At 37.8% G+C, this 288,358-nt stretch overlaps 3 protein-coding genes, 1 non-coding gene and 1 pseudogene across 6 annotated transcripts; 1 reads left to right on the top strand and 4 right to left on the bottom strand.

The window, feature by feature from the left end:
• Window positions 1–58,366: 58,366 nt before the first annotated feature.
• Window positions 58,367–207,327, top strand: Gtf2f2 (general transcription factor IIF subunit 2). Its single transcript, XM_026411965.2, has 8 exons — window positions 58,367–58,611; window positions 76,127–76,200; window positions 89,079–89,097; window positions 90,220–90,364; window positions 147,538–147,619; window positions 183,324–183,423; window positions 194,002–194,145; window positions 207,040–207,327. Exons 1-8 carry the CDS (start codon window positions 58,546–58,548, stop codon window positions 207,157–207,159), a joined length of 750 nt encoding a protein of 249 aa, XP_026267750.1. The 5' UTR covers window positions 58,367–58,545; the 3' UTR covers window positions 207,160–207,327.
• On the bottom strand, window positions 133,283–253,817 carry Kctd4 (potassium channel tetramerization domain containing 4). Of its 3 annotated transcripts, XM_077795189.1 has the most exons (4): window positions 253,649–253,817; window positions 243,384–243,582; window positions 141,903–141,942; window positions 133,283–134,921 (listed from the first exon to the last, which is right to left on the bottom strand). In XM_077795189.1, exon 4 carries the CDS (start codon window positions 134,735–134,737, stop codon window positions 133,958–133,960), a length of 780 nt encoding a protein of 259 aa, XP_077651315.1. In that variant the 5' UTR covers window positions 134,738–134,921; window positions 141,903–141,942; window positions 243,384–243,582; window positions 253,649–253,817; the 3' UTR covers window positions 133,283–133,957. The 3 variants fall into 3 exon arrangements, 2 of the variants coding, with proteins under 2 accessions (XP_077651315.1, XP_026267749.1); XM_026411964.2 differs by lacking the exons at window positions 243,384–243,582; window positions 253,649–253,817 and adding an exon at window positions 173,299–173,375; XR_013343259.1 differs by lacking the exons at window positions 133,283–134,921; window positions 141,903–141,942 and adding an exon at window positions 241,983–242,930.
• Window positions 253,818–259,245: 5,428 nt separating this feature from the next.
• Tpt1 (tumor protein, translationally-controlled 1) lies at window positions 259,246–262,887 on the bottom strand. The gene is made up of 6 exons (XM_026411961.2): window positions 262,707–262,887; window positions 262,362–262,435; window positions 261,631–261,821; window positions 261,162–261,267; window positions 260,324–260,440; window positions 259,246–259,454 (listed from the first exon to the last, which is right to left on the bottom strand). Exons 1-6 carry the CDS (start codon window positions 262,732–262,734, stop codon window positions 259,452–259,454), a joined length of 519 nt encoding a protein of 172 aa, XP_026267746.1. The 5' UTR covers window positions 262,735–262,887; the 3' UTR covers window positions 259,246–259,451.
• On the bottom strand, window positions 259,522–259,651 carry LOC113199090 (small nucleolar RNA SNORA31). Its single transcript, XR_003302929.1, has one exon. It is a non-coding gene; the product is annotated as a small nucleolar RNA SNORA31 (small nucleolar RNA).
• Window positions 262,888–275,904: 13,017 nt separating the features above from the next.
• LOC113199076 (glyceraldehyde-3-phosphate dehydrogenase pseudogene) lies at window positions 275,905–277,010 on the bottom strand (annotated as a pseudogene).
• Window positions 277,011–288,358: the final 11,348 nt, after the last annotated feature.

Raw genomic sequence — 288,358 nt, 5'->3', positions numbered from 1 at the left:
TTCAAGGGATTATAATACAAAAAAAAATCGGAATTCCCCCTCCACCTCTGGATGACATCCTACCCCTGCCCTGGGGAGCCATACATACAAACGACCGCCTATTGTTCCCCCTCCCTAGGTATCTTTCTCCTCTAATTTAGAAAAATACTCAGGCTCATCATATTGTATTACTAGTCCACCAGGCACAATTTTCCCACTGAGTCCTCTCTTTTTCATTCCAGAACAGATTATAACTGTCACAAATATTATTGCCTTTTTTCCCCTTTTCTTCCCAAGAGGTCACTAAAATTTTCATCCCAGACCTTTAAACTCTAGATTTCTGTGTAGGCAGGCAAGAAAGAAAGGAAAAAAAGCCTTTTAAATTTCATATATATCTAACTGCTGCAAGGTACCGGGAATGTAACCATGGAAACCAGAGCATGAGTGTAACCATGGAGACCCATTTAAACCAGCTGGGCCATTACCATCTAGAATCTGGTAGGCACTAGCTGCTAGAAGAACAGTTAGCCTTAGTTAATGTGGTCAAGTGATGTCAATCGCTTAGTGTTTTACAGACCTTGAAGTATTGTTTGAGTACTGCCAATACTTTAAAATGTGAGGAAGAAATCCTTTTCATAGGATTTTCTGTTAGACCAAATTCTAAAGACTCCCCTAAATCATTCTTCCTGCTCCCTAACCACACCTCGAGAGTCATCCCTTATTCATTCGTTCCTTTAGCAAACACACACTAATCACTTGCTGTGCTGGGCACTCCACTGACCCCACTCTGTCTATGTCTCAGATAATAAACATTATCTGCCCCACCAACTTTAACACTGAGGTTCATGTATCAAAAGGCTGCTTTACCAAAATATGCCAGAATTTGGGTTTGTACTTCTGTAAGTGAGATATTAATGAGCCTTTTTCCATTTTGAAGGAAATTCACTCTTCCCATGTCTTAGCAGTGCTTTGCAAAGTCAGATCCTTCTTTCCACGTGTGCATTACCACCCCATCATCTCATCCACAGCCACAGCTTCAGAGGCCTTGGGAGAGTGTGAATCATGAGCTCATGAGCTGCTGTGTGGTATGTTTTGAGTACCATTGTGCTAAAAGGTGGAGCATGGGGTCGAATCACCTGTCACCCTAGCCAAGTTACTGGACCTCTTTGTACTTACAAGTTTCCTTTTATAAAAGGGAAATAAAAATCCATTTCTTTGGGCCGTTCAGTGATAACTGTCTACAATTGTGAGCATTTAGTCCACAAGGAAATGTTATCTTCTGCCCTTGCCTGTGTCCCCCAGTATTACTCAGCAATATTTTTTCATGTTATTAGTGCCTTCCCTTATTTTACTCAATAGCTGGTCCAAATGTTTACACCTCCAACTGTGCTTCTAAAACCCTTTGACTCAGAGACAGTGATGGTAAGGATGGCGACAGCCACACTTGTTATATGATGTTTAGCATACATCAGGCACTATCCTAAGCATCTCCCATGTTTTAACTCATTTAATTCTTACAACAATCCGATGAATATCATTATCATCTCTGTTTTACAGATGAGGAATCAGAAGCCCATAGTATACAGGCACACCTCCTAATCATAAGCTATAAAATGGCAGAAAAAGCAACCCCAACAGCCTCCAGAATCTGGCCCCTCAACCACTACACACGTCAGCCTCTTCCAAGTGATGATGTTCCCTACCTCAATGAGAACAGAGTCCAATAGAAGGAACTCTTCAGCTTCTCCTGTTCAACCCCTATAACCTCCTCTACTAGCCAACAGCTTCACCCTGTCCCAGAAGTCTTTCTCCATGTTTCAGAGAAAAGTCTTTCTCCAGTCATTGCCACCTGACTTCAAGGTCTTTGCTCCCTCTGTTTTCCCATCTCTTCCTGATCCTCAGTCTTTCCTCTCACTTGGCACCTCCCTCTCAACATGTAAAAAGGTCCAAATTGGTTCTATCTCTACCCTTGTCCCCCTACCCCCATGTTGGTGATTGATCCAGGGCTTCCTACATGCTAGACAAGTGCTAGACTCTCTCTGTTTGCCATCCTATCTCCTTTCCCAAGACAAATTCCTGGAAATAATTCTCATTGGCCTGGGGGCTGTGGTGTTGGAATATCTGCCTCACATGTTTGAGGCCCTGGATTTGATTCCCAGCACTACAAAAGAGAAAAAATAAATTAGGTGCTTTTCTTTACCTGCTCCTTTCCCCTAGGCTCTGAACCCTCTTCAGTCTGACTACTGCAACTGTTCTCCTGGAGGGGGCGGGGGCGGGGTCCCCCAAATGACTAAAATTAATGACATTCTTAAAGCCCCACCTTGTTCCTCTCAGCAACAATTAACTTGCTGATCACCTGTTCCCCTTTAAAGTCTTCACTTCTTTGGCTTGACCTTCTCCTGTTCTTCCATGCTCTGCCATTTCCTCCTATCTCCTCCTCTGGCTCCTCCATCACTGCCAATTCCTTATATTTGGGTGTCCTGGCTGTCCTTAACCTGCTTTTCTTCTCTCTGGGGATGATCGGCACCATGTCAGGAGCTTGAATTAGACCTTGCTTCCAAGGAGGTCTACAGCCCTAGATGGAAACAGCAACTAGCCATCTGGATGATCCATGGGCTGCTCATCCTCAACTCCTCTCCACTGTCCATGCAGAGCCCAGCTCATAAAAGCTGAGGTCATGCTCTAGTTCTCCCCTCTCATCCCCATCACCACAGGCACCTTAAAGAACTCCTCTCCATTCCTGATTCCCTGTCCTACCTGAGCCCAGGTCCTCATCTTTACTCTCTTAAAATACATACCTCCTTGCCAGTCCCACTCCTCCTTCAAACTTCTACCTTAATGGCATCCCCAAGGTCTTTCTAAACTGCAATCAACCCATTGCATAAAATTCCCTGAAGAACCTCAATACCGATGCAAGAAAGGAATTCCTTGGCATAACAAGAGAGGCCCTTTCTGGTGTGACTCCTGCTTCTTTCTCCAGCCTCATCTACTACCCATTCACCTCCCTCATCACTGTCTTTCTAAAAGGTTCAGTGGCTACAATGCTGGGCTGGATGTAATGGTCCCAAGTATTACTCTCCTCCTTCCCCGAGCGGCACTTTCCATTTCTCATTTCTGGAACTGCTTCCCCAGGAAACTCCATGTATGTTCTCTTTTACCTTTTGTCCTCCACCTATTCCCTTCCACCCCCTTATAGGCATTGCCTGCCTGGTGCTTTCTACATACTCTCATCCAAAAATTATCATTTGGTCTCTTTCCCTTTCTAGACTTAACTTTTCTTAAGGACAAATACTATTCATTATTATGCTTGTATTTCCTGTCTATTGCCCACTAAAATGTCTTATCAACAGTACTCATCTACTAAATATTAGATATTAATATGTTTTCAAGGGGATGGAAGGTGTCACCTGACACCTTTCATCCTCACCACCACCATCAACATCAGAAAGCACATATGAAATGCCGATGATAACAGAACAAAGAGACCTAACCATGTAGTAGCTCGGAGCCAGGGGAGGGTATTAGTCAGCACACATCCCACATGGATGACACACACCCACTGACACACAGATCCTGCTAATGAACACCCCAGGTGAGAGCTGCACCAGGTGACTTCTAATGTCTCTTCAAACTCTGACATTTTGTGAATGGTGACATTAAACCAAGCCATCCCATCTGATCAATTGCCACAGGAGGGCCTGTGATGTGGAAACTATTGCACTAAATGTCGCAATGAATGGAAGGAATTAACTGCAGTATTTAGATCAAAGACAAATACAGTTAAAGGCCATTTAGATGAGAAACTGGGGAGGCAGAGAGTAGCCATTCAATGAACTCAACTACATTTTGTGATGTGACCCAGCACTTTGCAAAAGTCTTATGTCAGGAGCTGGAGCATTACAACAAAAACTGTGTGGTCTCCTGGCCCAGTGAGGCAGACAGACAGACAACCCTCACACAAAAAGGTCAGAGAACAAGTGTGGCAGGAGAGATAGAGCAGAAGAGAGTATAGTTCTTAAGAAATTTTTCAGTTATGATGCTTGGCCTGGCTCTGGAGAAGCTAATGGACTTTTTCAAGCATAGAAGGGAGAGCTTCTCACCAAGGCAACAGAGTAAACAGAAGCACAGGGTTTGAAGCCAAAGCACCTTGGAAACCATTGATTTTCTTCAGGTCACAAACAGCAACAGCTGAGCTACAGCTCAGCACTCTACATAAGAGTATGGAATCCTGCACCTGACAGGCCATGTGTGCAGAGTCTGGGAATGATTGGCAGCCTCGGGTGGCTGGGGCACAGGGTGCGGGCTGGGAAAGCTAACTCACATCAGTACTCAGATGTGAGGAAGGAAAAATAGCTGTTTTAGTCAGCTTTTTGTTCCTGTGACCAAAATACCCAACAAGAACAATTTGGAGGAGAGAAAGATTATTTGGGGCTCCTGGTTTTAGAGGTCTCAGTCCATAGCCAGCCAAGTCCATTGCTCTGGTAGGACAGTGGAAAGATGCACAGTTCATGGCAGCAAAGAAGACAGGGGGCAGAGCACAGGGAAGATGCATCTTTCCAGGGCACACCCCTAGTGACCCACCTCCTCCAGCCACCCAATTACCACCTAGTTAGTCCATTCAAACTAGAATGGATTGATTAGGTTACAGCTCTCATAGTCCAATCACTTATTTACTTATTTTACCTCTGAATATTCCTGCACTAACAGGAACTTTTGGGGGACACCTCATATCCAAACCATAATAATAACTTTTTTATGGAGGGGGGGAGAGGCTATATCTCTATGTTGCCCAAGCTATCTCTGAACCCCAAGTCTCAAGCAATCCTCCTGCCCCAGCCTCCTGAGCAGCTCGAACTATAGGTGAGTACCATTGTGCCTGACTAATAATTTTTGTATTTAGTCTTATCAATGATATAGTCTTCCTCATCTACCTCTACCCACACTTTTGTCAGGAAAGGAAGTAACTATCTCATACAATAGCTTCACTATCTGCATAGGTAACCTACATCCACTGCCTCTCTCAGGCAGCCCACTCTGCTCTCTGTTTCTCTTCCTAAGTTAATGTTGGGGATTATCATTTTTGTAACTCATGATGGCCAGGAAGAATTGGGGGCTTCATGAACCTGGGGCAATATCTCCTTTCTCTAGGTTGCTCCCTTAAATCATTTGAGAGTGAAAGTGCCTGTCTTCCCTGGTCTAACTCAGTTTGATCCAGCCTAGTAGCAGTCCCTGGACTATGAGCCCTCACTGGGTCCCCAAACCTTGTGAAGTCTGTGACTTCAGATCACCTGGGGTAGATGTATCTTCCTGGCATGTGCCCTCACTTTTGTTCAAAGGAGGCTGGAGAAACAAGGATTTGGGACTTTCTGATTCTATAGTAGAGATAGGCAGAGCTCAAATAGAGAAGGTTCAAAGATTGGACAGTCAGTGTGACCAGAATGCACTTCATGTCCCCCCACACAGCTTATTATCCTACTACAGTCATCCCTCTGGATCTGAGGAGCATTGGTTCCAGGACCCCCAGTGAATACCAAACCTGTGGATGCTCTAAAATGGCATAGTATTTGTATATGACATAAGCACACACTCCTGAATACTTCAAATCATTTCTAGATTTCTTATTGTACCTAACACAATATGAATGCTCTGTAATTGGTTGTTACATTGTACTGTTTAGGAAATAATGACAAGTAAAAGTGTACATGTTCAATACAGATGTACTTTTTTTCTGAATATTTTCTGTCCGAGTTAGGTTAAATTCATGGGTACAGAACCAGTATATCTAGAGGACTGACTGTACATAATGGTCCTTAGCTGCACTAACTCAGGGGTAGGATTACCAAGTTTGAAAAATAAAAATACAAAATGTCTTGTTACATTTGAATTTCAGATAAATAGTGATTTTTTTCTTTAATATGTCTCATGCAATAATTGGAACATACTTATATTAAAAAGTTATTTGTGGTACACCTAAAATTTAAACATAACTGGGCTTTCCTGTTTCTTATCTAGCATCCCTCTTTAAGGGCATCTTTTCTAACTATACTACACTAATATACACTGTCCCAGGGCTTGGTTTCTGGATATGCTACAGATGCTCATGTGCAAAATTCACATTCAAGACAACAGTCTGGCTGCCGAATCCTGATTTTAAGTTACCCAAATTGAAACCTACCCCAGCCTCCCCACTCCTGATTTCCTCCCATACAAGATTTTCATCTCTACCAATCAGACATATGCCTAGAGCCAACCAAGGTAAAGGTTATATTCTTGGAAAAGCAAAGGAGAGAAACACATTAAAATTTAAAAACCGATTACCCAGTTGCAATAGAAAGAAATAGAGTAAGCAGTGCAGAAAGATTTCATGAATTTTTTATACTGGGCTCTCAAATTCTGAGACCTCAAGTTTACTATGACTCACACTTAACAGGGTTTTAATAGGAGGTGAAACTATAAAGTAATGAAACTGATTTTCATGTGTGTTGTATGGTAATGAGCCTCGATGAGTCAACAATTACTGTTTCTCTCACCTCCCACATCCCAGGGTGGGTCCATTACCCAATTGCAATCTGTTCCTTTGGTGCAAAATGGTGAATTATTTTCAAAGCCACCCCATTTCAATATATTATACACAAAAATGATAGGAGCATTTCCTAAGGTTACTTAAAATCATAAATAACACAAACAAGGCATACAACTTTTCTAAATTCTTCTCAAGCAACAGACACAAAGACTTGTTTACACAGGTCTTGCATGAGGAATAATTAGACCTTCCCAAATCAATGTCAGCTTTCTCTGGGCTGCTAGACAAACCACAGTGGGATATTTCCAAGCCACAGAAAATAAATGGTGTCTTTTAGAGTTGGCTCATCTGTTGGAATATATTTTGTTAGCCAGCCTCAGGTCTTTGGAAAGAGAATCAATTTACATATTTCTTTAAATTAAACCTTTTTCAATTCCTCAGACATGACTTGTCCTTCCTGTTTTGGAGTCTTTGTCACTGTTACTTTTAGAACGTTTTTCCTTGCTTCATTTGTTAACTCCTTTAGATGTCTGATCAAAATCGTTTTTTCAGGAAAAAGTTAAATCTCCAAACCTCCCCAACCCATCCTCCATGACTGGATTAGGATTAGGGATCCTTTTTTATGCCTTGGGGTTCATTCTACCATTCTTTCTTAGTTTTATAAGAATATAGTTATATGGTTTTGGGGTTAATGTCTCTTTCCCTGTTAGTTTGTTGTTGCTGCTGTTGTTTTGCTACTGGAGATTACACCCAGGAGCACTCTACCACTGAGTTACATCTCCAGACCTTTATATATTTTGAGACAGAATCTCCCAAAATTTCTTAGACTGGACTTGAACTTGCAATTCTCCTGCTTCTGAGTCACTAGTAATGTAGCCATGCACCTGTAATCTTTGGTAATGGACATTTTGGCTGAGTGCATGCCAGCCAGAGACCACATTTCCCAGACTCCTTGCAGCTAGATGGGGGTCATGTGATTAGAGTCTGGCTAATGGTATGCAGTCCATCTCTGAGTGTTGTTTTTAGAAGAAAAGGAGTATATTCTCCTCTAGTCTCTTTCTCTCCAGCAGTTTGGAAGGTAAAGGTGAAGGTGAACTGAGGAAAGGATGGGAAAGGAAAAGGAAAAAGGAGTCTGGGTGTCCAGCCACCAGATTAACCCTCCATTCATTATGCTGATGGTTAACCTCAGAACGGATTACGCTACTATGATGTTTAAGCTCTTGTATTGAGTCTGATTAAGCAGCCTATACCAAGCAAATGTGGGTTAGAACCCAGGGCCTCTTTATCCCAGATTCCAAGCTCTGAACTGCCACAGCATGTGCCTTTTCCATACTTCTTTTTGGTCTACAATTTCCATGATATATCACAGATAACACAGACCACTTGGTGAAAGTGGAGCTCCCCTCTGGTTTTATTCCAGATCCCAGAATGAATAAAATAGAGCACCCTCCAAGAGACTTTTTCTCTCGATTTTTTCCTAGTCAATTTTCATATATGCATTTACATCTGGAAGCCTTCATAAGGTTCTCAGAAGCACCTGCTGTAACAAAATTACAACTAAGTAATTTTGTTCCTAGAATATCAGCAGCCCCACATGGCTCCCACCAACCTTCTATGCCATCACAGTCAGAAAAAAAAAAAAAAAGAAAGCTGACCATAATCAAGAGTTAATGATCTCTCTTAGAGGTCAATATTGATTAATGCTGTTTTATCCCTTGGCAGTTAACATGTACCTTTCAGAGATGATGGAATCAAATCTAAAGAGCAGCTCCTTGGTCTGAAGAAAAAAGCAGTTGATTTTGGGGGCTAGCATTTTTTACTTAAATCTTTGGGGTCTGGAGTTGTAGTTCAATGGTAGTGCATGTGCTTAGCATAAACAAAGCCCTGGGTTCTATCCCTGGCACCACAAAAAATTATTTTCTGTATCACACATAATATCACATGAATGCATAGCATTTGCTTTTGTTATTTTTGTGCAATGCTTTTTTTTTTCCTACTCCACTTGTTTTCCTGCTCTCTTTCCTCCTCTTCTTTCTCCCTCCAATACCAGACATTGCCGATCAACACACACACACACACACACACACACACACACACCAGAGGGATCACCAGTCTAGTGTTCATTCTCTTGTGATTTGTCTCTGTGCTCACAAAATAATGTGTGCAGATTTAGTGGTGTTTTGTTTTTGTTTTTTGGGGGGGTTGAGTAATTTTTTGCTTTATAAAGGCAAGAACACAGCCAGTCATGATGGCACACACCCTATAATCCCAGAGACTCGGGAGACTAAGGTAGGAGGATCAAGGCTAACGTAGGAGGATCTTAAGTTCAAGGCCACCTTCAGCAATGTAGCAAGACCCTGTCTCAAAAGAAAACATAAAAAAGACTGGGAATGTATCTCAGTGGTGAAGAACCACTGGGTTCAATCACCATCACCAAAAAAAAAAAAAAAAAGAGAGAGAGAGAGAGAGAGAACATATTATATATGGTTTCTACATATTTTTCTTCTCACTTAATGATACCTCATGAAAAGCTTTCCAAGTCAGTTGGTTTAACTTTAATTCATTCTTTTCAATGGCTGAATAATAATTCAAGATGTTTGATATGCCATACATTATTTAGCCATGGGTTTTGTTCACTGCTTCTGTCACCATGAGTACTGTTGCTCTAGCATCCAAGTATATGTGCTTACATGAGCTAGTGGTTTTATCTCTGGGGAACAGAATCCCTGAAATGAGTTTTCTGGGTCAAAAGTCATATGAATTTTTAATTGTAATAAATATTATCTTTAGTTATAATTGCTTACTTCCCTGATATTTTTAATTGTTTACCTTTATTTATTTTATTTATATGTGATGCTGAGAATTGAACCCAGGGCCTCACACATGCCGGGCAAATGCTCTACCACTGAGCCCCAGCCCCAGCCCTGCTTACTTCCCTATTATTTTTTTCCTTCTAACCTAGAATTCTCTTTCCTTACTTTTCTACTATATTCCTTCCCTGCTCTATTTCCTATAATTAAGAGTGGAAATGTTTATGTGAGGTCAAATATTAAAGCTAAACTATATGTTATTTGTATTGATCTATGAAAACACAATAAATATTATAAAATTTAAAAACCCACATTGTTTTAAAAAGCTCAACAGGAAGAAATGAAGAATGTGACTATAAGTGTGTAACATGATACCAAATTAAGAATGTGACTATGTCATAAGTCATAAGACCTATTTTTGCTGTCTTTTTGCATTTAACCAAGATATATGTTCACAAACTCCCAAGCACTGAATATATATAGCAACTGAATATTATCAATAGCAAATTACACAGTCCTCTGCCAATGTTTCCTAGGTAATTCATCATAGGAGATACTGCTTTCCTGGGGCATGCTCTGTCCCCAAATTGCATTCTGAAGACCATTTATTCACTTGATAAAGAGTCACTGACATGTGCTAGGTCCTGTATGAGATGGCAGGTATAGAGTGAATAAGATCTAGAAATTCTCTGCCTAGGGCTTTCCTTCTAGCCAAAGGGAAAGAGATGAAACAGTTAATTACACATAGGTTTGGATAATTTTTGATTGTTTACTTTTGTGCTGGGAATTAAATCCAGGGCTTCAAGGATGTTAAACACACATTCAGCCCCTAAGCTATACCCCATCCCTCATAATATATTTTTAGTTGTGGGGAAATATGCATGATGTACAACTTACCACCTTCAGCATTTTTAAGTGTATAGTTCAGTGGTATTCAGGAGTTCCCAAGGCTCAGCCACCATCATCATCCATCTGTCCATCTCCAGACCCTGTTCAACCTTTAAACTGAAACTCTACTCATTAAACAACAATCTTCCATTTTTCTCTCCATTTACCCCTGGCTACCACCATTTTACTTCCTGTCTCTGTGAATTTGACTACTCTGGATACCTTGTATAAATGGGATCATCCACTATTTGCCTTTTTGTTTCTGGCTTATTTTTCTTAACGTCCTTACTGTCCACCCATTTTGCAGCATGTATCACAATTTTCTTCCCTTTTCAGGCTAAATAGTATCCCATTTTGAGTATATGCCCCGTTTTGATTATCCGTTCATATGTCAATGTACACTTGGGTTGCTTCTACCTTTGGGATGATATTTTTAAACAATTCTTTTCATTTAAAGAGGTGTAAGTTTCCACACTAGACCCAGAGCCAAGGACTGGCAAATTATTTCTCCCACATAACTTCAACTCCACATTCCCAGACAAAGTAAATATATGTTTGAACTACTATTTAAAAACATTAACCAGTGTTTTTTCTTTTGAGCAAGTTCCTTTCCATTCTTTGTATTTTTTCCATTTAAATATTGAGGTCGTGTCCATTTCTTCAGAGTTAGCTGGGCAGCACAAAAGGCCTTTCCTATGGCCATTGTCCAAACCCCAGGTGCTCAAGGAAATAGAATCAAGCAGGACTTCAGGTATCTTAACAAACAGCTTGATGGGCAGATAAAACAAGGCAGATAACACTGAGACAAGGTGGGTCCCCCAACACCTTCTTTTCTTCTCTTCCTCCCACCAACTCTTGTTGTTTTCTTTTGTTTTGTTTTTGGTACCAGGGATTGAATTCAGGGTTGCTTAATCACTGAGCAACACCACCACCAGCCCTTTTTATTTTTTTTTATTTTGAGACAGAGTCTTGCTAAGTTGCTTAGGGCCTTGCTAAGTTGCTGAAACTGGCCTCAGATTTGTGATCTTCCTCAGATTTGTGATCTTCCTGCTCAGCCTCTAAAGCCAATGGGATTACAGGTATGCACTACGGCATCCGGACTCTCCCTCCAACTCTTTTTTTTTTTTAAGAGAGAGTGAGAGAGGAGAGAGAGAGAATCTTTAACATTTATTTTTTAGTTCTTGGCGGACACAACATCTTTGTTGGTATGTGGTGCTGAGGATCGAACCCGGGTCGCACGCATGCCAGGTGAGCGCGCTACCGCTGAGCCACATCTCCAGCCCTCCCTCCAACTCTTGAGACTTCATCCTACAGAATTATTTTATCCTTTGGGACCACAAATTGATGTTTCTTACCACCATGGTTGAATGGACTCTTGAAGTAAAAAATTGTGATTTTTTTTTTTTTTTTTTTGCTCACATGAGGTGTGACCAGAGGTTCCTCCCCCTAAACAATTACTGACTTCATAGTCTTGCATACTGTAAAAGAATGACTTGGGTCCATGAGCACCTGTTAGGAGAGAAGTGGGCTGCAGGTGTCAGGTCCCTTGAATCTGAGCTGAGACCTCAGGGATGAATGGGAAGTAACTTAAAAGACCCAGTCAAGCAGTCACATCTCCAGTTTCATTAGCACCTCATAATCCCCTGCCATCTTCCAAAAAATATTCTCACCTCAGCATTGTTATCAGTCACATACTCTTGCAGGAACTATTATTTTCCAATTATTAATATTGTTAAAATGCCCAAAGACCCTTGAAGATGTCATCATTTTCTAGGAGTTTTACATTGAGAATTCTCTAGATGTTTTAAGATGCCATCTTGATTTTTGCAGCATTGTCTGCTAAACACATGAACATCTTTCATACAACAGACCTATCAGCTCACATAATCCCCCTCACAGTATTTATATTCAGCCTGACACTCCATCTTTCAGCATATAAAGCCATCATGTTGAGAAGCAAATACAGAAAAAATATTTTCCCACATTGTTAATTACTCCATTTTCAAGCAGAACAAACAGTTTTCCTCTTTTTATTTGGAACAGCTACTATGCTGCCAGCTGTGATTCCCCGGGACTTGAAGAGCATTTATCACCAGAATAAGCTTTGTTCTTTTTTTAAGGAAAATAAGACTAAATTAAAGGCACACATATTTTCCACTAGCTAGACTAGGCACAAAATTTAGTTATTAATTTCTTAGTGTCCACTAGTGACTTTTTAAAGTTACTATAATTTTAATAAATATTGAAAATATAAGCAAATTTAACTCTTCAGCCTAAATCTATTTTTTGAGCTTCAAACTCATATTTAATATCACTATTGACATTTCTTTTTATATATCTCATGTCATGAGCATCTCAAAGTACACATATGAAACTTAATTTTCTTTTCTTTTTATTTTTCCCTCCAGGATAACCCCCCGTTCCTAATACTTCTTTATTTCAGTTCTGGGAATTGAACTCAGGGCCTCTTGTATTAGGCCAGCACTGAATTTTTTTTTAATAGCTTCTTTTTTTAAAAAAAAAATTGTGGGTGCAGATGGACATCATGCCTTTATTTTATTTGTTTATTTTTTATGTGGAACAGCTACTAAGGAGAGAACCCAGTGCCTCACACTTGCTAGGCAAGCACTCTGCCACTGAGCTCCAGCTGTGGCCCTGAATGCTTGATCTTTCTTTTCAAATCTGGTTTTCCACCTATCTTTCAATATTGATAAATATTATTGATACTCACCCAGTTGCTCGGTTCCTGGACTCTAGAAGATACTTATAAACATCATCCTCCTGTCTATAGTGCACTTCTCCCAATTCTTCATCTGAGTAGCCTCCATCTATCTCTGGCTTAAATGTCACTCAATCAAAGGTTCTTTCCTGACCCTCTCCCAATCTAAATTATATCCCTTCAACTTCCCTATACTTCTCCCTTATAGCACTTATTGCATTTACCCTTCCTAAATGGATAGTTATCCCCACGTCTGTTGCCATAATGCATAAAAAACAAACAATTCCTAATATCACTAAATAGCCTGTCAATGTTCAGACTTCCTTAATTGACCCATAAAATTTTTAAACTTTTTTTCAAAAATTATTATAGTTGTTTGAAATAGCATTTAAGTCTCTTTTAATGGATAGATTCTCCCTCCTTATATCTCCATGCAATTTATTTTTGGAAAACCCGGGACCATTTTGTCCACAGAGTTTGCCATACTGTGAATTTCAATGATTGCATCCCTGTTGTATTACTTTATGTATTTCTTAAGAGGATACTTTTATAAAAATGTAGTTTTTACCCTGTTAAAATATACAACTGAATTCTCATATTATGATTATTTACATGTTATTTTTGGGCTCTGTGGAAGCAAATAACAACTCAAGCTCACTGCCTTAGACAGTGAGCTATAAACCCTTGTATAGGATGCTGTAAACCCTCCACCATCCCTGAAATAGCCTGGAGGGCTTAAATAACAAATGTTTATTTCTTACCATTTTGGAGACTGAGAAGCCAAAAATCAAGGAGCTGGCAAATCTAGTATCTGATGAGGATACTAGATTTTCCTGGTTTCAGATGTCCTTCTTCTCATTGTGTCCTCTCATAGTAGGGAGCAGAGAGAGAAAGAAAGTTCTCTTCCTGTCCCTTCTTACAATGGCATTAATCCCATCATGAGAGTTTCACCCTAACAATCTGATAACTTCTCAAAGACTCCATCTCCTCATACCATCATAGCTGCAAGTGCCATCAATGTATGAATTTAGGGGGACCCAAACCCTCAGTCCATAGCTTTAGCCTAAGCAAAAAGATGGTACATTTGAAGATGGCAAGCCAGCAAAGGCTGCTGGCTCCCCTTTCCAGCCCAGCTCTGCCCTGAGAAAACTGGTTTACGATAATCCTGAAATAGTTCTAAAAGTTTTCTATGATTGACAGAGCTTACATTCTAATAGGGAGGTACAGGTAATAAGTTAAAAATATATGTTTGGTGGTAATAAATGTTACAGAGAAAAAGCATATGAACCTGGAGTATCCCAAAGACTCCTTCCCTCCCTCCATAGAAGAAAGTGGAATTGGTTGATCTGATGATGCTGGGGGACGGGGAGGAGGAGGGTACTTTTCTTTCTTGGAGTGACTGCAATCTAGAACTAGAGTTAGATGATAATATCAGTGTGTTGGGGAGGAGAAACCGGGTTGGCTGCAGACAGGATGTACTACCCTATTCATCTAACTGGGGAGAAGATAAAGAGCTTAATCCATTTGAGAATGTGATGGGCAAAAATAAATATCAGTAGTCTTAATTCAATCTGCCTACTTGGAAGCTGGAAAGGAGAGATAAATTTAAAAAAAAAACAAAGTATAGAAAATATCAAATAATATTTAAAAAGCAAGGAGAAATATATGTAAGTGTTGAATTGATCAATCGAAAGACACTCTGAGTTTTTTTTTAATTAGTAAGATTCAGCAACGTATAAAACGTAAGATGAGACAGATTTGAAATGAAAAGGATGTAAGTAGGTAAAACAGAGAGAGGTGAGGAAAGATAAAGGCTTAGGAACTAAAAGATAACCAAGACAACACTTTTAACATTGGAAAAAAATAGGATTCAAAGTTAAAATACCAGAAAGCTGAGGGGTAGTGCTGCATACCTGTAATCCCTGTGACTCAGAAGGCCAAGGCAGGAGCATTGCAAGTTCAAGGGCAGCCTCAGCAAATTATGGAGACTCATCTCAAAAAATAAAAATTGGGTCCTGGAGTTATGGCTCACCAGTAGAGCGCTCGCTCCTAGTACATGCAAGGCCCTGGGTTTGATCCTCAGCACCACATAAAAACAAACAAACAAATAAATAAAGTTATTGTGTATAACTACAAAAAAAATAAATATTAAAATAAAAAGGGCTAGGGATGTGCCTCAATGGTGAAGTGCCCCTGAGTTCAGTCCACAATAAAACACACACACACACACACATACACACACACACACACACACACACATACATACAAGTAAAAATAAAAACATAAAGAGGATGTTAAATATAGAAACAGGAAACATTAGATCAAGAAGATACAGGACTGAGAAGATGGCAGAGTAATGGATGTGGCTTTCCTGGCTGCTTGGTGGTGTGAGACCGAGTGGCAGATACACAGCTTCTCAGTGAAGTGAGTCAGAGAGGGATTTTACTGGGATTTAATACTGGACACTCAGAGAAGCTTGGGGACTCAAAAGTGTGGATGCATTAAAATAAAGAACAATGTCCCTGGGTGGGGGCCGCCGCCAGAGCCCATCCACCACAGACAAAAAGGGGGAGTAGAGGAAGTCCTGTTTCAGGCAGCACCGAGGCATGTCTTCTCCACAGAAAATCCTAATTAAGCTTCTCCAGAGACCCTCACCATTATTGTTCTTAGACTATCAGCAAGATTCCTGCAAAAAGTCTTCAGGTGGGAAGTGTGTTTACAGAAGCAATCTGGAACTAACTCAAGGCCTCTCTCTAGTCAGGCCTGGAGCCTAAACAGAGGCGTTTGCATTACAAAGGACAGTAGCTGGATCCTAGAGAAAGTCCTTTACAGTCCAAAGATGGGAATAAATGGTACAAATTAGGGTCCTTGGAAACCAGCTGGCTGGGGGCAGGGCGGCCTCTCCCTTTCTCAGGCACTGATTTTCACAGAGAGTGTCTCTGATTTGTTTTCCAGGCCTGGGTTGATTGCCCAGAATAGTAGGGAAAAAAACCCTACTTTTATGTGGACTTTTGCAGATAGTGAGCCTCTGAGCTCTCCCTCCCCCTACACACTAGATATAAAGTTCTAAACACTTCTGACCTCAAGGTTCACAGGAATGAATTGATTTAGGCGAAAGCCTCCCTCTGGACCTGGCTGCAGCAAATAAACCTGCTTCCTGCCAATTCCTTGGTGTTCATCCTTGGCCATCCTACAACAAAATCTGAGATCAAAAACACTGCCTAAGGGCTAGGGTTGTGGCTCAGAGGAAGAGCGCTCGCCTAGCAAGCTTGAGGCATTGGGTTCGATCCTCAGCACCACATAAAAATAAAATAAAGGTAGTGTGTCCACCTACAACTAAAAAAAATAAATAAATGTTAAAAAAAAAAAAAAACCCTGCCTAAACTTGTCTGAACTAAGAGGCAAACCCTGCAGGTCCTTGACAAGCAGCCCCAGGTGTTAAATAAGTCATGCTGTTGTAGGGACAAATGAGGCAAGGCACCGAAGATAGCAGGAAACAGTTTTATTTGGCTGCAGCCAGGTTCAGAGGGTACAGCCTTTGCTGTAATCAATAAATCCCCCTGAACTCCGAGTTCAGGGAATTTCAGAGTTTTGTACCCAGCATGTAAGGGGAGGGGCTCAGAAGTTCACAGTCTGCAGAAGTTCACATAAAGCAGCTTTTTCTTTCACTGTTCTGGGCACGTTAACTCTTCAAGGACAACACCTGAGAAGGGGGGAGCTTCTTCTCCCCTTTCTTTCCTCCCCCTGCCAGCTGTGACCATGGAGCCCAATTGTAACTTATCTTAAAAATGTAGACATCTCTGTGAAGCCCAGCTCAAGGGCAGAGGCCTTGTTTGCACATTTCTTCAAAGTACTATACTGGATACGTTTGTGAAAACTAGTAACGGGGTGTCCAGCACCTGGAGTGCTGGTATCTTCCTGGCCAGTGACCAAGTAAATAGGGTGACACGAAAATAGGAAGTTTATCTACAATGGACTCTTTTGCTGACAGTCCTAAAATCAGCCATGGTGAAGAGGGTTTTTGTGTGGAGAAAGGGGGTGCCACTTCAATGCTGTATCCCAACTGGCCATGGAAAGCGGAGGAAGGAGCCATCTTGGGATGAGTACTCGCAGTGACATCAGTGGGACTCAGGAGATCAGGAAAACAAAAAGAAAGAACCACACATAGCCACAGTATCCCGGCAGGCATTTATGGAGGGACCTAAGTGATATCTGGTCTAATGTGTGAGAAAGGGGCGTGGAGTGGACTGTGTCTAGGGGGACTCCGACTAGCAAGGGCAAAGGGGAGACTTTGTGTCTGATGGCTCATGTGACCAGCTGTTTTTGTCAGTTTTTTCTATGCTGCAACTAAAAGACCCAACAAGAACCCTGTAGAGAAGGAAAGGTTTATGGGGCTTATGGTTTCAGAGCTCTCAATCCAAAAACAGCAGGCTCCATTTTTCAGGGCTCGAGGTGATGCAGGACATCATGGCAGAAGAGTGTGGCAGAGGGAAACAACTCACATATCAGGAAGCAGAAAGAGAGAGACTCCACTCACCAGATATAAGTATATATCCCAAAGCCATGCCCCCAATTCCCACCTCCTCCAACTACACTCTACCACTTCAGTTATACTTAGTTCATCCCTGTCAGGAGATTAATTCACTGATTAGGTTAAGATTATCACAACCCAATCATTTATCCTTTGAAATTTCTTGCATTGTCTCACATGTGAGCTTTTGGGGGACAACTCACATCCAAACCATAACATCACCTGAAGCAGTCTGGGAGTCAGAGCAGGTGGAGTTGAATACACTTAGCAACTAAACCCAGGAAGGCCAAGCTCCTGGGCAAAAGTCAGTATAGGATTAGTCTCTCTGCCCCACAATTGAATTTCCAACCCCACAGAAATGATTGGCCAAAGTTTTGGCCAAAATTTAGCCCAAAGGACCAATTAACTTAGTCTCTCCAAAGAAGACACCTTTCAACCTAGCCCCCAAAGATCTGAGGCCTAAATAGGCCTCACTGCCACCTGCCAGATCTCCCCATAACAGAGTGGGAGTGCATAGATCTGGTACGAAGGGTCAAAACACAAACCTACTGTATTAACCCATCCCACTTCATACTGGTGAGGAGGGAGAGCGAGTCTTATATCAAACAGCTTCCATCTTAGGCCACTCCAACTAGTAAATCAGAGAGCAGCATAACAACAGGGAGGGGTTAACATTCCCCACCCTTGGTTCTCTCTCAGTCCTTTACTCAAATATAATTGGTAAGAAAGACTATTGGACATAGACATTGACCACCCTTTCTGGTCAAATATTTGGACTACTTTAATGGAGAAACTCCCTTCAGTTTACACCAAGATATTGAATTTTTTTCTTTTTCTGTCTTTATTTTTAAATATATATATATATATATATATATATATATATATTTTTAAAAGTATATATATATATATTTTAAAAAGTATATATATATATATATGTATATATATATATATATATATATACATATATACTTTTTTTCTTATTCCTTCTGCTTGTGTGCGGGGCGGGGAATGTAATAATGTGAATTCTGGCTATCTTGAATCCTTCAGGATCATAATGCATACACTCATTTGCATTGTTTCCTCTCGTACTCACCATTTTTAATGTAATCATCTTTTTCTAGCAATGTCTAGTGAGGGTTCAGGTTCATAGGATTATATATTTGATTTTGTGTTATTTTTATGTGTTTATTTCTCTTTCAACCTTCTTTTCCTGCTATTGGCCAAATTCTATCATTCTATCGTTCTTCTCTCAATTGAATTCTCTCAACACCATGCTTCTTCTCTTTTTCCCCTCCCTCTGTATGAACACCACCTGCGACTGCTCTTCTGCATTCTCTCTGTTCACTTTATGAAACTGTAGAGTCTTTTCTAACTTCCTAACACATTTCCTTTTACCCCAATTAACTGTATTTTACCATTATTCAGAACTAAATGGTTTATATAACCCCTGCCTGGACCATTAATGCTAATACAATCGTTTACCACTGAGGATAATAAAGTGGACACCTGCTATTTGCTTTAAACCCAGAGTAGTTCATGGTTATTGTTTTCACTGCTGACAATTGCTGAATTCACATTCCTGTTTATAGAAAGCAATTAATGTGAAAGATGTCATAGTAGGATCTGGGTATTTACTTTAAAACTGTGCTGTTGGTTGTTTGCAACAATTGTTACTATTGTTTATTTTGATCCCATACTGTGAAGTACTGGGTGCCCTACAGGGACACTAAAAATTAACAGGTTAAAGATTCTGCTACAGAACTAAACATTTCCTCACATTACTCCAACTCAAAGAAAGGAGGAAATAAAAAGCCTAAATCTTCAATAAGGACCCAAGGAGGAACAACAAGACAGGGAACTCAGGTCCCCCCCTAGGTATCTACTCACACATCAAAAACAGAAATTCCAGAACAAATAACTACACACAAAAGGACATGCACAAAAAGAGAGGTACAGGAATCTACTTCAATTGTTTGCAAAACCAAGGCCTCTGAAAACATGAGAAAATAGGCAAACAAATCTCCTCCCCAAATCCACAATCCCCCAATAAAGGAACCCACTGAGTGTGAGGTAGACAAAACCCCAAAGAAAGATTATAAAAATGTTCAATGACTTAACTAACATCTAAGGAAGGAATTAAGAGAGCAATTACACCAGAATTTGGAGGATGGCTGATTAGAATGAAGCGGTGTTTCTCATAGCTTGGCTACTTGGGACTCAAACAATGGGAATACTGCTTCTCCCTGAGGTGGGTGAAAAAGGAATTTCATTAGAATTCAATATTGGACAGAGAGGCTGGGGAAAATTAGAAGGTTTGGGTACATTAAGCAAGGGAAAAGGACAGATTAGAGATTATCTGCTTGCAGGAGTGGTAGAATTGCACACAAGGTCAGAAAAAACTAAGAAGTACTATGAACAGGTTTAGCATGGAAAATCCTGAGACTGGAGGGGCAGCCTCCCCTAGCTGATCCAGAGGTTATTGGATTCATTAAACAAGTCTACAAAAGAAGCCCCAAGCTTATCAATCAACTGCAGGGAGACAAGCTAGGAGCTATCTTGGGACTACTGAGCAGCAGTGCTGACAGGAACAGGGAACTCTGGGAATTTGGATCCAGGAGTTTGTGGCTGGGTCCATATGAATTTATCTGAGCCTAACAAAGACTTGAATGAGCCTAACAAACCCAGGAAAAATCAGACACTGAGAGTATTTTGCCTGGGGAAATACAGTTGGAGAGATTGGGAAAAACCTACCTTTGAGTGCAACACTTTTGAGTTAGGTGGCTCCGAGGGGCTCACAAGGCCAGCTGCGTCAGGTCCAGAATGTAAATAGATGGGTCTGACAGTACTAGGCACTTAGCTTGTCTGGCCCACCTGGCCCTGGCTCCAGCATGCCATTTCGCCACCCACCCCACCTCTTGGAGCTTGGCATTTGTCCCTGGGAGGCCAGAAAGGGCAATATAAGAGCAACAGAAGAAGGACAGGATAAGTTCTCCTGTCCCATGAGGGAACCCTGTGGAGACCCCTGGGGTAGAGTCTCCTAACCTAGATTGGTATTTACTGGGCTCTAGAGGCACATTGATTCAATACCACCAGAAAACTCACCATGCAATAAAGCATGTGGAACCTCACTTAACCTGAGCCCTGCACCTGGCAACTTCACCTACAGGAACTCCCCCCACAGAATGCAATGGCAAACACATCCTGGGAGTGGAGCTGACAGCTTTTCCCATCCCACCCACACCACTCTGCCAAGAAGAGGAGCTGAGAAGTCTTAAACCCCAGCTGGAAATTTGGTAAACAACATAATACAAAAGAAGGACTGAGACAGCCTGTGGTCCTTACTCCCATGCTCAGTTCATACCTCAAGAAACAAAAAGAAAATCAGCTGGGCCCAGACAGTGAACACACATTCTCATTCACTATTCTGTCTCCTCTAATGGAAGCACCTCCTTAACTTTTCACCAAGATTTTTCATTTTTCTTTCTTTCTTTTCTCTTTTGAATATATACCGATTGATTCTAGGACATTTGTAAGGAACTGCCCTGGATGCAGACCTTCAAGTTCTGATGCCCTAAGGCACTGACCAATTATTGCCTTCAGTCTGGCATGATGGTGCCAGGTCGAAATAACTTGTGAGTTACACAGCTCTGATAAAAAGGCTGGCTCCAACAGTGTGGGTGTAGGTGTAGGTGTTACCCACGAGGATTGAGTAACACTCATCTCTTCCTTTGTAATCCCACCCCTTGACTCATTTGAATGGTTTCTCCCCAATAAAGGGGTTTAGCACATGCTCCTCACTCTCTTTCTTGCCTGCCTTGCTCCCCTTGTGGGAACTGCAATGGAGGAGCTGTCACTGAACCCAAAGAAAAGGTACTTTCTATGTCTGTGTCTTTATTTGTTCCCCAAATTCACTTGGAGTGACCCTGACTGGTTTAGTAGTGAGATGCAACAGACATTTATATAAACACATATTTGTTTCTGACTTCTCATTTCTAGCCTTCTTTTTTGAAGATAGTTATTTTTTCCTTGCTCAGTTATTGAGGGATTAGGGTTTTTGATTCGTATATTTTGTTTTTGTTTTGTATGGTCTTATCCATATTTTTGCTATTTCCCTCTCTCTCTTTCATTTTGTTAACAATGAAATTCTACTGTTATCTCTTTCACTCTTCCTTTACATTTTTACTTTTATTTTTTTTTCTCCTCTCTTCACATAACCAACACATCCTATATCAACACTGCATCTGCCCCATTCACCCTTTGAAATTGCAATCACTTTTCTAACCCCCTATTGCTTCTTCTTTCCTCTTGATCAACTGTATCCTTACCACTTCTTAACACTCATTGGTTTATATAATGCCAGCCCATGACACCAATCCAATAGCAATAATTAATACCACAGGAATCATAGACAATGCCTATTGTTTGATTTTATGCCAGACATAATTTATGATTATTTGCTGTTTTTACCAGAGGAAATTGCTCATCCTATTATATTTGCATATTGTGCTAATTAACATTGTAGACTTCATAATAGGAACTAAGTACCTAGTCTATTCCTATATATTATTTGCATAGTTTATTGCTGTTATCAGCCTCTTCTTTAATCTGCAAGTTACTAGAAACATGCAGGGATGCCAGAAGTTCATAAGGTAAAATATCTGATGCTTCAAATCCATCCAGATAGATGGATAAAAAATCATAGACAATACAGAATACCTCAACAACAGACATCATTGAAACCACGGTGGAGGAAATGTCAGAGATGGAATTTAGAAAACTCATAGTTAAGCTGATATAAAAGGTAAAAGATAATGTAAAGAGTGAAATCAGATAGAAAATACAAGAAATGAAAGATCATTTCAAAAATAAGATAGAGATTCTGAAAAAAGAAAACATTGGAAATCCTCAAAATGAAGGAACCAATAAACTAAATTAAAAATTCAATGGAAAGTATCACCAATAGTCTAGCCCACTTGGAAGATAGAATTTCAGGCGACAAAGACAAAACACATAATCTTGAAAATGAAGTTGACCATGGAGGAAAAGATACTAAGAGACCATGAACAGAAGTTTGAAGAAATATGGGATAATATGAAAAGGGCAAATTTAAGATTCATTAGGATAGGTGATGGCTCTAAAATACAAACTAAAGGAATGCACAAGTTTTCTAAATAAATTAATATCAGAGAATTTTCCATGGAAAATCAAATAGAGGAAGGATACAAGACTGCAAATTTATAAAATTACAACACACACACTCCTAGGCATATTATTATGAAAATGCCTAACATACAGAAAAAGGATAGAATTTTAAAAGTGGCTAAAGAAAACAAGTGATCACCTTTAGAGCTAAACCAATCCAAATCTCAGCTGAGTTTTCAACACAGAACCTAAAAGCTAGGAGGTCTTGGAATAACATATACCTAGCTTTAAACAAAAATGGATGCTGACCAAGAATACTATATCCAAAGTTAAAATTAGAGATTCAGCACTGCAAAACATACTTAATAAAATATTTCATGAAGAAGAAATAGAGAATAAAAATGAAAACCAGCAGAAGGAGAAGCTACACTAGAAGAATGGTCAAAAAGGAGAATCTAATTCAACTTAAAAACTATAAATAAATCAAAATGACAGGAAATAAAAAGAATTTCTCAATAATAAGATTAGCTTTAACTGATCAATAAAAAGATACAGGCTTGAAGATTAAATTAAAAGAAAAAAGACCCAACAATATTCTGTCTCCAGGAGGCTCACTTCATAAGCAAAGACATCCTTAGGCTAAAGGTGAAAGGATGGGAAAAAACATATCATTCACATGGATTTCGTAAACAAGCAGGGATTTCTATTCTCATACAGATAAAATGGACTTAAACGAAAGTTAATCAGAAGAGACAGGAACTATAAAACAACGCTTAAGGGAACTATAAAACAACGAGTAAAATAAGTCATATGCCCCAAATAATTGAGCATCTATATACATCAAACAAACCCTCCTCAATATCAGGAAGCAAAGAGGCCACAACAGAGTAACACTGGACGACTTTAACATGTCTCTCTCAACAATATATAGATCATCTAAAACAAAAACTAAATAAAGAAGATACAGAACTAAAAAAATACAATTAATAACCTAAACTTAACAGACATATATATCATCTCATCCATCAGTGACTGAATACACACCTTCCTCTCAGCAGCACATGAAACATTTTCTAGAATAGAGCATAATTTAGGCCACAAAGCAACTCTTAACAAATGCAAAAAAATATAGATGATGCCCTGCACTCTGTAATATCGTAAGAGAATGAAATTAGAAATCAATTGATAAGACAAAAAGTCTAAACTACTCTAACATCTGCAGACTAAATAATTTACTACTGAATGATGAATGGATAGCAGAAGAAATCAGGGGTGAAGTAAAAAAGTACTTAGAAGTAAATGAGAATAGTGATACAACATATCAAAGTCTCTGGGACACTATGAAGGTGGTTTCAAGAGGAAAGTTCATAGCATTGAGCTCATTCATTAAAAGAATATAAAGATACCAAATAAATAACCTAACATTACATCTCAGGTCCCTGGAAAAAGAACAAATCAGCACCAAAATCAATAGAAGACAGGAAATAATTAAAATCAGAGCTGAACTCAATGAAATTGAGATTAAAAAAAACCTCAAAAGAATCAATGAAACAAAAAGTAGTTTCTTTGAAAAAAATAAAGAAATGGATAAACCCTTAGCCAAACTAATTAAAAGAGAGAAAAACCTCAAATTGTTAAAATCTGTGATGGAAATGGAAATAGCACCACAGACACTACTGAAATACAGAAGATAATCAGAAACTATTTTGAAAGTTTATACTACAGAAAGCTAGAAAACCCTGAAGGTATCAACAGATTCCTAGAAACAGATGACCCTCAAATTGAACAGGGGGACATAAAAAATTTAAACAGATCAATTTCAAGTAATGAAATTGAAGAAGCCATCAAAAGACCACCAACAAAGAAAAGTCCAGGACCGGATGGATTCTCAGCTGAGTTCTACCAAGCCTTCAAAGAACTAATACCAATCATCCTCAAATTATTCCATGAAGTAGGGAAGGCGGGAAATCTTCTAAACACATTCTATGAAGCTAGTATCAAGCCGATACCCAAACCAGACAAAGACACATCATGGAAAGAAAAATTCAGACCAATAACCTTGATGAACTGATGCAAAATTCTTCATAAAATACAAGCAAATCACATATAAAGCAAATCACATATAAAAACACATTAAAAAGAGTGATCAGTTGGGTTTCTTCCCAGGGATGCAAGATTGGTTTGCAATACAGAAATCAATACATGTAATACATTACATGAATAAACTTAAGGACAAGAACCACATGATTATCTCAAGAGATGCAGAAAAAGGATTTGACAAAACACAGCTTCCATTCATGTTGAGAACACTGGAAAAACTAGGGATAGAAGGAACATACCTCAACATTGTAAATGCTATACAACAAACCAAAGGCCAATATCATTCTAAACAGAGAAAAACTCAAAGAATGTCTTCTAAAAACAGGAACAAGACATAGATGCCCACTTTCACTTCTATTCAACATAGTTCTTAAAACTCTAGCAGAGCAATTAGGCAAAAGAAAGAAATTAAAAGGATATGAATTTTTATAAAAGAAGAGCTCAAGTGATCTCTGTTTGCCAATGACATGATTCTATACTTAGAAGACTCAAAAAAAAAAAAACCCTCCACCAGTGAACTTCTCATAAATAAATTTAGCAAAGAAGCAAGATATAAAATTAAAATTCTAAAGAAAAAACCCAAGGGAGACTTTAGAAAATGGAAAGATCTTCCATGTTCTTGAATAGGCGGAAGTAATATTATCAAAATGGCTATATTACCAAAAGCACTATACAGAGTCAATGCAATTCCCATCAAAATTCCAATGATATTCTTTATAGAAATAGAAAAAGCTGTCATGAAATTCATTTGGAAAAATAAGAAGCCCAAAATAGACAAAGCAATCCTTAGCAAGAAAAAGAAAGCAGAATGTATCACAACACCAGACCTTAAATTATATTACAGAGTCACAATAACAACAAGAGCATGGTATTGGCACCAAATCAAGCAAGACCAATGGAACAGATTATAAGACACAAAGACAAACCAACATAAATATAGTTACCTCATACTAGAGAAAGACGCCAAAAATATTCACTGGAGAAAAGAGAGATTCTTCAATAAATGGTGCTGGGAAAAACGGAAATCTATATGTAATAGAATGAAAATTAAGCACTACTTCTCACTTTGCACAAAACTCAACTCGAAGTGTATCAAGGACCTAGGCATTAGACCAGAGACCCTGTGCCTACTTGAAGAGAATGTAGGCCCAACTCTCCATTATGTCTGCTTAGGAACTGACTTCCTCAACAAGACTTCTAACGTGCAAGAAGTAAAATCAGGAATCAATAAATGGGATCATATCGAACTAAAAAGCTTCTTCACATCAAAGGAAACTATCAAGAATGTGAAGAGAGAGCCTACAGAATGAGAGAAAATCTTTGCCACCTATACCTCGGTTGAGCATATACAGGATATACAAAGAACTCAAAATGTTAACACCACAAAACTAAATAATCAATAAACCCAATCAATAAACAGGCAAAGAAACTTAACAGGTACTTCTCAAAAGAAGAAATACAAATGGTCAACAAATATATGATAAAATGTTCAACATCCTTAGCAATTAGAGAAATGCAGATTAAAATTATACTGATATTTCATCTCACTTCAGTCAGGATGGCAACAATTAAGAATACAAGTAACAGTAAAGGCTGACAAAGATGTGAGAAAAAGATGCTCATACATTATTGGAGGGACTACAAATTGCTACAACCACTCTGGAAAACAGTATGAAGATTCCTCAAAAAACTAGAAATTGATCCACCATTTGACCCAGTTATCCCACTCCTACACCCTTCTGCCATAATATTTTGCCTCACTTCAGGTCTAGAGCTATAGAATCAGTCAACCAGGGACTAAAATCAGCATATTATAATGATGCAGCCACATCAGGGTTTATAACAGCACAATTCACAATAGCTAAGCTATCAAGCCACCTATGTGCTCTTCAACAGATGAATGGACAAAGAAATTGTGGTATATATACACTACTCAGCCATAAAAAAGAATGACTTTATGACATTTGTTGGTAAAATGGGTCTGGAGACTATCATGCTTGGTGAAATAAGCCAATCCCCTCAAAAACCAAGGGTCAAGTGTTTTCACTGAAATGTGGAAGCTAAACTACAATAAAGAAGGGAGGGGAGGAAGAGAAGTTCAGTAGATTAGGCAAAGAGGAATGAAGAGATGGTGGGAAGGTCTGGAATATGAAAGACTATAGAATGAACTTAATATAATTTTCATATGTGCATTGCTGAAAATACCTAAGTGAATCCCACCATCATGTACAACCATCAGAATGGGATCCTAAATTGAATAAGAGATAGTTCATACTCCTATAATTTTGTCAAAATGAATTCTACTGTCATGTATAACTAAAAAGAACCAATAAAAATTAAAATTAAATTTTAAAAAGGGAGCAATTACAGGAAATGAAAGATTAATAAAGAAAATTTAAAGAGTAAAAAGAAATCAAGCAGAACTCCTAGAAATTAAGACAGGATCGATCAAATTACAAACTCACTGAAGGCATCACTAATAGACTAGCTGGTATAGAAAACAGAACCTTAAACCTTAAAGACAGAGCTTCAGGCATTAAAGACAGGCTGTATGATCTTGAATACATAGAAGGTAGTAAGGGGGAAAATTATAGAACAGGATCAGAATATTCAAGAACTCTTTTTTATTATTCTAATCAGTTACACATGACAGCAGAAAGCTCTTCAATCCATTGTACACAAATGGAGCACAGTTTTTCACTTCTTTGGCTGTACATGAAGTAGAGTCACACCATTTGTGCATGTACCTAAGGCAATGATGCTCGTCTTATTCCACCATCTTTCCTATCCTCATAGCCTCTTCCCTACCTCTCCTTTGCCCCATCCAAAGTTCTTCCACTCATCCCATGCACCACCCTACATTATGGATTAGCATCCACTTATCAGAGCAAACATTCTGGTTTCTAACTGGTTTCTAACCCAGTGTCAGATCAAGAATAGATCTGATCAGATCAAGAATAGGAAATTATGAGCCCTTTGCACTTATGAGCATGAATACATAAATATAGATAAAATATTAACCATTCAAATCCAAAAATATATTACAAATAAAGCTCAAGCAGTATTTATCATAGGAAGGCAGGATGAGGGCAACATTAAGACCATCAGTGGGTGACTGCCAAGCACATTATAAATGTTCAGGGTTAGTTATTATTATTGACTATTAATGATGGCTGGAGTATAAACCATTACAACAACTTTAGAAAATAATTTGACAGTGTTTCCTGAAGTTGAACAATTGCGTAACCTCCAAATCAACAATTCCACTCTTAGTAATATGCCCTAAAAATAATTTATTTATGCACAATTGTAGGTATGTAGAAGAATGTTCTTAGCAGCTTTCTTTGAAATATAAAGGGCGGGGTGGGGGGAGAAGGAAGCAACCCAAACATCCATCCACAGGAAGATGGAAAAATAATTTGAATTAAAAACATACGGTGGAATGCTATTCAGCAGTGGGTTTGAAGGTATGAAAATGAAGGTCAAAATGAAAGAGGAAAAATCATTAAAACCAAGAGAGGTGATTTTCATAAAGGAGCATGGTGTGCTACACACTGTAAGTGTGCAGGAAAGAAGGTGACAAGCAAGGATTTATTACAAGGACACATTGTTATTTCATAGACTCCAAGGGCAGGAATGCAGAAAAGGAACTAAAATGAAGGCCCAGGAAAATTCCAAGACTTTTTCTCCATCTCTCATCTATTCCTCCACATGAATTTGTTATCCTCTCCTCTCTCATGGACTTATTTTCTCCCTCTTCTGCAGGTTCACAGTGGTTAAATTTACAAGTTGTAAGTTCTAGCTGCATAATGAGTATAATCTGACTTTTCCTAGATCCAATTAAAAACTTCTAAAAAGAGAATTGTATAGGATGTCAAGCAGTGACCCCCAAACTGTGGCTCATATGACTCAAATACAGGTACTGAGGGCCATGCCTGTGGCCTAGGGATCTGAGTCACAATTCCCCAAAGAGGGGGAATCCTTGTAACTTAACAGTTACCTTTTGCAAATGCCCTATCTAAGTATCAGCCCTATCTAAGTATAACAGCAATTCATATACAGGTCAAGGACAAGGGGACTTGATCCTTCCTCCCCAAATCTAGGTTTCTTTTTTTCTTTCTTTTTCTTTTCTTTTTTTTTTTTTTTTTTTTGGTGTGTGTGTGGGTGTATGTGTTCTGGGGATTGAACCCAGGGTCTTGTGCATGCAGGGCACACACTCTACCAAATGAACTATATCCCCAGCCCCTAAATCTGTTTTTTTTTAACATTTTTTTTTTTTAGTTGTAGTTGGACACAATACCTTTTTTCCATTCATTTATTTTTTATGTGATGCTGAGGATCAAACCCAGGGCCCTGAGCATACTAGGTGAGTGCTCTACTGCTGAGCCACAATCCCAGCCTAAATCTGGGTTTTTAACTATAGTAATTCTGTCTATACCCACAACCAGCTCATCATGTAAAGAGACTCTTCAAAGAGTTGTTATCCAGGTAGAGTGGCAGGGCAGTCTAGATAGAGGAAGCAACAAGGTTAGAAAAAGGAAGAATAATAATAATGTGCATCGTAAGGAGTGTCTGGATCCTTGGTGTGGTCACCATACAATTCCATGTTGGGATCCTAAATGGAGGGAAGGAAGCAGATATGCTGGGATTGCTTGTGCATGCCTATAATTCCAGAAACCAGGAGGCTTGCAAGTGTGAGGCTAACCTGGCAACTTAACAAGATCTTCTCTCAAATTTTAAATTATTTTTTTAAAAGAAGGGGAGCTGGAGACAGCTCAATGGAAGAATGCTTGCCAAGCATGTGTGAGACCCTGGGTTCAATTCCCAGTACTACTACTACCAAAAAAAAAAAAAAAAGCAGTATATTTGTCAGGCTCAGACTAAAAAAAGTTTTATATGCCAGACATCTGAATTTTATTTTGAAATTGTAAGGTTTGAAACAGAAAGTTCTGGAGCCCAGGAGTGTCATGAAATCATGTATAGTTTAGCAAAATAAACCCAACATCACTGTAGTAGACAAAAGAGAGTGCTACGGTTTGGATATGGGGTATACCCCAAAAGCTCCTGTTAAGTAGAAATGTTCAGAGGTCAATTAGCCCACAGGATGACTTACTAATTTGAAAGGACTAAACTGGGTGGTAACTGTAGGCAGGCAGGATGTGACCAGAGGAAATAGGTCCCTGGGGTCATGCCTTTGGGGTTTATATTTTGTCCCTGGCAAATTAAGCACCTCTCTTCCCATCTCCCTCTGTCTCCCTCACCCTCCCTGCCTCCTGGATGACCTGAGCAGAGCAGCTTTTCTCTGCTCCACCCTTCTGCCATGATGTTCTGCCTCACTCCAGGTCTAGAGCTAGAGAATCAGTCAACCAGGGACTGAGATCTCTGAAACTGTGAGCCAAAATAAACTTTTCCTTCTATTTTGTTCTGTTCGGGTGATTTGGTTACGAAAGCCTAACTAATACAATGAGGTTAGTCACTAACATTAAGTACTAAAACCCGTCATCATTGGTGATAGAAATTGTTTCTTGAATTTATTCTAGTCTTCAGATTAATTTGGATTTATTGGCAAAACTTTTCTGGATAAACCAGAGAAGTTGTTAAGCAACCATTGTCCTTGGCCAGTAAATACGCAGCTTATTCACAGCATCCTCCTCCTCACCACCTGCAGAACAGAAGGAAAACGCTGCACCTTCACCCTCAGCATACTTTGAGGGCATTATAAATAGAGTCCACAAAGAAGGTTCTTAGGAAAGTTAGCACATTGCAAACCCCAGGCACTTGTTCATGGACTATGAATAGGAGATGCTCTGAAAGTAAGTGATATGACCAAGCCCTAATTTGAGCAAGATGCTCTAAATGTGCTGCACTTCTATGTGAATACCATTATTTCATACTGATTCATTAATTCAGGTTTTCTCTGTGTGCTCCTCTCTTCACACTTATATAATTTACCAACATCTGGTTTCAATAAGATCATACAACTCATCAACTTTTTTTCCCATGGACTTTTGATTAGCCAATAATACCCTCACAGGATAGTACTCCCTATGCATATGTGAACTCTTCTTACAGCCCATTTTTTATACAAACTAATATAATAAATTCATGTGCAGACCGTTGCTAGAGTAGAATTTCATTTAATTACAAAGTTCGAAGTAGCTGAAGCATATTCGAGGTTCATAAAAGGGAAAATAACCAGAGCAAGAATAACACATCGGTGATAGGTGTCAGAGTAAGGCAATTAAAATCCTTTATGCACAGCTTCCTCCTTCTGCATGCAGAAAGCCAGAAAATGTCTCTTCATTTCTTTTTTCCCCTGGTATTTCCTCTTGTCATAGGCAGAAGGGCAGTTTATGGCCCCTTCAATGGTGAGGAAAGTCAAGAAATAAAGAATATAACCTAAAAATAGAAATAATAACAACCTTTCTACTTTCCTCGCTGATTGCTATGAAGATCTGATGAGAAGCATTTGAAATTTCCCTTGTAAACTACACAGGGGAAAATGGCTTCTGTCACAGCCTTATCTAAAACCTTCCTATGTCTCCCCAAGGACCTTGGAATTAAGTCCACAGTGTGTGCATGCCTCAAAGATTCTTCCTGACCTCCACCCACCCCCACAGACATCCCCAATCTCAGCCCCTTCCCACTGGGCTTCCCCCATTGAGTGTCTTGGACATGGCTTTCACTCATGCCCACCTGACCCTCTGTTTGCATCCTTACTTCCCTGTTCCTTCCTGCCACCCTCATCTGGGTGAGTGCTCATTCACAATGCCCCCTGCCCATCTTGTTCCTTCCCCCAGGGCAGCATTTCTCAGCAGCAGCACAAGGGTTGACAGTATAGATTTTTTTTCCCCCCTTTGGTTCGATTTTTATTGTGGAAAGTTGTCCTGTGCATTGTAGCTTGTTTAGGAGCATAAATAGTGTCTAATCCACTAGAAGCCAATAACAGGCCCCTCCAACCAAAGAAAAATGTCTCTGAACATTTCCACCTTACCTCTGGGGAAGCAAAATTGAAGCAGCTGAGAACCTCAGCTCTAAGGTATTGCTTATGCTGGGGTAGGTATAAGAGCAATTGTCCAGTGCTCACAAAATATATACATAAATAAAAACACAGTTTGTTTTATTTGCTAATAGTGGGCTGAACTTGCTTTTATGCCAAGCCACCATCACACAGGTGAGAGGTAACACTCAATCTGGCTAAATAAAGTTATCCTGTTCTTTTCTGGTTTAAAACCTTTCATTGTATGAAATGGGAAGAGTTGCCCTCTGAAATTTGGTTTTACATTTACTCACAAATCCCAGTTGCTCTCAGATATCATTCACTTTTGAGTAAATGTGTAAGTTTGCCTCAGAGCACACAGATCTCTTAAAGGATATTTTGTTTTGTATCTCGGAGAAGTGGGACAGAATGAGCTGGACACGAAGTTGCAGATATAAAGGCTGATTAGTGGGAAAGGAGGGGCAGACAGGGGACACTATTGCTGACAGTTCTTTATCTAGAACAATTTGCCAGTTCCTAAGCAGAAGCATTTTTGATTCAGCACTTTTCAAATAACACTTGGAATTTTCTCAGTCTTTACCCAAGGAAAAAAGGAATAATATTCCCTACTCCAAGATCACCCCTAAACTTTTCAAGTTATTTGAAATGTCTCTCCCTCGTCCAGCTTTGGGGTGGAAGAGATTGGGGAAAGACAAACCCTCTTGACCTTCTTCCCTCTCTGCTTCTCCTTCAGAACAAAATCGGCTTTGTTTTTCTTTCCCTGCTCTCCTGGAAGGAATTTTCCCCAAGTTCATAGCCTCCTCCTTTCCCAAATGTCATTCATTATTCCCCTTTCCTGCAGTCATCATAGCAGAAAAGCTGCAGGGATTCTACTCCTCGACACATTCCTTAGACAATATCCAGTCATCTATATTTCTTTGTTTGTGTCCTAGCAGGGCAGGATTGTACTTGCCTTGTGGATTCTTGTATCCCCAGCACTTGCCATAATGCTGTATCACAAATTACCAGGAAAGTAGCAGCTTGCAATAACAAACATTTGTTATTTTGCAGCGTTCTCGAGTCAGGAATGTGAGCATGGCACAACTGGGTCCTCTGCTCAGGTCTCACACAGCTTGAATCAATGCATCAACCACCACGCCTGAGGCTCAAAAGTCCTTTTATAGTTATTGGCAGAATTCATTTCTCGTGACTATTATAGAACTATGGTGGCTTGTTTTCTCCAGCAGGAGGATCTTTAAGATACTTTCAGGGCTTTCATTTGATTTAGACCCACCCAGGATAATTTCCTTTTTGATTGACTCAAAATCAACTGATTTGCAAAGTCACTTAACCTTTGCCGTCATCACAGGAGCAGCATTCATAGTATTTACAGGTCCTGCCAAGATTTAAAGGGAGGAAATTACACATAGGCATGAGTCATTGGTGGGGGGAGGTTGTCCTGGAATTCTGACTACCATGGTACCCACCAAAATTTGTTGAATGAATAAATGAAAGAAGGAATGAAGGAATGCATTCCATTAGTCTTCACAATAACCCTGGGGTATAGGTTGTGTCACTTGAACTTATAGGGAAGGACAGTCAGTCTCAGAGACAGAAAATGATTTATTTTTGCTCACAGAGGTAGAAATTGCAGGGTAAGGCTCCAGATGGAGGTCTGTGTCTTCAACAAAACATTTACCTAGCAAAACATTCCCTCTTGAACTCAATTCTATTGTGCTGTCTATAACACAAGTAGGTTCAGCCTTCCTGCTTCCTCTCCCCAAGCTACAATCAGCCTTGAGATGGATGTGGAGGCCCATAGGTCTGTTCATTTTTCATCCACCAACAGATAAAACTGTTGTGAACTTGGCCACCCCACATAACCCAGAGGTCAGTCCTGGATACCCCAAGGATTCTGGGCACTGAAGGTGAGCAAGGATCAGCTAGCTCCTGCACAGAGGTATTGCCTTACAGTCCATCCCAGGAGCAATCGGCCCCTCCATGATGGAGAAAGGGAAACTGGAAAATAATAATAAAAAAAAAAAACCTCTTTTATTTTCCTCCCTCCTTGCCTTTGGAGTGCCTAGTAGGCTGGTCCTGTGCTCTGGTGGAAATGGGGAGGAGGGCAGACAATAGTCTCTAGACACAGAAAGGCAAGAAGCCAGGTAATCTCTGGGAGAAGGTAGGGGTCCAGTTTGGGCAGAATGAGAGTGGTTTCCACACGTTAAAAAAGTGAAATAATTTGTGGGACAAGAGGAACTGACTAGGCTTCTCCTTCCATCTTCTCTCCAGTCACCCCTTTCCTATGTTCCTTTGATTGGGCAGCAGATATTCTGTGTATTCTATGGGTCTGGCACACAGTGGCTCCTTCTTGTGCTTCCCTGCCCCTTGTTTATGATCTTCTTTTTTATGTGTTGTGTGTGGTGCTGAGGATTGAACCCAGGGCCTTCTGCTTGCAGGGCAAGCACTCTACCAACTGGACTATATCCCCAGCCCTGTTTCTGATCTTTAATAAGCAATACAATTTTCATCTGCCTTTGTGTTGATAAACTTGTAGCTTTATCACAAGGAAACTCCAAATGACATACTAAAGAGCCCCCATTATAGAATTATGCATAATGTCAATCATATCCCCCCCTACCATTTCACAGCATGTGAGGTGTAAACCCAAGGCAGATGATATTTGTTCATATATTTTCATAATCCAATTTAGGCTTTAATTGCAATGAAGCAAATAAAAGAAAGATATGAATACATTATTCTGTGGCTGGCATCTTTGTCATTCACTTCATGTTGACTATCCCCATTGAAATTCAAACATCAGCTGCTCTCCTTCGGTCTACTGACAGCATCCCAAACAAGGGATCAGCAACCTTATGAATATCCAGCTAATTCTATCTCACTTCCTTCTCCTGAGACACAAAGCAAAATAAACTGTTAGGATATTTATGTGCTGAGAGGAAAACTTATCATTTGCTTGAAACTGAACAACTTTTGAGAGCTATTCATGAGGAAATATGAAATTAAATTTCAGAAAGGAAATCTGGCATTTTCTACAAATAAATGTTCTAACTGGTACATACCTAAAGTCAGGCAAAACAGTCAAGAGTCCTCCAGAGCTTAGTTAGATTATCCAAAAGAAGCTTTAATTGATGAAATATGAACATTTTGAATGAGTGTGCCTGTTCTCATTCTCTGGGCTGACTCCTGATAACCACTCTACCCTATTGATCTCCCTGTCAGCATCCAATGTGATTGATTAAAACTGAAAAGGGGAACTCCGTGGAGGCATGGGGACATTTAGATCTGTTACCGCCCTTTCATTTGTGGAAAGGAAAGCCATCAATCACACCTGGAGGTCAGAAGGGATAGTGTATGATAGAATTTGGAAAATAACATACACCTGAGCATCCAAGGCCTTTCCTTGAGAATTTTTGGTTCTGTCCCAGGCAGCCTCTGCAGGAAGTACCTTCTGAAGTGAATTGAGTGGCAACTGCCCAAAAGATGTTTCTGCCTCTTTTGGAGTTGGAAGGTAGGATGGGGGTCTCTGAAGGGAAGGCTCCAGAAGCCTGTGACACTGAACCGGGAAGGAGAAGACAGAGAGGTAAACCCCAGACACAGGGCAAAGAGGGATTTTAGAGATCTTGAAATGAGATCATTCTGGGTTTACAGGTGAACCCAAAATCCAATGACAAGAGTCCTTCTAAGAGTCAGAAAAAGAGAAGACAGTCACAAAGGAGATGGCCAAGCTAAGACGAAGACAAAGATTAGAGGGATGCAGCCACAAGCCAAGGAAACAGCAACCACTGGAAGCTGGAAGAGGCAGGGGTCAGAACTTCCCCTAGAACCAGCAGAGGGAGACGGGTCCTGCTGACTGACACCTGGATTTCTGACTTCCAGCTTCCAGAATACATGGTCAGCAAATAAATTTCTGTTGCTACACGCTACCCACTGTGTAGCCATTTGCCCTAGGAAACAAATACATCCTCCCACACTCCAGCCTTCGTGGCCATCTACCTTTCATACTTAGCTCAGGTGTGACATCCTCCATGAAGCCTCCCTGAGCTGTGGTGGAGGGGGGCAGGCCCTCCCATTCTCAGCTTGCCCTGAGTTTTTCATGGTGGCTATTACCATTGCCATGCGCTTTCTCCCATTGTTCCTCCTTCATTTTCTGGTGATCCCAGGTATACTTGACCTTCTCTTTGGCACTATGACTAAACATCCTCAAGTTACCCTCAGACTCCTTTCCAAGGGTGTGACTGAAAGCTTGGGATTTGACCTCACATTTACACTGACTCACATGGGTTCCAGTGTGATGGTGAGAACAGATTTAGATCTGTTACCCCAAAGATGCCTGGAACAAGCCTTCAGATGTACTTTCTAGCTAACGGGGGCAACCTCAACTTACCTTCCTTGGCTCCTGCCATCAGAAATTTGGCTCTCCTGGCTTCTTCTCACTGTGTTGAAACAACTCACAGAAGCTGTACAGCTGCCTTCCTGGGAGGAAGGCCAGAACTAATCATCTCACAAAATCTCTAATAAGAGGTTAAATACATGTGTGAGACATAATTGAGACACAAAGAATGGAATTCTGTGAACTCTAAGAAATGGTGCGTTTGCTTCCCGAATCCCTGCTTGCTCTGTGTCTGGGTTTTACCTCTCTGTCCTCCCCCTCCCAGGTTCAGTGTTATTGGCTTCTGGAGCCTTCCTTTCAGTGATCCCATCTGACCTTGCAACTCTAAGTTCTTCTTGCCTGCTAGTCCATTCTGTCTTGGGGCTTATTCTGATATGCAAGACCAGCAAAGCAAGAAGCCCACCCTCCCTGGAGAGCTATTTGCGTAACGCAATAGTTTGGGTGTGAATGTTTCCCCAAGGACCATATGTTAAATTCATGTCCCCAGTCTACGGCACTGTTAGGAGGTGGCGAAACCTTTAGGAGATGGGGACTAGGGGGAAGAAGTTAGGCCATTGAGGGCATGCCCTTAAATGGGATCTGGGGCCTCCTGCCCCTTTCTCTTCTTCTCTTTGTTTCCTATCTGCTGTGAGGTAAACAGTTTCCTCCCCAACATGCTCCCCCCTCCCATGATCTCTCTCATCATAGGCCCAAAAGAAATGGAACATAGACTGGAACATCCAAAATTATGAGCCAAAATAAACCTTTTCTGTTTTAAAGTTGATTATCTCAGGTATTTTTTTTAATGCCTAGCTATTCCCAGGTAATAATTATCCCTCACACCAAGCAGCTTACCCAAGCCTTTTAATCACACACTTACAATGCTTTCCTTGATAAATCAAGGAAAAAAACTTTTCTCAATCTCCTGATACAAATAACTTTTATAATAAGAAAAAATTAAATTAGAAAACACGTGAAGCTGTGCTGTATAGCATACTCAGACAGAAATAGTGTTGTTAAGACAGCCTGACTGTTGATAGAATTATGCACTGGAAAAATCTTTTAGGAAGTTGATTTGCCAGGATCTATCAGTGTTTAAATATGTTTCCTCTGAGACCTGGAAATCATCCTAGTAAGACAATCCCTAGAAAAAAAATTCTGATTTTTCTGAAAGATTGTTTATGATACACTGGTGAGTGTTTATCTGCCTCCTGTGTCAGTTACACATTCATTCACACTGTGTGTGTGTGTGTGTGTGTGTGTGTGTTATAAATACATGTCCATTACATCCCAGTGTGGCTGTGATTATGAACTACCATCATTTGAAGTGGAGGGATAAAATTTAATTCAACACCACAATCTTTTTTTTAATATTTATTTTTTAGTTGTAGTTGGACACAATGCCTTTATTTTATTCATTCACTTTTTTAAAAAAATGTGGTGCTGAGGATCGAACCCAGGGTCTCCCACATGGGGGACAAGCACTCTACTGCGGAGCCACAACCCCAGCCCATCAACACCACAATATTAATGCAACCCAATTATCTCAATAGTTGCTCTTGTTCTTTGGATGACTCATGCAAATGTTCAGTCCTTGCTTTCTCCGAAAGGCAGGTCAGGTCTATGGGGAATGTGGTTTGGGGTATTTCTGGTGTGAAGAAGAGCAGCTGGCATCCTGCTGGGCCTCGTGAGTGGGCTGGCAAGTGTCTGCTGAGGTGTGAGGTGTCCAGTCCCAATCTCTGAGACCCTGGCTCTCATCAAACCCCACTTTCTCTTAATTTGTATTCCACATTGCAGCTGGAGTGATCTTTTTAAAAAATGTAAATCTAATCATGTTACTCCTTTATACAGCTAACCTTAATACCTTCTCATTGACCTTGGGAGAAAGACACAAACATCTAAGAAGTGTCACATGTGTCACCACCCCCCTCCAAATTTCCCTCCTGCCACATCTTGTATAACCTTGCTCCACCCCAATGCACATGGTCCTTCCAGTTCCTTGAATGTGTAAGGCTTCTGTACCTGTCACATACCTGTGTATTCTGCCTTTACTAATTCCTTTTATTCCTCCAGATCCACTCCCTAGGGTTTCCTTCCTTTATCTCTTTGACAGCTCCAATTTTCCTGATTATTGGCCACAATACATCTCTCTTCAAAGCTCTTGTCACCAGTGTAATTTTATAGTATTTGTGAAATATATGGTCCCTGAAATATATCAGATTCTCCATCAATATTAGTTTCTCTTTCTCCTTTCTCATTTATAATTAGGCCTATGTACCAGGTTGGTGCTCCCTGAGGGAGTGTCTGTTATCCTGCCAGCTAGATTAATAACTTGAAATTCAAGTTGATAAAGCAGCTGGAGAATTTGGGTTAGAATGAGTCAGCTCCCCAAAGCCAGTCACATATGACATTGCAATGTTGTGTTAGCTTCCTGGGGCTGCTGTAACAAATTGCCATAGACTTGATGGCTTAAAACAGCAAGCTTATTCTTTTATGGTTCTGGAGGCCAGAATCTGAAATAAAGATGTCAGCAGGATGTGCTGGGGCTGTAGCTCGGTGTTAAAGCACTTGCCTAGCACATGTGAGTTCCTAAGTTCAATCCTCAGCACCACATAAAGATAAAAAATAAGTAAAACAGAAGTATTGTGAATAAAAATTCTTAATAATAATATAAAAAAGATTTCAGCAGGACTGTATTCCCTCCCAAGCTGGCCATCTTTGTTTTTCCTTAGTTTGAAGACACATCATTCCAAAGTCTGCCTCCATCATCTCCCTGTGGGACTGTGTCTAAATTTCCCTTTTCTTATAAAAACACCAGTCATTGGATTGGAGATTATTTTATCCACGATGAGCTTACTTTAACTTGACTAATTACATCTGTAAAGATTTTGTTTCCAAAGGAAAGACCATGGGATGAATCTGACATATCTTTCCTACGTACATATATAAATATACCACAGTGACTCTTACCATCGTATACATCCAAAAGACTGAGGTTCTAATTGGAAGAATATATATTCCATGTTTGTATAATTATATCAAAATAGATTCTACTGTCATGTATAACCCAAAAGAACCAATAATAAAAGATCTGTTTCCAACAAGGATCACAGCCTGATGTCTCAAGTGAATAGAATATGAATTTTGGAGGGACACTAGTAGACCCAGTGCAAATGTGTATGAGTCATCATTTAATATGCCTTATTTGTAGGCTTATTAATATGCTTACAGCAAAAGGAGGCACAGAGTATTCCTTTCTGTATAGCTAGCATATGTGAGATACAGTAGGAAGTGATAAAGTCATGGAATAAACTCCAAAACAAACTAAACTCTCCTTTAGTGGTTCTAACCATAGCATTTTGATGACATTCTGTTGTCTTAGTTCAGACTACTAAAACAAAGTACCATAGACTGGGTAATTTATAAACAATGGTTCATCAGTAAAGATGCTAGGAAGTCCAAGATCAAGGTGTCAGTAGATTCAGTGTCTGGTGAGGGCTCAGAGCCCTCTGCCTCAAAAATAATGCCTTCTTTCTGCACCCTCACCTAGCAGAAGTGGTGAACAAGATCTCCTGGGCCCCTTTGATAAGGGCACAAATTCCATTCTTAAGAGCACCCCCTATGACCTTATCATTTCCCCAAGACCCTACCTCCCAACATCAACATAATGCAAATTATGTTTTAATATATGCAGGAGAACACAAACATTCAGACCAAAGCAAATGTTTATGTAACATATTTTAGTGTTTATTCCCCTATGTCTTGGATATAAATTTGTTCCCACTTAATCCACATCTGTAAACATGATGCTATTCCATTGCTTTCAATTAACATATCTCATTTAAAGAGGCTCTCCCCATTTCCCTTAAATGTGAAGCCCAATTCACAAGAGTCTCTCATCTATCTCTGAGGGATTTTTATTCCTCTTCTAGATTAGACACATCTGGATATGTAACCTGTGGAATAAATTAAATCTAACTGAAACCCATACATATAAATGGAAGGGGGAAAGGGAGGATGGAGAGAGGAGAGAAAACCATGCTATACAAAAATATATCCCTAACAGATATAGATACTGGCTGAATGTTTAGTGGCCGAGCATTAAAATCAATATTTCCACTAAGGCAAGATCAAAGCTAAATATGACCAGCAAAGAACAAATTTCTAGAGGCTGTTATCAAATTTTTCAATTATTATAAAATTTGGTGGCCTATTGAAAAGTTATTATAGTATAGAACAGCCCTGGCTCCTAGATTGCTCCTGTGACCACCATACCACACATTTATGTTACTAAATTGTCACTTTTTATTGAAGTTTGAAGAGTAGCCAGACTTTTTTTTCCTAGCTCTGCCAATAGAGACTTTGGCTGATGGGGATGTTACCACCACAATATTAAGCTTTCCTTCTTTATTCATAAGTGACTACAGTAAAAACTTACTTTTAGCACCTGTTCTTGAAGATGAGCAGATTATGATAATGCAATTTCACTAAAACCATCTCACAAATTGACAGTCTGGGCACTGCTTGAAAATGCTTTCTGCATATTTTCAGAAGCAGACTTAAGACTGTAATGATGATTTGTATTCTTCCATTTCTAATATTTTGGCAGGCACTTGTGGCTTCACAAGATCACTTGAGAAAATTTTATCCTTAAGCCTTGGAAGCATACAATGGAAAGCATAATTCACATGACTGGTAAGAACAAACTGTGTTTCAGACACTCCTATTTTCTCTACCACTTCTTTTCTTCATACTTTTATTCTTTATTACGCATGGATCATAAGTGATTGTCATAATGGAGGTTATTTTTGCTTGTGAAATTTTTAAGGAGCAAAGTTGCTATGACAGTATAAAATTAAAATTTGGTCTCATAAATTGTGAAGAAATCTTTACAAGGACTTTTAAAAATAAAAAAAAAAATAGGGCTGGGAGTGAGTGGTGGAATGAATGTTTAGTAGAGGCCCTGGGTTTGATCTCTAGCACAACACACAAAATAAAATTAAATGAATAAACAAAACTATGGTTTAAATTTAATTGAATACAAAAAAATCATATAAATTCTAAAACAGACAGACACACAGACACAGACACACACACACACACACACACACACACACACACACACTCTGGCCATTATGCCTCAGTCTATCATAGTGAGAAGATAGACAACTTGACGTTCAGACATCTACTGACTGGGGAGAAGATTTGAGGTGTGGTCCTGCTTTGAGAATGAGTACCTCCTTGAATTTTGGGCTTTGGGTTCTTTAATTACCTCACCCTAGGCTGGACTCATGCATCTCCATAGCATCCCTGTGACAATACATAGTGGTCTTCCTGGCACTTGGTATGGCAGGACAATGTGATTTTGGGAGAAAGGCTGGATAGGTTTAGCATAGACTCAGGAGTCTGTGAGGAGTGAGAGGGAAGAGAAATCAAGCCAGAACTCCTCAGGAGGAACTCTTTCCTCCTGGAGTTTTTCCTCCAGCAGCCTTCCAACCTTCTTCAAAACAAACTCACTCGTCTCTGAAGCCACATGTTCAGTTGCCATTATGAGACTTTCAACAACCTCTCTTTTGTGGTGAGTCCCCTGTTTTCTGATCTCATGTCCTCTCCTTCTTGGTGTTCTGCCAGACTGTTTTGGAGAATAACCTCCAATACCTCCCTGAGAAAGAACTCTTGGGAGGTTGTATTTTGAGAACTTCTATGGCTGAATGTTTCTTTATTTCTTCACCGAATCATTGATAATTAGGCTGGGAATAGAACTCTTGTTTGGAAGTTATGTCTTCACAGAATGTTGAAGTCAGTGACTAATTACCTTCTGCTTCCAACGCAGCTATTGAGAAACCGACCACATTTTTATTTCTTATCCTTTATTTGTGGTCTGATACCTACCACCTGCCCTGCCCAAGAATCCCTTAGAATTCACTCTTGGTATCTACCTTTACATATTGATTGTGCCGGTTACTCCAAGAACATTGATTCAAATATTTAAAGTTTTCTCTTAAATTCCTTTTTGTCCTGTTTGTTGAGGTTTCTGTCTTTGATGCTGATGACCTGAACTGAAGAGTACTTAGTGATCCCTATATGTCCATTCTCACTAAAGAGTGAGTCACTAAAAGTCTCCATAGCTTTCTGTGCTTCTGATGACAATGGAATAACTGTGATCATGTTTACTCTTCTACTAAAACAAACAAACCAAAAAAATATGGATAACAATGATTTTCAGACTTTAAGCATCAAGTAGCACTATCTCAGAGAACACTGTCTCAGAGGACAGACAAGATAAACACTACCGATAAACATACTGCTTTTAACAAGTTTGCAAAATATTAGATCAATATTTTAAAAATCAGTTGTTTTTACATGGATTAGCTATCATCAGAAATGAAGCTTTTATCCCAATACAAAATTCTTGTCAAAGCATTTGCAAGAACAGTATACTGAAAAAAAAAGTAAAGACATAAATAGTGAGATACAACATGTTCATTGATTGTAAGACTCAATATTATCAAGAAGATAATTCTTTCAAACTTGACCTATGGAGTCAATGTAATCCTAGTAAAAATCCCAGAAGTTTTTGTTTTGTTTTGTTTTTTTGCAGAAATCGGCAAGCTGTTTCTAAAATTCACATGGAAATGCAAAGGAACTAACTAGTCAAAGAAATTTCATAAAAGAAGAACAAAGTTGGAGGACTTGCTACTTGATTTAAAGACTTCAAATTTAGTTATCAAGACAGTGAGTAAAGGTAAACATACAGATCAATGAGACACAACATAAATATTGGTCATACATGACACAAATAGTCAACTATTTTTGACAATTCAAGGGGGGAGCCAGGCATGGTGGTGCACACCTGTAATCTCAGCTGATTGGAAGGCTGAAGCAGGAGGATTGCGAGTTCAAAGCCAGACTCATCAACTTAGCAAGATCCTAAAGCAACTCAATGAGACCCTGTCTCTAAATAAAATATTTTAAAAGACAGCTGGGGATGTGGTTTAGTGGTTAAGCACCACTGGGTTCAGTCCCTGGTACCAATAAAAAAAAAAGACAATTCAAAGGGGGAATAGACAATCTTTTTGATTAACAATTCTAAAATATTAGAATTGGCATATGCAAAAAGAAAACAAAAATGAAAAACAACTCTCATTTAACACCATAAGTAAAAATTACTTAAAAAATTATAAAGCTTCTAAGAGAAAACACAAGAGGAAATCTTAATGACCCTGTGTAGCAAATTATTTTATACAATAAAACATGAATTATGAGATAAAGTTTTGATAAAAGGAAGTTCATTAAAATTACTTTTGCTCTTCAAAAGACAAGACAATGAAAAAGCAAGCAACAAATAGATAATATTCACAAGGCACATTATTGATGGGGAATTTAGAATATATCAGGAAAATTTACAACTCAGTAACACAAGATAATCCAATAAAAATGAGTAAAATATTTGAACAAACATTTCACAAAAGAAGATCTATAGATGGCAATAAGTACAAGAAAAGATAATCAATATCATTAATCATTAGGAAAATTCAAATTAAAACCACAATGAAATATCATTACAATCATATTAAAGTATAAAGAATGGTTTAAAAGCTGAGCACAGTGGTGCATACCTGTAATCCGAGTGACTCAGAAGGGAAGGCCGAGGCAGAAGGATTACAAGTTCAAAGCCAGCCTCAGCAACTTAGCTAGCCCCTGTCTCAAGATTAAAAAATAAAAAATAAAAAGGACTAGATGTGAGACAGTGGCCAAGCGCCCTGAGTTCAATCCCAGGTATCACACACACACAAGGAATGGCTGAAGTATAAATTCTAACCATACCAATATTGCAAAATTATGAAGCAATTGAAACTTCCATACATTTATTGTTGGTAGAAATATTTTGTTTAAAAATGAAGCAACTATTTTGGAAAACAGTTTGATACTTTCTTTAAGTTACCTGTGTACTGGACCTATTCTGTGGCCCAGTCACTCTAATCCTAAGTGTTTATCTAAGAGAAACAAGGTTCACATCAAGACTTGTACACATATGTTAATAGCACTTTGTCTCTGATATCCCTATCATACATTACTTACACCTCAACAAAAATATAAAATAAAGCCGATTGAATCTGTGTGTGTAAGTTGATTCAAAGGCTTACTGTGTTGAACTGTCTCTGCATTTTTCTTCATGGAAAGGATTATACACAATTATACTTTGTCTAATCTAAATTTACTAATATTTAAACAATTAATATTCCTTTAAATATTCACAAGCTATTAACATAACTAATAAAGCAAATGATTTTACAAATGAGTTTTACAAATGAGTTTTCTCCAAACACTAATTGCAAATCTAGTCAATTAAATTCCTTAAAGTCTAATGACTTAGGTTCCTTTAAATGCAGAAATTACTTTAAAAGCAAGAAAAACATTTAAATATCTTAATGATTATAAAACTAATCAGAATACTCATAATAAACAGATAAAACTTATTAATACTATGTATTTAAATATATTTTTATTGTATCTATAGTTACCTATGTTTGTTTATTCTCCATATCTATAGCCTTCCTTATTTTTCTTATTGTTTTATTTCTTTCTAGGAGCAAAGATTTAATATGTAATTCCAAGAAGTGTTTATTTTTCAGGCAGGCCAAAATTGTGGATTCAGGTTGATAGCTGACATTTCAGGACTGAGGACTCTTGGCAGGGTGATTTTCAGTCCATTATCCAATGGGTTAGTTCTCTTGTTAGAGCTCATTGCATCAGAAATTTTACAATAATTGGCCCTGACCAAACAGCATGGGTTTGATTTCTTGGACCCTAGTGTTTTTCACAGAGTGTTTTTCCTGAGTCTTCTCTATAACGCAATCTAAATCACCTATTTTGCAACTTCTTTTAAAAAATACTTTAGTTGTAGGTGAACACAATACCTTTATTTGGTTTATTTTTTATATATTTATGTGGTGTGAGGATCAAACCCAGTGCCTCATGTATGCAAGGTAAGTGCTCTATGCTGAGCTAGAACCCCAGCCCCTATTTTGCAACTTCTTATTGCATCATAAGCCTGACTTTGCTTGCTCAAGTCTTAAGTCTTTGATAAAGCTGTTTTACTAAAACAACAACTTTTTCATGACAAGCAGTATCAGGACATCTGTTCTCTGGGGGTAGTCCCTCTGTCCAAGAAGGGAACCTATAGACTCCTGTCTGGATAGCTGCTAACATGCTAGGAGCTAGGCAGTCTCCTTGGGTGCTACTGTTCTAATGCAACCCTCACACCTTCCAGTTTGGGTCTTCATCCCTACCTTCTACAGAGTCCTGTGTCCCTGATTCAGAGTGTCTCCTCTTTTGATTTCTCTAGAAAATAGTTTGTCTCCATACAGTGAGAAAGGGTACAAGGTTGAGCTCTCAGGATATGTGTGGGAGATAATTTGCAGAGGTATCCAACTGGTTTGCCAATAGATTTTTAACAAATTACAGGGTTTCACCCTGTTCATCCTTCCTGCTTTCCATAAAACCTGATGACTATGCTAGTCAGCTTTATGTTACTGAAACAAAACACTTGAGATAACAAACTTATAAAAACAAAAGGGTTTCAGTTCACAGTTTCTTGGCCCTATTCTTTTGGTACCTCGTGGTAGAAGTGCATGCCAGTAGAAGCCTACTCACCTCATGGCAGCCTAGAAACAAAGAGAGACAGGAAGTGCTTGGGGTTCCAATATCCCCTTCAAGGCATGGCCCCAGTGACCTAACTTCCTTTCACTAGGCCCCACCTCCTAAAGGTTTCATTCTTTTAAAAGCACCACAGGCTGGTTACCAGGCCTTTAACACAGGGGCCTTTGGAGGACACTCAAGGTCTAGACTCTAGCAATGCCTTTCAGGTAAACCACTTGCCTTTTGTAGGTCTCTGTGGCCAATTCTGTCAGATATCCACTACATCAGGTGTTCCTCTTCCTTGCTCACAAGATATCCATTATCTCTAAGACAGCCAGATGCCTAGCTTCAGGTGAGACACACACTTTCTCAAGCTCCATTGTAGCCACAAGAGACCACTATAACTACAAGTCTGAGCTTCCCCTTTGCTCATTCTTTCTTCAATGCAGATACATGATAAATGGAGCTGTAAGAACCAACCTGTGGCCATGAGGCCAACTAAAGTCAGCAAGATGGGGAGTGCTGAGCAGAAAGACAGAGCCTGGCACAGGTGAAGAGTTGAGCTAAGGCCAGTAACCATGTTCCACTAGACCTCTTGAGGCCAAAGAAAATAAACCCTTACATACTGAAGCTTTGGCTTGTCGTGTATTCCATTACTCACGGCTGAATGCATCCCTAACTGATGCAAAAGCCTCCTTCCTTAGGCACTCAAACTGTGCCTTCCACTGCTGAGTAAGTTTTCCTCTTCTATTTTATTTTTTAAATGTATTCACTTATTTTTGAGATAGAGTCTTGCTACATTGCCCAGCTGGCCTTGAACTTCCAGGCTCACACATTCCTCCTGCTCAACCTCTCAGTGCTGCAACTACAGACATGAACCATGACACTCAGTCTATAGCCTTCTATTTTCTAGTTTCTAAAACAGTGCTGAACTCTTTCTTTGTTTTTCCCTTCACTGTTCTCTTTGTCCTTTTTCATACATGTAGAATCCTTGCAGCCAGAACTTGGGGGATGAAGATATAAATATATGGTTATTCAGCCATGTTTAACTGGAAGTTCTTCAATAACCTCTCAATTCCTAGTCCCCCACCCATCACCATTTAAGTGTAATAATTCTTGCCTTAAAACTCATCTGCTTAAATCCATGTGGTTTTGTTACATGAAGGCAACAGTGAGTTGCTCTCAAGACTTGGAGAAGTTAAATGCCACCTGAGATGGTTGGGAGAAGAATGAGCTCATTGTCCCACCACTCACCATTTTCCTGGGGAAACTCCCTAGGGCACAAGTCACCATGCTGAATAGCTGCAGGTTATTGCTCTGTAGGTCTTTTGGGTGAAAAGGTAATTAAGAAGTACTGTGTGAAGGGATTTCTGCCAAAAGAGAAGGGAATGGAACCAAAGAGTGGTGGAAAATACAAGCAAAATGTGAAGTCAATAAAGAGCTTATGATTTATGCTGACAAAAGAGCTGGGTTTTGTTGTTGCTAGGGAGAACTAAGAAATAGTGATGGTGACTGTGCTGAGCACTGTAATGTGCTACCCTCAGAGAGCCCTTCAGATGATCAGCATTTTCTGAGCTAGACCAAGGTCAAGCTCCTTCCATGGGCAGCACATATCCAATAATTGATTGATGGAGGGTATCTTAGAACGAACTGCAATAATAAAATACCATAAACTGGGTAATTTAAACAGCAGGCACTTATTCTTTTCCCACAGTTTTGGAAGCTGAAATCTCAGACCAGGGTGCCATCATGGTCAGGTTCTTGGTGAAGGCTCTCTTCCTGGCTTGCAGACAGTCGCCTTCTCATTGAGGACTCACATGGTGAAAAGAGAGAGAGAGAGCAAGGTCCCTTCTTCTTTGTATAAGGACACTAATTCCATCCTGGGTGCCCTACCCACATGACCTCATCTAAACTTAATTACTCTTCAAAGGCCCCATCTCCAAATCCCATTGCATCGGAGATTAGAACTTTAAGAAATGAATTTTAGGGGACACCATTATCCAATCTGTAAGAGAAGACAGAAAAAGATTTGGCCCATTCAAAACAATCCTGAAGGACTCTTCTAATTTCAGAGCTGGCTGAGAATTTTGCATCCACTCACAGCTCCATTTCTCCCTGTATCCATCTTGCTTCCTCCTCCTTCCTTCCAGGAGTGCTGATCCTGAGGATTCCTTAATTGACATGCTTGTGGTGATATTTATTAAAGTCTTTACAGTTGAGAAATCATACCGAGAACAGTACCTAGCACCTGCTTAGCAGTTTTTGTTTTGTTTTTTTGTACAATGAATTATGCCCAGGGGCATTTAATCCTGAGCCACATCTCCAGCCCTTTTTATTTTTTATTTTGAGACAGAGTCTCACCAAGGGCCTTGCTAAGCTTAGGGCCTTGCTAAACTGCTGAGGTTGGCTTTAAAATTCTGATCCTCATGCCTCAGCATCCAGAGCTACTGGAATTACAGGCGTGGGCCACCACACCCAGCCTGCTTTGCATTTTACAAGTAACTTTTGACAACATGTTCCCATTCTCTGCTTTAATTCTCACACAAAAATTTGTTTTTCTGCTTAGGATAAAAAATCCTGAAGGTCAGAGAGGGTACCACCCAGGGCTATGCAGCTTATTAGAAACAAGACCCGGATTATCTTGGTCTCCCAACTCTGACCTTGAGGGGGTGGGCAATTCTGAAAAAGCAAAACAAGGAAACAAATAACAAAACAGGCCACAGGCTGTTTAGAGAATCTGTTTGCCACAGGCCAGGTTAGAGAATCTGGTACCAGAGACTGACTGCTTGTGCTTCTCTTTTCTGTAACAAACCTGTCAGTCATGAAAGCACACTCATTAAGATGCCAACATGTTACCCTCCAAGGCCAGCGGCACTCAAAACATTAAAGAAACGAGTGGAATCTTAAAACGTTGGCTGCCCTAATGAGTTTTCAGTTTTTCTCTCCGGGAAAGTAACTAGCAAAGCTGCTGTAATTCTTTCCAAGCAATAGGGCACCTAGGACACAGAGATGCCAATAGTCTCCTTAGCAACCATCCAAAATCTAGTTGCTGGAAGATGAAATCCTGATCTCTATTCATGCAGCAGATCACATGGGGTCAGGTACTGTTTATCTCTTTAGTAGAAACCACCAGGCACTGGGATTTTAATTGCATCCTTAAGATCAGCAAAAATAAAAAAAGAAAATGAAGTAAACAGGAGAAATGGGTGCAGTTCCTAATGAGCATAAAACATTCAGCTAGCTTCTTTGAGGCATGTACTTTTGTACAGTGTGCCTCAGAAGCCATTGCAGATGGGCGTACACACACACACACACACACACACACACACACACACACACACACACCTTTAAGGCTTCAGACGCTGCCTGCTCTTCATTATAATTTGAAACTCACCAACCAAGCTCATTATGTAAATGTTTGGTTCAGGAGGATTTTTTTAGCCACATAACCATTTGACTATTATGTGTTTGCTTCACCCAGAATTGCTTTTTAACAATCTTCTAAAAGACCACAATACTGAGCAATCCTGGAAGCATAAGGGCTATAAATCAATGTTATCCTTTTTCATTAAAACACCCTTGCTGAGGGAGCAGGTGGTGACTGGTCATATCACCAACTGCTGAGTCCTTGACAGATGGGGGTTTAAATGCTATTTTTCTGTTGCTTTTCTGAACGCTATTTCATTTATTAATTTAACAAATATTTATTGATATGCTTTTGCTATTCAAGTGTCAAGCACTCATTAAGACTTAAAAAGTACTGATACTTAGTGGTATAAATTAGTTGACAAAATTTCTCTACCAACAAATAATTCGGACCATGTTGTTTAATCACATTTACATACATTGAAAGAACCAGAGATGTGACTGGGCAGAAGAAGACCTGTTTCTCATATAAATAAAAGTTAATACTATTTTCAAGGGTCAAAAAAGGAGCCATTTTGTAAAAAGGGCAAAGTTTCTTGTCTTACAAATCAATTTTTCCTTTAGCCTTTGAAAAGAGTTGCTTTAGAAATCTACCCTCTGAAGGAAAGGAAATGACATTTTAAAATAATAGCTTTAACTTTTCTTTTTCTTTTTCTTTTTTTTTTTTTCCTGGCTGCTAACTGAAGGAGCTAGACCAAAGACAGTCTGCTTGGGAGACCTGGCGCTTCTGAATAGGAAAGGAGGTTAGCCCTACCGGTGTCTGTTCCTCCATTTCTTACTTATCTTCCTTCTTTCTTTTGTTTTCCTCCCCATTTTCTTTTTTTCCTGTCCAAGGCCCTATTAATGGAACTTAAAAGATAAAAACGTTTCTAGTTCCATGGCTGGTGGCAAATAGCAGCAAGTTTTAGCTTCACAATTATGGATGGACTTGTGCCATTTTTTCTAGCTTTCCCTGAGGGCTATTGTTAGAGGTATAATTTGGAAGATACCCAGCCAATGCTTGACATGCTGTCAGAATCTCACTGTTTCTAAAATACTGTGAAATTTCCCAGTGATTTGTGAAGCAATTTTGAAAGTCAAGTCAGAGAATCTCTGAATCCTTACGGAGGGGGATCTGTAGCAAGCTGATGGGGGTGGCAGTGGGTGTTTAATGTATGTGTATATTTTTTTACTCCAATTTTAAGTAGGTTTCTGATCTTGAGGAAATGTTTCCCCTACTCTCTCTGATATCTGTCTTCATCTGCAAAGTCACAAGATTCTATAACTACTATTGTAAAAAAAAAAAAAAAAGCCAGAGAAAAATAATTCAATCTGTCGTGAAGTCAGATTAAAAAAAATAACACTTTAAAGCTGGAAGAGAATAGAAAATTTGTTTTATTTTGTTCATTGACCCATTGCCAGTGCAATGAATATTCAATAAATATTTATGAAATAAGAATATATGAATTAACCATGTTACTCTTTCCAACTTTACAGATGGGAAATCTGAAGTCAGAAGGATGAATGATCTACCTACAGTTTCACAGGAAATTGGGGGAGCTAGAATTCTAAACCAGGCTTCTTGAATTTCCACATACACAGGAATCACCTGGGGATGTTAAAATGCAGATTCCAATATAGTGAGCCTGGGATAGGGCTCTAAATTCTGCGTTTTTAACAAAGCACAAAGTTGACTCTGTATTATTAGTCCAGAGACCACACTTTGAACAGCAAGTTTTCCAAAACAGTCATTTTATTATTATTTTTTTGTTTGTTTGTTTATGTGCTTCTGGGGATTGAATCCAGGGCCTTGCGGGTGCTAGGAAAGCGCTCTGCCACTGAGCCGCAACCCCAGCCTTCAAATTTCTTATAAGTATTTCCATGTTAAAACGTACATAATTGGATTTTCATATGTGGCAGCTGTTTTGTTTTATTCATTAAAGTCATGATTTAAAAATTGGATTGTTACGATTGGCCCTGTTGCGTTGCAAATGCGGATTTGGGGACTGTATACCAAATGAACAGACTTTAGTTGCCAAGAGGCATTTAAAAAAGAGAGTTCTTAATCTGCTTCCATTTATGAAATTGTCATTTCTTTCACTCCCAACAGAACTTTGGCTGATTTAGGCCTCTCTGGGCAGATACTCCTAGAGGGAGTACATTTACTTTTATAGATATGTTTGCCTCTTGAGTTCTAAGAAGAGATTTCTAAAGAGTACAGAGAGGTGTTTCTGCAAGACCAATACTCCCACGCATTGACAGAGAGAGCCTTTATTAGTTATGTGAACTTTATGAAAAGCTGCATCTCTAGAAGGGTCCAAAGTGGTTAACTGGACCTAAGATTCAGAATGGAACCCCAGAGCCACTGGACTATGAGGTCACAAGAGTACTCTGTTTAAAACCACCCTTCTGAGATACTCTGATCTTCAGGTCTGGAGTGATCTATCCATAGCAACAGACTGAGTTAAAAATTACCTCTTTATGAGAGGGAGGGAATTGGATGGAAAGTTATTCTTGTTGCCATCTAGCCATGGGATTCATGTGACATCACCTGCACCACATTCTGTGTTTGAAGTGAGTCACAAGGTCTGACACCCATCAAGAGGAGAGAAACTAGGCTTCATATTTTGAAGAAAGAAGTGATCAGGGAATTGGGACAAGTCACCTGATAGGCACACCAATGGCAGTGGCAGTTGTCCAGGAAGATGGGCATTAACTCAAGTCTAATAGTGGCTTGTTGTATCATTCTGCCAGCAAGTACAGAATTATAGTCTCCATTTTTCTTGCTTGGTAGAATTAAAATAACACATAGATAGCTCATCTGTATTCAAGTAGTTCTACGGCAGGTGCAACATATTCACCCTAGTCCGCTTCTTCACATAAGAGGATATTGGTTAAATCTGTTTGATACAGAGAGGAGGTTTTATTCTAGCATTTGTCTCTTTACCACCTGCCAAACCCAGTACCACAACCAACGCAGAAAATCCGGATTTTAGGTGCACTTTGGAAAAACCACTGGTGATCTACATTTTAGGTTGAGAAAAGATAATGAGAGGAAGCCTCATACAATTTAAAAAAGATAATGAATAAGCTGAGTCTAAAGAGTCACAGTAATTATTTCATTTAGAAGATGTTAAGAGAGGAGAAAAATCTATTGAAAACAAATCTGCAATTGAGTTAAATAAAAAAAACCCTCTCAATTATAACTTTTGTAAGACTAATGGTCAATTCCAATTCTTCATCTGGTTTCTTAGTAGCTAGTGGATTTATGATTTACAAAGAAGATGCTTGACCCCAGGGAAAGCAATTAGCATTCTTTTCACAACATAGCTTTCATTGCTGAAGGTCTTGGAAAGCTGCAAGGAATTGTAAAAGAATCAATATAACAAAAATCAATTTAAAATGTGATTTATGTAACACTCTCTGGATTTGGGAAATAGGCAAATTCTTATTATCTTATTAATGAGGGGCACATAGGAACAAAGGAATGTAAAATGATAAGTAACTACTAATGGCTTTCTTTCCTACTATAGTTGTGTCTGAGCCTTGAAGCCATAAAAATAAATAGCAATGGAGCAGAAACATTACTAATTACTATCTCCTCTCAGGAGTCATTCTATCTGATCAGTTCTGTTCTCACAAGTATAATGTGAATTTACTGGTCCTGAGACATTATAAGGAATGTGTCAACATGGGACAGCTAGTTATACAGCAGAATTGTGACCATTCCAGATTATTTCCACTTAGTGGCCAGCCCGTGAGGTATCTATGTCCATGGAGTTGAATGTGTATCCAAGCAAACCATCTAGCTGGTACATGAATTCTTCTAGTTTAGCATTCAAGTAGTTGAATAAAAAAGGTGGTGCCTTTTTGTCTGGATGCTTCTGTAGGCAAGGCAACAGAAATCCATTTTGTAAGAATAAAAACAATTAGACTATCAACCACATGGGAATTTGGGAGCTTCAGTTGTAATGGGCCATGGAAGTTTTTCCTGATGAATGATCAAGCGATTTTTGGGAAAATCAAAACAAAGAAGACTATAGGTTTGGAATGAAGGGATAAAGAAGATGTGAACATGGGCATCAGAGCATTACAAATGAATTGAGAGCTGATCTCCCTGGGGTATTCTTTCAGGGATCAGGATGCATTTTTTTTTAATATTTATTTTTTAGTTGTAATTGGACACAATATCTTTATTTATTTATTTTTATGTGGTGCTGAGAATTGAACCCAGGGTCTCGCACATACTAGGGGAGCACTCTACCACTGAGCCACAATCCCAGCCTTCTCAGGATGCATTTTTGAATCCAAGTACATATTGACCAACTACCCAGCCTTCACATGATGAAAGTCTCTCATGCATGCCTTCACTTAAGTTTTTATGCTATGTCTCATGGGAACAATGACGAGAAAATTTCTCCAGAGAAGTAATAACAACTTTACAACCTCTGATGAATTACTAGGTCTGGTCAATGCTTACTAATGACTGCCTGTGTCACGGAAAGAATGAAGGAGGTTATGTGCCTCATGCTGGAAGTGCACAAGGCCACACATGAGTAAATTGTTTTTCCCCCCACTGAAATCAGACCTGAGTTTGATCATGCCTGGAAATCTAACTCATATGTTTAGAAAATACAAGGAAGGAAGAAAGTAACATCAAACATGAGACCCTAGGGAGTCAATCAGAAAAACCCAGAATGTAAAAAGCTGTACAGGACGAATAATCTAGTTTCTTCAACAATGGGGAAGAGCAAAGGATAGAGAGGAGGAGGTAAGGTACAGGAGGGGGAAGGAGAGAAGGTAGTGGAGAAGGGAATAGAACCAAGAGACATAAAAATCAACCAAATTGTATGGCCACTGTTTGGATCTCAATCTAAACAGACTATAATTGTGTTTGTATATATACAAATGCATATATATTTATAATATATATTGATATATATATATATACTATATGTACATATATGTATGTGTGTGCATATATATGTGTGTGGGTATGTGTGTGTGTGTGTGTGTGTGTATATATATATATATATATATATATATATTTTTTTTTTTTTTTTAAGCTTTGACCAAGGTGATGAACAGTCTTTTTTGCGTTTCCCCTTCTTTTCTACTGGCTGGAAAATGCAGACATTGTGGCCTACTGTGTAGACAGGACAACACACCAGAGATGATAAAATACAAGATGGAAAGTCCCCACACCCTCAACAACTTTGTGCAGCAGAGCTGCCATGTCAGCTGAGTTGTTTACACAGAGCAAAGTGAAAATTTTGCCGACAGAACTAAGGCAAGAGCTCTGCTTTTATAAATTGAACTTTCCTGGCTACCACCCACTGATATTTATCTAATATTTTCGCCTAACTCTGGATGGGGAAACTTTCCTGCCCCTGATGTTTGTGTATTTAGGTAAAAAGTCTTATCCATCAAAACGGGAGCTTTTTGCCCTTAGGAGAATGGTGGACATAATTCCTCATTGATATTCCGCCCGCGTGGCTTTTCTGGCTTTGAAATCTGAACAGTAGTGAGGATCCATCTGTTTAATATGGTATTTTAGGACTTACTGTTATTTGGGAATTTTATCTGGGCATTTTGATTAGTGCTATTTTCTAACTATAATTTTATTTAATATATAAAGTATAATTTAAATGTTTTTGATAAACTATACACAAAAACAAATTGGATTTCATTACAGCAATGATAAATTAAATTTTCTCATGCTTTATTTAACACTTATGCCTACAGTAATCCCTAATGGGCAATTAAACTGACTTACTGAGAGTGAAGGTTTCTTGCAGGACACAGCAGCCATATGTTTGATCAGACACAAGGCATTTACAGAAGAAATTCAACAGAATCATGTCATCCATCAGGCAAATATATGCAGAGTCCTGTCTGGTCTCCCAGAAGGAGCCATGTTGTTGTATGTGTATGTTTTGTTTTATTGCACTGAGTTATCACTTGGTAGTTGGTACTATTTTGCTACAGCTAAGAATCACAAAGTTTTATCAATTCTACCTCCTAAATCTATCTCTAATATGTTCTGGATTCATCTGCTTCTCTTGATCCCATTTCCCTAATCCAAACCATTGTCCTCTCCCACTTGGATTAGTGCAATAAATACCTCACTTGGCTTCTTGGCTTCCATTCCAGTTCCCTCCAATACATTTTCTCCAAACCAACTAGAAGGATCTTTTAAAAATGTAAATCTGAGATGGGCACAGTGGTGCATGCCTGTAGGCCCAGAAACCCCAGAGGATCACAAGTTCAATACAAGCCTGGGCAATTATTCTCAAAATAAAAAATGAAAAGGGCTGAGAATGTAGCTCAGTGTAGAGTGTCATTGGATTCAATCTCCAGTACCACACAAAAAAGTTAATGTGATTATTTAATACACAAATTTAAAACTCTCCTTCCAGTCTACAAGTGCTGTGAACATGCCATTCAAATTCCCACAACTCACTTGTAACATATCTTCTAGTAGTGTTGCTGCTTCTACTCCAATGGCTACCTCATAGAATTGTAGAGTTCTGAATTTACAAGACATGGGGAAATTCTAGCTGTAAGTCAAATTTCTAGTAAGCTTTCTTCTCATGCTTCAGAACTTTGATGCTGGCCCCATCAGAATAAACTCTATTGATGCAGGATTAGAATAATGATTGTCAGATTTTGATGTGCTTAAGAAATAATTGGGAACCTTGCTAAGATAACAATTTTCAGACCCATCTCTGGAAATTTTGATTTTGTTTACCTGGATAATGGCTCAGGTCTACATTTTTAGGGCATCCTTCAGAGAATGCTAATGCAGGCAGGAGGTACTAGACACAGAGAATACTCATTTAAAAATGGAGCATGTGGTTGGGATCTGTTTCTGTTGCAGTTAGTCTAGAAGACCCACAAAACAGGGTCTAGTATGCAGAGAGGGCTGCCTTAAGGTCTGAAGTCTTAAAGATGGAGTTGCAGCTTGGTCTAAGCACTATTAGACTTATTGGAAAAGTTGTAGCCAGCAGTGAATTTTGGGCCCTGCCTCCAAGAATTGCATTTGTGCTTAAAAGACTTGATAAGAACTTGAGTAGTCAACCATGTGGGAGAGTAAGGAATTTGAAAGTACCTTTCTTAGGTACTGGCTTTTGGATACCATACTCCACTGTGAAGAAAACTAGGACATGGTCTCAGTTCTTGGAAGTTGATACTTTAATAATTATGGGGCTGTATTGAGGAATAATAATACCTGCCCTAGTGAATTGTTACAAGGAATAAATGAGATGATATGCATAGAACACCTAGTCAAGTGTCTGGCATAAAGGTCTTAGCTAGGTGAAAGATCTAGCTGTAATGTCTATCATTTTCTAGATCTCCAGAATAAATTTGCCAATCTGGCTCACAGAGGTCATGTCTTCCTCTTCTCTCACAGCTTTGTAAACATCCCTTCTCAAACCAGAAGGAGAAGAAGAAAGGACAGATAGATAGGGAAGATTGTTCTTTGACCAACAGTATACAAGGATGAGGTGCTGAATAAATTGTTATTTATTTCCTTTTTTTCTGTATAATCATTTTCAAATCTTTACTTTTATTTTTCTTCAATAGCTTCTTTTTTAGTGGGTTTTTCTATCCCAATCTCTCATCCCCACATTCTCATATTTTAAGGCCTTGATGTTTGTGTATTTAGGTAAAAAGTCCATAGATAAAGGTCAAGTTCACAATCTTTTACTTTAAAGTTCAACCCTAGGGTATTCTAGGCTACTTTACTTCCCTTCTCTCATGGCCTTACATTTTAATTTATATTTTTTACTTGATAAAAATTTAAAGCCGTTCCCTTCATCTGCTTGCTCTTTATAATTTTTAGGGCCTTTCCAAGCTGTTACACAAGAATTCAATCTTCCTTTTCAGGTCCCTCTTATTTTTCTTATTATTTTTGCCATTCGATCTCAAAGATCTGACAGCTTTTCTTGGCCCTATGCAGCACAGAAATAGAATTTTTAAAATTTTGTGCATGGCTCTCATGTGTGATTGAATAAATTACTTGCCATTTTTACAATACTTTACTGTTTGTTTCTTTCCAGTGAATGTTAATTCAACCAAAGTCTACTGAAATCTGACAATAGTCAAACACTGTGCTAGCCCTTCCACATATGAAATGAATAAACCACTATTTTTAAAATTTTAATTTGTTATATATGACAGCAGAATTCATTACAACTCATATTACACATATGGAGCCCAATTTTTCATATCTCTAGTTGTACACAAAGCACTATTTCTTATTCATCACTTATGACTCAATAAAGCTGGGTGGTGGTGGTGGAAAGCAGTATTTCTGCCTAGGAGGAGTTCATAGTCTAGAAGACAAAGGTAGACATGCATATGTTTACAGTGTAGTATGCTATTGAACTTCTTTTGGGAGAGTTGATAAAAGGTCTCATAGGAAGTAACATTTGCATTAGTAACATTTTCATTAGTCAAAAGTAGAAGTTTACCAACCAAAGGAGAAGGATGAGAGTGAGGGAAAGGATGAGACAATTCATTGGAGGGAAAGGGAGACCTCTGCAGAGTCACTCTGCCCAGATCTGAAGTGACTGAGAAAGATCCTGATGAGTTCAGAGAGGTGGATGGATTTGGTGCGGTTGTATGTGCACCACAGTGAATATAAAGGGACCAAACAGAGAGGGCTCAGTTGAAACAGAAGTTTGACTTTATTTTAGAAGGAAGAGGAGAAAGAAGAAAAGGCTTAAGCACGGAAGTTAAAGAATCAGTTTCGTCTCTTTCATGTTGTATTGTTACAGATCCAATTATATAGTATCCAGATTTTGGAGTTTGAAAGAGATGTGCTCTTCTTGCTTAATCAGAAGAGCTTGGGCGCAGCCTCTAAGTTGAGACACCACTTTCTTTTCAAGTTTATAAGTGGCATGTTTTCAATATACCCAGGGTTACTCCGTCCTACCCAGTGTGGATTTGTGCTTCAAGAGCTTTGACAGAGTGCCAATCTATTACCACCTCCTTGTCATTCAAGATGTTCGCTCTCTTTGGCTCGGATTTTTGTCTCTTTGAACCCCATTTTTCCGTTTTGACATTATTTTTCTTAATTTATGCAGAATTTGTCTTTAAATGCATTGCAGCCGTTTTGGCTTTTTCTACGCTACTTTTAAATCACCCAAAAGCACACCGCCAGCAGCCACGCCCACCTAAGAAATTGCGGGAGCATGAAGTTTGTTCGCAGCAGCGCGCCGTACTGACGTAGCAGTGCGCAGGCGCGGGTTCCGGTTCCCAGCGGCGCGTTCCTTTCTCTGGGTTCCTGGTATCCTAGTAAGCGAGGTACCCCGGCTTCTCTCCTTCTACTTTCTACCGCTTTTCGCCCTTTGCTTCCACACTCGCCCCGCAGCTCCAGCTCCCCAGGCCGCTGCTTCAGCCCGCTCGCTTCCACGCGCGACAGACCTATGGCCGAGCGCGGGGAACTCGACTTAACCGGCGCCAAGCAGAACACCGGCGTGTGGCTGGTCAAGGTAATAATGTTGGCTAGTCTCCTACCTGCGCTCCTCCTGGGAGAAGTAGTTTAAGAAACTTGAGACCGTCCGGGTCCGTGCGCCTCTTAAAGTTCTTGTACAGCCATCTCCTCAGAGCGTCTTTGAACCTTTGCCTCCGTCTGTTTGACTTATCTCACAGCTCTATAAGTGTGACTTAAAATGATGGAGTAAACGGGCATTTCTGTCTCCATCTGCCTATTAAGTGGAGGAGAGTCATTAGGGATGTCTCCCTTGCCCACTGAAATAAAGAGCTTGAGAAAATGTTGGGACTTGCAACGATACATTTGTGTTGGGAGCACAGTAAATGCCCAATAAGTGTTGGCCTTACAGAATTCGTATAAATGGATAGACTGTATCATATGGAGAGGGGCAGAAAAGCCAGACTGAAAATAAATGTTAATGGTATGTCCTGGAAAACAAAGGAGACCCTAGAACAAAAGGATAGTATAAATAAAGGTTTGAGGTCATACATAAGCCTGTTTTGGAGAGTTTTGAGTAGGGTAGGGTGCAAAAATTTATTTGAGAAAAGAAATAAGTTTTGCATTGTGCAGTACAATTTAAAGGCAAGGGTAACTAGAGTCAGAATTAGAAAAAATTCACAGCATCATGGGTATATGCTAATGAAGCCTGAAGAGTTTTGAAAAGCCTGAAACTTTTCCAGTAAAGTTGTTAGAATTTGGTGACAACTTTTACTGGAAAGACTTTAATTCATAGACTTTAATACATAGCCAGTGATTTGTTCTCATTTTAAAAAGGTATTTGTGATATTTTTTGTTTCCAACCTCATTGCTTTTGCAAGCTATGTTTCTTTTTCTAAACCTGTGTATCAAAGAAAAAAACAGACTTGCAAATATGTATTTCCAGAGTGTGAAGTCAATGTGTTGGCTATTTTCTCTTTCTGGCCTGTTCTTGTTCTCCAACAATCTTATTTCTGAGAGAAAATAAGAATTGCTGATAAATACTTTCTATTTTAGGACTGGAAATGTAGCTCAGTGGTAGAATACTTACTTAGCACAGTGTGAGACTATGGGTTCAGTTCCCAGCACCAGGAAAACAAAAACCCCAAAACAAAAACAAAGTAAAACAAAACAAAAAAATGAAAAAAAAAACCAATTTTTTTTTTTGGTTCCCAAGTCCATCCATGTTCTCTCTTTATTTAACAAGTTTTAATTCTGTACTAGTTAAAGGAGTCCCTAAAACAGTGGGGTTTGACTTAGATACCTGTCAGGTTGAGATTATTTCATTTTCCCTAAGATTAGTATTCAGTGTGATTTCTGTGCCTATATCTTAATCATACATAGATTTTTTAAAATTAGAGGAGTAAAGTATATGTAACCGTACATCAAATAATAATTTCATTTTCAGCTTTCTTTGAGTGATATTAAACTGTAACATATTGCTTACAAAGTATATCTGCATTCTCATCTGATCAGATTTGTGAATGTAAGTACATGGTGATTTCAAGCATTTTTTTTCTGTTTTTTAAAAAATTTTATTATCTTTTAATGCGGAGTAATATTCCATTCTTTTTTTAAAATAATGATTTGTTATATATGACAGTGGAATGTATTATAATTCATATTATACATATACAGCATGATTTTTCATATCTTTGGTTGTATACAAGGTATATTCATAACCATTCATGTCTTCATACATGTACTTTGGATAATGATGTCCATCTCATTCCACCATAATTTCTAACCCCATGCCCTTCCCTTCCCCTCCCACCCCTTTGCCTTATCTAGAGTTTGTCTCTTCTCCCAGTTCCCCCTTCTTACCCCATTATGAATCAGTCTGATGCTGGTTGTTTTAATGAATCATCATAATAGCCATTATTTATCAGGTGGTTAGTATATGTCCAGTACTGTTAAAACACTTTATGAACTAGATTTCTAAAATCATGTTTGTTGAGATATAATTTATATATGGTACAATTTGCCATATTTAGTTTTATAGTTATATGAATTTTGACAACATAAATATAAAAAATGGCTACATATATATGGATATATACTACTACAGTCAACATACAGAACATGTTACCTTGTTCTCCTTTACTACTACTTTTTTTAAACAAATAGATAAATTAATTTTAATATATTTTCATGTAACCCAATGGATTACCAACATAATTTGCAAAGAAAATAATTGTAAGATATTTCATGTTCATTTTGTTTGTCCTAGTAATTCTTTGGATTCTAATGTCTAATTATAATTAAGTAATTGTTAGTAAGATATTTTATGTACATTTTGTTTGCCCTAGTAATTCTTTAGATTCTAATGTCTATTTAATGCATAGCATAATCTCAATTCAGACTAGACACATTTCAAATACTCAGTAGCCCCAAGTAAGGCAATGGCTGCCTTATTGGCTTCTTCATCTTTCACCTTTTAGTGAGGCATGCTGTAGGCTGCATGATAAGTTCCCTTGTTATGTGATTTCTTGTTGAGTTCCATCAGAAAGGGACACCAAAGAGATGAACTTAGAATATACAAGAGTAGAGTGAGGTTCCTTTATTCCTCCCTGTAAGACTTTTATTAGACTGTGAGTTGGTTTCTTCATGCTTTTGGTGGGAATTACTTAAGTTAGTTCACCTTCTCCAACAAGGTTTTCATAATGGCTCTCTTCTTTTACCTACCTCTCTAAGTCTACAGAATGAAAGGTGCTTCACAAAATTTGTTGGTTTCCTTCAACTTGCCCTTACCTTTATAAATACCTTATTAAACAATTTTTACCTTGATTTATCTTTTTCATCTTGAATCTTGAATAATAGTTTTTTAATTATAAGAAAGTAAAATATACCTCATCTTATATCACAGACAATGTATATACACATACCAGATTAATAATATAATAAAATATAACATAAAATACTAAACTTTTTAAAGAAAATATTTGAGTGACTTTGTGAAGAGAAATGGAAAACTAAAATTACAAAATAAACAAAAACCTGAAAAATTAGATGATATTGTAGTTAAAATTTTTATGTGTAAAAATTTAATCAAAAAGGGTTGAAAGAGACATGAATTATATTACTGGTCATTTTGCTTATTTTTGGTATTTAGCTTGACTTGGTTTCTCCTTTGGTTGGCTTTTCCTTTATTGTAGTTCTTCTCTTTGCAGATTATCATTCATGTTTTTCATTTCTTCCTCATGGAATATTTTGCCAATAATGTTCTGTAGTGTAGGCTTTCTTGCTGTAAATTCTTTGAGCTTTTGTTTATCATGGAAGTTTTTTATTTCATCGTCAAATTTGAAGCTTAATTTTGCTGGATATAAGGTTCTTGGTTGACATCCATTATCTTTTAGAGTTTTGGTATATGTTGTTCCAGGATCTCCTGGCTTTTAGAGTCTGGGTTGAAAAATCTGCTGAGATCTGAATTGGTCTTCCCTTAAGGTAATCTGATTGTTCTCTCTTTAAAATTCTATCCTTATTCTGTATGCTAGGCAGTTTCATTAGAATGTGTCTTGTTGTAGATCTGTTGTAATTTTGTACATTTGGTGTCCTATACGCCTCTTGTATTTTGAGATTGATTTTCCAATGCATTCTTTGTGCTTGGGAAATTTTCTGATATTATTTCATTGAAGAGATTGTGCATTCCTTTGGTTTGAGTCTCTGAACCTTCCTCTAACCCCCAAAATCTTAAATTTGGTCTTTTGATGGTTCCCATAATTCATGGATGTTCTGTTCGTAGTTTCTTACCATCTTCACTGTGAGGTCAACTTTATTTTCAAGATTGTATATTTTGCCTTCATTGTCTGGGGTTCTGACTTCCAAGTGGTCTAGTCTTCTGGTGATGCTATCTGTTGAGTTTTTTAATTGGCTTATTGTTTCTTTCATTTCAAGGATTTCTTTTTTTTTTTTTTTTTTTTTTTTTAGTATTTCTATCACTTGAAGTAATCTCTTGCAATCTGTATTTGCTCTCTTATCTCTTTGTTGGTGTGATCAATTTTTGCCTGTATCTGCTCACTTAGGTCGTTCTTTAATTCCAAAATCATTTTAGTTGTGTATATTCTGAAGTCCTTCTTTGACATTTCATCTACTGTGCTATCTATGGATTTTATTGTTGTAGTAGCTTGGTTTGTTTGGGGCACTTTCCTCCCTTGTTTTTTCATGTCTCTGTCTTTCTCTCTTGTAGTATAGATCCGAGGTATTACAGCTTCTGCCATATTGTCTTATATCATCCCTGTAGGTTACCAATACCTCACTTTTAAGGGAGAGATCAATATTACAGCACTCATTGTATCCATCATACAGCCATATATCAGTTAGCTTCTATTTTTACATTTACAATTTTGTCATTTGTCTTTAAAATCAGAAATGAGTTATCTGGAGATATCTCACAGGTAAATCTGGGCAATTGTGTGGATCCTGCAAGGTTGGGAGCTGTGGTTGGATTGTTCTCTGGAGGGCTTGTCGCTTTTTTTAACCTAGAAATATGAATCCAGGGAATTAGTTTTTTTCCTTCCTGTTGGAGTTTTGCAGCCTTGGGTGTACACAGGACTACCTGTAATGGCCCTTCCCATTTTGGGGTTAGGGGGGATCTTTCCCCTGGGGAAGAAAAGTAGACCCATTCTCCTGGTTTGAGTGGAAAGGAGGCAGTTGAGTTCTCTGGATCCAGAAGCAACAAGATTTGTTGCTCAGAGCGTATAAGGAAGAGGAGGGGAAGAGCATATTGGTCGGGAAGGGGCCAAGGCTCTGGTGAGATTCTTGGGGGGAGAAGGGGATGACCATACATTATCTCAAAGAGGGAAGCAAGGGATGGCTTTTTTTGGTAAAGCCCTCATGCGTAGTAGGGCAAGAGGGAGGAGTTTAACCCAATCTAAATGAGTCTCTAAAGATAGTTTTGTTATGATGTCTTTCATTGTGCGGTTGGCTTGCTCAACCTTACCTGAGGCTTGGGAGCGATAGGGACAATGAAGGTGCCATGGGATGGACAATGTCTTTGCCACATTCTGGGTTACTTGAGAGACAAACTCAGGCCCGTTGTCAGATTGGATTGAAGCGGGCATCCCAAACTGAGGGATTACTTCAGTTAGGAGGATGTTAGCAATTGTGGTAGCCCGCTTATTTGAGGTGGGGAAGGCCTCTACCCAACCCGAGAATGTGTCTATTAAAACTAGTATGTATTTGAAGTTTTTTACTCTGGGCATGTTGGTAAAGCCAATCTGCCCCGGGAATATGGCCCCTAGCCTGATGAGAAGGGAAGGTTCCAGGTTTTAAAGATGTATTGGAATTCACTCTTTTGCATATCTGGCATGAGGCTGTGATTTGCTGTATCACTTCTTTATCCTGGGGAGTCAGAGTAAAGAAAGAGTAGAGAAAGGCTTTGAAAGTTTGAGGACTGGTGTGGAAAATGGAGTGGAGGTAAGTAAAGAGGGCATGTTTAGGTGGGTCTCTGATATTGGGTAATGATGGAGAGCACGTGGCAATGAGAGATGCAATGGGGTCTGAAAGGGCGGCTGACCTGGCTGCCTGATCTGCTTTTGAATTCCCCTGTGTGACCGGGGACAAGTCATTTTGGTGTGATCTGCAATGGACAACTCCAAGTTTTTTAGGAAGCTGGGAGGCTTGTAATAGCTGGGTGATGTATGTGGAATTGGTTATAGAGGTGCCCTTTGAGTTCAGGAGACCTGTCTCCTTCCAAAATGCTGCATGAGATAAAAGAATGTGGAAAATATATTTGGAATCAGTATAAAGTATAAGAGTTTTTCTTGCTGCCAATTCGCAGGCTGGCGTTGCAGCTACCAGTCAGCCTGTTGCTTGGTGGTATTTGCAGGCAGGGGATTGGCTTCTATTACTCGTGATAGGGACACTGTGGCATATCCAGCTTTTCTGATCCCCTCATGCATAAAGGAGCTGCCATCAGTGAACCAGGTATAATCAGGTTGGTCTAGAGGTCCCTCAGTGATATTAATTGGGCATGGGAGGAAGTTTTCTAGAATTTCCCTGCATTTATGTATTGGGGACTGTGTTTAACCTTGAGCCTGAATGGGTAACAGAGTTGCCGGGTTGAGAGGGGAGCAGGTTTGGAAGGACACGGAGGAGTCGTAGAGGAAAGAGACCAAGAGAGAGAATTCGACAGGGAGGGAGGGTTTGCAGTCCTTTGTATGTTAGCAAGTCCTTGAGGTGATGAGGGGAGGTGACAGTGATTTGGGCTCCATAGGTAAGCTTTTGTGATTCCTTTAATAAAACATAGGAGGCTGCTAGGGCGCGGAGACAAGGAGCCCATCCCCGGGCAGTTGGATCTGTTTCGAAAGATATGCCACCAGAGCAAAGGTGGGCCCATACATTTGTCCCAGAACCCCCAAGCCTTGCCCTTTGTTTTCATGAACATAGAGAGTAAAAGGCCTATTAACATCTGGCAGGTGTAGAGCCGGTGCTTGTAAGAGGGCCTTCTGAAGGGTTCTGAAATGTGGTACTGCTGAAAGTAACAAGGGCTCATGCTTGTTCCCCTTTGCTAGATCATATAATGGTTTGGCAAGTAATGAGTAATTTGATACCCATGCCCTAAAATAGCCTGCCAGACCCAGGAACGAGAGAATCTCCTCTTTAGTTTTTGGTACTGGAAGGCTTTCAATAAGGCCTTTTCTATCGGTTGTGATAGCTTTCTTTCCTGGGGAAATGTGGAACCCTAAGTAAACAACCTCAGAGAGAGTGAGAGAACTGCACCTTTTGCGGAGAAACCCTATATCCTCAGTGAGCAAGAAAATTCAGAATGGTAGCTGTGTCCGACTTTGAGGTTTCTAATGAGGGAATTCAGAGGAGGTCATCAACATATTGTAGGAGGGTTGAGTCAGGGCATAGAGGGAAAAAAATCCTCAAGATCTCCAGCGAGGACTTGTCCAAAAATATGTGGGCTGTCTCGAAACCCCTGAGGCACAGCAGTCCAGGTAAACTGTCGGGAATGTCTAGTTTCTGGATTAGTCCAGGTGAAGGCACATATGTCTTGGGAAGAGACAGATAGTGGAATCGAAAAGAAGGCATCTTTAAGATCAATAACTGAAAAACAGGTGGAGTTTTTAGGAATGGAGGAAAGGATAATATATGGGTTTGGAACCAGGGGATGTATGGGACTGGTTGAAGAATTTATTAACCTTAAGTCCTGCACCAAACGGTATGTTCCATTAGGCTTTTTTACTGCTAAAATTGGGGTATTGAATGGAGAGTGTGTGGGACGGAGGAACCCCTTTCTTAGTAAGCTCTGAACAATTGGCTTTAGGCCCTTAAGACTGGCAGTTGGCAGCGGATATTGAGCCTGGTTTGGGAAGTGGTTAGGGTCTTTAAGATGCACTTCCACGGGAGAGCAATTTGCAGAGGATGGGGTTTCAGTATCCCATACAATTGGATCTACCATTTTACAGGGGAGGGGAAAATGTGTATTCTGGTGGTTGCTGGGGTCTCCACACCAGACACAAGGGGGTAAAGTCTCTTCTTCATCGGGGAGTAAAGCCATGACGAAGATATAAGTAGGGGAGGACAATAAGGGTAAGGTTATGGGGGCCTTCAAGATAATACATCTCTTTCCCCTCAAGGGGACCGGACACTGAGGCATAACCAAAAAATGGTGTGAAAAGGAGAACTCAGATAAGGAGCACGTGAGGGGAGGAGTTCTGCGCGGGATGATGGTTTGACCTCCTACCCTGAAAATAGGAGATTCAGAGGGATAGGTAGTTCCCTAAAACTCTCTCAGAACCGAGAATGTGGCCCCGGTGTCCACCAAAAAGTTTATGGGACGCCCATCCACTTGGATAACCGCCCTGGTTCCTGCTTGGTGATTGAATAGTTCGGGACAGAAGACCCAGGGCCCCGTCAATCCTTGGCTGCTAGGCCCAGCAAGTCACTGGTGGGGTGATTGACCTCAGCTCCCCTCCGGGAATTGGGGCAGTCCGATCCCCAGTGGCCAGGATGTCTGCATCTGGGGCACGGTCTGGGAGGTGTCCTGGGGTTAGGGCAAGCTTTAGCCCAATGTCCTTCATCACCACACTTAAAGCAGGGCCCAGGGGGTTCTTGCTGGGGGGATTGTTGTCTCCCCCTTTCCATAGGTTGGAAGCAGGGCCCAGAGGGTCTTCATTGTGGGGGTTGTTGTCTCCCCCTTTCCATAGGTTGGAAGGAGCCCTGTAACACCTGGGCCAACACCTGGCATTTTTGGCGTTTTGCTCTTTCATCTCTGTTGTGATAGATCTTGAAGGCCATGGCCAACACCTCAGTCTGAGGAGTCAAGGGTCTCCTCTCTAATTTTTTTAGCTTTGCCCGGTTGGGGTAGCTTTGTGAGAAAAAAATAGGTCATAAGAAGTTGCCTTCCATCTGGGGATTCAGGGTCCAAATTAGTGTACTGAAGGAGAGCCTTTGTTAGTCAGTCTAGGAAGGCTGAGGCATTTTCATTTTTCTCCTGGACGACTTCCTGGAGTTTATCAAAACTTTATTTTTGTGCTGCCGCCTTTAGGCCAGCTATCAGACAGGTAATAAGGTGATCCCTATGTCCCAGGTCTTGGAGGTCATTATAATCCCAACGGGGGTCTTGGTCTGGAACCGCCTGGGCCCCCAAGGGATGGTGGGCATTAGTCTGATGAACCTGGTCTGCATAGGCCCTAGCCTGGTCCCAGACCTTCTCCTTTCTTCAGGGAGGAGAGTATTGCAGATACTCTGCAAATAGAATCATATAGAGATCATGAGTTAAGTATTGAAACTCTTTAATATAAGAGACAGAGTTTGCAGTGTAAGATCCCAATTTTTTTTCTACTTGGGAAAGGTCAAGCATAGAAAAAGGAACATAAACCCTTAAAATCCCGTCCAGCCCGGCGACCTCCCGAAGGGAGTTTGAGTTAGGTGATGAGATGTGGTGATTTGTGGGTTAGGTGCTGTATTATTAGTGTGTGAACCGGTGGCTGAATGGGTGGCGGGTGGACCAAACTGAGGTGGAGGAACTGGGATGGAAGGAACCAAAGTGGGAGGAGTTTGTGCGGAAGTATCGGGAGGAAGAGGAGGAGGAGTATCCGAAGAAGAAGCTACAGATGTAGAAGAAGGGGAAGTGGGAGGAGGTGAAAGTGGGGAAAGCGAGGCTGATGGCAGGGGAGAGCAGTATGGAGGTGGTTCATCAGCTGGGTCGAAAGTGGAGGTGGAGAGCAGAGAAGAGGAAGGAGGAGGAGAATGTGTGGAGGCAGAGAGTGGAGAAGAGGAGGAAGGAGGTTTGAGAGCAAGGAGTAGCTATTGAGGCTTGCATTGGGTGCAGAGATTTGGATGAGATCGAAGCAAGGAAAAAGCCTCCACATAAGGAATCCCGTTCCACTTCTTTGATCGCTCACAGTAATTAAAAGATCCTGGAGTGCAATCTGTATATGGGGTAAAAATGGGAGTTCATAACCCACTTGAATTAAATGTATGAAATATGATATGTCAAGAACTATGTAATGTTCTGAACAACTAATAAAAAAAAAAAAGATCCCGGAATAAATTGGGATCCAGAGACCCACACGTGAACGGAGGATCAAGTGGGCGTCCCCAAAATGACCAATTGCTGTGAGGAAATACAGAGAGCACTAATCCTGCGTCCCAGGTGTTCAATTCCCAGGGGGTGTCCTAGCAGAGCGCCCAGGGACCACTGTGACCCTGATGGGTCTGGGTGGGGTGCATTCCCCCCCTAAAACACCCAGAGGGATTGCTGGACACTCAACGTCCAATTCCCTCGTTCTGGTGAGTTAAGGTTCAGGCGCTCATGGGGTGGGGGAACTCACCAATCTGCAGGCCGGTGGTGGGTGTCAGGCAGGCGATCAGAGGAGTGGACTGTGACAGGAAAGGTTGGGCTCAGAGTTTGGGAATGGGGTTTCGCCTTGAGCGATGGGGATCCCCGGTCCCAGGTTTCGGCACCAATGTAAAGGACAATGGAAAAGCTCCATAAACTCAACAAGCCAAAACAACCATTTACCTGTCCGAGATTTTATTAGCAGGACCGTAGTGGTCAGTTGCAGAAGAGGAGGGAGGGTAGAGAGAGAGAGTGGGGGAGGGAGGAGAGGGGGGAAGAGAGAGAGAGGAGAGGGGGAATGGGGGGAGAGAGAGGAGATGGGGGAGAGGGAGGAGAGGGAGTAAGAAAATAAGAATAAGAGAACGAACTCGAACAGGGTATTGATATTTATAGGCTTAACACAGGATGAGGAGGAGCAAGGCGAGTGAGCTGTTACTTCTTCATTGGCTGAGAGTTTACGCCACTTCAGGGATTGGAGGTGCGCCATTCAAAGTTCTCGTCATTCACAGGGATTGGAGGTGATGGTTCGCCTACCTTCAGTGCGACATGGACCTGAGCTCCCGGAAGAGAAGCACTCCGGGCGCCATCTTTACCAACAGATTCTGAGATAGAGATTAGCATGCCGGGTTTTATTAGGGAGTGCTCTTGGAGTTCACACTTCTGAAAAGAAAGGATTTAAGCAGCATTGGGCAGAGGTTGTAGTACAACCTCAGTGAGGGCCAAGGCTGATTCCACAGGGTGCCTCTAGAGCTGCCCTGAGTCATCATGAACTGTACCCCATGCTCACCGATTTTTGGATGTGGTGGTTTGCTCTGAGAGGACAGCATGACCTTGGGCAAGGGGCTTTTTTCAGTGAATGACTGTGTGTGTGTGTGTGTGTGTGTGTGTGTGTGTGAGAGAGAGAGAGAGAGAGAGAGAGAGAGAGATTGAGAATTGAACCCAGGGCCATGAGCATGCTAAGCAAACAGTCTGCCACTGAGCTACATCCCAGGGCAGACTATTTTATTTTATTTATTTATTTTTTTATTATTTTTTTTATTGTTGGTTGTTCAAAACATTACATAGTTCTTGATATATCATATTTCACACTTTGATTCAAGTGGGTTATGAACTCCCATTTTTACCCCGTATATAGATTGCAGAATCACGTCAGTTACACTTCCATTGATTTACATATTGACATACTCATGTCTGTTGTATTCTGCTGCCTTTCCTATCCTCTACTATCCCCCTCCCCTCCCCTCCCCTCCCCTCTTCTCTCTCTACCCCCTCTACTGTAATTCATTCCTCCCCTTCGTATTATTTTTCCCTTTCCCCTCACTTCCTCTTGTATGTAATTTTGTATAACCCTGAGGTCTCCTTCCATTTCCATGCAATTTCCCTTCTCTCTCCCTTTCCCTCCCACCTCTCATCCTTGTTTAATGTTGGTCTTCTTCTCGTGTTCTTCTTCCCTAGTCTGTTCTTAGTTACTCTCCTTATCTCAAAGAAGACATTTGGCATTTGTTTTTTAGGGCTTGGCTAGCTTCACTTAGCATAATCTGCTCTAATGCCATCCATTTCCCTCCAAATTCTATGATTTTGTCATTTTTTAATGCAGAGTAATACTCCATTGTGTATAAATGCCACATTTTTTTTTTATCCATTCGTCTATTGAAGGGCATCTAGGTTGGTTCCACAGTCTTGCTATTGTGAATTGTGCTGCTATGAACATCGATGTATCAGTGTCCCTGTAGCATGCTCTTTTTAGGTCTTTAGGGAATAGACCGAGAAGGGGAATAGCTGGGTCAAATGGTGGTTCCATTCCCAGCTTTCCAAGAAATCTCCATACTGCTTTCCAAATTGGCTGCACCAATTTGCAGTCCCACCAACAATGTAGAAGTGTACCCTTTTCCCCACATCCTCGCCAGCACTTGTTGTTGTTTGACTTCATAATGGCTGCCAATCTTACTGGAGTGAGATGGTATCTTAGGGTGGTTTTGATTTGCATTTCTCTGACTGCTAGAGATGGTGAGCATTTTTCCATGTACTTGTTGATTGATTGTATGTCCTCCTCTGAGAAGTGTCTGATCATGTCCTTGGCCCATTTGTTGATTGGGTTATTTGTTATCTTATTGTCTAATTTTTTGAGTTCTTTATATACTCTGGATATTAGGGCTCTATCTGAAGTGTGAGGAGTAAAGATTTGTTCCCATGATGTAGGCTCCCTATTTACCTCTCTTATTGTTTCTTTTGCTGAGAAAAAACTTTTTAGTTTGAGTAAGTCCCATTTGTTGATTCTAGATGTTAACTCTTGTGCTATGGGTGTCCTATTGAGGAATTTGGAGCCCGACCCCACAGTATGTAGGTCGTAGCCAACTTTTTCTTCTATCAAATGCCGTGTCTCTGATTTGATATCAAGCTCCTTGATCCATTTTGAGTTAACTTTTGTGCATGGCGAGAGAAAGGGATTCAGTTTCATTTTGTTGCATATGGATTTCCAGTTTTCCCAGCACCATTTGTTGAAGATGCTATCCTTCCTCCATTGCATGCTTTTAGCCCCTTTATCAAATATAAGAAAGTTGTAGTTTTGTGGGTTGGTTTTTGTGTCCTCTATTCTGTACCATTGGTCCACCCGCCTGTTTTGGTACCAGTACCATGCCGGTTTTGTTACTATTGCTCTGTAGTATAGTTTGAAGTCTGGTATCGCTATACCACCTGATTCACACTTCCTGCTTAGCATTGTTTTTGCTATTCTGGGTCTTTTATTCTTCCATATGAATTTCATGATTGCTTTCTCTATTTCTACAAGAAATGCCAGGGCAGACTATTTTAAAAATGCTAACAATAAAGAGCTATCTGCTGGCCACATTCCCAGTAGTTGGGGGAATAGGCCTTCAGTGCTAAAGGGATGTGCTAAATATGGATGTCAAGTTGCAGTGTCCACTACAGTGCCCCTAAATTGGTTTTACTCTGGGAGAAATAAGACTTTGATGAGTAGTAGTTGGGGGAACTAGCTATTTGATGAAATAGAGTTGCCAAAGCAGCTTAGGAGAAGTAGGTGCAGATGGCCAACATGAAGAATTTTCTCAATGAGTTTTGATATAAGAGGGGCAGAGAAATGGGACAGTGGGTGAAAAGGATTGTCAAGTCTTCCCTTAGTAGGTGTGTGATTTTGAGCAATTAGTTAATCTTTCTGTTCCTCAGTTTCCTAGCTTATAAAATGGAAAAATAATAGGATTATGTATTAAATAGTTAATATATTTAAAAGCATTTAGAAGAGTGCTTGTCATTTAATGTATTAGTTATCTACTGCTGTGTAACTTATCACCATACATTTCATAGTTTTAAACACATATTAGTTATTTCACAGTTTGTGTGGATCAGGAGTCCTGACATGCTCTTAGTTTGGTCTTCTGCTTCGAAGTCTCTGACAGATACAAAGTGTTAGCCATTGCCATATTCTCACATGAAGTCTTGACTAGAGAAGGATCTTTCCAAGTTCATGTAGCTGTTGGCCACATGAACAACCACCTCTGGGTTGTTGAGCCTAGAGTCATAATTCTTAGCTTGCATTTGGCTAGAGCCTGCTCCTAGTTGTTGTTTTTTTTTTTTTCCCCCTGCCATGTGGACCTCTCCAACAGGGCAGCTTGCATAATCAAGGCATGCAAAGTGAGAAAACAGTGAGAGAAGCAAGACAGAAAGCACAGTTGTAATGTAACCCAGTCAGAGAAATGACATCCCATCCTTTGCCATGTGTTTCAGGTCTATAAGGAAAATGGATTACACAAGTGTGTGATATCAGCACAGGGGAGTCATTGTGAACTAACATAGTCTTTCTGCCACATTTAGAAATGGATTACACAAGTGTATGATATCAGCACAGCTCGCATATTGTGGGCCATCTTACAGTCTTTTTGCCACATTTAGTATGTACTGTTAGCTGCTATCATTATTCTGATGGAAATGAAAAGGTAGAATTGAAGGAAAGATGTCCTTGATTAGACAATGGGAAGAGAGATGGATGTGCACAAGTAGAGGGATTGGCCATAGTTCATCTGTTGTTTTAAAATGGGGAAAGCAGCATAAAAATACCTGTGGCTAAATGGTAGACTCAGCTGTTTTCTTGTCTTTCCTTTGTGGAAGAGGAAGTTAGATTATCAGCATGGAGGGAGGGGAAAGAAAGAGGTGTTGTAGATTTAAGAAGTGAACTTTGGAATCATCTGGAGTTTGGGAGTTAATTGACTAGGGAGATGAGTTTAATTTGCCAGACATCACCCAGGGATTAATGTCATGTATTTAAAGTGAGACCAGTTAGCAGGATTATGTTTCTTCAGCTGCTCAGATGCAAATGTGGAAAGATGATAAGGCTTTAATAAGGATTAAGGTTCTGCCAGGGTATTTGGTGGAGGGAGCATGGAAGGAAATGTTTATAATTATAATGATTGGCCATGAAATCTAGGCCCCTTAAAGAGGGGGAAGTGAGGCTTAAGCAGATGGGGAACAGTGAGAAGATGTTAATGAATTGAAAAGATGGAAGAATTATTGGACACAAAGTACTGAGGAAAGAGCTGAGAAGTTAGGAGATCATGATCAGATTGGTTGCTTGAAATACAGGATAAGGAAGGGAGACTTGAAATGCAGATTATGGAAGGCCTTAGGTATCTGGAAATAGGGTTTATTTGAACCATTGCCCAGGAATATGATAAAGAAAAGACACCATCTTATCCCTGATGTCTTTACTAGGGAATATGGCTTGTGATTAGTAGAGTGGACTGCTTCTAGAGAAGGCAGTTTTCCTTTTGCATTGGAGTAATTAGTGTGAAGGTTCGCTGGAGTTAAAAATCAAAGACAAAGTAAGAAGCAAGAACTTACTTGTGAGGTAGTATGTCAAGATTTGAGGCCATAAGGTAATAATTTATATAGTCCAAGAATTTAAAGATTTTATTTGACTTTGAACAGTACTTGTATAGATCTTGTATTTAGTTGTGAACATTTGCTTCCTCATCTTTTTTGTATCCTCATTTATTTTTTATTAAAATTTTAAGCAAATACATAAAAACAAAGATTATAGATATTATACAGTACCATACGTTTCAGTACATGTGTACATTGTGTAATCAGTTAAACATATCTGTCTTCTCATTTATTACTTCTTCATGGTGAAAACATTCAAAATCCTTTCTTCTTTTTTGAAATAATACTGTACACAATTGATATCTGTAGCCACTCCACTCTTCAAATAGCATACTAGAACTAACTTCTGACTTGTAACTGAGAATGAGTACCTTTCCTCATCCGAAGTTGAACTTTCCTCATCCACCTCTCCTGCTCTTGACAGCCTCTGGTAACCTCTATTCTCTCAATTTTTATCAGATCAACTTTTACAATATTTCACATATAAATAACATCATGCAGTACTTTTCTGTCTTTGCCTAGTTTATTAACAAAATGATTTCCAGTTCTATCCAGGTTGTCACATTCATTTTTATGCCTGAGTATATTCCATTGTGTGTGTGTACCACATTTTCTTTAACCATTCATTAATTGCTGGGCTCTTAGGTTAATTTCATTTTTTGGCTATTTTGAATACTGCTGCAGTAAATATGGGAGTAAAGATGTTTCTTTTGACATACTGCTTTCATATCTTTTGGATATATACCCAGGAGTGGGATTGATGGATCATATATTTGGTAGTTTTGTTTTTAATGTTTTGAGAAATTTCTGTGTTGTTTTCTGTAATGACTGTATTAACTTACATTCCTGTCAGCAGTGTGCAAGGGTTCCTTTTTCACAACATCTTCAAACTCTTTTGTCTTTTTGTTTATAACCATTCTTACTAAAGTAAGGTGATATCTCATTGTTTTGATTTGCATTTCCCTGATGATTAGTGCTATTGAGCATTTTTTTTCATATACTGGTTGTCCATTTATAAATCTGGTTTTGAGAAATATCTACTTAGCTCTACTACCAAATTTACAATTAGATTTCTTTGCTATTTAGGATTTTTTTTAAGTTTCTCATCTTTTCTTGTTAGATGTATGGTTTGCAGTCCCTCCCCACCATTCTACCATTTCTTCACTCTGTTGATTGTTTTCTTTGCTGTATAGAAGCTTTTTAGATTGACATGTTTCTGTTTTCCTGTATTTCCATTTGTTTTCTTTTTTGAAAAATCCTTACCCATTCCAGTGTCTTATAGTGTTTCCCTCTGTTTTATTCTAGTAGTCACATTGTTTTGGACTTTACATATCAATTCATTCTTCCACACCTGCATACCCAGTTTTTCCAGCACCACCTATAGTTTACTAATCAGCATCTACTTACCTTGACATAGTAATAGCACCTGGATTTTCCTTATGGTGACTAGTACTCCCTGTTTTCAATTTTTGTGATTCTAAAGATGTTTACTGCCCTTTTCTAAAGATGTCATCAACTCTGGCTAGCCTGTGAAAATATACCCAAGGAAGTAATTGCCACTTGGGAAGGAGACTTTTGCTGTTTTGGAGTTACTTCAGCCATCTTGAGAATTGAGTCAACGTGGGTGGAGGGGAAAAGAGTTGAAAGACAGTGAAAGAGTCCTCATGATAATATTTGAGCCCTTAATCAAGTGACCTTAATGCTGGTTGTCTTGGGCCAATAAATACTCTATAAGTAGATTTTCTTTTCACCCATGATCAAAGGATACCTAATGGATAGATACAATTACCATAAGGCTTTTGCCAAATCCTTTAAGCTTGTTTGAGTAGTATGCAGCGAAGCTGACATGTTAAGATAATAGAATCTTCAAAGTCCTTTTTCCTCTAGTTTTTTTTTTACATACTTTTCTTATTGTTGATACCCCTAGGGAAGGCAGTGTGGGGCAGTAAGAGAATATCAGATCAAACTAGAAACAAGCCTTATGTCTGATACTAGCTAACTATATTGTTTCAACCTTCTTAGATTCAGTTTTTATCTGTAGAATGAGGAGAATGATGATGATTTTATAGTTAATTGGAAGGATTAAATGTGATAGTGAATATGAAATGTCTGGCATGATCCTTGATGCTGTTTGACTCCCTTCCTCCTTCCTCTTTTCCCAACCTCTGGTATATTGTTTGATACACAACAGTAATTCAATACGTTCTAGTGTAAAGAATGCATACATAATTGAACAAATACAATCAGGCTCTTCTTTTTACCCTTCTGTTTTTGAATTTTTACTATATTCAAGGTACTGTAATTTATTTAATAGTCAAGCATTTTTTTCTTTTCCTTTTAAAAAAATTTTTTAAATGAAATATTGCCACATAGATCCCCCCTTCCCCCCAGTTTTGGCATCTGCCTCTGGCTCAATTATGCATTCATGTTCATGTTATCATTCCAAGATTATTGTGAGAAATAATGACACATAACATTCTTTGATTACTTGTGTCACATAAGGCATTGTACTTTAAACTTTACATATAGTATCTTTTTTACTCCTCATAATAGGATAACCTTAAAGGTATGTAATGATTCCAGAGTCCATACTACTTCTTAAAAGATTCAAGGTTAGATATATAATAGACATTCAGCATTTTATTTCATTTTTCTTTATTAAAATTAAGTTCCTTCTAATTGCATGAGTACAGTTATAGACACAGTATAATGTATTGGGTGAAGAATGCAGATCCTGGAGCTATGCTGCCTAGATCCGAATCCTGGCTCTATCATTTACTAATTATTTAAATAAGTTATATAATCCTGGGGTACCCCATTCTCATCACCTGTAAAATGTTTCACTTCATTTTAGGTTCCTAAATATTTGTCACAGCAATGGGCTAAAGCCCCTGGAAGAGGTGAAGTTGGGAAACTGCGGATTGCCAAGTAAGTTATTTATATATTACTAACATTTTAAAAAGTTGTTTTTTTAAAAAATTTTTACAGATGTTTTGTTTATGATTATAGTTTTTGGTCAGATAGAGAATTTACTTGGAAGATGAAAAGAATGAGCACACCAAGGCTTGTCAAAAGAGATGGTTATGTGTCTTGTAAAGAGAAATTTTTGTCTGTGTACCTGCACTCTTCAGTGACTGGTGGTGTGAATATAGGGTGTAATTTATTGGTAAAATGTGAGGTCAATGAAACAGTGGAGTATATAGTTCCCCTACTCCTCTATCCTCTGTATGTTTTGTGTGGAGGTGTGCCTGGGTTGGGTATAACTGGAAGCACCAAAGAAAGCTTTTCAGTAAAAGGAGTTTGTCACTGTTCTACCATTCCTATTTCTAGGTACTTTGAAAGAAAGTAGGAAACTTCTAGTAAACAGTGTAACAGAGAAGCCTCAAAAGCTAAGCTGATGTAATTCCAAGGTCTCATATTCCTTTCTATCCATTCATTTTAATCAAAACTCTAGTCAGCTTTCCATGCCTACTACTTGATTGAAATAGCTCTTACCTATTAACAATATCCTCTCCTTTATCAATTAGCTTTTGCTTTGTAACAATCAACCCCAAAACCTGGTGGTTTAGAATTAAAACCATCTTATTTGTCTTTAATTCTGTGGATTGGTTCTAGTTGGGCTGACCTGGCTGGCTTTCTTGGTTAGAATGACATCCTTAGTGTCTTGTGATGTGATAACAGCTGGGGCAATGACCATTCGTTTCATCTCCAGCATATTTATTCTCATAATGGAAAAAGAGTTCCAAGTAGCCAAAGAGAGGGAAGCCCCAGTGTACAAGCACTTTGCAAACCTGATGTTGTGTATGTTTGCTGGAGTTCTATTAGCAAAGCAATTCACAAATCTAAGCCCAAACTCAAGGGTGGCATTATAGAGTCCCATGTCAAAGAATTTGTGTTCCTTTTTTTTTTTTTTTAAACAGAGTGCCATATCCAAATTCCTAAATCCTAGAGTCAAATAGCAGTCGTCTTAATTGACCTTCTACAGAACTTGTTATGGCTGATCACGTCTTTCCTGGATTTTTTTTTTTTTTTAACTTCACATCTGAAATGGCACTCTCTTGACCTTTCCCTTGTTGACTGTTCCTTCTTAGTCTCTGTTTTTTATTTTTAGGTGTAAAGGGACACAGTACTGTTTATAGTAAAAAAGAACTTTTCATGACTTTGTAATGAGATGACTCCCAATCTTAAGATGGAATTAGACTGGGTTCATCAAGTACTTTTATTTATTTATTTTTACGTGGAGCTGAAGATGGAACCAGGTGCCCCACATGTGCTAGGCAAGTGCCCTACCACTGAACTACAACCCTAACCCTAAGTCTCTGTTTTTATCTCCTTCTTAGGTCAGTCTTCTAATTTAAATGACCCTGAGTTCTGTCCTTGGTTTTTTCCTTCTCTTTTCACTTGATTTCAAGGTGTCCTTATCTGATTTCCTAGCTGTAAATAGCTCAAGCTTTGCTCTATACCTGAATTCCACACTCATAATCCTGATAGCTTCCTTGATGTTCCTTTTCACATGTCTCAGATGCATCTCAAACTTAGTAATTGCAATGAGAGGCTGAGACAGGAGGATTCTAAGTTCAAGATCAGTCTTAGCAACTTAGCGAGGCCCTAAGCAACTAAGTGAGACCCAGTCTGAAAATAAAAAGGGCTGGGGATGGAGCTCAGTGGTCAAATGCCCCTTGCTTAAATGCCCAATACCAAAACCAGAACACTTAGTAATTGTACTTCATCTGTTCCATCTCTTTGGAACAGTCTTCCTCTAGATATCTCCGCAGCTGGTTCTCATAGGTCTCTGGTCAAATAACAGCTCATGAAAACCTTTTCTAACCACTATATACAAAATAGCACCCTGTATTTTCTACCTTTCTTACTACTGTTTGTCCTTGTTGTTTATAATTTATTCACCTTCTACTGTGCCAGTCTGGCATATTGTATATTTGTTTTGTGTATTGTCCATTTCTCCTACTAATGTATAAGCACTATAAAGTCATATTTTTTGTCTTGATGATTACTGTATCTCCAGCATTCAAGAACTGTGCTTAATGCAGTATATATTTGGTAAATTGTTATTGAATCAGTAAATGAAAACTACACATTTAAGTGGAAACAGACTGGAACCAACTCCAGTTGGTTCTAGTTTCTGCTTGATTGGTTACTATCAGTGAAGCTTTGTCCAGGTTACTGAATCTTTTCTGAGTTTTTATTTCTTATCCTTAAAGTTGCCTGTTTTGTAGGACTTTTATATAAATCCAGTGAGATAATATGGATGTAGTTATTTGTATTTAACTTTATAAAATGAATGTATTCTTGGAAGGTTGTAGATAAATTACATTTTCCGTAGTTGTCATACTTTTATTTATTTATCTTTTCTGTGGTGCTGGGGATTGAACCCAGGGCCTGGTTCATGCTAGGTATGTACTTTACCCTAGCTAGCCTCAGTCATACCTTTACTGTAAAAGGAAACAATGTGTTAAGGTCAGGCGAGCGTCAGAGACCACCAAGAGACTGTCTCATGCAACAGCAGAGGGTTTATTGGGGGTCCAGCATGCTGGGGCCAGAGCTCACTTGGATGGAGCAGAGAGCCCCGAGAACAACTTAAGCAGAGCTATATACATTCTTTGGAGAGGGCAGGGACTTTACATACATCACAGCATCCCTTAGCAAATCATCACACACCATCGGAAAATCAAATAACAACTCTGAAACATGATTAGCACATTCACTGGCTGGAACAAGTTGGGTAGGGGTGATTGGTCAGCACTAACAAAGGGGTATACATTTGAACTGGTTGGGTTAAGCCCTGAGATGTGTACGTGCTGAGCTGCATGGTCTCTGGGAGGGGTTGTTTTTTACAGAATGACCAGATGGTCAGGAGAGATTTCTCAACATACATTTACTGGTGTTTCCGGGAGTTGTTTTGACCCCTCCATAAATTTCAGGTCCCAGGAAAACAGAACTTAAAGAAATTGAAACTTAACAGAACTTAAAACAAATCTTATCCTTTACATTTTAACCTTTCAAATGTATACTTTTAATTGAAATCTGTAGTGATTTATGTTTTTTTTTTTTTTTTCTGGAAGTGGAATTCTTTGTAATGCAGATAATACCTACTTTTCTGTTAAAAGAGTTTGGAATTTTTTATATTAGATTTTACCGGAATGGGAGCTACCGCCAAAATCTCAGAAATGTATGTCACCAAAGAAAGGCAGGCTAAAGGAGAAGGGCCTTAGCCACTTAACTCCAGGATGTTATGTTCTGACTTCATTAGAGCTCAAGACCTGGCTTTTCATCCCAAGTATTTGTGGATAGTTGATTGGTTTGGGGCCTTATCTCTCTAGCCTTAGCTTTTTGTCTTGTAAAATATGAATAACAATGTCTTCTCCACCCATGGGAGGGTGTTTATAAGACAAGTGAAATAGCTTAAGTGCTTTGAGTTGGTTAAACTCAGATGTTCTCTTCCTACCATTACATTTATGTAAATCTCTGTATAAAGAAAATATGTGTTTGAGGAATGTAAAAATCTTTCTTTTAGCGTGGGAAGGGGAGACTTATGGGAAGAGAGTAAAAGGAACCAAGGTTCAAGTAAAGCCATGCAAGCCCCAAATATTACTTTTATCACTAAAGTAAGATCTTAAAGATGACATGTTAGATAAAGCAATAATGAGTATGTTCTGCATTTTTTCTTGACAATTCTGGCTTAGTAGAAAATTTCAAGCTCTTTTTCTCCTTAGTTTAAGATAGATAGTTTAAATGATTGCATTTAACATATAATGCCTGGAATACTACCAATTTATATGTTTCTCTAATGCAATTACTAATGGGTCTCTTGTTCTTTTTCCATAGTGTACTGGTTTTGTAAATTGTATGGTTACCCAAAATATTAACAGATTGTGTGTGTGTATGTTTGTTTTCTTCCATCCCTTACCTGGCCAGTTTGCCAGTTTTATGTGGTAGTATAGTTGATTCCTGTAGGACTTCAACCAAAGTCCCATAGAAATATTGTGTGTGTATTTTATGGCATAAGTAGTACATATTTTAATTTTTTTAAAAAAATTACCTTTGTACAAAAGAGAAAGGAAAGCTCATCTGTTTTTCCCATTCACAGTCCTTAGAGGTGGTGACAGTTTGGTATGTAACCTTCCAGATTATATATAGATTATTTTGAGTGCTTAGTATATGGACAGAGTTTTAAAACATCTTTATTTATTCCATAGCTAAATGTTTCTCAAACCCCTTTAAGCAACATTTTGCTACTTTTGATCATAGCACAGAACTTGGCTTTTTTTCTCTTTGTCATTGACTCATATTTAGCTCTGAGACTTTGGTTTATTCTATTTCATTTTCCCTTATGTCTTCTTTAGGATCCCTTGTCAATGCCTCTCTTTCTTGTTTTTCCCATTTTAGTTTCTGAATTCTTTTGAAAATAAAATCCTCAGTTAAAGTGGTTTGAAATCCCCCATATTTATATCACTTTAATCAATACAGTTGAATCAAAAAGTATACTTACCAGATTTTCTTAAAAGGGAATTGTTTTATTTAAGAGTTTTTATACAAGTGTAGGGGACAGAAAAGGAGCAGACTGTGAACGTGTGTATGTATTTGTGTGTTTTATATGTAGACAAAAGATCTAGCCACCTAATACAGCAGTAAATAATACTATTTACTATAAATTTTTATATTTATATATATTTTATATATTTATATATTTATCCGTATTTACGGATTTATAGTAATAGTACCTCAAGATTGCTGTGGAAATGCTTGAAAACAGCTTGTTCCCTACTAGGTCTCCTGGCTGTATTCTCCAGGCTGTCTTGTTTACATTCATAATTTAATTTTTGTTATTCTTAGTGAATTACAAGATTTGCTATTAAACAATGTAGGATGAGTGAAGGAATGGCTTAGCAGTACGTGTGACTAGGTTATCAGAATTTTAGTTATTTCAAGCATAATATGAGTCATCAAATTTATGTGGCTGTAAGCAAAAGAATCCATTAATAGATGTTTGTTGTTTAGAATGAAGTGGGATGATAGTCCCACTCTCTTCTCTGCTGGTTAGCTCACAGTGTAAACATTATGTTTAGTTCTTTATGCTGCTCTTGAAGAGAGTCATGGCCAAATCAGTTCATTCAGTGAACTGAAACTAGGGATGATGAGAAAACTATTTTAGTCAGTGTCTAATCAGGAATGTGGAACGTTTGAAGATACTAGGACTGTTAAGAGAAGATTTAGGACAAACCAAGGAAACTGTCTTCACATATTTTTAAGACTAAAAAGATGTGTAATCAACTATTGATTCTTGAGAAGAAAACTAACCAGTTTATGGGGTTACCTGTGGCTTAAAAAAAGTAATTTGGTGCTGGCGAGGATGCAGGGAAAAAGGTACACTCATGCATTGCTGATGGGACTGCAAATTGGTGCAGCCAATTTGAAAAGCAGTATGGAGATTCCTTGGAAAGCTGGGAATGGAACCACCATTTGACCCAGCTATTCCCCTTCTCGAACTATACCCAAAAGACCTAAAAAGAGCATACTATAGGGACATAGCCACATCAATGTTTATAGCAGCACAATTCACAATAGCTAGACTGTGGAACCAACCTAGATGCCCTTCAATAGATGAATGGATAAAAAAAATGTGGCATTTATACACAATGGAATATTATTCAGCACTAGAAAATAATAAGATCATGGCATTTGCAGGGAAATGGATGGCATTAGAGCAGATTATGCTAAGTGAAATTAGCCAATCCCTAAAAAACAAATGCCTAATGTCTTCTCTGATATAAGGGGGGGGGGTGACTCAAAATGGGATAGAGAGGAAGAGCATGAGAAGAAGATTACCACTAAATAGGGAAGAGAGGTGGGAGAAAAAAGGAGGGAGAAGGGGAATTGCACGGAAGAGGAAGGAGACCCTCATTGTTATATAGAATACATGTATTATGTTGTGAGGGAAAAAAAAAAAGAAGTGTGTCACATTAGATTGGGTAGAGAGATGTGATGGGAGGGGAGGGGAAGTGGGGATAGGAAGGGCAGCAGAATAAAATAGACATTATTTATTGCTGTATGTATATAGGTGACTGTATGACCAATGTGATTCTGCAACCTGTACAATCAGAAAAATGAGAAATTATACCCCATTTGATTAAAAAAAAAAGTAATTTGGGATAAAAAGTGAAAACAACTGAGGTGTTTGGAAAGGCACTGTGGCATACTGGTTAGGAATATGGACCAGGGAGTCAGGCCTGAGGTTTAGTTCTGATTTGTCACTGATTAGCTGTGTGTTGTGGAAAAGTTGATTACCTTCTCTCTTTCCTCATCTGTTAAAAGGAGCAAGTATTACTACGTCATAGATTGAAAGTATGTTCAGTTCTCAGTAGTGTTCACCTACTGTCATTCCACACAATCCAGATAGGAGGCATTGCCTGTGTCTAATGTGATGTAACTCTGGACACTTCCTGCCACCAACTCTCCCAAAGCTAAGCAGCAGCATGCTGTGCAGTGTAGGCCAGAAGCTGGGAAGACCTATGTGGTATGGTGGGTCATTCCAGCAGAGAGAGGGCTTCAGTGTGGAGAGACTGGGAGAGGCAGAGGCAAGAGAAGAATGGGAGTGCAGCTGGGAGTGTTGCTCCTCCCAAATTTGGTTCTGACTTAACACCTGAAAAAAGGAGAGTCCAATTGTGAATAGGGTAAGAGTAACAGTCTATTTTAACAGTTGGTAACATTTAGGCCATTTGTGTAAAGCAATCTATGTGATGTTCCTAAAACGTTGTACTTGGATTATTTTTATACCTTTGGGCGTTTTGACATGTACTACATTTTAATTAGCTTATAGTTTTGCTTTAGCTTTAATTTTAAAGCCAGCTTTTTTCTACATCATCTCAGAATAGTTCTGTTTTCTAAATGTTTGATTTATGTTATATTTTCTTGACAATCATGAATCATACCCTATACAAATAAGACTTCTCCCAGAGAAACATCATTTGTAGTTTTATATCTAAACACATTTATTATTCCATGTCATATAGGGGCCTACCAATAATAGAAAGTCTACAAACAAAAATTCAATGAGATGTAATTTTTATTGATAAATTTAATAAATTTAAAAGTATTATACTGTTGATAGGCATTTAAATTGGTACAAATTTTTAAAAATTTTAAAAGGCAGTCTGAAAACATAGGTATATGTTTATAATATATAAAACACACATGCAATATATAATATTGCTGCTCAAAACAGAGTATTAATCCCTTTGTTTTCTCTACAGCTAAACCTCAAGCATTATGTTTAGTTCTTGGTGCTGCCATTCTAGAGGGAGACAGATAAACATACCCAGCAGAATAGGGTGAAGATAATGAGAAGGCTAAAATTAAAAATAAAATGTTCATGCCTGTGACTAAGTAATCCCATTGATTTCTGGGAGTTTATCCCTCAGAAGCAATAAGTTGGTAATGTGGAAATTGATAAGTAGTGATGTTAATTGCAGTATTATTTGTTATAGAGAAAAATTAGCAATATCCTTATATTCCTTAGTAAGTGGTTATTTAAATAAATGACACATTTTAAACTTACTTCAAAGCTTTTATTTTAAAATAGTCTCAAGCTATAGAAATGTTCGAGGAATATTGTAAAGGTCTTTTTTGCTGGATCATTTTTAAGGTATTGACCTCATTCCCTGCCACCCTTTAGTATTTTAATGTATATTTCCTCCAATGATGTTCTCCCACATAATCACAATTTACCTCTTCAAATCAGTAAATTAACATAAAAAAGTACTACTGAATCCTTAGACTTCAATCAAGGTTTTCCAATTGTCTTAATATTGTTTTATAACAAAAAGATCCAGGGTAGAATCAGGTTGCATTCTGTTGCTATGTGTTTGTACTTTGCTTCACTCAATCTACAACATTCTGAAGTTTTTCCTTGACTTTTCAATCTATAGGTGTCAATGCAGTTGTCATTTACAAGGCAGTTATTTTATAAAATTTCAGCTTGTCTTATGTATCTTTGTGATTAGATTTGAGTTATGTGTCCTTGGCAGGATTATAACAAAGGTGAGGGCTGGGGATGTGGCTCAAGCGGTAGCATGCTCACCTGGCATGCGTGCGGCCCGGGTTCGATCCTCAGCATCACATACAAAGATGTTGTGTCCGCCGAAAACTAAAAAAAAAAAAAATATTAAAATTCTCTCTCTCTCTCTGTCTCTTAAAAAAAAAAAAAAACAAAGGTGAAACTGGGTTCTTGTATTCTAGCAAAGTTTGCATGCTTTCATTTTTTCCCATTACTGGCGGTGTTAACTTTGATCATGCTATGCTTCACTGTAAATTTATTTATTCTTTTCATCTTTGTAATTATTGAATATTCTGTGGGGTGGTACTATAAATATTACAAAATTTTCAACTTATTTATTATTTTAGTATGAACTCATGGATTCTGATTTTATTCAGTGGGTCACAATTTGCCATTGCATTTATTCTGATGTTCATATTGTCCAAAATTTAGCCAGTGGAAACTTCTTCTAGATGACTTCCATGTCCCTTTATTTCTATTTTTAATTTAATTTAAATTTTTTACGGTACTGGGAATTGAACCCAGAGTCTTACACATACTAGTCAAGTGCTCTACCTCTGAGCCATTCTTATCCCATTCTTATCCTATCCCCAGCCATTCTTATTTTTTATTTTGAAACAGAGTCTTGTGAAGTTGCCCAGGCTGGCTTTGAACTTGAGATCTTCTTGCCTCAGTAGTATAAGTCTTGTGACCTTTTGGCATGTCCTCATTATTCTTTGAACACTTCTTACTTTTTGACATAGAGAGATGTTTTAGATTCATCTTTTACTGGTTTGGTCTCTGGATCAGCCATTTCTATAAGAAGCCCCAGTTCCTTTTAGAAGAGAATGATTTAGAAACCAAGATCTGGATATCCCAGGTGTTCATTGTGTTCTCAGGCCTCTCTGTGAGCAACATGCATGTATATACCCGTGCGCACATTCATGCGCGCTCACACACACACACACACACACACACACACACACCTTTACATCTATATATCTACATATATTGAAAATCGTGACTTCATACCGTTATCTGGTTCCTATCCAAAACTATAGGATATGTTCCAGTTTTTTTCCCTTTTCTTGTTTGTCTCCCTTTTCTAAAAGTGAAAACCCTGGTTCTAGTTATCTTTAATATATTTACTTGTTTGTTTAGGCTTCTGTTCTTATTTGTGTAGTCCCTGCCTGTCTCACCTCATGTGGGATGCCCTTGAATACCCTTCTCACTCTGCTTGGGCTGAAGCTCCCTGATTTGGCTCCCACCTTTGCTGCCCGCCTCACTCACTCAGGCTTCCATTCCATCTCCTACATAGGAATGCTTTCCTAGGCTGCTAGGCATCTAGCAGCCTACTTCAGCACTTATTAGGCTCAGAAGAGCCACTCCTTATCCATCTTGGCTTTGGTACCTTGCCTCAGGCTGTTTCCTCAATCCAGGGACGTACTCTTTACCCAGCTTGTGCTGTTGACTATTGCCCAACCTTCTTTGCAGATACTTGCTTGATTTCACCTAATGGTTTTTTACCTAAATTGGAAGCAGAGGTATTAATAAGGATTAAAAACAAAACAAACAACAAAAATCCTTAAGCAAATTGAAAACTTGATGTTGTATGGTTGGTTTTCTTTTTCTTTTCTTTTCTTTTCTTTTTTTTTTTTTTTGTGGTACTGAGGATGAAACCCCAGGGCTTCACACATAGTAGGCAAGTTCTGTACCACTGAGCTACATTCTCAACCTTGGTTGGTTTTCTTAACTGAGAAGGGATGATGCTTTATTATCAGTGATAGTAAAAAAAAAAACAAAAAAACCTCATGACTCCATTGGTGTTAGATCCAAGAAGTGCTTAAAAGTGTAAGAAAAAAGAAAGACATGACTTTTAATAATTTTTTAAAAAGAAAGAGGTATGAGACTGGAATCCAAAGAAGTAGCTATTGAGTGTTGACAGATGAACTAAGAATAGCGAAAGGGGAAATGTTATAATAGTTGATGTTTGTCAGTTAGACCACAGGCCATGGTGCACAGGGTGTATTATATTTATAATGTAGAACAACAAAAGATTGTGTGTAGTTTTGTACATGTATGCATGAGAGCAAGGGGGATATGTATCTTCCTTTTCAAATAAGTTTTAAGTCTTAAAGTATTAACTTTCCCCTAGAAATTTAACTCATCCAGAGCTCATCAATCTCTTTGTCATTCTAGCTAGGTTATAATTACATATGTAAAGATGAAGTTATTCTCCCCTCCTGTGTTCCCTAATTGCATCTGGATGATTTTCTAGTTATCCAGATTGGAAATGTCAACATGATCTTTAATTCATCCTTTTTCCTTTGCTGCCCACTTCCAGTCATTTCCTCTTCTGTCAGTTTTGTAAGCTGTTCTAAAAGTTTAATGACCCATCATGAACTTTATTGCATTTTATAGCTACCTAATTCAAGCCTTCATTCCTTTTAATGTAGATTTTTGTATTTGCTTCCATATTCAGTAAACATTTTGAGAGCACCTTTTGTACTCAGCATTTCTGTTTTTAAAGGCAACTAAATTAAATGCCTCTAGAAGCCAAATTCAGGAGTGACAGGGAAGAGACTGGTGGAGTTAGTGCCTTTCTCAAACACATGTCTAGAGGATTGTTGTCAAGTGGAATTGGGGGCCGGTTGTCAAATCTTGCAGTCTTGTAAGAGAAGCTGGAAATTCACATTTTTATGTGAAATCTTAGTATCTTCTCATCTCTATTCTAGATACTTTCTCAACTAAGAGAAGATGAACACTGCCTTTTAATATGCAATAAAAGACTGAGAAACCTATACTAAACAAATCTGTGTAAGAAACTGGACTGCTTAGTCTGGTCTAAAAGATTTGACTGCTTGAACCCAGGCTTCCATTCTGGTGCCAGAAAGAATGTGTTACTTTGTCATTTCAGATGTTTCCTTGCTCTTTTTTTTTTTTTTTTTTTTTAATATTTATTTTTTAGTTCTCGGCGGACACAACATCTTTTGTTGGTATGTGGTGCTGAGGATCGAACCCGGGCCGCACGCATGCCAGGCGAGCGCGCTACCGCTGAGCCACATCTCCAGCCCCCATGTTTCCTTGCTCTTGTGGGCTGTTCCTGTAGCCTGGAATGCTCCCATGGTGTTGATCTCACCCTGCACTCAGATTCAACTTTTCTTGGCTTTCTAGTCTGCATTTCCTTGACAGGGTGTTTTATTTCTGCCATAATGCTTTATCATTTTGACAAGATATGAACTGCCTTATTTGTAGTTGTTTTTGGATCGGACCTGACTATTTTTATTAGACTGGAACTTCCTGAGGACAAGGTCCTATAGTCATACTATACCAGGCTTCTACAACAATGCCTAGGATTGTATAGTAGACTTGTAATGACAGAATGAATGATTAAGCGACTGAATAAAGGCAGATTGGAATTAAGCTGAGTGGAGAAACTGGTCTTCATATCTCTAGTCACCTTTAGTCTATCCTACACGTTTTCTGGTGCAAATTTTCTGGAGTATTTTTGACCTTTATTCATTTGTTTGAACAGTGTCTGTGGATCTTCATTGCCCAAAGAATTAAGTTCTGGCTTTGGACTGTGATATTTAAGATATTCCATGATTTAACTTCTGTTCATCTCTCACTATGCCTCTCATTTTTTCTTTTTGTGTATGTATGTGTTAAAGATTGACCCCAGTCTCTCGTGCATGGGGGAAACAATGTGCTATACCACTGAGTTATTCCCCCAGACCCACCATTCTTTATATTGCCTCTTTACCAGCCAAATCTGATTACTTATTTGTGACGAGACCTTTCTGTGACTTGGCTGAGCTATTCACTTCTGAAACAGTATTTTCCCATCTCCATTTATTGCAGTCTTAGTGTTTCAAGGATCAGCTCAGATCTGCCTCTTTGTTGAGCCATCCCTTAAGTCTTAAAATGGAAGAAATTGTATTCTCCCATCTGATCCTAGCACATATAGCATGGCTCTCTTAAGGGAACATTAAAATTTATGTATTTTGCTGGCAGGGGCAGAGACCTTCCCCTCAGTACTTTGCATGTAGTAAGTAAATACATATAAATACATATTTTTAAAAAAGTTATGTTATTTATATAGGAGGCACATTAATTCCATATTTGTAAAAAATTTTAAATGGGTAATTCAAATATGTGTGAAATAGTGTAGAAGGATTTTTACCTGTATTAAGATGTAGCAGTGAAATTATGGCTATTTCAAAACATTTTTTTGGTTTGTTTGTAGTAAAAAAGTGTTTATAATAGCCATGTTTTTTTATAATGGAGAAAATTTCTTATGATTTTAATATATGGTTAAATTTAATAACTTTTGATCATTAAGACTTTAGGTAAGTGAAACCTTTTCACATAGACGAAGTAAATAGTAAAATTTGATGAAATATTATTTAGATCAGGTATTAAATATACATTCACATGCTGCTGAAACTGAAAATGTTCAGAAATAAAGATAAGAATCATAGGATCTTTATTAAGACAAAATGTAATTAGGACAGGTAATAATAGTGTTATGTGATATAAGTTCATAATATCTAAAATAATCATGTAGGATCAATGTAACTTTGTTTTTTCCTATAGGATTATAAATAGTTGGGGGAAGCCAAGGGTAAACATTAGTCTTTATAAATTTAATATTTTACGTAAATATTAAGTAGCATTATTTCTTTTAGCTCTTAACTCATATTTGAAAACAGTATGAAATCTAAATAATTTAAAATATTTTTTTCTTCTCTTTTAGGAATCAAGGAAGGACTGAGGTAAGATTAATTATATGAAAAAAATTTAAAGCATGGAAGTATTTTACTCTTCATTAGTAAAGAGAGGGTGCTGTTAGCTTTGTGAAAAACCTTCACATCAAATCAAATGAATGCTGGTGACCAGGAACATATAAAGTTAGAAATGCTACCCCTGTGTGAATGGATGGACTCCTCCAGTTGTTTGTTGTCAACATTTTTCTTGTTTGACTTAAATATCCCTTTCTCAGTACTGTTAAACTGAAGAGACTCAGTAATGTTTTAGCATTATTTCAATATGGCAAAGGCATTTGACTCAGATTTTTGAGGGCTTTAGATTTTTGACCCCTTGGGTTTACTTCATGTACAGTACCTATGGTACCGTAGAATATATTTAATAATATGTTTCATGATTTCCTTATGCTATTGGGAGACCAGTATTGTTTATAAATCTCTTTAATGCAAAATTTGATGCTCTTTTGAGAGGATCTCACATATAATAAAATAATTTGGAAAGTACACCTACCTACTCTCTTTTAATTCTACACCCTGTTATTGAGTTACCCTTGTAAATATTTAGTTGTTTTGTTAAAATATTCAAAAATAAAGCAGTACTGTGTACTCATGCAGTGGTCATTAAGATTGAAAAAGAATATAAACACTGTTGATGAGAATGTTTAAGCTTTTCAGAGTAAATAGCTCACATTTTCCCCCTTTCAAGTACCTTTGATTTCTTAGTATTCTTGAAATAATCATTCAGCAAATATTGTTTTCTTTTTTGTGTCGGGTCCTTTGTTAGTTCTTAAGGATATAAAGGCAATAAGATATAATCGGACCTCAGAGATCTTAGGAAAAAGTAATTTTATTCCTATTTTGAAAAAGGTTCTTCAGTTATAGACCATAGAATATTTAAAAGTTGTCTTTCTTTGCAATGAGAGATGAGCCCCATCATTCTGACACCTGGGAATAGATTCTCTTTTATGACTAAGTATTAGAGATTTTTTTTGATGAGTTTAAAAAAATGTTTAATAAAATGACTAGAAAAAGACATTTTAAAAAAAGTGTTTGATTTATAATCAAAAGTTTTGTAAAGTACTTTGAATATAAATGTCTATTATAATAAGTTCTGGTTAACGTGTCTATTAGGTGTCATTTACTTTGAATGAGGATCTTGCAAATATTCATGATATTGGTGGAAAACCAGCTTCAGTCAGTGCTCCTAGAGAACATCCATTTGTCTTGCAAAGTGTTGGAGGACAGACCTTAACAGTATTTACTGAGAGTTCATCAGGTGAGTGGGAATGGAATTATCTAATGTGATTCCTGTACAAGTTTTATAGATTTTCTGTTTCAACATATACTCCTGATTGCTTTTCTAAGGTCATTACCAATGCTGTTCCACCTATCTTTCTGTCAGCTCTGTTTCTCATGTCATGTGGCTCTTTGTTCTGTATTCTCTTGTGATTAATGAAATTTTGGCCATTACTTGAAAAGGGTTTAATTTCCATTTGAGATATGAACATACAACACAAAGTAGATGGAGGAATGTGGTGCATCAAACTGCCTTCTAAGATGTTGAAGAAACAACTTTTTGAGTTTGGGTCACCTTTGCTAAATTTACATTCAGCAAGTATAAGTTATACTTTAAAAATCTTGGTTAATATTAGGGAATATTTTGGTCTGAATTTTTGTACTTTTATGCTTTGTATACTAAGAAGGTCTTTTTATTACATAAAAGATTAACTTTTAATTGTTGATGTCTTCCAAGAAGTTCTGTGTATAGTTTTTAAATTGTGTGTGACAGCGGTGAGGTATTTTAAAGAGTTGAATCAGTTGGGAGCAATTGTTTTAGTTGTGAATTAAATAGAGGGAAATTTTTGTTGTGTGTGTTTAGCTTGATATTATTTTTGTTCTTTCTTTCTTAATTCTTCAGTGAATTCATAACATTACTACTGAAGCAGCACCCCATCTCAATTTAATGGAACTAATTTTCTCCTACCCCTAATTCAAACTTATTGGTTATGTAAAAGGAAAAAAAAATCTTTGATTTTTATCTCAGGTATCACAAAGAAAGCTGTAAGAATTATAGTATGCTAAGAACATCCTTGTTTTACAGAAGGAATATCCTCAAAAGTTTTTGTGTTACCTTGAATTTTACCAGTAGCTACATAAACTGATCTAAGTAATTATAGTGTTTTTCTATTTTATTTTTCGTTGATACCGAATCTAACAAAAAGATCGTGTGGTCAAAGAAAAAGAAATGGTTTCACCAAAAAATGTTAAAATATCTTCCAACACACATATTTTACCTGGAGAAGATTGAGCCATTTTAGAACTACTTATTGTATACTGTGTTGTTCAGGGCATAGTATAGTACCTCCAAGGGAGCTTGAAATTTGTCTTTTGATTGATGGGATTTAATAAAACTTGTTGAACTTGTGAGGTTCTCTTTTTTTATTTATTTTTATTGGTTGTTCAAAACATTACAAAGCTCTTGACATATCATATTTCATACATTAGATTCAAGTGGGTTATGAACTCCCATTTTTACCCCAAATACAGATTGCAGAATCACATCGGTTACACATCCACATTTTTACATAATGCCATATTAGTAACTGTTGTATTCTGCTACCTTTCCTAACCTCTACTACCCCGCTCCCCTTCCCTCCCATCTTCTCTCTCTACCCCATCTACTGTAATTCATTTCTCTCCTTGTTTTTTTTCCCATTCCCCTCACAACTCTTATATGTAATTTTGTATAACAATGAGGTTTCCTTCCATTTCCATGCAATTTCCCTTTCTCTCCCTTTCCCTCCCACCTCATGTCTCTGTTTAATGTTAATCTTTTCCTCCTGGTCTTCCTCCCTGCTCTGTTCTTAGTTGCTCTCATTATATCAAAGAAGACATTTGGCATTTGTTTTTTAGGGATTGGCTAGCTTTACATAGCATAATCTGCTCTAATGCCATCCATTTCCCTTCAAATTCCATAATTTTGTCATTTTTTAGTGCTGCGTAATATTCCATTGTGTATAAATGCCACATTTTTTTTTTTTTTTATCCATGCATCTATTGAAGGGCATCTGGGTTGGTTCCACAGTCTTGCTATTGTGAATTGTGCTGCTATGAACATCGATGTATCAGTGTCCCTGTAGCATGCTCTTTTTAGGTCTTTAGGGAATAGACCGAGAAGGGGAATAGCTGGGTCAAATGGTGGTTCCATTCCCAGCTTTCCAAGAAATCTCCATACTGCTTTCCAAATTGGCTGCACCAATTTGCAGTCCCACCAACAATGTAGAAGTGTACCCTTTTCCCCACATCCTCGCCAGCACTTGTTGTTGTTTGACTTCATAATGGCTGCCAATCTTACTGGAGTGAGATGGTATCTTAGGGTGGTTTTGATTTGCATTTCTCTGACTGCTAGAGATGGTGAGCATTTTTCCATGTACTTGTTGATTGATTGTATGTCCTCCTCTGAGAAGTGTCTGTTCAGGTCCTTGGTCCATTTGTTGATTGGGTTATTTGTTATCTTATTGTTTAATTTTTTGAGTTCTTTGTATACTCTGGATTTTAGGGCTCTATCTGAAGTGTGAGGAGTAAAGATTTGTTCCCATGATGTAGGCTCCCTATTTACCTCTCTTATTGTTTCTTTTGCTGAGAAAAAACTTTTTAGTTTGAGTAAGTCCCATTTGTTGATTCTAGATGTTAACTCTTGTGCTATGGGTGTCCTATTGAGGAATTTGGAGCCCGACCCCACAGTATGTAGATCGTAGCCAACTTTTTCTTCTATCAAATGCCGTGTCTCTGATTTGATATCAAGCTCCTTGATCCATTTTGAGTTAACTTTTGTGCATGGCGAGAGAAAGGGATTCAGTTTCATTTTGTTGCATATGGATTTCCAGTTTTCCCAGCACCATTTGTTGAAGATACTATCCTTCCTCCATTGCATGCTTTTAGCCCCTTTATCAAATATAAGAAAGTTGTAATTTTGTGGATTGGTCTCTGTGTCCTCTATTCTGTACCATTGGTTCACCCGCCTGTTTTGGTACCAGTACCGTGCCGTTTTTGTTACTATTGCTCTATACTATAGTTTGAAATCTGGTATCGCTATGCCGCCTGATTCACACTTCCTACTTAGAGTTGCTTTTTCTATTCTGGGTCTTTTATTTTTCCACATGAATTTCATGATTGCTTTATCTATTTCTACAAGAAATGCCATTGGGAATTTGATTGGCATTGCATTAAACCTATAGAGAACTTTTGTTAATATTGCCATTTTGATGATGTTAGTTCTGCCTATCCATGAACAGGGTATATTTTTCCATCTTCTAAGATCTTCTATTTCTCTCCTTAGGATTCTGTAGTTTTCATTGTATAAATCTTTCACCTCTTTTGTTAGGTTGATTCCCAAGTATTTTATTTTTTTTTGAGGATATTGTGAATGGGGTGTTTTTCCTCATTTCCATTTCAGAAGTTTTGTCGCTGATATACAGAAATGCCTCTGATTTATGCGTGTTGATTTTATATCCTGCCACTTTGCTGAATTCATTTATTAGTTCTAGTAGTTTCTTTGTAGACCCTTTTTGGTCTTCTAGGTATAGGATCATGTCATCCGCAAATAGTGATAATTTAAGTTCTTCTTTTCCTATTTTTATGCCTTTAATTTCTTTCGTCTAATTGCTCTGGCCAGTGTTTTGAGAACTATATTGAATAGAAGTGGTGATAGAGGGCATCCCTGTCTTGTTTCAGATTTTAGAGGGAATGCCTTCAATTTTTCTCCATTCAGAATGATGCTAGCCTGAGGCTTAGCATAGATAGCTTTTACAATGTTGAGGTAAGTTCCTGTTATCCCTAGTTTTTCTAATGTTTTGAACATAAAGGGATGCTGTACTTTGTCGAATGCTTTTTCTGCATCTATCGAGATGATCATATGGTTCTTATCTTTAAGTCTATTGATGTGGTGAATAACATTTATTGATTTCCATATATTGGACCATCCTTGCACCCCAGGGATGAATCCTACTTGATCATGGTGCAAAATTTTTTTGATGTGTTTTTGTATCCGATCCACCAGAATTTTATTGAGGATTTTTGCATCTAGGTTTATTAGAGATATTGGTCTGTAGTTTTCTTTCTTTGAGGTGTCTTTGCTGGTTTCGGAATCGGGGTAATGTTGGCCTCATAGAATGAATTTGGAAGAGCTCCCTCTTTTTCTATTTCCTGAAATAACTTGAAAAGTATTGCTATTAATTTTTCTTTAAAGGTTTTGTAAAACTCCGCTGTATACCCATCCAGTCCTGGGCTTTTCTTGGTTGGTAGTCTTTTGATTGCTTCTTCTATTTCATCCATTGATATTGGTCTGTTCAAATTGTGTGTATCCTCCTGACTCAGTCTGGGCAAATCATATGACTTAAGAAATTTATCAATGTCTTCACTATCTTCTATTTTATTGGGATATAGGTTTTCAAAATAATTTCTAATTGTCTTCTGTATTTCTGTAGCATCTGTTGTGATATTGCCTTTTTCATCCCGTATGTTAGTAATTTGAGTTCTCTCTCTTCTTCTCTTCATTAGCATGGCTAATGGTCTGTCAATCTTATTTATTTTTTCGAAGAACCAACTTTAAGTTTTTTCAATAGTTTCTTTTGTTCCAATTTCGTTGATTTCCGCTCTGATTTTAATTATTTCTTGCCTTCTGCTACATTTGCTGTTGTTTTGCTCTTCCTTTTCTAGGGCTTTGAGATGAAGTGTGAGCTCATTTATTTGTTGGTTTTTTCTTTTTTTGAGGAATGACCTCCAGGCGATGAATTTCCCTCTTAAAATTGCTTTCATTGTGTCCCATAGATTCCGATATGTTGTATCTGTATTTTCATTTATCTCTAAGAATTTTTCGATTTCCTCCTTTATGTCTTCTGTAACCCATTGATCATTCAGTAACATATTGTTCATTTTCCATGTGATGTAGGATTTTTCTTTCCTTCTTTTATCATTGATTTCCAGTTTCATTCCATTATGATCAGATAAAATGCATGGTATTATCTCCACCCTTTTATATTTACTGAGGGTTGCCCTATGGCATAATATATGGTCTATTTTTGAGAAGGATCCATGTGCTACTGAGAAAAAAGTATATCCACTTGATGATGGTTGATATATTCTATATATGTCAGTTAAGTCTAGGTTATTGATTGTGATATTGAGTTCTAAAGTTTCTTTATTCAACTTTTGTTTGGAGGATCTGTCCAATGGTGAGAGAGGTGTGTTGAAGACACCCATAATTATTGTGTTGTGGTCTATTTGATTCTTGAACTTGAGAGTTTGTTTTATGAACGTTGCAGTACTCTTGTTTGGCGCATAAATATTGATAATTGTTATGTCTTGTTGGTGAATGGTTCCTTTTAACAGTATATAATGTCCTTCCTTATCCCCTTTGATTAACTTAGTCTTGAAGTTGATTTTATTCGATATGAGGATGGCCACCCCTGCTTGCTTACGAGGACCGTGTGCGTGGTATATTTTTCCCCAACCTTTCACCTTCAGCCTGTGTATGTCTTTTCCAATCAGATGTGTCTCCTGGAGGCAGCATATTGTTGGATTTTTTTTTTTTTTTTTAAAGAGAGAGTGAGAGAGCAGAGAGAGAGAGAGAGAGAGAGAGAGAGAGAATCTTATTTATTTTTTAGTTCTCGGCGGACACAACATCCTTGTTGGTATGTGGTGCTGAGGATCGAACCCCGGTCGCACGCATGCCAGGCGAGCGCTCCACCGCTGAGCCACATCCCCAGCCCTGGATTTGTTTTTTTAATCCATGTTACCAACTATGTCGCTTTATTGGAGAGTTTAAGCCATTAACGTTTAGAGTTACTATTGATATATGGTTTGTACTTCCAGCCATGTTTGATTATTTATCTTTTTTTTTTTTTTAATTTAGTTTGTTTCTCCATGATTAGCTTTCCCCCCGCCCTCTGTCTTTACTGAGGTACTTCCCACTGTTGGTTTTGGTTATTGTTTTTCATTTCTTCCTTGTGTAGTGTTTTGCTCAAGATGCTTTGCAATGCTGGTTTTCTGCCTGCAAATTCTTTTAACTTTTGTTTATCATGAAAGATCTTTATTTTGTTGTCGTACCTGAAGCTTAATTTTGCTGGATACAAAATTCTTGGTTGGCACCCATTGTCTTTCAGTGTTTGAAATATGTTGTTCCAGGATCTTCTCGCTTTCAGCATCTCTGATGAAAAATCCGTTGTTAACCTTATTGGTTTACCCCTGAATGTAATCTGCCTCCTTTCTCTTGTAACTTTTAATATTTTCTCTTTGTTCTGTATATTGGATATCTTCATAACAATGTGTCTTGGCGTTGATCTACTGTGATTTTGTATGCTCGGTGTCCTGTGTGCATCTACAATTTGTATATCCGTTTCCTTTTTTATTTCTGGAAAGTTTTCTATAATTATTGCATTCAGCAGGTTGCTCATTCCCTTGGTTTGAACTTCTATACCTTTCTCTATCCCGATGACTCTTAAGTTTGTTTTTTTAATGTTATTCCATATCTCTTGGACGTTTTTTACCAGCCTTTCTGAGTTGGCTAGACTCTTTTCAAGATGATATATTTTGTCTTCATTATCTGACGTTCTGGCTTCTACTTGCTCCATTCTGTTAGTGATACTCTCATTTGAGTTTTTAATTTGGTTTATAGTTTCCTTCATTTCTAGAATTATTGTTTGATTTTTTTTATAATCTTTATCTCTTGATAAAGATGCTTATGTGCTTCTTTTATCTGTTTATGTAATTCATTTTCAATGTGTTGTTTCACTGTTTGAATTTGGTGTCTCATATCCTCTTTAAGGTTCCATTCCATCTGTCTATGGTATTCCTTGAGTTCTTTATTTGACCATTTTTCTGAAGACTCTAGGTCCTCCTGAATATTTAGGCTGTCCTGCATTGTTTGTACTCCTTTTCTTCCTTGCTTTTTCATGCTCCTCATGTTACTTCTTGTTCTGTTTGACCGCTGAGTTACTGTTTACTCCTATAAATTTATTTGATGCTTGGGAGGAAAGGTATTAGAAGGGAAGGGAAGAAGTCACTAAAGAGAATGAGAGTCAGCAGGTAGAATTCAAGGAAGGGGGAATAAGGAAATTGAAAAGAAATGAAAAGACAAAAGAAAAACAAATAGAAAATAAAAAAATAAAAATTTAAAAAATGAAAATTAAAATTAAAAAAATAAGAAAATAAAAAAAAAATGAAAATAAAAAAAGAACAAAAAAATTTAATAAATGCAGTCAGAGTTTGATTAACTTCTCTTCCAGTAGGTGGAGCTGTGCCCACCGGGCCAAGCTTCTCCTCTCAATACATGGGAACCAATCACTGTGCAGCAGCTCCTCTTCCCAGACTTGTCGGGTCTCCAATCCTGAGTGCCTAGGGCCTTCTCTTGTGTCTAGTCACTCCCCCACTTTTCCTCAAGCCGGGCCCCGCTCATCGGTGACACTCACCAGAATACTGGGTACACGCCAGGTCTGCTGCTCCCAGGAGCCCTATTTTCTTGAACGACTGGGCACTCTCCCTGTCTGCCATTCCCTCAGACCCTAAGTTTGTAGAGCTTGGGGCTGAGAACCCTCAGCGAATTTTGCTTGCCCTCCGGTAGCCACGCCCCCAGTAGCTGGTGCAAGAGACCTCAGTTGTCAGCACTTGTGGGAGCTGTAGCTGGGGGTTCCACGCCTGATTCCCTCGGTCTGGCTATGGTGCTCACGGGAGAGCTGGGAGGGGCACTTACAGGAGAGCTGGGAGGGGCCCTTAAGGTTTCCCTGCTGTGTGGAGAGGGAGGGCTAGGGGGTTACACACCTGCTGCCACCAGTTTCAATGAAGTTATCTCCTCTGCCGCATTCTGGTGACGTCAGTTCTCTGCCATGGTGGTATCCCATGCAAATGGCTACAGTTCGTTCCCTTTGCTGGGTGACCAATGCAATGGGTGGGTCCTGACTCGCTCCCCCAAGCCCCGTCTCAATCCTGTAGCCACTGCCTATGAAGGCTCGGTTGGTATTAACCTCCGCAGCTTCAGAAGGGCCAACCAGTTGTTTTAGCAGGATCGTTTAGTGCTGAGTTACAGCGGTTTGTCTGTAAGACGCAGGTGAACGGGAGCTTGAATTCAGCCGATCCGGGCTCGGTGAGTGTTCTGAGAGGCCCAGACTGTTCGCCCCAGATCCACATCAGCTCAGCATTGCCTTGTGATCCTGAGCAAACAGCATTTAGACAGTTTAGGACTCCCTATGCCCACGCAGCTGAAGAGGTCAGAGACTTGATCTCTCTGCACCCGCCGCCGTGTTGGATTGTGAGGTTCTCTTCTTTTGATTGTCCCTGGTGTAGTAGAGGCATGGCACCAAAATAGTAATAAGGAGGCTGAGTCTTGATAAAAGTTTGAGGTAGTCAAACTTGAATTTCTTTTGTAGAAAAAGAAAAAAGGTGTAAAAAAAAGTTTTTGGTTTTTTTTGTCTTATTAAGTGACTAATTTTTCCAAAGCATGATATATTGTTGGTACTTATGCAAAAGATCATGATTTAGGAAGCTAATATGTATTATCCTCAAAATTAATCTTCAGTTTTCATCTTTTAAATCCTTTAGAGTTGTAGTCCTTTTGAACATTTTGTGTTCTCATTTCTGGTTACAGTGTATTCCTAAGTGGATATGGTTTTATAAGAATTATTTTGGCAGACTATGGAAAATGATCAAGATTGCCATTCTTATTCTGGAGTTTGGACAGTATGTTCTTGCTTTGTAACTGAAGAATTTTTTGTAGAATACTTTGTAGGTCAGAATTTTTTTCTACTTCATTAATTATTTCCATTTTCATGTCATTGTTTCTTGACTGTGTACCTTTATGTGCTTTTATTTCCTCATTTGTGAAATGAGGATAGTAACTATTTATATTTATTTTAAACATAAGCATATTTAACATACTTAGAACAATGCTTAGTACATAATGAATGCTCAATGAATATTAGCTATTTCTATTACTAATATTGATATTACCTTTTATTTAAAAACTTTCAAGTTATCTTTTTAAAGCATATGTAGACATTTTGACTCCATATTTGTATATATCATTTTATAAAATTCAGTGAGTAGGGATATTTATGTTCAAGTTTCTCAATTGCCTGGATGACAGAGAAAAAGCTCTAGAGTTGTTAACAGTTTATCTCCTTCTCTGTGGAGTCTGACATATTTGCTATCTAGTCATTACAGCAGCAGTTCTTATGATCTCTAGAAAGTCATAAATAGACTGCAGGGGCTCTGCAGCTGCATGCAAATTAAAATACAAGATGTATGTTGTATGTATACATCCTTTTCTATAGTACAGGACTGTAGCTTTCAGTGGAGCCTCAGAAGGGTCTGTGACCCAGAAAACTATTGAGCTTCGACTTTTGCATTGCTTTGATTGGTCGTGAACCTGCCAAAGTATGAGTGACTAAGCCATTTTAGAGTAAGCTGTTTATTTTACATTTTACATTTATAAATGAAGTAAGCAGCATTTTTTAATACTTTTGCATTTTTCCTCAAGCCTAGAATTGTACCTGCTTATTATAAAACATTGCTTTTCTAGGCTTTTAAATTTTTTTCTAATAGTAACCAGGCCTACAAAATGTAGAATTTTGTAAGAAAAATTAAAACCTCATTTGAGTTCAATATGTTTAGAGCTTTAATTTTAATAACTTTATTCCTTCTGTTAATGTAATTTTACTTGTTTTTAAAAGGCCTCCTTTGAGTCCCATTTTTCTCATGGTTTAATGCTACATATTTGAGTATCTTGGGGAGGTGGAAGTATGGGACTGGTGCTATGCATTATAATACTTAATTGAAGCAATCTGCTTATTAACATTTTATGAATCAAAATTAATTTGTTTCTAGTTGAGTATTGCTATCTGAGAGAATGTTTTATTTTTATGGGCTCTCTTGAGTTAGGTATTTCATCTCTGCATTTCTCTGAGAAATACAGAAGATCTATTTCTCTATTAAATATTTCATGGGGATCTCTATATTTATTGCCTATGTCTCTGTAGAAATTCCTCGTGTATTTCTGCTTCATTTCTTCTCCCCACCTTTGGTATTCAGCTTGATATTTATGTCTACTATTTTTTTAATATTTATTTTTTATTTGTAGTTGGACAGAATACCTTTATTTTATTTATTTATTTTATGTGGTGCTGAGGATCCAACCCAGGGTCTCGCATGTGCTAGGCAAGCACTCTACTGCTGAGCCAAAATCGCAGCACATTATGGCTACTATATATTGGTAACTATGTGCATAATTTTTATTTTTTTCTGTCTTTAGCATCCCTATTTCTATTGAAACTTAGATTTTCTTCTTTGTAACTGTTAATTTTGAACAAAGGAACCACAGAAGCGGGTGGGCAGTGGTGGTGGCAGAGAGAGCAAAAAAGGACTAAAGCTTCCTTTAAAAAAAAATAAGAAAAAACTGTCAATTCTAGTCAAAAAGTGTCCATTCGTCTGTTCAACACATTTTTGTACCAGGCTCTGTGATAGAATAGGATCAGACTTCTGTCCAGTGGGGTAACCAATATGTGGGAAAAAAAAAATTGCTACGATAAGTGCTCAAATGGAGTTATGTACAGAGAGGAAAACAGTAATTGAGAGAACTGAGAAAGTCTTCAAAAGTAGAGATATTTGGAGTGGACCTTGATGTGAGTAAGCATGTATAAATAGGAGTAAAGAAAGCAAAGATCAAATTTATTTTTCTAGTTTTCAAGCATCCTGTTCTTCATTTTGCTTTTTTTTTTTTTGCCTTTTATATTCTATCATATCTATCTAAAAGAATTAAATAGTGCAAGCTCTTTCATGGATGTTATAGTCTTGTTTGAAGATGAAGAAATTTTGAACTGGTGCAGTGGGAGTAGAAAATTGCTTGTTCTAGAGATAACAGGCAATTTCAACAGCTTTTGGTGATGAAATGGCTTTGGGAGACTTTGAAGAATGAGATTTAGAATGGTTTCCAGTTTTTTTGGCATGAGCATCTTGGATAGATGGTGAGACCTTCCTGAGTTAGGAAATATTGGAAGAACTGGGCAGGGTAAAAACTAAAATAGAAAGGCAGTGACTTCTTTTGCTCTCAGTGTTTTGTTTTGTTTGGTTTGGTTTGGTTTGGTCTTTGCTGCCCTTGTAGCAGTTCGTAATTCAAAAAATTGATATTTCTACTTGCTTTGGGGGCATTCTTTTATGCACTGGGTACTTTCATGAGCAAAATCTCAGCCTTTGCTTGCATTGTATTAGTAGAGGAGACAGAAACAATACACACAAGTAAATTACATCACAGCCTAGAAGGTGAAATGGCCTCTGGTAAAGAATTGGCAAGTGGAATCAGGAGTACTAGATGAGGGTGAGGATCACTGTTTTTAGTAGTATGGTCAGGGTGGGGGGTTCTCATCAGGAATATGAGATTTGAACATTCTTGAAAGAGGTAAAAGAGTTAATCCGCCAAAAGTTTTCAAGGCACAGAGGGCTGGTAATGACAAATGCCCTAGGGTGGGAGCAAGCCTGACAAATTCAAGGAGTAGCAAGGGGTCATTGTGGGTGGAATGAATGAACAGGGGGAAGAGTAGGAGGCTTTTAGGAGGGAGCAAGGGGAATGGGGGTGGCAGTGCAGTAAGGAATTTGAAACCTTTATAAGGATTTGAGATTTTACCCTTAGTGAATGGGGAGCCTTAAGAATGTTTTAAGCAAAATAGTGATATGATCTGATTACACTTAAAAGATTTGCTTGAAAAGAGACAGTGGGAAGATGGGCAAACATGGAAGCAGGAGGCCATTACAGGGGAGAGTACAGAGTAGAAACATTAACAAAGGACTCTTAGGTCATGTCCAGCCCAGTATCTTTGGTTATCTTAATAGATAGTCCACTTGGATTTCTTATCATCTGAAACCCGAAAGATGGAAAACAGATTTATTTCTCAATTTCTTATTCTCTGTATATTCATATTTCTCTCTATTTGCTTGGTGGTAATAATAATAATAATAATAATAATAATTATTATTATTATTATTATTATATAATTATTATTATTCTTAGTCTCAAATTTAAGTTGTGCCGCAATCTGGCTGGGCAAAATAACTGGGGGGTGACAAGCAACTTGTGAAGGTTGAAACAGAGGGAGCTGCTTTATTACGGGATAGTAGAGGTATATATACCCAACTAATTACACACAGCTTAACTTAATTAACATCATCTAGATACAGCAGTCAGTCATTAAGGAATCTTCATCGTCTTAATGGCTCAGTGGCATTAGCTCACAAACCACTCCTCCTGGCAAAGTGCCAGGCGCCATCTTGACTTGGTTGTGGCCCTCAACAAAGTTGCCTCATTTGGTCATTTCTAAAGCAGAAATCACACAGATCTGTAGTGGATATTACTTAATCCAAAGCAGTCCTCTGAAAATTCCACCCATGACCTCTGTCTTCTAGTCCCATCTGCTGGAATCTCCTGCCTTTACAGCAGTTTTTTGCACAGTGACCTCTGTTATCCTCTTTGTTTTCCTCTGTCAGGGATTTGTCTATCTTTTATAGTCATAATCATCTTTCCCTTTATAATCTAGGCTTTGTGTCTCGTCCTTCATCTAGACACATATGGTGGTAAGATTTGTAATTACTCATTTTCCCCCATTAAACTTTGTGATCAGGCAGTAAATCTCTTGCTTATCTCCATTGCATCTAATACAGGGTTGAGCACAGAGTGGATGGGTTGGAATCATTTACTTCCTTCTAAGAATAACTAGTGTTCCAAGGGTGTTTTTAGAATGGTTCTTAAGTGAGATAACTTGTTAATGATGCACAATTATGGGTCTTCTATTTTGAAAGGTAGCAGTGTTGTCCGTAAGACACTTAAGGTTCAGAATTGAATATAAAATTCTTTTGTTCCCCACTTTATTTTTTGCTCATTATATTTTTGTTCTGACATGGATACATTTTTTTTTTCCTGGCATGGATACATTTTTTTTTTAAGTTTTTCTTTGCTAATCTGATTAGTTCAGCACCCTTATCAGTGACAAATGGTTAGCTGCTGTACACAATATGGTAAGACATATTCCTTAGGTAAAGTAACAACCAAGCTACTTGGTAACAGGCTGCCCTGTTTACTTTAAAGCTTTACTTTGATAACATATGCCAAGACACATTCATCTTAAAATGCATTAATTTGTAGTTGTGGAAAAATATATAACTATCTTCTTTGAAGATGTTGAATTACTGGTCATTTGAGAACCGAACTGATATCGAAGAATTTATAATCTGTCTTATATAGTACTTGTCCTGTAAGTGTAGTAAATGAACTATAAATAAAGGTAGTATTTTCGGTTTTTAGGTTGAATTTTTTTTGGGGGGGGGGCGGGGTTGCTAACGTTAAAACCAAAGGTGCTTTACCACTGAGCTGTATCTCTAGCCCTCTTTACTTTTTTTTTTTTTTTTGAGACAAGGTCATGTTAAGTTGCCTAAGGGCCTTGCTGAGTTGCTGAGGCTATCCTTAAACTTGACATCCTCCTGTTTCACCCTCAAATTACAGGCATGTACCACCACACCCAACTTTAAGTTAAATTTTTAAGTGGTTATGGAAAACAATTTGGTGCATTTTCCCCATTTGCTGGGAATAACATTATCTAGCGTATGATTTTAAGAGGTTTGAATTAACTTTCTGTGTGTGTGTGTGTGTGTGTATGCTTATTAGCATTTAAGGTACAGTTATTTCTTTCTCAAATTGTTATCACTTATTTTAAACATGAATTACACTATATTCCTTAAATTACCACTGGATGCATATTACTAATTGCCATACAGTAGGACTCTGAGGGATTTTATTTGGCCTTGTCTATTATACTTGTGATTATTTTGAATCACTACAATGGAGTCCGTCTCAAACTTTGGTCTCAGGATTCCTTTATGCATTGCATACTAACATGTGACATTCTTATGTGAGAAAGGAACCTATTTTCCAGAAAAAATAGTGGGAAGAGTGGCATTTTGCAAATCTCTTCAATGTCTAACTTAAAAGACAAGCTGGATTTTTGTCTGTGTTCCTGCATTCACTCTTGGAATAGGTTGTTTGGGTTGAAGTATCTGAAGAAAAGCTACTTCTTACAAATACAGAAAAAGGAGGAGTAATTAACTCTTTATATGGTAGTTTCTTAAAGGTTAGTTGCAGTATGGAATCTGAAATCCATAAGTGTATTTTTAAAATACTTTTACATTAAAATTTGCTATGGCATCTGGAATGAATCTTTTTCCTTTGTGTGATATTGTAACAGGCATCCTGATTTGGAGACTTGGTTCACTAAGTTATACAATTCTTTCAAATGTTGACACATTTCTTTATACAGTATCAAAAATCTACATTCCATTAACAGCATCACTGATTTTCATCATAAAAGTCTTAAGTATTGGGAAGTTGTCAAGCTTATGGTGAAGGGTACATGTTTTTTGGACTTCTAATTTCCACTTGAAAAGTTAAATTTTATTAGTGCCTATAAATATTGTTCAGTAGTTTTTTTTTTTTAAGGATGGGTGTTTTTCATTTATATTTGAGAAAATATTTTGAGATACTTGAGTTTAAATAACCGTGGTTTGCCAATTGTTCTTTCAAATTATCAGTGATCTTCTATGAAAAAAAATTGCATGGATGGTGGAAGGAGACCCTCATTGTTATACAAAATACATGTATGAAGACGTTAGAGAAAAAAAAAAGAATAGTGTTACCCTAGATTAGGTAGAGAGAAGTAATGGGAGGGGAGGGGAGGAGTTGGGGAGACAGGAAGTATAGTAGAATGAAACAGACCTTATTATTACTGTGTGTATTAACACAGTGAAAAAGGCAATTAAATTTTTATTTTAATGAAAATAGTTTTGAACTTGTTAATATCCAAATGATCTTGAGGACCCCCAAGGATCTGTAGACCACACTCTGAGAAATGCTAATTTAGCATACTTTAATGAGCAAAGGTTGCAAGTTTTATTAATAGAGACCTCCTCCCTCCAGTGCTTCTTAGGGCAGCATCATTCATAGCACTGAATTGCATGCCTATTTCAGTGTGTGAGCTTGATATTAAGAGTATAGTACATATTTTTAAAACTGATTTGAATTTCAGTAAACAATTTTCTTTAAGCATCTATTTATTATACTTCTATTGGTGCACAACTTGCCTTCACATATATTATTTAATTCTCCCCTTCTCATGAGGGAGGCACTTTGGAGAGCTCTATTATGCGATGAGAAGACAGAAATTCTCAAGAGACTAGCCCTTCCATTGGCTCACATTTAAATATTTTGTTAAAACAATCTTGAATTATAAGTAGATAACAGAAATGCTGCTATGATTACCAGTGTTGATGCCTGCTTCTGAGCTCTGGCGATTCCAGGTTGTCCCTCACACTTCTTGAGCACCATCTCCTAGTCCCAGCCACCTTACCAATCCTGCTGGCTTTCTCTCTCTTCCAGTGTGTTAAAAGCAAAGTCCTCTATAGGAGGAGGGAAGCATTGATTTTGCTTATTCCTTTGTGTAGAAACCATGACACTGAACATTTAGAATCATAACTCATTCCTGGCAATATTATGAGGAAAAAAAACTGAAATAAAAATGTATGACTTTATTGTTGTGTATATTTCCTGAACCGTCACCAAAGTTTGTGGCTGACTACAGAGGTTCAGTATTGGATTTTATTGCCAACTGCCTAAGCTGTGTTTGCTCTATGAAAAAATAAACATAATAGCAGAAAATGTTCCTTTATTCAGTAGCTGGAAAGAGAGTAACAGGAATATTTGTACTTTTCATGTTCAGTATGCATGCATAAACATGAGGTTGGTTTATGCTGTAACTTTAATAATCTGAGTATAATGGGGGATAAGGAATGAAAGAAGAAAGTGTGGGGTATGGGGAAATATTAAGGAATAATATTTTATAATCACAAATTCATTAAAATGAGTGAAGTAGTTCAGTCCTTCAGAAAAGTATGAAGAATAGTATAACCTGTGCCCAACAGTTGTATTTCATAAACATTGACATTTATCATCACTGTTTTTAAGGCTATAAAACATTTTAGATACAATTGACATTCCTTTTTTTTTTACTTCCTAGCCCCACCTGCATCCCCATTCCCACCTCCTTTTCCAGAGGTAACTGTTATGCTGGAGTTCGTGTATATTATTGTGACTCATTATGACTAGTTTGCAATTGCCTAAAACAACAACTTTACAGTTTAACTGGGAAAAGCTAATATGGCTTTTTTGGAGATGGTTTAGGCTGTGTCCTCCAAATTTCTGGCAATTACAGAAGTTCAGTACTTAGATTGAATAGAGATTTTTCATTGTAGGCTATATTGACAAACTTCCCTCCCCCTTCTGTTTCTTTAATATAAGAATTTAAGTTTTTTCCTGGAATTGTAACATAATTTGAGTGATTAAAGGTAATTATCAATAAGAAACTTAAATTCAACCTCATGTTTTCTAGTGAAATGCTGAATGATCACTGGAGCAGAAAGATGAAAAAAGATGTTTGAATTCTGTTAAACTTGCCACGCTTGTATATCTTATTTTAGTAAGCCTCTTCTTCATCTGTATTGTCATAATCATACTGATGATATTTTGAATATGAATATGAATTAAATAATATTTAGAATAGTCTTCCTCAGATGGTCTGATTTACACTACTACAGGCAATATTGGCACATTTGGTTTTTTCTTCCATTTTAGTCATTGCTATGAATTTGTTAAAATAAATTAAAATTATGCAGTTCCAGTATTTATGAGTTCCACTTAAATTGTAGGACTTAATAATCTACTGAAGTTTGGGTTGTGATTACTGTTAAATAAGTAACATTACTTTGGATGTCTCTGCTTTCTGTATATCTTTGTTATGATTTTTATGGAGAATGTAAAAAATCATCATCAAGTTTTTACTTTTATTAGTATGTTTTTGCTTATTCCTGAATTCCTGGTACTCAGTTTTTATTGAGTGCATTCATTTTGTTTGGTAAAACAATCAAGAAGAAATTAGAAAGTTTTGTTACATCTAGAGAGAGAATGGCAACCTATACAAACATGTTTCTCTTTTTTCCTTTTGATTTTCTAGTTTCCAGTTTATGCTGGTTCTTTGTTTTGATTCACATATATTTAAGTTCCTAGGAAAAATTATCTTCTATACAAACCAGACTCAGCATAGTAAAACCAATTTAGAAGTGTAAATTGTTTACTTGAGGTATTGAAACTAAGTCATTGACACAATTTTTACATTAAAATACTTTATTTTTATTTATTTATTAAATTATTTATTCTAATTTGCTATACATATTGACAAAATGCAATTCATCTCTATTAGATATATAGAGCACAATTTTTCAAGTCATTGATTATATATAAAATATTTTCACACCATTTGTGAAAACATATATGTACTTAGGGTAATGATGTCTGACTCATTCTACCATCATTCCTACCCTTTTGCCCCCTCTCTTCTCTTCCCTCCACTTTGCATTTTTTCAGATACATGATTGTTATTTTTTTTAAACATCATTCAAGGTTTCTGTTGCACCCACACATTATCTCTTCCTTAGTTCTTCAGAATTTAAAACAAAATACCATGTGACTGATTTTTCCTTCTCTGCAACATAGCTTTAGATTACAAAAACAAAAGATAGTTTATGTGATCACCTTTATTTTTTTATCTCTTAGGGAGGTAGTCTGTTGATAGGGGTGATAACACAAATATTCCCTTGACAAAAAAAAAAAGATTTTAAAAGATTTTAAAAATTTTCTTATTATTTTTAAAAGTGATACATAACCTTTTGTTAGAGCACAAAAGGCTTTCAGGTTAAAAAAAAAAAAGTAGCAGTGCCTTCTCCCCCAACCTCTCTAGTCCCATTTTTAAAATATCCGGTGGTAGCCAATAGGTGATGTGACAAAATCAGGTTATGTGACTTGTTTCACCGCAGAATAGCAATGAATAGGAATGGTTATCAAGATGAATTCAAACTCCTGACTTGAACTGTTTTTTTGATTACAGTGGTTGTGATACTTAGTACATTGTACCATTCTATCTTCTCATAGAAATTTGGTTTGGAAAAAGATGAAGAATTTTCTTTTTACTCTGGTATATAAATATAAAATATTTCCATCTTTATTAAGCAATGAATCTATTTATCATTAAGTGATAGCTTTTTATTTACTTATTTTCAGTTGTAGATGGACAGAATGCCTTTATTTATTTTTATGTGGTGCTAAGGATCAAACCCAGTGCTTCACACATGCTAGGCAAGTGCTCTGCCACTGAGCTATAGCCCCAGCCCAGATGATAGCCGTTATTAAGTGAAAAGAGGTAACTTACTCAGCACTTACTTGGCTCATTCATTTTATACAACAAGCCTGTGTAGTAGACAGTATTTTTTTGTTTTATTGATGAAAGCAGTTATGTCTTAAATAGCCTTGGCCAATATCATACAGAATGTAAGCCTATGTCTTTGATTATCATATTAGTGGTTTTTAGAGTATGGGTATGAAATCAGTTTTGTGGGTATTAGGTAGCATTCAAAACAAGAGGATTAAAATGGAAAATACTCAACTCTTTTATTTTGGAACATGTCAAGTATATTCTGATGTAGACTAATGTAACAAGCCTCGTGTAGCACTGCCTAGCTTCATGGTATTTTTTTTTTAATGTGCTATTAGTGATTATGGAGCAAATTAGTTTTGTAAAGATATCTGTAATTTCACCTTATATGTTTTCCCCTTCCCCACCATCGCTTTGATAAATGTTATCTCCTAAGGTTCTAGAGAGGCTATGTATCTTTTTTACTTTATCAAAGTGGTATAGAGTTTCTTCCCTTCCTTGATAAGTTTCCTGTTTGGTTTTCTCTGTAGGAACAGAAATGATCTGTTTTATCATTATCTGCAAATTATGAATGTCATTCCTAACATGACATTTTCTAGATGTAAATTTCCATTAATATATTTTTTATCTAGTGCAGTGGGTGACTTATGTCAATGTCCAGAGACATTTTTGGTTGTCACAACTGGTACATACTAGTATCTAGTGATAAGGTATACTGATAAACATCCCATAGTGCACGGCAAAGTTCTAGAACAAAGAATCATCCAGCCTCTTAAAAATGTCTGTAGCACTCAGGTAGAAAACCCCTGATTTAGTTTAAGTGAAGCTATTATTTTTAGTGGATAAGCTATTTGGTGTATTGAAGTTATTAAAAGGGTGTTTTTTTTCAAGGAGCCAACAGGAATGATCAGTATCTCTTCATCCTACTAGTGGTTGTTTTTTGCCTTCTCTACTCTCCAGTCCTCTCTGCCTTCTTTTGTTTGTCCTTTTTTTATTATGTTGGCAGAAATTTGTGTGCTTTTAGGAGACTATTCTTGAGATTTTATCTTTATATTGATGGTTTTTAAAAATTCTACTCCTAAGTACCCTATTTTTTCACTAGATATTATTTGTGAGCTTACTCCTGTAAAACAATTTGGGGGTATTTACTTACCCAAAATCACAGAAGCACATTTTTTTCTTAATCTGTAGCAGCTTTGTCTAAAGAAAATTCTTTGAACAATATACATGGTGTTTTAAATATGACTTTTTATTTCTTGTGAAAAAATTCTTCCATTTGGAAAGAAAATCTCTGCTTCTGTCTCACCCACCTTTAATTTAAGCTTAGGGACTCATGCATAATAAAGAGAAAAGTGCACTATAAAATTGAAATGTGGCTGATTTCTCACCTATGTATTAGTAAAGAAGAATTACAGAGTTTTTCGGTATAAATAGAACACTTAACAGGAGAGAAAATGGAACTTTGTTTTCTACCCTCCCATTCTGCTTTTTAAATTTTCATGGTGGGACATTTTGAATGTGTACAAAAGTAAAGGAATAAGTATAATGAACTTCTATATACCTGTCATCAAACTTCAGGTGATCAAAGTCTTGTTTCAGTTATACTCTAGCCATTTCCCTTTGTACCTTACAGGATTATGTTAAAGAAAATCTCAGACAGCACATCATTCTAGCCTTAAATTTTTCAGTACATGTTTCCATAAGTATTCTTTTTTTAAAAATACATATTTATAGACCATTGTGATATCTATAAAAGTAACAATAATTCCAAAATATCACTGTAAATGTAGTTAGTGGAAACTACTTAATGCTCAGATTTCATTATTTTCTGATTTTTTTTCTTTCTTTAAATACATTATTTTCTTGTCCCAAGTCATCCGAAGTCACCATGCTTATACAGTTTATAACACCCACTGGGGAAGATGCAGTTCATCATAATATTACTGTGATGGCATGAAGCAGTATTTCTGCAAAACTATTTAAAAATTCAAGTGATAAAGAAGTGAAAGAATAGAAAATCATTTCTAGAGCAATTCTGAGGTACTGATGTTACACTTGAGACAGTAATGGGCAAAGTACTGAAGCTGTGTTCACTGAACATCAAATGGATTATTTTCAGAATACATCTGTTAAAATGAACAAGTAGATACATTTGGAAAGAAAAAAGAAAATCTTGTCAATCCAATATGACCAAACCAAGAAATAGAGGGTCTTAAAAATAAAAAGTTATAGTAAAACAGAAGCAGGTGGTATAAAAATTTATATAATGAATGGAATAAAAATATTATTTAATGGCATAGATTAGATATAAGTAGGGATTATAACAGTATATCTCAGTAAAAGCAGTAGAGACATTGTATATAACATATGTGCAGACCTTAATTTAGAATGTCAATTTCTTGGGAAAAGAATAGAAAAATCAACTTCATTTAAGTTTAAATTTAAAATAAATCTTTTGAAAATTAGGTCATACTGTTTGTGCAAAATTACTTAATAAACATTTTAAGTTCTGAAATGCTATTTGTGTGCGTGTATGTATATGTATATGTGTGTGTGTGTGTGTGTGTGTGTTGCCAGGGATTGACCTCAGGGCTTTGTGCCTGTAAGCGTACTCTGCCACTGATCTATAGCCTTATATTCTAAAATGAAACTTGTTTTTATATATTCCTACCAACTGTAGAAGTAGACTGTTTTGCCCTAGCCAGAGGTCAAACACTAATAATGAGCCAGAATGTCTCAAAAAACTCTGTGTTTAAAAAGAAACTCAGCTAAAGTCTGTTCTGTTTTTTCTTTCTTTTTTTAAGAACTATATATTTGTATTAGTGCACAGTTTCTTGCTTATTCAGACTCTATCATTAGCTATTCCCAAAAGAAAAAAAGGGGGAAAACCCTACTGTTTTGTTTTTGTTCCCTCTAAAAGAGCCTTTCTTAAGACTATTTTATGTTTGGAAACACGGCCTTCTGTGCTCTGAGAGAAAGAAAAGTTGTCTGCCCAGGGTTGTTTACAGCTTTGGTTTCTTTTATATAACTATGTAGAACTTAATGACAGATAATTTATGAGATTTTTTTTTCCTTACTGTGTAACTTGTTGTGTAGCATAATTAGATAGTTTCTTGAGAGGAATACCTCTGCTGTTTAGCAAAGGAAAAAAAAATCTGACCTAGAACAGTTGTCAATACTTTTCTTCTGTTTCTTGGTGAAGGCTGAAGTTTTTTGCAGCACAAATTAGAGACAGACTCCCATAGTTTAGGGGCTGTGATGTAAGTGCCATAGATGCTTTTGGTGCCCACACTTTGTTGCCTCAGATCTGGCATTTTCTGTGCATACTGGACAACTTTTAAATTGCAACTTTTCTTTTTCTCCCTGAGAGTTATTTCTACTGCCATCTACTCAGCCCACCTGAAGGGCAGGCCAGAAATGCCAAAATGTTAACTTTTAACTCTGGGAGTGGCTCCTCAGCCTATATCTGATTTGAGTTGGTGGATAAACACACAGCTCTCTCAACCTTAGCTGGGTTAACTCTGAGGCATATATTCTGCATTGTCTTCCAGAGTTCTGCATCTGGATTAAACAGTTTCCCTCAGTGGTGCCTAGCTCGTTCTGGTTTTCTAGACTAACCTCTTAATTGGCTTCCTCCTTTTTTTTAAGGAAGATTTATTTGACAAGTTTCACTTAGCGCAATACACCTAAAAGGAAATCATAATACAATGAAGATTTAAATCAAGGCCTCAGAATTTCATACAAACACCAAGACCAAAATCCTGAAGTATTGGTATTGCATCTCAAATTTTCCCCATTAAAAAAAAGCTTAAAACTTGCGTGCCTTACATGTTATTAAATGAAACTAGAATCAATAAACATGCCAAAATGTTTCACTCTTAATTTTAGACACACCTCCTATATTGAGTTTTACAAAAAACTGAGCCACCATAACTGGACTGGTTTGACAAGCCCAAGCCTCCCATCATTTGGCTACCATAAGCACCACCACTTGCTCCTGTTGTAGAATTCAAGAAGAGTTCTACATATCTGTGTTGCATATTTGCTTTGTCTTTTGACATAGCTGCCACAGCATCTTCATGAGTAGCAAACTCAAGGCTTCCTCCTTCTTTCTCTCTTTCCCAATCCTCTTATCAATATTCTTGAGAATCACTTAATAAATAAACTGCCCAAACTTTAAAACCTGTCTCAGTGAGCTTATGAAGGAATCTAAACCAAGTCAGAAATAGTGACCTGTAACTCTACTTCTCTCTCCTTTACTCAGAAAAGTATAAATGGTGACTTTACAGTGATAACCTTGCCTTGAGTGTGCACACAAATGTACCTTTTAAAGAACCATGGACTAGGCTGGGCGTGGTGGTTCACGCCTCCGATCCCGGCAGCTTGGAGGTAGAGGCAGGTGTTCAAAGCCAACCTCAGCAATTTAGAGAGACACTAAGCAACTCAGTGAGATCCTCTCTAATAAAATACAAAATAGGGCTAGGGATGTGACTCAATGGTTGAGGCCCCAGAGTTCAATCCCCAGTACCCCCCCCAAATTAAAAAAAAACATGGGATAAATTTGATATTGTAAGCCTTATCAAATTACTTAATGCCATACTTCACAACTAACTGTTTATGGTGATATGTTTGTGAGGGCACACACCTGTTCTTTGACCTTCTGCTGTCTTTCATTGGACATTTGTGCATCCAAATGATTTTAAGCCCTAGTGTGATTCCTAGGAATGCTGTACGTAAAGCAGTATAAAGCATACTTTAATAAGTTGAGTTATTGAATTCATTAATAATTCAGGAATCATGTGTTATTGGCTGAATTATGTTCCCCCAAAATTCATATATTGAAGCCCTAAGAATATGACTGTATTTGGCAAATAGAGACTTTTAAAGTGGTGATTAAGTTAAAATGAATCCATCAGTGTGAGTCTAAATCCAGTTCAATTGATGTCTTTGTAAGATGAGGAAATTTGGACATATGGGAAGAGACCAGGTACACAAGTACAGAGGGATAACCGGGAGAAGAGGCAGAAAGAGGGTAGTTATCTGCAGGAGAAGGAAAATAGCCTCAGAAGAAATCAGAGCTGCTGGGTCCCTTGCTCTTGGACTTCCAACCTATGTTGAACCGTGAGAAAATAAACCTCTGTTTTTTAAACTACCCCGTGTATAGTATAGTATAGCGTGGCAGCCCTTGCAAACTATTTTTTTGATTCACCTGAGAGGTCTAGTTGGTCAAACATGTTTTCTTCTTGTGCTTTGCTTTGTTAATAAAATTTTTGAGATAGAAACTATATTTAGGAAGAGTACATTTGTCATAAGTGTAAATTACAGCTTTGATGAAAATTATGAAGTGTACTGATGTAACCACTACCCAGATCATAAAAGAATATTGTCAGCTCTACTCTGATTTTTTTTTTAATTCATAGATCTAGTATTTAATTTTCTGGACTAATCTCATTTACATATCCTTAGTAACTTTCTTTCCTTTCTAATATATATTATTGTTTGTTTTTTAACTTCAAGCATATACAGTCAGCAGTTAGAAAAATTGCAAAGTTAGTAATTTTAAGCCTTTTTTGCAGGGGAGGTACTGGTGATTGAACCCAGGAGCATTTAACCACTGAGCCACATCCCCAATCCTTTTTATTTTGAGACAGGGTCTCACTATGTTGCTTAGAGCGTAGTTGCTGCGGCTGGCTTTAAACTTGTGATCCTCTTGCCTTGTGGGATTACAGGTGTGTGCCACGACACCCAGCTGATATTAAGCTTCTTAAGAATTAACATGTTCAAACAAAAGTTATGGTTCCAACATTTATTTGTTTTTATTTTTTTCTTTTCTTTTTTAAATAAGTAGGAGACTATGATTATCTTTTTGAGATACAGTCTGGTAAACTTACTATTTTATAGGCACTTACCAATATATAGTATTTCTTTCCCTCACTTAACATCTTTTTATATTTTTCTTCTGACATGACTTAGGAGCAAGTTAAAGCATTTGTGAAAAGTGAATGTCAGTTGAATCAGGGATGCAGGTAATTTATTTGAATTACTTTTCATGAGTTTTATATTCTGGAAATGAAATAGTTTCCAACAAATGACATTTTTTTCAGCTAATGAGATACTCTGTACATGGAATATTTCCCCCTTGCAACTGTCTTTCTGAGTGAATTAGGTTATCAGGGAAAACTTCTATGGCTTTGAAATTTTTATTTCAGAAAGCTGGAGAATATAGAGAATCTGAGCACATTAAAGACTGGAGGCTGCTATTAGAGAAAGGATCAGAGGTGGCATCTGAGAGAACCAACTTGAGACCAAAAGGACATTTCATGGAAAAGCTGGAGAAGTCCTAATGAAGAAAGGGTAGAAATGAAAAGACTCTGGTTAACACAGCAGGCTGAGGGGAGATTGTGATGAAAGTCTAGTGAAGGACAGCAACAGCATAGCTGGCTGGTCACATTGGGTGGGTCACAGAATGGTAGAGGAAAATAATGGAGGGCATCCAGAGTGGTAACAGGAGATGATGGGACAGCCACAGAAATAGGCCCAACTTAGAGGAGAGAAAACAATGTTTGCATGATCCAGGCTTGAAATCTGTGTTTTGGCTTTTATTCAGAACTCTCAGTTTTGAGATATTTGAGTCTATTAAGGTATGCTTTCTTGACATAATTCCTAGAAATCACAGTAGGGTTTAAAGTCATTTAGATTCACAGACACCCAAAGAGCAAAAGCTGAGAATCAAAGAACAAATGTGTTTTCTCTCAAAAGTACTAGTGTCATTTGTGAAGTGTGGCACTAAGTATTTTGATAAGTATTATACAGCAAATTTGGAAATTATTTTTTGAAAAGTGCATGTGTGAAAGTTTTCCCTATAAAGTTATCATTTTCACTTTTCTTATAAAGAAGAGAGAAGAATAGTTACAGTTTACTACCTCTTCTCGGTTTGAATTTCTCCAGAAGCCAACCCTATGAGTTATGGTGGAACGACATTTGATTGGGAACTTGAGAAAGACTCTGCAGAATAAGATTATATCTGCTTGTATTTTCCACATCATTGGATGGTAATACAGAGATGGATACTTAAAGAATTAGAAGAGATGCTATTTTACAAGTAATTTTATCACATTGATAGAGGAGATGACTTGCCTTTTGGAAGAGAAGTTGGGGCATCTGTATTTATTTTGGTTGTGGCCCATTGACAAAAAGAGAATTCATTTTACTAGGAAAGGTAAACTGACATTGAAGAGAGTGGTTTTGCTGCATAGATAAAAGGAGAGCATACAGAGAATAAGAGGACATGCCTAAAGATATCAAGTTTACTAGTAAAAAACTGAATTCATCTGCAGTTCTATTTTATTTGGCCTTCACATGATTTTGTTTTTAATGAATATTGATGCTTTGGGTAGGGTATTCATTGTCCAGAAACCAGAATATGACCATTGTCCCACTCACTTTTTTCATTAACCTATCTAAATGCCCCATTCTGGAAACCATTTGAGTTTGAGATCCCCCTTGGATTTTAGTCCAGTCTATTTTGAGGAAGTAGAATTGCTTTGAGTGATTTTGAAAATAGGATAAGAGAACCATTTTCTAACTCATGTTCTTGTCCTTCCTACCATGGAAAGAAAGAAGAAGCAAAGAAATGACTAAAAGCCAAATTATGCTGTGGACATAGGATAGAATGATAATGTACTTTATAGGTGTTGGTTTAGGAGTCAAGACAAAACATTTAAAAAAAAAACAAGGTTAAGGAATTCGGGGATCTGTATGATTATTTCAGGCATTCTGATGTTCATTTTGAACCATTGCAGCAAATTGGAGTTGAACCTTTCCTTTCAGTGTGAAGTTGGGGAAAGAAAAGGATTTTTTCCAGGAGAGAATCTTTATTGAAGGTTATGGGACTAATCTCAGGAATGGATTCATGTATTTATTTAATTAGAAAAATAAAAATCAACAGTAGAGACTAATGAGATGTTTGTGTTTCCCAGCTATAAATTAGGATCAAAAGCATTGTGCTTTACTATCTAAAAGACAGGTGTATCTCTTAAAACTCATTTTATTTGTTCAATGCTTTACAAATGAAATGTTTTGAAGAGACGAAAGTTCTTGTCTTCAGAGACCGTCAGTCTAGAAAATGGGTAGGAGGGGAAAGGGTTCAGTAGAAGCAAAAGAGAATAAGCAGCCATAATATCCTGGGTCTCACATAAAAATGTCTCAAAATAAAAAATAAAAAGGGTTGAGGATGTAGATCAGTGACAAGTGAGAGAAGCTTCCCCGAACACCTAGCATTGGAGTTAGGCATTTACGTGAGCAAGTAAAACCTCTTAAATGCAGAAGTAGTGTGTACAAAGGGCTGAGAGAGCATGATGAGTGTGGAACATTGCCAGGGAAAGGATGAGTCACGGCATGATGAAGTATGGGGCTAGAGGTGTATGTGTACACAGGAGTGAATCCAGCTGTGATGAGACTACTTTCCCCCACTTTGATAAAGTAAAACGAGAGCTCATGAAATCTGTATGAATCTGGTGAAAATACATGGGGAATATTGAAGATTGGCAATATCACTGGAGCCCAGGTGGTGGGATCTCTGGGGCAGACATCTCAAAGACTCAACAGTGCCGCTAGAATAAAGTTGGGAGAAAGGAGAGAAGTAATATTTCATGCCCAGGGTTTGTCAGACACAGTTGCATAATTCTAGAAGCATTCATCCTTACTTTGAGCTACCATATTCTTATAAGAGACTCAATATTATTCTGAAATTAATTGTCACAGCTGTAAATATTGTATGTACATTTAGAATTCATTCTTTTATTGCTTCTGATGAATGAGGAATGCTTTTGACATTTTTGGACAAAGAACTCTTCAAGAGACAATTATTAGCTTTGTTCATTCCAGCAGGCAAGTGCTTCATTCACTGATAGAGACTGTTTTCCAATATTATCCCTCATTCCTTTTGTTCAGGTAATGCACGGTACTCTGCTTCCTTAGCACTTTGTCATTCTAAAATTTGATTTGCTTTTAAATACTTTGTGAAGAAGTTCACACTTTATGATCCTCCTGCCATACAGTTGCCCTTCAGTGAAAGTAATTAACTTTAAGTGTTTATAATTCTTTTTAGATTCTTTCATTGTGCTAATTGTCAACCCTCATTGCAGCTAGTTTTAATTGGCTTGATTAATATATTGTTTAATTGACTATGCAGATTGTTACCTGGGGGTAGTGATATTTTTATAAAAAGTAATAAACACATTTCATCTACTTTCAATCTAATCATATCATAGATAGTTGATACAAGTAGGTAAGAATTTTCATATCAGTGTGCTTTGCTTTATTTGGGTGAATATTTAGACAATGTCTCAAAATGAAAAATAAAAAGGGTTGAAGATGTAGATCAGTGACAAAGTACCCCTAGGTTCAATCCCTAGTGCAGTAAGGAAAGGGGGAACAAATGGCCAAATCATGTTGAATTTTTATTTCCCTTTCTTATCTCCTTTATTCACTGCTGTATTTTTTTAAAGCAAATCTCGATCACTTAATCCATAGATACTTGAATATAGTTCCCACATCTTTCTCCTTTAGGGATTGCGCTATTCCCTCCCATTTTTAGAAATAAAAATATAAAATAGTAATTAACTCCAAAATGAAAACTGCCTGTCTGCTTAACCATGGTAATGAATTTCTGAATTTTTCATAATCTCCAGTTTCATCTGTAAGTAAACCTGATGTTATTTAGTAGTTTTAAAAGTGAAAGAGAGTGTTTATATTATTTTGCCTTTATTGTCACGCGATTCACATTTCATCCATTAAAGTATACAGTTCATTGGTTTGGGTATATTTGTAATGTTATAAACCTATCACAAAATTACAGAACATTTCTATCACCTCATTAAAAATTAAAAAAAATCATATCTATTAGCTTCTACCCATTATTTATATACCACCCTCCCAAGCTATAGGCAACCATTTATCTACTTTCTGGTGCTATAGATTTATCTGTCCTGAAAAGTTCATATCAATGGAATCATGCAATATTTGGTCTTCTGTGATTGGCATTTATTACTTGGTATAATGTTTCCAGGGTTCATGCATTTTGTAGCAAGAATTAGTACTTTATTCATTTTTATTGCTAACTGATATTCTGTTGTATGGATGATATACCTTAATTTATCCATTGTAGGGGGCCACCCCTGAGCTATCTGAATAGCCTCTACATGCCTTGGAGCCAAGGAGATTTTGGTCTGGCATTGCAAGTCATTTTGTGGCTTATTATGCAAAGCAGGTGGTGACTTCAGTCTTCCTTCTGCTAGAGAGGCTGCTTGTGACTCCGGACTTAGGCGAGTTACCCATTGGGCTTGGATAGCCCCCCTCCTAACCTTATTTGGCAAAAGAACATTCCATTGAAATCTTCTGAAGCCATTTTGTATAAATAAAGAAAACTTGGGCTCTTGTCTCTCTCTCCTTCCAGTGTAGAGGCAGTACCCCTGAGGTCATAGAGCCTTCCTATCCTCTTTTTTTCAAAATTATTTCTGTGTTGTGTGATTTTTCACCGTGTTTCTCAGCCAGCACATTTCACGCAAGGGAAACCCAAATTTCATAGCCCATGAGGGACGTGGGAGAAAAGTATAAGAATCGAGAATTTATTTATCAGCTGATGGATATTTGGGTTGTTTCTGTTTTTTACTATTATGAAAAATGCAGCTGTGAATTTTTGTGTCCCAGTTTTTGCAAACCTATGTTTTTATTTCTCTTGGATACATTTCTCAAGTGAAATGCTAGATTATATGTACATATGTAACTCAACTAAGTTTACCCTTTTGAGGAATTGCCAGTCTGCTTTTCATAGCAGTGGTACCATTTTTTTTTTTTTTTACTTCTATTAGCACTGTGGGAGAGTTCCAGTTTCTCCATGTTCTCACCAACAGTTCTTATTCTCATATTTTCTCTCTCTCTCTCTCTCTCCATACTAGTAGTATGACTCATCTTATTGTGGTTTTGATTTATATCTCCCTGTCAGTAATGTTGAACATCTTTTCATGAAAACCACTGACTTATTCTCTATATCTGTAACTTTTAAATTTCATTTTGTTGACTGAACCCAGGGGCACTTAACCACTGAGACACATCCCCACCTCTTTTTATTTTATTTTTTTTTATTTTGGAATAGGATCTTGCTAAGTTGCTTAGGGCCTTGAATTTGGAACCCTCATGCCTTAGCCTCCCAAATGCTGGGTTAGAGGCTCCTCCCATAATGCTTAGCTTTAACTTTGTCATTTAAAAACTATTATATAATTAAATAAAATATATATTTTTTCACTTGGCATAAATTCCATGAGAATCATCTAAGATTTTGTTTGAATGAATGGTTCCTTTTTTTGCTGAGTACTCCATGGTATGAATGTACCAGGACATCACTTATTGAAGGACATCAGAGTTGTTTATAGTCTTTAGCTATGAATGTTTTATGTATAGATTTTTGTGTGAACATAAAATTTTATTTCTCTCAGATAAGCATGTTTTTGCATATCATGACAGTTTCAAGCAAAATTTTATAAGTGAGTATTTTTTTAAAGCAAAAGTATAGATAATTTTAAAAATTTGAAAATGTGACTACTAAAACTGCAGAAAAGATGGGACAAAACATGTTCAGCCCCTCAGAAGTTGCCAGGTATCCCTAGATCACAATTCAGTCCTTCCTCCATAGAGATAACCATTATTATTGGCACTTATGATAATCACTTTATTTTTATTTCATAATTGTATCATTTAAGACTTTATTCCTCTGCAATATATTTTACTCTGCCTGATTTTGAGTGTTATATAAATAGAATCATACAATGTGGATTGTTTTTGGTGTGGGTTTTTCACGAAGCTTTGTTTTTAAGACTTGATTCATATTTTGTACAGTAGTTAATTCAAACCTGCCCTTAGTTAATTCCTAAGTACATATTTAACACATTTGTTTATTTTTACTGTTAGTGTTTGTTGTTTATAATTTTTGCTTAGAAACAGTAATGCTGTGATGTTTGTGTGCATGGGCATTGGTACATGACCTTTTAAAGGTATATTCCCAAGCATGGTTACAGGTTACAGGTATATTCCCAAGCATGGTTACATGGTTACAGTCTTTACTTCTAGTTGATAGTTAAAAAATGTTAACTGTTACAATGAACATGTAATGATTATTCATTTTGGTTTAGTTTGACTTTTCACTGATAATCCATTTGTATTTCCTGTTTTATGAAATGCTTATTTGCTCTCTTATCCATTTTTTATTGGGTCATCTTTTTCCTTTTGAGATCTAGTCCTTTATATATTCTAGGTATAGCCCTTAGTTGAAAATAACTTTTATTCTGTGGCTTGCCTTTTTACTCTTTCAAAAGATGTTTTTGGATAAACAGAAGTTATCATTAATGTAGCCAGTTTGTGAGTCTTTTGTGGCTTGTGCTTTTTGTGTCTCATTCAAGAAATCGTCTATCTTGAAATATCAAAATATATTTTACTTTATCATTTCCCAGAAACTCTTTTGTATTGTCTTTCACATTTACGTCTATAGTATACCTGGAATTGTTTTTCTGTATGGTGTGAGATGGGGTAAAATTTTGTTTTTACCCTATGCAGATGAGTATGTAGCATTTTTAAAAAGACCATCATTTCCCACTGTTGTCAGCACCACTTTTGCCATAAATCAAGTATCCACTAAAGCACACATCTATTTTTGGGTTTAGCCTTTGTGCCAGTGGTTAATTCATGTATCCTTGTTTTGGTATCAAAGTTATATTGGCTTCAAAGAATAAGTTGGTGGGGATATGCTTCTTTTTTCTATTATCCAGAAAACTTTGTGTAATATTAGCTTTATTTCTTTCTTAAATAGCAGAATTCACTGGTTGGTCTAGTCTAATTGGGCATGTAATTTTCTTTGTGTGCTAGTTTTTGTTACAGAATGTTGAGGGTTGATTCTCCATGACATTTTTACACGTCTTTTGACAGTTTTTGTCCCATACTATTTTCTTTTTTTTTAAAGAATGGGCTATGGCAAAAAGCCTTTGATTATAGAAATAAGATCTTTCTACAGGGCAAAGGTTGGGTAGGTTTGCTAGATTGTAAGATTGGGGGTTTCCTAAATTTGATATTCCTCAACTTTGTATTTCTGACTGTGTTCATTGTATCCACCTGGACTGCTCTGCGTTATTCCCATAGGGGTTTTGGAGGGAAAAGAACTAATAGAAACATGCTCATGCCATCTGCCTTTCTGAGAATAATAAAATTCTTTCCCTTGACCCAGGAGTCTTATATTTTTTGCTAGCATCTGTGAAGTTGTGGCTAACTTGTTAGCCTTAAGTAGATTTTACCCTACAGTTCTTGACATGGAGCCAATTTCTGTATTCATAAGACTATGTCAATCTATCTTTGATTTTCTACAGTTTTAATATGATTTGTCTATGAGTGGATTTCTCCTTGTTTTAGCTGTGTGGGATTCATTAAGCTTCTTGTTTCTTGATTGCTGTCTTTCTTCAATTGTAGAAGTTTTTCAGATATCATCCCTTCAAATGTTGCCTGTGCTCTATTATTCTTCTCTCTTTCTAAAATTTTGACTAAACAAATGTTTTGAACATATGCTCAGCTGTTTCATTATATTTTCTATATCTCTGTTCTGGGTTGTTTTGTTTTCGGTCTTTTTTCTTTGCAGTGCTGCACCCTCAATAGTTTACTTTTCCTATATACCAGCTCACTAATTAGTTCTGATACTAAACTTGTCTAGTCTGATACTAAACTTGTCCAAAGTAGTTTAAATTGTACTTACTCTATTTTATTTCTAGATGTCCCATTTGGTTCTTTTTAATCTATGACAGTTTTTCTTGTAGATATTTTTAAGTCTATCTTTTATTATTGTTTTTTAATCACAGGCCAGTTTTATTGTCTGTATCTGAGAATTCCAATCTCTGATGTCTTTTAGGGTCTCTTTAGTGTTGGTACTTTTGCTCATATTTAAAGAATCTATAGTTTCTTGACTGTATGTTGGATATTAGATTTGTAGGATGATTTATAGGAATAACATGTGACTTTCAATGAAAGTTCTTTTCTCCAAAAAAGACTTATACTTGCTCCCACTAGGCTGTTGGGATCATTACCAGTTCTGATCCACTGTTTGAGTAATTTATTGCCGTGTAACAAGCTACCCTAAAACTGGGTCTTAAAATAACAGTGGTGTAATATTTGTATGAATTGTGTATTGCGTGGGTTAAGCTGTGAGTACTGTTCCACAGATATCACTTTTGAGTTACTCTTGGATCTGCATTCATCTGGGGTGTCAGCTGCAGTTCATTGTTCAAGACTACCTCACTTACTGTCTGAGACTGTGCCTCTGTTCTCCTAAGTATGGCCTCTCCACTGTACTCTCGTCATTTAGTGATGTAGCCCCGACATCTTTACTTGGCTGCTGTTTTTCAAAAGACAATAGGATGCTAGGTCTCTTAAGATCACTTTAGTTGTAGTCAATTGATCACATCAAGAAGAGGAGAAATAAAATGGGTTTCATTTATGGATGAGACTAGCTGTGTGCAGATACAGGAATAGGAAGGATTGTTGACTGTCCTTTTCAAAGGTAGTCTGCCACAGTCACCTTAGACCATGCTCAAGGCTTCAGATTTCTTTGATAGGAAAGCTCTGAAGATTGAAACTAGGTGTTATTAAGATGGCCATGTAATTTACAATCCATGCTGTGATAATTTGAGAGTAAAAAGGAACCCTGTTTAAGTATGCCAGGATTCTTAGGTATAGCCTGTGGTCACTCTTTTTTTCCACTTTGCTTATTATTACCTTGAGTCCTTTGGGATTTTAATTCTTTGTAATAAGGAGCTTCTGTTAGATTTTCTGCCTTGTTAGGTTTTGACCTTTGATTTCTGACCCCTTTGTCATGGGAAGCTATCTTCACAAAGGTTCTTATTTTCCTTGGCGAGATTCCCTATCTTTCTCTAAGGATTCTGATTTTCTCTATTTATGAGACTTGTAATTCCTATTATCTTGTGGTCTTTTTAATTAAACTTTTATAGGTGTTTACAGTGGGAGATTTGCTCTAGATAACTCAGCCCACTATTATAGAAAATAGGGATAATTACAGTTAATTTACTTGAAATAACAGAGGGAAAAGAACTGAAAGAATTACTGACTGGCAAATGCTTTCTTTCCATAAGAAACATAAATTCTTAAAGAGTTCTCTCTAAAGTTGGGAGGTGGGGGAGGAATGAAAGGATCGGAGTCCCTACATCATTACTTTGTAAACTCCTTGCTTCACTTTCGAGAGTCTATTCTCTGTTTGAAATATTAGGAAATTGTGTTCCTCAAAACAATTTTCTCAATTGTATTATCACCTTGTCAAGGCTTTCAGTATTAACATTCTACAGTTATTCCCCTGCTATTTAGCCTTATTGTTGTAAATAAGTTTGTATTTTTTCTAGTCTTTTGATCATACTGTCTTATTCTTGAATTATTTATTTTTGTTCTTTATTTTTTAGTTTCAATGTTAGATCGCTTTTTTTTTCATGAGTGAATTTTACAAAATAAGCAATTTCTTTTGAGGCCCATTATAAAATTTTAGTCTGCACTTGAGACTTATTACTACTTGTGTCTATATTAGATGTATAATTTAATTTTCTAATTTTCTTGAGAGAGAGAGAAGTAGGTTTTAATTTCTCAAAGCAGTTCTAGCTCATAATAAATGTTTATTGTTTGAGTTGACAATATACTATAAACACTTCTATTGAAGAATTGTCTTATTTATTGAACCATACTTTCCTTTTCTCTTTTCCTCAGACTTCCTTTTGATGTTGAAATTTAAGTACATATTTTTGTCATAATTATTAACTCTGGTCTAATTTGGTCCATATTGCTTATATCATGTAAAAAATGATGGGTTGTTTTATTTTTCTCAAGTTTTATTGGTAGCAAAATGGATTGTGCTGTTAATTATTTCCATGGGTTTATTATAACTTGATTCTGTCACTTAAATTAATTTGTTGTACTAATTACTTTTTCCATATGTCTTAATATTTTCTTTAGAAGGGTGTAGTGATTTGAAGAAGACATGAATTTTTCTTTAAAAGAGATATATTTTTATATTGGTAAGTGCCAGTGTCTTAAGTAGTCCTTGTCATATGTTGTTATCAAAAAATAGAAGTGATTTTTCAGATATGGCATGAATTTCTCTTCCTACATCTCCTTCCCTTCTCATTCGCTGTCCTAATAAGGACAGTTCTATTCATTTCAGCTAAGGAGAGCTTGAAACTTATTTGCATATTCACAGTAATTTTAAGAAAAGTAATTTCTATAGTACTTTAAAATAATACAAAAGGTCAGTAGAGAGAGATCCTTTGGGGAATCTTTGAATGAATAACTAAAAATGTTAAAAATGTGTCAGTTACTCGTATATAAACATTTATTCCTAATGTTCTTAAAAACAGTTTTAGCTGAGCAACCTTACCTTTGAATCCCATCAATATTATGAAGATGTTTCACAAATCTTGTTTTTCATAAGTGAAGAGAAACAGCTTTCTGCTTTTTAAAGGGAAAAGGAAGAGTTTAGGTTCAGAGAATGTGTTGTAGTAGTTGAGAGAGGGATCTCGAACTGACTGCTGAATTAAAATACTCCATTTCTTACTATGTACTCTGAAATCTTAGATTCTTTACTAAGTTTCTGTTTCTTCAGTTGTAAATTGAACATAGCAGTAACAAAAGTGTTTAGCAAAGTGCCTGGTATGAATTCATGCTCAGCAAACATTTGTGAAGTTTAAAAATTCTTCTTTTTTTGTATTTGTTTTCTTGTATTATTTATTATTTTCTGCATGTATGAGTTTATACTTAAGACTACAAAGATATTTTTAAACAAATGTCCATTACAGACATATTTTAAAAATATGGGCCTAAGATAATGAATTGTTTTGGCCTGTATTAAAAGAAAATATAAAATAAATCTACCATTAATGTTTAAAAGATGGTATTAGCAATTTAAATTAGATGTGTGTTCAATCCAGCAAGATTGACCAAGAATTGCCAGTTGTTCCTGTATTTCCCCATGTGATTTTATAAAAGATTAGATGAACTTTGTGATTAGGTGTCTTCCTTGAGTCCTTAAGAGTAAGAATGCTTTTCTATTAGTTTTCATTCTGTTTTGGTTAATTAATACAACTTTCAAGGATTTAGCTGTGTTGGCTTTGGTTCACATTTTTCATTTATTAATTTGCTAATTTTCAAAATACTTTACTGTTTCTGGTATTTTTACGTGTATACTTGTGTTTGGGTCTCCTCCAACTCCACCCATACTAAGGAGTGAATCCATGGGCACTTTACCATCAAGCTACATCCCCAGCTCTGTTTTTTTTTTTTTTTTTTTTTAATTTTGAGACAGGGTCTTGTAAGTTGTTAAGGCTGTCCTTGAACTTGGCCATTCTCCTGCCTCAACCTCCCAAGTAGCTGGGATTACAGGTGTGTACTACTGTTCTTGGCTTGTGCTTGGATCTTTAAAGGGTTTATAGATATTTGCCTGTAAGGTAACTGTGCAAAATAAAGGTTTTAAATAGTAATTTTACATTTAATGTCATGAATATATATAATAAGAAACAATTAGTATGTATTTTTAGAAGTGAATATAAATCTATTTGCCTGTGAATGAATGCGTGTTGCCATTAATTGATCATCATATTGTAGCTATGTGAGTCTGGAAAACTTACTGAGGGTCTTTTGGGTCACTTTTTACCTGTTTTTGCAAACATAGCGTGAGTTTTAGCATCAGTATGCCAACATTTTAATTTTCATCTACAAGAGCTAACTGAAGATTTTCTTGATGCTTCTGTTGACATTTTGTTGGGGGAAAATGTCTAGTTGTTTGAATCGTTTATCATAAGTTTGTTAATTTGGACAACTGAAGAAAGTGTTCTGCTGATTAAAGCAGTAGCATCTCCCCCACCCCCTGGAGATAGCCCTTATGAAATCCTTTCTTCATTCATACCTTTCTGTTTCTAAGAACTTGGCCATTCTCACTTCTAGCTCCCACCAATTCCATTTTTTAGAGTTCATACTTTACTTCTTCCCAAATGACTCTGAAACAGAGCATTCAAATGCCTTGTGGTCTTGCGTAAGATCTTGAAAAGTTGCCTGATACTGTAGGGAAACAAGATTACACCCTTTCTCCTTTTACCTCTGTACTTTTTTCCTACCTCCAATTGGGGCAGTACCAAAAATTTACTGGATCTCAGAAATATGTAATGTTGTTCCTTTGTTAACATGCTATATAAATACATTTCTTCCTCCCATTTGCTTAAAGACATTCTACTTTTTCTTGGATGTTCTCTGGAAGAATTCTTAGTTCATATTTAGAAATCAGTTTCATAGGTATTTCCCAGTGGATAGCTATTTCTTCTCTATTTAATCCAATAATCTGCCCACTTCATGTAGGTCTCTTCCCTGTTTAGAGTTCTTATCCCTGACCTACCAGTCACCACCTCTCACTTCTTTGATTATAGCTCCACCATTTTCTGCCCCAGTCTTTTCTTGCAGTATACTCACCCTTTAGGCTGAATATCCTTTTGCTTTACTGTGGGCTGCTTAAAACTATTTTAAGCTAGGTCTTGTCCTAGTCTAAAGTGTAGAGGTACTGACATTCCTTCAGCATTATCTTGCCCTTTGTCAAACCTCCTGTCCTCTATTGAGTTTTTCAGTCCAGTCTGAAGACAGTGTCACTCAGTGGTTAGGGGCTTGGCACTTGAAGGTTGTTAGCTGTGTGATTGTGGGCAAGTTGCCTAACTGTGTGGGTCTCTGTTTCTTCATCTGTAAAATAAGGGTTCTAATACTATCCACCTGTTAGCAGACAACTCTAACAGGTGGATAGTACTCTGACAGACATCTCAAAATATCTGTGACTTAAACATATTTTTTTTCCCCTTTTAAAGGAAGCTCTACAGTAAGAAGTCCAGGTCTGCTAAGGTGATTCCATGGTTATCAGCAACTGTCTCATTAGCTTGTGACTTAAGGTGATCCAGAATGATTGCTGTAACTATAACCATGATATCTATTTCAGGCAGCAAATGGAAGCAAGAGGAACAAAAGAGGCTCAATAACTGTAACTCTTAAGAGCTTATTAAAAAGTCTCACTGTGCTTAGATTCCATTGGTCATACTTTAATAAACTTGGCTGTAGCCTACTAGCAGCCATAGAGCACTGGGAAATGCAAGTTAACCTGCTTATGGTTGCCACCCTGAATTAGATTTGATTTCTAACAAAGAAAGGAAAAATGGATACTGGGAAAGTAGCTAGCAATCTTTATCCAGGACCTCAATCTCACAACAATCTCAGTTAGGTGCTTTGAAAGTGATAAAGCATATAATTACTTAGTGTTGTGCCTGATACTGTGTATCACTTCAGCAAATGCCAGATGTTTTTATTATCTCCTCTGTTAAAGGGTCAGGTTCCCAGTATCTTCTACTTTTTCTTCTCATTTTTGACTCATTCACATACTTTCCCAGAGGGCTGATCTTTTCTAACACGCAGAAACAACCATACATGATTTCTTTGCAGGAAAGAGGTGGATAGGTGGTGGTTGTGGGAAAATGTTTAGTTTCTCTAGAAGTAGTTTTATTCTTTTATTTTACTAGTCATTCCTAACATTAAAGAATTGATATCTCTTTTTAACTTTGATTTTGAAGCTTCCAACTGCTTTCCTTTTCCACTGCCTTGAACCTCCCTTAAAACAAACTACCATAAGGTACATGTTAAGTTTAAAATATAAAGTGAGTTAAAAGTAATTCTGCTTGAAATTTTTTATTACATCCTTTAGTTAAATGTAAGGTCTTGGGTTGATTCAGAATGAAGATTAGGAACAGTTTTACTTAATGCATTGATAGCCTTTTGCTTCACTTAAGCATTTCAGTGTTAACTGTCTAAATCTGTATGTATTTTATATAAGCACGAGTTTGTTATTTTCTTCATATCCATCATTAATGAACTTTACAGTATATATACCCAGTAATGCTTTGTTCTGTAATAGCAAGAGATATAGTTGAGCCTCCTTTATCTTGCCTTCATTAAGTGCAATCTGCCTGATTCTCAGATAATCTAAATTTTCACTGGGACACAAAGAAAAGGAAATATAACTGGGAAACAGTGACATTTTAATGTATCCTACTTCCAGTTTTCAGAGTACCTGAATCTTATATACTGAATCTTAATGTGGTGTTTTTTGGCTGCATTATAACAATTAGACATGTATATTATGGTTTCAGTTTTGGTTGTTTTATAAATCAGTCATGTATGATTTTTTCCTATTGTACAACATGGTGACTATAGTTAATAACAGTGTATACTTTTAAAAGATTCTCACTGATATATAAGTATGTGAGATAATATATATGTTTCTTAGTATGATTAGTCATTCCACAATGCATACTTATTTCAGAACAGTATGTTCTATACCATAAATATATGTAATTTTATTTGTCAATTTAAAATTATTTTTTAAATCTCCTCTGAAGGAATCACCTATGACTTGTAGATTTTTGGTGCTTTGAGTACTTTCCTAGCCATTATTAATAATTATTTCCATGCACAGCTGCATGTAGTTTTTCTTTTTTTCTTTCTATTGGAATTTCTTGTAAAATATCTATGCAGGTACAGAAAAAAAATTAGAAATCAAAATAGTTTTGTTAGGATGTGTCACAGTATCTTTATTTGTGTTTATTTAAAATATTTTTAAAAATAAATATAAATAAAAATTTTTCAAATAATGATACCAAAAGTAAATTCCAAATTTTCTCATTCCCTTTAAAAAACATATTAAATGATGAAACATTATCAAATTTAAGTAACTATTGAGATAAAAATTAGTCTCATTCAACATTTCTTAAGTATCCTAAAAGATAAGTTAATAAACATGTGTTATGCAGGCAAAATCAGTGAGGTGCAATTAAGAATAAATCAGTAGATTTGCTCAGTTTTGCACTTTAATAATATAGAAAAATTTGTATTCAACATTCTAGAAGACAGTATCAAAATTACTTTTATAAACTTAAGCTATCTTCAAAGAGGAATTTTTAAAATTTAACCAGTTTTTTTTTAAGGCAATTATTAAAAGTTGTTTTAAGTAACTAAATACTCTGGAATTCTTGATTTGGAAAAACCATGCTTTTAGGTTAACTATTATGTTTTTTTAATAGAAAACATTTTTAAATATATGTAATAAAGGGGTATATTATAATTCTTATTCTTTAATATTTTCTTAAAGATAGTTTTAGTATTTAACACAAAAAGCTTAAGATACATTTTAGGCATTGTTAGAAAATTTTAATTACTATTAATTTAAACAATTTATAAGGTAACATAGCAGTGATTTTTGTGTGATTAAAAACTCTTGAGCTATTGTGTATTTTTGTCAAGAAAAATAAGAATACAGTCACCTCTTTATAAATTATTTTAGATTTTATCTTGTATATTTCTCGCCACCCAGCATGTGTTCCTTTAACATTACTCCCTTGGTGGGTGTTGACAAAAACAAATTAATTTTAATATTAACATAAGCAAAATATGATTAGGAAGACAAGCCTAGTACAGAGGAGGTAATGTATGTCAAAGCTAGATACAAATCATTTCTAAGTTGTATGCTATTTTGGATAGTCCATATTACGTTTCTGCTTCACTACCAAGACAATTAATTATGATTCAAATGCTGTAATTTTAAGTATGACTAACACCATTGCATTTTAAGGTATTTAATCATAATTTATTAGATGGACATATCTTTAAGATTGCATGATCACATGTATTACTTCCATTGATTTTAAATTGCTTATAAAACAGTAGCTATATTTATTTTGTTGTAGATTTTTCTATGAGGCTAAAAAATAATTCCAAAGAAATTCATATGTATTTTTAAACTAATAAAATGAAATCTGTTTGCTTATAGTAATTTAAAGAATATTTTTGTGTCTTACAGTACTTCATTACAGAATTAAGTATGCATTTGTTATAAGTTCTCTGTTTAAGTAGAAAGCCTAATTAATGAAGTGTGCATTTTTATGCCTATTTTTAATGGCTGTGAATGTGCCTTTGCACTAGACAATAATCAGTGCTATTATTGAAAGTCTGTGAAGGGTGAGCACTTTACATAAAATTCAGAATTTAAATTAAACCTTTCAAAAGCCTTATCAAATAATTACTATTGTCCCTGTTTTGCTGTGCAGAGGTTGAAAATTTAAAAGTTAAGGATCTTGCTTATGATCCTGTAAACAAGTTAGTGAAAGTAGTGGAATTTGAACCCAAGTCTGGTTCCAGAATCTATGTGAGTTTCATTGTACCATATTTTCTCTCATAATGTATTAGTGTGGTGGATTGTACAAGTCATAACAAGTTAACCTTCTTTTCAGCAAACCTGATATGTAAAAATCTAGATTCACAAATAGAAAAATTTGAAATATTCTTTAGTCTTGTGAGATGGATGATTCACCTCATGTTCTTTAGATGACATGACATGACATTAAAAATATTATTTGCTTTTCCAAAGTGCAGTTTTTCACTTAACATTTTAGGAATTCTTGCATTGTGAAATCCTGTATTTTGGGATTTTCTATTCAGACCTACTTCATGAATGCCTATTTTGTGCCATGTTTTAGGTGTTAGAAATATAATTGGCCTTAGAAACTAGGCAATACTTACACTGCTGGCTCTGGAACTGCTATGAGTTTTAAATCTTGGTTCCATGATCTTGGGCATGTTAGTCTTTCTCTCTCTTCTCTTTTTGTAAGAAAATATTAGTATCTTTCTTGGGTTGTTTGAGAATTAACTGAGATAATTGTGTTCATAGCATAATATCTTGTACATAGTAAAACACTTAACAGACATTACTTTTTATTAATTACATTTCAAATGCTTAAGTTAGCCATATACATTTTGAAAATGTAGTAAAGGCAATCAGCAATGTTTGTATTTTGCATATTTTAAAGTTGGTGCTAAAAAAGACAGATAAAGATTCACTTTGTGATTTATTCTTTACAGTATTTACTTATAAGATTTGAGAAAAATTCTTCATTGATTGCAAACAAAATGTGATAAAAGCTTCATTCTGGATTATAGTTGACATTTTGTATGATTTCTTGAGTTTTTTTTAATAGAATATATTTCTGAATGATTTCAGAAAACACTAAAACCTAGGTGTTTTCTATTCATAGTGCAATATTACAGGCATTTGAATATGTAAATCCAAATACAAGTAATTTTTAATTTCAGGGGGTACATTTAGGACTGAAGATGCATCTCAGTGGCAGAGTGCTTTCGTGCATGCATGAGGCCCTGTGTTCGACTCCTAGTGCCACATATACATACAAATAACACAAATAATAATAATAATGTACATTTATGAAAAGTTACAAGGATAACCAGTCTAGTCAAATTTTCTTCTAAATTATTACATTGTTTTATAATACTGTGATTTATCAGAAGCTTAAGGATAAATTAAATGCATCTAGATATGATTTGTTTGCCTGTTGTATATGAAAATGAATCTGATTTCTTTAGTGGTTTCTCAAAATATTAACTTTGTTATGTAAAATTTAATTTATCTTTTTGTGAATTGATGCAAAATCTTACTTGTAATAACTTCTAAGGAGATGGTTCAACCATATCTCCTGTAAAATATATCATGTGAGGGCTATTTTTATTATCGGTAATGAAATCTTGTTAGAGCAAATCTGACTTTGACATTAAATTACTACCATTTTTTGTGTATTGAAGTAAAATGCCAAAGAAAAATAAATCCATACACTGGAGCAGTACATAAACATTTCAGTTATAGTGACTGTTAGATTTTACTATTTTTCCCTATATATTTTTTTTAGTTCCTTTAGGTCCTGATTAAACCATTAAAAGTAAGTATGAAAATTTGCTATTTTAACAAAAAACATTTTCTTCTCAGTATACATAAAGGAAAAACTGTGTAGTTGATGTGGAATTTACTGTTGTTTTTAGTGTGAATTTTTCAAAAGACTTTTTGGGATAATAGGTTTAAAAAGATTTCTTTTACACAGCCAACTTTTATATTACCCTAAATATTGTAACTGAAAATCACTTATAGTTCTGTGAATAAGTATTAGCTTTATTCATTCTAACTTTTTATGAGTAGTCAAAATTTTGGTATGTATACTAATTTAACAGTATCACCCCAGTCAACATTTTCAGAAATGTTTTGTTGAGGTTCATTAAATCTAAGGTTTAGTTCCAGTTTTAATATTTTATTTTTAAAGGAGCAAATTTAAGATATAATATGTTCTTAGAAACCAAAGAATGAGTGCATAGAAATGATTTAGCTGTTCTTCGTGTGGGGGAAAGGGGGATGCACTCACATTTAAAGAATTCAGATTGTAGATTATCTAATTAAAACAACCACAGTAAAACAGTTTTTAAAAATTAGCATGGGTAAACCAACACAACTCTCATGTCTAAGATTTAGCATCAAGATAATTATTGAAAAGAATCAATAAAGTTCTTCCATGACAATAATGTTTAGTAATGTTCATTTAATATTTTTGAGCTTGAAAAATGAACACATATTTAGGTGATTGTGAAAATGGTCTTCTTTATTATTCTAATACCATGCACTCCATTGAGAATATTATTCATGCTGTATTGAAGCTCATTGTGCAAAGAAATGAATTTGCCTATTTTTGTTACTCATAAGACCAGCCAGGGTTACTATAGCCTTCTGGTCGATTACATCAGTGCATAAATAATAATGTGTGAAATCATCAAGTGTACTACTTGTTTTGAAAGTGACACATGTAACTTTTTTATCATTATAATACAAGCAAAGAAGCTAGCAGTGCTTTTATTGATTTTTTTATTGTCATCAAGCAGTTTTCTAGGAATTCTCAGCAAATTATCAATTAAGCTATAATTCCAGCGTGAGATACAGAAATTGTGAATAAGCTTTTGGTGCCTGCTATTAAAAATCAAATCAATAGCTTTAACAGCTTTATACATTCTCATTTTGTTTCATTATAGCTCTACTCTAGGTAGATCTGCACATCTGTTTTGCTTTCACTGGTAATTTTACCTGTTCAGTTTTTTTGTAAATTTCTGCCATAAGTAGAAAGGATTTTAAACCTTAAAGCCCCTTAAAATATTTTATTACCATTTATTGAAATGCACTACAGATAATGTACATGCTTGTTTTTTGTGCAAGTACCCAAGACATTCTGATTAAAAGACAGCTTAAGGAAAAATAAACAAATAGCAAAAAGCATTCAGTCTTTATTTATAGAATATAGAAGATTACTGTTTTCATTTTAGGTGGAAGAGTCCAATCTGCAGGAACACCCCAGAGAAGAACATCTTTAGCGATAGAATTTACATACCATTAGCTCACAGTACTTGATTAGCAGCAGGGCTCTGTAGTACAGAGCTAGCTGGGCACGCTATTTGGGATGCCTTTGATGCTGTGGTTTTCCGTTGCTTGCTGGCTGCATGCTTGTTGTCTTTGTTCATAAGACAGGTAATTACTTGATAAAATGAAGTGCATCGCTGTGAACAATTGACCCTTTGGAACAATCCAGGCTGGTCAGCAGTCTAAAACCACACTTTAACGCCATCATTATAGCCTCAAACTTCAGAGTTTCCAAGGTACAGACAAAGGTGTTGTCTTCCTTTAGTACCAGTCGAGTGCCATTTTCAGACTTTATGAAGTATTTAAATTGAATGATATTTGACGATATTGAAAACTCCTCTGGAAATCCATCCAGCCTGCTTTTAGACACCAGAACAATTCGAGATTTAATTTTTGATATGAAATCAGGAGCATTACAGAAGATCCTCAGTCCTTGTGAACGATCATGGTTATCTGTTATTTCCAAGAAAGTGGTTTCTCTGGGTGTTAGCTGTTCTTTTTCCCACCTGGATTTCACTTCCTCCGCCAGTCCCTTGAGCTGAAAGAATTCTGCTTCTTGTGCGAGAAGTTGATTTTCTCGAAACCCTTCTGGCAACAGAAGTTCTCCATTTCGTAGGAAGTTTAGGACATGCCTGAAGAGGAGTCCATCCCTGTCTATGAAATAATGGCCATCAGCATCAAATGGACAAAGGATTTTTCCATTTACTATACCTTCAAGGAAAGTGTCTGGGTACTTGGTCAGTGTCTGTTTTTGAGTAATGTATAAATATCCACCAACGTTGAGAGTCATCAGTGTAGATTTGCAGTTCTTTCCTTGGTCAGTGTCTTCCAGGCTGTTGTGTTTCCCTTCATATTCCTTTTCTTTTTCTCTTCTGATTATTTTACGCTCCATTTCTGAAGATGCTATTTTAGCTTGTTCTTCTTGGCTTGAGGCTTTTAAAACAGAAACACTTCCACACAAACACGCCTTTATTCAGTCCCAGCCTGGCGATGGAATGGAAATGCTGGCAGCATCGCCTGTGCTGTCAGCTCGGTTTTGCAGTAGGTGGCGTGTCGGCTATGTATGCAGGAGCTTTCTGGAGTAAGATGGAAAAGAGAATTTGCATTTAACCGTATCAGGGCAGGGAATTGTTGTGAAGGGTTTTTATGTATATTCTTTGAAGTACTAAGAATTACTCAGAATAAATTGATTTTCCTCTTACCAGTTTAACAGTTACATGTTTTTAATTCTACAAAAATGTGAATTTCTATCATTTTCAAAATGTTTAAATTATTTGTCAGCCAGTCAGGCTTAATATTGAATAATGCTGTCATTTTTTTTTTTTTTGGTAAATAGCAAATGTTCCTTAATGTCATTTTTAAAGTAAATCATAAGTAGGAAACTAAGCTGAAAGGGCCTAGGTGTATAGAATTTTCTCTCCTATAAAAAGTCACATATTTCACAGTACTGTAGTCATCAGTTTTGAGATCCAAGTAAGGATATTTAAACCTGTTGTTTGTGGCATCATACTTGAATTTGTTTGGATTTGCGTGTGATTCTGATTTGGAGTTCTTGGTTAAGTGGGAATAAATTTTCATAACACATTTTAACAAAATAATTTATTATTATTTTTTACCTTAAAGGAAAAAATAAAACAGGCATTGTAGTACTCTTTCACGTGGTTTTTTTTGGGGGGGGGGGTTATGATTTCCTGTGAAATATATATGAGTTGTTTCACCCTAAACCTGCTTGAGTGCTGAACAAAGACTACTGTAGAAAATACGGCACTGTGTGTATGCGGTATGTGTGCTGGGGAAGTAGGAGAAAAATGAAGATTCAGAATATCTACTACAGAGTAATGTCACAGGCAAGTTTGTTTGTTATTTGTTGGTTTATTTCACAAAGGGTCAAAGAACTGTGTGACTGTGATGTCCCGGCTTCCTCTATAACTTGCCTTCCAAAGCAGTTTATGTTATGAAGCTTTAACTTCTAAAATTTAAAGGCACAGTGGTGAGAAATGTGAACCCTGTCCCCAGTGCACTATTATTTGACCTACCTGTCTACAAAAATATTCTGAAGAATTACATTATTTTTAGAGTTAGACTTTAAATTTAAATTAAATTGATTTATGTTTCTATTGCACTAAAGATATTTTAAAATTATTCACTGTATGTTGTTAGAAGTATTAGATTCCTTTAAAAATGTCCACCTTTTATTTTCTCTCAACAGTGTTAGATTTCCTTCAGATATAAAAGATAATATTCTTAACTGTGTGTATCATTGAGATTATCAAAAGCCCATTGAATTTGGACTTGAAAACTGAGGCATATTTTCAGAGCTGAATTTTTGCTTAGAAATGATGAAATTCGACTGTATCATTTTACGAAAGTTAAAATTGCATTCCAGACAATTTTAGTGTTTTATCTTGGACTTTACAACTTGTTAATGGCAAAGCCAACACTTAGTCTAATGTTTCCTCTCAGTCTTACAGCATTTTATTAAGAGTTAGCTCTTGTATTCTGACAGTCTCATGTCTGTGTTGATTTTGCTGTTTCAGAATCAGATATTTTGTATATGTAAAACTTTTTCAGAAATACTTAATAGATTTGGAGGAGGGACACAGATTGGAAATGTGGCATGGATTCTTATGTTACCATTACAGATGGTCACTACATACAAGTAGCATAATATAATAGTAGAATTAACAAAAATATAACAGTTTTATTTATGAATTTTATGGGACACCAGGATCAATGCAGCATGACTGTAGTATAGTGATGGAGACGGTGCTAGAATTTTCTCATATGTTAAATAAAATAATATGTTTATATGCTATGTAATGCTGCATTGCTTCTTTATACCCTATTTGACCTGTCTACAGACAGGTATGAGACTCTGGGGAAGTTGACACTCTTTCTGCTAGAGGATGGGCTTCCACGGGTGCAAGGAGGTGAGGCAGGACTGCTGGGCGTGGGATTGTGGTCCTCTTCAGTCATCATTCCTTACACTTGCTAACTCACTTCCGGTTTCTGCTGCCAAATTTTCAAAGTCACTAATGCACTTCTCCAGGCTTGCCTTGATAGATGCTGATCCACCCCATCATGTGCCTGTTACACTTGATCACTTTTCCTCACTCCTCACTTCAGTCTTGTCTACTTGACTTTTGCAAACCTGTCTGCCACCTATGGCTTGACAGCAGTAGTGTTAACTGAAGCCTGATCTTAGTGCCTCACTAGAAGCTGCTGTGAATCATGATACTTTTCTTTTCTGTAGTCTTTGCCCCATTAGGCCCCATCTGATCCACATTACCTCCATCATAGAGATTTATTGATCATTGCTGCTTGTTGTTGTACATGTGCTCCTTTAGAGAGGGCCAGTTGTAAGTCTGTCGAAGTCTGTCCACTTGGTATGGGGATAGTTATTGTAGGTAGTGTTGAGGAGGTTCACACATCCCTAAATCTAGAAAATGGTGTTTCTGTACCTACACCAAGGGAAACATTCCTTATTTATGTGACTATATTTCTCTGCCTTGCTGCAGATACAAACTGTAATTAATCATTTTATCAGAAAGGCTTAACCACACTTCAAAGGTTAGCATGCCTAGGTGCATTTGATAACAAGATTTAAGGATTTCATCTGCCTTTGCAGGTGGAAAGATACAAAATTTTGAAAGATAGAACCTTAGTTCTTTATAAGAGTTAGATGCCTCTAATTTAGATAACTGTAATGGTACACAAAATGGCCCTTTAGCCACCTTGGACAATTTAAAGAAACCCTTGGTATGATGAGCCTCTCCTGAAGTCTACTGGGCCAAATGCCCTAACCAAATTCCAGCAACACTCTCCACTATGAGATAACATCTCTTATTGTCTGCATTAGGCACAGTTTATTCCAGGATAATGAAAATAATTCCCATCTTTCCTGCCAACTTCTAATGGGGAAACAAGGTCCTTGCCATCATCATTATCGATACAGGACATCATCATAATAATGTGCTTCCTCCATTTTTATTCCAGAAATATTCCTGTGCTATGGAAGGAAGTAGAACCTTATCAGGAAGATGTGTCTTTTGGTTGGAAGAGACAAAGTTGGACAGTTCCCTTAGACTGAACAGATCACTCCTCTGCACTCAGCCACTGCTTTTCAAGGAAAAGGCATGTTCTAGGAGCTGCCTTTGATAAGAACACCTCTACCAAATCTTTTTGGTTTTGTCACCTACAGCTTGTATGCCTGTCTTTTGAAAGGATTGGTTCCTCTTACATAGAAAGAATAAAACTACCTATAGCTAGAGAGTAGTTATCAGTTTCTACTTAAATCTGGCACTATGTTTCTGTCAAGGACTTCCCCACATTTTTCCAGTTTGTTGACTTGTGCTTTACCTTCCTATGAGTTTCTTTTTCTTTTTGAAATATGTCTTGTTTCTTCATAGCCTCCTGTTAAAGGCATTAGATGTGAGAAACAAGGTGATAATTTCTGTGAATATTTTGTTAGCCTCTTTGTGTGCTAAAAAATAAATGACACTGTATTATATATTAACAATTCAAGAATTGAGGATTTTTCAAAACTAATCTATTTCTATTTGTCAATACTTAGTTTCATTTTGTAATATAAAGTTCATCTGCATTAATATTTTCTGGGACTGGAATCACACTAAGACAAGTACAATGTCAGCCACCTTATATAACTGACCACAGCATCTCAGGAACTATGCAAGAATGCTTGAACCTTCCTAGGACTCATTGGACACAACCTCTGACCAAAAGATCATGTGAATGTGTCATTCCAGTCAAGTGAGTACACATATAAGTGTTTTGCAGTGTTGAACCAAGTCTTCATAGAAGCCCAGGAAACTTGGCTACATTGGTGAATTTTTTAGCCTCATTTGAGGAAAGAAAACAGTACTGTGTATCAAAAAAGTGCAAATAAAAATGACAGACTAGCTAAGAAGTTCAGGTAAAATTCCATTCCACATTTCTTTGCTTTTAACTGCAGAAGTAATCTTGACAACAGTTTATTAAATCATATTAATCCATATTTTGAGTATACCTTGGAAGATTAATCTTTCAGGAAAGCCTATGTTTTATAATTTTCTAAGCAGAAGGCATATTTTATGCTTTTTTAAATGAAGCTTTTATTTTGAAGTGTAGCCATATACATTATTATTGACCTGAAAATTTTATTGTAACCAGATGAGCAAAAGCACTTCATTGAGCTATCAAATCAGCCAATACTGAAATTATAACATTGTATAGAACTCATTTTTATAGTGCTATTTGCCAAAATGGAATTTTATTCTCTCTTTGAGAAGAAAATATTTTATTTACATTAATATACCTATGACCTATAAATGAATGACATGTTTTTTTTTTTAAAGAGAGAGAGAAAGAGAGAGAGAGAGAACTTTTTAATATTTATTTTCTAGTTTTTGGCAGACACAACATCTTTGTTTGTATGTGGTGCTGAGAATCGAACCCGGGCAGTACACATGCCAGGCAAGCGTGCTACCGCTTGAGCCACATCCCCAGCCCAAATGACATGATTTTTAAAACTCATGTAAAGGTAGAATTGTATGAAATCTGTGAACAAAGAGGGTCTCTGCTCCCAAATGCTCTGCCCCTCCACTGTTCCTTTCTATCTTTAGTGATGAGATGGTGCAGAAGAGAGAAGGGTCCTGAAGGGAGAGAATAGTAGATGGCAGTTCAAGGGAACATATGTGGAGTAGAGTAATTATAGATTAGAGATGGAGAAGTCTCACATTAACATTTTTCACTTTTAACATTTCTGAAATTGAGGTATGTCTTAAAATCATTGGCTTGTCAAAGTTTAATGCTAGTATTTTGTCTTTCTTAGTGGTACATTAAATAATGATGAACAAGTGCAATTGATGGCATTTTTGAACAGCTCTGTGAGCTATTCCTTTCATTTTTCAGGAAAATAAAATTAACACAAAAGGGTGGAGGGGGGAGATAGTAGAGGAGACGAGAGAAAGAAGAGAGAAAGACATAGGAAAAAATGTGGCTGCTGCGTATTAAAATTATCTAGGGAGGTCATAAAAATGCCACTACTTACTTCTTTCCTCACAGTGCAGTTCTAGCACAGTCTTTGGGAGTAGGCCCAGTTATTTTTTAAAAGCTCCCATGTAATTCTGATTATTTACCAGAGTTTCAAAACAAAACACCATATTAAGGAAATTGATGGACTCAGGAAAGAGCTCTTATCTCAGAGGAGTCCTTGATGGAGAAATCATTTCTACCATGTAGTTGTGAGGATTTCTTAGTATCAAAGTATATTGAAAATCCTAACTGAACTAGTCATGATATAACTGCTATTACTGATTAAACAAGTAAAGAGAACAAGAGTTATTCAAGGCATAATTAACAATTTGACTCATATTCAGCTGATTTAAAAATGTGTGGTATTGAATCATCTGGAAATATTTAACAAATATTGTGTCCTTCAGCTGTACTGTAGTCTTCCTAAGCACAGGTGTCTGTATTTTTCTTCTTTATATTCCCCATTACATCTATGATAGTATTTGACACTATTTGACCTAAGTATAGCACTGTAGTTAAGTCTGTACTTCAGATAATGCAATCTTTCCAGAAGACTTTTTCTATACATTTATCAGTCACTTTTGCTATTTTATAAGGTTTTCTCTTATTTTAAGTGTTGTCACTAAAGCTAGATAGCATCTTTTAATGAAGGTCTAACTAAAACAAACTGCAGATTGAATATCCTTAATCTGAAAATGTGAAATCCAAAATGGTTTGGGGGGAAGTTATAATTTGTGGACTTTAGGGCTAGGGGACTCAACTGGTAAAGCCTATGAAAATATTCCAGAATCCAGGAAAATTAGAAATTGGAAGCAATTTTGGATAAGGAATACTCAACCAGTGTTATAGTACTATAACTTCCCTGTCCTTTTTCTTTTATTATTGCAACACAGCATTACTGTGTATGCTATAGAAGCAGCACTTGTTTGTATAAATCTATTTATTTTTGCCCATGCCTGTTATTTTTGAAAGCAACTTTGGGAATAGAATAGAAAAATGTCTCTTTATACAACATCATGTCCACATTTGTATTTAAGAGGTTTTATTATTAATTTTAATTATACATGTTGATAGAAAAAAAACAGAAGATTATAGTCTGAAGTGCTTTATGAATATTAAAATATACAAATATGGTATCTATTTTATTTTTTAGTATTTATTTTTTAGTTGTAGGTTGGACACAATATCTTTATTTCACTTATTTTTTTTTATGTGATGCTGAGGATCAAACCCAGGGTCTCGCATGTGCGAGGCAAGCGCTTTACTGCTGAGCCACAACCTAAGCCCAAATGTGGTATTTAAAATGCTCCTTTATTTACTAGTTTTTTGTTGTTGTTGTTTTAATCAAAAGTCGTACAGCTTTCAAAAACTGATAGGACCATCCAGACTCCTTCACACATTTTGTACCTTAGTTAACAACTTTCTGCTCTGCACAACTAGTCTTATCATTCACAGACACTCTGGGTAACATTACAGCTTAATCTTTTATACAGGAATCCCCTTTTTTGTATACAATCGCTTTTTCTCCCTATTCATGTGAAGAAGTTGAGGGGCAGTATTATGGGTGAGGATTTTGAGTTGTTTTCCTGATACTGAGTCTTAACCTCCAATTAAGGTTTTTAGTTTTGATTTTAACTTGAGAATTCTCAGCACATTTGTCATATTTGTAATTTGAACATAATTATAAGAAAACATGTATAAACAGATAACTTTAGGATATATATATCTGATATTAGTTGTCTTTGAGGTAAATAATCACACGCTAACTAACCTTGTAAATTTGTTTACTGAAATCTAAGCATAAACTTTATTTCTAAAATTCCTGAAGGCAAATAGAAATCAGAACATCAGTTCGCAAATTTGAATCTTTTCACCTGTTTAATAATATAGGAATAAGAAGTTTGCCAAACTGGTTTGTTAAGATGCCAGGTGGCATAACCCTGTGACCCACAGGCAGAAAACTATTAGGAAAATGGTTTAAATGAGAAGAAAGGAGACTGCTAGGAATATTAAAAATGTTTTACCTTTTAGATGCACTTGTTCTGTGGAAATACTTCTTCTGTCCTGGAATGATGTAAATAAGAGAAGAGTCACTTTAAAAGTCTGAAGGATCTATCCAAAGTCTTGGTTACTAGCCCATAGAACTGTGTTTTAGCTAGAGTTTGAAGTGCTCTTAAAGGCCTCTCCATACTGGATCCCGAGTGGTCTGTGGAAATGAATGCCTATAACTTCCTGATGCCTAAGGACTTCCTAACATGTCTGATCTCATTACTTACATGCCAGTGCTAATAAGCACCCTTCCTGCTTGCTTACTAGTTTAACTCAAACAAATTAAGGATGTCCTTTAAAAAATATCATGTAAAAAGGGCCACTTGGTTATTTCTCTTCAGTTCTTGAGCATAGAATGTATCTCAAATTAATATGTAGAGTAGGAAGGTCCAGTTTGGGGAAGTTAGAATATTTTCAAGTCTTGGGCAGCTTCTTAACTTTTTTTTTTTAACTTTTTTTTAGTTATTGATGGACACAATTCCTTCATTTTATTTATTTATTTTTTTTTAGTGTGGTTCTGAGGATCGAACTCAGTGCCTCACACATGTTAGGTGAGTGCTCTACTACTGAGCCACAACCTCAGCCCCAAGCTTCTTAACTTTTTATTGTTGTCCTTTGAAGAAACAGTTCTCTCTAATTTTTACCCAAGGAAATTTTACTTAAACCTAGGTCTTTTAGAAAATATTAGAAAAAGAAAACTAAACATTGATAAAATAATAAAATATTCCCAATTAAAGGGGAGGGCCAGGGTTTTTATTTATCATTCATAGGCACTAGAAGAGATGTCAGAAATTTCAGTAACTTCATTATATAGATGGTGAGACTCAGAGATGTGAAGTAACTTCTCCAAAGTAACACTGCTATTTAGTGACAGAATCCTAACTAGAAACTTACTAGTTCTTTTTATAGGATGTATTTGTGTACTTACCCTTTAAATTTTTCTCTCACGTTTTTCTCTGAAACTAGGTGGCAGGATATATATATAAATAAAACACCATTGCCCGTTTATACTTATTAGCTTCTCTTGGCTGTAAGTAGCAGAAACCAATTAGCAAACCAATCTGGTCCAAAAAGCAGTTAGGGTGGGAGAAGAATTTTGAAAGGATCCTAGAATTTTTCCCTAATCCAAAGAAGAGTTAAATGATCAGCCATGCCTAGGGAAAGAAAGATAAGAACAGTATTTCCAAGGTCTTCGGTAGGATGAACTTGTATGGCTTCTCTTCAGATTGCTAGCAAGACCATGTCCTTCCAGTGACTTGTGGTATGAGTCTCTTAGTTGAAAATTCCAAGTATGGCCATTGCTAAGGCTGTTCCCACCCCCTTCAGTGCCCTTCCTTCTCAACCCCACCACTACCACTTTATCTAAATCCTGCCTGGTTTTTAAGGTCCAACACAAACTTAGCTTTCTCCATCAAAGCTCTTCTTGATCCCCAACTAGACAGAATCTCTTTATGCGTGTCTTTAATCCCAGTGCCCTCTACATGTCTTGGTTTTATAACACTTGGAATCTCAACTTGTATTTTCCTTTGTACAGTAGAATCCTGTAGGTCATATGGAAGGACTAGAAGTTGGTCAGTTAAATTAACAGGTAAGAAATCATTTAAAAATTTTATCAAGCCAGATGCAGTGGTGCACACCTATAATCCCAGCTACTCAGAAGGCTGAGGCAGGAGGATCACAAGCCTGAGGCCAGCCTTGGCAACATAGCATTCTGTCTAAAATAAAATTTAAAAAAGACTGAGGATTTAGCTTAGTGATAGAGCATTTTTCTGTATGCGTGAGGTCTTGAATTCATTCCCCGCTTACCCCCACCCCCCACACACATATACAAAAGATATCAGTATGTTTTTCTACCTGCTTCAAATAGTTTAAAACTTATAAATGTACATTTAGCTGCTATGCACAGGTAAGATAAGGCATTTGTCTTGAACATAGGATGCTTATTGACCACCTGCTTTCTTTCTTCTGGATATCAAACCCATAATTTGGCTAGCTTTTGAGTTTGAGTTTCTTTCAAAAAAGGATTAAGAATTTAGACCCTGGGAAACAAGTGTGTATTTTATGTATGTGTGTGTGTGTGTATTTGATGCACAAATCCTGCTAGATTTATGTGCTTGTCTTCCAGTCTGCAGTTGTCTCACCCTTACCTAATTTAACAGTATTTTTTAACAACTTACCTTTAATCAGGTCTTACCAATGCATTCAGTCTAGTTTTCATAGAAACATCTTCCCCTTCTTAGACCCATTATTTGAGTTTATGTAATACATAATCAGATTGTGTAATTATAAAACTAGCGGCAACAAGTTCTAGCAGAGTTTGAGCAGAAGTGTGTGGGAGTACTAGAGATGAACCTGCTACCCACTAGTGTATAGTGAGTTGTGGGCATCTGTCACTGTATTTAATGGTGGGGAATTGAGAGCCTTTGCTAATCTGGAAGTTGATTAAATGGAGATGTATCAAAAGTGTTTCTGTTGTATTAAATATACCTGTCTCGTGATTACTTAGACCTATAGCACTCACAGTGTAGCTGGGAACTGCTAGATAGAGGGGTTCCTGTGATCCTTTCAAGGGGTCTATGAGATCAAAACTATTTTCATAATACCATTAAACCTTTTTGCCTTTTTCACTCTCATTCTCCAAAAATTTCTTATTTGCTAATGTGATATTGGTAGTTTAAACTACCAACTATTGGTAGTTAAAACTTACAAAAGTGAAAATTATTTTAGGATTTCTATACTTTAAAAAATGTAAATCTATTCATTTATGTATGTGGGGCTTTTTTGTAATTGACAAATAAAACTTGTATGCATTTATAGTCAACACGATGTTTTGATATGTGTATATGCCATGAAATGGTAATTAAAGCTATGTTTATTTAAGATATATGCTACAGAGAATAAATGTTTAAGAATGGCCATACTCAGCTATGCACTCCTTGAGGGCAAATGCCATGTTTTGCTTATCTTTGTTTCTTCTGATGTGCTTTGAATGATCTTTTACATAATAGGCACTCGGGAAATAGTTCATAAATGTGTGAGAATAAACTGGATTATTTTTCAAATATTTATGGTCTTTCAAATTGGTCCAACAAAGTAGTTTTAAGTAAGGTTCCTGTATTAATGAATGGGGTATATAATTAACAGCAGTGGTATGCAAGTGGGAGCTTTTAAAATAAAAGTTTCCCTTGAAACTTAAGCAATGTTTTGAAACAGAAGCATAGCATGGTTTAGTGAAAAAAATATGAGAATCTGTTCCTGTAGGTTTTAGAAAGTATGTGTTGGCTTTTAAAAAAGAGCAGGCAAATCACACTTAGGGGCTATATCATAAGTAAATGGGCCTTTTAAGTTTATATAAGGGGAGAAGGGGCAAGGAAAGCAAACAGATGTGAGGTTATTTAAGAACATCCAGTTGGTCAGAAAATTCATGGCTGATGATTAAGGCTTTCCTCTTTACTTGAGTAGCAGTTGGAAGCTAGCTAAGATTTGAAAAGAAGATATGATGGACAGAAAATTATGGTTTGAGGAGATGAATTTTATTGCTTTACAGGAGTGACCTGTAAAGGTCTGATTAAAGAATATCGAGGAGAGTAGTGATCAAATTGAAATGGGCAGGTGCTTTGAACCTGCTTTCTACCTTTCAGGTGTCATACAGAGAAGGTTGGCTATAGAAAACTTGAACTAAAAATTAAATTCAGCCTGTCCACCTGGAGTAGATACTGCTGAATAAGTGGGGAGCATTTACAAGTGGTATTAAGAGATAGCTCTTTCAGTATTCAACATTAGTAAATACTTGGATTTGTGATTAAATTACTTTCAGCAGTGGTATTTTAAAATATTACTTTATGTCCCAATATTAGATTTTTTTCTCATAAATTTTATACACTTTTACATTAAAATTTTTCCCAATCTTGGTGATATTTTTTTATGCCTGAGACTTTTTCTTAATAGAACTTTCAGCTTCAGTGAAGAGACAAACTTGAATATAAGATTTGTTTTTGCTTTAAAAGAAAATTCAAATTTTAATCTTATTAAATTCACTCATGAGAGGAAATTATTTTTAAGTTTTTTAATTTAATACAAAAATTTGATGGCTTTTTAATTATTTCCTTCCGGGCATGTTTTGGTATAAGGTAGGCATGCTGCTGCTCGTCATTGCTTTCTCCAGCCATCTCATAGCCTGCACTTGAGATTTATTGCATATGTTGCCTTGAGAGACCCTGGAAATATTGAATACACACAGTGTATTAGCAATTAGTTTTTAGGAGCTATAGTACAGAATCCCTTGTATTTTGGAGACAAAAATCAAGAACAGTCCCTAGAGGAAAGACCTTTTAATAAAAATCACACAGGTGTAAATCTGTATGCATTCTACATTTCATTCAGTGCTGTCTCCTTCAGTGAATTGTATGTGTCTTGAAGACAGTTCTGTATCTTAATCATTGGTTTTACAATGCCTAGATGGTTCCCTTTGTGTGGTAAACATTTAGTTAATGTTGGTGGAATGAAAGAAGTCATTCATGCTAAAGTGATGAATCATAAATGCATTCCTGATTAGCCAGGGGATTTCCTGAATCTCTTCTTAAAACCCAGGTGAATTCTCATAGAAATATGATTGAACCAAAACTGTTTGTAACCATGGTCATACATTTCCAGGTTATAGTAAAGCTGGTGTCAGTGAGACATTCATATACATATTATATAATAGGTAAGGACTATCTTGTGACTGTATAAAAATGCTGATTGCCCATAGGTGCTAGCTCTTGTTTCCTTTTCCTGTTACCCCATGTGATTTTTTTTAGTTGTAGATGGACACAATACCTTTATTTATTTTATTTATTTTATTTTTATATTTTTATATGATGCTGAGAATTGAACCCAGTGCCTCATACATGTGAGGCAAGCACTCTGCCACTGAGCTACAATCCCAGCTCTGCCCCTATGTCAGGATCACTGTAAGCATTACTAGTGGTATAGGAAATTGCCTTTCTCTTTGGGCAAGTATTCATAACGGATTCACTTTTGACCACACTCAAATTTATAATTCTGCTGGGAAAAAGAAGTCAGAGCAACAGGCAGGCTAAACTGGTACACAATATAACCTAGGCAGTGACCCGCCCACTGTTACAGTATATTGCAGACCGGCCTTTCTAGACACAGCTCATTTTAGAATTTCATTTTATTTTCACATGGTGCACACATGCACCTATGTGCATGCGTGAGCGCGCACACACACACACACACACACCTTTGATATAGTGGTTTAGACTAGCAGTTTTTACACAAGTTACTTCTTTGTCAAAGATAATAGCCTCCCTGCCCTTCAAAAAGTTTTTATTTGATTTTATGCCCTTTTAAGTCACTTTATTTAGAAAGAACTAAGTTTATAAAAGCTGTTATTGGCAAGGGGCTACAGCAGCTCAAGAAACAAATGTGACATGAGTCAAGTTTCCTACTAGCTAAAATAAGGTTTTTCTCTATTCTAACTAGTGATACGGCTATAAACTTTATAGTTTCCCTGATTTTTACTGTGAATTATATTTGATTTTATATTACATCATTGAAAATGATGACTGTTATCTCTGAATACATTTTTTTCCCCTTTCATTCAAGATAAACTCTCACTGGAAGGAATAGTGGTACAAAGAGCCGAATGCCGACCTGCTGCCAGTGAAAACTACATGAGATTGAAGAGGTAGTGTTTTGTAACTTGAAATGATTCAATTTAAAATGTTTAGATTGCCTTCTGACTACATGAAAACCACAATTATTGTTGCAGATGTTTGCTTCAAAGACTGTTTGGTTTTAAAACCAAATAAGAGTGTTTTTGGTACTAGGGAACTTCCAGAACCTGGGTTGTTTGTTTGAGGTACTTTAAGCTACTGTGTTAATATATTATGGAATCAGAGTTTTTTTTCTCGTTGTCCTTTTAAATTCTGATTCTCTAAAGACATGTAATAAGTCTTTTGCACTATTTTATTTTCTAAGGCTATAATTTTCCTAGTATGTATGTATAGATATATACACATACACATATATACACACAGATAAATATATATATCTAGATACCATACTGTATAAAGCAAGTATAGTTGCTGAAGTATATAATTCATTTTTCTTCATCTATAGAGAACTTTTTTTTTAACAAACTTATGTACTGTTAAGAGATTTTGTTTCAGAATCCTTTCCCACAACTTTTGTGTGTATGTAGCATTTTGTAATTTATGTTTAAAGATGATGATTGCAGATTCTTAATATTTCGGGTATTAAGACTTTGAAATAGTTAACAATTTTCTAAACCCTGAAAAGTATTATATATACCTGCTTTGTAGTTTTATTTGTGGTATGTCAGTCCCATGATATTTGGAATTATAAGTTCACTTGTTTGTTTATTCAGCATTTACTGTCTACCAGGTGCTTTCTTAGTTAGGAGATGGAGAAACAGTAGTGCACCGAACAGCCAATAGTCTCTGCCCTGGCAGAGCCTCCACTTCAGTGGACTGAGCTGCACCATCTGTTTGGTGGTTGAGCATCCTGCTCAGTGGCAGCAGCAGCCTCTTGGATGTCAGCATTTTCATTTATGAAAGAGGATGGGTTGATGAACCTGATCATGTCTAAAATTTTACATCATCTTTTAAATTTCCCCCCTTTTCTCAATTAGATTGAACTGTGTCTCCTGGGAATGGCACAGAGAGACTGGTTTCTTATCTAATTATTCTTCTAATTTAAATGCTTTCCCAGAGCAAATGAAAAAGGATGACAATCAAAATGAAACATTTTATAACAGAAAATAGCTTTGGAAAACAAAATATGTTTCATTCTTTGTTTTGGAAAGTTTATCATATGATACTTTTTGAAGACTTGTCATCTTCAAATAACTACTGAAATAGGAAAAAACCCACAAAATGTGGTTACTGAGCTGCTTGCCAATATGTGTTTCTGTGATCTTCATTTCTTTTAAAGGGTTTCTAAAGATTTCTGATGATGACAGCAGGCAAATAACCTGCTGTGTTTGTAAAATGGCTGCTTTTTTCTTACTAAAATGGAAATGAAAATAATTCAGCCTTTTAAGTGTGCTAGAAGTCCAACCATTATATATTTTAGTCCTTCCTCAAAGTGACTTAGAAAAGGAAGCAGGGTGATTCAGGAGGTGATGACCATCTGAGTTTCATGAAGTAGATGATAGATGATGACATCAGTCTTGAAGGCTGAGATTTTTTTTAACCACATGAAAAAACAGGGGTAAAGAATATTTAATGTAGGGGCTGGGGATGTGGCTCAAGCGGTAGCGCGCTCGCCTTGCATGCGTGCGACCCGGGTTCGATCCTCAGCACCACATACCAACAAAGATGTTGTGTCCGCCGATAACTAAAAAATAAATATTAAAAATTCTCTCTCTCTCTCTCTCTCTCTCTCTCTCTCTCTCTCTCTCTCTCCCTCTCTCACTCTCTCTTTAAAAAAAAAAAAGAATATTTAATGTAAAACAACATGAAGGGGCTGCGGTTATGGCACAGTAGTAGAGTACTTGCCTTGCACATGTGAGGCACTGGGTTTGATCCTCAGCACCACATAAAAATGAATAAGCAAAATAAAGGTATTAAAAAAATAAAAATAAAACAACATGCAGACACAAAGACATGATATGAAGAATAATAGTTCAGGGATATGTGTCTTTGTGTAAATCTGGAATGCAGCATTTGTAAAAGACAACAGAAGCTTCAGCCCAGGTTTCTCTCTTGAATGCTAAACATGTATATGAAAACCTGGATGAATGTCCAATAAGCAGTTCAACTATGTCAGTAACCGAACTCCAGATCTGCCCCACCAAAACCTGATCACAAACAGTCTCTCATCTCAGATAATTCCAAGTCTGTCCTCTCATTTCCACAGTCAGAAAACCTTGGTCACATCTTGACTTCTCTCTTATCCCATTTTCAGTGTGTCAGAAAAATCTCATTGACTATACTTTCAAAATATTACACTTTGGAGTCTGGTAGTTTCTTACAACCCACAGGTGCTTCCATTATTTATCATGGATTACTACAGTCACCTTCACCAGAGTTTCTACTCCTCTCTTTGTCCCTCAATAGCCTATTCTCTGCGCAGTACTCAGAGGAGGATCAGTTGTTTAAAATCAGTCAGATCATGCCATTCCTCTCCTCATATCATTTGCAGTGCTTATGTGTAAAATCCAAGTCTTTGTAATAATGGTCAGCAGGGCCTGGATGGTCACACTACCACTGCCTATACTTTTCCTCCCCCTTTTCCCTCCTTCTCCTTCACTGTGTTCTAATCTCCTAATGTCCTTGAGCACTCTAGACATGGTTTTAATTGGGTCCTTTGCAGTGGCTTTTCTTTTCTGCCCGGAGCAGCCTTTCTCCAAATGACTGCATGGATCCTCACTTTCCAAGTCTCTTCTTAAATACATCTTTTTACTAAGACCTACTTTGGCTACCCTACCTCCTTCTGTACCTGTATTTTCTTCATATCACCTCCTGTTAAACTGTATAGTTTACATGTATTTATTGCCAGCCCCTCCCTGCTGCAGTTAAAGAGAACAGAATTTTTTGGTGATTGTTTTTTGGCTTTAGTTTTTGGTTCATGTTATTTAGTTCACGCACACACATATCTGGAATACTTATGGCACATAATAAATAGTAAATACTGGATGAATGAATGAATAGCAAAAGATAAGGTTTAAGATGTTAAGGAGTTTTATGTAAGAAATTCAGAATTTGTGTACTGTAGCTATTATGAGGTACATAAAACTTTTAAGCTGAATGGGATGTGAAAGGATTTGTGTTTTCCACATAATTCTGACCATAGTATAAAGACTAGAAGCAGGGAGATAAGCTAGATGCTATGAAATAACCCAGGTACGAAATTTTTGAAGGACAAAACAACATGGTTCCAGTCAGAAGGAAGATGAGAAACTAGGCTTTGTGGATATTTAGAGGTGGAATTAGTAGTATTTAACTAAAATTATTATAGTTGTAGGCTGGAGGATTTCTCTAGCTGAAGGTGGCTCTTATGGCCTAGGTATATATCAGGCTATGACTATCCCAGATGGGCACCCTACCATCCTATACATTGCATAAGAAGGTTTATACCAATGAGAGAGGAGAGATATGGAAGTTTTTTGTGGTTTCATTTTTTTAAAAAAACATTTTTGTAGTTATAGATGACCACAATACCTTTATTTTATTTGTTTATTTGTATGTGATGCCAGGGATCGAATCTATTGCCTCACACATGCTAGGCAAGTGCTCTAACACTGAGCCACAACCCCAGCCCCTCCATGTTTATTTTAATTTAAATCCTAGTTGGCAATATACCTAAAAGACCTGAAGCAGAAAATACTTAAAGAGTTATAAGAAAACACTAATGATTAAACTCTCAAAAGAGCAAAATAATGTTATAAGTTGTATCTCATGTATTTTATTTATAACTGCTCAACATTTTTTTAATATATACTGTGATCGCTAAGGTAAAGCTCAAATTTTTTAAATTTTTTAAAAAAAATCGCAAGATACTATTTTTTCTCTAGAGGGTTTATGGTTGTTGAACCAGACAAACACATACACAGGGTTTTTAAAGGAATCTACTTATCTGATGCTAGAGTGGGTAGAGGAGTAGAAATTTCTCACTGCCATTGAATGTAAGATGTAAAGGCAGATTTCCAGATGTAGGTAACATTAAAGTAGAAGTGTTTGAGAGAACAGAATTGGCAAGTTAGTACTTGAGATATCGTATTCCCTAGATATTTCACACATATGCTCAAAGTTTTTCAAGGACTCTTATGACTGCCTTCTCTTTAATGATATTCAAGTGTTTTTAATAATCTGGCACTTGCCTCATTTTCTGGCTTCATTTTTCAGCTATTTCCCTTTATGTAGACATAAAAGAGTTGTATCACTTTGGAGTCGTTATCCTAGATATGCAAGGCACTTTTCCATCTCATACCTTTGTTTTTTCGTGCTTCATTCTCCACCCAGAACTTCTGATCTACCTCTGCTAAGATCTTTTTTCGTCTTTAAAACCAATCCATCTCAGGATGTGTGAGATCTTTGGGTAAATCCTCTAATCTCCTGTAGCAGAGTACTTGCCCAGCATGCACCAGGTCCTGGGTCAACTCTCAACATCATCAAAAAACAACAAGAAAAAACACCTAGGTGTCACTCAGCAAAACCATCTCCTAGTTTGCATTGCCCTATCCATTAGGACCCATCATTCCTCTTTTGTACATTCTTGTTTTTGGTACCCGGGATTGAACTCAGGGGTGCTTAACCACTGAGCAACATCCCCAGCCCTTTTATTTTTTAATTTTAAGACAGGGTCTCACCAAGTTGCTGAGGCTGGCCTTGAATTTGTGATTCTCCTGCCTCAGCCTCCCAAGCCTCTGGAATTGCATACGTGTGTCACCATGCCCATTCCTTTTTTCAACACTCTTACGTACTTACTCTTCTTTGATGGTGTATATAAATAATGTCTTATGTTTTCTCTAGTTTAGGGAGTTTAAGTTGTATCTTCTCTAAGATTATAAGTATCATAAGAGCAGAGACTGTGATTTTTTTCCTTCTTTCTGTTCTCTCTCCCTCTTCCTTTCTTTTTGTATTCTCTATGATAGTGCATTACAAATAATAAATATCCAAAAATATTTTTGGATTGAAATGATTTAAAGTAGAAAGAAATGGCAAAACTATATATGAAAAGATGGAAATCATTGGTATTCAGCTTCTGAGTTTTTCCAAAGAACTACTCTTGAAAGCTATGATTTTTTTTTCAGTTTTATACATATAAATATGGGTATGTATACAATACACACACCCCTTGCTCCTTGAAGAGGAGAAGGGGATTAAAAAATAAATGTAGGAACATTTCATAAAAAGTGGTCTGGGAGTATGTCTCAGTGGTAGAGCACTTGCCTAGCATTTGTGAAGCCTTTGGGCAAATCCCTAATCCCCAGCAAAAAACACATACAAAGTAAAATGAATAAATAAAAATGCATATACACGTACATCATACACAGAGTAAGAAATGACTAGACTTCCAATTGCAGAGGATTAGAAGAGAAAGCACTTTTTTCAGAAAACTTGTCCTTGACATAGTTCAGTAGATTTCTTAAATTTAATCAGTGAGTTTTTCCTGTATTATATTTCAGCAAATGACCTCTGAGCTAAACTCTTAGTAACAAAAATGACTGTTACAAAGTGTAGTATTTATAAATACTGTATTTATAAATAATGCTCTTTAAGAATGATCAGTTTTATTTCATTGGGAATTTAATTTTAGTAATCAAATCTTATTATAGCTCTCCACTATTAAATTTTGGCTGATGAATTATCCAGTTATGAGAATTATATATTAGTCAAATGTGATTTAGTAAGATTCTATCATTCATTTAGATATAGGTAAAAATTAAATATATAATTAGTATTATAGAAAGCTCAAGAAATATGGAAACTCTTTTATTAAATGAAATTCAGACCAAGAAAAGAAATATTACACTGTATCTTTCTTTCATCAAATCCCATCACATAATAAAGAATCCTACAAGAATCTAGTTAGCCACTAGAAAAATATGAAAATAAAAAGGAGAAAAGAAAAAAAAAACTTTGCTAGTCTCAAACTTTGCCAGTCCAACTTTTCTATGGAGAAGAAAAATGTTCAGTTGGTTCCATTACTTCCTATTTGAAATTATTTCAGGTTGATCTGAATATTTTATTAGGAGATTTATTTTGAATTGGTAATGAAGTTAATATCAAGTCATATCTGATATACTAATTAAAATTGATCTAATTTGGGTTATTTTATTAAGTTTAACTTTTATTTTGCCTCTTGAATTTCTCCTTAATCTTTGAGTAGTAAATTATATGATCACCATATCTATAATTCCTGTTTTACTTCTTTCTGAAATATGAAGGAACATCATCCTAATTTGCTTACTTGTAGGAAAATTATAGCAATAGGAAAATGTATAGCTTTTGTATCTCTCTGCATGTTTATATCATCAATTCATCTAAAAAATATTTGCCTGAAAATTTTTTTTAAATTTTTAATTTTATTTATTTATGTAAGTATGTATGTACGTATATATGTACATACATACATATGTACTGGGGATTGAACTCAGGGGCACTCAACCACTGAGCCTATTTTATTTAGAGACAGGATCTCACTGAGTTGCTTATAGCACCTTGCTTTTGCTGAGGCTGGCTTTGAACTCGTGAATCCTTCTGCCTCAACCTCTTGAGCTGCTGGGATTACAGGTGTGCACCGCCACGCCTAGCTATTTTTAATTCTCTCAATATTTGTGGGTTTTCTTCAAAAGCAAAAACAAACCTAAGAAAAATTTTTTCTTAGGAGAACCTGAAGAGAGCAGAAAAATGAAAAATCTGAGCTCTTTCCTATGTCAAGATACTAGACATGGGAAGCAAGTTATGATTCACATTCTTTCCTGGGGAAAAGTTATCACGCTGTACCTGCCTAGATTCCTGATGGCAGATATATGAGTAAAGATGTCTTAAAATACCTTGCTGCAACTGACTTTTCTTATAGTCAAATAATTGTCTTATATCTGTCCCTTTATATTTAGAAAAGAAGTAGAGATGAATTAAAAATAAGGGGATCATGGACTGGGGTTGAGTGCTTGCCTTGAGTGTGTGAGGCACTGGTTCAATCTTCAGCACCACATAAAAATAAATAAAAGAAAGGTATTTGTTAATCTACAACTAAAAATAAATAAATAAGGGGATAATCTAATTTATCATTCAAAACAGTATTCTTTGAAAGTGAAAGTGGACACTAACCAGAGAGAACACCACACTACAGCAACAGGGTAAACTGCAACAGTCCAAGATAAACTGGGACCTACGCTCACTTCTATTATAAGTAGCTCAGGCATGCTCAAATGCTACCCTTTACAATAAGAACTGGAAAGTAAGAGTCAAATAATGAAAGTGCTGGCAGTTAGGAAATTTATATTAGAAATTCTCAATGAAAACACAATACTCTGGGTGAACAGAAACTATTATGTGATTCTCACATAATCTATGACCAGAGAAATATAGTATGGAATTTTTACTTTATGGTGATCTTATTTGAAATAGATTTTGATGAATGTCAAGGTTAATAGTTAAAGTACTTAAGTAAATTAGTGTGCTTTCCTTTGTAAGTAGAAAACCCAATGCACACTGTCTTAAAATAAATCATCAACTCACATAGTGAATCCAGTGTTAACTGTGGGCTTCAGCCTTCCCTTTATCTAGGAGTTTATAGTGTTATCAGAACTCTAGCACTTTTCTCATTTTCATGGGTCTTTCTCTAGCTCAACTATTCCCAGGCTGGCTTTTCTCTTAGTAACAAGATGGCTGCCCTCTTATTATTGCTGCCTCTTTATTTATATGGTGTGCTGGAAATTAAATGACTCTTTTTGCCAACCATTAGACAGAACTCTTCGCTACCTTCAGTGGGTCAACACAGATTCTGAGTCTATCCCTCAACCAATAAATGTGTCAATGAAGATGCAATTCCATGAACTGGTTAGGGCACACCTGTGAAGTATATAGGTGGTGGGGTCAATCTCATCCAAAGCAGGTGTCTGGTGCTCAGGGAAGAAGTGGAGTGGAGGTTTAGGGAGGCAGTCACAAGTCCCATGACAAACCTGTTCTACCAAAAAGCATCTTAGGGACTGGAAGCATTATTCAGAGATAAGTCACACCCCTTATCACTTCCCTTGAAGAACTATTTTATCTCTAAAATGGAACAAATTTTTATTAAAAAGCAATTCTGAATAGTGGGACCAAGAAGCTAAGAGGTTGGGCTCTGACAACAGATTGTCAGATTTCAAATACCAGTTTCCTACCAGTATGATCTTGGAAAAATATTCCTTAAGGGATATCGGGGAGACTGGTTCCTGGGAATCAAACTCAGGGCAGTATGCGTTAAGAGACAAGACTACTGAACGATATCCCTAGCCCTCCTTAAAGACATCTTGATGATTGATAAATCTCTCTATATATGTCAGGTATATATATATATATATATATGTGTGTGTGTGTGTGTGTGTGTGTGTGTGTGTGTGTATCAGAAACACATGGGATTTCAATTTATAAATCTATTTTTGGATGCTTAAAACCTTTCTGGAAAGTATAAAGGACAGTAATCCTGAAATTTCCCTAGGTTGTATTTGGAAATAGCCTCATCATCCTCTCCTACAGGGATACTGTGTCTGATCTCTCTCCTGAGGTGCCCAAGTGTACAAATTTTAAAATATGGGTCTCTCGAGTCTTTTTTTCTTTAATTACAGATTTAGAAAAAGAAAATCAGGAAACAAAGTTCTTCTGAAAAGCTAACCCAGGGAAAGAAAACAACTAAGCCTTCTCTGCCATAGGCTGCCCCTGTTCCCACATCTTTTCCTCTTGAACTATTCCTTTTTAATTACCCATCCACAAGTGAAGGATGGTGTGAAAGAAGCTGAACATCTTTATTAAGTTATTGGTTTGTTTTTATTTTTGCAGTCTGGGGATCAAACCCACAGCCTCATGCATGCCAGGCAAGTTTCTTACCACTGAGCCACATCACTAGTCTGGATATCTTTGTTAAAATGCAACAATTTATAATATAAAACATATTATAAATAGCTGTAGTAAAATTGGAAAACCAGTAAGTTGTGCCATAGAAAGCTAGGCAAGGTGTTTTACCCAAAAATTTTAAAAAGACTGAAACAGTTCTCACAGGAAATGCCGTTTGGTGCAAGGAAACCTCTATAGAGAGTCTTTGGGGGTGGTGATCAGCCCCTTTTTTCCAGAGACCATAGCACCATCTCTCCCACAGCCTTTTCACTGTAGATTGCCTCTGAGATTACTTTCATAATGAAATAAGAATTTCCAAATGTGTGTAAAAGCTTCTGGGAAAATTATGAAAAATTAAAGTACTGACTGACACAATAGCTTTATTTATATAATTTTGTTCTTAAGTCTTCTGCTGTTTTCACTTTTAATTAGGAGAATAGGAGGAGTTTTTCTAGTTTCTGAGTTCTGTCTCTCTTTGAACATCTTGTCTTCTTTGGTATTCCCCCACCTTTTCTGTCTTCTCTGTGCTTTCCTCAGCTGGTGCTCTCCTGAGATACCAAAAGTATGGTTTTAAAAACCTGGGCCTGTAAGTCTTTTATAATTGTGTGTGTGTGTGTGTGTGTGTGTGTGTGTGTGTGTGTGTTTTCTTTTTTTTTTAAGGCCAGAGAACAAGAAGTTCCTTTGGGTTCTGGGCTCTTCTTTTTCTGCTGCCGTTCCAACTCAAGTGTGTACTTTATCAAAACTGGTCACTTTCACTCTGCCCCAAGTTCATCGTGTGCTTTCCTGCCCTGCGGTTTGTGGCATTCTGCTTGCTTTCTGTGAGCCAAACTCCTATTCATTCCTTAAAATGTAGCTCAAATGTCAGATCTCCGAAGCCGTTTCTCTCCACACAGGAAAATAACCATCTCCATCAAGCCCCTGTTTTTAACAAACCATTGAATCACATTTTGCTTTTTGTGTTACTTTTATTACTTTTGACTGTGTCTGTACTAGATTGTGAGATTCTTGAGATCAGGGACTGTATCTTGTTCATCTGTGTTCTAACAGCTTTATGTTCAGTGAACACTAGTCAAGATCAACATTTTATTTAAGAATTTATAGTGATCCCTTGATTAGTGAATCTCCAGAATTGATACTTTTAAAAAAATGCATTTAGGTGTGTTTAAGATTAAAATTATTAGGTCCTGAGCAGCAATATTAGCATGTGGTATTGTTTGTACAAAGCCTCACAGCTTCATGGGATAAAAATACCTCAGTACACAATTTCTCTTTGTTCACTCACAGTTGAAAATCAACAGGGCTAACCTGAGGCAAAACTGTGAAATATGGAAAGTTTGACTTTATTATCTGCCCATTTCCTTTTATTTCTTTTCCCCCTTAGCTGTCTTTCTCTTAGGTATCTACTTTTTATCCTGATCCTTTTTATTCTAATTTTGAATACATTTTTAAAATAATGGCCATAAGTCAAACTGGACATTTGATTTTAAACCTTTAATGTGAAATAAAAGCCATTAGGTTCAAGGTATTTGAATGAGCAGAATTGTTACCCACCATGGGAAAAAAAAAAAGGAGAAGTTATTGAAATTATGCCATGTATAGGTTGACTCCAAACACAAAATTGAGTAGTGGTTTTAGTTTGTCGGGGGATTTGTCACCAGACAACCATGCTTCCTGGGCCAAATAGGTAGGTCTAGCCTAGTTGCATATGTTAGAGATCTGTTCTGAGGGATTAAAACTGACTGTTGAAAGCAACCCACAAAAGTGACCAAATTCCCTTAAGCAGAACCAGGACTCTTGCCAACTAGTCCATATGATGCCATTGTACAGATTAGAATACAGTGATCCTTCCTCAAGAGTTTTTATTATCTGTTAGAAAATGCTTATAATTTATTGATTTTATTAAACAAGACATTTCTGCAATCTGCTAGAAAATTGTCACAGTAATTAATGTGAGTCTTTGTTGTCTTTGATATGAATGTGCCTTTCATGTGGCACCATTGTTCACTGCAAAACAGGCAAACCTGAGAAGGAGCTGCACTCTACCATGTCCTGTTGTCTTATCACTTTACTCAGAAGTTTAGGATGCTTTTTCTAGTCCTTAAAGGCACTGGAACTTTCTTTCAAGCCTTGATCTGATTCCCTGAAGCATTTTGACTAAGCAACCAGTATCACATTTTCTTCTGTTACAGAATTAGGGTCCCATTTAGTACATTGAATCAGTGGACTACTAAATGGCCTAGTGTAGTTAAATGCTGTTAATCACGTGTATAACTTACTATTAGGAAGAACTAATTTAGACTTTGAGATGATCAGAATTTAAATATTCTTAGCAGTTTGTCATCCAAAGTTCAAGAAGACATGACTATAAACACATATTTCCTTTCTTGCTTGAAACTAATGCAGTTTTCATGGAATACATTGTAAAGAAAACTGAATTTTTTTAAAAAGCAATCTTTTATTTTACAAATAGGATTTTTAAAAGCAGTCTTTCAGTTTATAAGTAGACAAAGAGATGTTGATTTAGCAATCAAAGACTACTTAGAGAAAATGACTTTCAGCAAGAAGTCATCATGCATGATGGGTCACTCAACTCCTAAATGGCTTCATATCATAAGAATTTGATGTTCTTTTTAGTTACTATGCTTTGCTGGGAGGGGGACGTGTACACAAACCTTACTTCCACTCTCACAAAAGAGAAAACTGAGTTGCAGAAAATGTGATTTATTCAAGTCCACATTTTATAAATGGTAAAGCTGGAATTTGAACCCAGATCTGATAGATACCAAGGGATTTTTAACAGGTTGCATCTTTCAGCTTTCACATTTTTAAAAGGTTACCTTTCTTACCTGTAGGAAAAGAGAACAGACTTGTTCTCTCCTCTCTTGTATTAGATGACTCTTGCTTTAAAACCTCACAACTTGAACCAAATATTGTTCCTGGTACTATGGTTTTGTTATATTACAAGTTAAATTCAATAACATTTATAAGATTTATACAAGACATATAAGTCTTCTGTTCTTTCAGTTTGGAATTTGTATCTAATTTCTGATCCTACAACTTTAAAGTGAACTCTGATGTCATAACTTAATTGAGTTTCAGAGTTGAATTGAATATCTGCAGGAGAGAGAATATTAAATGATTTAATGTATCTATGTGGTTCATTGTTTTACTTCTATAAACTTTGTGTGAAATCTGGGATTCTTTAAGTAGCTTTGATGAACTAAGTAGTTGTAGTATTTTGAAGATCTGCTTCTCTAATGTACCCTAGATATTATAATTATCATATACTGTGTACTGATTTTTTGTATGACTTTGAAGTCCATAGAATCTCCATAATTCTTTTCTTATAGTGTGTTACAGATTTGAAGAAAACCCAAAAGAAGGAATTAATAATGTTTAAGCAGAAACTTTTCAAACTAAAGAATAGTGTATGTGTCAGGAATATGGAAAGGATAAAGTGGGATAGAAAGCTTATCCAAAGCAAAACATAAGAGTGGACGGTATTCCCACCACATTGCGGCTTTACAGGGACAGCATTTTATGTGTGCTTCATTCAGGAATGGATCTCTAATGACTATGTCTGGGAGGTCTGGGCTTATACCTCTATGTCTTGAAGGCTGCCCAGGACTTTGATCACAACAAGTCATTCCTCTTTAAGTGTTGCATGTCACCATGATTTATCTAATTCTATTACTTCCTCATACTTCATAGCTTCCAAGTGTCACTTTTAACACGGGTATTTACTGAGTATGTAATGTACACTAAGCAGTTTTGTATTATAACATTTATCTTTTTTGGAAAATGGATCACACTAAATTAATGTAATTAGTAATTTAACATTATTTTGTGCTGTAGAAGGGTAGGCAGTAAATACTAGATTTCAGAAAACATTGAGGAAAATAAGAAGTCAGAGAAAGGAATTAATGAATTTTGAATAAATAAAGGGTAGGAATAGGGAGTCCAGAGAGGAATGGCATAGCATAATCAGGGATAAAGCAATAGGAATGTTTTAGGAAACTTAGTAAATCATCCCAGTAAAGCAGAAAAGGATAGATAAAGAAATAGATAGAATTGGTTGATAGGTTAGGCTGATTATAGAGATTTAAATGACCAGCTAAACAGGCTAGACTTGATCTAATAAAAGTCACTGATTGGATATATTTTACTCTAAGTGTGGTTTCAAGTCTTGTCAGCTGTACCAGAACAGGGTGTAAGATACTGTCTTTGCCTCTGAATGCAGATTCAGAAATGACTACATGAAATACAGAGTCTAGAGCAAATTTAAAATATTGGCTCATAAATTACTAAAAATTTCAAACTGGTGATAGTTCATTGAACCATTGTACTTGGAAGCTCAGAGTGACTGCATAGGACACCCCTCTATGAAGCTGGCCCTAACTAGTGGCTTTCTGTCTTCCTTCTATCAGCCATTCTTCACAAATCAGTCAGTCATCAATATAGATCTGATCGTAACATGTGCTTATTTATTATAGTTAAATAAAATTTATAAGATCCTGACTGACTCAGACTTAAAAACTTTGATCTGATCCTAAAGCTTCTTCAATCTCTTCTTCTGCCATACTCCTCTCTCATTCACTGGGCAGCAACCAAAGTGGCCACTTTTTGTAACTCAGAGCAAGAACAGTCCCATCTCAGGGCTCTTCTTTCTGCCTAAGCACATCCCTTTCACCAGATCTTCCAGTGGCACCTCCTTTCTATTCTTAGTTCTCAGATTATGTGGGATCTCCTCAGATAGACCCTTCCTGACCTTCCATTGGTAAAATAGGAATTTTCTTCCCAAGGCCACAGCCTAGTTATTTGCTATGCCGTTATTCAGGTTTATTATGTTAACACTTATTACTATATGGAACTATCTTTATTAACTAGTTATTAATTATCACTTATTGACTATATTCCTATCACCTAGTATAGTGCCTGGCACATGATAATGCTCAATAAATATTTATCGCATTAATAAATATTTATTGCAGTTTTTTAGCCTCTTTGGTTGTGGAGAGTTATCCAAACTTAACAGGATTTTTTCCCTTTGTTAAATTCTAATACATTTTTATTTATTGAGTTTTCATAACATTGAATTAACTTTTCATTTATTCTATAGTTGATATTTGAATTTCAATGAAATTAATTTTTAAAATAATATGTCTTTTTACACAAATAGAGCACAATTTTTCATATCTCTGGTTAACTGTAATGCATTCTGCTGTCACATACATATAAATAAAAAAATAATTAAAATTAAATAACATGTCTTGGGTATATGTGATAAGATACATACATGTACCACACTGCTGTAGTTCAGTTTTTTTTTTTTTTTTAATATTTATTTTTTAGTTTTTGGCGGACACAACATCTTTGTGTGTATGTGGTGCTGAGGATCGAACCCGGGCTGCACGCACGCCAGGCGAGCGCGCTACCGCTTGAGCCACATCCCCAGCCCTGTAGTTCAGTTTTAAATGTCCTCCAAAGGTCCACTTGTTAAAGGCTTGACTTACAGAGTGACACTATAGGCAGCTGGGAGAAACTTTTGAAAGTGTTGGGTATTGAACCTAGCGTATGCTAGGCAATCACTGTACCACTGAGCTGCATTCTCAGCTTCCCCAAAAGGTGGAAATTTTAGGAGTTGGGGCCTAGTGGGAGGTCTTAAGTCACTGAGGGCATGCCCTCAAGGGGAATAGTGGGAACCCATCCCTTCCTCTTCCTCTATTTTTTGCATCCCAGCCATAAGTTAAGTGATTTTGCTCTGCTACACACTACACCTGTTGGGATACAACAGGTCCAAAAGCCTTGGGGGCCCATCCTGCACTGAAACCTTTAAAGCTATAAGCCAAAACAGACCTTTTTCTCTAAGTTGATTGTCTCAGGTGTTTATTATAGTAACAGAAAGTTGGCTAACACACTTAGTTTGAACAGAGAATTAGAGAACTCATTACTTATTGAGATATGAGAAGATTTTCCCCTCAAAATCAGTTGAATGCCTTGATTCTAACGATTTCACAGCTGAAGCTGCACAAATTTACGTAAACTCACTAAGTAAACCTTGAGCATTTGTTATGTTCCAGCACCCAGGAATGAAGAGATGAATAAGACAATGTTCTTGCCCTTGAGTCACTCACTGTAGGTAGTTTGTTTTTTAATATGTATCATTCTGTATTGTTTCAAAAATACTAAATGTGCTTCATGAACTACAGCTAGATTTTTTAGCTAGAGTAAGAAAAAAATTTTTTTTAGATGTTGATGGACCTTTATTTTATTCATTTATTTATATGTAATGTGGAAAATCGAACCCAGTACGTCACACATGTTAGGCATGTTCTCTACCACCCAGTCACAACCCCAGCCCTGATTGTTTTAGCTTTTAAGATTTTATTTCATAGTTTTATATGACTGCATCATTTTGGACTATGTCACCCTCTCATATACATAGATGCAAATGTTCACACACATGCTCCCCTCATGAGACTAACATGAACATGAAATATTTAAAATTAATGTACAAATCTGTTGTTTACCAGTACTATCTGGTATGCAAACCACTTTTGGAGAGGAGGTGGGTATAGTGACCCACATATACCATTGTTCACAGAATTTTCAATTCTTATTACATAATTACCTTGAATACCATATGGCATTTTACTGTAGCTCATTAAATGACTGGGAGTGTATGCTTTGTTTATATTGTCAATAATGCATTTCAGTAGCACCTTTTTTTGTGACACAAAACTTTAGATGTTCCTTTTTCATAAAAATGTTATCCTTTCGATGAAAATAGTTCATGGAATACAGTACAATGTGACTGTCTTTCAAATATGTAAAATAACTATTGATAAACGTGTTAACAAAAAAAATTGACCTTTTTTCTCCAAAGACATTTTGTTTTGAAAATTATCTCTGTTGGTTTGGTATATTAATAATTTTCCTTCCTAGAACTTTAAAGGAATAAATTGTTGAGTATTTCAAATAGTTATCAAATGCTTTAAAAGTTTCTCATTTTTTAACTTTTAAAAATTAAAATTTTTTTAGATTTTTAATTAATTTTAATGAATTAAAATCTTTCTAAAGAATAGTATATATTACCTATATCCATACCTCACAGAGTTTATTGAGAGCTTAAATAAGTTAGTCTTCTCTTTTAACTTAGTTTTTCATATAAGCACCTATTTTTTAATTATGTGGTAGATGCCTTGAAGTATGATCAAGAATAGGGCTATTACCCCTTTTACAAGATGGGCCCCAGGGTATTTTGGTTTGTAAGTCCTTTTGCTTGTTTTATATAATTCTTTAGTTCTCTTCTATCAGCTGTCATTTTGTCATGTAGATTGTGTTACTATCTCTTGGATCCCTCTCTTTTTTCTGATGTAGTGTTTTTAATTTCCTGCGCGCTAGGAATCCAGTTTAAAAATTTCATCAGAATGAGTAGTGTGTTTAAAAGAAGCCTGAATCGACTCTGAGTGAAGGTCTAATAGGCTTGCCTATGAGTCAAGTGCCCAGAGCTGTCATGCTTGGCCTTGTGACATCTGTTTTGGTTGCTGAGATACCTTTTTTCCCCCTTCCTTCTTTCTTGGTTCTGCTTAGGGCAGACATCATTGTATTTAATAAATTACAAAGCAGAAAATATGTAGACTACCTCATTTTAAAACCCTTCCTTTTAGGTCACTTGGTCTTTGTTGTTAATGTAATACACTTGTACCATCTATCTGAAGTTCAAATATATAATAAAATATTGCTAATTAGATTTCCTGACATCTTTCCAAGTGTTTTTCTGTGAAACTGAATCATGCAAGTAAATGAGCTCTATTAAGCTGTTGTTTGCCAAAGCTGTTTCTTGCTCTTTATTCAAATCTCTATCATGTATGAAGCATGCAGTTTCAAATTTATTTAAATGTTGTCAACATATCAGCATGTTTTATAGTCATTCCCAATGTACATTCATTATACCTCCAACATTGGCAGGAAATCTTCTTTGTCAGATATTTTTAGGTATTGTATCTATAATGCATAAACAAGGTTTCTGTGTTTAGAGGGGTTCCATAGTACCTCATCTTTCTCAGACTTTCATGTGTGTATATAAACCATCTGGGACCTTCATTAAAGAAATGAAGATTCTAGGACCAGGATTCCAGAGTTTTTGAATTGGTAAGTCTGAGTTAGAACTAGAAATAGACATTATTCATAGACAACCTGATGATTCTGATATGGGTGGTCATTAGAGCATATTTTGAGAAATACTAGTCTTGACATACAAGGAACTCTTAACAAGGTAGTACAGCTTTCAGTATGTAGACAAGAACAATATAATGATACGTGTAACCTGATTGCTATTTTATCTATAATTTAAACTACAATTATGTACCACATAATGACCTCTCGGTCAACAGTGGACCTCATATACAGTGGTGTTCCCATAAAATTACATCACCTAGAGACACTATAGCCATCTTCATGAATTTAAGTACATTCTGATGTTCACACAGCTAAACCACCTAACAGTGTACTTCTCAGAATGTGTCCCATTGATTTAAAGCTATGATATTTTTTGAGGAAGAATTAGCTTTTTTGAATATTAATCTTACCATTTAAAAACAAAACATCTTTTCATTTATTCAAATCTTCTTTGGTATTTTTCTGTAATAATGTGGTGTCCTTCTTAGAGGGTTGAACATTTTTGATAAGGTTTGTCAGTATTTATGTCTTCATTGCTATTGTCAATGGTTTGCCTTTATTAAAGGTAGTGTATCTGGAATACAGGGAGCTATTTTGGTATATTTGTACTATTTCCAGTGTATCATTTGTTCAGTCATTTCTTTTTTTTTAAGGTATGTAGTTATATTGTCTGCAAATGTATATTGACATTTAAAAAGTACATGGAATTTAGAAGAGTATATAATCAAGCTTTATATAAATGTATTTTTCATAGGTATTTTATTAGACTTTAAAGCAAAATTTTTGAGATTATTGATCCAAAATGGACAATAACTTTGGTTTATTGATTTCTCCACAGAGAAACAAAATTTAGTACTTGACTAACCCTAAATTGTAAGGTTGGGCAAGTTTTCTGAAACAAGTAGCATGTGATTTCATAGGTATGTTTTCATGAAGATGTATAAAATTATATGCTTTAAACATCTGAGGTTTCTTATGTCACTTACACTTCAATATAATTTTTCAAAAATCACATCACAAAACTTTTGCCTGAGCCAGGTTTCCCTTCCATAGCGTTCCCTTTGTTTGCTTTAATTGAAGATTTCGATGGCAGTTTTTGCTAATAACCTTTGGAAGGAGTCTAGATCAGTAGTTAACATAGTCACTGACAGGTAATAAACACCAGATATATTTAATGGATTATAATTGAGTAACACATTGAATTTTCCTTCGTTCGCACAATTCTTGTGTTCACTCTTTGATGATTGTGAGAATAGAGTCCCCCCCTCTGGCGACAGCTGCAGTGAGAAGATGAGTAAAGTACATGGGGAACAAGGAAGGCTTTTCTGGGGAGGTGATGGTCCAAGAAGTTTTCCATGTAAATAAGGGGGAGGCTGAGGGCTAGAAAAACAGCTAATAAATTCCAGGAATCACAAGTGAGGAGCCAAGTGACACATCCTATAATCTCAGCAGATCAGGATGCTAAGACAAGAGAATTGCAAGTTTGAAGTCAGTCTGAGCAAATTAGTAAGATCCTGTCTTACTAAGTAAAAATGGCTGGGGATGTATGTAGCTCCGTGGTAGAGCATTTGGCCTATAGGGATGAGGACCAGAGTTCATTCCCTAGTACCACCAAACACTTCTGTTTTTCAATTTAATATAAAAGATAAACTAGGCACTTAGGAAATTAGAGTAAACAGGTTAATAATGGCAGCCCATGTGTGGTTAGGTGCTTGAGTATGATAATAGAATTTATTCCAATATTAATTTGTATGCATTGAGCAAATGCTGATGAAAAAAATATTCAGATAGGAAGTACTGGAAAAGCAGAGAGAAGGGTGATTGGGAATAGTCTTTCATGGGGTAGTGGGAACAAGTCACTGGGGTTAATAGGATAGGATTTAAAGGACCCAGTAAGACAAATTCAGAAAGATAATAAATTGAGTGCTCGGTAAGCAAGGCTTTTACATTTAAGTGTTTATACTTTTATAAAAACAAGCATAGCATTACCTAATATTTGCTAGAAGTCAGAAAGTTTGTTATAATGCCAGTCTTTTTTAACAGTAATAGTGGTTTTGTGAAAAATCTTAACTAGAGCTAATGTTATATCTTAACTAGAATGTTGTTGAGGTAATTGTCCAATATGAGATGCTTTGTTATTTTTTATTTGTACACAATACATTTATTTTGTTTATTTACTTTTATGTGATGCTGAGAATTGAACCCAGGGCCTTGCACATGCTAGGCAAGCACTCTACCGCTGAGCCACAGCCCCAGACCCGCTTTAATTGTTTTTAATGATGTGCTGAACATAATTAGTTGCAGGTTCAATCGTTATAACAGAATTTTACTTTGAAACTAGGATTTTTTTTTTTCAGTACTATGGATTGAACACAGGGCATTTTACCCTTGTGCTACATCCCTAGCTCTTTTTATTTTTTATTTTGAGACAGAGTCCAGCTAAGTTGCTAAAGCTGGCCTTGAACTTGTGATCCTCCCTGCCTCGCCCCCATCAATTGCTGGGATTACACACCCAGCTTCAGTTAGGATTTTATATTTGTGGCATTGTGTCATCAAAAGGTCATAATATAACTAACAACTAAAATACAAGTATATCTTTTGTTAGTTATAAGGGTTCTTCTTAAAGTTCTAGTGGCATTGTTTATTCGTGAGGAAAATATAAAAAAGCATTTGGGATTGAGTTTTCTTAGTTTGCAGCTTTTGTTTTTATGAGATTTGGCGTGTAAGTTTTTGGAATGTTAGATAATTGGAACTTTTTCAGGTTAAGTCCAATTCTAGCATTAATCTTTTTTGTCACTGTTTCACAGATGTTCATATCCAGCTTTTATTGTCTTCAATTTAAGTTTAATTTCTTAGATTTGAAAAATGTGCAGAAATCCTTTTTCTCACCCCTCTCTGCATCCTCTTGATGAAGAGAGAGAAAAAGACCATATGGCTTGAAACCTTATCTACAGAGCAGGGAATCAGTAGGGAGTCCTTCTTTCCCTATTTGCAATCCTAAATGGCAATCTCAGTGGCTTTCATTATTTAATATCAATATCAGTGCCACAGCAGCTGGTCCTAAAAGGAGCTGTGTCCCTTAAAAGCCCTACTACTTTCTTCTGTGATATTTTCCCCCATGGTTTGATATTTGGCTTTAGTTAGCACAAAAATCTCTTTTCTCAATATTTCACACTACATCTTATAATTGACCCTTTATTTTAAGAAATTCCCTTTGAATCTTGGCCCTCATTGTGGCCAAATACTGGAATTTCCCATCTCTTCCAGCATTTACAGTTTAATGGAGTCACTAATGAAGTAGCCATTTCTATATTTGCTTTGTCACCATAGCAACTGTGTCTTGGTTAGTATACACCTGGGTAACTTCCTAATTTTGTTTACACTAAATACACTAATAATCCTGATTTCTACTCCATAGGCAAGTGGAATTTTGCAGACTAGTGTTTTTTAATTAGCTGAATAAAAATTATTTGGTCCCACTGCTGTATCCTGTTGGCACGCATCACATAGTCATAGGGTCATAGAAATTTTAATTTGGGAAAAATGATTCATACTCACAATATATATCAAAGTAGCTGACTAGAGAAACATTGCTTCTATCACCATAAGCAGCTTATTTAATTTCTATCCTAAACATTTTTAGGAGTCCAACAAATTGATCCAGTGAGTTAGAAATTAAGACTGCTTAGTAATCTTGGGTGCTTAGTGTTAAACAGTTTCAAATAATTTTGGTTATAAGCCTCCAATTTTTAGTATAATAAATTGGAGAATTGGAAAGTACTTCTCATCACAATAATTATACAGTCTTCTATTGTCTAATTTCTGCTAGGTCATCCTCCTTGGACTACATTATCTCATTTATTCCCTCCTACACACTCACTTTAAGTTCTTTAGTCACTACTTAAACTAACACACAAAACTATTTGTACTTTTTAAATGTGTTTCTTTCAGATTTCACATAGTATAAACACATCCTTTATAGAAAAACACATTCTTTAGTAGACATTACTTAGAGAAAGTAGTTTATGGCAATAGTATTTGCAGTCTGAAGAATCCATCCTAACCTTAAATGATGTAAAGATTATTACTGAACCATCTGCTATAACTTAAACCTCAGTGTTCATTCCTTACCTCAATGGCTTTTTATCAGACATTCTCTATACTTTAAGCTCTACCTTGCGTTTGAATTAATCTGTAAAAGCACACTTTTCTCATTTTGATCTGTATAAAAATACAGCAAGTTCATATCCTTACTTAGTCTTTGTTGGCTCTAAATATTGAATTAGAAGAAAAATGGGCCTATTTTGGTTTGTGTTCCCTTCAAATATAAATGTTCTAAAGTTGTTTTAGTTGCTATTTGAACATGTTGCCTTGCCTATTCCAAAGACACAGACATTGATTGTCCTTACCTTCTGCTGGCAACATTGAATAAACCTTTAAGGAGAACAGGGAAAATAACTTGGTATAAAAATGCTACCATACTGGGAAAAAAAACGATACAGGAATTTGTGCTTTCCTAATAGTAAATTATCTTTATTATCTTCAAATATAAGGATGTTTACTAAAGCAGTATTTATAAAGATGTGCACAAATGACTCAAATCATATGAACAGCTGTCATGTCTTGAACATGCAATCATAGCTGTTTATAACCTATATTGTAATTTTTTATCATCTGCATGTTGATGCAGAAAATTTTTCTATGCATTTGGACTTATAGTTATCCCATGACTTATCAGAGCTATATATCCTGATATCCCAAACATTATGTAGGAATCATAGGCCATAAAATAATAAAGGGCTGGGGTTGTAGCTCTGTAATAGAGTACTTGCCTAGCATGTGTGAGGCACAAAATTAAAAAAATAAGTCATAGAATGTGAAGTAATTTGTAAAAGAAAATTTTCAAGTAAATTCATAAATTGTCAAGACTCTTTTTCCTCACCTCTTGTTTAGTAATGTTTTTACTATATTCTAAATTCAATTGCCTTTGTATAAGATTAATATTTTAAAAAATTAGTTTTGTCACCAGATGTGGCTGCACCTATCTATAATTCCAGCAGCTTGGGAGGCTGAGATAGGAGGATCACAAATTCAAAGCTAGGCCACAACATATCGAGGAGTCCTTGTCTCAAAATAAAAAATAGGGTGTGGGGCTGAGATTGTGGCTTGGAGGTAGAGTGCTTACCTAGTATGTGTGAGGCACTGGTTTCAATTTTCAGCACCACATAAAATAATAAAATAAAGGTATTGTGTCCACCTACAACTAAAAAATAAATATTAAAAAAAAGGGCGGGGTGTGGTTCAGTGATTTAAGTTCCCCTATGTTTAATCTCTAGTACCAAGGGGGGGTGGGTAAATTGAACTAGATAATATTTTGTATATTTGGGAAAACCTGGATGAAGCATTTCTATAAGACCTTTTCCTACAGCACTGGGGATTGAATGCAGGGGCGCTTAACCACTGGGTCACATCCTCGAACCTTTTTATGTTTAATTTTGAGACAGGGTCTCCCTAAGTTGCTTAGGGCCTCAATAAATTGCTTAGGGCCTCAATAAATTGCTGAGGCTGGTTTTGAACTTGTGATCTTCCTTCCTCATCCTACCAAGCCACAGGGATTACAGGTGTGTGCCATCACATTCAGCTGTGATGCCTTCTTGATTCTACTAACATGAAAAATATTTGTTATCTATAATCTTAAAATATTGCCTTCAGTTCTTCATAGAAGGTTCTATATAAGAGAAAAATTTGCATGGTAGCCAGGTAACTTGATATAGTGTTATATAATTCCTCGTCAGATTATACCAAACCACAAGCTTATTTGTCAGTCAGTGAGTATACACTCTGGGGAGGTTAGAACAAGGTGGTCAGAGTTGACTGTCTTATTGAGAGGGCTAGCAACATGAACTGACAAAATTGTGAAAGTACAGAATCTTAGTGTAATAGTGACTCTTAGCACTTTATCAATATGCTAACATACAAGCCATCAGAATTTCTGTTATAAAACAATTAACTTTACTGTACTAGTGGTAGTTCCCAGCATTTTTTTTAATTTTTAAGGAATTTTATCCAAAAAGATAAAATTTGTGAGATTAAGCTCTCAAAACAAAATTAAATTGATGAACACATTTCAATCCTTGATGAAAAGAAAAAGCTTTAATAATTTATCTTACCAATAACATATTAGAGTTGATCCTTTGAGCTTTCTTCTTGGCTCATGACAAATTTAGGAGGGGTAAAAACATCTAAAATTTATTTATTTTTGTTTCTAGTGTTTCATTTGCAGTTTTAATTGCTAATGAAATTAGCAAATTAAAATGGAAATTTCAGCTGGCTTGGTACATGCCTGTAATGTCAGCAAACTAGGGAGGCTAAAGCAGGAAGATCGCAAGTTCTAGATCAGCCTTTGCAACTTAGCAAGACCCTGTCTTTTTTTTTTTAATTTTTTATTCCAATTTGTTATATAACAGCAGAATTCATTTCAATTCATATTACACATATAGAGCACAATTTTTCATATCTCTGGTTATATACAAAGTATATTCACACCATTTATGTCTTCATACATGTACTTAGGATAATGATATACATCTCATTGCAAGACCTTGTCTTAAAATAAAAATGTAAAAAGAGCTATGGATGTAGCCCAGTGGTAAAGCAGCTCTGCCTTCAATCCCCAGTACCATTTCGAGGCAAGGTGGGGGGTGGGGTTTGTGAAATAAAAATTGATTATATTTGAACTATATGCTTTAATTTCTGTATTAGCCTCATAGCCTTTGCTATAGTAATTTAAAAATTATAAAATGTACAAAAGTGAAAAATTTTTTAAATAAAAATTGGGACTGGAAGGAATCTCATTGGTAGGCTTAAACTTGATACCACTATCTAGATTTTATTTAAATCCTTCTGGAGAAGTATCTAGTTCTCAGATAATCAAGGTGTATGTGGTGTGATTTGAGAATATTCAAAGGCCTGGAGATCCCAAACATTACACAGTGCCTGCAGTTGGCTAATTCAGTCATCCTCAGCATCACATAAAAATAAATAAACATACTGTATGTTAATCTACAACTAAAAACCTATTTTTAAAAAAAGAATCCACTTTTCCCTCACACAAACCTTTTCCTTTAAAAAAAATTGGTTATCATGAGTAATCTGTATAATTCAGGGAACTGTTCCACTCAAGTACATGTTTTTACTTTAGTTGAACTTAGACTTGCATTGTTGTCACTATTAGTTGAAAGGCAAATAGTAGAATCAGGGATTGGTTTAAGTGCCTCAAAGGATTAAATTTTAAATTTTTTTTCTTATATTTAAAATCCAGTGAATTTTTTGAATTGTATGTATAAGTAGCCAGGTTGTGGTAGCACTATACTTCCAACAACTCAGGTGGCAGGAGGATTGCAAGTTTGAGGCCATCCTGAACAATTAGTGAAAACATGTCTCAAAATAAATAGTATTAGAGATGTAACTCAGTGGTGGAGTTCTTGCTTAATGTACATGAGGCCCTGAGTTCAATCCCTAATACCAAAAAAGGGGGATAAATAATTACTCAAAACTGTAAGCTAACAAATTTTTGTCTTTTGGTACTGTGATTAAATTACTGTTTCTAATTTGCATTTCATGAGCATTGCATGTTTTACCTGTATAGCACTTTAAAAAATTATCTTTGAAAATATCAAAGGCAATAGTTTTTATAGCCAAATATCCCCTACCAGACAGCATAAAGAATGAACACAGGTTCCATAAGTCTTGGTTCTACTATTGTGTGAGCCAGATTAAAAGGAATGCTTACTCAAATAACTCCCATCCATTTTTGTTCAGTATGAGTATCAGGATCAGTGGTAACAAGTTATAGTGATAGCTAAAACATACTGAGTCTATATGGGACAGGTCATCCAGTAGTTAGTCGATTTGTAAGGACTATTTCATTTATTTCTATTATTAACCTCTTTTTTCCCTGAGGGCACCAAGATGTTAGAGAAGTCGACTCACTCGACCAGTGTCACACCTAGTGATTGATTAGAACTTAAAATCAGAGTGGAGTTTCAGACTTTGCCATGTGATGTTATGGTACATTGTTTTATTCTAAGCATTATTCAAGGCCTTTCTGTATGCTATAAATTTACTTTAATCTCTGATTTTTAAATGTAAAATTATCAGCATGAATCTTAATGCCAAAGCTGTCCTTTTTTGCTCCATCTAATAGTGAGTTTTGTAAGTATTACTGGACCTTTTGATAGAAGTGCTTTTACCCTCACTTCTGGGAACCATGCCAAATTATTTAAACATTTTACTTCTGTTTGTGTTTGGAGAAGAGAAGTAAAATGAAAAGTTCTTAATGAAATTCAAGTGTTTTGTCATTCATTGTCCACTGGAATTTAAGGTAATTTCATTTCTAACAGAGAAAGAGTAGCTAATTGGTCATGTATTGAGGAACAATAAATGGTCCCTGATGAGCTCAACTTTTTTTTCCCCTCATATTTTTAGTTTTTGCTTATAATAAAATAGCAACTAGAGTGTGCAGTTAACAGGGGATGCATAAGCAGTAAAGGATTTCTTGCATCAAATGCTATGCATACTCTTCCTTCCCCTTTCCCATTATCACACACTTGCATTTTACCTGTGGATCCAGACTTTACAGAATGAAAAGCAGTCTGCTTTCATTGGAGTGGTTGAGAAATCATGCCTGACTTGACCTAAAGAAAAAATATTGCAATGGGTAAATTGAAAATAATTAAAATTTGTAATTATTTGAAGAGGCAGTGTAAATCTTGGATGACCTATTCCCACATTTATAAGAACTGTAGTTAACTGTGCTGCCTTCCTCTGCCCTCCACAGTTTGGGCACCTGCAGTGCTTGCATGCAGTAGAGTGCTAGTGACTTAGAAGTAATGCTCCACTTTAAGGTAAAGCTAGCCACTAAACATACTCTCAAGTTCAAGATGATAGTTTACATAAGGAAAGAATACAAGCGAAAAGGGAGTTATATAAATAAAGATGTTTAGACTATGAGGAAAAATTCTTGTATTTTGGACTAAATGTTCAGTGAAGGTTTTTTGTTGTCTAACAGGTAAATAGATATTCTCTTGGCTGCTGCTAGTTTTCTTCTCCTAGAAAAGTGAAAATTAGATAAAGGACTGAGAGTCTTACAGTGTTCTGATGAAAAACAGAAGCTATACAATAATTAAAAACAACAAAAATAAGATGCCAAAAGTCTCCATTACATTAGCCGTCATTTATTTACCTTACTCTGCACATACCTAAAACTTGTGGGTGGCTGTTGTTTCTGATAAAAGTCTAGGATTAAACAAAGTCCAGTGTGAATCATCGTTCCCTTGCTGATTGTAGGCCCCTTTCAAGGTACCTTGCTAGCTAATGTAAGAGGCATACATATTGGGGGCATCATGTATTTTCTTAAAAACTATAAATATTTAAAATAGGGATAGTATATATTTACCAAACTCAAAAAGATGTCTGAATTGCTTCATTATAATATGGTGAATTATGATTAGGAGATAAATGCTGGAAAAGGAATTTTGAATTTTTTATTAGTTTGCTTTGAGATGGGGTCTCACTGTGTTTTCCCAAGCAGGCCTTGAACTCCTGGAGTCAAGCCAGCCTCCTGCCTTAGTCTCACAAGTACCTAGCGTTATAGGCCTGTGCCACCAGCCTGGCTTGGAATCTTAAACCACCCTCCCCATCTCTGATAAGCTGTATGATCATGAGCAAGTGTCAATTATGCTAGAACTTGGTTATTTGAGTTGTTTTATTTTCATACAGAAGAATTAATTCAGTATTCTTTTATTAAGAAGCAGCTAATGGTTGAATCATGAGGTTCCTGGTTTTATGAGCCAAAAGTTATCAAGTTTCTATGTTGCACAGAGGCAGATTTTTTCTTCTTCTTTTATTCTTAGTCTGGGCATCAGCTAGAATGCAGTCCCTTAAGTCCATCAGCCAGTTCATGAATTGTCCCTCTGGATGGGCACATGTGAATGTAGGTCAAAGGATTTGCCCTTCCTTCAGTAAAACTGTAATGTTGAACTGAGTGGGTTTTTCCTACTTGTCATGATTTTGCTGCTTCTAGTAATAAGTCTTTGTTGTTGTTTTGCTTTAAAAAAAACACTATGGGATATAGATATACAGATTAGACGGCTGCTAACTGGTGGCCTAGTATAGCTAGTGTTCGGGTTTATTTTTTGGAAGGGATTTTTTTTCTTTTGTTTTGGTAAGAAGGTTGCCCATTTTATTAATTGAGTCAGTTGGCAATGTCTGATGGTTTCACATAAAACTCTGATTCTCTTGCACTTTGTTGAATAAAACAATTTGGGAAGAGCATACCTACATTCCTGCAGAATAGCAGTCATCTGTAGCAGAGAACTTATAGCCCTCCTGAGGTGGAGCCTGTGCTCTATTTCCAATTCACCATAGCCCTTCCTCTCACTCTTGCTTTCTGCTTTACCTGACACACTCTGTCCTGCAGTATCTAGTAGATATTCTGTAATGATAGAGGTATCTATGTTATCCACCATAGCGGCCACTAGCCACATATGGCTCTGTGTACTTAACTGTAGCTAGTGTGTCTGAGAAATGGAATTTTGAATTTTATCCATTTTAATTAATTTATATACATACATATGGGATGCAGTGTTTTCCTTTATTATATATTTCCCTAGAGTGAAAAATAATTAATTAATTCTAACACCTTATGTATATCTCTTCTTTTCTATGCCATATCTGAATGTTGGTGTGTTATCACTATGCCTGTTCTGGCACCTAGGCATATGAAAGGGGTCTGTGCTTTCACAAAGCTTACAAATTATAAGTATTTGTAGAAGACACTTGTCCAAGAAATGTGACATTTGCTATATGATCCTTCCAGTAGGCCTTCCAGATAAGGATATGTAATTTAATTCCTTATCAACTGCAACCCCCAAAATTCTCCATTGCCTCCCAGATCCACATTCTAATAGTTTTGACATATACTTACTATTGCAGTTCCTCTAAGAAACTGTCTTTGTTCCACTCCCCAGTTTTGGAACTTTCTAAAATATGCTGTCTTAAAACTAGGCTGCTTTAGAATTTTTTCATAATAGTAAATCAGCTCAGCCTTCACCTGGTTATTTTATTACCTCAGCCTTCTGTCTACCTATTCCCAAGCTGTACCTTCTTCCAGAACTTCTTTTTTGTTTCCTGTCAGGATAAAGTGTGTGGGTGCTTGCTCACAGGCAGTCCCAGTGCTCCACTGTTTTTCCTGATTCTATCTGCTGTTAGAAGTTTTTCTTTCACCCTGCAAATGTCAGCCTCTTTCTCTCTCTTGGGAGGCACTGTGTACCTCCATTCATTGCTTCATTCTCTCCCTTTCAAAACTGAAATCTAAATTTAAGAAAATACACACTCTTTTGTAAAACCTGTCATTTTAAGAATAACATAAATATTGCAATCAAATGTAGCTACAGCATAAATGATAGATGAACGCTAAAATGATAATTACATTATGAAATAACTCCCACATTTGCCATTGCTAGTGGAAACATTTGTTATTCGGTGTTGTTTGAAGTTGTTTAATTCTGTTGCTGATAACCAGATTAGCAAGGCAGTATTTCATAAGGTTTTCTGCTTAGGCATGAAAGTAGTCTATGTGTATAAAATCAGACATTATTATGGCATTTGTTAATATGATATTTGACCTTTTCCTTTTTGATTTAGTTGTCCAGTTAAGGTGTTATTTATTTGCTCAACAAATATTTATTGAGTTGCTGTGATATATTTGCCAATAAGTATTAGCTAAAATTTGTAGCCTTTACTTCCCGGATCTGCCAACAGCTTAGAGCCATAATTTGACATTTTTCCATTTTGTCAAGTTTTAACAATGTTCATCTTCTGAAATATTTGAGGGATGTATATACTGCTCTCATTTTTAATAATGCCAAACAATTTAAAAATTGAATTTCCAGTTTAGTATAACTCTTGATAAAGCATAATAATGAAGAATATCTTTAAATGATTTTGGTAAGGGTGATTATGGACCATTATTATATCCTAATAACTAGTGATATTGACTTAATAGGCATTTTTTGTGTGGATGTGGGGGGGGTAGGGCTGTTATAAGGGAGAATCTACTCTTGCTTTGTGTGTGTGTGAGAGAGAGAAAGGTTACATCAGTTATTGGCAGGCTGATGACTATCAAGAAGAAATTATTTATTTTGAACTGAGTTCCATGGGATTTTAATTAGAGGCTGTATTCTCTTAAGTCAGCGGAATGCATTACAATTCTTATAACCCATATAGAGCACATTTTTCATATCTCTGGGTGTATACAAAGTGTATTCACACCAATTCGTGTCTTCATATATGTACTTTGAATAATAATGAGCTGTATTCTGTTGTATGGTCTGAATTCTGTTATATGGGACCATATAGAATGAAAATCTTAATTTCAGTTCTGTTGTTGGCTTTATCATAAGAAGAAAGTAAGATTGGGGTGATAAAGGGAAAGCTCTTAACACAGTTTCCAGAACATAGTGCTTTTTGTTTTTATTTTTTTTTTAATTTTTTTTTTAGTTGTAGTTGGACTCAATATCTTTTTTTTCTTTTTTTATTGGTTGCTCAAAATATTACAATGATCTTGACATATCATATTTCATACATTTGATTCAAGTGGGATATGAATTCTTATTTTTACCACAGGTACTGATTGCAGGATCACATTGGTTATACATCCACCTTTATATATACTGCCATACTAGTGTCTGTTGTATTCTGCTCCCCTTCCTATTCCCCCCTCCTCTCCCCTCCCCTCCCATCATCTCTCTCTACCCCACCTACTGTAATTCATTTCTCTCGCTCTTTTTTCCCCCTTTCCCCTCACATCCTCTTATATGTAATTTTGTATAACAATGAGGGTGTCCTTCCATCTTCCATGTAATTCCCCTTCTCTCTCCCATTCCCTCCCACCTCTCGTCTCTGCTTAATAGTGATTTTCTTCTCATGCTCTTCCTCCCTGCTCTGTTTTGAGTCGCCCTCCTTATATCAAAGAAGACATTTGGCATTTGTTTTTTAGGGATTGGCTGACTTCACTTAGCATAATCTGCTCTAATGCCATCCATTTCCCTGCAAATGCTATGATTTTGTTATTTTTTAGTGCTGAGTAATATTCCATTGTGTACAAATGCCACATTTTTTTATCCATTCATCTATTGATGGGCATCTAGGTTGGTTCCACATTCTAGCTATTGTGAATTGTGCTGCTATGAACATTGATGTAGCTGTATCCTTATAGTATGCTCTTTTTAGGTCTTTGGGGAATAGTCCGAGAAGGGGAACAGCTGGGTCGAATGGTGGTTCCATTCCCAGCTTTCCAAGGAATTTTCATACTGCTTTCCAATTTGGCTGCACCAATTTGCAGTCCCACCAGCAATGTACAAGTGTACCCTTTTCCCCATATCCTCACCAGCACTTGTTGTTTGACTTCATAATGGCTGCCATTCTTACTGGAGTGAGATGGTATCTTAGAGTGGTTTTAATTTGCATTTCTCTAATTGCTAGAGATAGTGAGCATTTTTTCATGTATTTGTTGATTGATTGTATATCCTTCTCTGAGAAGTGTCTGTTCAGATCCTTGACCCATTTGTTGATTGGGTTATTTGTTTTCTTATTGTTTAATTTTTTGGACTCAATATCTTTATTTATTTTTATATGGTGCTGAGGATGGAACCCAGGGCCTCACACGTGCTAGGTGAGTGCTCTACCTCTGAGCCACAACCTCAGCCTCAATATAGTGCTTTTTAAATGTCTGTTTTCATGTGCTATCAGTTTGTTGGTGTTTTAGCTCTTGGGTTACATGACCTTGTAAACTTTCTCTTTGATGGGAAGAAATAGGAGATAATGCTCTCTATTTTTATTTAGTTCCCCACCCCCGTGATACTGGGGATTGAACTCAGAGTCTCTTTACCACTGAGCTACATCTCAGTCCTTTAAAATTAAAAAAAAAAAAATTGAGACAAGATCTTTTTAAGACTGTCCTTGAATTTGTCATCCTCCTGCCTCAGCCTCCTGAGTTTCTTAGATAACAGACATGTGCCACTGTATCCAACTTTAATGACTCTTTAAATAATAATATTAAACTCAGAATTCAGTGAAGTTGATTTTGACTATTCCCTTAAATAGTAAAAAAGCCAAATAATTTTATGTGGCCCAAGTTATACAGTAATAGTAATTGTTAGTCATTATTTCTTTTCTTTTTTAATTAATTAATCAATATATCTTACAGTAGACTGCATTTTGACATAAAATTGTACACAAGTAGAGCACAGCTTCTCTTGTCATTATTTCTTGTCCAGAGAAATGAGTTGCTCTTGGTGCCATTCAACATTAGGTGTTTGAATCTATGTTAATCTTAAGTGTGAGGCATAGAGAGTAACTCATATCTTTATATAAAACTTGCTGATTAAGAAATATTAAAATCAGCATATTACAATGATTCAGCCACATCAGTGTTTATAGCAGCTCAATTCACAATAGCTAAACTGTGGAATCAACCTAGGTGTCCCTTAACAGATGAATGGATTAAAAAATGTGGCGCGCACACAAACACACATTCACACAATGGAATATTACTCAACCTTAAAGAAGAATGAAATTATGGCATTTGCCAGTAAGTATATGGAGATGGAGAATATCATGCTAAGTGAAATAAGCCAATCCCCTATAAAACAAAAGCCGAATGTTTTCTCTGATATGTGGATGCTAATTTGCAATGTGGTGGGGTCAGGGTTGGGGGGTGACTAGGGAAGAAAAGAGTTACCTTAGATTAGGTAGAGAGGAGTGAAGGGAGGGGAGGGGGATATGGGGGTAAGAAAGATCGTAGAATGAATCAGACATTATTACCTTATATACATATATAATTATACAACCTGTGTGATTTTACATCATGTACAACCAGAAGAATGAGAAATTATACTCCATTATATATAATGTATCAAAGTGCATTCTACTGTCACTAATTAAAACAAATAAAAAATATTTTAAAAAAGAATTTAAGATAGAAGGTGTTAGTTTTTCGTTTATCTTATTTTCATTTGTAGTAGCGGAGTAAATGGAGCATCTCATATACAGATTTTTGTAATAAAGTGAATTCTATCAGTTTTATAGTAACACAGTCTGACCCCTCTTCTTGGGTTATAGTTGCTCAAGCAAGAAATCTAAGCCCAATTATTCTTATTGCCTTTCTTCCTCTTTTGTACCCCAGTTCAGTTGAACAATTTCTATTGAATCTCTCTTCAAAATATTTTCATAATTTGCTAAACTTGACTTTTACCTCTTTAGCATCACCCTCATCCAAATGAGTATTATTTTTCCTCTGTATTAGGACAGTAGCTTTTCTAGTTTCTGGGCTCCATGTTTACTCCACACCATCCTGCAAAGAGTAGTCAGAGGAGTATTTTAAAAACACAGGTCTGGTCACTTTTTTACTTTAAAATTCTCTGATTAAACTTAAGCTTCCTAAAATAAATAAAGTTAAGCTTCCTAAATATAATCTATGGTATAAGATAGATATCTGTAATTTTCTGTCAAGTTTTTAGTGTGTTTGCTGTTACAACTCAGGCAACTAATTTAGGGACTATTTGCAAACTTCACCAACTTGAGCTTCTAAGAATATAATTCTCAGCTACCTAAAATTTAAATTAAGTTTTTTTTTTAAAGAAATGGAGTTGTATTTAGAATGCATCCATATTCAAACCTATTTAATTTTTAATGCTTATAAATATTATGCTTTGACAAAATAAGTATGATTTATGATGCCACAACAATTATCTCATAAATGTATATTTTCAAGCACTTTGTCTCCAACTATGGAAAATGTAAAAAGATACAGTTAAATCCTAACCTTCTATGAATATGTATATTCATATTCATAATGATGCTAAGAATCAGCACCAAAAACTTTTAGATTTGTAAAACAAAGTGACCACAGAATATTGCTTTTCTATTACTGTTTCTTGAAAATAACATATTTTTAAATTTTCTGCAAAAGTCAAAGCCATTTTAAAAAATAGTCAGGCCTCTTAACTTGCTTGCAGTTCAGCCCAGCACCTCTGTATGTGGTTTGGCTATTCTGATTTGCAAACCAAATAGTTCCAAATCATATTATTCTGATAAACCCAGGTAAACTTTCTTTTGACTTTGAAAGCCTGTTGAGGTCAGTAATGTTTAATTTAGTATATTGTTCAGTGATGAAATGGAGTTGCAAATTGTTCTGACACTTCATGAGATAAAGTTAAATGAATTATTTAGTGTTAATTAAAGAACCTGCTAAATTATTTTAAACCAGTCAAGGTTAATTAAGGTATTTTAAGATTTGGTTCTTGAAAAATAGGCTGTATTTTCAGTTCCTAACCTTTTGAGCTTGTAATCATAAGATGCCCTCTTCTTATTAAAACAAAACCCTTGAAGTTGACTTTTTTGAAGTACAATACAAATACAATTCAACAAAGGTTGAATTTTTATATTAGCTCTTTATTTTAAAGCAATGATCATTGTTTTTCTTTATTTAAAAGATTAAATATTTTGAGGTTACATACATCATGCCAGTCTGGATGGTGAAACTGACTTTTAGAATTGCTGAAGAATTTTTCTATAAAGGAAAGTATGCCACATGGACCTGAGTCAGGAAGCAGTGACTACAAAAAAATTCTTTATGTGTGACATACGAAAGGCAAAAGTAATATAGTACTTACTATTTATGATTGCATATCCGGTAAATTTCTGAAGATATTTCCAGAGTATTTTTTAACATTTTATAAAATAATAATTTTATGTATTTAAAGCTTAAGTATGGATTAATAAATGAATGAATTTAAATATTTACATTTCCATATAGAAATAAGTATACTGAATTTGGGGCTCATGGTAAAGTATACCTAATACCTAATAATGTAGATTTCATATATAAAAAATAGTTGGTAGACATTGAGTATCTCAGTATTTTGCTGTTATATACCTAAAAATAAACAGAATAGAGAATTACCTTCATCTAAAATGATTTATCTTCATCCATATTTAGTAAGAACATTTTAAAATAGGTACTTTTTGTACTTCGAGGTGTCTTTTTGAATTTTGAATGAAAATTAGCTTTAGTACTTATTCTGTTGAACCAAGAATTTAAAGTCTGAGTCAAATTTTATATAATATACAATTTTAAGCATGTATTATTTTTGAATGACCAACATTTTATGGCTTTCAAATTAACCATCCAAAAAATAATGGTATTTTGTATTTATTAGGCATACTTCCTTTTTTTATTATAAAAGTAATAGATGCTTATTGCAGAAAATTTAGGAAACATACAGAAATCTTAAAATGCACTAATACTGATCTCTTCCTTTTCATCTTTCATGTTAATTTCACCGTTTTTTTAAAAAGATGCTTTCTTTTTGTTTTTATTAAGTAGGCAATTTTCTAACAACGTTTTTCAACTTCTTTGCTGTGACCATTGCATCCCACTCCTTCCTTTTGGATTTATTTTCCTTCACCCGAAAGTAAACCTTTCAATAATTCTTTTAAGGATGATCTGTAAATGTCTTAAGGGTTTTGTCCAAAAATACTTTTATTTCATTCTTGCACTTTACTTACAAATTAGCTACATATGAGCATTTTCTTAAATATACTACATATTTATATTCTGATACCCTACTGATGAGAAATCCAAAGATACAGTGAAACCTTTTTTTAAAATTTTTTTAGTTGTAGATGGACACAATACCTTTATTTTATTTGTTTATTTTTATGAGGTGCTGGGGATCAAACCCAGTGCCTCATGCATGCTAGGCAAGTGCTCTACCACTGAGCCACAACCCTGGCCCCACCTTTTTTTTTTTTTTTTAAGCTGCACTTTTCTCCTCTTAAAACAGTTTTTTGGATTAGCAAATGAATTTCTCTTAACTTTTAAAGTAAGAAATAAATGTTTGAATGTGTCTTTCCACATTTAATACAAACAAAATATCCTAAGTCTGTTACTTGAAGATGTATGTTCAGGTATTATGTTTTGTAATATGCTATACATGGTGTCATGTATTTTATGGCTGTTTTCTCAAAGGCAATATTTCAAATTATATTTTAATTTGGATGGAGTCCTATAGTAGTTTTAGACCATTCCTATCTTTTAGAAGTCTGTAATCACCAAAATGTTCTGTATCTGTACTAGCCAATGAGACCTTTGGTGCTGATTATACGAGGTACTAGACCTTAGGTGCTGATTTATTCCATTTTGTTAGCCTTTATTTCTAATTAAATAAATGGAAATTTTGAATTAGCAACTTGATTAATTTTAGTTTATATAGTTTATTTTTATTTGTAGGGTTGGTTAGTTAATTGGTTGGTTTTCAGAAATTTTCAGGTGGTTGGTTTCTGGTTTTTAGTAGTTAAGATTTGCCTATACAATATAGGATTAGAAGTAAGTTATAGACTAATGAAGTAACACAATAGTCATATATTTTCACTGTGGTTTTTGAATGTTCTAGTAAGGGTAGTATAATAATCTGATGTTTATACATTAATTGGTATTTATTGAATAAGAATTACAGAAATAAGTCTTCAGGTTTCATTCTGCTAAACAAATAAGTATATATAATGCCTTCTGTTTTTCAGATTGCAAATAGAAGAATCTTCCAAACCTGTAAGGCTATCACAACAACTGGAGAAAGTTGTAACAACAAATTACAAGCCTGTTGCTAATCATCAATATAATGTAAGTTTTCTGTATGTTTCTCTTTATTCGGTGTTATATCTTTATTCTTTTCTGTATTATAGATTCTTAGGTTTTGAAAGTACTCATCAGTCATAAGCCTTACCCTCAGGTGCTTGAATACCTAATCCAGACATAGTAAGGAATATGACAATTTGCTAAGCATAGAAAACAGCTTGCTCTACATCATAAGCCACACCTTAAGAAGACAACCATTGTTCCAAGTATTCTTGATATTCTTTTTTTTTTTGCCCCCCCCCCTTTTTTCTATACCTTTATATTTGTTCATATGAGATCTTAATGTATTGACAAAAAAATTAAAGGTCATACATAGATGTGTACACTTATTATCTATCAATGTTTTTAAAGTATATTTTATACATACTTATATATAATATATAATATATATAATAATACTTATATATTATGTATACTGGCATATTATGTGGTGTTTACACTTCTAAGTGCTTTTTAACTAGTGACACATAATCTTCATACCTACTCCATGAAGTAACTACCACTATTATTATTAGTTTATAGTTGAGGTCCTGAGACTCAAGGAGGTTAGCTTACTTAAGGTCACACAGTCGTTTACCATTCCAGATGTTCAACCCAGATAGTGTGGCTTAAGAATCAAGCTCTTAACCACCATGATTATTGCCACAGGATTAACAGTGCTAAAACAGCTAAGGTTTGGAGGTTTGAAGTAACTGTAATGCAAGAAGAAATGTAATGTTTTTTAAATATATATATATTTTTAGTTGTAGATGAATGCAATGCCTTTACTTTATTTATTTATTTTTTGTGTGGTGCTAGGGATCCAACCCAGTGCCTCACATGTGCTAGACAAGTGCTCTACCTCTGAGCCACAGCCCCAGCCCAAGAAATATAATGATTCAATGAAGCTCAACTTAAGTAGCAGTTAACAGTTGAACTCTTGTATCCTACTTTGTTGCTTAAGATCCCTTTTGATACTGAGCATAGAAAGAATGAAAACCTCTTTTAAAACAAGTGACCTTAAGTGTCCAGATTTATTAAGTACCACAGAACAGTGTCTGCCAAAATAATACTTTATGGTATTTAAGTTTCTAGTGGTTAATTTGCGTGAGACATAGCAAAAGCTTCCAGGGCTAAACAGGCATGTAACTGAGCAGAAGACTGAGGCTTACGAAGGCAAATGCTGGGGAGTGTAAGAACTGTGTACACCTATACCTTCTGGAGACATTCAGATGTTTAAAAAAAAAAAAAAAATGCTGCACTGATTGGATTAAACAAGGCAAAAACTAAAGAAGACCTGGAAGGTAAAGGGAGACAATAGTGTCAGATAATACAAGGGAGGTATTTTTCTGTCAGGTATAGATAAGAGTCTGCTTCTTGTCCTCTTTTGCCTTTTCTCCTCTTAGTTGGGTGCACAGTTATGCAATGTCTGATTGGGATATGTTTTGAGAAATGTGTTGGTAGGCAGTTTGATCATTGTACAGACATATAAAGGGCACTACACAGACCTCCATGGGATACCTTGCATCCCTTGGCTGTATAATACTGTCATATACGTGGTATTTTCTTGACTGAAATGTTGCTATGCTGTACATAATTGTACACATAACTTCCTGGAGTTAATGGAAATAGAAAACTAAAATAATGTAGGTCTTATTTGTCTTTGCCTTTCTTCTTCAATGGTGTTCTTCTCCTATAACCTTTGACTCCTCTCTTCTTCTCTTATGGGCCAGTCTTCTATATACAGTTTCTACTCTTTGTCACAGGGAGGATAAGATAAATAGCACTTTCCATAGGCTGTGAAGAGATATAACCTTTCTGGAGGGAATTTTAGTAATTTGTATCAAAAGTACTATTTAAAAGGATTTGTCCTTTGACTGGCAATCTTGAATATAGGAATTTATAATAGTAAAACAAATGTCAAAAAAATGTATGTACAGTAATGTTTCTCTATGTTGTTTAAGATAGAAAAAGACTGGAAACAAATATCCAGAATTGGAGATTGGTGAAATATCTGACGTCATTGGTTTGGGATGGTAGGAACTAGAGTGATTTTATTCTAATTTTCCTCTTTTTAAAGTCTTTTTTTGAGTTATTAGAATTGTCACAGTGCATGTGGATTGTCTGACTTGTTATCATAAGCGGTAAAATTCTATTAGGATGCAAAGGGGGAAAGCTAAGTGTTATGGCAAGGACGGCACCCTACCCCCACTGTCTAAGGTTTGTCTTCTCTCAACAACAAATGTAAATAAGTCCAAATGCTTTGTATTCTGAACTCCTTGTCAGCATATAAAGAGTTTTTAATATTGATATTTCATTTCAAGGCACGAACCTTTGTGAAGGTTGTCATAGTACAAGAGTCGTTATAGTAAAGAGTCACATAATAATCTTTGATTAAGATTTTATTTACATAAAATCAAAAATTGACTATAATCTATTACATTGCATTTGAATAAATGTTTAGTAATTGTTTCCTATGGGAGTGTATCTGAATGGGTAGAAGCACCTGCACTGCTTTAAAAACATTCAGTATTATAGTATAATGCCTACTGTACAAAACATATGAAACTTTTCTTATATATCAGAAGGAAACACTGATTTTTTAAAAGATTGAGTAATAACATAGTTAATCAGGAATGTTTTAGACATTGCATAATCAAGATTTTTAATGAAAAATTTTAAGCCCAATATATATTTACAAAGTTTTGCAAAGTGTAAAAACATGAAGCCTATTCTTTCATTTTAATGTTTATGGTTCTTTGAATGCAGTTTTCAGAATAAAAATGAGTAGAGATTTCTACAAAACTTAGAGGGTGAAAATTGTATATGTACTTGCAAAAGTATATCTTTTTTCTTTAAAGTGTTGGGGTTGTAGCTCCGTGGTAGAGCACTTGCCTTGCATGTGTGTTTGAATCTCAGCACCACATAAAAATAAATAAATAAAGATATTTGTCCATCTATGACTAAGAAAAAAAATATTAAAAAAAAAAAATGTTGGGGACCAAACCTAGGATCTTGTGCATGCTAGCCAAGCTCTTGGCCACCAAGGTATAATCCTAACCCTATCTTTACATTGATTAGAAAGAAACTTCCTTGCATTTACACCTAGAATAATTTTCACCCACCTATGGCATATGGATAAATTTGCATATACATAGAGACTATACAGATATTTGAACTCCTACTTTGTACTTGGAATTATTCTAAGCATTGAGTTAAAATTTTTCTTTAGTTCACAGACTGTGTGTATCATAATATCCACCATACTTGCCATTCAGAAAGCATACATTAGCCCAAAAGAATTATATAATCAGCATTATCTTTTAGAACACCCCTTCCTTGAAAGCATTATCCTGCAAACCCTCCTTTTATGAGAAGATGACCCTTATATTTCTGTGGCCTTGCCTCTTCCTTCATTAAGTTTCAGAAACTGAAACTAGTTCATGTAAGTCAGCATTTTCCAAAGTATTTTGAAACACTGATTTGTTAGAGTCTCCTTAAGGTGTGTGTGTGTGGGGGGGGGGGGTTGGCGGGAGGGGACAGGGATTGAATAGAGGGATTTCATGTTAAAAGAATTTATAGATTATGATTGTATCTCCCCCTGCAAAATTGACACCTATATTTTAATATTTAAAAATTGGGAACTCTTAGGGTTGGGGATATAGCTCAGTGGCAGAGAATATGCCTAGCCTGTAGAAGACCCTAGGTTTGATTCTCAGCACTACAAAACGGGGTGGGGGTGGGGGTGGGGGAATAAAAGAAACCTTCGGGAATTTATTTAATCCTGCATTTTGCAAGCATTTAAACACCAATTCCCCTTTCCTCATCCTCTGAAGTAGTGAAAATAAACCTTAGGAAAAAATGGGATCTTCAAAGCAGGGTTTACAAGAGAACCCAATGGGTAAGGGGAAAACATTAGAACTTACATTTATCTTGTTTTTCATCTTATAAAGGGAAAAGTTTTAAAAATACTTACCACAGGAATTGGCTTTATACAAACCCTTATGCACTTCCTAAAATCAGTTGTTTTTAGCAAAAGAGTAGAGATAGTACAGCACAGAGGAATTAACTATGGTGCCCACACATGTTTATTTGTTTTCAGCTTTTTGTATTTGGTACTAAATTCTGAGATATATAGGTTATAATACCTTTTGTTAATTAAACTCAGTCTCAAAAATGAGCAGGTGTCTTTAAAAAATTTCCACAAAGAAACTGTAGATAATGCCAATAAAGCAAATACATGTGAATAAAAAAGTAGAAAAACTGATGATCTCTGTCAGTCACTCTATAAAGTAGCAAGAAGGGTAGAGGAATCAGATCCTCTTTAGAACGAGATTGGCTGTTCTAAAATGGAAATTAGCAATACCATTTTAAATATGACTCGTCATTCCCTGTCTTTAATAATGACTCAGTGTGTCTCTCTTGGAAACAGAAACAGCTCAAGATATTTGTAGCAGAAAGGGATTCGGTGTAGGGAATTGGATACAAATAGTTTATGAATACAAAGTGGAAGAATTGGAATTGGAAACGGGAGAAGAAGCCTGGTTACAGAGAAAATTGCCCTTCCTCCTGGTTTCATTCTCCCACTGACAAACACCAGCCATCAAGGGAATCTTGGAAATGTAGCCTGAAGGACCCTGCCACCACAACCACCATGGCCTAAAGCTAAAGCTTGATGCGCCTATCATATTGACCTTTGACCTTGTGGTATAGTACCTTAAGTTATATTGTCTATTGCTGTTACAAAGCTTTCATAGTTGGCAATATTTTTAAAAACTAAGCCTGAGTATTCAGGCTAGGGATGTAGCTCAATGGTAGAGCACCTCTGGGTTCAATCCTTAGTACCACGCCAAAAAAAAGGGGGGGGGGGAGAGAAGGAAGCTAATTTACAAGATTCCTTTCAACTCCCTCCATCTCTCAATCACAATTGTTGTGTGTGTTCCGGTTTTATATGTTGTCATCTGGCATGTGTAAATTTCGTAGTATTCTTTGATAATGGTTCTCAACATGGGCTGGATAGTAGAATCAGCCAGGCGGCTTTAAAAAAGAAAATGCCTCCAGAGTTTGATCATTTGATCCAATGTGGGAGCCAACTATCTCAAGGTGTTTAAAGTTCCCTAGGTTATTCTAGTTTACAACCACTAATCCAAAGAGATAGAAACTTTTTACAGTTCTGTCTGCCATCTCCTGTTGAGGAAGGGATGGGATTCAATAATGATATGAGGGAGGAGATCAGAAAGTTTCTTTCTTCCAAACCCAGGATTTTTAAAAAGAATTAATATCTTCTTGTCTTTGTTATCACCTCTATCCCCTGCTCCTGAGTTTGACAAACAATGTGTTCTCTAGCCCTTCATAAGAAAGTGAGAGAGAACCAGAAACACTTAACTAGAAAAGTGATTAATTCAAGTAATAGAATTGTTATATAGAACCTTGAGGTTAACCCTCAGGAACTAGAAATAAAATTTGTCCTTATGCATAAAAAGAAACAGATTGTTTCTTTAGTGTGGCAACCAACTGTTTTAGTCTTCAGAAGTAAGATTATTTAGTTTGTTTTTTTTTTAATTTTGCTGATTAAAATGGATACCTGCAAGAATGTATCATAAAGGCTTTTCAGCAGTGTTTGCCTAATATAGTACATAGTATATCTTTTCCATTTGAATTTGTACACCAAGGACTGTGGATTCTAAAGAAATCATTTCCTCCAAAGAAATGATGGTAACACACTAAGCAGAAATAGAAGCATTTGTAAAGGGGAAGGGGAAAATGATCTTTCTTAAGGACTTAAAATGCAAAACCATGATACTTGAGGCTGTCATGCTCACTTTCACAGTTAAAATAAAAACCTTCACAGAGACTGCCTTGACATAGCAATCAAAGTATTTCTGCAAACAACAGTCTCAAAATTTACAGACATCTGAGTTATGATATTTTAATTGGTAGTGGGTGGCATTTATAATTTTAGTCAGTGATTACGGTTTCAGTAATGACAGTTGAACATCTCTTTACCACATCCACAATGGATTTTCAACATTTCGTTGAATTTTAATATTGAATAATTTGTTTTCTGTTGCAAAAGTAAGATTAGTTGTGTATGATAGATTTTTTAATTATAAAAATGTATAACTGGAGACAAAAGTTTAAAGTACTTCCTGAATTTAAGTTTATTTCTACGATATTGGCTACATAGTGATGTATGGTCATTAAAGACAGAAGAAGATCAGTAATTAAAATTCACATGACTTAAAAACTATCTGTTTTAATAACTGTCAGTAATATTTTGTATTGGCTGCTAACAAGTTAGATGTCTGACTGCTTTGAGTGTTGTTTCTTTTTTTTTTAAGAGAGATAATTTTTTTAATATTTATTTTTTAGTTTTCGGTGGACACAACATCTTTATTTTATTTTTATGTGGTGCTGAAGATTGAACCCAGCGCCCTGCGCATGCCAGGCAAGCGCGTTACCGCTTGAGCCACATCCCCAGCCCAAGTGTTGTTTCTTTACAGTGCCTGTGTGTCAGAAACAAAGTGCCCAAAGAAAAAATAGTTAACCAACAGAAGTAACATTATCTCAGAACTATAAATTTCTCTGAAGTATACTAGTGCATATTATTTATAGTTTATTTGTGTAATTACTCTTACCTGCAGTACCAAGATTAAGTTGAATACTAAGATTACCACTTCTGTACTGTTTAGATTTTAAAAAGAAAAAAGAAAAGTTAACTTCAAGGACCTTAGTTTTATCCTAAGCATATTAGGTATTATTAACTTAATCAACATGGAAATAATTTAGACCCCTTTTTATAATTACACATATACTGGAACTTCTTACCTGATACAACAAAGGAGAATTTGGGTTATGGACCTGTCTTAGATATTATCAAAAAGATTTAACCAGTTTAGCTTTAAAGCAATATTTTTTTATAAGTTATCCCATAGTACAGGACTATGACAATAATAGATGTTTTGGGGTTTTATAGGGTTTTTTTGCAGTGCTAGGATCAAACTCAGGGCCTTGCACATGCTAGACATGTCCTCTACCACTGAGTTATACCTTTGCCCATTTCTTGTTTTTAAAAAAAATAAACATAAGAATAAATGTGTTGGGGCTTTCAGATTACACTTTTAGGAATTGTTGTTCAGTAGATAAGAGACCTCACTACCTCAAGGAATTGAGCCATTGGTGGACATGGTTAACATAGAATGATTAGCATACATTTCTATTCTGCTTTCCCCTTTAATTTTAAAGAAGGAAAGCATCAACATTCAGTGCAGTCACTGTATTTGAGCAGGAAGTATGTAAACCAATTTAAAAAAAAAAAAATCTAGATAGAATTTGGTGGTTTTCTTCCTACTCATTAACATTATAAATCACAACTTAATCTAACTTCTGATCTTATCCCTGGTAATGATTTTAAAGTTCCTTTCTAATTTATTCTAAATTCTTGCCTTTGAATTCTGGCCATCTTAACTCTGGGTTTGGGAATTGATAACAAACCCTTAAAAAGTTTTTCTCACCATTGCCAAAGAGAATATTATATCTTGACCTCTCTGAAGTAGCCCTTCTTGCTTTACCAGCGTGTTTCTTTGAAAACATTTTTTTCTATTAATCTTCCCAGCTTCACCCATCATTTTATATAATGAAGAGCCTCCAAAGGGTAGAAATCACTTCTTTTTTCTGAATTTATCTGTGTCTATCATCTTCTTTCAACATAAACTAAAGCTGGGAAGGGAGTGAAGACAGTTGTCATGCAGGGTCTGATTGCATATGAAGGATGCAAAGGCCTAATCCCATTCATACTTGTATTCCCCAGGATATGGAGGCTGGGGCAGGAGGATTGGAAGTTCAAGGCCAGCCTGGGCAACTTAGTGACATCCTGCCTCAAAATAGCATAAAATAAAAACTCAGTGGTAACACTCTTAACCTAGCATGCATGAGGCCCTGGGTTCAGTGCTCAGTGATGGGGAAAGAAAATAAGCTAAGCTTTGATCTTCTCCTGGGTCCCCACTTTGTCTTGTCTTCCCTGAAAACCAGTAGCCTTTGACAATAAATGAAATCCCACATCCCACCCAACCCCTTGGGAAGGGAATAAGCAGTTACCATCTCTCTTCTGTATGTAAATAGATTCTTTGATTTATTTTCTAGATCCCAAGGTAAATTTCTCTTATCTCATCACTTGACCGAGGTAAAGGATTATAATGTCTTCATCTCCCAGTCCTGGCTTTTTTCTGCTTTTCACCAGGCCCACTTTCTGGGTTGTACGATACTGTGTAAGTGCAGTATGACAGTGGAAGGGGATGTCAGGATTTAAACTAAGTAAAGATATGTTGTAGTCACTGGTCAGCAAAGAAAAGCTTAACATATTTACCCCATTACACATCCCATGATATCATCCCACTTTTTAACCCAAAGACCCTGATATTTGGATTTGTGGGTTTTATCCGGTCTCTCATCCTTTTTTCTCCCCAATAATGTAATCTTCCATCCTTTTTTGGACCCTAGAGAAAGCCTATATTCTTCTAAATTCTTTGTAACTGCCCATCATGTTCTCTTTTATGCTAGTCTCACCCAGGAAATCTTGAGACTGCCTGGCAGGATTTCATTCCTCCCCAACAATGCAATCTGTATCATACATTTGCATTATTTTCAGCATCGTGATCTTATCCTAGGTAGTTCTGTGATCTACTGTTACTACATTTTAAATGCTCAAGGGCCTCTATGCATTTTAATACATGAGCCCAAAGAAAGAAATACTGTTTTAAAGAGAAGACTATCTTATTTGCTCCATATCTTAGTGCACTGCCTAGTACATAGTCTATGCTTAATCTCCCAAAGAAACGAATAGAATTTTTTTTTTTTTTTTTTGGTACCAGATATTGAACCCAGGGGCTCTTAACCACCGAGTCACATCCCCAGTCCTTTTTATTTTTTATTTTTAGACACTGTTTTGCCAAGTTGCTGAGGCTGGCCTTGAACTTGTTATCCTCTTGCCTTGGTCTCCTGAGTCACTGAGATTGCAGGCATGCACCACTATGCCAAGCAAGATAAATGGATTTTGAGTTTCATTCCCAAGATGTACATATTTTTTAAAAAAATTAAGTTGATTAAGTTACCCCTTTCTCCCTTGTCTGGCTCCTAAGTTTATTTCATTAAAAGGCAATATTGTCAAAGTTGCCTTTTCAGCCACTGATTTGTAAGTCTCCAATTATATGTAAGATGTATTTTCAGTTTTAGCATCAATAGATCAATTGCAACTAAATTTTATCATTCTTGACAAATCTCTAGTGTTAAAATATAGAGAATAAACCTCACTGCAGGAGATGGAGTTTATGCAATAATTTAGTTGTTACTTTTGAAGTATATTTTGTTATATTTTTTTAAGCTAGTCCCCAGATTATAGTCATTCCAGCTGATGAACAGGAGATTGTTCTCTGACAGCTTTTACCCAGTCTACTGACATTTTATTTACCTGGTGGGTTGCTACCATTTATGTATGTTTCCTATAACAAGTTTCTATGCTTTATAAAAATGAAGTGCTTCCTTAAAATTTTTTTCAACTGAACTAAAATAAGTGAATAGAAGTTGTATATTTTCAATAAAGAGATAATCTTTTAAATTTTTATTTTGTTGTAGATGGACACAATATGTTTATTTTATTTATTTTATGTGGTGCTGAGGATTGAACCCAGTGCCTCACGTGTGCGAGGCAAACTACAACCCCAACCCCAGAGAGAGAATTTTTTACAAATGAACAAACCCAGGATGATAATAGGGGAAGAGAACTTCATTCTTTTGGGGCCATTGCTTCCCAAATTTGTGTGCATGAAAATATGTCAGACTAAAGGATACACACAACATGCGGCCCAAGAGTATTGTTTTTACTTAGATAAAAAATAAAACAGGTTCAAGGAGGCAGCAGGGTCCAGAGGGAGAACTGGCACTGCCCGTGTTCTTTTTTATTTTAACCTTTGCTTCCTAAACTTCTTACTTCCTGGAGAACCCATTGTATGATCTAACTGCCCCCAGGGACCTCATGTTTGAAAGGTGTTACCTTCCAAACTATGTCTAGTATAGAAACTCTTACTGTATATTAGTTAATAAAAAACAAAGGAACTGCAAATTACAGTTTCTAATCACCACAGGCTAACCAGAAAGAAACCTTACTTGGGGAGAAATAGCCACATTACATGCACAGCTTCAGGAATACTGAAGATGATTTACTGATTGTCCTTATTACTATCCTAAACCTTTGAAGATATAGGGAGTCCTGGGAGCAATGAGATCCCAGGCTTTGAACCCCAGTTCAGAGCTCTTCTGCCTACAATCTTCAAATCTTTTTATTTTGAGACAGAGTCTCACTAAATTGACCAGGCTGCCTTGAGCTTGGTATCCTCTTGCTTCAAGTTGCTAGGATTATAGGCATCTGCCACTGCACATGACCCAAAACTTCAAATCTAATCGTTTTTAGATGTATAAAACAGAGATGCCTGTGTTTCAAGTGAGTGTGTTGAATTGATGCTTTTCTTTCTTTCTTTCTTTCTTTCTTTCTTTCTTTTTTTTTTTTTTTTTTTTGCTTTTTGCATATAGATTGAATATGAAAGGAAAAAGAAAGAAGATGGGAAGCGAGCTCGAGCTGATAAACAACATGTACTAGATATGCTGTTTTCAGCCTTTGAGAAACATCAGTATTATAATCTTAAGGACCTGGTGGACATCACAAAACAACCCGTGGTATGTATATGTTCATATCTATCCTTTAAATAGGTCCTGCTTTGTTAACATGTACTACTAAGTAGAAATGTGTGTTTCGCATATGATTGAGTTCACATTTACTTATACTAATGAGAGTTTGTGCGTTAAGGGCATGTTTTCTGGTTTTTTGGTAACATCAGCTTCATTGATTTGTTTACTTTTGGTATCAGGGATTGAGCCCAGGGGTGCTTAACCACTAAGCCACATCCCCAGCCCCTTTTTTATGTTTTATTTTGATACAGAGCCTTGCTGAGTTGCTGAGGCTGGCTTTGAACTTGTCACCTTCCTGCCTCAGCCTCTTGAGCCACTGGGATTAACAGTTGTGTGCCACTGCACTTGTCTACTTCATCATTTTAAATTCCAAATACATTTAATATAAATAATTCCACATAAAGAAAAGGAATTATCCTCCTTTGGATTTATTCTTGACATTAATCTGTAGATTTTGTTGTACATAAACCTTTCACTTTTTGTTAAGAAATTAGAGTTTAATTTCTTAACAAAAAACAAATTTTTTTAATAGAGCAGAAAGTGTTCATGCTGCAGTATTATCAACTCATCTTAATGACTTCAGTCCCTTTGGCATCAAAGCCTTAGAAACAGCATTCCAAGCTAGATTGAAAAAGAATAATTCATTAGCTAAGCTGCATTTCTTCTGGTCTTAATGAAGTTTATCTTTGTATTTTTATATATAAGCGCATCTACATGAAAATGGCTTCCAGAAACTGACAGCAGACAGGACATTCTTACAGAATAAAACATACACAAAATTGACATTGGAAAATAAGCACTTATAGAGAGACATTTTGATGATACTAAGGAATGTAATTTCTTTGCTGTAGAAGGGATATAAGATTTATTCATTTTGCATCAAAGATATTATTATAAAGCTTCTATTTTGTTTCTATAGATAATTTTTATATGGCAGTACACAGTAAGTCTGATAATTTTTGACTTATGATCAGGGGTGGACTTCAAGGGATCCATTAGCTTCCTGAATATGTGCAAAAATGTTTGGGTTTTTCTCAGCAGCTAATCCATAGTTTGTATCAGATTCTCATAGAAGACCACTGATCTAGATTATAAAACAAACTTATATTATTTAGAGACTATTTCCTCAGCAAGCAGATTTTTGAAGGCAGGGTTGTGTATTTTTCCTAAATATCCATATACTCTACAGCATAAACTTAGCCGAAATTCACTAGTTAATTAATCTGAAAAAAGGAAAATCCTAGTCCCCAGGAACCATCATATTTTCCTTAAATGGATTTTGACAGGCCTCGTGTCATTTATGGTGGGGGTTGGGGACAAAGAACCAGTGTCAAGAAAGTGTAGAATGTCTTTGCCAGGCTGGAAGTGGACCAGAGCTAGACTTAGGGCAGAAGGAGATAGCAGTGGAATCTAGCCCTGCTGTTTACCTCACTGGAAAGTCACTTTCATTCCTAAAATTGAAAGAGTTGGACTAGATAATCTTCATGATCCCTTCCAGCTCTGAATCTGTGATCCTCTCCCTATTTCATCATCTTCTCCTATTTTATCTCCTATTTTCTTCTCCTATTTTATCTAAGACCACTCTGAGCCCTAGCACAGTTTTCTAACATAGCACCCATTTACCAATATTCCTTTAATCACACATTTCTATTAAAAGTGTCATAGAAAAAGAAAGGGAGGAAGGAAGAGGGGAGAAAAAGAAAATCAGCTCTGATTATAACTGAACCTTATTTCCTGTTCTCTGTCCTCCCAATTTTAGGTCAAAATTCAGGGAAGTTTATTTTTAATTATTGATTAGCCATTCTAAATCAGGGATCCCTAATCATGTTGATCCAGTGGGGCCATATTTTAATTCAGAATGTAAAATTGAACAGCTGGCATGCTTTTTTTTTTTTTTTAAGAGAGAGTGAGAGAGGAGAGAGAGAGAGAATTTTTAATATTTATTTTTTAGTTCTCGGCGGACACAACATCTTTGTTGGTATATGGTGCTGAGGATCGAACCCGGGCCGCACACATGCCAGGCGAGCGCGCTACCACTTGAGCCACATCCCCAGCCCTCAGCTGGCATGCTTTTAGTTAAGGTTCAAGTCTACAGGAAAAAACTAGTTACAGATCAGTGCCTATACTTTATATCCCTGTTATGTATATATGTATGTATGTATGTATATATATTTGGTACTGGGAATTGAACCCAGGGGAACTTAACCACTGAGCCACATACCCATCCTTTTTATTTTTTATTCTGAGACAGGGTCTTACTAAGTTGCCCTACTGCATCAGCATTTGGGTAGTATTAACCTAGTATTTAGAGTTTATTTTCAGAGAGGCTTAAGTAGGGGTTTGAATAAAAGTAATAACAGTAAAAATAAAAATAACCAGAATTTGGAATCAAGATATAAAAAAAGTATGCTGTTTTACAGGGTAAAATAGCTAGAGAATTTGAAATACTGAGCATTTATCCTATCAAAAATAAAAATTTATAGGTATATTCTATTATGGGTCTGTGAATTGGTTGGGATTCCTTTAAGTGCAAGAAACAGAAACCCAAATTCAAAATAAAAATAGAACCAGGCTATAAGCACACACCTGTTAGCCTAGCAACTCAGGAGGCTGAGGCAGGAAGATCACAGGCTTGAGGTCAGCCTCAATAACTTAGTAAGACCCTTTCTCAAAAATAAAATAAAGGGCTGGGATTGTGGCTCAGTGGTAAAGCACTTGCCTAGCATGTGTGAGGCTCTGGGTTCAAGTCTCAGCATCACATTTAAATAAATAGAAAATAAAGGTCTGTTGACAATTAAAAAAATAAAGTAAATAAAATAAAAACCATTGAGGATGTAGCTCAGAGGTAGAGTACCCCGGGTTTAATCCCCAGTACGACCAACCAATCAATCAATAATTTTTTTTAAGAAATAGATTTTATCACCTCATATAGCTTGGAAAATTCAGGAATGCATGTAACTTTAGAGATAGCCAGATCTAGCTAATGTTTAGTCACAACTGTCCATTTCCATCTCTCCATAGCTCTCCTCATCTTCTCATCTTTCTTGTTTGTTGTCTATTTTTAAGTAGATTCTTACCATATGGTAGCCAGAATGGCCTTCTAAAACACCTCACAGCTAGCAACCCCTAACCCCACCCCACCCCCCCAAAAAAAGATTTCTATGCTGATTATTTGAATAAAAGCCCAAAAGGAGATTCTAATTGACCTGATATAGGTCATATGCCTGCTTCTGACACAAGGGGATGGACCCAGGAGTGCTCTCGCCAGCCAAGGCCCACTGCATCTCAAACCCTGTGCCATATTGCTTTAGGTACAAAGTTTGTGCCTAATCAATATTAATCATTTTTACTGCTGTCTCAGATTTAATGTGTTCAAAACAACTCTGATTTCTACACTCACCAAGAACTCCCCCAGACTTTCTCATTTCAGTAAGTGATACCACAGTTCCCTGCAAGTTATTCAAGCCAGACACCTGTATCCCATTTCTTTTCCACAATATATATTACCAATTGTGATGTATAGATCTCTCTCACCCAGGATCTTAAATGTAAACAGTATCTTAGAGACTTTCTAGTTTAATTTTCTAATTTATTGGCCAAGAGAGGGGAATTGGCTAATGGTTTAGACCTATTTATCCTGACTTCAGTCAATGAATATCCTTTATCACATTGCCTTAAAAATCATAATTAATTTAAGTCAGGTGTGTAGAAAATAGAACTAAAGTTTTATCTTTACTCATTACGTTTCTAATTCAAAAGTAAAAATAATATAATGATCATTCCCAAAATTACTTAATATATGCTATTTTGATTATAATGCTTTTTTCTAAAATAAACTTTCCCCTTTTCACTTAATTTCTTTTTTCCTCACTTTTGAAAAAACAATGTGTGTCATTTTCTTCCTGTTCACATATTCCCTTCTACTTCTCTCTTCATTTTTCCGGTAAGTGGAAATTTTTATTTTGAACGATACTACTAAAACTAAAAAGACAACCAGTCTCCCAGCAGAGCATATTAATTAAAGACAGCCCTTTTTGATATATCTATTTTAAAAACTAATTATTTGCTAACTTATGAAGTAGAGTCTTAATTAAAAATGTTAGGATATGAAATGTCATACTAAAATAAATTATTAACTGTTGAAATTTAAAACACATTTATGAAATTTTAATACTTTCCTTTAGAATAGAAGACTCTAATAATTACTAGATCTACTACCAAATTAATTATAACTTAACGTTTTCCCTTTTAATTTCCTATATGGTTTATTTCAGTTGTTTTCTTTTTTCTTTGCCTCAATTTTTGAATGAGGGAAAATTTGAAGTGCATTTTGTAGCATACTCACTTAACTCAAGATTTTACATAAATATTAACTAATTTGCTGAAAAATTTCTATTGGTAAAATACACCTACAGCCTCCCTTGCTTGCCATTTAATTTTCAATAATATTTTCAAATAGAAAAATAATACTATGCCATTGATATTTTTTGGTTGTTTGTACATTCAAAACTATTCTTCACACCAAACCTACTAATAATGAAACAGTTGCCATGGTTCTAAATGCAAATATTTATTTACATTTAAAAAGGAATTTATTGTTTGCTTCTTTATCTGTTAAGACTTGGATACCTTTCTGTATGTTTGTGTATATGTATATATTTTTTTCTTGTTTCTTCCAGTTGTAAGCCATTATAAGACCCAGCCTTGGAATACCTTATAATATCCCAGAATAAGCTATAGTCAGTATGCAAATAAACTAGTGCAGTTTAGACATATTAATATTAAATATTAACCAACATTAGAGACATGAGCATTTCTCCTATCAAAAGTAAAAATATATAGGTATATACTATTATGGGTCTGTGAATCTGTCTGTTTTTTGGAATTTCAAAGGAAGAAATGAAGCCAGTGGGACCCTTGGAAGAAGATAGGGCAGGGTCTAGCAGAGAAGAAGAAGTAAAACCAGAAGGAAAAGAGAAAAATGAAGGCATAGTCTATGTTCCAAAGTAATTCCTAGCATCACCTTCTCTTCCTGTGAACAGTTTTTTTTCCTATCTTAAGTAGTGAAAACATCTGTTGCCTTCTTTCACAGTTTATTTCTAATGTGTAGTTTATTTTTAATGAAAGAATTTCATGTCTTGGAGCCACTTACAGCTTTATCTGTAAGTCTTCTCTTCTGTTGACATCTCAGAAGATTCACCCAAAAATCATATAAAGCTGAAATGACATTTTGAAATTATCATAGAACCAATAAATGCTTGGATCACTTTATGAAAGCATATAGTATATTTTCCATTGGGGAATCTTTCTGCAGTCTTTGGTATAGATTTGCATATTGCAAATATGCACCCAGCTTGGTTTAACCTTTTTGGAAGATATTGTGACTAGAAGCCTAGTAGGCTTACCTAAAGCTTTAGTAGTCTTGATAAATTCCCTGTCAAAGATATGTTTTTAATCAAATTCTAGAAATTTAGATATAGCTGATTTATTTTATAAATTGTATTTATATTGCTAGGTGTATTGCTTATCACCAAAATGCCTGATAAAATGAAATGGAACATAAATCTTCCATTTGGTGGGCAGAGCAGGAGAGGAAGAGATAGGAGAAATGGGAGGAAGGGAAGGAAGGAGAGCAGAGAGACTAAAATAGTAGTTTCCTAGGCTTTGTGGCTCTGCATAGGTTTGCCTTGGTCTTGTGAGGAAACCAGGAAGTTTGGTCTGTGAATTTCTGACTTTGGGGCTATCATAATTTTATTTTGACCCACAAATGCAAAGCTCAACCTAATTCCTTGACCTTTTTGGTCAAATATGTGCTTTGCTATTTCCTTCCATAGGTACTGTGATGTTTTACTCTCTCTCTGCTTTCAGACTTGCTGTAAATTCTCTCCCACACATGCCTGCCACATCCCTTTGAAGAATTGTTGGGCCTGAGCCAGTTTATTCAGATCATGTGCTGCAGCATGGCACATACTCTTTAATAAGAAATACCCCAATCCCATGACATAAAAGTCTGCTTAGTTCTAGAATTCTTGTTTAAAATAAAGATAGTTAGACAAAAATTAAATTGAAAAGTCAGTCATGTTTAGAATGTGTAAGAAGAGTAGAACTAGTTTCTCTTGCTCTCTGCACAAAATTGCCTTGCAGTTCAAATGATCAAATTTCTGGCCTCAAGGAACCTGGCATGTCAACCAGGCTGGGTCAAAGTGCTCCCATGATCCCCTGCACTCCTGACTTTATTACACTTGCCTGCTTGTACATCTTTATCTGCACCCTTATCTTAAGTTGTAAATTCTATAAGGCAGAAAGGACTGACTAAGCACCACTTCACCTGGCACACTTTAGGTGTTGGAATAAATATCTGAGTAAATATGTGAAGAAGAAAAAAAAAAGAAAAATGAGATTACCAATTGATTTTCTTTTTTAAAATATTTCCATTGTAAATGGACACAATATCTTTATTTTATGTATTTATTTATTTTTATGTGGTGCTGAGGATCAAACCCAGTGCCTCACACGTGCTGGGAAAGCACTCTATCACTGAGAGGTACAACCTCAGTCCTACCAATTAAATTTCAATCCTGATAGAATCTTTAAAATCTCCTTGTCTTATTTTAGTACCATAATACAGCTTTTAGTAATACATGTCATCCACATACAGGTAATACTGTTTAATCAGTCAACTTTTATTTCTCAAACTGTACTTACCTCTTGACTTAAAAGAACTAAAAGTTCTCATGGCTTATTCCTCTGGACTTCTTAGTGCTCCCCATTCATCACCACCCTCTCACAAACAGTCCTCTCAACTGCCTTGTCACTCTTGTGCATACTCATACTCTGTTCACTCTGAATAAGTACACTGAGTCTGTGTGATGTGCTGGAGGCGCTGTAGTAGAGCACGCGGTTTGAAAGGTGAGAGAGAAGCATGTAAGAAAGGAGTAGAATATAGTATAATAAGAGCTATCATTGAAGTCTAAGCAGTGGGAAGTATAAATCCAAGGGTGGGGCTGTTAAGGAAAGTTCCTCTGAGAAAATGACATTTGAGCCTAATCTCAAAGGATAAGAGGATTCTGATTCCAGCGAAGGGGATGGGCAATACAGGGAAGGGGAGCTGCATGCATATCCAGAAACTGGAGGTGTATGCACAGTGGAGTATCAGAAGAGGACCCCAAAAGGAAAGGCAGATTTGAATGGATGCCTGTAAAAGAATGTCTTTGAAACACTATGGAGGAATTATCTGCTCTCACTGTTCTGTATCCATGTCTTCCTCCCTTCAGGGATTTTGTCTCCCTTTTCCCTTATCATCACTACTACTTTCTCTGCTGTTGCTTTGTGCCTCTTCTCTTGCCAAACTAATTCATTTGGTTAGAGTAAAATAATCTCCAGTTGTGGTTTGAAACATCCTAAAAAATCCACGACTTTTTTTTTTAATTTTTTTTTCCAGAAAGTTGGAAACTACCCCCTTTTCCCAGATCTGCATAGTTGGCCCTTGTGATCATAATCCTGTTTCATTACTTGACAAGTCTACTGGCTATGTTTATATCATTCCCTTCTTATTATCACAAGAAAGAAAGAAAGAAAGAGGGGACATCTTTGTGTATAAAAGTTATCCCATATATTAGACTAAATTACCAGAATGAGAGTGCACTGAATGTGAAAGCAACTGCATTTATACACTGAAGATTTTCTTGATATTTGTGTTTACCTCTTTTTAGGCTTTTCACTTTCTGTGTCTAGATTATAAATAGGCACACGACATGAAATCAAGAGAGCTTCTTTTTTCTTTCAAGCTATCAGTCTGCCCCTGGCAATTGTTCTTTTCATTTTTGACCATTGCACTGCATCCACAATTGTATGATTGTTTGTGCAACAGGATCTTAGCCAATCTCTCAATAAACCATTCTTAGGAATTTTACAAAGATGTCATTCTTGGCACTTAAACTGAGAATCTATTGTGCCTCACCCATAATTTTCCATTTATGAATCCAGTTTAATTAGAAAATAGTTGATGAACAGTGTCTCCTTTTTTAAATGTAATTTGAAGTAGCAGATGGCAGACATGCACATTACCTGGGTGTCTCAATCCTTTATGCTTACTCATTCGCATGGGTCCTTCAGTGAAGCCAACTGTAGAAGGTGTGGGAGGCAGGCAAGCTGTGTGGGGGGAACCCTGGGCTAATTTGGTTCATTGCTGCCACCTGCTGGGGCCTGGCTGCTGGTAGGGAAAGGCTGCCCAAGAGAGCTACGCCGTCAGAGCCTTCCTGCTAAGCAACATGTGTGTGGTTCCATTGCTAATCATTTATTATATTTCTAGATGACAGTGTACTAAAGAACTTTATGAATTGTACAGCTTTACACCAATCAGTGTAAAATGGCATTAGGTTATGTTGGTAACACACAGTATTAAGTAGGGGTGAGACTGAGAACTAAGCAACCCACCAAAGATTCAAGCATCCTGGAGTATCAGAACTGGAAGAACCCTTAAAGGAGATATAGTGGACCTTTAATGTAATTAAATGAGGGACTTGTTAAAATGCAGATTCCTGGGCCCAAAATAGTGCTTACATAAGCTTCCCATATGATTCCGATGCAGGTGATCTCATACCATATGTGAGAAGCTGCCACTAGAGCTTCTTGGCCATTTCTCTAATTAGTGCCTCATTTCAGTTAATTTTTTAAAATTACATTTTCCATCAGTGGGATGAGTCATCTCAATACTGTAACAGGTTCTTAGAAGCATACACACAAAAATTATTGTTGGATGGGTTTTTTAAAAAAATCACTTTTAAATAATTAATTTTTATTTCTCCATAAGAAGGAAATATTGCAGTTTATATTGGTCAGTTTACAGTGGAATGCTTACACCTTGGGTACTGACAAGCAAAGGTGAGAGTTTAGTATTACATTATGTGTCCATTGAATTTTCAGGGACCTAAATACCATAATATGGACTCTTACCTTTAGAGGAGCCAGGTACACAAAGCTGCAGCCCCCATGGTTTTAGTTTGTCTCATTATCACTTCTCACCCTGTCTTGGCAAGCTTGACCAACTTACATGTAATAATTAACACAAATAGTGGGGCTGGGGTTGTGGCTCAGCGGTAGAGCACTTGTCTAGCATGTGCGCACCCTGGGTTCGATTCTCAGCACCACATAAAAATAAATAAAGGTACTGTGTCCAACTACAACTAAAAAATAAATATTTAAAAATAATAATAATAATTAACACAAATAGTAACTTTCCTTTCAACACAGGAAAAATAAGTAGCCTGGTATGCAAGTCTGAGAACCTACCTTAAAACTGAGAATTCTAAGGACATGTCAAGGAAAGTAAACTATAAGCCAATATCTCTGATGAACTTAGATGCAGAAATGCTTAATAAAATATTAGCAAATGAGGAGCTGGGGTTTGGCTCAGTGGTAAAAGTGCTTGCCTGGCATGTGTGAGGCACTGGGTTCGATCCTCAGCACCACATATAGATAAATGAACAAAGGCCCATCAAAATAAAAAATTTTAAAAAAATTAGCAAATAATGTTCAACACCATATTAAGAAGATTGTACATCACATCCATGTTGATTTTATTCCAGAGATGCAAGGATGGTAGGATGGTTTTTTAATATATGCAAATTAATAAATGTAATTGATCTCATAAATAGAATTAAGAATCACTTTGTCATCTCAGTAGATGCAAAGAAGGCCTTCGAAAAAATTTAGCACCTATTCATGATAAAAACAATGAAGAAAACTACATCAGGAAGGCTATATATGAAAAGTCCAAATCCAACCTCAGAGTGAATGGTGAAAACTGAAAGCATTTTCTTGGAAATCTGCACCAAGACAAGGATGTCAACTCTCACCACTCCTATATAATATTATGCTAGAAATTCTAGCCAGAGCAAGTAGGCAAGAAAAGGAAATAAAAGTTATAAAAACAGGAAAGGAAGAAATCAAATTATCACTATTTGCAGATATGATCCTATACTTAGAAGACCCAAAAAATCCCATCAAAAGACTGCTGTAGTTAATAAATTCAGCAAAGTAGCAGGTTACAAAATCAACACACAAAAATTAGTAGCTTTCCTATATACCAACAATGAATCTGCTGAGGAAGAAGTCAGGAAAACAGTTCCATTCACAATAGCCTCAAAAAATACAAAATACTTAGAATAAATCTAATCAAGGAGGTAAAAGACCTCTACAATGAAAACAGTAAAACATTGAAGAAAGAAACTGAAGACCTCATAAGATGGAAAGACCTCTAATGTTCATGAATATGCAGAATTAATATTATTAAAATGGCCATACTGCCAAAAACAATCTATAGATTCAGTGCAATTCCCATCAAACTACCAATGACAGGGGCTGGGGTTGTAGCTCAGTGGTGGAGCATTTGCCTTGCACGTGTGAGGCACTGGGTTCAATCCTCAACACCACATGAAAATAAATAAATAAAATAAAGATATTGTGCCCGTCTACAACTAAAAATATGTGTATTTTAAAAAATACTAGTGACATTCCTCACAAAACTAGAAAAAAACAGTCCTCAAATTCATTTGGAGGAGTAAAATATCCAATATAATTTTAGGTCAAAAAAGCCATGCTGGGGGCTGGGGTTGTGGCTCAGCAGTAAAGTGTTCGCCTAGCACACTTGAGGCCCTGGGTTCGATCCTCAGCACCACATAAAAATAGCTAAATAAAATTTTTAAAAGGTATTATGTCCAACTACAACTAAAAAATAAATATTTTTTTAAAAAGCCATGCTGGAAGCATCACAATATCTGATTTCCAATTATACTACAGAGTTATAGTAATAAAAGCTGCATGGTTCTGGCATTAAAATAGACACATAGACCAGTGGTATAGAACAGAAGACACAGGGACAAACCCACACATCTACAGTCATCTGATCCTTGACAAAGGTGCCAAAAACATACATTAGACAAAAGACTGCCTTTTCAACAAATGGTAATGGGAAAACTAGTTATCCATTTATAGAATAATGAAACCAGAATCTTAACTCTTTCCTTGCACAAAATTCAACTCAAAGTGGATCAAAGACCTAAGGAATTAGATCAGAAACTATGAATTCCTAGAAGAAAACATAGGGTCAACACTCCAGCATATAGGCAATGATTTTCTTAGTAGGACCCTTAAAGCTCAAGAGATAATGCCAAGCATTAATATATGGGATGGCATCAAATTGAAAAGCTTCTGCACAGTGAAGAAAACAATTTGGAATGTAAAGTGAGAATCAACCTACAAAATGGGAGAAAATATTTGCTACCTACTCTTATGGATTAATATCTAGAATATATAAAAAACTCAAAAGACTAAGTAACCCAATTAATAAATGAGCAAATGAATTAAACAGACACTTCCAAAAGAAGAAATACAAGTGGCCAAAATATATGAAAAATGTCCAACATCATTAGCAATTAGGGAAATACAAGTCAAAACTGCACCGAAATTTTGTCTCACCACTCAGAATGGCAAGAATACAAATAATAATAAGTTCTGGAGAGGAAAGTCATCATACTGTAGCAACGCATGTGTACCATGTTTTTTACATATATTTTGGGGGGTTGTGGATGGACACAACACTTTTATTTTTATGTGATGCTGAGGATTGAATCCAGTGCTTCATGCATGCTAGGTAAGCTCTCTACTACTGAACTACAACCCCAGACCCATACCCATGTTTTTAGCCAGTAGCTAAACTCTGGAACCAGCATAGGTGTCCATCAATGGATGGATGGATAATGTGGTATATATACACAATGGAGTTTTATTCAGCCATAAAGAAAAATAAAATTATGTCATTTGCAGAAATTATTAATAATATATTAATAATAAGTGGAATAAGCCAAACTCAGGTGGTCAAGGGTCATATGTTCTCTCTTGGAGTGAAAATGGAGAGGAAAAAGGAAAAGAAGGACAAAAGGGTTGTAGGGATCTCATGAAAATCAAAGGAAGATAAGTAGAGGAAAGGGACCAGAAAGTGAGAGGCAGGGAGGGAGAGGGGAGGTGCTGGGGAGTAATATTGGCCAAATTATATTGTATATTGTGTGCATATACAAATAAATAACAATAAATCCCACCATTATTACAATTATAATGCACCTATAAAAATGTGGAAAAAGGAAAGAAAACTTTAAAAAATACTTGTTAAATAATAAATAAAATACTTTTACCAAAAATCTTGTGTGGATAAGATAAAAATATAAAAAAGAACTGAGAATTCTAAATATCTGTCACATGTTTGCTTCATTGAATATTATCTTTCTATTCCAAAAAATGCTTGTTATTTTAGATATATGCTCCTGCTTCCAAAACTACTGATTCCAATCTGACTGTAAACTGAGACCTTGAAGCCATTGACCTCCCGGGCAAATTACACTTGATGTATTAGGTCATGTTAATAAATCCTGAGCACCAATAATTTCCAGTGTATTTTCCTCTAGACATATTTACTTTTCCTTTTAAGTTTTCAAATTGTTGCTTTTAGGACGTTCAGCCCCTTTGATGCAAATGACATATATTTAATGAGGTATTATATATCATAGGTGTAGAATCAAAAGGCAAGCTGGGCATGGTGGCACATGCAGCAGCTCTGAGGCGGGAGGATCATGAGTTCAAACCTTGAGACTCTATCTCTAAATAAAATATAAAAAAGGGCTGGGGATGTGGCTAAGTGGTTAAGAATCCCTGAGTTCAATCCATGGTACCAAGAAAAAAGAGAAAAGGCAGTTTATTTAATCTCTTTATAAAGAAATCTTGAGCTTTTATTAGCTTTATAATTTTTATTACTCATAAATATGCCTTGACATTTTTGTTTTCTGTCTTTATATCTCATCTTTGAAGTTTTTTCTTTCTTTTTTTTAGGGATATCTTAAGGACATCTTGAAAGAAATTGGAATTCAGAATGTAAAAGGAATCCACAAAAATACGTGGGAGCTGAAGCCAGAGTACAGGCATTATCAAGGAGAAGAGAAGAGTGACTGAGAGGCCTTGTAGCCAGAATGCTGATGGAACAGCTGAGTGGTGATGCTAGCCAACAGCCCTGTTACCAGGAAGCTTGAGCATCCTGTGTTAAAAGGAGTAAAATGATTGGTACTTTAGTTTCTTTTAGTAAATTTTTTAAATCTGTAATTCTATAAATAATTTCTTAAAGTGTTTTTTGAAAAAGGACAAATTTATTTATAGACTTGTATTAAACTTGTAAATTCATGATGGGGGTAGGGGTTAGGGATTAAGAGGGCTTTTCATTTTAAATGTTAACTTTTAAAATGTTAAGATTTGGAAATGTTTGCTAAATGAAGACTTTGTCCTTGCTGCCTCTCTGAGAAACTAAAGTAACTCAGGTCCAAAGTGAATGATATACAAGGAAAAAAGGTCAACTACAGAAATCATTAAAAGGAATAAATAACCAAAGCTTCTTTTTTCTGAACTTGTTCAAAAATGAAGTTGCCTTTTTAAAAAAAGTGATCATATTTCATGTTCATTGGTACATTAATAAAAGACATTCAGTTCATAGTAGAATGACAATTTTTATCATTAGCTTATTTTATTCTAGTGATATTGATAAGCAGAATGAACAAAATCATTGTCAAGTCATGTGTCTTTTGTTTGCTTTTAAAATAAGTAAAAACTGAATACCTGTCCAAAATTTCTAGATTTATCTTCTTCAGGCAGATTATAAACTTTCCAAAGTCTGGCTTTGCCTGCAGAATTTCACTGCCCATTCAGCAGGTACATATTGACTTCACCTGGCAAGTAACACTGCCAACTAAAGGAGGGTTGTAGTGGTGCAATGGAGACTGAAAAGGTTAGTGTCAGTTCCTAGAGCATGAAAATGTTTCTTTTATCTTTCTGTTTAATATTTAAATGAGCAATACAAGTACATGATAAAATTTTTCTGACATAAAATGTTGTATATTAGGCAATCCAAAATCATACCCACCAACAAAACCACCCAAAAAAAGGAGTTTTAGCAAACTAAGCACAGTGAAAAGTTGTTTAAAACATGAATTCATTTTGTCATTTAGGATATTTGCAATCAAAAAGTGGCAAATGCCAAAATTTTAAGAAAATATTACATCATTACAGCAAGGAGATAGCTCTCCATTGAGAGAAATAATGTTCTGTATGATTTGCTTTTAGCAGCAGAACAACAGAATTCTGAAGTGGAGTGCCACTGTACTAAGAAAAATTTTATCTTTGCATTCCCACCATAAAATACAACTGTGATTAAGGAGGGTGGTCTCATTCCTCACCCCACTTCAGTTGTCATATCCTACCTTGTTCTGGTGCAGGAGGCAGATATGGTATGCCCATTACCTCCTCTGCAGATGACTGGAAGCCCAGTCATCGAAAGCTCTCAGATAAAGGTATCGCTCTATAGAAATGAGAATTCTGGGTACCTGGCATGTGCATGGTGTATTACATAGGATGTATCTTCCCACAAAACTTGCCCTTTTTTGCTGTATGATACTGTCCTGAAACACAGAAAATGTCTCCTCTGTATTTGTTTTGCTTTAGTTAGAACAGTCTCGCCAAATTGAACTTGGTAGCAGTTCCATTCGAGTTTCCGGGGCACAGCTGTGTCTTATTTGAAACTGTGCTTTGTTGTTGTTGTTGTTTTTTAATATTTATTTTTTAGGTGTAGTTGGACACAACACAGTGCCTTTATTTTTATGTGGTGCTGAGGATCGCACCCGGGTCCCGCCCGTGCTAGGCGGGTGCTCTACAGCTGAGCCACAATTCCAGCTCAGGTATTTTTTATAAAACTTCTTTCTTTAGCTTCCCATAGTTGCTTTTTACCTCATCATACCTGATTGCATCTGCTTGGGTCTCTAAAATATCAGTTATTTCTTCAGTAGAATAATTGATCTAGATGGTAGACTAGTGCCAGTCCTCATTCATTTTTTGGATTGAATCCACTGCTCTACCATTTCTTTCTTTCTTTCCTTCCTTCCTTCCTTCCTTCCTTCCTTCCTTCCTTCCTTCCTTCCTTCCTTTCTTCCTCCCTTCCCTCCCTCCCTAAGTTGCTCAAGATGGCATCAAACTGGGGATCCTCCTGCCTCAGCCTCCCACATAGCTGGGATCACAGTTATGCACCACTGCTCCCAAATCCTTTATTCTTCCATTTCAGGACTCTCTTGCTCTGACAAACATGCTTTCAACAGCTAAAACTCAAGAAGTAGGAACCCTAAACTCATAAAAAAAAGTACTGTGAGATTCAGAGAGAAAAAGGCTGATAATAAAATGTCACATCAGAAGAGTACAGGAAGGCCATATTTATGAACCTCAACTTCTGCACTTGCTTAGGAGATGTTTTAACTGACAGAATAATATTAAGATTTGGTTGCTGGACATTAGAAAGATTTCAATTGCATGTTGCTACAGTAACTTACAAAATGGTGTAAATTTAAAAAGAGGACAGATTTTGCTCTGTTTTATCATGAGCAAGCTCTGAAGGATTTCAGCAGTTCTTAATGGTCTATGAACAGATTTTTCTTGAAGCTTATTTTCTTTATTGGTACGTATCAGTGAAATAATAGTAAACACTTATCAGGCCCTCTGTGCCTAGTAGTGAGTTAAATGCTCCAAAATATTATATTGTTTAATCCTTCAAGATTATGCTGAGGCATAGGTAATGTCCATTTTATGGAACCATTTCCTGCCTAATATCTCTAGAATGTTGGTCCCCCTTTGTAGGAATCCTACCCATGGGGCAAAATCAGAGTGTGTTTTTCCAAATTCTCTCCCCATCACCTCATTTCACCTCCAAATCAAAAAAAATGGAGCTGATCTAAGAGAATTTCAAAGAAGGATCTTAACCTTTGGTATCCCTAATTGAATTCAGACACCAAATCTCATACCCACAGGATGAAGACTGCCCTTAAATTCAGGATCCTTTTGCTAAAGTTTAAATCTCTGTTCCACTTCAAGTGGAGGGTGGGATGAGAATGGACCCAGTATGACAGCCCTCTGAGTGGAGGTTGCTGGTGGTGAGTGTTCAGAGGGGTACTGGACTGAGCTGCCAGATCCTCAGATGGCACAGGCTCACTCCACTTTGTTTCACAGGATGCTGCCCTGTTTTCTCTAGTATTCCTACAGGAGTCTGGGAAATAATGAGATTTGAATTTGACTTTTGAATTCTGCTTTCTTTCTAACACAAGTCTAGAGCAGGTTCCTGAAGCCTAATGAAAGCATTTGGATAAGGTGTTTTTAAAAAAAGGGATCGGAGGTCACTTTCTTCACACACACACCCACACACACACACCCGCCTTTGCTTTGACTCAGGGTCTAACTAACTGCTCAGGCTGACTGTAAACTTGCAGTCCTCCTGCTTCAGCCTCTCAAGAGGGACAGAAGTCATTTTAACCATACTCCTAGTTTTTCCTCCTCCCTTTCCTTTGAGTATGTGTCATCATCCATAATGTTTGTTATAAAGACAAATCAGGGCTTTTATCTGATTGTTAGAACCCATATAATCTAATAGGACTGTTCAGATGCTTTAGGTTCCAATTTAAACCGGATTCTTTTACGTCATTTAATCTTAAGTTTTAGGGCTTTTAAGAATTATTTTCTTATGGGCTGGGGTTATGGCTCAGTGGTAGCATGCTCACCTAGCATGCATGAGCCACTGAGTTCGATCCTCAATACCACATTAAAAAAAATAAAATAGGGCTGAGATTGTGGCTCAGCAGTAAAGCGCTCACCTAGCACGGACAAGACCCAGGTTCAATCTTCAGCACCACATAAAAATAAAGGCATTGTGTTGTGTCCATCTACATCTAAAAAACAAATATTTTTTAAAAAATAAAGAATTATGTTCTTAAAGTGTACCATATCTTAAAATGTTGAAATGTGTATTTAAATTGTCTTAAGAGAATGAATTTTTTATTGTGCTGTGGATCTATAAATTCAGCAAGAGTATGTTACTAAGCTAAAAACCATAATCTGGGGTGGTCATGAAACACAATGGCTGTTTACTAATTTGGCAGGTATTAGTAAATGTGAACATGTCCCATGCACACACAAAGGAGTTTACAGGGCTGGTCCTCTTAACATTTAAGCCTTGCTTCTGGTTACCATTCCGTTGTCTCTTCTTCAACAAAGCCTATTTTAAGCTACTTTGCCAACTCATTAATTCTTACCACAACGGTTTAGCATGGGCTCTCTTCTCCTTGTTTTTTAGATACGAATCCTGCAACACCGAGAGGTTGAAGAACTTGTCCAGGGTTATACTGTAGCCAGGGGCAGAGACTGATTCATATTCAGTGTGGCCACCATTGGTGTGTTGGGTAGTGAGCACACACTGCATTGAGCCCAGAGCAGTAATTCACCTTCCCAGACCCTCTCCTCACTCGTAGGGAGCAGTCTCAAGAGTTATGTTTCTTCAACAAAGAGTTGCTTCTGGATGATGCATCAGTTGTTCCACCTTAAAGGTTCAGTTTCCAGTTCCTACTCAGTTTGTGGAGTTTCCTGCTTGTAGAATGATGTTCTTTTTTTGTTGTAGATTCCACATGAGGAGATATTTCTCAAGAATGATTACCAGTGGCCAATGTATTTTATTTACTTATATCCTAGACCACCAGTGATTCTTCAGTGCCAGGCTCATGAGAAAGTTTCTGGTGTGGTTAGTCACAGTTGGTGGTCCTTGCCTTGGCTCAAAGAGCACCAAGGAAGTCCCTCATCTTGAGACTCCAAAGTAGCAGGGATATAGAGATGAACAAATAAGATAGGTCCTTGCCTTCAGGGACTTATGATATTGAATAAGACATGGAAACAGATACATGGCAACATAGATTATTAAATACGTGGAAGAATGTTTTAAGAGCTAACTGGATTCAAAGCCCATGACTTAGAGGAAGTTGCTTACTCTCTGTGCTTCAGTTTCAGTATTGTAAAATATGGCTAATTGGGTGTTTGGAGGAACAGGAAAGCTTCTTAGAGGATTTAATGTCTGGGTTGGGTTTTGAAAGAGTCTAGAAATTCATTAAGAATCAGCAAGCAGGAATTACAGGGAAAAAAGTTTAAGGGCATCAGAATAACCTTCCTACATGAGATGGGTGAAGTGAGAGCCCACACATACTTGTAGTTTACTGTCAGATACAGGAGAATAGTAAAAAATTGTGGACAGACAAGTTGAGCCCTGACTCAATATGATGCAAGAATTTAAGGGTCAGGCCAAGTGGAGCTGAGACAGGAGGATTGTAAATTCAAAGTCAGCCTCAGCAACTTAGCAAGATGCTGTCTTAAAAAAAAAAGAAAACTGAACAAAAAAGAACTTGGGGTCAGCAAATCTCACCTGTGCCCAAGTGGAATGGGTAAAGAGCTCTTTACCTAGACAGTCCTGCACTTCTTAAGCTGTGCACACAGATGCCTGCTGATGCCAGCAGCTCGGTTATGCCCTTATTTGCAGCAGACTTTTTCACCTTGACTCATCCCTGCCTGATTCATTCCTGAATACATTTCTTCACTGTAGTTCAATTAGAGCTGAAGTCGAGATCTACCTGAGAGAATTATGTGTTAGAGGTTTGAAGTGTTAGTCACTTGCCCTCCACCAGAGCAAGCTCTGATTAATGAAGATAACTTGGGGAGCACAAGCAAAATGGGATTGAGTAATAAACATTTTTATTGGAGGCCCAGTCACTCCTAGTTCTGCTGGAAAGCCTAGCTAGGAGCTGAGGCCAGAGTTGAGAGAGGCCCTTATCTTAGTTTCTAGAGATGACTAGAAAAAGTCACTGACTGGTCACCTGTAGGTAGTTGGTCTGATCTAACACTTGTAGTGAAAAGCTGGACAGCTGAACTTCCCAGCAATGGCACATCCTAGGGTGCTCATCCCTGGGGGAGTGAACACAGGGGTTCAAAGACAGTACACACAGAATGGGAGGAGATGGACAGAGCTGTTTTAACACTGTTAAGGAATCATTAACTTGATGTAAATAGAAGATGGGCTTTGTACAAGGCACAAATGATTGAGTGGTAGCAGGCCATCAAAAGAGTTTTTACTCAAGACCCATTTTAAATCAACCTGCTGCCACCTAGATTTCCCTTTAGACCACAAATGACCCCACATCCACCCCTAAGACACAGCTGAAATGTTAGTGAGCATTCACTCGGCCATATGTTCAGAGAACACCTGTCCAGTGTGGACCTCCAAGGAAGACACTAGGGCATGGTGAGGCCTTCAGAAATAAATGATGATCTCTCACCAATGATGCCAAAAGGAGAATTAAAATTTCAATATAGAGAACATAGTTGTAAAACACATTAAAAGATTTGTATCCCAACTATATAAAGATCTTTTAAAACACAGTAACAAAACATACAATCCAGTTTTAAAATGGGTAATAAATGTAAACATCTTTTATAAAGAAGAGATGGATGATGAGTAGCTTATAAAAAGCTGTTTGACTTTATTGGTCATTAGAGAAATGCAAATTAAAATCAACATAATGCCTGACAGAATATCTAAAACAAGAATATATAAAAATATATGTGTGTGTGTGTGTGTGTGTGTGTGTATATATATATATATATATATATATATATATATATATATATATATAATTTAACTGGAGGTTTAACCCAGGGATGGATGCTTTACTACTGAGCTACATTCCCAGCCCTTTTTACTTTGAGCCAAGATCTTGCTAAGGGCCTCAAAGTTGCTGAGACTGTCCTCAAAACAATTACAGGCATGTGCCACTGCACCCAATCAAAATGGGTAAAACCTTAGAAACCTGATAGAATCAAGTGCTGAGGAGTATGTAGAGCAACTAGAACTCTCATACATTGTTTATGGACATGCAAAATGATGCAAGTTCTTTAGAAAACAGTTGGGCATTTTCTTATAAAATTAGACAACACCAAACAACCCAGCAGTCCCATTCTCAAGAGTTTACCCAGGAGAAATGAAGGTGTTTCGGCGCATAAAAACCTATTCATAAATGTTTATAACAACTTTAATCCTAATCAGAAACTGGAAACTGCCCAGATGTGCTCCATCTGTGACTAGATAAAACCAATTGTGGTGTAGTCATACAGCAGAATTCTACTCAGCAATGAAAGCCAGGGCTTTAGTTATACGACTTGGACCAGTCCCCAGTGCATTCTGCCAACTGAATGAAGCTAGACTCACATGGTTACATACTGTGTGTTCCCACTTACATGACATTCTAGAGAAGGCAAGCTACAGGGATAAAAATACATCAGTATTTACCTGGTGTTGGGGTATATGTAAAAAGACAGGCAAGAGAAACTTGGAGGAGATGAAAATCCTGATTGTGGTGATGATTATATGGTGTAAGTTAAGACAATCTACACATTTTATTGTTTTTGTTTTTATTTTTTGGTTTTTGCTTTTGGTATTGGAGGGTTGAACCTTACTGTTTTTATTTTTTGAGATAGGTTTCATTGAGTTGCCAAAGCTGGCCTCAAACTTGGGATCCTCCTGCCTTAGCCTCCTGAATCTAATCTATGCAATTTAAAAGTGATTTTTACTTCATAGTAAATATATCACAGCCAGTCACAGTGGCATTCATCTATAATCCCAGTTTCTTGGGAGATTGAGGCAGGAGGATCCCAAATCTGTCTCAAAAATAAAGAAATCAAAAAGGACTGGGGATGTAACTCTGCTGTAGATCACTTGCCTAGCATGCACAAGTTTCTGAGTTTGATCCCCAGTACCACAAAAAAATAAAGAAGGGGAAAAAAAACTGGAAGCAAGGGTCCATTAACATGGAAAGGCTAAATAATTCTGGCCTGTGGTCTGTTATGTAATGTCTACAACATTTAAAAAGAATTAACTAGGGCTGGGGATACAGCTCAGTTGGAGGAGTGCTTTCATCACATGCATAAGGCCCAGGGTTCACTCCCCAGCACCACACACACACACACACACAGAATAAGTTACTTCAGTATGTACTAATATGGAAATAATTCCATATGATTAAATATAAAAAGCAAGTTTCAAAACAATATTAATAGTGAAGTCCTTTTTATAATAGTAAAAACAAAACATCGATTTCTACATGAGCATCTATGCATACAAACACACAGAAAGAAGTCAAGAAATATACCAGGCTTACTTGTGAAGAAGAGACTGGAGTAGGAGGCAAGACAAGGGGAATTTCTCTTTATTTGTGAAATACATACCTATGTGTGTGTATGAATAAAAAATTCCTGCCCAAGGAGAACATGCCTTTAATGAAGTAAATGAACTTCTTAAGGCTCCTCCAAAAACTACATCCAGCCCCATTTTTTACCCCACCAGGCTTTTAGGATTAGAACATATCTGAAATCCTGCCATCAAGGAAGGATGGTTCCTTAGAAGACTAAATGTGGGTGAGGGAGATGGACGTGGTCCATCTGACATTTAGTGATGGCCTCCTGAGCTCCACATAACCCAGGAATCTATAAATGGCTCCTGTCAAGAAAAGTTGTGAGAGAAGCCTGTAGGTTCTTTTTACAGTGTTGCTGCTCTGTGGCCTTGAAAACTCCCTCGAGGGTTACTGTTGGTAAATTCCATCTCACAAAGGGAAGAGAGTTCTGGTTCATACAGCAGAGGCCACAAAAAGCCATCAATGGAGTGAGGCATTATATGCCCAGAGTAAATTTGGGATATGAGTGTCCCTGAGGGAGGAGGAAACTCATCTCTCCTTTAATGTTTTGCCAAACATTTGAGAAAGTAATCTTGAGTAAATACTGAGCTGCTGCAGGAGGGAAAGAAGAGATCTGTGGGGTTTAAAGCAGAGAAAACCCAAGGCAAGTTTCTGATCCTGTCACAACGGAACTGTGAATGGCTAAAACTTGAGCTCAAGCTGATACAGCTTTTGCTAAATTGCTAGCCCACGACATCCTGTGAACAAGGAGCCTTCTTCCCACGGGAGCCAGGGATCTGAGAGAAGGAGGAGGGCGGGTGCCAGCCTTGCCGTAAACTCCAGCAGAAGACTTCGTCACAGGAAGGCGGGATTGCTGCACGCACATTGAAGGAAGGACCAGGCGGCAAGAGGATTTTCCTGTTCAAGTGCAGCGTTTGGAGGGAGTGAGTCATTCCTCACCAAGCTTTCTATCCTTTTTGAAAATAAAACTCTTCATCACCTTCAGATGGCAACTGGCAAGTGGAGCCTTAGCAGCGTCAGCCAGCCAGCTCTGAGATCACATTGACAACCACCCACACCCAGGTTCACACGAAAGCCCCAGAAGCCTTCGCCTGTGAGCTTATTAGTCAATTGAATCAATCTCGCAGATGGGTTTCTCCTGTTGCATATGTTGGTGTTGCAAAAGGATACCAAGCAATCAGCTGCTGAAGAACAGAGAAGAAAGGATCTTTTTGTTTGCTTTTTGTGTCAGGGTCTTTCTATGTTGCCCATGCTGGCCCTGAACCCTGAGCTCGAACAATCCCACCTCAGTCTCCTGAGTAGCTATGACTGTAGGCATGTGCCAATCATTGGGTTCCTCCCCTGTTCCCTTGCTGGGAATGGAACCCAGGGCCTTGCACATGCAAAGCATGCACTCTACCAATGAGCTACATCCCCAGCCAATGGGATTATATCAAATGAGTTCTTTAAAAAGAGAACTTCTTAGTTGGGCTCAATTGGTTGAGTTCCTCCTGAAAAAAATGTGTGTGTGTGTGTGTGTGTGTGTGTGTGTGTGTGTTTCAGGGCTAAAGTATCACATACACTAAAAAAGAAGCCAAGTCATTAGTTTCACGTTCTCAATATATGTGCTGAGAGCACTTGTGCTGGTTGTTTTTAGATATTAATTGTCACCAGCAACAGGATGAAGAAGTTTCCTGGTTTAGGAGAAGTGATTGGAGAAGCTAGAAAACAGAAAAAGGGTGTCTTGTACTGGGTAGGAGGTTTGCACAGATAATCTTTGACATCCCTCAGAGTCTTAAGATTCTAAACCATGGGCCTGGCTGGAAAAAGAGTTTGCTGTATTGTCTTCTCACGGAGCGGGGGCCATCTGTGACACACAGGCTCAATTTTACACATCAACATTCCTCTGTGCTCAAGAGGCAGGCACCAGATAGGCACATGTGTTCTAGGAAATGGTTGTTCCCTGCATGGCGTCACTGCCCCCTTCTGCAGGCCCACATGCTGCTGTGCCCTTTTGAATACCCCCTGAAATTCTTGTCTCTTATCACCTAATGGTCTCTGCTGTTGGCCTGCCTCCGTGCAGCCGCTACATCCTGCACTCTGCAGATTGACTTCCTTGACTCCACGAACCCTGTGTTTCCCCGTAACTCAGTGTGTACTTCGATTTGCCTTGACAGGGTGCCAACTCCGTCCTTAATTTCACATGACTTCGGTTGAACTCATTCACAGCTGAGTACTGGTTCTCATTCAGGGCCCCATCTCCAGATCTTCTACAACAATGTGCTGCCCATCTGGGTTTAGGTGTTCACCCCAATCTGATTATTGGGGAAATAGGAGGGTACAGAGACAGAAACCCCATCTAGCAGTGGTAGGAAGGGTTCCCGTGGAAGGAATTATGTCTAGCTGAGAACTCCAGGTGACTCCGCTGCTCGGGAGTGCACACCTGGAAATGGGACACTCCTGTGGTCATTGTTCCATTGCATTCTGCTCTGGTAAGAGTCTATGACTAGTTCTGCAGTTAAGGAGACAGTAAGAGCACTGGGGAAAGGACTCACTGTGGATCCCAAGGAATGAAATTATGGGGAAGAGGCCCTTCCGGTTCTAGAAGTCCTGATTCCTATGGAAACATAAAAGAACAGCAAATGCAACCAGTAGAGAGTAGCTGATATATAAATTCCACCCTATAAAGGAGTTATCTGTTGGATGCATATAACAAAAAAGCCTAAATTTCAGTGAGAAACCACAGTAATGCACCATTGATACATACTATTAGCAGCAATTTCAATTATTCGACCCACATTTCTGACAAGGCTGAGGTACTGCTTGCGTTCACACATGGCTGATGTGCACTGACATAGCGTTTTCAGGATCTCAAAAAATTGACAACTGTTTCTACAGACCAGAGGCAGAGGCACTGTGTTCACACCACACCATCTGCTGGTTGAGCTGGGGCCCAGGTGCTCTCACCAGAATTCTCTGACCCACCCAGACATCAGAGTCATGGGAGTAAGGATGGGGAGAAGTGCACACTGTCAGGCACTGAGAGTAACTGGGACACATCTTTTGGGATGGGTCCCCAGCTCTCTTTTCTATAAAGCTCCACAGATATTTCTGATGATCCGTCAGGACTAAAAACAGTAGAACTTTTTATTTTCAAGTGGAAAACATAAAAAAGCTGTTTTGTTGGTTGTGTTTTCCTGGCTTGTAGGAAAGTACAAGGCTTTCCTGAGAAAGCACAATGGCACCCCACCTAGTCCACATCACACCACACCCCACCCTGAGAATTCCAGAATGAACCCACACCGACAGCGTGAACCTGGATGCCTTAACGGGCTTCCCTGTTGTCATCTGGAAACCAAGATGAGAACAGGTGCTCCTGGGCTTGTGATGGGGTCACATCCAGATTAAACCCATCACCAGCTGAAAATACTGCTAAGTCAAAAAGACATGTAACCAAAGCCGAGCGTGGTGGCACCTGCCTGTAATCCCAGTGACTCAAGAGGCTGAGACAAGTGGATCGCGAGTTTAAAGACAGCCCCAGCAACTTAGCAAGACCCTAAGCAACTCAGTGAGAACCTGCCTCTAAATAATATATGAAAAAGGTCTGGGGATGTGGCTCAGTGGTAAAATACTCCTGGGTTCAATCCCCAGCACACACACAAAAAAAGTCATGTAATCCACCTAATCTACTGAACTTCATAGCATAGCTTAACACCACAGAGTGTCGACCCTCCGCCCTCATGAGTGTGTGACTGACTGCCACCGCCCAGCACCATACTGCATATCACTAGGCCAGGGAAAGATTCCAACTCAAAATTCAACCGATGATTTCTGCTAAGTGTGCACTGTTTTCACACCATCGTAAAGTATAAGGAATTTCTAGGCCCAGCCATCATAATTCAGGACCATCCTTTACCCATTCCCAATGGTGCCTGGGGAGGTATGTGAGAAGAGTGTTAAGTGGTTTCACTCTGTGCTGCCACACAGATGTTCAGTAAATGTTATTGTGGAGTCTACTTTCAGAGCTTCTGTCAAGGGAATCTGCAGCTCACACCTGTCATTTCTAGCCACTTCACAGGAGATGGTCAAAAAGCCATTAACAGGGGTAAAAAGCCAAGGACCATGGGAATCTGATAATGATTTGTGGCGATTGTCTTTCTCAAACAGACCAAATAGTAAATCCTGCTTAGGATTTACACAGGTAAATATTGACTGGCTACTACGGTGGGTCCTTGCCAACTGGTTCACAGCCCTGTGAGTTCAGGGACTCCACGGCTAGGTTTCCTCTGTCCCCTCATTTAAGGCCACCAGAGCCACCAACCCAATTCTGTCAGCCCCTGCCCAACCAGTCTTGGTACCCCCACCTCTTGTGTTTTCTTGATTATGTTCCTCTGTGGTTTGAATTCCAATAGGAAACATGGAGAGGAGAAAGTATGTGTCGCCCCAGTGTATGTGACAAAACACTGGTTCAGTCAGTTGGGATTATAGGTCCCAAGGTCCCTTCTTCCATAGTATCTACTTGAGTTTCCTTGCCTTTCAAGGTCTGACTTCTGCAGCTGAGGAGATAGTAGGAGTATTGGGAGTGAGCGGAGCACATGTCCCTACATGGTCACTCCTAGGAAGGTGGGCACTTCCAGAAATGACCATTAGATCCTCTGCACTTTGGGGTTCATGTCAGAAAAATATATATATATATATGTTTGATGCTCAGAGTTCTCCTTCCCATGTATGTGCCTTAGCATGACACTGAACTGGTGAGTCCCTCACCTCATAGGACCACAAGGACTCTAGGCACATTTTGTTGTGGTCCAACAGTTGGTGTCTGTCCTAATCCATTCAGCTGCTATGACAAAGTGCCATAGCCTGGGTGGCTTATAAACAACAAGTTTCTTAAAGTCCACAATCTAGGTGCCACCATGGTTGGTCATGAAGAGGTTCTTCTAAATTTGTGAACTGCCTATTTCTCTTTGTGTCCTCAGATGTGGGGAAAAGGGCAAGAGAGCAATCTGGGGTCCTTTCATAAGACTCCACCCTCATAACCTTATCTTCCAAAGACCCATCTCCTTATATCACCTTGGGGATAAGGATTGCAACATGAATTTGGGGGCCATACAAACTGTGACTTTGTGTCAGTGAGTTTCTCATATAGGAACTTATTCTGTTTTCTTTTTTTATGGTGAATAAACCTTATTTTGAAAACAACTATTTGCTGCCTTCCATCCTCAGCTGAAATGCGTACACATCTCTGTTATTTTTCAAAGTAGAGGCTACACCTACACAGAATCTACTTTTGGGCTTGAAAGAAGGTGGTTAATGCCACAGCTCACGAAGACTGACTTGCCAGTTTAACTTAAATTGGGTTGAATAGCAATTCTAGCACTGGAGCTAAAATCATCTAGACTGACCTTGAGCTTGGATGGTGAAGAATGGCATCATACAGGTGAGAAGGAACAGCAGGAATAGCCAGGGGCTGTCTTTCTAAGCATCATTTTCAGATATCTGACAAAAGGATTTTTAGAAGCTTCATTCGTCATACTTAAAGGAGCTTCATCTAGTTTTTTTGGCACCTGCCACTTTTCCCTCCCTTGGCTCGGGGATTCTTGATAATGGGTGAAGAAAGAGCTCTTTCTAGACTCGGGAGGGATGCACTAAACCAAGAATGAGTGATTACCATAAGGCTTCTGACTATTTGTGTCAAGGGAAGCCTAGAGGTCTCACAAACTTACTGTTTTAATCTGCCTTCAATATCCAGAATTTGAAAGATATCAGACTGGAGGCTGGGGTTGTGGCTAGGTTGTGGCTCAGTGGTAGAGCACTTGTCTCGCATGCATGAGGCACTGGGTTCAATCCTCAGCACCACATAAATAAATAAAATAAGGTATTGTGCCCATCTACAACTGAAAAAAAAAAAAAAGAAAGAAATCAGACTTGGCATGGCGCACACCTGTAATCCTAGAGGCTCAGGAGGCTGAGACAGGAGGATCGCAAGTTCAAAGCCAGCCTCAGCAGTTTAATGAGGTCCTAAGCAACTTAGTGAGATTCTGTCTCTAAATAAAATACAAAATAGGGCTAGGGATGTGGCTCAGTGGTCAAGTGTCCCTGAGTTCAATGCTTGGTAACCGTCCCTGTCCCCACACACAAAAGAGAAATCAGACTGGAAATAGTCAATTTAGTGATTACTGCAAACTTTATTCCTAATTGCACTACTTCAGTTTATCATGCATAAGCAATGTGAACCATATTTATTTTCAGAAAAAAAAAATCGAGATCACCTAAAAGGGTAGAGGCTCTGGATGGAAACAGCAGCTTGGATTTCAGCTGTACAGGGGCAGCCTCTGTTTCTCTGAGCTTTCCTGTTTTATAAAGGGTACAATTATGGTTGCCTACCCTAGGAAAACATTGTAAGAGTTAAACAATAGGCTGTAAAGTAATATACAAATGTTCAAGGTAATTTATTATTAGTGTGGGTCCTTTGAATTGTAAGTGACAAACTGTCTTAAGTGAAATATAGAATAAATTTGCCCCAGGGGTCCTTATTATATTAAGGATAAATAGTTCAAAGAGTAGTTTATAGGTGTGCTAATCAGCTTTGTCACTGTGACCAAAATACCCAACAAGATCAAATTATAGGAGAAAACGTTTATTGAGGGCTCACAATTTCAGAGGTTCAGTCCATGGTCAGCCAACTGCATCATGGTGGAAGGACTACAGTGGAGGGAAGCTGTTCATCTCAGGGCAGCCAGGAAGCAGACAAGGCAAGGGGAGGGGCTATAGGGAAGATTCACCCTTCCAGGGCAGCTTCCCGTGGCCCACCTCCTCCAGCCCCACCCCACCCGCCTACAGTTACCATCCAGTTAGTCCATTCTAACTAGGATGGACTGATTAGATTATAGCTCTTGTATTCCACCTCCTAACATTCCTGAAGGAACACAGGAGCTTTGGGGGAACAGTAAGTTACTGATTTCTGTGCTTTCTGAAACAACCCATCCTAAGCCTGATTTGATGCAAGTACTGAGCTTAGAGAACCTACAGGCCTGGCAGTTAGCATGTCTGTCCCCTTCAGTCTTGACATCCCCCACGCTTTGAGAGCCCTACTATGGGGAGGCATCCAGCACCTCATTAGGGGGTTCTTCTTCCTGCTCAGGGGGATATAAGCCACCTAAGAAATTAAAGTCTAGAATAATTAGTAAAGTTAAATTTTGTGCATGGTGAGAAGTATCAAAGTCTAGAAATACCTCTCGAGAGGTATTAAAGTCTACAATAATTAGTGAAGTTAAATTTTGTGCATGGTGAGAGGTAGGGGGTTTGTTTTCATTTTGCTGCATATGGATTTCCAGTTCTCCCAGCACCATTAGTTGAAGAGGCTATCTTTTCTCCCTGTATGTTTTTGGTGCTTTAGTATGAGATAATTGTATTTATGAGGGCTTCTCTATATGTCTTCTATTCTGTACCATCGGTCTACATGTCTATTCTGGTGCCAATGCCATACTGTTTTTGCTACTATAGCCTTGTAGTATACTTTAAGGTCTGGTATTGTGATGCCTCCTGTTTCATTCTTCTTGATAAGGATTGCTTTGGCTATTCTGGGTCTCATTTTTTCCACATGAATTTCATGATTGCTTTTCTATTTCTGTAAGAAATGACAATGGGATGTTTAATTGAAATTGCATTGAATCTGTATAGGAATTGGATCAGAGACCCTGTGCCTAATAGAGGAAAAAGTAGGCCCAAATCTTCATGATGTCAGATTAGGCCCCAACTTCCTTAACAAGACTCCTAAAGTACAAGGAAAAAATCAAGAATTAATAAATGTGATGGACTCAAACTAAAAAGCTTCTTCTCAGCAAAAGAATCAATGAGATGAAGAGAGAGCCTACATTTTGAGAGCAAATTTTTGCCACACGCACATCAGATAGAGAACTAATCTCCAGGATATATAAAGAACTAAAAAAAACTTAACACCAAAACAAACAACCCAATCAATAAATGGGCTAAGGAGCTGAACAGACACTTTTCAGAAGAAGATATGCATTCAATCAACAAATATATGAAAAAATGTTCAACATCAAACCTACTCTAAGATTTCATCTGACACCAGTCAGAATGGCAGTTATCAAGAATACAGACAACAGGGCTGGAGTTGTGGCTCAGTGGTAGAGCACTTGCCTAGCATGTGTGAGGCACTGGGTTCGATTCTCAGCACCACATAAAAATAAATAAAGTTCCACCAACAACTAATAAAATATTTTAAAATAAAAATACAGACAATAATAAATGTTGGTGAGGATGTGGGGGAAAAGGCACACTCATTTATTGCTGGTGGGACTGCAAATTGGTGCAACCATTCTGGAAAGCAGTATGGAGATTCCTTAAAAAATGTGGAATGGAACCACCATTTGACTCAACTATCCCACTTCTCGGCCTATACCCAAAGGACTTAAAATCAGCATACTATAGTAATGCAGCCACATCAATGTTTCTAGCAGCTCAATTCACAATAGCTACACTGTGGAACCAACCTAGATGCCCTTAAATAGATGAATGAATAAAGAAACTGTGATATATGGAATATTACTCTGCAATAAAAGAGAATAAAATTATGGCATTTGCAAGGAAATGGATGGAGTTAGAGAATATCATGCTAAGTGAAGTAAGCCAATTCCAAAAAAATCAAAGGCTGAATGTTCTCTCTGATGAGTGGATGCTGATCCATAATGGGGTAGACATGGGAAAAATGGAGGAACTTCAATGGGGCAAAGGAAGGGAGCATGGGGGTAGGAAAGATGGTGGAATAAGATAGACATCATTACCCTAGGTATATGTATGACTGCATATATGGTGCGATGCTACATTGTGTACAACCATAGAAATGTAAAGTTGTGCTGCATTTGTGTACAATGAATCAAAAGGCATTCTGCTGTCACAATACCTAATTAAATAGAATTTTTAAAGTAAAATTCTCCATGAAAATTTAAAAAGAAAAGAATAATTAGTGAAGAACAAAAGACAAAGTTGGAAAGAGTTTCAAAAGATGGAGCCTGTCCACACAGGAGCTGGAGCTAGACAATTAGAAAATGGCTCCAGTGGTTTATTTAAGGGGTACATCAAAGGCAGGGATAAGATTTCAGGGGTGGAGTCTTGCTTTGTGATGTCTTGCAGTCAGCAGGTTGATTGGCATCTTGGTAGGCCACACCCATATCAGAAGGACTGTGCGGCTACAGCAGGTCACCCCATCTCCAGTGCTATGTGGGACCTTTGGCAGAGCTTCAATAGGGCTCACAATGTGTCTGGGTGGTCAGCCAGAGGAAATGTCCACTGGAAGTTCCCAGACACCAGATTCTCCTATTCACTAGGCTGTGATGCCAATGTAGTCCACTTGCCTAACATGAATGAATGACAGCCCACGAGTGGCTCTCAATACCCCACCCTACTCAGTGGGGTCACTCTGCTAGCAAACATATTTGCAGGAAGGGGATTTGGGAGTATTCTTCTTAATAACATTCTAAATTTCTTTAAGAAATGGCACCAGAGCCAACGATACCAACATAACTATAAGACCCAGCTACTTGGGAAATTGAGGCAGGAGGATCATTTGAACCTGGGAGTTTGATGCTGCCTGGGACATATAATAAGACCTCCATCTCAGAAAGAAAAAAGAAAGAAAGAAAAGAAAATGAAAAAAAATAAGTGGAACTAAAGTGACAAAGTTAGAGGGGGAGATATAAGAATTATGAAATAGGGCACTGCTAAGACACACGGACCCTTGGGGATAAATCTGGTTCTGAGAACCTATTGGAAGCTCAGAAGAACTGAACTGGCAGGTTCTCCAGGGCCAGGAACACAGGGGGAAAGACTTTTCTGCCACATGAGAAGGCCATAGATGTGTGTCACTCTCTATTAAGCTGTGAACAACTCCTACCAAGTTAGAATTTGGAATTAGCATTCGCTCCCTTTATTTAGTACAATGCTCGACACACCAAGAGATGTTTGATAAACATTTGCCAAATGAATGCACTGAAAAATAACCAAGTTGAGAGCTAAGATGGAAATGGACCAGAAGGGCAGAACAATGACGTTCTGAAGGAAGGAATGGCTGAGTTCATCATGCACATGTGGGAGGAGAAGAAAGATCCAAAATGAAGTCGTGATTTTATTTGTTTCTATCTGGTGGGTGGATACAGGGAAGCACTGACCATTTTCATTGAGGCAAAAGTAGCCTAACTGTACTCGGGGAACTAAAGTTAAAGATGGGGCCCTAGGGGCCGGAGGTCTGGAGTTAGCAGTGAGTGGTGGAGGTGTCAGTTCTGGGAATTGGGAAAAGGAGCCAGAGGAGAGCGGTGGAAGGTGGAAGGTTGAGGACTTCCACTAGCAGGAAACAGAAGCCGAGAACTCTATGGCTGCTGTTGTGGGTGATGATGATGTTGTCTTTAATTAGACAGACAGCAGCCTGGGCCCCAGGAAACAGAGTGGAAACCTCCTGCACTCCCCTCTGGAAGGTCTCCTGGGATCTCTCTCTCTCTCTCTCTCTCTCTCTCTCTCTCTCTCTCTCTCTCACACACACACACACACACACACACACACACACACACACAGACACGCTTCATTCCAACCTGCAAAGCTTGGCACAGGAGTGATGTTCACACCCTCTTCAGCCCCAGAGCACTGCAGATGGGTTTCTGGGAAGAACAAATCTTTTCCTCCCTCAGCTCAGCTTGAAGAACTGACCTGCTGTGTTTCCTAGGTGAGGGAGTTTAGGACTCTCAGGCAGATTAAAATGTTTCAATGCAGTTGAGTTCTTAGCCCTGGTAGCATGCTCATGATTCTCTTTGTTGGAGGAAACTGAGGCCCTCTGGGGGGAGATGAGCCCTTCCAGCTGCCGGCCCTTCAGTGTCTGAGTTAAGAATCAATCAACACAGCACACTGGACAGCACACTGGGACAGGCCAGAGCTCTGCAGACTGTGGGCAGAAGGCCAGGCAGGGCGCACTGGCCCTGATCTTGCTTCAGGCCAGGCCCAGGGCCTACACAAAATCCCTCCCTCTCTCCTTTCTGCTCCCTTCCCAGCCCTGTATCTATGTCTAGCTCCTCAGAGACTTCTCCTTCTGTGTCTGTCCTGAACTTCTACTTTTCCCCTGCCCCAATTGCCGCCTCCTCTTCCCAGCTTCTCCCCCCAGCGTCATGGTGGCCCCTGTGTTCAGCTGCATAAGGAACTCCCTTCCCAGGCCCTCCCCCATGGGAACTTACTAGGATATGGGCTTTAACTTTCTAGTTGATTTCTTCATCCTACTAATCATGTCTGGCCAATCACGCTGTCACCTGGAGTATCAGCTACCAGGCAGGCTGAGGAGGGGGGATCACTTGAGCTAGGAGGTCAGTGCCAGGCTGGGCAGCAACATAGTAACATATCTTAAGGGGGAAAAAAGGATATATTTCTGTCTTAGTTCATTGTACTTCTATACAAAATATTCGAAACTGGATAGTTTACAAATAATAGGAATTTATTTCTCACCCTTTTGGAGGCCAAAAGTCCAAGATGCCAGTGGGTCAGAGCCTGGCTGCTTTCCTTAACGATGCATCCTGTTGCAGAAGGTCAAGAAGGGTCGAAACCAGTTCCCTTCAGCACTCTGCCCTCATGGCAGTCACTTCCCAGAAGGCCACACCTCCTAATACCACCACAACAGGGTTAAGGTTCAACATGAATTTTGGAGGGTAGGAATGCCCATTGTAGGAAACTCCAACAGTATAGACAGGTGTAATAAAGGCAGAACAAAAGTCACCAGTAGTAAGTCTCTTCGGAGACCTCTGGTCTCTGAATTTCATTCTGGGCTCTGCATCTTGCTGTACCTGTGTAACCTCAAAGCTATTACCTCCCCTCCCTATACCTGAGCTTCCTGTCTACATCTTAGTGACAATTGCATCTAGTAGCGTTGTCTGAGGATGGGTGCCTCAAATAGGACAGAACAAATGACAGGGATGGGTCTCAATGAAGTGGTAGCTGTGATTATGGTTAGATGTTCAGTGTTTGGAGCTGCTTTCATTACTATTGCCCATTGCTGTCTCTCTACCAGCACCAGGAAGCTCTCTCCCTACAGGGTGCCTCCCAGTCTCCAGGTTGCTGCCCACTTGTTACAAAAGACTTCAGTGCAGCAGCTGCTTATGATGCCTCAGGATTTGTTTGAACAAGCTCCCAGTCAAAGCTGAACATGTAGGATTTGTATCCCAGAGGGCTGGTGGCTTCCCTGAGGACAGTTTGGTCCTGGCGATCCTCTACCCTGCTCATCCTCCCTAACCACTGTACTTCACTGCCAGTCCCTCAGCCACCCTTTCTGGTTCACCCACCCCCCTCCCTGGCCTTTCCCCTGGCCCCTAGGCTTTCAGTCTTCCCTCACTGCTTCCCTGGATCCCTTCCTGCTTCACTTCTCAAAGAAGCAGATGCCAAAAGTGAGAGACCAGACAGATTTCTCACTAGCAGTTTATTTTGCTAACTAGCACTTTTAATTATAAAAGTACATTTTGCAGTGTGTATTATGCATATGTTTAATACAAACAGACTCATAATATATATGCTCTTTCGCAAGTCGCCTTTTTTATTTACTATATGGTAGACATCTTTCTGTAGCAGTTCATGTAGCTCAGCCTCATTCTTTTTAACAGCCATTGAATGGTGTATGAATAAATAAATCACATATCATGAATCTATTTAAATATTCCCCTACAAACATGCATTCAAGGTGTTTCCAGACTTAGATTTTGTTTTATTCTGCTTTGCTCTATAAACAATGCTGCAGTGAACATCTTTGTCCATAGATCCCTGGGCTCTTGGGGGACTTTCAACCCTTTTAGAAGGCACTGTCCTCAAACAAGGGGCCAGTGTCTCTATGAGCATCAGGCAGTCGCAACATGGTGTGCTCAGACCTGAGTACTATGCTGGTTCTACTCCAGGACCTAGAGTTAACAGTTTGCAGATCTGCTACAAAAAACACATGAGGAGTTGTCCTTCTATAAACCCTGGGATTACTAGCCCTCCAGCCCTGTTTGCCCCACTTTCATGTTTAGTATTCATACAGTGAACTTTCTCTGCCTTTAAAGAAATTTTACTGGGGGCTGGGGCTGTAGTTCAGTGGTAGACAGCCTGCTTCACACATGTGAGGGATGGGGTTCGATCCTCAGCTCCACATAAAAATAAATTTAAAAATAAAGATATTGTGTCCATCTACAACTTAAAAAAAAAAAAGAAATTTTACTGATAGCTCAATAGTTCTCCTACCTATTCAAGGTAAGACTTTTACTTTTGAAATAATTTTTTTTTCCTTTCTCAGAGTTTAATGTCTTCTTGTTCCTGGCTACCAGTTCAGACTTTTTCCTCTTTCAGAATTTTGCTCTAGACCCAACTTCTACATGAAGTTATTTCAGCCTACTCAACTATGAATATTTCACTCTCTTAAAGAAAATTTAAAAAATTTTAGTAATTTTTTAAATTAAAGCTAGATATAGATACAAATTAAAGAAATTAAACCTAGATATAGATACAAATATTGGCATCAGAGCATCTTGTGTGGGGCTCAAAGATCAAGTAGTATGGACTCTACTGTCCCTGCCTCCCCTTCCCAGACTTTTTATCCAAACTCTGACTTTGTTCTATGGCCTTTTGTTTTCCTGGAGTTTAAAATGATCTTTCTTTTCTTCCCCTCTACCTATTTATTATTCCATCGAGTTTTATCAAATTCTCTGTAATGCTAACAACTCCATAGAGGCCCCTTTCCCAGTTGGAATCCTCAGTCATATTTCTCCAAATTGCATTATACATCTCTTCCTAGGAGTTATTTTTATCATTCTCTTAATTCTCCTTTTTCATTTTCTCCTTATTTTTGAGGCTTACATCCTTAAGTAACTTCCTAAGAAAGGACATTTGGGAAGTAAGTATTCTAAGTCTTAAATGTCTAAAGAGGTCTTTATTCTCCCTCATGCTTCATTGCTCAGAAACACTAAGACAATGGGAAAGACAGTAGAATGAATAGGACATAACTTTCCTATGTTCATAAATGAATGTACAACCAGTGAAACTCCACATCATGTACAACCACAAGAATGGGAAGTTATTCTCCACGTATGACATGTCAAAATACATTCTACTGTCATGTATAACTAAAAAGAACAAATTTAAAAAATTTAAAGAAAAAGAAAACAAACACTCAGTGAGCCATTTTGACTTAGCATCTTTTATTGCTGGAGAAATCTGCATCTTTCCCCTGGAAGTGAACTATTGAGAAGCAGTGTGTGTAACCGTTTAGGGTGCAGGCTACAGCACTTAGCTTGCCTGGCTCTGTTACTGTTTGCTGGCCTTGTGATCTTAGTTTTCCTTGTCTGTGAAATAGGAATCCTACTCTTCAGGCTATTGTAGGGATTAAATGATTTAAGAGAGGAATGGTTCTTAGAGGAATTCATGGAATTGATATTAATGTTTTTCTTTCTTTGACTTTTTTTTTTTAAGGAGAGAGAGAGAGAGAGAGAGAGAGAGAGAGAGAGAGAGAGAGAGAATCTTTTTTTTTCTTTTTCTTTCTTTCTTTCTTTTTTTTTTTTTTTTTTTGGTAGATGGACACAACACAGTGCTTTTTATTTTTTATTTTTATGTGGTGCTGAGAATCGAACCCGGGTCCCTCCCGTGCTAGGGGAGCGCTCTACCGCTAAGCCACAGTCCCAGCCCTTTCTTCACCTTTTCTATTTTTTCTTATCTGTAATGCATTCTGATATTTCACTAAATGTAAAATATCTAATATGTCCTAATATGAGTCTTTTAACATTTACTGGGCTTAACACACAATACCACATTTAGTTTGAAAACCTACTTAATTTCAGGGAAATATTTTTATATTTCTTTAGTAATTTCCTCTTCTCCATATTCATTCATCTCCTCCCACTCCCCTCTCTCTGCTGGGGATTGAACCCAGGGCCTCCACATATCAGGCAAGCACTCTGCGCTGAGCTACATCTCCTACTCTCCTTTGCCTTTTGAAAAATTTTATTCTGAGCTTTCATTTTTATCTTTCAATCCTTTCCATTAATAAATTTTCTCATTAAAATGTTTTCATTTCCAAGAGCTCTTGTTCTTTTCTGATGCTCTGTCTTTGTGGACTTCTCTGAAAATACTAATGAGAGGCTGTTTTACCCTTCTGTCCCCTCCCCCGGGGGGCGGGGTGAACAAGAGGAGAAGAGGGGTGAGGGCCTTTTTATACAATAGCAGCAAACTACACCTGAAAACAAGGTCAAGAATTCAGCATACAACATGAGCACTAGCCCAGCCATCTTCCCGTTCATAACAGTGATCTTGAGTGATCAATGCTGCTTCTCCACCATGTTTTCCAGCAACAGAACCTCCTGGCAGGGAACCATTCTGGTCTGAATTCCACTATCTTTTGAATTGCGACTGGCCCTGGAGTTCTGTAGGAGACAAACTTGGGCTCCCTCTGGTGGCATTCTATCGAACTACATCACTCAAACCGCCAGCACTCTTTTAAATAGGCTGGCCATATATGAGTTAATTGAATGAAGTCCCTTTTGTATATAAACAGGATACATGCAAGAGCTTCCCAAAAGTGTGATTTCCAAAAAGAAAAAAAACTTTATACTCTTTAATCAATTGCATATGTTTTCTTCATTTCTTACTTTTATTTATATCATAGTAGAGTGCAACTAATGGGTTCTGGTTGTTGGCTGTACCAATTTTAATAAAATAATATGGTCTCATTACCCAGTTTAATATTCATGGGAAACCTTTGAGAAATGGTTTATCAAAGTTTGCTAAATTTTGCTTGAGAGCGGGAATACCAATGATTGACTTGTGTCTTCTGTTTTTCATATTTGCTGGCTTCAGAAGTCCCTGGGGCATGATTTCAGGTAGTAACTCTGAATATATCTTCCCTCATACTTTGTGTCTCCACTGTTTGGTCATTTTCCCTGCCTTTTGCTTTTCTTTGGAGCAGAAAAGAGCAGAGTAGTCACAAGATACTCAAGAGTGATTGCCGATGTATATAAGAAGGACTTGGTAATAACAAAGGCAGATGTGCTTTGCAAAGTACTAAACTCTACTCAAAGAATCAATTCATGATATGTCACGATAATGGCGTTAGCCGTCTTAGAATGCCTCCACAACAAATAACAGATTGAACTTAAGAGTCCCCAAAGCTCTATTTCCACTCCCAAGGGAATGTTTGGTATCTTCCTGCAAAGACAAATTTGGAAGCCTGACGACATCCCCTGCCGCTTAGCCATCAAGCATTTCAGTAATGAGGTGCAGCAGCATCTATTTACTTTGCACCCACCTGCCTTTTATTGTAAATTTTCACCTTAACGGTTTTTATTAACACTCTGACTTAGGTTGCTAAGCAACGAGCCGGGTCTGGGCTCCTTCCCAGACTACACCAGCGTCTGCCTGGTTGTCCCTGTTGTCCAGGAAACTCGACTGTCCCAAGAAGATGCCCCTCACGGTGGACGGTTGTTTTCTCTTGGCCTTTTTCTTTCTTTCCTTGAACCGCTGCCAATACATACTGTCACTTCGATCCATCTCGGAGCCACGCTTAGCAGCAGGCGCCTGCTCCAGGCGACATCTCCCATCTGCGAACGCGCAGGGAGAGACGGGAGGCAGGGACGCTCTGCAAACCACAAATCGTCTTTTGGAAGTTTGTTTGTATTTTCTCCGACTAAAGCGAACAGCTGTTTGGCTTATAAAATAGCTGCAATTGCAATGGCCCACACTCTGTCATCAGGAAATGCCACTTCTTGTCACTTCTTGTCATAGTTTCCGGAAAAGAGGATGTGGAGGAGGAGGAGGAGGAGGAGGAGGAGGAGGAGGAGGAGGAGGGGGAGGAGGAGGAGGAGGAGGAGGAGGAGGGGGGGGAGGGGGAGGAGAAGGAGGGGGAGGGGGAGGGGGAGGGGGAGGAGATGGATAATGCCGATGAGTTGCTTTTTTTTTTTTTTTTTAATTTGGACACGTTCCAGTACACTCTGCTAGGGAAAGGCAACGGAGGAGAGGCCAGAAAGGCCGGGATGTGCCACGTGCCGGGAAAGCCACCAAGCGCGCAGTGGCCCCAGGACCGGCAGGGGGCGGAGAAGGGCGGGGCGCGAGCGTCCTTGTCTCCGGATGCTCGGTCTTTGGGTCGTGCTACCAGAGCCCAGCCCCGCGGAGGTGTCGCGGGTGCTAGGTCCCGCGTGGAGGAGGCGACCCTGCACCAAGGACTGGAGGAGATTCTCTGACTAAGGCTCTTCTGGGAGGCGAGGAGCATCAGATAAAAATCTGCCCTCCACCCCTAGGTCTGTGGGTGAGCCTCTCAACAATGGTTTTTGAATTTCCTCTGGAGTGATCCACAGGGGGATCCAAGCCCCAAGTCACTTCCAAAAGCCTATGTGTGTTCATTGAGTGTTTTCCAGAAGATTTAACACTACATCAAAAAAGCAGACGGACAAACACCGTTAAAGCATCACCAGAATGAGGTTCTTTCCAGACAAACGTCTTGAATTGTGTCTGTCCTAGTGGCAAGCAACCACGCGCCCGCCAGGCAAATGGCCCTTGGGGCCTTTTATCATTCAAAAGCTGAGGAGTAGAACATCTGCTCTGCAGAAGTGTGGGTCTGTGGATTTGAGGCCTTTTTCCTGGCATGTCCCTTTTTCAGAGAAAGAACGTTTTGCCTAATGACATTTTTTTTTGTTAGATTTTAAGCTCAAATTCTCCTCTTTTTGTTGGTTTGGTTTGGTTTGGTTTGGTACTGGGCATTGAACCCAGAGGTGCTTTACCATGTACCACATCCCCAGCCCTTTTTAAATTTCTTATTTTGTGACAGGGTCTCACCAAGTTGCTTAGGGCCTCTAAGTTGCTGAGGCTGGCCTGGAACTTGTGATCCTCCTGCCTTAGCCGCCTGAGTTGTTGGGATTACAGGTGTGCACTGTGGCACCTGGCCTCTTCTAACTTTTTGCTTTGTTCTTTTTTCAGCAAATATTTATTAAGTGTCCACAATGAACTAAATGTGCCCACCAATGAATCTTAGTCACTAAAATTAAAGCAAAGTCCTTTGTCTCTGTAAAGTGGCACCCCCTTTCTCCACAGAAAAGCCCTTCACCATGGCTGATTTTAGGACTGTCAGCAAAAGAGTCTCTGCGAAAGAGTTCAATGTAGATAAACTTCCTATTTTCATGCTGCCCTGTTTACTTGGCTGAGAAGATACCAGCACTCCAGGTGCTGGATACCCCCTTACTAGTTTTTCACAAACGTATCCAGTATAGTACTTTGTAGAAATGTGCAAACAAGGCCTCTGGCCTTGAGCTGGGCTTCACAGAGATGTCTACATTTTTAAGATAAGTTACAAATGGGCTCCATGGTAACAGCTGGCAGGGGGAGAAGAAGTTCTCCCCCTCTCAGGTGTTGTCCTTGAAGAGTTAACTTGCCCAGAACAGTGAAAGAAAAAGCTGCTTTTATGTGAACTTCTGCAGACTGTGAACTTCTGAGCCCCTCCCCTTACATGCTGGGTATAAAACTCTGAACTCCCTGAACTCTGGGTTCAGGGAATTGATTGATTACAGCAAAAGCTTGCCCTCTAAACCTGGCTGCAGCCAAATAAAACTATTTCCTGCTATCTTCGGTGCCTTGCCTCGTTTGTCCCTACAACATCTGCTTTCAGGAAACTTGCATTCTCATGAGTGCAAGGAGGGGGCTTACAAGAAGGAGTGTGTAACGTATCAGGAGATGACATGTCTGGAAGAGTAAGGGAAGACATATCCGTCTTTGGGAAGTTTGGTTGATTAGCAAAGGCCTTTCTGATGAGAAGAGACCTTAAGAGCAAAGAGTGGGGGCTGGAGGTGTAGCTCAATGATAGAGTGCCTAGCATGTTTGATGCTCTGGGTTCCATCCTCCAAAAGAACTGAGAGTCTAAGCCACAAAGAAATCCAGGGGGCAGAGCAAGTGTAACTCCAGGCCTTGGGAGGAATGTTGAAGGGCCACTGTGGGTGAAGGAGCCTGTACAGCTAGAGCTGACTGAGGGAGAGGAACATGCAGGAGATGTGCTAAAGAAAAAAATATATATATCACTTAAAACAGTGAGGCAGGCTTTAGTCAGCAAGACTGTTGCTGGACGAGGATGAATCTCAGTGATAGAGTGCTTATCTAGAATTCTGGGTTCAATCCCCAGGACCAGGTTAAAAACAAACAAATAAATAAAAAGAGCCAGGAACGATGGTGCGTGCCTGTAATCCCAGTGGCTTAGGAGGCTGAGGCAGGAGGATCCCAGTTCAAAGCCAGCCTCAGCAAAAGTGAAGCTCTAAGTAACTCAGTGAGACCCTGTCTCTAAATAAAATACAAAATAGGGCTGGGGATATGATTCAGTGGACATGTGTCCCTGAATTCAATCTCCAGTACCTCCCCCTGCAAAAAAAAAAAAGAAAAAGAAAAAGAAAGAAAAAGGAAAAAAATACCCATTGTCATGAAGAGGAACTTCTGCAATGGGTGTTGCAACAGGGGAGAGAGATTGGGCTCAGCTCCAAATACAAGGGAAAGTGGGAATGTATAGCCAAGGAAAAGGGTAGGGGTTGGTGGATTGAAATTGACTAAGAGGAAACATCAAGGGTGTGTTAGCTTCCTGTCATTGTGACAGAAAGTACCTGAAATAACCAACTTGTAGAGAAGAAAGCTTTATTTTGGCTCACTGCTTTGGAAGCTAGAGTCCATGATGGAGGTCCATGGCTTTTGAACCTGTGGCAGGGCAGCACATTATGGTAAGAACATGCCATGAAAGGTGCTCACCTCATGGTAGCCAGGAAGCAAGCAAAGAGAGAGGAAGAGAGGGACCAGGGTCCCAGCAGCCCCTCAAGGGCATGCCCCCAGGGACCTCACTTCCTCCCACCAAGCTCTACCTCCTAGAGTTTGCATCACCTCCCAGTAGCACCATGGTCTGGGGACCAAGTTTTTAACACCTGGGCCTTTGGGAGACACTTACCCAAACCAGAGCAAAGAGCAAGGGGGGATTCTGGCTCAACTGACCTCCTAGGATTCTTCCTGAAGACAGGGGGCTGATCAGACATCACTTGGGGATGGTGGGGGATAAAGAACCTGATCAGATATTGAAGGTAGCTAGATAAAGAAGGAGTGTCTGGAGGTAGGGGTGGGGGTTCTGGCTAAACTGACAGGCTTTTTGCTAAAATTGGGCTATGCAGGCCTGGCAAGAACAGACACTGAAAGCTGAGGTCTATTTGGGAAGAAAATTCTGAGGATCCAGACTACAGTTTGGTGGAGAGAGTCTATCAGATGCATCAGGGAGGAGGAGGGTGCCAGACCACATTGGTTCTGGTAGGACATGGTAACATCATGGGATTCTGTTCTCAGTGACAGGGGAAGCTGTTGGAAGATGTGAGTAGAGGAGTACAGGATGAAACTTAAGTTTTTAAATGCTCACTCTGGTGTTAAGTTTTCTGAGTTCTTTATATATCCTAGAGATTTCTGCTCTATCTAATGTGCATGTGGCAACATTTTTCTCCCATTCTGTAGGCTCTCTCTTCACATTAGTGATGGTTTCCTTTGTTGAGAAGAAACTTTTTAGTTTGAATCCATCCCATTTACTGATTCTTGATTTTATTTCTTGTGTCTTTGGAATCGTGTTAAGGAACTTCAGGTCCTAAGCTGACATAATGAAGATTTGGGCCTACTTTGTCTTCTATTAGGAGCAGGGTCTCTGTCTAATTCCTGGGTCCTTGATCCACTTCAAATGAGTTTTGGGCAGGGTGAGAGATAGGGGATGCCCTTCCACAGATGAATAGATAAAGAAAATGTGGTCTGTATACACAATTGAATGTTACCCTTAAATAAGAATGAAATTATGGCATTTGAGATAAATGGATGGAGTTGGATAATATCATGCTAAGTGAAGTAAGCCAATCCCCCCAAACCAAAGGCCAAATGTTTTCTCTGATATGAAGATGCTGATCCATAATGTCAGGGGGCTAGGGAAGAATGGAGGAACTTTGGATTGGGCAGAGGGGAGTGAAGGGAGGGGAGGGGAAGTGGGTGTGGGAAGGATAGTGGAATGAGACGGACATTATTACCGTATGTATGTGTATAATTGCATGAATGGTGTGACTCTGCGTCATGTACAACAAGAGAAAAGAGAAGTTGTGTTCCATTTCTGGACAATGAGTTGAAAAGTATTCTGATGTCATGTATAACTAATTAGAGAGAGAGAAAAAAAAAGCTCATTCTGCCTGCAGAGCTGAGAATGAACTGTCAGAGCACAGACTGAATTAATTGGGAATCTCTTAGATAGTCTAGGTAAAAGGTGATAGTGGCTTAGGCCTGAGTAGTGGCAGTGAAGGTAGTGAGAAGTGGCCGTTGTCTGAATACATATGAAAATTCTTCCAGCTTTTTGTTTTTTATTTAGAGATAGGGCCTCACTAAGTTGCTGAGGCTGGCTTTGAACTTCGAATCCTCCTGCCTCAGCCTCCCAAGCCACTGGGATTACAGGCGAGCACCACCTTGTCCGGCTAGGTCCAGGTTTTATAGGGCTCAAAGCTGACATAATCTGGAAAGCCCAATTTGAAGAAATGAATATCAAACTGATCCACAGAATGAGAGTGACGATTGCAAGGAAATCTTAACCTGGGGTCCATAGACTCCCCTTCCCACCTTCTATGGGTAAAATTCAGGAATGCACTTGAGTAGACAAAAAAAATGCATGTTAATTTTCATCAGCCTCTAACAGAAATCTAGCACTGTCTTCAATTATAAATGTAAACAGTACACAGCTGTGACAGCACTACCTGTGACTCTGTCACTAATAGACATCACATATGACAGCACAGTGGTGCAGAAAGCTTGGGTTATCACTAACGCCCATCATCCCTATAATATTTCGGTGGTTATAGGGCCTGCCATGAATCTTCCTATTTAGTGCACTAAGAAGCAAATTTACTAGAATATCATAAATTTGTTACTTTGATTTTGTGATAACTGCCAATGTAATTGGTGTCTTTTGTAATCATATGTATTATATTTTATACATTTTAAAACATCCTTGTGAGAAGAGGTACATAGACTTCATCAGACTGCCACAGAGATTTATAAACACACACACACACACACACACACACACACACACACACATACATACAAAGGTAAACCATTGATTTACTGTGAGAAAACAAATCACACAAAAAGTTCAAATTTTAAAAAACTGACAGATATCCAGAAAGACAACATAATATTTTTATGAATTGTCTACCACATCTCAATATTTTTCCCTACTTTTTAAAGTGCAAACTGCTTAGCCACCTCTTCATTCTACAGATATTTACAAAAACATATGTGCCATGCAAGAGGGGTTCCAACTTCTCTCAAAAGCTCAAAAAGATCTGGCAGTGCTGGGCCCTCTTGCCAGTATTCATACAAAATGACTTTGGAGCACAATTTTATGTGGAATTTTATTCACATGAGGAAAGGATGACTTTTCTGTATAATAGATTCTGGCTCCATCTGTTTTATTTTGTACTTTGTCTCCTGTCCAGTTTACTTCCTATATTGGGTCTTGGAAGTTTATATCATGATGGGAACTCTGACACGACCCCTGTACTAGGGGTGGCACCCAGGGGTGCTCTACCACTGATCTGCACCCCCAGCCCTTTTTTATTTTTATTTTGACACAGGGTCTCACCAAGTTGCCCAGAATGACCTGGCATTTATGATCCTCCTGCCTCAATCTCTCCAGTTGCTGGGATTACAGGCATGCCACTGCTGCCCAACTTGACCTCGGACCTTTTAAGTCACTTCTGAGTGATTTGTCATAGTGGGTGGTAGGAGAATTTCAGAAAAATCATTCCTGTGTCTGCATAGCTGGTCATAACTTCACCAAGCATGTGGAAGACTGCAGATCCTGTGCACAGAGCCCACTCAACACCAACTAACTGTACTCAGCTCACCTTCTCTTCCCTTGGATTCCAGAAATGCCTGTAGCTCCTTCAGTGCCACCCAATCACAGAAGGAGAGTGACAGAGAGGAAATCAAGGTAAACAGATTCCAATTACAGATATAATATCTTTCATTTGTAAATTTCACATGAACATTTGGTCTTGGAAGGGCCCAGACAGGATCACTAGCTTTTCCCGTTTCAGGGCTACAATCCTCTGCAGCTAGGTTAGGAGCCACCCAGGGCAGATGTTCACCATTGTGACCTTTCACATCCCAGCCTGCTTTTATTGTATGATGTGACCCATTAGCACCAGTAGCCACTGGAGTTTGTAGCCCCTGTGACCTGCTTCTCTGGCCCCAAACAAACTTTAACAGTACCTCTAAGTGAAGGCTGTTCAGCCTTCACTGAGATTGGTGTAGGTAGAATTGCTGTAGTTAAACATGTTTGTCTTAAGTTGGAGAAAAATCTAGAACATTTGTTAAAGTTTAACACAACAAGGGGCTGAATATATAAAAGAACAGTTTAACCAAAGTTCTGATGTATGCATCCAGGGTACGGTGGTGTGTCCTGACTGAGGAGGATGACGGAGCCCTTCTAAGTGGCAATTTCTCTGGATCTTGAACAGTGAATAGCTTTGGGGCGGTGGGGGAGGGGCGGGCAGGATGTAGCTCCATGGAAGAGCACCTGCCTGAGGTGGGGTGGGGGCAAAATGGCCTGAGCAGTAAGAAATGGATGCAGGAAAGTGGAGGCTGTGTTGGGGGATGCAGGAGGTCAGCAAGGAAGAGGCTGGAAAAATGTGTCCTATTGTCTCAGATGAGGAACACCTATAAAAACTTAAATATAGTATGTATTATATAATTATATAATGTGTAATATTATAAAATTATAATATAATATTAACTAATATCTTAATATATATATATATATATATATATATATATATATATATAAGCTTCAGATTATGGTTTCCTATCTCTTTTAATGCATTTATGTCAATGTTGTTGAAATATTTGCAGAATTGAAAACTTTGGGCTTAATGGGTTAAGTTATTGGAAACTTGTAAGGACTAAAATGTTAATGATTAATAATCTGTTAATATGTAACCTGCTGGGAGTGCCAACACTTTTTAAAAGGACTTTGGAGCCTGGAAGACTTTGGCTCAAAGGTAGTTGGCTTTATTTTCTTAATCATGGAAAATTTCAATAATATAATATACCCAGTGTATTCATCTTTTGGCTTCAGTAATTAACCACTCAGAGCCAATCGGGCCTCATCCACATTGCCATTCGCTTCTCCCTTTCTATATTGTTTTAAAATAAATCTCAGAAACAATGTTCTCTGAAAGATTAATACTCTAAAAAGAAACCCCATAATATCATCAATGTCATCAATATTTTTTGCAGTTTGTTTCAATCAAGATCAAAATGAAATCCATACATGCCAATGGTTGATCTGCCTTTTAAGTTTTTGTCTTTTTTCTTTCAATGTATTTGTTAAAACAAAAACACACCCAAATTGTTTGTCCTTTAGAATTCCCCAGAGTTAGGACTTTGGTGATGTCATCATGGTCTTGTGGCTTAATGCTTCCCCATCTCTGTAGTTGCTGTAGTTTGCTTTGTGGATGTTGATCAGATTCAGGTTTGATCTTGGACCATTTTGTTGATGGCATTATGTTCCCCATCAGGCAGTACATCATGAAAACCTAGTTGTCTCTTTTTGCAATGTTTCTACTCATTGATAATATCAAGATAGGAATGGATGTTTAATAGTGGAATTTCAGTATACAAGAAGTTCAATGGGCATAGCTATTTTGGAAGACAGAGAAACAAATGTTTTGGTACTTCTTATATGAAATCTTAATCATACAAAGAAGGCAAGTTTTAATATTTTTTTCATATAGCATTGGCTGCATTATTCAGTGAATATTGGCTGAGTGCCTACTATATACAGAGAACTGAAGTAGGTGGATCCTATGGAGATCATGGGATTGAATGGATATAGAACCTGTGATCAGGAGTATCTAGGATCCAGCAGAAGAGACAAGAAGATTCAAGATGAAAGAGATCATCACCATAAACGGTAGAGGTAAACATCTGACTTTCTGAGGGGGCCAGTCAATTCTAACTGGGAGGAAAAAAAGAGGTCTTTGTGGAGTCCCCTGAATACTCCCATCCAGCTGATCTGGGTGTGATCTGGAAAGAAAATGACAAAAAGAAGGGCATAGCGGCAGGAGATCCTAGGACATGTTCGAGAAAATGTGAATAGTTCAGTTCGGCTCAAAGGAGGGTAAGAATCATGGGAAATAGAGTTGGAAAATTGGGTTTGGAGTGAAATATCCACCTACTATACTGCCCAACCATTCCTCTCCAAGGCTTTTACTCAAGAGAAATGAAATCCATGTCACTGGAAGGTTTATGCACAATGTTCACAGTAAGCAGAAATGAGAACAGCAGCAGGTTCATCCGGGAGCACCACACTGCTGTCTAGAGGGATCCTCACCTGAGTCATTAATGTGGTAGTGAATGGAAAAATATGTGTGAGGGGGAGACTGGCTGTTTTGGGGGGTTTTGTTATTTTCTGTATAGAAAGGTTGAAAAATACAAAATTTGGAATTGTTAAGACTGACTGCAGTTTTGATTTGTCAAAATAAAGACACATTAAAAAAAAAGAATGAGAGGAAAATGCAGAACTAATCTATAGTGACCAGAGTAGTGGCTGCTTAGAACCGGGGACACAGGGAATCCTGGGGGCGAGGTGGATGGGGAAAGTGATGGAAAGGCTTTGTGGCTGCACCTTGATGGGGTAAAAACATTTCATGTGCAAAAACAATTCATTGAAACTCATTAGCTATACACTTTAAATGGATGCCGCTTATTGTACCTACGTTATCCATTGATAAAGCTGATTTTTTTTTTTAAAGAGAGAGTGAGAGAGGAGAGAGAGAGAGAGAGAATTTTTATTATTTATTTTTTAGTTCTCGGCGGACACAACATCTTTGTTGGTATGTGGTGCTGAGGATCGAACCCGGGCCGCACGCATGCCAGGCGAGCGCGCTACCGCTTGAGCCACATCCCCAGCCCCTAAAGCTGATTTTTAAAGGCACATTTGGGACACATTATAGAGGTTTTTGAAAGTCAGGCCAAAGTTCTGCAAGCTTTTGAAAAGGAGGGCGAAATGATTGTGTGGCCAGATTCCAAATTCTAAACTAAGCTCAGGCCAAAGAGTTACACAACATGTATAGTCCAAAGTCCGGGAAAGAAAGCATTTAGTGATTTTAAGGAAATTTGACAGAATAATTTTTGTTTATTGAATCTAAAAATGAAATCTAATACTCTAATAAGTTGGAAACTGTATTTTATATGTTTTTATTTCCAGCCAACATTTCTAGTAATTCATGTATATTGCATTTACAAAAAAGTTTTTATAGACCAGATTGGAAATTTAAAGAAAACCAACCCTTCACCACACCGTTTTTGAAAGCACCAGCTTCAGAAGAGTGCAAGGCAGCCAGGCACAGTGGTGTATACCTGTAATCCCAGGGACTAGGGGAGGCTGAGGCAGAAGGATTGCAAATTTGAGGCTAACCTCAGCAATTTTGTAAGCCCTAAGCAACTTAGCAGGACCCTGCTCAAAACAAACAAAAAATACTAAGAAGGTCAGAATGTTGCTCTGGGTTAAAGGAGCCTTGGATTTCAACCCAAGTACCCCCCCAAAAAAGAAGAAGAAGAAGAAGAAGAAGAAGAAGAAGAAGAAGAAGAAGAAGAAGAAGGATGCAAAACAAGGTTTCACCTTTCTAGTTTATGTAGGGTTATTGAGAAAGAAACAGTGTGTTAATCAAAAACTGGCTGTAGCCAGGCCCAGTGGCACTTACCTGTAATCCCAGAGACTCAGGAGGCTGAGGCAGGAGGATCTCAAGTTCAATGCCGGCTTCAGCAATTTAAGAAAGCCCTAAGCAATTTAGTGAGACCCTGTCTTAAAATAAAAAATTGAAAAATGGCTAGGGATGTGGTCCAGTGATTAAGCACTCGTGAGTTCAACTCCTGGTACCAAAAATTTTTTTTAAATAAAAATAAAAGGTTGGCTATAAAGAGACTTGAGGTTTGTGCAAGGAGTGGAAATGTAGAAGGAGTGTCAGTAGCTGGGGCAAATGGCTTTCAAGTGGCAAAGTAATGACAGCCCTCCTAGGTTCAATGTCCTGCAGTGCTCCCAGAAAGTCGTTCTATATTCAGATTAAAGTCTAGGCTGCTATTAAATAAAAAGGAACAAAACAACGGAAGGGAAAATAGAAGCTTTCTTCTTCTTTTTCTAACCTCCTGCTCTAAGCTGGAAGGATTACTACTTGTTTTAAGAAGTTATGTATCCTTAAGGAAAATGTTATGAAGAAATCTAAGGAAAAGAGGAAAGTCTAATGTCATAGACACTGCGGAAAAATGTCACTGTGTAAGAGCTCCATATGCGGTGGGTGACAGGACTTGGGCTTTGTGCCTAACAATGCACCACATGGTTATATAACATACCATACACACCCTCCTTTGGAGCCTGGCTGCCTTGCACAATGACCCACAGCCTGCAGGGACCGAACCCCGAGGAGAAGACGAAAATAGGTCTATTCTTCAAGCAGAAAGGTGATCAGGGAGAAAACGGCCCTTTAAACATAGGGAGCAATTTCTCTTCTAAGACAAGAAACTTCTGACTGGAGTCTCCCGGTTCGCCCAGGTCCAGGCCTGTGCAGGCAGTCAAGAAAGCACTTTTGAGATTTTAATCATGTTAAATGAAATAAATTATGTAAAAATGTGTGTCATATATAAAACATAGTACAAATGCAGGAAGCTATGCAGAGTTTCCGACACCCCCCAGAAGCGTCCATGTGGACTTTTTCACAACACACAACCACATGCTAATAAGTGTTTGCTGGTGACATAAATTGTGGGAGTCACTGCAGTTCTAAAGATCAGAACCGTTCCTTCTCCTCTGAGAGTCGCCCATTACCAAAATAAGGCTGTGCACCAAACCACCCCCAAACTTAATGGCTTAAAACAATGTCACTTGTTTAAGATTTTTGTGGATCAGCAATTTAGGCTGAGCTTAGCTGGGAAGTTTGGGTCTCAGGTGGTTTGGGGAAGACCTACACAATCCTCAGCTATCAGCCACCAGGTCCACTGACCACTATCACCCACTGGGTCCACTGACCACTCAGGGGTGGTTTCCTCAGCTGGCACCATTCATCTTCTTCTGCTTGGTCTCTCCTCCCCAGTAGGCAGCCCAGGAGTGTTCTTGTGGGGAGACAGTGTTTGGAGAGAGAGATTAGATGGACTCACAAGGTCTCTGGAGGCCTCATCTTGGAACCGTCACATCAACACTTCTGTTACAGTCCCACTGTCAAAACAAGTCACAAGGTTGGTGAGAAATAGATTTCATGCCTTGGAGAAAAAAGTTACAAAGCCTCATGGCAAAGGGCAGGATCTAGAGAGGCCATTGATGCTACAGTATCACCTGTCCCCATTGAAACATCTCAACCTGGCCTTTACTGAAGTTGGGTGAGCCATCTTTTTCTAAGAAGGAATATAAACAAGCTGCCTCTGATCAATATAATGAGGGAGGCGAGGTTGGTCCAATTGTGTTTGGCTTCAGTTCCAACTAAATCTTAGCGGGAGGTTAGGCAGAATCTAAGACACACCAGGGTGGGGTGACAGTGAGAAAATAGAATGAGGGCCCAAGCAAGCAGAGAAGGAAACGATATACTGCAAACATATCTGAAGTCTCCAGAGAAACCATCAAGTCACAAGATTCAAAGACTTTACCTACCTGCCACTCAACAGATGAATGGATAAAGAAAATGTTGTACCCATACACAATGGAATATTACTCATATAGAAGAATATTACTCAACAGTAAAGAAGAATGAATTTATGGCATTTTCTAGTAAATGGATGGAACTGGAGACTATCATGCTAAGTGAAATAAGCCAATCCCCAAAAAACCAAAGGTAGAACATTCTCTCTGATATGCAGATGCTAACATACAATGCAGGGGTGCAGGATTTCATTGGATTAGACAAAATGGAATGAAGGGAAGGAAAGAAGGATTGGAATAGGAAAGACAGTAGAATGAATTGGATATAACTTTCCTATGTTCATAAATGAATGCACCACCAATAAAACTACACATCATGTACAATCACAATAAGGGGGTCCTGATTAGAATAAGTTATACTCCATGTATGTATAACATGTCAAAATACACTCTACTGTCATATATATCTAAAAAGAATAAATAAAGGAATTTTTTTAAAGACTACCTACTATCTTGTGCTTTGATGCAGCCCTGACTTCTGTGAAGGGATAAATGTTCCAGAATGGTCTCTCTCTTTGCCACATTGATCGTACCATAAAAAAACGTGTTCACAGGGAAGTCCTGTCAGTGCCTGATGGATAGCCTGGGTGGTAGTTGGGAAATTCTTCTCTTGTCCACCTGGAGCACCCTAAGACTGGATCTTCTTAGCTCCTCTCAGGAGGGAGAAGACAATGGCCTCCAATGTCTTTAGGATTGGCAAATCACAAAGATGATCTATCTATATCTATCTATATCTATATCTATGTCTATGTCTATATGTGTGTGTATATGTCTATATATATATACACACACACACATATATATACTTTTTTTATCCATTCATCTGTTTAAGGGCAGCTAGGTTGGTTCCATAGTTTAGCTATCGTGAATTGAGCTGCTATAAACACTGGTGTGGCTGCTGATTTTAAGTCCTTTGGGTATAAACTGAGATGTGGGATAGCTGGGTCAAATGGTGGTTCTATTCCAGGTTTTCTGAGGAATCTCCATAACGCTTTCCATAATGGTTGTACCAATTTGCAGTCCCACCAGCAATGTATTAGTGTACCTTTCTCCCCATATCTTCAAGAATATTCATTGTTGTTTGTATTCTTGGTAATTGCCATTCTGACTGAGGTGACATGAAATCTAAGTACTTTTGATTTGCATTTCTCTAATTGCTAAAGATGTTGAACATTTTTTCATATATTTGTTGATCCATTGTATTTCTTCTTCTGTGAAGTGTCTGTTCAGTTCCTTAGCCTATTTATTGACTGGGGATTTTTTGTTTGTTTGTTTGTTTGTGTGTGTGTGTGTGTTGAGTTTTTTGAGTTCTTTATATATCCTGGAGATTAATGCTCTGAGTGCATGTGGTATTTCCTCGCGTTCTGCAGGCTCTCTCTTTATGTTATTGGGTTTTTTTCTGAAAAGAAGCTTTTTAGTTTGAATCTGTCCCATTTATTGATTCTTGATTTTACTTCTTGCATCTTAGGAGTCTTGTTCAGGAAGTCAGTCAGGTCTTAAGCCAACATGGTGAAGATTTGGACCTACTTTTTCTTCTGTTAGGTGCAGGGTCTCTGGTCTAGTGCCTAAGTCTTTGATCCACTTTGAGAGAGTTTTGTGCAGGGTGAGAAGTAGGAGTTTAATTTCATTTTGTTACATGTGGATTTCCAATTATCCCAGCACCATTTATTGAATAGGCTATGTTTTTGGTGCCTTTGTCTAGTATAAAACATACTCTTTTTAAAGATAGTTTATATATATATATATATATATATATACACACATATACACATGTATCTGCATCTGTATATGTTTATATATTTTCTTTTTGACACCAGGGATTGAATTCAGGTGTGCTTAACCACTGAGCCACATCCCCAGCCCTTTTTTTAATATTTTATTTTGAGACAGGGTCTCACTAAGTTGCTTAGGGCCTCAGTAAGTTGCTGAGCCTGGCTTTGAATTCACGATGCCTCAGCCTCCTTAACTGCTGGGATTACAGGCGTACACCACCACGCCCAGCAGTTGAATATAATTTAAAATTTAAAATATTTTTATATTTACATGTATACATGTAATAATTATTACATATTTATGGGGAGCAGTGTGATATATCAATACATGTATATATGCAATGTGCAATGATCGCATCAGGATAATTGGCATATCCATCACCTCAGACATTTATCCTGTTGGGAGCATTTAAAATCCTCTCTACTAGCTATTTGAAATATGAAATTAATTGTCATCAACTATAGTTATCCTCCTATCCAACTGCACCCCTGTACCCATTAACCATCCTTTCTTCATCCCCCTCTCCCTTAAAACATGTTCTATGCATGTGCGTGTGGTACTGGGGATTAACCCAGGGGCCCTTTACCACTGAGCTATATCCCAAATCTTTTTATTTTTCTTTTGAGACAAGGTCTCACTAAGTTTCTGAAGCTGACCTCAAACTTGTAATTGTCCTGCCTCAGCCTCCTGAGTTGCTGGGATCACAGGCATGCACCATCAGGCCCAGTGCCTAAAATATATTATCAAATCCTTTTCTCGTGGCTGCATCAAAGTCAGAGAACAGTGCACAGGCATCCTGTGTGTTGTGCTGATTCACAGCAGAGACCAGTATTCTTAGAATTTCTCATGGTGAAGGTACCCCCATATAGCTTCCATTTACCAAATGAGTCAACAAGGCATGTATCAGTATCTTTGCTATGTGAAGATTCTGAGGCCTGAATAGATGCTGCAAAAGGGGAGAGACTTTAGTTAGAACCCAGATTTCAAAATAACACCACTGTACTCTAGCCATTCCTCATGCCCTCTTCCAGACTTAGAAGTCTGCCAAACTGATGCAAAAGGATATCTTTCATTTGTTTTAGCAGATCTAAAATGGAATTTCAAAAAAAGAAAAAGGAATTGAGAAGGAAAATATCTACAGCTCAAATCAGATTCTGAAACATCTGGTGTGCAAAGTGAGAGAAAGGTATCACAATGCAAGTTCCTGTGTGTGAATCCAAAATCTAACAGCAGCGGTGTATGCACGGGAGACAGACCTACTTTGCAGCAGAGGTCATGAAAAAATAACTTAGGAGTTTAGCTATCAGAAAGCTCAATATGAGTCACCTGTGTGATATCATTACCCCCCAAAAGCAAATGTAATTTTAGGTTGCCTTAAACTATTATTGCTCTAAGATATTATGTGGAAAAGGAGGCCATCCACACTTGGAGAAATGCAGGGCATTCAAGGCTACTTGGTTAGGAGGGATGTGAATCAAGGGTCCTGAGCATGGGGTGGGATCATTAGTTGACTTATAAGACTCTTTTCTACACTGGTGCTTTGTATTTGTTTTAGCAAGAGAGCAGCTACTGCAACCCAGCCATGCTGGCTATTTTCCTTTCAGTTATGCAATGGACTCATTTCCCTTCCATGATTTCTGAAGTAGTGGCTCTTCAACCTTCAATAGGTAGAATTCCCAGAGGAGCTATAAAAATGATGGACATTCTGAACTGTGCACAGTGGTCCATACCTAGAGTCCCAGCTACTTGGTAGAAGTGTCTCTGTATGGTGTATCTGTAGGTATGGTGTGTCTATATTAGCTTTCCATATGTTTATCAAGTACTTATAGTTCCTGCTCTGAGAACTCTCTGATTATACCCCTTGCCCATTTTTCTACAAGTTTCTGGTCTTTTTTCTTATTGGTTTATAGTGCTTGGAGATAATCCTCCATGGATCTATCATGTTCTTGCATGGTGAAGGCCTTATTTCAGGAAAAGGACATATTTTAATACAAATAGTCTGAGAAGTTGGAGATTTAGAGGTGTAACTTCTCAGAGGGATCTCAGGGTCATAAACCCAGAATCACCTTCCCTGTCTGCTCCAGAGATTAGTTTACAATCCAGGGTAATGAGTAATGTCCCCATTCAGGGGACCAGCTATGCTAGCAGCTTTATAGAAGCTCAGGGTCTACTAATTTGGGGGCATGAGCAGTGGCATCTGACCATCACATGACCTTGGGGCATAGGAATCAATGCAAGATGTTGCTGTCTGCTATTTTAGCATGAGTAATAAACCATCTATATCTTTGACCCAGATGTCTATGTCTTTGGTTGGAATATGTTGAATAAGGAGGAGTGCTTGAGCCCGAAGTTGGGGAAGCCTGGACAGCATAGTGAGACTCATTTAAAAAATGAAAGTTGGTCGTTGTGATTCAGTAGGTATGGTGTGTCTATGTTAGCTTTCCATCATCACAACAAAATACCTGAGATAATTCATTTATAAAGAGAAAAGGTTTACTTTGGCCTTGTTGCTTGGCCAAAACAGCACATCGTGGTAGGAGTGCATGGTGGAGCAAAGTCCCTCAACTTATCTCCAGAAGTGAAGAGAAAGAGACTGGGGTCCTACAATCCCCTTCAAGGGCACACCCACAATGAATTAATAATCTCCCACGAGGCCCCATCTCCTAAAGATCCCATCACCTCCCTATAGCCCTCCCCTGGGGACTAAGCCTTAGCACCTAGGTCCTTGGGGGACACTCATTCAAGCCATAGCAGGTGTGGTCCTGGCATTTTAAAAAATGGAGTTTATTTAATGAAAAGCTAATATATTTGTGATTCAAAATCATAAAAAGTAGACTAGAAAATCTTCTTCTGAGGTGTTTCTAGTTTTCCTCCAGAAATTTTCTTTGTGTTTCTTTCTAGAGACATTCTATGCAGAGACTGGTCAATTAGTTTTTTCTTTTCTTTTCAACATACTACTCTGCTCCTTGCCTTTTTACATAAAAATGCACATTATTTCATTCACTAGATAAAGAGAACTTCATTCTTATAACTGCATCTGTGTGTGTGTGTGTGTGTGTGTGTGTGTGTGTGTGGTCCTGGAGATTGAATTCCAGGGGTGCTCTATCACTAAGATACACCTCCAATCCTTTTTATTTTTTATTTTGAGACAGGATCTCACAAAGTTGCTGAAGCTGGCTTCGAACCTGTGATCTTCCTGCCTCAGCCTTTGGAGCTCTGGGATTATAGGGGTGTGCCATCATACCCAGAATTACATTGAATATTTCAATTTATACAGTACCATAATTTATCAAACTGCCTTCTGTTGATAAGTACTTACCTCAATCTTTGCTATCCTAAATAGTACTTCAAAGAAATTCTTTCTATGACACACCAATTCTTTGGCAGTGATATTCCCAGAAACCCAAGAACTGTGTCAATGGCTATGCCCCCTACAGGGGTTCCCCCCTCTCACACTCTCCACTCCTATGTCTGGGAGTGCTTGTTTCCCTGAAGCCTCTGCAAACAGAGGGGTAGCCAAATGTCTTATCTTTGCCCATTGGTAGGTGAGATACAGTATCAGAGGGTGATTTTAATTTGTATTTCTTGTATTATGAGTGAGGCTGGGTATTTTTCCATATATTTATCAAGTACTTATAGTTCCTGCTCTGAGAACTCTCTGATTTAACCCCTTGCCCATTTTTCTACAAGTTTCTGGTCTTTTTACTTATTGATTTATAGTGCTTGGAGATAATCCTCCATGGATCTATCATGTTCTTGCATGGTGAAGGCCTTATTTCAGGAAAAGGACATATTTTAATACAAATAGTCTGAGAAGTTGGAGATTTAGAGGTGTAACTTCTCAGAGGGATCTCAGGGTCATAAACCCAGAATCACCTTCCCTGTCTGCTCCAGAGATTAGTTTACAATCCAGGGTAATGAGTAATGTCCCCATTCAGGGGACCAGCTATGCTAGCAGCTTTATAGAAGCTCAGGGTCTCCTAATTTGGGGGCATGTGCAGTGGCATCTGACCATCACATGACCTTGGGGGATGAGGCATAGGAACCAATGCAAGATGTTGCTGTCTGCTATTTTAGCATGAGTAATAAACCGTCTATATCTTTGACCCTGATATCTATGTCTTTGGTTGGAATATGTTGAAACCATGGTAAGCTCATTTGTTAGTTTGCAAATAGGGTCAAATCTCAGCTCCTTTACAGTTTCTGACAATGTGTAGAAACTCCTCTGTAATAAGGATTGCAAAGAATTCCACCTATATTTTTAAAAGTCATAGCAGATAGTTCTGAAGTAAGGCCAGGGATGAGACAAAGATGCTGCATCCTTCGAGATTCAGCCAAATGCCACATCTCTCACTAAGCAGTTGTGTGTTGGACCTAACTTTGGAATCTTGAGTAGGATTAAAAAAAATGTATTATGCAATAGAAAATGCAAAGAGCATTAAAATTAACCAGACACTGAAAGAAAAGCTAAACATTTACAAACATTAAATGCTTTGAAAAATAGTCATTTCACAATTAAGATAGCAGAGAAGCATTTCACATTACCCTGAGATGAAGTACCCTAACCTAAACTCCACTATGCTAAGGGCTCATGAGGAAAGCCTTCAGAGAGAAGACCCTGTGGTTCCTCAGGTTAACACATTGTCTGATTATCCACTTTATCCACATTTAATGATTGCCTTTGAGATATCTGAAGCAAGCCAGGTGCAGTGGTGCACATCTGCAGTCCCAGAGACTTGGGAGGCTGAGGCAGGAGGATCACTTGTTCAAGGCTAGCCTCAAAAACTTAGTGAGATATTGTCTCAAAATAGCCTAAAAAGACAGGAGCAATCTAGGGAGAAATACAGTCCAAAGCATGTTGGGGACCATGAAGCTCATTATTTGCTCCCCAGTAAATCCTAGCTGAATGCTAGCTGTGCTCTACTGGTTAAGAAGGAAGACTAAGAAAACCCCATCCCTATTTTCAGGAGTAGAAAGAGAGGGAATTCAGTGATTTCCATTGAGGAGAGAAGGGCTCATATCACTTGTTTGTGAGTGTTAAGTAGGATAGTTAAAAGAACTTGGGGGTGTGGTGGTGCATGCTTATAATCCCAGAGACTCAGGAGGCTGAGGCAGGAGGATTGTAGGTTCAAGACCAGGCTCAGTTATTTAGCAAGACCCTAAGCAACTTTGTGAGACCCTATCTGTGGGGAGCAGTGACTTGGATCAGATCTCGAAGCAGGAGCCTGCACTTGCGCTGGGAACTTCTTGTGCAAAAGTTCAGGTCAAGTTCAGCCCAGTTGCTATGGTGATGCCCTGCTTAACGAGGTTCTGTGAAAGTCAGGAGACTGCCAGTCTTGACCCTAAGTTCAGACACCAGCTGCCAGGGGTAGAGAATTATGAGCGCAAAAAGATAATTATAATTGGCTGTGAGTCTTCAACCTTCAATCCTTCATGCTTTGAAGAAACTTCCTCACAGAAAACCCTTTTGATGATCAAACCTATATATAAACATGCTGAGCTAGCTCTGGATCATTGTTGCTCCATCAGAGGACAGTGTCCCTCCTGGTCCCAACTCTCTCTCTCTCTCTCTCTCTCTCTCTCTCTCTCTCTCTCTCTCTCTCTCTCTCCTCTAATCTCCCATCACCCACTGCCAGTTTCTAAACCAATGGTGGTGCAGGTTGTGGCACCTGTATCAAAATTTAAAAATTTAACAAAAGGAGCTGGGAACATAGCTCTGTGGTAAAGCAGCTCTGTGGTAAAGCACCCCTGTGTTCAACCCCCAATGCCAAAAAAAAAAAATGTATAAACTCTTCCAAGTTGAAGTGGTACTAGGCATGGTAGTGAATGCCTGTAATCTCAGTGATTCAGGAAGCTGAGGCAAGAGGATCCTGAGTTCAAAATCAGCCTCAGCACCTTAGTGAGGACTTAAGTAACTTATTAAGACCCTTTCTCAAAATAAAAAAATTAGAAGGAGTGGGGTTGTGGCTTAATGCTTAAGCACCCCTGAGTTCAATCCCTGGTACAAAATGAAACAAAACAAAATATGAAGTGGCCCACCCTTGAAGGCTGGGTATAAAAGAATAAGAATTTTTCAGGAGAGGGGAAAGTTCAAGGGGCAAATCAGGGTCACAACATTTGTGTTTCACCTGGCAGCTGAGGATGAATGGGAGGGGAGCAGGTAAGGCTGAACAGGCAGCAAGTGGCCCAATTAGGAAGGACTTTGAACAGAATTTCATCATAGGTTTATATGGAAAGAAATAGTTTCTTAACAACTTCAAAAAAAACTTTTCACTTATACCTTACCAAGTCCTATACCTAGTTACAAAGTAGACATTCAATTCTCAGTGCCCAGCTGGAAATTTAGGTACATCCTCTTGATAATCACCCCTGACGAGATGGTCATTCCATCAAATGGGTCATTTCTGCTCTGTGTGCTCAGGAATATTAGCCATGATTTTTTTTTTTTTTTTTTTTTTTTTAGACACAGTGGGTTGAATCCAATGGTGCTCTGCCATTGAGCTATACCCAGCCCTTTTTATTTTTTGAGACAGGGTCTCACTACATTGCTGAGGTTGGGCTTGAACCTGCAATCCTTCTGCCTGAACCTCCCAAGTAGTTAGGATTTAGGCCTGTACCATTGCTCTTGACTGGAACTTTAGCTATGATTTAGAAAAAGAAATGTTTGTCTGGGATATCAGTCTCAATTATTCTCATATTTCTTTGCTGGAGAAGAGCCAAATGTAAAAATCCATATATTCAAAGCTTTTATCTGCATTTTTAATTTATTAGATTGAATCACATTCATTGGTCAACGTCCTGTTATTCAAAGAACTTCACTGTCAACAAGTTACCTCTGCCTCTCCTCTTTCCTTGCTTCACCTGCCACTAATTACCAACCTTCAACAGAATATACACATACCTCTCTCATCTACCCAGGCACGCAACTGGGACTGGTTACACAATCTGTGGGGCCCAGTGCAAAATAAAAAATGCAGCATCCTCTTATTAAGAATTGCAAAATGGCTGGGCACAGTGGCACATGCCTAAATTCCCAGTGGCTGAGGAGGCTGAGGCAGAAGGATCACAAGTTCAAAGCCAGCTTCAGCAATTTACTGAGGCCCTAAGCAACTCAGGTGAGACCCTGTCTCAAATAAAATATAAAAAGGACTGGGGATGTGCCACAGTGGTCAAACGCCCTGGGTTCAATCCCCAGTATCAAAAAAAAAAAAAAAAAAAAAAAAAAAAAGTTAACACAGGCAGGAGATTGACTGGAGGGTAATAAAAAGTGGCTTGAGATAAAAGCAGATTGAGGGATTAGAAGAGAAGAATTATCCAGCAAAATTTTCATAGGATCTTTGATAGTGGAAGCTAATCAGTAGTTGAAAGATTTGTACAACTCACACACCCAATTTATATAGGGTTTAGTGAATGCCTAGAAAAATGAGCCTCCATGTTGCTCTTGGGATGCTAATGGGGGATTTCAGGACATGTTACCCCCAAATATGTCATCTTGGCATTTGAAAATAACAGAAGCAGCAGGAAGACACCCCTCCTTTCCCTTTCGTCCTTCTTCCTTAAAACAGATCATCATACTCTCATTTGAGAGGTGCCCTTCATATCCCCAGAGCAAAGGAACATCAGTATCTCTGAAGACACAGGGATACTGAGGGAATCTGAGCAAACAGGCCTTGCTAAGTTTCTCCCATCTGTTTCCATTAGATCACACCCCTGCGTCCACTCCTCACCAACCCTAAGCATAAAAAGATTAAATTATATTCTTAAAAAAAAAAAACAACAACCCCCAAAACCCGAGCATAAACATAGGAAAGTTTACCTGTTTCTTTGGGTCTTCATTTCTTCATGGAAGCTCCTGTGTCATGTAAAACTTACATTAAAAAAAATAGTACATGCTTTTCTCTCGTTAATGTGTCCTTTGTTCTAACAAGGCCTCAGCCTTGAGCCTAGTGATGATGGTAAGGAAAGAGCTTTCCTCCACCAGAGGAAGTCTGTGCAGCTCTCACACCCCCAGTCCCATCCTCCCTTGTCTATTGAGCAGAGTGGAACAGGTTGCACGTTACTTAACCACATTTCAGAGGCTTAGTCACTTTTACTTTTAATAGATGCCAGCAGTTGGTGTTACCGTTATACCGATCCCATGGCAGTCACCCAGCCCATGTTCCACCTGACAAAATTCACTGCTGTGAATTCCCCTCGAGTTATACACCAGGGGAGGCTTCGGAAGAAGGGCGTGCTAGGCTCACGATGGAGAAAGGTTATAATGCATCACACCAGCCTCTGAGTTGACTTAGCTTCCCATTTTATACTCACCATTTGTTGTCACATTGTTCCACCTCAGTGAGGTTGTCGAAAAAGGTATCTGTGAGACAGGAGGATTGCAAGTTCAAAGCCGGCCTCAGCAACTTAGCAAGGTCCTAAGCAATTCAGTGAGACCCTGTCTCAAAATATAATACAAAAAAGGGCTGGGGCGTGGTGCAGTGGAGCACGCCTATAATCCCAACTGCTCAGGAGGCTGAGGCAGGAAGATTGCAAGTTCAAAGCCAGCCTCAGCAATGGTGAGACATTAAGCAACTCAGTGAGACCCTGTCTCTAAACAAAATACAGAACAGGGCTGGGGATGTGGCTCAGTGGTAGAGTGCCCCTGAGTTAATCTCCAGTAACTACCCCTGCCCCCCAAAAAAGAGGGCTGGGATGTGGCTCAGTGATTAAGCACCCCTGGATTCAATCCCTGGTACAAAAAAAAAAAAAAAAAAAAAAAGGTGTCTCTTTTCTTTCTAATTTCATGCACAGGTACTTTTTCTTTTTAACCAGCCAGCTTTTCCCCCAGGTTGAATATTAGTTCAAATATTTGCTTGCATGATAAATCGGTAGTTCTTAAAGGAAAATCCCCAAATCAATGTATTCAAGGAAAGGGAAATTACAAGTATTGCTCTGTTTTGAGTTGCGGTCCAGAAAATACCATCTTTCTCTGCGGATTTCCAAATCTCTTCCAGCTAGAGAATGGCAGACTATGCACTGGGTAGAATAATTTCATAACCCTATGCTCTCAGTGAGGCCATGTGCAAGTTGCATTTGATAATAAACTATGGATCTGTCACCTTTACACATGAGGACAATCACCATATACATGACTAGATTTCTAGTATCCAAATGAATGTCAGAACCAAAGGCTGTCTAGTAGCGCTACAGGACTATTTTCTAAAATACTTTACTAAGGCACTGGGTTGTAGCTCAGTGGTAAGAGTGTATGCTTAGCATGTGAGAAGCCCTGGGCTCCCAGCCCCAGCAAAAAAACAAACACAGAAACTAGAAAAATTGTACTTTAAAGGTGGAGTATGAACTGTCTCTGTATGTTTTCTCCAAGTCAGGGGACTCCTCCAGTGAGTTACCCAATGTCTTAATTTTCATTTTGTCTGTAACTTGTTACTTGCACAAGAAAAAACATTGCACAGTGTTTGCTCTCTGCTTGACCTCTAAGCTCATAAAAGAGCAGAATGCAGACTTCAAGGGTCACCGAGTGTATCACAGGAGGAAGAAAGGCAGTAATTGAGGGAAACATTGACAAGTCACTTTGGAAAGAATTTTCCTCTATGCTCCAATTTAATATTTTTCTCATTGAACTGTATCACCCCTGCTATCGCCATCTATCCTAGCTGGTAACCTATGCTGGGTTCACAAATCTGAGTATTCCAATAACTTAAGAAATGGCAAAGAAAGCACGCACACACACAGAAGTACCTTTTCAAAATCCAGGATGGCTCTCCAACCTTAGGGGTCCATGGAAATAGAGAGCTACTGGAATTCTTGATTTCTTACATAGGGGACACACACATACGGGCAAGTTCCATGGAACATTCTATCCCCAAAAGGGCAAAGGGGTAGGATTACAAACGAACAGGTGAGTGTAACTCAATCCCACAGGGTGATGCCTACTCTTGGAGCCACGCCTCATTATCCAAGCGGAGGTAACGCCCAAGTTATTGAGGGGCGCAATAATTGTTCTGTATCTCTTGCTCAGGACTTAAGGGTGTGTATTTCCAGAATGACTCCTGATACCCTGCCAGAACCACATCCACACCAGAGCTTCTCATGGCCCAGCATATAGAATTGCAAGTGGCAACCTCCAGGCACAATGATATGAAATCATGTATAACAGGAGGAATTCATGGCCTACAGTCTCTCAAAAACGAACAAAACCAACCAAACAAACAAACAAAAACCCTGAATATCCTCTTAGTTAAAAACATGCACCTGCAGTACTCCAAGATCTATTTTGGATTGCTGACTTACATATGGTTGGTTGTATATCATTGCCGCCATGGCCAAGGAATGGACTTGGAGGAATTCCGTGGATAAATATAAACTGTCAACATGATTTTTAACTTATCTGCACAGTCCAAGAATCTATCTTACTGAGGTGGCTCTCACAGTAGTTTTAAGCTTTATTCAGTAGAAGGTATATAGGACTTCTACTTTTTTATGTTGAACAATTCAAGGACTTCTTGAAATAATGATTATTAAATGTTTCCAAAAATATCAAGTTACACCCTCAGTTCTTATGGGCAAAGTCTCCAGAAATACATGCTAATTGCCACAAAGCTGGAGCTCTTTGGGCGTGGGGAGTAGATTTGTGCCCATTAGCAGGCTGTTAACTGTATACTTCTACCATAGGATCGAGGATCATGCAGTAGTGACCTACTGTTTGTTGTAAATCACCAATCACTATGATACCAATGAATTCAAATCCACCTGAGTTTAGTTCCATTTTACTCAGAGTATAGACTACCCGTCAAGGTCACTCCATTTTACATGTGAGCACACCTGTATACACTCAAAGGATATACATGTATATCCATGTATTCATTTTTTCAAGTTAATTGAGGTTCATTGCTGTTCTTCTTGCAATCTTGTGTCATCATTACTGTTCACTTTGTAGCGAATTATTAAATACACTGTAGTTCAGAATGGTAACACAATACTAATCTAGCAATTCAACTAAAATTTGAGAAAAATTTCTAATGATTCAAATGAGTCATTCACATATCTTTTGCTTAAGCAGATGTAATAACAAGCACACAATTGTTTTATGACATTTCATATGCTGCCTGTGAATGTGTTTTTGGAGCCCATGTGAACGAGGCTTTCTTCCCCACTACTGAAATCCAACAGTTGTCACTCATTTTGCTCAATCCATTCATTAAGTTCATTCTCACCTCTCACCTCACACATCATCAGCACAGCTTACTGCCTCTACCTTCATTTCCAACCATCTCTACTACTACTGCTGTCATCTCTTGCCTAGAAATGTTGCATTAAATGCATAATTGCTCTATACTTTTTACCCTGCTCCCCAGGAACCAAAGTGATCTTTGAAAATTTAAGTCTTATAACTCTTCTGTTCAAAGCAGCACTGTGGTTTTCCTGCAAGCCTTGGTCTTTCCCCATATGCAATCATACTTCTTTACTTCAACTCTTTCCTTTCACCTTCTTGGGTCAGCACAGTGGGCATCTTGTTCCCAGAACACATTAAGCACATTCCAGACTGTGAATGTGTTCTTTTGCCTGGATGGTCTGCTCACCTCTCCCCACATACAAATGTGACCTTCTTTTCACATTATAAAGTCCTTCTCTAGACACTATAAAAATCCTTCTCTATTCATTTATTTTCCATACACACAACAAAACCCTTGGCCATGGGACAATAAAAACCTGCCTGTACCAAACTTAGTGTCAAACAAAATGACATGTACTTCTGATGTGTTTAGGAAGCAATAGATCACTTATTCATCTCAAAATGTCTTAACCTAGAATAACCAAAGACCCCCCCCACCCCCCAAAAAAAGAGATAGTATTTAAACAACTACCTGGACTCTTCACATGGATTGGGGGGGGTATACCTATAAAGATTAACAAGGGACAACTAAGGAATTTTTGAGATGTTGGGGCAGGAGAACCTGTTCACCTCTCCAACAGCCTTTACTATTTCATTTTCATTTTCCCAGGGCCAGCTCACCTATCAGACTTCAGTTTAGATGTTACCTTAAAGCCCTTACCCCTCTGCCAGATTGTCCTGGTTCTAACAGAATTGATCACCCTAAATACTTTCTAATTACAATGTTTCAGACAGTAATGGCCTAAATAGGGCTGGTACTTTTTCCCTTTGATTTCATGTCAGAGTCAGAATGCTTAAATTAACTGGAGAGTCCAGTGTTTAGGTCTGCTTTCCATCACCAGGGGGCACTATTAACCTAAAATTCAGGACCACATTTTCTGAAATTTTTTTTTTTTTTTTTTTTTTTAAAGAGAGAGTGAGAGGAGAGAATTTCAAACTTTTTTTTTTTTTTTTTTTTTTAGTTCTCGGCAGACACAACATCTTTGTTGGTATGTGGTGCTGAGGATCAAACCTGGGCAGCAAGCATGCCAGGCGAGCCACATCCCCAGCCCATTTTCTGAAATTATATGGCAAATTCCATAGTCTGATCTTTGGACTCACATGTCCAAATGTTGTCAATGAAGTCACTGGTCTTTTTAATGTTTAACCTTTTAAAGATATAATAAACCAAGCAAAATATTCCATTTGCTAAAAGAATTTTCCATGTTTTCCCTCTCAATCTTAGTTGCCAAAGTGCAAGGTCATTTTTTCCTTCTCACCTAATAGTGAAAACCTTAGCAGCAGACTTTTATTGCTCCAGGTCTGTCAGATGCATACTCATATCCATTCCAAAGCACACAGCTTTTCTGGATATTTCTCCTCTGACCACCAGCTATTCCCTTCCTTTCAAAGGAGGGATTGGTGTGCTTCATAAAGGGACCTGGGTTTTAAGGACTTAAAAGGTCCAACCATCACATTCAACTGCTTTTTCCATTTCACAAACCATGCATTAAGTGTCCCAAAAAACTAGACACAAAATTTAATTTCATATCCCATAAGGTATTCTTTTGACCCCCCCCAACATTTAAAGATACAACCACCACCTGGAGCTGTACAGGTAGAATGAACCCCCTTTGCCAACCCCTGTTCTAGTTACCAGGGAATTGGCAATTCATTCCAGGTAACTTGACTCTACTTATGTTAAAATAAGCTCAGACAATACATTGCTTCCAACTGAGTTAGTGTCTCTTTATTCTTTTGGTAACCTCTTCCAGGGTTAACTACTTCCGTTGTAGGTGATGCAATGTGTAAATTCCACACTTCAAATGTTGGCACTGTTATGAGCATGGTCTTTCCCTTTATTACAAGTCAGAATTAAAACCTTGATTCTTGTTTTTTAGATTCCAGTTGCAGAAGTAGTTTTCACTCTGAAGACAGTCAGCTTTCTAATGGTGGCCTACAATCAGGCTCTAGCTTCTCCAGGAACACTACAGGTTGGATTTAGTTTAAACATGTATTAAACTAAGAGAACTTCTCTCAAGTGAGTTTAAATGCACTTTATTTTTAGACAACCTACATGACATGTTTTCTTAAAAAACAATGCCTCCACTCCAAATAAATCACGGTCAAAATAAATGTGCTCAAGATGACATCAGTTCCATTTGTCTTAAGTCCTGGTGTTGTGTGGATGACAAGCAGCAGCCAGTTATGACGACAGATGATAGGTCCAAAGTAACTGCCAAATTTGTTACTGTAAAAATAAAATAAGATCACATTAACACCTTTTCCAATAAAGAGTACCAACTTTTCTAAACTACAGCTGTATTCCCCAATTCAATCTGGACTGCCACACAGACAGACAGAAAGCGCAGGGATTATTTTCTTTTGCATCCTAGTGCAAACCAAAAGAACAACAGCAAATTGTTCAAGGTCTATCAGTGGATGCAGAACATCCTTACCCAAATGGAAGTAGCACATTTTCCAGAAAAATCTTATTATGCATCAAGTCCAATTTGCAGTATTATACCACCAAAAAAGCTCAAATGGAGTATGAATGGTCAACCATCTTGTACAGTCCCTAATTTTAGGCCACTGTTGCCATTTATTTTGCTCATATCCTCTACTTAATTTATAGGAAGCCCTGAAGCTAGGACAATGTCTGCTTCCATACAGCCTCTTTGCAGGAAGTTCCTTGCACAGCAAACATACACTTATTTTTACTAAAAATGATCTTAGCAGTCAGTTCTAGCTACTTACTAGAATATAATGTCTCAGACTTTCAATGATCAATTGCTAATTATCAGTAAACCAGAGTGCCACTCATGCATGCATGACAAAAAAGAAATGGAAGTCATATCTAATAGGGAAGGTCAACATAGAGTGTTGTCTCTGAACCATCTACACTGTTTTCTGTAGATAACCAAGATTCTAGGCCTTTATACCACAAGAATCTATTACATGTGAAATACAATCCTCTCTAGATCCCCAAAGAGAAGCAAACTAAATCCCATGTTTTAAAAGTAGTGTTGTAGAATCCATTCTGTCAAGAAACACTGAGAATCATACCTAAAATCTCTATTTTCACAAATTACTAATTTCAAACCACTTTCTCATACTTACACATTTCTCCATTTCTAAACCATCCTTAAAGAAAATCATATATGGGGTCACACCATCCTCACGGTAGTCCAGGAGAGCGACCATGCCATCTGGATTCATGTTTTCACCAATAAAGAACTTGGGAAACAAATACCCAGAATTAGACCACCATATATGAATGTATCATATCAAAGCAAACCTATTACACCACAAAAAAAAAAAAAAAAATTCCAGCAAGTAAAAGCTGATGCCTAAAAGCAGTGCTCATTATTCACAAACATCAGTTCACTTGATTAAAGCACTAATAAATCAAAATAGTGCAGACCAATCCTGGAACACTTTAGGCTTTCTAGGAACTTTTACTTTATCAAGCCCACATGAAATTCCAACTAACCTGCATGCCTCAGTAGTCAGGCTGACAATGATTTAAAGTATATCAAATGGAAATACAAGTTAGTTAAAAAATTTTAAAGCCAGTTTGCGATGTGTGTTGTTTTAAAATTACATCTTAGAGGTCAAGGGAAGTCACTGAAATTTTCCAATAACAGGTCCAACAAGCTCAGATGCATCCAAAAGCCAGTGTCATAAGACACTGGAATTTAAAATAAAAGTTGGAATATTTAGAAAGTTAAAGAAGGCAGAACTGAGAAATGTTATGAAATAGCATAAAATAGTCATAAAATATGAAACATTTAAGATCCTGGAAAGTTACTTTCTATACCTGGACTACCATTGAGCCTATGCATCAATGTATTTAAATGACTCAAACAACAATTATTATAGGAAGATTAAAAACTTACCTTCTGTTTTTGCAGCTAAAACAGTACACCCATTTGATTCAAATAATGAAAGTATTTACCTGGTAATTTTTAAAATTAGCAAGGATGTGCTTGATTTGTTCTGCAGCCCCTGTCATAAAAGGTTTTACTCTCTCTGGTCTCTGTTCTTCAAGTTTGCCTTTGATTCTACAACAGTATCATTAAATGATTGTTAAAAGTATAGAACTTTGAACAATATAAAAATTTTTAAAGTAACAAGTACAAGCAACAAAGAATTCTGCAACACTAGGCCTAGCTTTCAATAAGCAAAGTAATAGCACAATTAAGATATTACTACTTTATAGAAGGAATCTTTCAAGAAATGTTTAGAATTCCAAATATTTTAAAAATATCATTCTAAGAAGACCAGACTGCATGCTTAAGCATGCTTGCAGTAGTTTACTGAAAGCAACCACCCTTGTCAGTGAGCTTTTCAACAAAGTATCAGGCCTTTCACAAGAACTTAAAATAAGCGATCCCAGACTTTGGCTGGGTGTTAAGATCACTTACGATTTCATGTAATCTTTGATGTACTTCTTGTATGCTTCTTTTGTGAAGCTGGTTTCCTGCAAGTGATGGTTCATGACAATATCAACACCAGTGACTACTGTGCTTTCGGTACCTTCGCCCTCGGGTCCTTCAGCGGAGGCATTTCCACCAATGAGCGAGTCATCAATGTTACCCTCGGTCCTACTGACCATCTGCATTAGAGTAAGTAGTTTAGTTACAAAAATGGGGGAAAAAAATTCCAAAATAACTCCTATGCCAGCAGTTTATGCTTTCTCAAATACTCTTAATTTTTGTTGGAAACCACAAAAGCACCATTTTTTTTTGGGGGGGAGAGACGTTGGTTTCTCAAAACTGTTTAACAGAAACTAATTGCCTGTTTACCAGAACGAAAATGGGTTCACAATAAGCATGTGGAACGCGTTTCCAGTTGTGGGCTCCTGGGTTGCCACTGGTTAAGTGATGACAGGGCAAATGTTTAAGAGTCTGGGGCTCCCAAACCAGAGACAACATGTCCCGGAAGCCCCGGAAGGAGGATGGGCGCCGAGGCGGCGGACCTATTTCCAGGCTCAGCTCCGCCTCCACTTTTCTAGAAAAACCCGAGCCCGGAAAGAGCCGACTCCTCCGCCAGGAGGGGGCGGAGAGGATTGCACAACCTCGGGCGGGGGAGTCGCGGAAACCCGAGCCCGCCCGCCAGGCTCTGCCTCCCCCGCGCGGCCGGCCGACCGACTCACCTTGCCCTCCACCTCCAGGCAGAGCCCGTCCGCGATCTCCCGGATCTTGTAAATGTCGGAGAACATCTCATCATCTGTTCGGGGACAGGGAACCACTCATCACGGTGCGCCGGCACCGAGGCCTGGAGCCGGCTCCGCCATTTCCCGCGCCGGGCAGGCGCACGCGGCCCCCTGCCCCGCCCCAGCGCTCGAGACCCGGGCGCTTCCCCGGCACCGATCCCTCCTCGCCCCCGGAAAGGTGGCCGGCGTCCCTGGACCCAGGACGGCGGCGGTATCCGCCTTCTCCGCTCCCACCCGCACCCCAGTTCCTCGTGGGCTAGTAAGGGTAGTGCAGTCAGGACTCACGGCTGATGAGGTCCCGGTAGATAATCATGATGGCGACTGGAGGGAGACGGCGGCAGCGCTAGCTTAGCAGGAGCCCGGAGCTCGGAGCGAGCGCGGTGCAGCCGGAGCAGCGCTCGGGGGGAGGGGGGAGCGGGCGGAAAAGGCCGACTCAGCCGCTCCCCAACCTCATATAGAGGGTACGTCCCTCTACGTCATCGCCCGCTGCGCCTCCGGAAGCGCCGCAAGCGGTGACGTGGCACGCAGAGCCGCGCGGGGGTGGGGCTACAGCGCGGTCCCAAGAGAGAAGGCGAGCATCCGGGAACTTGTCGCGGAGACACAATATCGCGTTGGGCTGGGTGCGTGAGGTGGGGCGGGAGGAGCGCGCGGGGGAGGGGAGTTGGAAGGGCTCCAGGACGCTCCCGGACTGGGGTGGGGCACAGCTGGGGAGGCGGGGCGTGGTGGCCCTACCCCGCGGGGCAGCCCCTGGAGGTGCTGATCCTGGGTGGGGCCTAGATGACGTCTCAGGCTTCCGCCCCAGCCTAGCCTGCTCACCGCTGGCACCTTCCCTTCTCTTCCCCCCTCCCTGGGAGCAAAAATGTCAGCTGATGTAGGGGGATTTCTGGTGCGGAGGGCTAGGACCTTGAATCTTGAGGGAACGGCGGAGCTGTCTACCAGGTGGAGGGCAGGGGGCGCGGCCTGTCTGGCTCTTCAGATCTCCGAGAGCCTCAGAGAAGTTTTCAGGGGCTTTCCAGCTGGACTTCTCCACGTCTTTGTGGGGGCAGAGCTGAGTCTAGTGGTGGGACCCGGAGGGGCAGTCCACTTCTGCCCCCGGGAGAATCGAGGCTGGCGCGGGGCCTGGGGCTGAGGGACCTGGTGAGGAAGGAAGGTGTCATGAGCGTTTACACGGATTTTTTTTTTTATCTCTTTTCATTTGGCCCCAGATTTGAAAAATTTTCTTCTATCTGTGGCGGACAGCTAAAGACATCTTTTCTGTCTTGCACCTGGGCTTGAAGACCTGGGCTTGAATTATGTGCTTTGTTTGAAAAAAAGGGATATGTTGTCACATTTAAGATGAAGTGTAAATTTTATATCCGGTGCCACAAAGTTACCAAACAAAAATAAGAAATTTCCCACTTGCCCACGTGTTACTTGAAGGACTTTAGACCCAGTTACTAAGTACAAAAACAACAACAATACAAACCCAAAACACACCTTTTTATATACCTGGATGAAACTTGAGGGCTTATTCCATTACCCCTCTATTTTTGTGCTCTACCGTATTCCTGGCACTGGAATTTCCACAGAAATGGAATGTTTGCGACTGTGAACAGATTAGATCCAGATTGTAGAAATTCTCATTCTGGTGAGTCAAAGAAGCAGGCAATTATTATACATTAATAATTTTTCATAAACGCAGACATTCATCAGAATAAGAGAGCAAGCCTGTAAAAGAACAGGACATAGGACAGCATTGGGATGATGAAGTCAAAGTGGCAGACTATCTAAGAAATGGGATTCTCACCCAGTATAGAGGCACATGTCTGTAATCCCAGCAGCCGGGGAGGCTAAGGGAGGAGGATGTCAGCAATTTAGAGATTTAGCAACTTTATGAGACCCTGTCTTAAAATAGAAAAAGAACTGGGATATAGCTCAGTGGTAAAGCACCTCTGAGATCAACACCCCAAATACCCTCCCCAATAAGATTATTCCAGGATTTTATTAGCTTTAACATTCACATTATTTAAAACATTCTCATTCACTTATACAGAGCCCTTAAACATTACTTTTTCCAGCTCTTTATCCAAAGAAAAACATTTTTTTTCAAGATACATAAAAACAGTGAAAAAGTGTTGAAGAGACCAAGGCACCCTAAATTGAAATCTTGATTTTACTAGTTCTGTGACCTTGGGAAAGTCAGCTTCCCTTGAATCCTAGTATAAAAGGGAGTTTTAAAAAATTGAGAAAATGAGAAAATGCCTAGTATCCTCAACAGGTGAGCAATAAATGTTGCTAGAATGTCAACGCATAATTCTTCCCAAAATTTAACACTTTTCAGAAATGTCCTGAAACTATTCCATTAATTCTATGGTATATGAAAACATTTGGGGGACTTTATTAATACATATTCTACTAAAGATGATCTATTTCATCCCAGTACTAATAATGGATTGCTGATCCCCTTGTTGATTGCAGATAGCTGATCAACTTGTAGCCTTATGATTTTCTATTTCAGGTTCATATTTGATAGTTCACAGCAATTTTGTGATTACACATTCTAAAAAAAAATTCAAATCAGGAATCTGATTTGAGTTTTAGTATATTTTATACATATCGTTCTGCAGTTTAGAAAATCTGTACTGTAGTTGAAAATGCCTATTTAGAACACCAGGAATACAACTGGTTGGGCTAAAATTAAGTACTAATTGTAAGTCACTGACAAAATGGCAAACATTAGGCCTTTATCTAAACTGAATATCTTTCATTTTCATATCATTAAAAATTGGTTTTTGACAACATTATTCCTTAACAATGATTTAAGCAGTGTTCTAACAAAATCTACATCTCTCCTAAATTTTACAACTGATAATAACTTGGCATTTCTTGCATTTAAGGAGATTTTAAAGAGAATGTCTTCTGGCTTCTTCACACAAAGTCCCCATATGAGAAAATTACCTTAGAAGGACTCCTCATTTTATCCAGGATTGACTACAACGGTTTAAATACATAAGTATTTATTTTCTTGTAGAATAAATTCAAAAGTATGGTATCTCCATGGGCTTCAGGAGCCCAGACTTTTCCTTTCTTTTCCACTGTCCATATGGTATGTGTCAGGTGCTGGAATTCCAGCCATCAAATTGTTCTTGCAGGCAGCCACAAGAGAGGAAGGACATAAGTGGTTTGTTCCAGTTGTGTGTCCCTTTTGAAGAGCTCTTCTAGGGGTCCCACTGAGAGCAATTTCATGGAGGCATGCAGTTGCAAGGAAGGCAAAAATTGTAGTTGTCTAACTCATTATCACTGGCTCATGGCTATACTAAATAAAATCAGGATTTTTACAGAAAGGAAGAATATGGGCAGCTGATAGTTCCTGCTGTGACCATAGTGCAAAGAGGTCTGGTTCTGATTCTCAGCTCATTTTTACTAAATTCCTAAGTGATTGATTTGTAAACCAGAATGCCACTAATTTATAATGAGAAATTTGTAGCTATAGTAAGAAAGTAAGTTATCCAAAACGTGGTTCAATTAATATGGAATTAGGCAGAGGAGTTCAGGATGCAGTATATAATTGTTTGCTATTTTTTTAGTTCTTGATAAAGCTTCACTTATTTATCTATCTATTTATTTATTTATGTGCAGTGCTGAGAATCAAACCTAGTGCCTCACACATGCTAGGCAAGTACTCCACCACTGAGCCACAACCCCAGCCCTGCAATATATAATTGTGACAGAGGTGATTAGGAATGAACCAGCCAAACTGTTCTATTCCTAAGATGCAGTCTGAACCTTCTCATTCTGAGAGTGTGAATAAATTCTTACTGTTTTCTCTCTCTCCCTCTCTCTCTTTTTTTTTTTTTTGAGGCTTTATGTCAACAAGTCATTACTTTAGTCAAGTTATAAGGTAGTTTTCTTCCTAGAAATGTTCTATATCTGTTCCAACCTAGCCACTAACCTCATGTGGCTATTGGGCACTTGAACGCTGGTTAATCTGACTATGGAAATGAATGTTTATTTTTGCTTAATTTTAATTAATTTAAATTTAGATACTCATGTCTAATAGCTGTATTGGACAGTACAGCTTTATAATGTAAAATCTATGAAATCAGGGACTTTGTTCTGTTAACTACTTATAACTGAGTCAGGGTCTGACTCAAAAAATGTTTTCTAATAAGTGAATGAAGTTTTCTTCATCTCTCTTAATTAGATTGAATCTAATTCCTTCTTAATTAATTGGATTTAGCTTATATCTAAAACCTAATCAGCGTGTTTTAAATTGAAGGTTGAGAAAACAATTCAGTGAGTAGTGAACAGCTTTATTGAAAAAGAAATAGAATAGTGAGCATAGCTCTCTGAATCTCTTTTGGTTCTGAGAGTTGCCTCATTCATGAATCATTCTTTGCTAAAATCAACTGTTAAATTTTAAAAAAGAGAGAAAGAAATAGAAAAGAAAGTTTCACATGAAAATCACAGTAAAGGTGAGTATTATGTCATTAAACTTTTGTTTAAATTTATGTATGTATGTACTAAATCCCAAATATATTTCTTCTTGTGAATCTAGGTCAGAAATTTTGACTTAGTCAAATTCTCTTTTTGAATATATTGTTTGGCGGCATTAACTATTCCGTTTTAGCAGATGATTTAAAAAATGCCCCAGGATTTAGTAAATACTATTTTTTATTATCTAGCCCAGTTGGACAAGGTTCACATTTTTGCCTATGTTAAAACATGATATGATCTTGTTTTTGTCTTGATACATTGTGGTTGTAGAGTGGCCTTTGAGACTGATTTTTCTGGGAGATTGGTTATATTCAACAGAGGGGCACCAAGGTCTATCTGTGAGTGCCAGAACAACGTCTACTGCATTGAGACCTCACTAAGAATCTACGATTCCTTTCTTATAAGCAAAAACACCAAGTATCATAATGAATATAATTTTCTTAGTGTCTTTGATGAATATAAAATGGTCATTAGACTCTAAGATGCTCTTAAATTTGAATATTTCTTTTAACTTTGAAAAATATGAACTTTTCCTGGTTATACAGATAATAATACATATTTTAGAATGTTTTTAAACTACAGAAAAACCACAGATAATTACTGTTAACATTTTAGTATTCTTTCTTAATATATTTATAGGGCATCACATGGATGGTAAAGCAATTTCTCCATCAGATGAAAAAAGCATTTGTTGGTTTTGTTTCATACTTGCTCTAAGAGAAGAGATTTATGAGCAGGCTAATTCCATGATCTGGTTGAGGCTATTTTGGAAAATAGATTAGTTAAATAAGCCTTTTTATGTTAGTTAAAAAATAAATAAAAACAATCTAGCCCAGTGTGGTGGCGCATGCCTGTAGTCCCACCAACCTAGGAGACTGAGGCAGGAGGATCACAAGTTCAAGGCTAGTCTCAGCAATTTAGTGAGGCCCTGAGCAACTTAATGAGATCATCCTGTCTCAAAATAAGTAAACAAATAAAAGGGCTGGGGATATAGCTCAGTGGTAATGCTTCCCTGGGTTTAATCCCCAGTACTATCCTCCCAACCAAAATCTAATAGATGATTATTAAGCTAATCAGCCAGAAGTTTAACCCATATCATTAACTATATTTTTTCTAGGTATTAGGGCTTGAACCTAGGGGGCTTTACATCAGAGCCACGCCTACAGTCCTTTTTATTTTTTATTTTGAGATAATGTTTAATTAAGTTGGCCTTGAACTTGCCTCTTTTTCCTGTCTCTGCCTTCTGAGATGCTGGGATTACAGGCATGTAGCCAGCCATTAACTATTCTCCTGAAATGCTATTTTAAATTATTATAAACATTCTAGCAGATGAATGTACTATTATTTCTTTTTATACATTTGAAAAAAATATCACTGCCAGGCGTGGTGCTGCATACCTGTAATCCCCATTGCTCAGAAGTTTGAGGCAGGAAGTTGCCAGTTTGAGGCCAGCTTGAGCTATTCAAAAAGATGCTTTCTCAAAATAAAATAAATAAATAAATAAAAAGGACTGGGGATATGACTTAGACTCTGTGTTCAGTCCCCAGTACTAAAATAAATAAATAAAATAAATAAATATTAGAAAATATATAGACATTAAAGGAATTTTTATTTTTTTGGCACTATTGAATCCAGGGGCCCTCTACCTCTGAGCCACATCCCAGACCTTTTATTTTTTTAATTTTGAGACAGGGTCTTACTAAGTTGCTTAGAGTCTTGTTAAGTTGCCAAAACTAGTTTTGAATTTGGGATCCTCCTGCCTCAGCCTCCTGAACTGCTGGGATTACTGGTGTGCACCATTGCACCTGATAAGAGTTGTTAAAAGTAAGCATTCACGTTTCCACCAATCACAATGAACAACTGCTAACACACTTATTATTTGCTTCAAGATTTCTTTCTTTCTTTTTTTTTAAATGGGTAATATTACGGCTAAAATTAAAATCTACTTTCTCTTTTCCTATCCACAAGTTCATTCACCTCCCCACACACCTCCATTCAAATAAGACATCACCCACATTCATTGTCCAGCCATTAAGAAAGGAATCAACAGGGATTCCTTTCCTTAAAGGGGATTACCCAGAAGTTGTACAAATCATTTCTTGTATCTTATTGCCATTCCCTATCCAGGCACAGTGGTGCAAACCTATAATTCCAGCAACTCAGGCTGGTAACAAGAGGGTCATAAATCCAAGGTTAGCCTCAACAACTTAGTAAGAGCCTGTTTCAAAATAAAAGGAAAAAAAAGCAGGGGATGCTGGGGATATAGTTCGTTGGTAAAATGCCCCTGGATTCAATTCCCAGTATCTCCCCAAATTTTTTAAAATAAATAAAATTCCATTCCCTGACAAAACAACAACAAAATTATAATCTCTGGCCTCCTCTTGGAAAACCTTATTCTTTATTCCTTTTTTTTTTTTTTTTTTGTACCAGGGATTGAACAGTGGGGTGCTTAACCAATTGAGCCACATCCACAGCCCTTTTCATTTTTTATTTTAGTATCTCACTGAGTTGCTTAGGGCCTTGCCAAATTGCCAAGACTGGCTTTAAACTTGCAATCCTCTGGCCTCAGTCTCCTGAGCTGCTAGGATTGCAGGTGTACATCACTAGGCCCAGCAGAGAACCCTATTCCTCCTTTCCTTTCTTTCTTTCTTTTTCTGTGCTAGGGATCTAACCCAGAACCTGGAGCATACTAGGCAAGTGCTCTACCACTGAGCTATTCTTAGCCCTCTCATTATTCCTTTTTTTCCTTCTTTCTTTGTAGCACTTACTATTAATCATCTACTATTTCTATTATATTGTCTGTCTCCCCTCAAGGCAATGTAAGTGCTATGGAAGTAGAGATTGTATTTTTTTGCTCACAGCTCTTTCCTCAGAACCGGGAACAGTGTCTATTATAACCACTAAATAACTGTTAAATGAATGAACTTCAGACCAAGACTAATAATAAGTAAATAAGATTGGGTTAGACCATATACCAGCACAGTGACATTATGAGGTAGTCACACTTGAATAATCAGATTTTCCGAATTTCAAGCCTGGGAAAGTAGCTCAGGGGTCGCATGCTTGCCTAGCATGCATGAGGCTCTGAGTTCAATTCCCATTACTGCCAAAAAGATTTTCCACATTCCTTTTTGACCTGTATGTTAGGTATTTTTTAGTGCCATAGTCAAGAGCAAAGATGGAAGAACAGCAGCTATTGCCAGAAGAAGTGTTTGGATGAGTTAACATAAAAAACACTGTGGGGAGCCACCCTGGAGCTATTTGAGCATCTTCACTTGGCCTTGGAGCCAAGGAGATTTTGGTTTGGCATTGCAAGCTATTTTGTGGCTCCTCCCTCTTAATGGATTGTGCAATGCATGTGACCTGTCTTGAGTCAGCTAGATCTCCTAGTTCCGGAGTTGGGTATGACCCATTGGGAACTAGACAGACTACATCCTACCTTAATTGGCTAAGAACATTCCATAGAAAGCCTTTAAAGTTCTCCCATATAAATAAAGCTCTCTTTTCAGCATGGAAGCTTGACCCTTAAGGTTAAAGCTGTCCTGCCCCTGCTCTTTAAAACTATTTTCTGTGTCATGTGATTTTTCACTGTATTTTCTCATCCAACCCACTCCACACAGGGGACCCAGCTTCTGTTGCCTGCACAGGCCGTGGGCAAGAAAAGACCTCTTTCCTTTGAGTAGGAAAACTGCCCTAAGATATATTATTAAGTCAAAAAAGCAAGTTGCAGAACAGTACAACCTGTACAACATTCATTTGATTAACACAGACACACAATACAAACCAACATATTGCTATAGATGTATATATTTGCAAGATCATGCATGAATCTGGAAGGACATGCATCAACAGTGGCTGACTCTGGAAGGCATCCAGGCTCAGGAAGAGCAAGTGGACAAAGGGAACTTTAGTACTAATTGTATTGTCAGGATATTTACCCACAAGAATGTTTTCATATTTAGTTTCTAAAGCATTGTTTTCCTCATAGATATCAAACATAATAATGAAAGTAAAGCATGTGGAAGTGTAAATATTATGTATAGACAACTTAGAAGGAAAATGCTTTGAAGATACAAGAAGCACACACACACCTGAGAAGAGCTAAGGGAGTTCCATATTTAAGTCCTGAGGCTGACAGGCAGTGGCTCTTTTTGACAACTTCACATGCATGTTGTGTGTGTGAGTGTGTGTGTGTGTGTGTGTGTGTGTGTGTATGATTTTGATCTAAAATTGACCCATAAATTTCTTGCTACAAAGGGCAACAAGTACTTCTTAGCAAGTAGTGAAGAAGGGTTGGATAAATGCTTGTCAACTTGCTGCAGGAGGAAGATAGCTTATCTTCTACTTTCCACTTTTTCAAATAAAGAGCACACTGGAGTGGGAATTAGAGATAACATAATTTGGAGAGTTTATGAATTTCTTTTTATTACTCTATGCTTTGGTTGAAAATTTAGTGGTAGCAGCTTTTAGAGTTCTATGTAGCCAGTATCCTTCAAATATTTGATGAATTGGTACAAACCAAAACTGTAAATAAGATAAGGTCAGGAGTAAGGATGGTGACAAACTGGGTGTTACCAGGTTCTACACAATCAATAGAGATGGGCTGTAAATTAGGTTGGAAGCTTTTAGCTATCAAAGCAAAAGAAGGATTAAGCTGTAAAATTCACCATAATTTATGAGTAAAAAATAAATATTCTAGGAAACATTCTTTGGTTTCTGAAAAGGAGATATACAAAGTTTTTCCCAGTGGCCCTCATCATATGATTATTTTCAAAAAAATCTTTATAGAAGCCAGGCAAGGTGGTACATACCTCTAATTCCATTGATTTAGGAGAGGGTAAAGCAGGGAGATTGAAAGTGTGAGGCCATTCCCCACAACTTACAAGAATGTGTCTCTAAATAAATAAATAAAAAGGGCTGGGAAGGTAATTCAGTGGTAAGTGTCCCTGGGTTCAATCCTCAGTACCACCAAAAAACAAAAACAACAAAGAGCCCTATAGAAAATTTAGTAGTGAGTTTCACATGGCTTATGTCTTATTTCCTTCAATGTAGGCCTAAATTTTAATTCTGTAAAAATAATTCTGCTGTTAGGCAGAACAAAGGCATCCTGCTTCACAGTTTTCTGAGGTCTGGATTGATCCAAAGATAAAATTATTTTATGATCTGGAACAGACAACATTATTCTAGTAGTTTACCACACATACTCTTTTCATTACACAGATGTCTGCTGGAGTGTCCTGTCTCCATGATACCTGAAGAAGTTTGGCATGAATCCTCATGATGTTTATATTCTCTTGTCACTGGCAGTAGGTGGGAAGGAAGGGAGCATTTCATTGTCATTTTTATCATCATCATCATCATCATTTTTGTACCAGGGATTGATCCCAGGGGTGCTTAACCACTGAGCCATATCCCCAGCCCTTTTAAAATAATTTTTTTAAATTTAGAGACTGGGTCTTGCTAAGTTGCTTAAGGCCTCACTAAAGTGCTGAGTCTGACTTTGAACTTTCAGTCCTCCAGTCTCAGCCTCTCAAACTGCTGGATTACAGGTGTATACCACTGTACCTGGTGGAAGAAAGCATTTTATTTCACAGCAGTGCAGCTTCAGAATAGCTCTGGGTGACTCTGTTCTGAAAGTGTTATCAGTCATTCACCATGACTTCTCAGAGTCTTACAATCTGTCACCAGACAAGAGATACCACCAGAGGTCCCAGGGAGTTCCCAAAGGGAAACTCAACACAGGACAAGTGGGGTCCTTGACATATGTGATGAAAAAGAATTTCAGCCCACATCAGTAGAGGCACAGAGATTTATTTAGGAAAGCAAGAAATCCACTTTCAAGGGAGAAGGCGGGCCATCGTGAGAGTAAGAGACAATTTTGGGGTTTTCAGGCTCTTTTCAAGGAAAGTTGGTGAAGAGTGGACATGGGAAGGCACATAAGGATGACATCAGTCTGGTTGTTCTCAGGATCCTTAGCTGATGTGGTTTCCATTATTGGATCCAGTAGATAATGATGAAAAGTACCCTAAATTATATTCTTAAAATATCAATCTATTGGTAGGCCTATTAACAGTGCACAAGTATCATAAGCGAGGGAATTTATGATGATTGAACCACTGATATACATCTTCAATCTTTTTTATTTTTGATTTTGAGACAGGGTCTTGCTAAATTGTCAAGGCTGGTCTCGGGTTTTCAATCCTCCTGCCTCCTGCCTCAGCCTCCCGTCCTTAGTCACTGGAATTATAGGTGTTTGCCACAGTGCCCAGCAGAGTATTTTTTTTTTTTTTTATCCTTTACAGGATCTCTTTTTGAGCTGGGTGTGTTGGCACATGCCCATAATCCCAGCAGTTTGGGAGGCTGTGTCAGGAGGGTCATAAGTAGTTCAGGCCAGCCTTGGCAAATTAGTGGGATCCTGTCTTGAAATAAAAAAGAGTTGAGGATGTAGCTAAGTAGTGAAGCACTCCCTGGGTTCAATCCCCAGTACGAAGAGAAAAAAAAAATAGGATCTCTTTGAAGTTAAAGAAATATTTGGTGCCATACCTTAGGAAATTTTGCACTGGGCTGGGGGTATAGCTCTGTAGTAGAACACAGGCTTAACATATGACATGCTAACTTAAATTGGATTTGGTAAGAATACATGAAGGATGAAAGGGGAGTTCACAGGTACCCATTCCTGGGCTTTATAATCATGGAGGAGGCCTAGGGTGACTATATGGAATATGGTGGCTGTGGTCGGGGAAGACAAATGCTTTTATTCTTGGAGCCAAATCCTCCCCAGGTGGCCCTGATCCTGCTTATTAACCATGAGTCTGGAGAGGGGAGAGAGTGGAGAGTGACTAGGGGCCTGTTGCTGGGGTCCGATATTTGTGGTTTCAGGTCAGATCTGCGATGCTGCTGATCCTTTTTTGACGTCTGTTCGAATTTACTGTTGCTTAGATACTGTGTTAGTTTCCATTACTGGGACAAAACCTGAGATAATCACCTTATGGGGAGAAAAGGTTTATTTTGGCTCGTATTTTTAGCATTTTCAGACTGTGATCAGTTGGCCCCCTTGCTTTGGGGCCTGTGATGAGGCAGCCCTCCATGGTGGGGGAACATGTGGGAGAGCACATCTGTGCCCCTCACGGTGGGGAAGCAAGAGAGAGAGGAAGAAAGGTTTGGGGCCTCACTATCCCCTTCACAGGCACCCCCTCCCCAGGGAACAGAAGAACTCCCAGTAGGCCCTACCTCTTTCCAATAATGGCAAACTGGGGGCTAAGCCTTTAATTCATTGGCTTGCAGTGGGTGGGGGTGGGGCAGTATTTAAGATCCAAACTATAGCAGAGAGCTTCCTACAAGGTATTTGACCTAGGGAGAGATTTTGAAAGTCTTGGTATTTCCAAAGCATTTTTTGGCCAAGGAACTCAAATGACCAATATTCTTAGGGAACAAAAAGTACTACTTCCTTTCCCAGAAGCCTTATGAGGTTTAGGAACCAAGAGTGGTAGCTACAGCAAATCCCATTAGGTGAATATTTCTTTGAGGGACTCTGGAATCTCAGAGTTAATAGGATCAAAAAATTTAAAGAGAAATTCTAATGGTTAGTTTTCATTTCCATGAGGTTATTTAATGAAAAATAGGCTAATTTTTGCTTTAAAGTGATATTAGAGCCTATGGCTGAGCTCAGTGGCATACGCCTATCATCCCAGCAGCTCTGGAGGCTGAGGCAGGAGGATCATGAGTTCAAAGCCAGCCCCAGCAAAAGCAAGGCACTAAGCAACTCAGTGAGACCCTGTAAAAAAAAAATACAAAATAGGGCTGGGGATGTGGCTCAGTGGCTGAGTGCCCCTGATTTCAATCCCTAGTACCCCCACCAAAAACATTTTAAAAATAAAGTGATATTAGAGCCCATAGCTCAAAATTCATTAGTATGAAGGAAGAGATGGAGGCTATTTTATTTACTTTTTAATCTCTGACCTCTGTTCTTCCCAGACTGTCATTAGTGAGGTTTTCTTCAATTCCCATCTTGGGCCCATTCATTGGGATTGAACTCAGCAGTCAGCAACCATGGGTATTCTTAGGTTCCATGGGGTAGACCTGTAGGTGCTAAGTCACTCCCAGACCAATGTGTTGGTGGTAGAGTCACCACAGTCCAGTCTCTCTTCCAGTCAAGAACAAGCAAGCTGATGAGTCAGGTCTAATTTAATTTCATGGATAATTAATGAGTGGAAAGGACTACAATTCCAGTTCTACATGTTGGTATGCATTCTTTAATTCTATCATAAGTATGGGATGGTTCCCTCAAGGAGAATCTGAGCAATAGAAGGGACTTTTGATTCCTTATGCATTTTAGAAATTAAAGCATAATAGCAAAGCAAATAAACAAGAGATTAAGAATAATATGCTTATAGAAAGTGCTTTCATTATAAAGGTAGAGCCCAATATTTTTTCACAAACTGAATTCATGAAACCAGCATCCAGAATCCTGAGATTACTACTGGCACCTTTTTGCTCCTAAAAGGAACTTTGAAAGGATATTTTACACATTTATCTGCTGTTAAGTGGGATATGCCTAAATTTACCTGCATGCATGGATAGATGCTCTCTTTTAAAATTTATTTTGAGATAGACCCACACCTACTTATTAGTTTTATGCAAATGCATTAATGCCATTGATAATATGTGCTTTTCTGTGTTAGTAGAACATTTTTTTCTTTTTTTCAGCTGGCTCCCTTCTACCTCTCCTTCATGCACACTAATCTCACTACTTTGCACATTTTTGTAATCACTCAGGACAAGGAATAGAACAGTTTGTGTCACCCCAGAAGCTGCCTCCTGTGCCCCATTCCACTAAGCATATGTCCTATCTTTCTATATGAACCATACTCCCAGGGAAACCAAGGAAAATGCAGGAAATCATTTTTTAACAAAAGATGACCAATTAGTAACTTTTATTTATTTATTGGGATACAATGAACTTTATTGATGGTATGTGAACTAAGGCTCCCTAAGCCCCTCCCCTTCTTCAGGAGGTCTTAGATGAAAAATTGGGATGACAGGAGATTCTCAGTATGTTGAGGGACTGCCCAGAAGCTGAGGGCCTCTCTCTTCTTCTTTGTTCTTGCTGGGGCAGGTGGTCAATGAGTCCTTTCACAAGGGGCTCTGACTCCTTGGAGGCCATGTAGACCATAAGGTCGGCCACCCTGTTGCTATAGCCAAATTCATTGTAATTCCAGAAAATGAGCTTGACAAAGTAGTCATCAAGGGCAATGCCAGCCCCAGCATCAAAGGTGGAAGAGTGGTATCACTGTTAAAGTCATAGGAGATAACCTGGTTCTCTGTGTAGCCCAGGATGGCCTGCAGGGGACCTTCTGATGCATGCTTCACTATCTTCTTGATGTCATCATATTTGGCAGCTTACTCCAAGTTGACAGGTCAGATCCACATTGGGGGTGGACACATGGAAAGCCATGCCAGTGAGCTTCCCATTCGGTTCAGGCATGACCTTGCCCACAGCCTTGGCAGCACCAGTGGATGCAGGGATGATATTCTGGGCAGCCCCAGGCCATCACAGTTTCTCAGAGGAGCCATCTGAGTGACAGTGATGGCATGGACTGTGGTCATGAGTCCTTCTACAATGCCAAAGTTGTCATGGATGACCTTGGCCAGAGGGAGGTTAGCAGTTGATACAGGAGGCATTGCTGATTATCTTGAGGTAATTGTCATGCTTCTTGTGGTTTATGCCCTTCACAAATTTAGAAGCAGAAGGAGCAGAGGTGATGACTCTTTTGGCACTGCCCTTCAAATAAGTCCTGGCTTTCTCCATGTAATGAAGACAACAGTGGACTCCACAACATATTCAGCACCGGCATCACCCCATTTGATACTGGTGGGATCTTGTTCCTGAAAGATGGAGACAGACTTTCCATTGATGACAAGCTTCCCATTCTTAGCCTTGACTGTGCTATTGAACTTACCATGGGTGAAATCATACTGGAATATGTAGACCATGTAGTTGAGGTCAATGAAGGGGTCATTAATGGTGACAGTATCCACTTTGCCAGCGTTGAAAGCAGCCCTGGTGACCAGGGACCCAATAGGGCCAAATCTGTTCACCCCAACCTTCACCATCATGTCACAGATGCTGCTGACACCACATAAGACAAAAAGATGAGGCTGTCTGTTGAATGGGGAGGAGCAGAGAGCCCCAATTAGTAACTTTAAAAACAAGAAATAGGAATTTTAAATTACCAATTATAAACTAAAACAAGAAATGGTTGAATTAGAATATCACCTTTTTGTGCCTTTCAATTAATTCTATCCCTCCATTTCTATAAAATAAACTTGATTTGATAATAGTGATTGCTTTATTACATTTTAAATTGTCCTTATCAGCCAAATTGTATCCTTAGACATCATAATTTGGTCTTATCTATTAAAAAAAAATTGGGCTTTCTTGATTTGCAGACATCCCTTCATTCCTTTGTTCCTTCTCCTCTGATTTATCAATTAAAGAATTCAAGCCAGGTGCAGTGGCACATACCTGAAATCCCAGCATTTCAGGAGGCTGAGGCAGGAGGATCGCATATTCAAAGACAGCAATTTAGTGAGGCTGTAAGCAACTTAGTGATACCCTGTCTCAAAATTTAAAAACAATTAAAAAATGTCTGGGGATATGGCTCAGTGGTTAAGCACACCTGAGTTCAATCCCTGGTATCCAAAAAAAAAAACAGAGTCAATGAGTCAGGTCTATGGGCTGGGGATGTGGCTCAATCGGTAGCACGCTTGCCTGGCATGCGTGCGGCCTGGGATCAATCCTTTGCAACACATACAAACAAAGATGTTGTGTCCGCCGAAAAATAAAAAATAAAAATAATTTAAAAAAGAGTCAATGAGTCAGGTCTAATTTCATTTCATGGATAATTAATGAGTGGAAAGGACTACAATTGCATTCTTTAATTCTATCATAAGTATTGGATGGTTCCCTCAAGGAGAATCTGAGCAGTAGAAGGGACTTTTGGTTCTTTATACATTTAAAAATTAAAGCATAACACCAAACAAAGCAAATAAATAGGAGATCAAGAATAATATGCTTATAGAAAGAATTTAGATAGTTTGACCTGTCTCTCTCACAATCTGGATCATTTGACCTATCACAATCTGGATCTGTGAGGTTCATGCTCTTCTGTCCTGTGTATTTCCTGCAAAGATCTCCTTCTAAATTCAGTGGCTTGATGAGACTCAGGTTCAGTTCACAGGTAGGGTGAATTGTTTCATTGGGAGCTTGGGATGTTTACTTTTGCTCTTATTTGTTTATTTATTTATTCTAGAGCAATGGTAGGGCTGCTCTTACCACTGAGCTGCACCCCAATCCCTTTTTATTTTTTGAAAGAAGACTCTCATTGAATTGCCTGGGGCTGGAGAACATGCAATTCTCCAGCCTCAGCCTCCTGAGTCGATGGGATTACAGGCATATGCCATCTCGCCTGACTTATTTTTATACTTCTAATATCAGCAAATTACACTGTACAGGATTTTACCTCAATGCTTCTCTATTGTTCATTATTGTGTGAAGTGCATTTTCCTGAATCTTTGAAAGAAGTGGGCTTTAACTCCTCTTCCATTATTTTTGTTAGGTTTTAATACATAGCAGTTTTTGATCTGGGACTTCCTGGCTCTGCTTCCTTCCCTCACTTTTACCTGGACCTGCTGTTTCTTATGTTCCAATTTCTTCGCCTCACTGAGCTAGGCCATTCCAGTCTCTTCAATCCCACTGCAGACTCCTTATTTTGTTACATTTTGGAGTGGGCAAACCTCCTCAGGTTTCATGCTTTCCAGCAAATATTTGGGCATTTTCCTGTTTTCAGGTCTTCAGTGCAATGGTTTGGATATAGTTTGTCCCTAACATAACTTATGTTGAGGCTTAGTCCCCAAAATAACAGTGTGAGGATGAGGCGAGACCTTTAAGAGGTGTTTGGGTCACAGGGATCTGTCCTCTTGGAGGGATTAATGCTCTCATGAGTTAATTCTCACTCTTGAGGAACTAGATTAGTTACCAGGAGAGTGGACTGTGATATAGTGTGGCCACCCCTCATGTTTTGTCTCTTGCATGTGACTGCTTGTCCTTCCACTTTCTGCCATACTCAAAGTAGTATAAGACCCTTGCCAGATGAGGCTGTTCCATTTTGGACTTCCCAGCCTCCAGAACCATGAGCCAAATTAAACTTCTCTTTTTAAATGAATTATTTAGTCTCATAAAATGGACTTAAGACTGATAGACACCACTTGTTCCACTCTGCCTTTTCCTGCTCAGATGCAAATCCCAGGTGGTCTGGGGCTTTCAGAAATTTGCCCTTATCTGCTTATATTCTTGTGTCATGGAGATGTCTTATTTCCTAATTCTGTTGAAAGTCTCTATAGGTTTTTGGTTTGTTGTAGTTCCATTATTTTATTTGAAGATTCAGAGACATTTTAAAACTACTCCATCCCTGCCTACTGCCATCTTTCCAAAATCTCTTTACACACACACACACACACACACTCACTTATTAAGGAGTGTTTCAAACAAATACTTATTAACTCATTGTTTTATGGGCAATGGTTCAATGAAAGGCATAAGCTTTAAAGGTTGTGGAGGTAGCTCAGTGGTAGAGTGCTTGCTTAGCATGCTCAAGGCCTTGGGTTCAATCCCAAGCAACCCCCGAAAGTCAAAAGTATAGGCTTTAATTTGTAAGAGATCTCATTTAATTTTCTCTGAGTGATACCTAGAACATATTCTATTATTAAAACACCTGACTTATAGCCCTAATTCAAGTCACTGGGGGCAATCTGAAGAGGACCTCTGCCTGAGTGTGGTATAAATATTTGGGTCCTTAAGATTGTGTGAGCAGGGCTTAACCTGGGACCTTTAAAAACAGTACAAGAGAACTGGAGGTGCAGTTCAGTGGCAGAACACTTGTCTAGCATGCACAAGAACCTGGATTGTTAGATCCCTAGCCCCACAAATTAAAAAAACAAGATAAAACAAAAGCTGGTACAGCCTGAATTAGTAGCTAAGGATATTTCTAAAATGATCTGCTTCTCATTGGGAATAGAGGCTAAATCAAGATTAGGAGTAGAGGAGAATCTAAGGTACGTTTCTCACATTAGCTCAGTCAGAAAATGACTGATACTTGATTCCATGGAACCCATGTGACACTATTCTGTAATTAATTTCTTTCAAGTTTCTTGATTAAAAAAAAAAAGAAATCTTATACCACTTTGAGAATTTGATCAAACACAAAGACCTTCTCCCCCAGGAAAATGTACATAGTCACCACAGTTTGCATACAATATTTAGTGTTTATGGACTCTCTAATGCCCATCAAGGATTCTAAATGAAGAATTCCTGCACTACCATATTTGTCCAAAGCATGTCTTCACATGAATGGTGGGCATTTTCACAATAGAGAGCAAGTAAGGTGACCATCTCTTGGGCTGTCGTAAGTCTAGCTAGAACTCCAAGCCATACTACAAAGATTAGTTTGCTCCTATGGAAGGCCAAGCTGACAACTGTGGGTACATAGGCTGGACCTGAAGGCAGGCTCTGTGCTATGGTGGAAGGAAAATGCCCAGCCTTATTACATAAATATTACATATTTCTGACTGATGAACAGGTGGAGGAGTCCTACTTCTCTTGCTTTCTCTTGCTTTTCTGGATTTAGTTTTTAAAATCAATCATGGTGATCTCTCTTGTTTAATTTTGGTACTGGGGTTGAACTCAAGGGTGCTCTACCATTGAGCCACATCCCCCATCTTTTTTATTGTGAGACAGGGTCTTGCTAAATTGCCCAGGCAGGTCTTGAACCTGAGATCCTCTTGCCTCAGCCTCATCAGTAGCTGGGATTACTGGCTTTCAAGGTACTCTTTATCCTCTTTGTTGGTTCAGCATTTCCACTGATGTTAATTCTCAAGGAGGTGAAGTGCACACACACAAACTGCACGTAACTCAGGAAGATGCAACTAGAAAGGCAGAATGGGCATCGATGACTTGGCGGTGCAGGTCTTGTGCGCAAGTCAGAAGCTACCCAAATTTGTACTGGTCTTTGGCATAAGCCTCCTAATTTATCAAACAACTAAGTCACAGGGTAAGCCCATACAAAGGAACACACTGTTTCCAATTTGTCCAGAGGATGGGCTAAAAACACTAGTTTTGTGCTTTTTCCCAATGAAAATTTTTAGAAATTTCTTTGATCTTAAATTCACAATAATGTGTGTATAGGTGTCAGTTTTCCCACATGTCTCCACTTTAGCCTTTCTGGAACCTCTTAGTTGAGATCTTCCATCTCTTTAATTCTGGGAAATTAATCTCTATCTTCAGATATCATCTCCTCTCCATATACTTCCCTTCTTCTTCTTCTCTCTCTCTCTCTTTTTTTTTTTTTTTTTTTTTGTGTGTGTGTGTGTGTGATGCTGGGGATAGAACCCAGGGCCTTGTGCATACAAGGCAAGCACTCTACCAACTGAGCTATATCCCCTGCCCCTCTTCTCTTCCTTTTATGAATCCAGTTACCTAGATGTTGAGACTCTTATTTCTATCTTCCATGATTCTCAACTTTTCTTTTTTCTTTTTTTGGTAACAGGGATTGAACCCAGGGGTGCTTAACCACTGAGCCACACCCCAGTTCTTTTTGTATTTTATTTAGAGAGAGGGTATCACCAAGTTGTTTAGGGCTTTGCTAAATTGCTGAGGCTGGCTTTGAACTTATGATCCTTCGGCCTCAGCCTGTCAAGTTGCTAGGATTACAGGCGTGTGCCACCACACCTTGCTCTTTTATCTTTTCAATGTCTTCGTTCCTTCTTTCCATTAGAATTTCTCAGCTCTATTATTTCCAGTTATTCTTTTCTTAGCTTTATCGATTTTCCCATGTATTTTGTTTTTTATTTCATTATTTATTTTCTATTCCAATTTTTCCATTGAGTCTTCTGTGCGGTTTCTTATTTTTGTGTATGCCAGTGCTGGTGAGGGTTGGGATGAGAGTGGGACCTGGAGATAAGGGAGGTGGATACATCCTAGGGTAGAAAGTCCCAGGAACGAGGATCTCACCCCAGAAACAAGCTCAGAGCTTTCTCTTATTCCTTCCAGGCAGGGAACTGTGAGCTCTGGGGAGGGGAGCATCGCTTGGAGACCATCCTCCAGACTTAGAGTTTAGTGGGGAAGGTAGAGAGGCAAATCCTGGCTCTGGTCAGTCCCACCTCTTTTTCCCACATTCTTCCCCGTCCACCTCTGGCTCTGCACTGATGCTTCTCTTGAACCTGAAGACCCTACATCTGACAAGCCTCAGGTGAGGCAGCAAAAGACCGGTTATCTCAAGCAGCAGCAGGGCTAGACCCTTCTCTGACTTTCTGCTTCCCTGGGCACCTTCTCTCAGCCCCACACCCCAGGGACTCCACATCCTCATCTAGAACTGTCCCCTCTCTAGACACTGGTGGTGATGCTGGGGAGGGGTCAGGAGGGACAAGTAGGAAACAGAATGTCCCACCCGAAGAGATTAATTTATAGTTGGCTTTTTGTAATCCTTTCTTTTTAACTAAACTTAGATTTTAATTTAACACTATCATTTCTGATACCTAGCTATGTTTTGTCTGCTAAATGCTTGATGTTCAAAGAGTGGTTCTTTGGCCAGTAATCTCAGCATCACCTGGGAGCTTGCTGGAAATGTGGTGACTGCTCCCCACTGCAACCTCCTAAGTCAAAAGCTGAATTTTAATACAGTCCCAGATGATTTGTATGCTCATTACACTTTGAGAAGTCTCTTTCTACAAGATTTGCTTTTATAATTAGGAAATGATAGGAGGCATTGTTGTTTTCTTTTGGTTTTAATGGTAGAATTTCCCCAGTGACTTACCCACCCATATTTCTGGGCTGTCAGGCAAGAAGCTAGAGACTGTTTTTCATAGAATTGCTTTTCCCTGTGCAAGTGCTGGGCTTCAGGGTGAGGACTCATTTTCCTTTCTCCTTACCACAGAGACAAAAATCCTCTTAAAACATTTACTTTTTAAATTTAAATTTTTTGGCATTAGGGATTGAACCCAGGGGCACTTTACCACTAAATTACACTCCCAGATCCTTTTTATTTTCAATTCTGAGACAGGATCTTGCTAAGTTGCTGAGGCTGGCTTTGAACTTTCAATCCTCCTGCCTCAGCCTCCTGAGTCATTGGATTATAGGCGCGCATCACCATTCCTAGCCAAAATCCTCTTAAAACATGATGTCAGCAATTCTCAAGGAAGAAATAAACCCATTGAATCAGCAGATTCTTTGATGATGCTGTTTTTATTATCATGGGATTATGGAGACAAATGATTGCTAACATCAGAATGCTTTCTGGGGAGGAAGATAATAAGGAAGAAAGAGGGGGAAAGGGGGAAAACAGAAGTGGTGGCAGGGAGAGAATAAAAAAAGGAAAAGTACCACAGGAAATGACAAGAAGAATTTAAGTAATAAAGCCCACCCACACATCCCCTCTGGGAGTGGTTTCTGTCTTCCACAGGCCCGTGGGCATCTGCACCTGAGCTGACTTACCCTGTCCGCTCCTCTCGCTCCTCTTGCTCCTCTCGGTAGGAATCAAAGGGAAAGTGTTGACACTTGTCCTTCTGATGTGGCACCCCCTTTCTCCACAGAAAAGCCCTCTTCACCATGGCTGATTTTAGGACTGTCAGCAAAAGAGTCCATTGTAGATAAACTTCCTATTTTCATGTCACCCAGTTTACTTGGCCACTGGCCAGGAAGATACAAGCACTCCAGGTGTTGGGCACCCCCTTACTAGTTTTTCACAAACGTATCCTGTATAGTACTTTGAAGAAATGTGCAAACAAGGCCTCTGGCCTTGAGCTGGGCTTCACAGAGATGTCTACATTTTTTAGATAAGTTATAAATGGGCCCATGGTAACAGCTGGCAGGGGGAGGAAAGAAAGGGGAGAAGAAGCTCCCCCCTTCTCAGGTGTTGTCCTTGAAGAGTTAACTTGCCCACAACAGTGAAAGAAAAAGCTGCTTTTAGGTGAACTTCTGCAGACTGTGAACTTCTGAGCCCCTCCCCTTACATGCTGGGTATAAAACTCTGAAACTCCCTGAACTCGGAGTTCAGGGGATTGATTGATTACAGCAAAGGCTGTACCCTCTGAACCTGGCTGCAGCCAAATAAAACTGTTTCCTGCTATCTTTGGTGCCTTGCCTTGTTTTCCCTACAACACTTCTATTTCAGGCATACTCAACTACCTTTTAGTCTACATTGAGACAAGCATGTGGGCTCCCTACACTAGCCTGGACTTTGACTCAGGAACTCCACAAGTCTGAGCCAATTCTTTTCATGTGTAAGGAAACAGGAATGAGGTGTCTCTTTTGCAGAGAACAATATGTGCAAAGCCCTAGGCTGCTTCTGTCTTGTGATTTCTTCCTTCCTTTTTGACCCTCTCAGATGTTGGCAATCTTTCTCTCCATTCTTCTCTTCCTAGATCCAATCTTCAAATGTCGGAGAGGGTTTGGTCCTTGGAACTCTTCTCTGTGGACATGCTCTTCTTGGATAGTATCCTTCATTTCTGTGAATAAAATGGCACCTATAATGCATTTGTTATGGTTTGGATATGAGTTGTCCCCCCCACTTGTGTGTTAACATAGTAATGTTCAGAGGTAAAAATGATTGTTAGACCCCTCCTAGTTTGAATGGACTGAGTATTAACTGTAGGTAGATGGAGTAAAGGGCTAGAGGAGGTGGGTGCCTTGCAAGGCTTTAACTTATCTGAGGCTGCTTCCTCTTGCTCTCTGTTTTCTGGCCACCATGAGCAGGGCAGTGTCCTTCTTCCACACCCTTCTATTATGATGTTCTGCTTCATCTTGGGCCCAGAGCGATAGAATCAGCTGACCATGGAATGAACCTCTAAAACTGTGAGCCAAAATGAACTTTTCCTCCTCTAAGTTGTTTTTGTCAGATATTTTGGTCACAGTAACAGAAAGCGGACTAACAGCATTTATAGGGAGTATATTTCCATTTCTAGCCTATATTTCCATTTCTGCACTTCAGAATTAGGTAAATGAAGAGTTTGCCTTTATACACATTAAGTTTGAGGTGCTGGTCATTTATACTACAGTCTTCTTGGTTTTCACTTTGATGTACATTGTTTGATGGCATCTCAAACTCAATGTCTGCATTATTGAATTCTACCCACTCTCCTAAACTTCTTTTCCTTCCATCTCAGTTGACAACACGAGAACCCAGTTTCCTGAGCCCAGGTGCCATCTTTGACAGCTTTTTCTCCCATATCACCCCTGCCCCACCCACCCTCACTTCTCTCTTAAATCTGTTCACCTCTTTCCTATCTCCATCTCTATACCCTTGTCTCAGCCACTATTCTCCCTTGCCTGAACATGAACACAGGAATTTAGTGGGGACACCGCAATATCCAAACCATAACATATGTATTATAGATACTGATAAAGTTACAGAAATGAAGGCTACTATCAAGGGAGGACAGGTACACAGAGAAGAGTTACAAGGACCAGAGGTGAGGTGAGGGAGGATGGTGGCTTGGATAAGAGTGTAGATATGAAGATGGGAGAGAGGTAAACATATTTAAAATAGAAGAGACAGGTGGGGTAGTCTGGGAGAGGAAGCTTTCATCTTGTCCCTTCACTCTTGCCTCCTTATTACCCATTTAGCACCATCCTGTCAAAACACAAGAGATTGCCTAAAGCCCAGATTAAAGACTTACAAAGATATCTCACTGCACTTACATCAAAACTCAAGCTTCTTAATACTGCCTGGAAGGCAAGGTAGAGTAAAGGACATGTACTGAGCCTGGGTATTGATGCAGGACTATTTGGGTTTACATCCTAGTTTTGCTACCCACTATCTTCAGAACTTGGGCAAAGAATTTAATCTCTCTGCATCTTGTGGAATGGCGCCTTCCACTTCCTAAATACATGTTAATCCCCATCTCTTTAATCTCATCTCCATCCACACCCTGCCCCCTCCCCCATTCATGGTTCTCCAGCCACACTGGCTCCCTCTGAATGTCTTAAACGAGAACTTATTAAGCCACCTGGACCTCTCCTGGTTTTGCATGGCTGATTTCATGTCAAATTTCTTTTCATGGCTTTAAGTTAGCTCCAGAGGGTGACTGTCCTTGACCATTCTTCCCAAAACAGGACTTTTAAAATCTAGTTCTTTTCCTTGATAGCCCTTACATAGATGTTTATCTATTTAATACCTGTATCTGTATGATACAGGTTTTATGAATTCCACAAAGGGAGAATTTCTTGTCTTGCAAAGTCCTACTGACAGAAGGGTGCTTGGTATTTCCTAATAATTCAGTAAATAACTGTTGAAAAAAAAATGTGTGAGTAAATAAGTAAATGAAGTCTGGGCATCTCCTAGGGAAGAAACTCTCTACCCAGTGGTGACCCTTTACTGAATGAATCACATATGTACTTTTTTTTTCAACCAAGTGTTTAGCTAGTACTGTTCTAATTACAAGGGAAAAAATCATTCAATCAATTTATCTATCTATATGTTAGATGCTGGGGATTGAACCCATGGCCTTGGGTATGCTAAGCAACTGTTCAACCCCAGCCAAAACAATTTTTTTTTTTTTTTTGTACCAGGGTTGAACTCAGAGGGGTTTAACCACTGAGCAACATTCCCATCCCTTTTTATTTTAATTTTGAGACAGGATCTAGCTAAATTGCTGAGGTTGGCTTTGAACTTGTGATCCTCCTGCCTCAGACTACTGAACTGCTGGGATTACAGGCCTGGGCCACCGAACCTGGCTCCAAATTCTTCATTCATTTATTTGTGTGCATTCATTAATATGACTTGATCACTATGCATTTTTTTAGGCAGCGTATAATTAACACTCATCTCCGCTTCACCGTGGCGAATTACAAAGGAGTTGGGGAGCATTCCTTAACGCCCCTACACTTGCACGCTTCCAGGTGGAGCGTTTGGCTGCAGTGGAGGTTTCGCCGTATGTCCAGTAGAGGGCGGTGCCGAGACGCGGCTGCCGTGCATTCAGGCGCGGAGCCGGGACTGCAGGGAAGAATAGAATGACGTTCCCCATGACGACAGTAGGAAGGATTAGCACATTCATTGGCCGCTTCCCAACGGCTGGATGGCTTCACTGCCCAGTGAAATGGGGTGGTTTCCAACTCCGGCTGAGTGTTTGGGACTTGAAGAGCTTTTGAAAAAGATGGATGTCTGTTCATCACCCCTAAAGATTCAGCAGGAATCCGGCAGGCTTTGGAGTAAGATCTTCCCTGCTGATTTTGATGATCAAGGGGTTTGGGATCCTTTGGTGAGAATTCCTTGGGGCTAAGAGCCAAAAGAAAGTAGATCTGGTTGCCACTCTTAACCCTGTTGCTTTAGGTCTGTGTGACCTTTCTGTTTATGTCCCCTTACCCTCTCTTCTCCCCCCACATGCACTTAAAAAGGAAAGCAATAAAGATGCCCACCTTGTAAGGTTACTACGAAAGGATATCCGGTGTAAAGCAGCTCAAAATAAGTGTGCAAAGCAAGTTAGACACAGTTCTGAATCAAAGGCAGAGGAGGGCTTCCAGTGTGTCACCTGGGCTTTCTGCCCACTATCCTGTGGAGGAGGACACTGTCCAATCTAGTCATTTGGGAACTGACAACAAAATTTAGTTCAGGGGCTCCTGGCTGTCTCTGCCTCTTTTCCTCTAGGAGGCAGGCAAGAACAGTTGAGAGGAAGTGGAGGAGGTTTCTAGTCAGAAGGGATTTCATACAACTCCCAGTGAACTTACTATACTTCTTAAATGGGGAAACTGAATTCAGAGCCATGGAGTGATGTCACCACTACACTCCTCCGCCTTGGAAAGGTGGGGTGATGAATCTATTTGAATCTTTTTCTTGTCCTCTAGAGGAAAATAATGGTGGCTTTCTTGAAAAAGCAGTGTTTCCTGCTCTCTCACTTTGGGGGTCATTATCACTACCTTATCTGACCAGCAACAACAACAAAAAAAGGATAATAGTAACTGTAATAATAATCGATGCCATTGTTAAAGTGCCTGGCACTCTGCAAGGACTTGGGTACATCATCTCACTCAAACCTCACCTTTTCCTATCCATTCACTCATCAATATTAAGGGTTCTAAGCACTAGGGATGCTGCCAGGAGCAAAGAGGTATTCTAGTGGAGAGAAAATGACAATCACAATTATACAAATAAATAATTTTGGATAGGGGCAAAACTTTGAGATGTGCTAGTGTCTGGGAATAAGGCTGTTGTGCCTTTCCAAGGAGGTGAGATTTGAGTGGAGACCTGCACAAAGAAAGTGGCAACTGCACCAAGATCTGGGAGGAAAGCTTTCTGGGGAGAGGAAAAGGCTAGTCATCAAAAGCCCCAAGGTGGGTCTGGGGATGTGGCTCAAGGGGTAGCGCGCTCGCCTGGCATGCGTGCGGCCCGGGTTCGATCCTCAGCACCACATAC

The sequence above is a fragment of the Urocitellus parryii genome, chromosome 2, assembly GCF_045843805.1.
Source record: "Urocitellus parryii isolate mUroPar1 chromosome 2, mUroPar1.hap1, whole genome shotgun sequence".
Classification (NCBI taxonomy): Eukaryota; Metazoa; Chordata; class Mammalia; order Rodentia; family Sciuridae; genus Urocitellus; species Urocitellus parryii.
Note: the sequence above shows the minus strand (reverse complement) of the source record. Positions and strands in the feature narration are given on the sequence as shown.

Coding starts and splice junctions, on each gene's coding strand:
- Gtf2f2 (XM_026411965.2), top strand. CDS start 58,546: ATGGCCGAGCGCGGGGAACTCGACTTAACCGGCGCCAAGCAGAACACC. Junction 58,612..76,126: donor CCGGCGTGTGGCTGGTCAAG/GTAATAATGTTG, acceptor ACTTCATTTTAG/GTTCCTAAATATTTGTCACA. Junction 194,146..207,039: donor ACATCACAAAACAACCCGTG/GTATGTATATGT, acceptor TCTTTTTTTTAG/GGATATCTTAAGGACATCTT.
- Kctd4 (XM_077795189.1), bottom strand. CDS start 134,737: ATGGAGCGTAAAATAATCAGAAGAGAAAAAGAAAAGGAATATGAAGGG.
- Tpt1 (XM_026411961.2), bottom strand. CDS start 262,734: ATGATTATCTACCGGGACCTCATCAGCC. Junction 262,436..262,706: donor CTACCGGGACCTCATCAGCC/GTGAGTCCTGAC, acceptor GTCCCCGAACAG/ATGATGAGATGTTCTCCGAC. Junction 261,268..261,630: donor ATCAAAGATTACATGAAATC/GTAAGTGATCTT, acceptor ATACTGTTGTAG/AATCAAAGGCAAACTTGAAG.